At 41.9% G+C, this 288,358-nt stretch overlaps 4 protein-coding genes and 1 long non-coding RNA gene across 14 annotated transcripts; 3 read left to right on the top strand and 2 right to left on the bottom strand.

Annotated features, from left to right (window-relative positions):
* The first annotated feature begins 1,293 nt into the window (after positions 1-1,293).
* Positions 1,294-65,942, top strand: LOC134344821 (uncharacterized). 3 transcript variants are annotated; one of them, XR_010017532.1, is made up of 3 exons: positions 1,294-1,369; positions 20,143-20,342; positions 65,663-65,942. It is a non-coding gene; the product is annotated as an uncharacterized LOC134344821 (long non-coding RNA). The 3 variants fall into 3 exon arrangements; XR_010017533.1 differs by lacking the exon at positions 1,294-1,369 and adding an exon at positions 18,617-19,182; XR_010017531.1 differs by lacking the exon at positions 1,294-1,369 and adding an exon at positions 18,617-19,222 and having other exon boundaries at positions 65,663-65,941.
* LOC134344820 (G-protein coupled receptor 35-like) lies at positions 20,356-22,194 on the bottom strand. Its single transcript, XM_063044927.1, has 2 exons — positions 21,796-22,194; positions 20,356-21,626 (listed from the first exon to the last, which is right to left on the bottom strand). The coding sequence occupies exon 2, from the start codon at positions 21,622-21,624 to the stop codon at positions 20,677-20,679; it is 948 nt and encodes a 315-aa protein (XP_062900997.1). The 5' UTR covers positions 21,625-21,626; positions 21,796-22,194; the 3' UTR covers positions 20,356-20,676.
* Positions 65,943-90,496: 24,554 nt separating the features above from the next.
* On the top strand, positions 90,497-133,690 carry LOC134345378 (ubiquitin carboxyl-terminal hydrolase 47-like). Its single transcript, XM_063045934.1, has 14 exons — positions 90,497-90,644; positions 90,720-90,805; positions 98,932-99,028; positions 99,187-99,332; positions 103,566-103,657; positions 104,562-104,693; positions 105,171-105,266; positions 112,526-112,657; positions 114,017-114,058; positions 121,184-121,300; positions 125,507-125,638; positions 126,535-126,593; positions 126,724-126,779; positions 132,198-133,690. Exons 1-14 carry the CDS (start codon positions 90,634-90,636, stop codon positions 132,419-132,421), a joined length of 1,422 nt encoding a protein of 473 aa, XP_062902004.1. The 5' UTR covers positions 90,497-90,633; the 3' UTR covers positions 132,422-133,690.
* On the bottom strand, positions 126,828-171,025 carry LOC134345380 (ubiquitin carboxyl-terminal hydrolase 48-like). Of its 8 annotated transcripts, XM_063045941.1 has the most exons (14): positions 169,518-170,125; positions 168,271-168,373; positions 166,642-166,757; positions 165,821-166,088; positions 164,284-164,372; positions 161,415-161,526; positions 159,312-159,407; positions 158,830-158,967; positions 157,921-157,962; positions 156,223-156,331; positions 153,058-153,178; positions 151,802-151,857; positions 147,956-149,621; positions 126,828-127,851 (listed from the first exon to the last, which is right to left on the bottom strand). In XM_063045941.1, exons 7-13 carry the CDS (start codon positions 159,369-159,371, stop codon positions 149,380-149,382), a joined length of 768 nt encoding a protein of 255 aa, XP_062902011.1. In that variant the 5' UTR covers positions 159,372-159,407; positions 161,415-161,526; positions 164,284-164,372; positions 165,821-166,088; positions 166,642-166,757; positions 168,271-168,373; positions 169,518-170,125; the 3' UTR covers positions 126,828-127,851; positions 147,956-149,379. The 8 variants fall into 8 exon arrangements, with proteins under 8 accessions (XP_062902011.1, XP_062902010.1, XP_062902012.1 ...); XM_063045940.1 differs by lacking the exon at positions 165,821-166,088; XM_063045942.1 differs by lacking the exons at positions 164,284-164,372; positions 165,821-166,088.
* An 11,436-nt stretch (positions 171,026-182,461) lies between these two features.
* LOC134345379 (protein TsetseEP-like) lies at positions 182,462-200,117 on the top strand. Its single transcript, XM_063045935.1, has 5 exons — positions 182,462-182,478; positions 182,779-182,868; positions 188,176-188,273; positions 188,368-188,541; positions 198,760-200,117. Exons 2-5 carry the CDS (start codon positions 182,808-182,810, stop codon positions 199,510-199,512), a joined length of 1,086 nt encoding a protein of 361 aa, XP_062902005.1. The 5' UTR covers positions 182,462-182,478; positions 182,779-182,807; the 3' UTR covers positions 199,513-200,117.
* The last annotated feature ends 88,241 nt before the right edge of the window (positions 200,118-288,358 follow it).

The raw sequence follows: 288,358 nt of genomic DNA on the forward strand, positions 1-288,358 counted from the left end.
TGCCTGTATGTTAATTGGTTACTAACTACTAACAAAGGAAGCAACTCCTTTTAATGTCTGTCACATAGATACACCAGTATATAAATATACTGGTGCAGCTGGCTTAAATGATTGTAGGTGAGCCTAATTCCAGCACCTATTGGTTTCCAAATGTTATTTTGCTCTCCATTATCAAGTATGAATATAACCAAATTAGTCTGCTTTATAATAACCAAATTACATTATTTGTTAACATTCAGCTAATTATGCAAGTACTCCTTTTCTTTCAGCTGAGCAAGCAAATGTGAGAGCCCTTAAAACATATTTATCATTCTCACAACATCATCTCAATGCGTGAGCTTGAATCTTATCTAAGGGCTTTAAGAGAGCAGGTGAGGCTGATTCTTAAGCAACACATCCATAGTCAAAGACAGATCTGATTAAAGCATCATACATTTGTTTAAACGACCTCTTACTTGCATCCCAATCTCACACAACTAAGCACCTGAGCACATGAAGGGCATTTTTTACACTTCTCTAGAATTTTATTCACATGCACCTTTCATGTTAGCCTTGTGACCATCCACATACCCAGAAACTTTACCACTGACTCTTGAAGAGATTTACCTTACCTTGAGATCAATTGTGGGTATAATGTTCCTTTTAGAAAAACAAATAATGTTTTTGCCAAAGAAAATTTAAACTACCATCGACTTCCTCTTTCCTCTACTTCATTAACAGCTGCCTGCATTTTCTTAACAATATAATTTATATCTTCAGATACCAGTGTAAGATCTATAGCAGAAACACTGTTGTAACATAGATTTATCCTTGTACAGTTACCATCATTCAGGTACACGAAACACCTTCCTTCTAGAAAGTCATCCACTACCATCTCATTCACATTTGTGTCGCTATGATCCCACATTGTACTATAAGCATTAAAACCCACACACCATATAGCTTTATTTTCCTATTTGCAACACACTTTTCAACATAACAAAAGTTTGTTATCTTACAAAAGTTTGTTATCTATACTTTACTATTCTTTACACAAATTTCAACCACAGTTTACTCAGACAATCTCCAAAACTCTATGTGCTATCCTATTTTTGACAAAGCTAGCCACTCTTCCTCCATTGCCCATTTTCTAATCACATCTTATATAAACATAACCTTGTATCTTAAGACTTAGACAAAATTTCAACCAGGTTTCCAATACACATATAACATCAGGTTTATTTGGTAAACTTTCAATAAATTTCATAGTTAACCATTTGCTAACAAACTTCTCACATTCCTTTGTAAGATTACAAAAATTATTAACAGCCCACCTTTGAAGTCTGAACATTATTTACTCCTTGTAAGGCATCACCACTAACTTATAGAGGTAAGTCTTTTATCTTTAGATGTTTTTCTTCAGATCTAACTTTATTTTTCCTGTCCTACTTTTAGTTTGTGCAGTGCAACTTACCACATCTGCTACTAAAGTGATAAACTTTAGTTTATCATCAGTCTGATAATCCTGTCTAGTCATTCACTTTACACACTGCCTTTAAGCTGGATAGTATTCTGGATAGTCAGAGGTCTCATTGGCACTCTTGTGGACTTTTAGCAGAGCCTTCGCAGAGCTTGCTCTCCTCCACAATTGCTACAATTTAGTCTAGCACCTTAACCTCCAACTGCACAATGTTTAGAAAACCAAACAGTAAAACTAAATTATACAAATATATTTTAAAAACTGAAATTATCCTCTTAATCACCAAAGTCCACACTGCTGATATCCAATGGTCACTGAATGTTGTTCAAAATCATGTAAACTATACAGCTTCTGCGAACCCAGGTTCATATTCCAAAGTACCACAAAATTAGAGTAATATTTTTGCTTTCATTTAGCCTTCCAGCACTTATTTTTTAAAATATATTTTTCTACCATGCAAGAATCAGATAATCATTTTTTTTGCACTTTCGCAGTTAATATCAAGCATTAACTGCACAGTGAGAGTTTGTTCTTATAAACCCAGAGAGAAGTTTGATGATATATTCCATAACTGTTGAGTATAAGAACAAGGCTTTATCAGGTCCCAGAGTACTTCTAGTAGACTTCCACTCCATTACCTAGTCCTGAAGCTCTGGTGATTAATCCAATTTACAGTACGAATTGAACAAGTTCATATTGTGGTAATCACCCTTGCTAACACCTTCTATAATATAAATGAATCATACCTTTGACTGTTAGATAAATGCACACCTCTCCCTCTGTGTTGTCTCTTTACTGCACAGTTTATTCCTTAAATGTTCATGCACCTGAATTTAATTTATCCTCTGTCAACAATTTTCATCGAAAACTGTAATGGTGAGAAACTCCGTCGGTATTAGTAGCTGAACAAGTTGCTTTGTACTCAATAGAAATTTGGAAGCAGTTAGACAGCAGTGTCTCTGTGGAGGAAAAAGTTGATGTAAATTTTGACGTTGTGGCCATTACAGAGACTTGGATGTCTCAGGAGCAGGAATGGCTGCTGAGTGTGTCAGGCTTTAGATGTTTCAAAAAGAACAGAGAGGGGGAAAAAGAGGTGAGGGTGTGGCTTTGCTAATGAGGGATTGTATCATAGCTGCAGAAAAGGAGGAAGTCATGGAGGGATGGTCCACTGAGTCAGTGTGGATGGAAGTCAGAAACAGGAAAGGGGCAATAACTCTACTGAGTGTTTTTTTAGACCCCCCAATAGTAACAGGGATATTGAGGAGTAGATAGGGAGATGGATTCTGGAGCAGTGCAATAATATTAGGGTTGTTGTGATGGGAGATTTTAACTTTCCTAATATTGATTGGCATCTCCTTAACGCAAGAGATTTAGATGGGGTGGAGTTTGTTAGGTGTGTTCAGGAAGGTTTCCTGATGCAATATATAGATAAGCCAACTAGAGGAAGGGCTGTACTTGAACTGGTATTGGGAAATGAACCTGGTCAGGTGTCAGTGGGAGAGCATTTTGGAGGTAGTGACCACAACTCTATCTCCTTCACCATAGTGCTGGAGAGAGAAAGGAGCAGATAATTTGGGAAAACATTTAATTGGGGTAGGGGGAAACATGATGATATTAGGCAGGAACTCAGAAGCATAAATTGGGAGTAAATGTTCACAGGGCATTGCACGGCAGAAATATGGCAAATGTTCATGGAACATTTGCATAGAGTTCTGCATAGGTATATTCCATTGAAGTAGGGAAAGGATGGTAGAGTTAAAGAACCATGGTGCACAAAATATGTAGAAAATCTTGTTAAGAAAAGAAAAGCTTATGAAAGGTTCAAGAAACTAGGTACTGTTAGAGCTCTAGAAAATTACAAGGTTGCTAGGAAAGAGCTTAAGAATGGAATTAGGACAGCCATAAGGGGCTATGAGAAGGCTTTGGTGAACAAGTTTAAGGAAAATTCCAAGGCATTCTACAAGTATGTGAAGAGCAAGAGGATGAGCCGTGTGAGAATAGGACCAATCAGGTGTGATAGTGGAAATATGTCCATGGAGTCAGGAGGAGGTAGCGGAGGTACTTAATGAATACTTTGCTTCAGTATTCACCAGGGAAAAATACTTGGCATTTGTGGAGATGACTTACATCGGACTGACATGCTTGAACATGTAGGCATTAAGAAAGAGGATGTGCTGGAGCTTTTGAAAAGCATTAAGTTAGATAAGTCACCGGGACTGGATGAGAAATACCCCAGGCTACTGTGGGAAGCAAGGGAGGAGATTGCTGAGCCTCTTGCGATGGTCTTTGTGTCATCAGTAGGGATAGCTGAAGTACCGGAGGGTTGGAGGGTTGCAAATATTGTTTCCTTGTTCAACAAAGGGAGTGAAAATAATCCAGAAAAATTATAGACTAGTGAGTCTGACTTCAGTGGTGGAGAAGTTGTTGGAGAAGATCCTGAGAGGCAGGATTTATGAGCATTTGGAGAGACATAATCTGATTAGGGATAGTCAGCATGGCTTTGTCAAGGGCAAGTCATGCCTTAAGAGCCTGATTGAATTCTTTCAGGATGTAACAAAGCACATTGATGAAGGTAGAGCAGTGGATGTAGTGTATATGGATTTCAATAAGGCATTTGATAAGGTACCCCATGCAAGGCTTATTGAGAAAGTAAGGAAGCATGGGTTCCAAGGGGACCTTGCTTTGTGGATCCATAAATGGCTTACCCACAGAAGGCAAAGGGGGTTGTAGATGGTTTGTATTTTGCATGGAGGCCGGTGACCAGTGGTGTTCTACAGGGATCTGTTCTGGGACCCCTCCTCTTTGTGATTTTTATAAATGACCTGGATGAAGAAGTAGAAGGGTGGGTTAGTAAGTTTGTTGATGACACAAAAATTGAGGGTGTTCTGGATAGTTGGAGGGTTATCAGAGGTTACAGCGGGTCACTGATAGGATGCAGAACTGGGCTGAGAAATGGCAAATGTAGTTCAACCCAGATTAGTGTGAAGTGGTTCATTTTGGTAGTTCCAATTTGAAGACAGATGTGATATAAATGGTAAGACTCTTGGCAGTGTGGAGAATCTGAGAGATCTTGGGGTCCATGTCCATAGGACACTCAAAGTAGCTGTGCAGGTTGACAGTGTTGTTAAGAAGCTGTATGGTGGGTTGGCATTCATCAACCGTGGGATTGAGTTCAAGAGCCGCGAGGTAATGTTGCAGTTATATAAGACCTCGAAAGGATGTGGATAATATAGAGAGGGTTCAGAGGAGATCTACAAGGATGTTGCCTGGATTGGAGGGCGTACCTTATGAGAATAAGTTGAGTGTACTTGGCCTTTTCTCCTTGGAGCGATGGAGGATGAGAGGTGACCTGATAGAGGTGTATAAGATGATGACGGGATAGCCAGAGGCTTTTTCCCAGGGCTGAAATAAGTAACACAAGGGGGCATAAAGGTGCTTGGAAATAGGTACTGAGGGGATGTCAGCAGTAAGTTTTTTCACATGGAGAATGGTGAGCGTGTGGAATGCACTGCAGGCGGCAGTGGTGAAAGTGGATACAATAGGGTCTTTTAAGAGCCTCTTAGATAAGCAGACGAAGCTTAGAAAAATAGTGGGCTATGCGCTGAGGAAATTCTAGGCAGTCTCTGGAGTAGATTACATGGTCAGCACAACTTTGTGGGCTGAAGGGCCTGTAATATGCTGTAAATTTTTATGTCCTATGTTCTATGTTCTAAATGTTGCCCTGGTGGATAATTTTGTCTGTGAAGTTAAACTACTTTTCTTGTAGAGTTTTTAGATTGTAACCTATTTATTCTTATAGCTGTTTTGAAAGGGCCTTGTGATATTTTTGAGTAAAATGCATGCTTTTCTTGTTTTACCTGCCTAAATTCACCAAAAATCATTCATACAGTGTGTTATAGTGACTGATAGTGATATGTCTCTGAACTTTATGAAGTCCCCAGGTGCATAATCTTAGCCACGGTAATACAACATTTGCAGATTCAGGGATTGATCGCATTGTCTCCTAATGAACACCTAGATTCCAGAGCATACCATATGTCTTCCTGAACATTTGGGAAGCCCGCTTTCTTTTTCAAGTTGTGAATGCAATGATATGCTCCAGACTGTGAACAGTGTCAAATGTATGTGCACATGTCCAGAATGACCCAGGAGCTAAGTAGAGAACCACTTTGCTACTTATTTTAAGGGTGGAAATAACTGATTATCAGGTTGGGGCTACATGTGTCTGGGCCTAGGTCCCTGCCTGTTGGCAATAACAGTTTACTCAATCAATTAATCAATCACTTAGAGATTTTTTGATATTCAGATATGTTGTTCTTGAAAGACAATTAGGGACTTAGTCCTCATACATTTCCTCTTTCAACTACCTTCAACAAGTTAGTCTTTCTCTTGGGCCTATTATTTCAGGTTGCGCTGGAGACCCATTAATAATGCATCCACTCTTGTCGAAAAGTATAGTTCTCTTTAGTAATTAGAGAAAATATTTGCAATTTTTGTAGGTTTACAAGTCCATTGAGCACAAGGCGATTTTTTCGAACTCATTCCAAAACAAACCTGTGAGCAATTAACGATCTCTTTGCTTATCAAAGGGCAGGGCTGCTTCCAGTTCTTCAGACCTGATTCCCTTTTTGGTCAACCCCCACTGCCTCAGACACACACCTTGATCCTGATTTGGAAGTTTGCATTGGCCAGAATTGAATAATGCCATGTTTTGCTAATTCTCATAAAATGTCTTTAATACTATACATTCAAGTTAAGGACATGTATTTTTCACACTTTCATTTTACAATGCACCTTAATTGAATGCTGAAAGTTGCAGTTGTGTCACATAAGTTGTGGTGTTTCATAAAAATGACTATTTGCACGTATGCTGGTTATTGTGCAAATTAGCAACTTTTTTTTTGTGTTTTCCATACATGGACTAAGAACAATGGAAACTTTAAAAGTGGTTTACAGAAACCGATTTCATGTTCATAATTTTCTAAGAAAATGAAAACGTCTTGTCAAATGACAACCTTTCAAAACCAATACAGGAACATGTTGCTAATTATGTGCTTTCTGGGACTGTGGTTAGAAGAAGCATAGCAAAAGCTGCATATATATGATTTCTCCATTGTATTAGCTCTTTAAGCTGAAATTTACTAACAAAATGCAAGATGCAATTACAGATAGATTGCAGAAGGGATACTTCTCAAATGTTGTTTAAAAACTGATGTAAATGTGAGAGAGAATGAACTTAAGGAACTATTTTGAATATTTTTAATCCTCCATTTTTCTCCAATATTTTTTTCCAGATATTTATTAATCATCCTTTATGTGATGGATTCCCAGACATTGATCATAGGTTTGTTTTAGTCTGTTTAAAATAGTTCTTCTTACACTTTATTGCATAACACAGTAGAAAGAACAATTTTAAACAAGTTAAAACAAACTAATTTTCTTTTCTGGTCCACCATTGACCCATTTTGTGGTTGCAATTAATTGTTAGCATTCATCATAAAGTAATGTTTGAATAGAATGTCATCACCCATATTTAAAAAATTCTTTGACTTTAAAATGAGAAGTAGTATTATTTTTCAACAAATTTCTTGATATTTTAATTTTTGTCTTGATCTCAAAAGTTCCTTTTTTTTCATTAAGTGCAATCGTGAACAATAGCCAAATCAGAAATGCTGATCAAGTCAACTATATCCCAAAGAGAACTCTGATAGGCCAATCAGATGGTTCACTGCTGCTCTGCGATAACAGGCACAAGGGTCACTAGCCCCTGTACCCCAGAAACACACCTGAGCAGTGCGGCAGAGGTATGTGCTATGCATGACCTGATCTGAAATCATCATGTTGACCCATAACAGATCGTGTTCACGGTGGAACAGCTTAGTCAGGGATGGGGTGATCAGCACAGATGGACAAATTATACCTCCACTACCTTTTGATTGAATTACTGATTATGTGGGAGTTCGCTTGCCATAGTACTCAATTATTATTTCAAGTCATATTTTAAAGCTAATTAAGAACGTTATACAATTATTCCCTAATTACACACTGTATATCCTTAGTTAGTGTTTTCCCCTTATTTTTCATATCCCACAGCGGTGTAGAGCTCCCTCAGTGCTGTTGCCTAGTTTGCTGAGGAGGCATAGACATTGTAGTTCTGGACTAGATAGACGGTAGGTGACCAACAGTGTCAGCTACATACCCTCCCCAGCCATCTGTGGCAATGAGTTCCACAGATTTACCACACTCTGACTCAAGAAATTCCTCTGTACTAAAGGGATGTATTTCTGTTCTGAGGCTGCTCCCTCTGGTCCGAGGCTCCCCAACGATGGGAAACATCTTCTCAATGTTCACTCTCTCCACAACTTTCAATATTCGATTTGTTTCAATGAGAAGCTTTCTGCTAAACTCCAGTGAATAAAGACTCAGAGCCATCAACATATGCTCTTCATACGTTAATGCTTTTATTCCCCGGATCATCCTCATGAACCTCCTCTGGACCCCCTCTACTGCCAGCACATCCTTAGATAAGAGACCCAAAACATATCGCAATACTCCGTGTGGTCTGACCAATACTTTAGAAAGCTGCAGCATTGCATATTGCTTTTATATTCTGGTCCTCTTAAAATGAATGCTCACATTGCATTTCCATCACCTCAACTTAGAAGTTAATCTTTAGGAATCCTACACAATTACTCCCAATTTCCTTTGCACCTCTGATTTCTGAATTTGCTCACCATTTAGAAAATAGTCTATGCCTTTATTCCTTCTACCAGTTGCATGACCATACACTCCCCTACACTGTATTCCATCTGCCATTTCTTTGCACACTATCCTAACCTACGTCCTTCTTCAGCATCCACGTTTCCACAACATTTCCTGCCTATGTTCGTATCATTTGCAAACTTGACCACAAAACCATCAAGTGTGTCATCCAAATCATTGACCTATAATGTGAAAAGAAGTGGTCCCAACACTGAGTTTTGCGGAACACCACTAGTCGCTGGCAGCCAACTAGGAATGGCCCCCTTTATTTGGACTCTTTGCCTCCTGCCAGTCAGCCAATCTTCTATCCATGCTAGTATCTTTTCTGCAATACCATAGACACTTATCTTGTTAAGCAGCCTCATGCGTGGCACCTTCTCAAAGAACTTTTGAAAACCCAAGTATATAACATTGGCTGGCTCTCCTTTGTCTAGCTGCCTGTTATTTTCTCAAGGAGTCCATGTCATACAGGAGAGCGATGGTAGGTGGACCCAAATGTAAGACAGACAACTGAAGTACTGGGAACTGGACTGGGCAAGAGTTAGGGACGGGACTGGACACAGACCAGGAGGTGGGACAGGAACACAGACTTGGGCTAGGACTTTGGCTGGGAAAGCAGGACCAGGACAAGGAACTGAGAACTAAGAGCCTGGGTTTGGACTCTGAGCCAGAGACTGGGCAAGGACCCAGAACCTGGGTATTGACTCGGGCTCAGATCCTGGAACTAGGCGAGGACCAGGTGAGGCTTGGTTACAGGACCAGGCGAGACTTGGGTATGGACTCCAAGCCAGAGCCTGGGCAAGGACCCAGAACCTGGGTCTTGACTCGGGCTCGGACTCCAGAACTAGGCAAAGACATAACTTGGCTACAGAACTGGACAAAGCTTGGAGTCTTCAAGGCTTTCCTGGGCAGGATGAGGAACTCCTTCTTGGAATGCAGAGCCAGGACACTTTCTAGTACGCAGGGCCAGGCCCCTTCCTTGGACACTGGGCCGGGATGCTTACTAGGATGCGGGACCGAGATGACTGCCGAAGTAAACCACCAAGGAAGCTGTCAGGTATTCAGATGGAGAGGGGAAGGGAACAGACCAGCCTCAGGGTAACAGCAAGGACAGCCTGACTTACCCCACAGAGGCAGGGACAGGAAGGGAGCTCAATCCAGGGTGGCTCCAAGTCTCAGGGCAGCCAGCAACCTTGGCTGGCTACTGAAACAGCCAAATCCATATCTAAATCAGAGTGGCAGACAACCACTCAGCTGGCCCCAGAAATGGCCAAATCCATACCACAATGACTGCTTCAACTAGAGACAACAAAGCTCCATGAAGCGGTGGTCCTCTAACCAGGCCTAGAGATCACAAATGGCTGCTCTAGCCATTTCCCAGCAGGTTGCTCCAAAGGGATACTGACAAGACAAACCTGCACCCACACACGAACCCAGAGCCACTTATATTCCCAGCCCCAAGACGAGCAACAGGTGCCTATGATTAGGCCCAACTGAAACAAGGGACAGCTGGAAGACCCGGACTCCGGAGTACATGGACCGGACCGTGAACCGGAATGTGGACTAAGGGAACCATGCCGACTTTGGATTATTTTATCAGGTGCCTCCAGGTACCTCGAAATCTCTTCCTCAACAATAGACTTTAACATCTTACCAACCACTGAAAATTGTACATAATTTCATGTCTTTTGCCTCCCTACCTACTTAAAAAGTGGCGTGACATTTACAATAGTCCTCACTGCTTCCTCATTCCCTGCTGTTTCATTGTTCTTTGCTCCCCATAACATGAACACATTTTTACTTATTCTCAGTGGTTTAAGTCTGAGAAAGAATGAGTGCCGTAAACTGTATTTTGCATGCATTAAAGGCCCCAGAAGGTCCTAGTGTCTGTCAGTTGATTTGTTGGCCCTACCTCCTAACCAAATAGCAATGAAAAAATAACTGAAGGAACCACAGAGGCAGACTGGACAAAAAGGCTAAATGTAGTCCATGGTTTGTACTTTATTCAACTCTGGAAATGGATGATGTCACCCATCTGAAAGCAAAGTCATTCCAGAGGTCTGGAATGTTCAAAGAATCCTTGGAAAACCTTGATTCTTGGACTCAGTATTCCTAACTCCCTGTTTAGGAGGTCAGGAGGTTTTCCAGTACAGAATGAAATGGCAAAGGGAGGAGATCAGGTCAGTCAAACCATAGTAATAGTGCATTGATCTGGGTGCAATATTGGGAAGTGTTAATCATTCTCACGCACAGGGTCAACAAGTAATAACATATCCCATTTACTGATGATTATATTGTACATTCTCACTCAACTTCATAGCCTGGGGTTCAAGTCCACAGCTTACTGAGACTGAACATGGAAGTAGTTAAGTTAGTAAATAAAGGCTATGACATGCTTGCCATCATTAGTTGGGACATTTAAGTAATGTTGCAGCTATATAAATTTCACATTTGGAGTAGTGTGTCCCATTCTGGTCACCCTATTACAGGAAGGAGGTGGAAACTTTGGAAAGGGTGCAGAAGAGGCTTGCCTTGGAGATGCCTAGACTAGAGACGTGAGCTATAAGGAGAAGTTGGACAAATTTGATTTTTTTCTTCTGGAGTTTCAGAGGCAGAGAAGAGACCCGCTAGAAATTTATAAAATAATGACAGGCATAGACAGAATGGACAGTCAGAATCATTTTTCAGGATAGAAATGTCAAATACTAGTGAACATTTATTTTAAGATGAGATGAGGAAAGTTTAAAGAAGTGCAGGGCAAGATATTTACACCAAGAGTGATAGGTTATTTGACCAGGGGTAATGGTGGGATCAGAGTTTAAGATGCTTTTAGATAGATGCACAAATATGCAGGGAATGACAAGTTATGGATCATGTACAGGCAGAAGAGAATTTAATTTTTTGAGTGCAGACATGATAGGACAAAGGGCCTTTTCCTGTGTTGTATTGTTGTTCCATGTGCTATGTTCTGACTGCTTTGTTAGAACTCATAACTTTAATAAAATTTTGATATTTTTTGTGCGGTGGTGAGGAGGATTTGGGGGTCAACATGGCCATTCTGTTTTTGTTTGTTTTTTTGTGCTGAGAGGAGGGATTGGGGGGTTGGTGATCACGCTGCCATTCTTTTCCTTCTTGGTTTTGTAGCTATCTGGAGAAGAAGCATTTCAGAGTTGTATACTTTGATAATAAATGAACTTTTATAACCATTAAATACACAATTTAAAAGAATATATAAATTACCTTAACTCCTCACAGCCATTCCTCTCTGTCATACCTCACTGTTAGGTGTAGCTATGCATGCATGACAAGGGTCACCAGTCAAAAAATGATGGTAAACCACAACAGCATGTTAGTGCAAGAGGTTTTATTTAGTGCCAGGTTAAAACAAATGCAAAAGCTGCCCAAAAGTTGTGAAGAAGAAAAGTAATTTACAAATAGACAAATGAAAACAAACAAGTATCGACAAAAATTTACAAATATTCAGAGGTTTTCTCCACGACACACTTTGTCATTAACTTTCCAATGTAACTATTCCCCAACAATCAAATCCAAGCTCTACACCTCCCTAGCAGAGCCGGACTGAGGGTTCAAATCTACCTCCTCCTGGCCTAGAAGGACCAGGAAATTTTACTGTTAGTCTGAAAGGAGGGGGAGGGTAGGATAATCATGTGACTGGACCATAATAATTATTTCGGTTGCAGAACTGGAATATTTTAAACAGGGATTCTAACATCCTACTGTTTTATTCCACAACAAATGCCTTAGTTAAGCCCACAGATCAGTGTCCACATGCTCAGTTGATTATATTGTACATTCTCACTCAACTTCATAGCCTGGGGTTCAAGTCCACAGCTTACTGAGACTGAACATGGAAGTAGTTAAGTTAGTAAATAAAGGCTATGACATGCTTGCCATCATTAGTTGGGACATTTAAGTAATGTTGCAGCTATATAAATTTCACATTTGGAGTAGTGTGTCCCATTCTGGTCACCCTATTACAGGAAGGAGGTGGAAACTTTGGAAAGGGTGCAGAAGAGGCTTGCCTTGGAGATGCCTAGACTAGAGACGTGAGCTATAAGGAGAAGTTGGACAAATTTGATTTTTTTCTTCTGGAGTTTCAGAGGCAGAGAAGAGACCCGCTAGAAATTTATAAAATAATGACAGGCATAGACAGAATGGACAGTCAGAATCATTTTTCAGGATAGAAATGTCAAATACTAGTGAACATTTATTTTAAGATGAGATGAGGAAAGTTTAAAGAAGTGCAGGGCAAGATATTTACACCAAGAGTGATAGGTTATTTGACCAGGGGTAATGGTGGGATCAGAGTTTAAGATGCTTTTAGATAGATGCACAAATATGCAGGGAATGACAAGTTATGGATCATGTACAGGCAGAAGAGAATTTAATTTTTTGAGTGCAGACATGATAGGACAAAGGGCCTTTTCCTGTGTTGTATTGTTGTTCCATGTGCTATGTTCTGACTGCTTTGTTAGAACTCATAACTTTAATAAAATTTTGATATTTTTTGTGCGGTGGTGAGGAGGATTTGGGGGTCAACATGGCCATTCTGTTTTTGTTTGTTTTTTTGTGCTGAGAGGAGGGATTGGGGGGTTGGTGATCACGCTGCCATTCTTTTCCTTCTTGGTTTTGTAGCTATCTGGAGAAGAAGCATTTCAGAGTTGTATACTTTGATAATAAATGAACTTTTATAACCATTAAATACACAATTTAAAAGAATATATAAATTACCTTAACTCCTCACAGCCATTCCTCTCTGTCATACCTCACTGTTAGGTGTAGCTATGCATGCATGACAAGGGTCACCAGTCAAAAAATGATGGTAAACCACAACAGCATGTTAGTGCAAGAGGTTTTATTTAGTGCCAGGTTAAAACAAATGCAAAAGCTGCCCAAAAGTTGTGAAGAAGAAAAGTAATTTACAAATAGACAAATGAAAACAAACAAGTATCGACAAAAATTTACAAATATTCAGAGGTTTTCTCCACGACACACTTTGTCATTAACTTTCCAATGTAACTATTCCCCAACAATCAAATCCAAGCTCTACACCTCCCTAGCAGAGCCGGACTGAGGGTTCAAATCTACCTCCTCCTGGCCTAGAAGGACCAGGAAATTTTACTGTTAGTCTGAAAGGAGGGGGAGGGTAGGATAATCATGTGACTGGACCATAATAATTATTTCGGTTGCAGAACTGGAATATTTTAAACAGGGATTCTAACATCCTACTGTTTTATTCCACAACAAATGCCTTAGTTAAGCCCACAGATCAGTGTCCACATGCTCAGTTGATTATAAAAGAATAATGCCTCACCACCAGTCGTCCTGTTAACCCAGGCATTATTTTAGGACACCACAAACTGTCCCTCAGGTCTTTTGGGGCCATTCTGCTGTCGACAAACTGATGTAACAGTTTGAGTGAAAATAAATGAAACTGTCTGGAATGCCTGTGTCTAGAATCCTCATCTTTAATGAGTTATAAACCAGCAGAGCATGTTAACTGAAGGGATTGTTTTGATTAGCCAAGCTAGCAATTGTTTTACTGTTGGGGTCTGTGAATGGTGAACTCCCTAGAACTGCAGAACAGTAGGGCAAAGTGCGTACTGGGGAAACTAGATCAGGGACAGAACACCCAGGAGTGACTAACTAGGCAAATGGGTAATGTTAGTAGGAGAATTAGCATTGTTAACCTGTTCTGTCACAGTCTCCAATGAAACATGTTCCCTGAAAAGCTATCATAACTCTACATTCAACAGTACCATTCATTTATATCAAATTAGTATGAGCAGCTGGCCATGGTCTTTGTTTTGCACACAAATCCCAAACTGCTGACAGTTTTGTGAGGAAGTTGTAACAATTACAAGGGGAACTGTTAACCTTTTCTCACAAAATTCAGGCTGGTATTATCCTTTGTACTAGTTTCATGTAACAGAAGAAAATATTCCTCTACTTCCCCTTCAATCTTTTTTCATTTCTGTAAAGCTTCAATAATCCTTCCTTTTAAATTTAATGGAAATACATACTCAGATAATAAATTTTGTTTTGCATATTTAGTTAATGTCATTGTTGGGGCCTCAAGCTTTTGTTCACATGGATCAGAATGCATTTCTATAGACAATACATACACTAATATTGTACATGTGTATGAAAGAAATAGAAGCACAGACCATTCAGCTATTTCTGCCTGTTCCAATAGTCAATAAGAATATCCCCTCCATTCAATAAGATTATGCCAGATTCTTTACCTTAACAATACTTTCCTGTGCTTACCCTACCCTCTCATCTCAAGATTACCCTTAATATCAAAAATCATCTATCGCAGATAGAGGGATTAGTTTGCTGAGCACCTTTGCTGTATGAGCCAGGATCTTCCAAATGACCAGTTATTTTAATTCCACTTCCTACTTCCCTACCAACATGTCTGTCCATGTTGTCTATTTCCAAGTTGAGGCTAGAAGAAAATTAGAGGAACAGCATTTCATATTCCGATTTGGTAGTCTCCTGACAGAATGGACACTGATTTCTCTAAGTTCCTGGTAACAATTCCCCTATTTTCACTCTCCCTTATTTCCTTTGTCCCACTGGCCCCATCACTCCTCCTTACTCCTTTCCCCTGTCCTGTCGACCTGCCCATTCTTCCCTCCGGTTTACCGCTTTGGCTCTTTCCCCTTATCCCATGCTGCACTATCCTCGCTTATCAGATTCTATCTTCTTCAGCCCTTTGTCACTCCCTAGCTTCTCATGTCATTCGCTTTCACCCTCCCCCACCTTCTTACCCTCCTCCTCACCTGATTTCACCTATAGCCCAGCAGCTCTTGCTCCATGCCTTCCCTTCTCCTTTTTATACTGGCTATCTTCCTTCTGTTGTTTCATTCCCCGAAGCATCAACCATCCCTTTCAAGCGGAATTCTTCCAGCATTTTGTGTGTCGTTAAAGACCTATCAGTGTCTGTTTTAAACAGTCCCAGCAACTGAGCCATCTTACGCAGTGAATCCAAAGGTTTGCCACCTTCCTCCTACCTTCATATTTCTGTCCTGAAAGACCTGCCCCCTTAGTTTGAGAGTGTGACTTCTGGTTCGGAGCACAACAGCCAGGGAAACCATCAACTCTGCACCTGCCATGTCAAGTCTCAGAAAAATGCTGTATGTTTCAATGAGATCAGTGCTCATTCTCTTAAACTCAGAGAACTCATCTGATCTGTGTAATCCCTTGTCCTAGCAGATAGCCAGCGAACTAGAGAGCCCTTGCTGTACTTCCCCTATCGCATTAAGGTAGGGACTTCAGAGCTGCACACCATACTCCTCACGTTCAAATCATTTTACAATAAAGGTCAACATAAAATTCGCCTTGCTGCTTGCTATGAAGTGGCAAATTATCCTTGTGTGAGGGTATCTCAGACCTTCCAATCTGAACACAGGCATCTTTCCTCTTTCAATATTTTTTTAAAAATATTATATAAATTGCATGAATACAAATACAAAGTTCATAAGGATACAAGTAAGTAATATGAATTACATTACATTTAAATCACAGTAATATGATCACAGTATCCCATATTCCAAATCAACCATGTAGAAAAAAAGATTGAATTATGAGATGAAATACAATAAAATAATTTTATTGTATTAAAAAAAATCTACCCCCACTACCAAAATGAGCTGGTTGGTAAAAAAAAAGAGAGAAGAAAAAAGATACCTTACCATATAATATTATAATAATAATGGCTCAGATCCATACTTTAATAACATGTAAGGGTCTTTGCCCCACTGACCCCCCCCACTGTTGCCCAGGGTGAATAGCCGTCAACCCCGCCAAACAGTGCAATTGCTTTGGTGTGGATAAGGTGTGAGTCGCCCAATAATCAGCCATGACACAAATATGAAACAATATACAAAGTGCGAGTAAAGAGTTATACTTTATAGCAAATTTTTGGTGATGGGTTAGCAGAAACAACTACAAGAAAAGGCAACTACAAGTAAGTAACTTATCGGTCTTGTGCACATAATATTTTAATACGTTGGAGCTCACACCTCTGATTCCATCCACAACGTCCTTCCGAGACTCCGGCCACCCTCCGAACCCCCGAGGTCTGGTGTCCACGGCCCGGGAACTGCTGTCCGTTCCTCACACGTCTGTCCTCTCTGCTCGCCTCCCGAAAAAGCCCACGCTCCTCGATTCAGCACACATATACAAGATATAGAACATGACTTCCATTGGCTAACAAATGAATACAATTTCCAGTATCACTACGAGAAGCCATTTTATTATAACACTTCAGAGAAGCCATTTTGGTAATAAGCGATCAACAGTTAACAGTCCATCTAGTATACTGAGAGCCCTACATACAGTTCAAAGATTATGAAAATAACTCAGAAAGGGTACCCATAACATTAGAAAATCATGTTTAGAATCAGAAATCGAACAACGAATCTTCTCTAAATCTAGGCATAACATAGCATAACAGGCAACTTTTGAGTTTTGCCATTTGAAAAATAAACTACCATTCTATTTTTTTTCATCAAATGGATCATCTGATATTTTCTCATATTTCATTTGGTACATTCTTCCCTATTCATTTAGCTTGCCTGTAACCCCTCTAATGTCTCTGCTTCATCCTCACAATCTTACACATTATTGGCAGAAGTCACAGTATATCAATGGTTTCCAAACTTAACCATTGAAATACAGTAGTCCTCAACTATTTCCACACTTTTTGGCGTCCTCAACAGTGAAGGTGGGTACAGGATATTTGTTTAATAGCTCTGCCATTTCCTTCTTCCCTATGATAACTTCTGTCTTAGTCAGCAAAAGAACTACATTAACCTTATTTTTTCCTGTTCCACATATCTACAGAAGCTGATCAGAATCGGGTTTAATATTACAGGCATATGTTGTGAAATTTCTTGTTTTGTGGCAGCAGTGCATGGCAATACATAATAATAAAAACTGTAAATTACTATAAATATTTACAGTACATATATATTAAATACGTAGTGCAAAAAGAGAGGGAAAATATAGTGAGGTAATGTTCATGGGCCTGTTGTCCATTCAGAAATCTGATGGCAGAGGAGACGAAGCTATTCTTGAAACACTGAGTGTGTGTCTTCAGGCTCCTGTATCTCCTCCTTGATGGTAGCAATGACAGAAGGGCATGGCTCAGGTGATAGAGTCCTTAATGATGGATGCCACCTTTTTAGAGGCATCACCTTTTGAATGTGCCCTCATTGCTGGGGAGGCTAGTGCCCATGATGGAGCTGGCTGGTTTACAGCTTTCTGCAGGTTTTTTTTCGATCCTGTGCTGTGGCACATCCATACCAGATGCTGATGCAACAAATTATTATACAGTCCACAATGCCTATGTAGAAATTTGCAAGTGTTTTTGGTGAGATTCCAATTCTTCTCAAACTCCTAATGAAATTTAGTCACTATCGTGCTTCTTTTGCAATTGTATCAATAAGTTGGGCCCAGGTTTGATCCTCAGAGACCTTGACATCCAGGAACTTGAAACTGCTTACCATTATTAATTCCAGTTCGAAATTGGAATTGATTTATTGTTGTCACATACCAAGATACAGTGAAAAACTTGTCTCGCATACTGTTCATACTGATCAAATCATTACACAGTGAGGTAGAACAAGGTTAAACAATAACAGAATGCAAAATAACATGTAACAACGACAGAGAACATGCAGTTCAACATTCAATCTGCACTCGAGCTGCTCTTATTCCTTCAGAGTAATTATTTTGTGCTATCTATGTCCGTGGTTCCTATTTGGATCTCAACAGCTAGATCTCTCCAATACTGAGAGGTGTCCTTAATTCTAGGACTCTTAGCACAAGGTTGCCTGTATCTATTTCTTAACCTTGTTGTCTCCCGTTACCAGCATATCCCTATTCACTCCACAAAGATGAATGCATGTATTTCATAGCACTATGACCAGTTTACTGATCCACCCTGCACTTCCTATTCTAACCCATACAGGCTCATGGTCGTTGCACCTGTGCAAGGCTCTGCAGAAGGGTTGACTATACTTTTTTCCCCTTAGATGCTGCCTGCCCTTCTGTGTTCCTTCAGCATTTTGTGTGTGCTCTTGCAAATCTACCTTTGGATCCCTCAAGCTGCCCCATTGCCAGCCACAACTCCTCCTCTCTCCTGACTGACCAATATTATGATATTTTACCTAAGGGATGCATCTGGATGCTGGACCAAAGTGCTTGAGTAGATTTCTTTTCTTCCTGATGCATCTGAGTCTTGGACTCCAGTTCATCATTTCTCTGCTGAGGTTTCTTGATCTGTGGACACTCACTGCAGATGGAATCTCTCTAGTGATTTCAGTCAGTTGTAACATACTGCAGTCTCACCACATCTCATGCCCCACCGTACCTGTCTAAGAATGTTAATTTAGTTTAATCATCCATATTCCACAGTATCAGTACAGACATGTCGCTAATTTTAATTAACCAGTTCTAGCTGGTTACCCAGTTACTGAGAAACTTTCCTAATTTTTAAAAAAATTAACAGTGATTCAAAATTAAATGAAGACATTTTAACAATATGAAAAAATTAATCAGATTTTCACCTAAATTTGTTAACAGTCTACACTGCTGTCAGAGTACATATTGCAAAAACATCGATCACCTAAAGACTGACATAATGCAAGTGTATTTATGGTTTGTCCGGCATCTGCAGATTTTCTCTTGTTTATGGTTTGTGGTCTATTTTTGTTGGTTTATATTTCACATCACCACTGGAAACTTTAAAAAATGTCTTGTGTATTTAAAGTAACAAGTTAATAATTTTAAACAAGAAACTTCAGGCTACCTGTTAATATTAAATCCTTAGCTGAGCTAACTTTAGCTGTGAAAATCTGGGGCCAGGTCATATTGATAGCCATTAGATATCAATGTTTCTCTTTTCGCTACTGCCGTTAGATAGGAAGGTACGGGAGCCTTAAGTCCCACACCAACTGGTTCTGGACGGTAACTTTCCTCCACCCTTCAGCTATCAGTCTCTTGAACCACAGCAAGTAACTTCACTCAGCCCAGCACTGCCTCACTATTAGGGAATCTACAACTTGTGTTCTCAATACATATTGCTTATTTGTTTATTTATTTATTATTATTTTGTTGTATTTTTATATTTTCTCAGCTCAAGCTGGTAAAGCCTGATGTACAGGCATAGGCAAGCATGATCATTTCTCAATTGCTGGGAACTTTTGGATAACTCTAAAGGTGTTTAGCAATGCTGCTTTCTGGAGATTAACATAAATATTGCTGTGAAGGCCTAATTGCCATTATTATTGTTATTATTATTTTCTTTTTTTTTGTATTTGCACTGTTTGTTGTCTTTTGGATATAGGTTGCTTACCCATCTCTGTTGTATGTGTTTTTCATGGACTCTATTGTGTTTCTGTGTATTTACTGTGAATGCCTGCAAGAAAATGAATCTCAGGGTAGGGTCACGGTTTGAGGATAAAGGCGAAGCCTTTTAGGACTGAGATTAGGAAAAACTTCTTCACACAGAGAGTGGTGAATCTGTGGAATTCTCTGCCACAGGAAACAGTTGAGGCCAGTTCATTGGCTATATTTAAGAAGGAGTTAGATATGGCCCTTGTGGCTACGGGGATCAGGGGGTATGGAGGGAAGGCTGATGCAGGGTTCTGAGTTGGATGATCAGCCATGATCATAATAAATGGCGGTGCAGGCTCGAAGGGCCGAATGGCCTACTCCTGCATCTATTTTCTATGTTTCTATATGGTGGCATGTCTGTCCTTTGGTAATACATTTACTTTGAACTTTTTGATTCTTTTTCAGGTGGTTCTATCCATTTACTTGACACTGATCCCGACGTTCTGATTCGTGAAATTAATTTGAAACAGACTTTTATTTTTCATTTACAGGGTGACTGCCGGGATCAACAGTCAGTGCTGCTGTTTTAGAGCTCCAGACACCCTCACTGGATCCTGCCCTCTGTAGCAAATGACGAGTTTACCTATTCTCCCTCTGGGTGCGTGGATTTCTCCCGGAGCTCCGGTTTCGCCCTTCCCCGGACCCAGTCTCTCCCGTCCCAAAGACGCGGAGGTTGGAGGATTGATTACTGGTAAATACTCCCTTTTTTTTTGTAGCGACAAAAATATCTTGAAGAGGAATTTGGTGAACTTTAGAGAAAGAATAAAGTGTAAAACTGCTGGGAAGGAGGGGAGAGTGCAACTGATGTGATTGTTGTTGGTCGATAGTACCAAGCCTTTCTCCTACAAGGTAAAAGGTTAAGTAATTATGGCAAAGAATTTGGACTGTGATATGAATAACTAAAAAGATTAACAAGGATTTATACATATATGGGCCAGATACAACGGTGACAAGTTCGTTTAAATAAAAGCGGTAAAATCGGGTATTTGCTGCTGTAAAATAGTACAGCCACATTGCGGAGCAAACTAATGTATCTGAGAGTTCTGCTGAAGGCTGGTAGAGCCCACTGATGTGTCGTAGACATCCATCTGGATTTTCTTGTCTGGGATTTGCTTAGTTCGACGCAGTTCCTTGATGGCATAGAAATAGTAAATCGCGTCCAGGCAACTATTGACATTGGACAAGTAGAATGCATAATGCGCGGCGCTGCGCAGAAGTACGCAGTAACTTGCTGAGAGGAATTTATTGACAGTCAAGGTGTATAACAGTAGTAATGTGTGATAGGGCGTGAAACAGATCAGGAAAGTGAACATATTTGAAAGGAGGATTTTGATGCTTTTATCAGTCCACCTGTCCTGGTTCTCACTGGTTCGAGCCTTCAGGGTGTGGATAATGCGAAGCGCACAGAATAGCATTGTGAGTGCGCAAATCAAAAACAATGCTTCCAGTGGAGCGACGAAAGCAAGGTCCAGAACTTCTACAGATAGAGCGTAAAAACAGGAGTCCGACTGATTATTGGCGTAGATCTGAATGGTACATAAACACACGACAATCCAGATGACGGCACAGATTCCTGCGATGGTTCTGGGGGATAAGTTGGCTCTGGCCTTGAAAGGATACATGACAGCTACGTACCGATCCACACAGATTAGAGTTATCACCAGGATACTGGTGTAAGTGTTCACGAAACACAAAGACTCAAGAAATCGGCAGAACGCTTTCTCCATTGTCCAGTGTTCGACATAGAAGGCGTAGACCTTGAAAGGCAAAATGAAGAGTAGAAGGATGTCTGAGATGACGAGATTGACAACGTAGATGAACTGCTTAGTCCGCTGTTTCATATGACAACATATCATGCACAAAGCTGCTCCGTTCAACGTTGACCCGACAAAGAAGGTTGGCACAGTAAACAGCAGAAAAATTAATCGATGAGAAAAGTCTGAGTTATGCCGCGTGTGATCTGTACAATTCATTGCTGGAAATGAAATTGGACAATACACGTCAGAGTTTTGACAGCTTTTTCCAATCGGTAATCATACCTTTTCATTTCAGCATATTGCCACTGCCTAGTAATTCGGTTTATATTTGCATGTTTCACCCGATCCTCATCTTCCTACACGAGGCTGAGGTACACCCAGTCTCACCTGTAGTCGAATGTGCCTTCTATATTCTTCTAAAGAAAACAGCAGAATCTTTAAAAACGCTTCAATTGACCCAGATGTCTCACATAGTCTCAAGGACCCCGCTCGGAATACTTTAAGTACGAGAAAGCTTTATCTTAAGATGCCGATCAAAGACGCTGCACGTACACCAAGGTCCGCGTCATCTCCTTCAATCTATAAAGCTCAAAAGATCCCTAACGTGAAAGCAAGGCGCACGAACATTAGGAGTGCGGGTCAAACGTATTCAGGTCAACCCACCAGAAAGCTGAGCATATGCAGTCTGTCTTCCTCTTGGCAATTGATTGTTTAAATTTTGTCACGTTCAGAAAATAATTGTTTTTCATTCTATCAAGGTTTAAAACAATTTTGTCAATTTATAATCCCGTGTCCTTTCTATTTAATAAAATATTAAATCCTATTTGTCAATAAATCAATAAATTAATTATATCTCTAGAAAGTTATGGGGACATTAGACACAAAACTCTCAGACTTTTAGTAAATCAACTTAGATACAAGGTACATACATCAAAGTTGCTGGTGAACGCACCTGACGAAGGGTCTCGGCCTGAAACGTCGACTGCGCCTCTTCCTATAGATGCTGCTTGGCCTGCTGCGTTCACCAGCAACTTTGATGTATGTTGCTTGAATTTCCAGCATCTGCAGAATTCCTGTTGTTTACGTTTAGATACAAGGTATGCTGGATATCTTGAGCACCACATACAAGGTGCTGGAGGAGCTCAGCAGGTCAGGCTGCATCTATGCAGGCAAATGAACAGTCACATTTCAGGTCCAGACCCTTCATCAGGATTAGAAAGGGAGGGGAGAGCAGCCAGAATGAAAAGGAGGAGGAAAGTGGAAGAATACAAGCTGGCAGGTGACAGGTGAGTTCAGGTGAGGGGATGAGAGGGAATGTGTGAGAAGCTAGGAGATGATAGGTGTAATGAGCAGATCTTGAGAACAGGGGAGGGGAAGAGAAGGGATGAGAAAGTAACCAGTATGATGGAAAACAAATGAGGGGGAGATGGAGGGGATTGATTACAAGAGAAATGATGTTCATGCTGTCAGGTTGGAGACTATCCAGGTGGAATATGAGGTGTTGTGTTTCTAACCTGCATTTGGCCACATTGTGGCAGTAGAGGAGGCTGTGGACAGATGTGTCGGTGTGGGAATGGGAAATAAAACTAAAATGGAGGCCTCTGGGAGATCCTGGCTGCTGTGGCAGGTGGAGTGAAGGTGCTTGATGGAGCAGTCCCACAATCTGTGTCAGGTCTCAGCAATGTAGAGGATGCTGTGCTGGGAGCAGCGGATACCAAGAAGGACCCCGAAAGACTGCAGGTGAAGTACTGCCTCGGCTGGAAGGACTGTTTAGGGCCATGAATGGTGGATGGGGAGGAAGTGTTGGAGCAGGTCTAGCACTTGGCATGGTTGCAGGTATAAGTGCCAGCAGGCAGGTTGGTGGGGAGGGACAAGTGTAATTGTGAACGGCGAGAAGCATAGAAAGAATCTTCAAGACAATTTGGACAGCTGAGTGAGAGGGCAAATGTATGATGCATGATTATAAATGTCAAGGTGTTCACGTTGTTAGGGAAAACCAAAATAACATTATTTAAAAGTGTTATATTAGAAAATGTTAATGTAGAAAGGGTTCTGTGGATCCTTCCACATCAGTCATTGAAGCAAACATGCAGATGAAGCAAGCAGATGACACAGCAACTGATTTAGCTTCTCATTTATATGAATAACAACATTGAAAATTAAATTGGATAGGTACCTGGAAAGGTTTAGAGCAGGGTTTCCCAAGCTGGAGTCCATAGACCCCTCTGTTAATGGCAGGGGTCCATGACATAATAAAAGGCTGGAAACCCATGGTTTAGAGGGATAGGTGTTAAATGCAAGAAACTAGGACTAGCTCTGATTAGGCAATTTAGGCAACACAGATGAGTTGGGCCGAAGAGCCATTCTGTATGATTCTATGCCTTTATATGTTGGCCTCATTGCAAAAGGTTTTGAGTGTGGGAGCAAAAATTTTTATTACAAGTGTATAGGACTTTGATAAAATCACACCTGGAGTATTGTTTGCAGTTTTGATCTCTGTATGGAAGAAAGAATACACACTGAAACAATAAAACAAGGAATGATCAAACGGATTCCTGTAAAGTTGGGACCATTATATGAGGAGAAATTGGATTGATTAGGCCTGTATTCATTAGAGTTTAGAAGAATGCCACTAAAACTATGGAACCAAGTTGCTGATAATATTTAAGAATGAGACGGGTAGATTTCTGGACACAATGAACATTACAAAGAATAGAGAGAGGAGCAGCCATGATCATTACAAATGATGGAACATATTCCAAAAGCTAAATGGCCTAGCAGCACATCTTTATTTTCTTTGTTTCTAGGTGACAGTATCTCATTCCAAAGAGGTAGGTATTGATCTACTCAGAATAGATGGGCAGTGCTTCAAGAAAACTGGCATGTGGTTGGCCATTGTAATTGAAGAGGCGGTAATCCATATAAATGCAGAGTTTTCCACTTAACACAGGCAAGAAAAACAGAGGCTCCAGGGTAGTAATCTCTGGATTGCTACCTGTGCCATGTGACAGTGAGGGTAAGAATTGGATGAATTGGCTGGTGACTGCGCGGCTGAGGAACTAGTGCAGTGAGCTAGGGTTCAGATTTGCAGATCATTGGGATCTCTTTTGGGGAAGATCTGACCTGTTAAAAAAGGGAGAGGTTACTCCTGAACCTGAGGGAATCTAATATCCTTCCAGGTAGGTTTGCCATAGTTGTTTGGCAGGAGGATGGGAACTGGAGTAATAGTGCTGAGGATGAGGTAGTTGGTTTACAAACTGAGGAAACGTATAGTGAGACTCTTAGCAAGGACCGGCTGATGATAGGGCAAAATTGCAGTCAAACAGGATAGTTGCAATGTCAGACAAAATCAAAAAGGGTGAAGACAGGACTGAAGATGTTATATGTGAATGCACGCAGTGCTGCATACAGAATAAGGTAAATTAAATTGTAGCACAGTTACAGATTGGCATGTATGATGTTATATGCATCACTGAATCATGGCTGAAAGAAGATTACAGCTGGGAACTTAACATCCAAGGATGCACATTGTATCAAAAGGACAGGCAGGAAGGCAGAGGGGGTGGTATGGCTCTGTTTGTAAAAAATGAAATCAGATCATTAGAAAGAGGTGACATAGGGTCAGAAAGTGTTGAGTAATTGTGGGTAGAGCTAAAGAACTGCAAGAGTAAAAAGGGCCTGATGAGAGTTGTATCCAAACAGTAGTAAGGATGTGGTTTACAAATTACAATGGGAGATAGAAAATGCATACCAAAGGGCAATGTTACAATAGTCATCGGGCATCTCTATATACAGGTAGATTGGAATGTGGTGTTGGTGCTGAATCCCAAGAGGGTGATTTTCTAGAATGCCTGTGAGATAGCTTTTTAGAGCAGCTCGTAGTTGAGCCCACTGTGGGAACGGCTATTCTGGACTAGATGTTCTGCAATGAACCAGAATTGATTAGACTGCTTAAAGTAGAAGAACCCTTTGGGACAAGTGATCATAATATGATCAAATTCACCCTGAAATTTGAGAAGGAGAAGCTAAAGTTAGATGTATCAGTATTACAGTGGAGTAAAAAAATTACAGAGGCATGAGAGAGTAGTTGGCCAAAGGTGATTGGAAAAGAATACTGTCAGGGATGATGGCAAAGCAGCAATGGCTGAAATTTCTGGAAGAAGTTCGGAAGGCACAGGATATATACATCCCAAAGAGGAAGAAGTATTCTAAAGGCAAGATGACACAACTGTGGCCAACAAGAGAAGTCAAAGCCAACATACAAGCCAAAGGGATGGCTTATAATAGAGCAAAAATTAGTGGGAAGCTAGAGGATTGGGAAGCCTTTAAAAACCAACAGAAGGCAAATAAAAAGTAATTACGAAGGAAAAGATGTAATATACAAGTAAGCTAGCCAATAGTATTAATAAGGATACCAAAAAGTTTTTCAGATACTGAAAGTATAAAAGTGAGGTGAGAGTGAATATCAGACCACTGGAAAACAATGCTGGAGAGGAAGTAATGGGAACAAGGGAATAACAGATGAACTGAATAAGTATTTTGCATCAGTCTTCACTGTGGAAGACATTAGCAGTGTGCTGGAAGTTTGAGTTTCAGGGGTCAAAAGTGTGTGAAGTTGCCATTACTAGGGAGAAAGTTCTTGGGAAACTGAAAGCTATGGAGGTAGATAAATCACTTGGATCAGATGGAGTACACCCCAGTGTTCTGAAAGAGATGGCTGAGAAGATTGTGGAGGCATTAGTAATGATCTTTCAGGAATCACTAGACTCTGAAATGGTTCCAGAAGGCTGGAAAATTGCAAATGTCACTCCACTGTTCAAAAAGGGAGAGAGGCAGAAGACAGGAAATTATAGGCCAGTTAATCTGACCTTAGTGGTTGGGCAGATGTTGGAATCGATTGCTAAGGATGTCGTTTCGGGGTACTTGGAGGCACATGATAAAATAGGCTGTAGTCAGCATGGTTTCCTCAAGGGAAAATCTTGCCAAACAAATCATTTGGAATTTTTTGAAGAAATAACAAGCAGGATAGACAAAGAAGAATTGGTTGATGTTGTGTACATGGATTTTCAGATAGCCTTTGACAAGGTGCCACACATGAGACTACTTTAAGAGCCCATGGTATTTCAGGAAAGATACTGACATGAATAAAGCAGTGGCTGATTGGCAGGATGCAATTAGTGGGAATAAAGGGAGCCTTTTCTGGTTGACTGACAGACTATTGGTGTTCCACAGGGTATGTATTGGGACCAATTCCTTTTTTTTGCTATATATCAATGACTTGGATGATGGAATTGAAGGCTTTGTCGCAAAGTTCATGGATGATACAAAGATAGGTGGAGTTGCAGGAAGTTTTGAGTAAGTAGAGAAGCTACAGAAGGACTTACACAGACTAGGAGAATGGGCAAAGAAGTGGCAGATAGAATACAGTGTCAGGAATTCTATGGGCATGCACTTTGGTTGAAGAAATAAAAGCATAGACTGCTTTCTAAATGGAGAGAAAATTCAAAAACCCGAGGTGCACAGGGACTTAGGAGTCCTTGTGCAGGATTCTCTAAAGTTTAATTTGCAGGTTGAGTCTGTGGCAAGGAAGGCAATGCATTGTTAGCATCTATTTCAATAGGACTGGAATATAAAAGCAGGTGTAATGGTGAGGCTTTATAAAGCACTAGTGAGACCTCACTTGGAGTATTTATAGTGAGCAGTTTTGGCCCCATTATCTTCAGAAAGTATGTTCATAAACTGGAGCGGGTTCAAAGGAAGTTCACAAAAATGATTCCAGGATTGTCATATGAAGAGCGTTTGACGGCTCTGGGCCTGTATTCACTAGAATTCAGAAGAATGAGAGGTGCCCTAGTTAAAACCTATCAAATGATGAAAGGTCTCGATAGAGTGGATGTGGAGAGGATGTTTCCTATAGTGGGAGAGGCTAGCACCAGAGGAAACGGCTTCAGACTAGAGGGGTGTCCTTTAGAATGGAGATGAGTAGAAATTTCTTTAGCAGGTAGTGGTGAATCTGTGGAATTTGTTGCCACAGGCAGCTGTGGAGGCCAAGTCTTTACAAATATTAAGGCAGAGGTCAATAGATTCTTGATTGGTCAGGGCATGAGGGGAAACGGGGAGAAAGTAGGAGATTGGGGCTGGGACGAACAATATATCAGACATGATGAAATGGTGGAGCAGACTCGTTGAGCCAAATGGCCTAATTTGCTCCTATATCTCATGGTCTAAGCTTGGCCCTATCAAATAGAACTGGACATTGAGCTCATCCCCAACGGAGGATAGCTTGACCAGGGAATAAGTACAATAGGCACAAAGATGGAAAATTAAACATGGTAGGAAATTAGTTTCAATGTCAGCTGAGCAATAGGTTGAAACAAAACAGTCAATGAATTTAGAATTTACATCCTCAGCCTCCAAGTGATGCAAGAAGTTGGCTTAGACCATAAGACGATAAGGCATAGGAGCAGAGGATGGCCATTCAGCCCATTGAGTCTGCTTCGCCATTTCATCATGGCTGATCCTGGATCCCATTCAACCCCGTACACCTGCCCTCTCACCATATTCCTTGATGCCTCGACCAATCAGGAATCTACCAACTTTCGCTTTGAATATACCCATGGACTTGGCCCCCACCACAGTCTATGGCAGAGCACTCCGCAGATTCACCACTTTTTGGCTAAGAAAAGATCCTCCTTACTTCTGTTCTGAAAGGTTGCCCCTCAATTTTGAGGCTGTACGCTCTAGTTCTGGATATACCCACCAGAGGAAACATTCTCTCCACATCTACTTCAAGCACTTCAGTGGAAGATGTATTGCGGGAATAGCTCAGGGCATAAATCAACGAATGGAATTATGATATTGTAGCCATCAGTGAAACTAGCTTGCAGGTAGGGTAGGACTGGCAGCTCAATATTCCAGGGTACCATTGTTTTAAATGCAACACAGCAGGAGCAAATAAAGGGTGAGAGGAGGCATTACTATCCAGGGAAAATGTCACCACAATGCCGAGTCAGGACAGACTGCAGAACTCATCTAGTGAGGCCTTATGGGTAGAACAGAGGAATAAGAAAGGTATGGGGCTATATTATAGACCACCTATCGGTCCGTGGGATTTGGAGGAACAAGTTTGTAGGAAGATTGCAGACTGTTGCAAGAAACACAAGGTTATTATCGTAGCTGATTTTAACTTTCCGCATATTAGCTGGGACATTAATAGTATAAACAGGAATGAGACAGGACAGGTGACAGAAGTTTTTTTAGGGGTACACTTTACATTTAATGATCATAATGCCATTAGTTTTTTCAAAGTAAATATGGAAAAAGATGGGTCTGACCCAGGGGTTGAGATCCTAATTTGGAGAAAGGTCAATTTTGATGGTATCAGAAAGGATCTGGCAAATGTGGATTGGGACAGGCTGTTTTCTGGCAAAGGAGTACTTGGTTAAGTGTGAGGTCTTCAAAACAATGCTCCCTCTAAAGTGTGTGCATATGTGTCCACACTCATCTTTTGCTACCAGCAAACAAAGGAATTTAAGCTGTGCACCAAAGGTAGTCACCCCCTAAGTCATTGGCATGTTAAGTATATTTTATGATCATAAACAATTACATTTCCTTTTCTGGTTGCTGATTCAGACAATATTGACAATGTGAACTTTGTGATGATTTGTCTGCAGATTTTAGAATTGGCTTATTTATAGTGTTTTTACTGAAGTTATTGATTCACTATGTCAGATCCCAAAGAAGCAAAGGGCATGAAGTGCAAAAGAAATGCTAGTTCATTTAAAGTGGAATTGCTAAATGAAACAGTGGAAACAGCTACACTGAAAGCTCATGAGGTCAGGAATGTACAGCGATGTGAAATATTTTTGTACAATACAGAAAATGGTGTCACCTGTATGTATTGTTGCGATGCAAAGGTTGCTGGAGAATTTGCAAGTGGGAAGAAATGGAGTGACATTTGGGAATTTGACTTTCTAAAACACCATTTAGTAAGCAAATCACATATGGTTGGCATGCAAAAGCTCTGGCAAGAAAATCCTTCCTTACCTGCTAAGGCTTTCCATGTAAGTTATGTGAGAGTGCAGATGAATTAGTGAAAACAATCAAACCCAGAGCAGATCAAACTTCTTATTGACAGTGTTCTGCTAGCTGTTAAAATGAATACCTTTTTCTATAAAATTCAATGCACACGTTTTTGTCCCTGGGCAAAAAATTGCACAGCACAAGATTTTTGCGTACAGTGATCATTACAAATTGGAGGGAACATTGTTTCAAAAGTGAAGTTTTGAGAGTACAAAGCTTGTATGTGCCTGTCAGAAGAAAAGGCAAATATAACAGGTTTAGAGAATCTTGGCTTTCAAGAGATATTGAAGCCCTGTTTAAGAAAATAAAGGAGGTGCATAGTAGGTATATGCAGGTAGGAACAAATGTGGTACTTATGGAGTATAAGAAATGCAAAAGAACACTTAAGAAAGAAACCCGGAGGGCTAAATAAGGCATGAAATTGCCCTAGCAGACAAGATGAAGGAGAATTCTAAGGGATTTTACAGAAACGTTAAAAGCAAAAGGATTGCAAGGGACAAAATTGGTCATCGGGGTGATTAGAACGGTAATCTATGCGTGGAGCCAAAAGAGATGGGGGAGACCTTAAATGGACTTTTTGCATCTGTATTTACTGGAGAGGTGGACCAGAGTCTATAGAAGTGAGGCAAAGTGGCATCAGCTTCATGACCCCTATACAGATTACAGAGGAGAAGATGTTTGCTATCTTAAAGCAAATTAGAGTGGATAAATCCCCAGGGCCTGACAAGGTGTTCCCTCGGACCCTGTGTGAGGCAAATCCAGAAACTGCAGCATCTCTAGCAGAGATATTTAAATCATTGTTAGTGATAGGTTCTCCAAGAGGACCACAACCTTGTCATAGTCTGGAGGCTTGCATGCCTCAATGACTCAGAGAGCCATGTTGGCTGGAGTCAGTGCTTTATGCTTTGGCTTTTGGTAGGATCACCTATTTCAAACAAGTCAAAGATAGACTCAGATTGATCCACCTGTTCTCCAGGTTCAGGGGTTCAGCTCAGTGCTAGCTTGACTAGTAAAACAAAATTGTTTTGGAAACAGCAATGAAAATTCCTTCTACATCTAAGTGCGACAGTAATCCTGAGTCTGCACACGGGACTTGCCTCATTGACAGTAGTGAAAACTGACACTATAAAGGAAGCTCTGAGCACCACCGGAGGTGGGGGACCTTCATTGTTGCCCTAAACACCAATGCATAACAGGCAGTAAGTAAGTAACACACAAAATGCTGGAGGAACACAGCAGGTCAGGCAGCATTCATGGAAAAGTGTAAACCATCGACGTTTTGGGCTTAAACCCTTCATCTGGAGTATTGGATGATAGCTAATGTTGTTCCGCTGTTTAAGAAAAAAAAACAGGAGATTATAGGCTGGTGAGCCTGACATCAGTAGTGGGAAAGTTACTGGAAGTTATTCGAAGGAACTGGATATATGAGAATTTGGATAGAAATGGACAGATTACGGATAGACAGCATGGCTTTGTGTGTTGTAAGCCGTGTCTAAACACACGTAGAATTTTTTGAGAAAGTTATCTGGAAAGTTGATGAAGGCAAGGCAGTGGCTGTTGTCTCCAGAGCATTTAGCAAGGCATTTGACAAGGTCCTGTATGGGAGATTGGTCAAGAACGTTCAGTCGCTTGGCATTCAAGGTGAGGTGGTAAACTGGATTAGACATTGGCTTTGTGGGAGAAGCCAGAGAGTGCTAGTAGACGGTTGTCTTTCTGACTGGAGGCCTGTAACTAGTGATGAGCCACAGGATTCAATGCTGGCTCTGTTGTTGTTTGTCATCTATATCAATGATCAGGATGATAAAGTGATTAACTGGATCCAGAACTTTGCGGATGACATCAAGATTGGGGGTGTAGTGAACAGTGAAGCCTATCAGAGCTTGCAGCTGGATCTGGACCAGCTGGAATAAAAGGACTGAAAAATGGCAGATGGAACTTAATGCAGGCAGGTGCGAGGTGTTGCATTTCGGTAGGACCAACCAGGGTAGGTCTTACATAGTGAACAGCAGGGCACCAAGGAGTGTGGAAGAACAAAGGGATCTGGGAATACAAGTCCATAATTAATTGAAAGTAGCATCACAGGTATATAACCATATAACAATTGCAGCACAGAAATAGGCCATCTCAGCCCTTCTAGTCTGTGCCCAACTCTTACTCTCATCTAGTCCCACCGACCTGCACTCAGCCCATAACCCTCCATTCCTTTCCTGTCCATATAGCTATCCAATTTGACTTTAAATGACAACATCGAACCTACCTCAACCACTTATGCTGGAAGCTCGTTCCACATAGCTACCACTCTCTGAGTAAAGAAGTTCCCCCTCATGTTACCCCTAAACTTTTGCCCTTTAACTCTCAACTCATGTCCTCTTGTTTGAATCTCTCCCACTCTCAATGGAAAAAGCCTATCCACGTCAACTCTATCTATCCCCCTCATAATTTTAAATACCTCTATCAAATTCCCCCCTCAACCTCCCATGCTCCAAAGAATAAAGACCCAACTTGTTCAACCTTTCTCTGTAACTTAGGAGATGAAACCCAGGTAACATTCTAGTAAATCTTCTCTGTACTCTCTCAATTTTGTTGACATCTTTCCTATAATTTGGTGACCAGAACTGTACACAATACTCCAAATTTGGCCTCACCAATGCCCTGTATAATTTCAACATTACATCCCAACTCCTATACTCAATGCTCTGATTTATAAAGGCCAGCATACCAAAAGCTTTCTTCACCACCCTATCCACATGAGATTCCACCTTCAGGGAACTATGCACCATTATTCCTAGATCCCTCCGTTCCACTGCATTCTTCAATGCCTTACCATTTACCATGTATGTCCTATTTTGATTAGTCCTACCAAAATGTAGCACCTCACATTTATCAGCATTAAACTCCATCTGCGATCTTTCAGCCCACTCTTCTAACTGGCCTAAATCACTCTGCAAGCTTTGAAAATCTACTTCCTTATCCACAACTTCACCTATCTTTGTATAATCTGCATACTTACCACCCCATCGTCCAGATCATTAATATATATGACAAACAACATTGGACCCAGTACAGATCCCTGAGGAACACCCTAGACACTGGCCTCCAATATGACAAACAGTTATCCACCACTACTCTCTGGCATCTCCCAACCAGCCACTGCTGAATCCATTTTACTACTTCAATATTAATACCTAATGATTGAACCTTCCTAACTAACCTTCCGTGTGGAACCTTGTCAAAGGCCTTACTGAAGTCCATATAGACAACATCCACTGCTTTACCCTCATCAACTTTGCTAGTAACCTCTTCAAAAAATTCAGTAAGATTTGTCAAACATGTTGACTGTTCCTAATCAGACCCTGTCTATCCAGGTAAGTATATATACATTCTCTAAGAATACTTTCCATCAATTTACCCACCACTGATGTCAAACTCACAGGCTGATTTACAGGCTAGGTTTACTCTTAGAACCCTTTTTAAACAATGGAACAACATGAACAATATGCCAATCCTCCGGCACCATCCCCGTTTCTAATGACATTTGAAATATTTTTGTCAGAGCCCCTGCCTCAAGGTCCTAGGGAATATCCTGTCAGGACTCAGAGACTTATCCACTTTTATATTCCTTAAAAGTGCCAGCACTTCCTCTTCTTTAATCATCATAGTTTCCATAACCACCCTACTTGTTTCCCTTACCTTACACAATTCAATATCCTTCTCCTTAGTGAATACTGGAGAAAAGAAATTGTTCAAAATCTTCCCCATCTCTTGGCTCCGCACATAGCCGTCCACTCTGATTCTCTAAGGGACCAATTTTATCCCTCACTGTCCTTTTGCTATTAATATAACTGTAGAAACCCTTTGGATTTATTTTCACCTTACTTGCCAAAGCAACCTCGTATCTCCTTTTAGCTTTTCTAATTTCTTTCTTGAGATTCTTTTTACATTCCTTATATTCCTCAAGCACCTCATTTACTCCAAGCTGCCTATATTTATTGTAGATCTCTCTCTTTTTCCAAATCACGTTTCCAATATCCCTTGAAAACCATGGCTCTCTCAAACTTTTAACCTTTCCTTTCAACCTAACAGGAACATAAAGATCCTGTACCCTCAAAATTTCACCTTTAAATGAGCTCCATTTCTCTATTACATCCTTCCCATAAAACAAAATGTCCCAATCCACTCTTTCTAAATCCTTTCACATTTCTTCAAAGTTAGCCTTTCTCCAATCAAAAATCTCAACCCTGGGTCCAGTCCTATCCTTCTCCATAATTATATTGAAACTAATGGCATTGTGATCACTGGACCCGAAGTGCTCCCCAACACATACCTCCGTCACCTGCCCTATCTCATTCCCTAACAGGGGATCCAACACTGCTCCTTCTCTAGTTGGTACCTCTATGTATTGCTGCAAAAAACTAACTTGCACACATTTTACAAACTCCAAACCATCCAGCCCTTTTACCGAATGGGTTTCCCAGGTAGATAGGGTCGTAAAGACAGCTTTTGTCACAATGTCTTTCATAAATCAAAGTTTTGATTACAGGAGATAGGATGTTATGTTGAAGTTATGTAAAACATTGGTGAGGCCTAAGTTGGAATATTGTGTGCAGCATTTGTCACTGACCTACAGGAAAGATGTGAATAAGGTTGAAAGAGTACACAGAAAAATTTTAAGGATGTTGCTGGGATTGGAAGACCTGAGTTATAAGGAAAGATTAAATAGGTTAGGACTTTATTCCTTGGAACATAGAAGATTGAGGGGAGATTTGATAGAGGTATACAAAATTCTAGGGTATAGATAGGGTAAATGCAAGCAGGTTTTTTTCCACTGAATATGGGTGGGACTACAACTAGTGTTCATGGGTTAAGGGTGTAAGGTAAAATGTTTAAGGAGAATATGAGGGGAAACTTCTTCAGTAAGAGAGCCATGAGAAAGTGGAACGAGCTGCCAGAGCAAGTCGTGCATGCAAGCATGATTTCAACATTTATAAAAGAGTTTGGATATGTACATTGATGATAGGGGTATGGAGGGCGATGGTCTGGGTGCAGATCAATGGGAGTAAGTAGTTTAAGGGCCTGTTTCTGTGCTGTATTTTTCTCTGCCTATGATTTATTGTCATAGCTGTGTGTATCATGGTGTAGGCAGGCTGGCACTTCTGAACAGCTGTAACTACTGAACAGTATTAAAATTTAGCATGTAATAATAGTATAATTTGTTTGTGATGTCAGTTAGCAATAAATCAATCTATTATCCCCGATGATTTTACTGCATTATACCCATTTCATTTTTTCAATATTTTGCAGGATCGAAAGCTCAGCAACTTATTAACCCCAATGTCTGAAAGTAGCCCATTTCTAAGTAACTCCAAGGGGCTCTTAATAATGAAAGCTCTGGAAAAAAAAACCTAGTATAATCACAAAATGATTATAGCAGTATGCATCATGTTGTAGTGTGTGAAGGAAGAGAAGTGGGTGCAGTTACTGTTACAAGAGAGAAGGTGCTCAAAAAGCTGAAAGACCTAAAGGTACGTAAGTCACTCGGACCAGAGGAACTGCACCCCAGGGTTCTGAAAGAGGTAGCGTTAGAGATTGCGGTGGCATTAGAAATGATCTTTCAAAAATTATTGGACTCTGGCATGGAGCCAGGGGACTGGAAAATTGTAAATGTCACTCCACTCTTTAAGGAGGAAGGCAGCAGAAAGGCAATTATAGACCAGTTAGCTGGACCTCAGTGGTTGGGAAGATGCTGGAGTCAATTGTTAAGGATGAGGGGATAGAGCACTTGGTAACACAGGAAAAGATTGTACAAAATCAGCATGGTTTCCATTAGGGAATGACCTGCCTGACAAACCAGTTGGAATTCTTTGAGGAGATTACAAGTAGGATAGATAAAGGGGATGCAGTGGAAGTTGTTTTCTTGGACTTTCAGAAGGCCTTTGACAAGGTGCCACACATGAGGCTGCTTACCAAGTTAAGAGCCCATGGTATTACATGAAAGTTACTGACATGGTTAGAGCATTGGCTGATGAGTAGGAATAAAAGGATCTTTGCTGGTTGGCTGCCAGTGACTAATGGTGTTCCACAGGGGTCGGTGTTGGGACCACTTCTTTTTATGCTGTATGTAAATGATTTAGATGATGGAATAGATGGCTTTGTTGCCAAGTTTTCAGATGATATGAAGATTGGTGGGGAGGGGCAGGTAGTGTTGAGGAAACCAGTAGGACACAGAAGGACTTAGGCGGATTAGGAGAAAGGGAAGAAAGTGGCAAATTAAATACAATGTTGAAAAATGCATGGTCATGCATTTTGATAGTAGACATAAATGTGTGGGCTGTTTTCTAAATGGGGAGAAAATCCAGGCATCTGAGATGCAGAGTGGCTTGGGAGTTCTTGTGCAGGTTGAATTGCAGGTTGAGTAGGTGGTGAGGAAGGCAAATGCCATGTTAGCATTCATTTCAAAAGGCATATAAGAGCAGGGATAAGGTGCCAAGGCTTTATAAGGCACTGGTGAGGCCTCACCTTGAGTATTGTGAACAGTTTTGGGCCGCTCATCTTAGAAAAGATGAGCTGGCATTGGAGAGGGTCCAGAGGAGTTTCACAAGGATGATTCCAGGAATGAAAGGGTTTTGATATGAGGAAAGTTTGATGGCTCTGAGTCTCTACTCACTGGAATTGAGAAGGATGAGGGGAGATCTCATTGAAGCCTTTCGAATGTTGAAAGGCCTAGACAGAGTAGATGTGGAAAGGATGTTTCCCATGGTGGGAGAGTCTAGGACAAGAGGGCATAGCCTCAGGATAGAGGGGCACCCTTTCAAAACAGAGGTGCGGAGAAATTTCTTTAGCCAAGGAGTGGTCAGTTTGTGGAATTCGTTGAAACATGCAGCTGTGGAGGCCAAGTCGTCGGGCATATTTAAGGCAGAGTTTGGTAGGTTCTTGATTGGACATGACATCAAACGTTATGGGGAGAAGGCTGGGAACTGGGGTTGAGGAGGAGATAGAAAAAGGATCAGCCATCATTGAATGGCAGAGCAGACTTGATGGGCCAGATGGCCTAATTCTGCTTCTATGTCTTATGCCCTTACGATACTGTTATTAATCATTTATATTACAGAGTCAGTATACCCAGTGACAACCTGGATTTGCAAACAATTTTTGTATAATGGCAGAGTAAGAATATAGTTGAGCATCATGTCACATTCAGCAATTATGCCTCAATATTAGTTCTTTAAACATTAATTTGGATACACCCCAATTAAAATGAAACCACAGAGTGTCATTATTATTCAATTTGGTTACTGCACAGATGGAATTGAAGATGTCTGCAATTGTCCTTTCTCTTTCCTCTATAACTAGGTCAGAGCAAATAATTCAAGTTTGCTGATGATATGAATATAGGTGGAGGGGCAAGTAGTTTGAGGAAGTAGTGAGGCTACAGAAGGACTGAGGCAGATTGGAAGAATGGGCAAAGAAATGGCAGATGGAATACAGTGTCGCAAACTGTATGGTCATGCACTTTGGTAGAAGAAATGAAAGCGTTGACTATTTTCTAAAAGGTGAGAAAATACAAAAATAGAGGTGCAAAGAGACTTGGGAGTCCTTGTGCAAGATTCTGCAAAGGTTAACGTGCAGGACTGAGTCAAATGCAATGTTAGCATTCATTTGTGAAGACCAGAATATAAAAGAAAGGATGTAATAATCAGGATTTAAGAGGCACCGGTGGGGCCACAGTGGAATATTGTGAGCAAATTTGGGCCCCTTAACTAAGAAAGGATGAGTTGAGATTAAAGATCGTTCAGAGAGGTTCATGAGAATGATTCAATAAAGCCATAAGACATAGGAGCAGAATTAGGCCATTTGGCGCATCAAGTCTGCTCCACCATTCAATCATGGCTGATGAAATTTTCCGTTCCTCAGCCCTACTCTCCGGTCTTCTCCCCATAACCTTTGATACCATGTCTAATCAAGAACCTGTTGAGCTCTGCCTTAGATACACCCAACAACCTGGCCTCCACAGCTGCCTGTGGTAATAAATTCCACAAATTCTCCACCCTCTGACTAAAGAAATTTCTCTGCATCTGTTTTAGATGGATGTTCGTCTATCCTGAGGCTGTACCCTCTTGTCCTAGACACCCCACCATGAGAAATATCGTTTCCACATCTACTCTGTCTAGGCTTTTCAACATTCAAAAGTTTTCAATGAGATCCCCCCTCAACCTGCTAAATTCCAGCGAGTACAGACTCAGAGCTATCAAACGTTCCTCGTATGATAACCCTTTCATTCTCAGAATCATCGTTATGAACCTCCTCCTAACTCTCTCCAATGCCAGCACATTTTTTCTTCGATAAGGAGCCCAAAACTGTTCACAATACTCAAGGTGAGGCCTCACCAGTGCCTTATAAAGCCTGATTATTACATCCTTTCTTATCACATTATCACATCCCTGCTCTTGTATTCAAGACCTCTTGAAATGAATGCTAACATTGCATTTGCCTTCCTCACCACCGACTCTATCTGCAAGATAACCTTTAGGGTGTTCTGCACAAGGACTCCCAAGTCCCTTTGCATCTCAGATTTCAGGATTTTCTCCCCATTTAGAAAATATTTTGCACATTTATTTCTACTACCAAAGTGCATGACCATTCATCTTCCAACATTGCATTTCATTTACCACTTTCTTGCCCATTCTCTGAATCTCTCTATGTCCTTCTGCAGTCTACCTGTTTCCGGAACACTACCTGTCCCTCCACCAATGGTCATATCATCTGCAAGCTTGGCAACAAAGCCATCTATTTCATCATCTAAGTCATTGATCTACAGCACAAAAAGAAGTGGTCGCAACACGGAACCCTGCAGAGCACCACTAGTCACTGGTAGCCGACCAAAACAGGATCCTTTTTTTCCCACTTGCTGCCTCCTACCAAGCAGCCAATACTTTAACCGTGCCAGTAACTTCCCTGTAATACCATGGGCTCTTAACTTGGTAAGCAGCCTTGTGTGGGGCACCTTGTCAAAGGTCTTCTGAAAGTCCAAACATACAACATCCACATATAATGTCCTCAAAGAATTCCAATAGGTTTGTCAGGCAAGATTTTTCTTTAAGGAAACATGCTGACTTTGTCCTATCTTGTCCTGTGTCTCCATTACCTCAGCCTTAACAATTGACTCCAACATCTTCCCAACCACTGAGGTCAGGCTAGCTGGTCTATAATTTCCTTTCTGCTGTCTTCCTCCTTTCTTAAAAAGTGGAGTGACATTTGCAAATTTACAGTCCTCTGGCACCATGCCAGAGTCCAATGATTTTTGAAAGGTCATTACTAAGGCCTCCACAGTCTCTACCGCTACCACTTTCAGAACCCTAGGGTGCAGCTCATCAGGTCTGGGTGACTTATTTACCCTTAGGTCTTTCAGCTTTTTAGCATCTTCTCCCTTGTAATAGTAACTGCACTCACTTCTATTCCCTCACACCCTTCAACATCTGGCACACTGCTAGTGTCTTCCACAGTAAACAGAAAAACACTCATTTCATTCATCTGCCATCTCCTTGACCCCCATTGTTATTTCTCTGGCCTCATTTTCTAGTGGTCCTATATCTATTCTCATCTCCCTTTTATTTTTTACATACTTGAAAAAGCTTTTACTATCCACTTTGATATTGTTTGCTAGCTTTCTTTCGTATTTCATCTTTTCCCTTCTAAAGATACATTTAGTTGCTCTCTGTAGAGTTTTAAAAGCTTCCCAATTCTCTGTCTTCCCACTAATTTTTGCTTTGTTGTATGCCCTCTCTTTTGCTTTTACATTATCTTTGACTTCCCTTGTCAGCCATGGTTGTACTATTTTGTCATTTGAGTATTTTTTCATTTTTGGAATACATCTATCCTGCACCTTCCTCATTTTTCCCAGAAACTCATGTCATTGCTGCTCTGCTGTCATCCCTGCCAACATCTCCTTTCAACTTACTGTGGCCAACTCCTTTCCCATACAACTGTAATTTCCTTTGCTCCATTAAAGTACTGCTATGGTAGACTTCATGTTCTTCCTATCAAATTTCAAGTCGAACTCAATCATATTGTGTCTACTGTCTCCTAAAAATTCTTCTACCTTAAGCTCCCTAATCACCTCCAGTTCACTACATAACACCCAATACAGTATAGCTTATCCCCTAGTAGGCTCAACTACAAACTTCTCTAAATATCCATCTTGTAGGCATTCAACAAGCTCACTCTCTTGAGATCCATTTCCAGTCTGATTTTCCCAATCGACCTGTATGCTGTAATCTCCCATGACTATCATAACATTGCCCTTTTGACACCCCTTTGATTCCTGTTGTAATCTGTGGTTCAAATCCCAGCTACTGTTTGAGGCTGGGATGTGGAGGATCATTTTACCCTTGTAGTTTCCTAACTCAGCCTACAGGGATTCAACACCTTCCGATCCTATGTCACATCTTTCCACTGATTTGATGCCATTCTTCACCAGCAGAGCCATGTCACCCTCTCTGCCTACCTTCCTATCCTTCCAATACAACTTGTAACCTTGGACATGTATCTCCCAACTACAACCATCCTTCAGCCACGATTCAGTGATGGCCTCTACATCATACCTGACAATCTGTAATAGTGCAACAATATCATCCACCTTATTTCTTATGCTCCGTGCATTGAGAAATAGCACTTTGAGTACTGTATTTGCTACCCTTTTTGATTCTGCATCTGTACTGAACTGATACTCACCCTGTTGGCTGCAATTATGTCTTATCATCTGCCTGCCCTTCCTAACAGTCTAACTACACGCTCTCTTTGCCTTTTACCACCCATCCTAACCTGATTCTGGGAATGAAAGTATTATCATAAGAGGAGCACTTGATGGCTCCTGGGCCTGAACTCACTGGAATTTAGAAGAATAAGGAGGGTTCTCATTGAAACCTATCTAATGTTGAAAGGCCTATATAGAGTAGATGTGGAGAGGATGTGGGGGACTCTAACTCCAGAGGACATAGTCTCAGAATAAAGGGACGTCAATTTAGAATGGAGATGAGGAGGAATTTCTTTAGCTAGACGTTGGTGAATCTGTGGAATTCATTGTCACAGGTGGCTACTGCGGCCAAGTTATTGAGCATATTTAAGGCAGAGGTTGATAGGTTCTTGATTAGTCAGGGTGTTAAAGGTTACAGAGAAAAGTCAGGAGAACAGGGTTGAGAAGGGAAAAAGATTAGCCATAATGAAATGATGGAGCAGAGTCAATGGGCTGAATGGCCTAATGCTGTTCCTACCTCTTAAAATCTCATGGTCTAATTCCTACTGCTCCCTCCAACTGAAGAACATGTTTTTAAGATTTTGCTGCTGCAAATTATCATTCAACCTTGAACTCATCATCAGCAGGACCAAAGAATTGGTTGTGGACTTCAGGAAGACAAGCTGGGAGAACACACACCAGTCCACATTTAGGGGTCAGCAGTGGAAAAGGTAAGCAGCTGTCAGTTGCTAGGCCCAGCATATGGATGTAATTATGACAAAAGCGTGTGGAAATTTAGTATATCACCAAAGGTTCCATCATACTTTTGCAGATGTACAGTGCAGAGCATTCTGACTGGTTGTATCTCCGACTGGTAAGGAGTCTCCAATGCGCAGGATTGCAAGATCATGCAGTCTCAGCCAGCTCTGTCATAGCCCCAAGCCTCCCCACCACTGAGGCCATCTTCAAAAGGCAATGCCTCAAGAAGGGAGCATCCTCACCATCCGAGATACATCCTCTCCTCATTACAGCCATCAGGGAGGAGATGCAGAAGCCTGAACATGCACTCTTAATGTTTTAGGAACAGCTTCTGCCCCTGCGTCTTCAGATTTCTGAAAGGTCTATGAATTCTAACCTGCTACTCCTTTTTTGTACTATTCATTTATTGTTAATAAAACCTATCGTTTCTTTTTATATCTTGCATTATGCTGCTGCCATGAATCAACAAATTTTATGACATATGTCAGTGATAATATACATGATTTTGATTTCTTGCATTCATAATTGGAATACACTTCAATGTGCTGTTTCTTTTTATAGCCAGATTTATGCAGCCAGCAGGAAAATTATTTCTGAGTATAAAGAGAATTATCCAAAAAGATCTAATCACCCTATGCTATGGTCTTCTATTTTTATGACATTGCTATTAGGTGAAAGTTTAAAGGATTCTTTGTGTTCCAGGAACATTAACATCTGAGCAAATGGAAACCTGAAGTAAAACAGAAAATACAAAGGATTGATTTAAAGTGCATTTATTATCAAAGTATGTATGCAGTATACAACCTGAGATCCACCTTCTCCACAGACAGACACAAAAGAAAGAAAACCGTGGAAGCCGTTCAAAGAAAAAAAACTCCTCCCTTTCAATCTGCAAAGTAAACAAATTACCCAAACTGCAACAAGAACATCAATCCCTCCCCATGTGCAAAAAAAAACAAAAAAAAACAAATTGTGCAAACAGCAATTGCTGGAAATACTTACAAGAACAAGCAGCATCCATGGAGAGGTAAACAGAAAAACAGAATAATATTTGAGCTTTATGCTATTTCATCATAATTTTATCCCCTTCCCCCCGACCTGTATATTTCCAGTACTTCCTGTTTTATATTCAAGGAGTAATCCAGCAAGATGAACCAATGATTAATTTACAGAATTCTCACAGTTCACAAACAAGAAAGTATCAAGTAGTTTTCTCTTCTGCCTTTTTTTGGTAAGAATATTGAGGCAAAATAAAGATTCACACGGTATTAAGGGAGAAACTGAATCATAGTGAAATGTTTTAAAAGATTTTTAAAAATCTATTATATTTTAAAATACTTACCTGAGAGATTACAATGATCACATAGAAAGAGACTCTGCAAAGTTGTAATGCAGCTTAGTTCAGTATTAAATCTTGAACTGCTCCTTTAGTGTTATAGAGAAACACTTTGTAAGTATTTTACAGAGGAGATTTTGTTTAGATTTTAAGTTCCTGTCAATTGATAGCAGCAAAGACAACCAAATAGCACCCCCAGTGGGCAATCATTGGCAACAACTACTGGATTTCTTGAACTCCAAAAGCTGTTGTCAGTACACCATCTTGATAATAGCAAAATCAAGGTCCATATTATACCATCATTGCAATGGGCACATGGGGGCACTGCTACACTAAGACCATTGTAAAGTAATCATTAAAATATCTGTACTAATGTCTGGAAATCAGCTCAAATTCTGTCAGGACAGCTAGAGTATTTGAGTTACTTATTAACTCTAGAATTATAGGCCAACGTCTGTACTACTGACTTCAAAAGCCTCTGGATTCAGTAACATTCCTTAAAGAAGGAAATGTGGCATTCTTATTGAACACACGGTATGTTAAGTCTTTCTTTCAGTTCTTAGGTAGTTTGGGATGGGCATTAAATGCCTGGATAGCCAGCAACCCCGCCTAGTCCATGAATGCATAAATTAAAATGAGCACATATTTCAGTATCTACAATAGGAAATGGGAATTAAAGCAATCAGAACATAATTTGCACAGATATATAAAAAGTCAGCACTGTGAATTTGGCACTGAAAGTATCTAAATTCAAATTAAGAAATTTATTATATTTTCCTGAAGGTATATACCCTGAGTGGCCACATTATTAAATGGTATATCTTTACACCTGCTTGTTAATGCAAATATCTATTCAGTTAATCATGTGTCAGCAACTCAACGCATAAAGGCATGCAAACATGGTCAAGAGATTCAATTGTTGTTCAGACTAAACATCAGAATGGGGAAGAAATTTGACTTTGACCATGGACCATGGACTTTGACCCATAGTTGTACTGTGGGGAGCATTCTGACAGGCTGCACCACTGTCTGGTGTGGAGGGGCTACTGCACAGGACCAAAAGAAACTGCAGAAGGTTGTAAATCTAGTCAGCTCTATCTTGGGCACTAGCCTACAAAGTACCCAGGACATCTTCAGGGAGTGGTGTCTCAGAAAGGCAGCGTCCATTATTAAGGACCTCCAGCACCCAGGGATGCCCTTTTCTCACTGTTACCATCAGGTAGGAGATACAGAAGCCTGAAGGCACACACTCAGTGATTCAGGAACATCTTCTTCCCCTCTGCCATCCAATTCCTAAATGGACTTTGAAGCTTGGGACACTACCTCACTTTTTTTAATATACAGTTTTTCTGTTTCAGCACATTTTAAAATAATCTATTCATAGTCATAGTCATAGTCATAGTCATTGTCATACTTTATTGATCCCGGGGGAAATTGGTTTTCGTTACAGTTGCACCATAAATAATTAAATAGTAATAAAACCATAAATAGTTAAATAGTAATATGTAGATTATGCCGGGAAATAAGTCCAGGACCAGCCTATTGGCTCAGGGTGTCTGACACTCCAAGGGAGCAGTTGTAAAGTTTGATGGCCACAGGCAGGAATGACTTCCTATGACGCTCTGTGCTGCATCTCGGTGGAATGAGTCTCTGGCTGAATGTACTCCTGTGCCCACCCAGTACATTCTGTAGTGGATGGGAGACATTGTCCAAGATAGCGTGCAACTTGGACAGTATCCTCTTTTCAGACACCACCGTCAGAGAATATACATACTTGATTTACTTGTTTATTTATTATTATATTTTTTCTCTCTCTGCCAGATTATGTATTGCATTGAACTGCTGCTGCTAAGTTGACAAATTTCATGGCACATGCCGGTGATAATAAACCTGATTCTGATTCTGAATTATAGCTAGTGTTATTCAGGGTGGTTTGAGTATCTCAGAAACTGCTGATATCATAGGATTTCCATGCAGAATAGTCTCTAGAGTTTACAAAGAATGGTGCAAAAAACAAACAGTGAGCAGCAGTTTTGTGGTGAAAAGGCCTAGTTAATGAGAAAGTTCAGAGGAGATTGCCCTGTCTGGTTCAAGCTGACAGGAAGGTGACATTAATTCAGATAATCACACTTTACCACAGTGGTGTGCAAAAGAATGTTTCTGAATGCACAACATGCAGAAAATGGAAGAAAAAGGGTTTTGCAGCAGAAGACCGCACTGGTTTCCACTCCTGTGGCCAGAGTGTATGTAAAAAAAACCTTAATTTTTGTGGGAGGTGATCTGCTTAGAACATAGAAATCTACAGCACATTACAGGCCCTTCAGCCCACAATGTTGTACCGACCAGATAACCTACTCTAGAAAATGCCTAGAATTTTCCTACTGCATCGCCATCTATTTCTCTAAGCTCCATGTATCTATCTAAGAGTCTCTTAAAGGATCCTATTGTATCCACCTCTACCATCTTTGCTGGCAGTGCATTCCACGCACCCACCATTCTGAGTGAAAAACTTACCTCTGACATCCCCCTTGTACTGTATCTATTTCCAAGCACCTTAAAACTATGCTCCCTTGTGTTAGTCATTTCAACCCTGGAAAAAAGCCTCTGGCTATCCGCACGATCAATTTTACTGGCATTGACTGCAAGGTTGCTGCACTGCTGTAATGCTGCATTGGAAATACATAAACTTTTTACCCTTTAGCATAATTCAATATGTATAGCTGCATGCAACATTCATTTTGTAGCATTGCATGGAAGACTGAATTATACTGTTTCAGGAGCAGTCTCTCTATTTGTCTTGGTATCCAGACCTGAATTTCCCCCATGGAATAAAATCCCCACAGCCTGCATATTTCTCAGCCATCCTTTTATCCTCTAATCCTCCTACTCAGTCTCAGGACCCCAAAATTCCAACTCTCATCCCCCAGTTCCAGATTAATGCCCTGTTCTGAATCATGGCTCCCTTCCCAACTTGTTCGATTCGTTAATTCCAAATAATTCTACCTTCAACCCAACTAGTGACATCCTCTAACTCGTCACTCTTCCTCTCTTCTCCAGCACCTACTTTTGACCCCTCTCCTTTTGCTTGATTGGATCCAACTCCTAATTGTCCTTTGCAACTCATCATCATCCTCCTACCTTGATCCTTGCTGGTTAAAACCACACCACATTCCCTATCCCCCTAAAGGCCTGCAGCCCTGAAGCTTGACCCCTTTCCACTTAACTAAACAAATGCAAGTGGCCCGTCTATGCTCTTTCCCAATGGTCCTTCAGCACTAGTTGCGACTTCAGTCTGAAGTGGACCCTGAAAACAAAGGAAAGAGCATTTGTTTAGTTAAGTGCTCATTTGTAGCATGCTTAGTTCTGCAGTTTTATAACTTGGGGAAATTTAATGCAGTACCTGTTAAGGTAAAAGGATGAGTGAATATTTAGTATTGTAGTTCTGTGTTGTTTAGGGTAGCTTAGACAGACACTTGTTTAGCTAAATGCCTGGTTTGGTGTTTTGCTATTCATTCAATGATAGTTAATGTGTGCACTTGCGATTTGTGTCTTCTGTTTCACTCACTGGATGCTCGAGTTTGTTTCCACATTACAACAAATCACTACCACATGCTCTAAATGGCGCAAACCTCAATAATGTACATCACACAAATGGAGACTAGAATAGTGATCTCTGCAGAGCAGAGCACATAGAACTCATTCCCGCAGAGTTAACCAGCTACACACCACGAGTCAGACATGCTCAAGGAGACGCCAAAGCAATGCCATCCTAATGGCAATATATTAATTTGCCTATGATTGGCGATTTGATGAAGGGCTTTCTTCTTGCTTGACAATGAATAAATATGCTCGTTGTGGGTTACACATTTCCGCACCACATTCAATGGTAATGAGAAAATGAGTGGTGAAAAAGGCGAAACAGCACCTCTTTCACCTCAGACAGTCGAGGAAGTTTGGCATGGGCCCCCAAATCCTCAGAACTTTCTACAAGGGCACAATTGAGAGCATCTTGACTGGCTGTATCATTGTCTGGTATGGGAACTGTACCTCCCTTAATCTCAGGACTCTGCAGAGAGTGGTGTGGACAGCCCAGTGCATCTGTAGTGTTGAGGAAACACATGTGTTCATGAGGAGGATGTACAAACTCCTTACAGAGGATGCCGGGTTTGAATTGTGAACCCTGACACCCCCGAGCTGTAATAGCATCATGCTATTTTCACAAGAACAATTGAAGGATTTATCAAAGATTATGTTATAATTGGCAACAAGTGTCTTTTCTTTAAATAACCAGCAAGAAGAGCTGTTAGCAAAATCGTCATTGCACCCCCAGATGATCACTTCCTTTGAAAGTCGTGCTCTGACCCAAATTATAATCTGATGTTGTAAAGTGAACTGACAGAGGTGGTCCTGCTGATTGGTCTCCTGACAGTGGAATGACTCTTTTTATTTGCATGTATGGTAACCGTACGAGGGAGCGAGAGAGCTAAAATGCAGAGAGGAGCCAGTTCCTCTTAAAGTGGAAGCAATGGATTTTTAAGTGAAATTAAATAAAGTGTCTTCTGTGAGTCTGCAACGTGGTTGGCAATGAAGATGGAAACACCAAACAGACAGAAGGATTGAATATACCCTGAAACTCGGGTCTTTGAGGCCGTGAGGAAGAAACTCCACCTGCTAGGGCACCACGCTGCCCACGTCAGGATGAGAATGTGCAGGCACATAATGCTGCAGTAAAAGAATGAATAAAATATTTGTATTTACCATTATCAGTTTCAAAGTGCTTTGCAACCTCACCAATTGTATTGTAGAAGTTGGAGTTATCCTGACTGAAAATACATTCCAACAACTGAAACAGTATTTTAAAGCACAGACCTGAGATAGCAGAGAATTGTAAATCTAGCACCGCAGTCAGACAATGGACTAAACAGTGAGTGCTCACTTCATTGTGTGCCATAGGATATGTAGAGGCATTGCAGCTTATGGAGTCTCTCAATACCGGACTGAAAGATAGCTTCGCGGGGTCCCAAGTTTTAAGTGGGTCCAGATTAATGTGTTAGAGACAATGAGATATTCACTTAATTTGGCAGTTGGGATTGCAACTTCACACTTCTGGTTCAGAATCCTGATTATATTATGAATAATTTCCAGCTTTCTCCATTTCCAACGGTGAGTGCCTCTCAAATGCAGCTGTGACTGAAAGCTCTACGCCTATTTGTTGTAATTGTTAAACAAATGGTGTAATTTACAGTTCTCATGCATAGATATTAAACTCTAGAATTAAAGTAAGAAGACATCCTTAAGTTAGGTATGTCTTTTTCTTCTACCACGGTTTGTGGATGCGATTGGTCAGGGTGTCATTTGATGCTCTTCTGCATTTCTGCTTTTGTGACAGATGTCCATGTGGAAATCAACGTTATGTTTAGATGTTGAACAGCCTTTGTGCAATATAGCAAGATGCTTGTACATGGTTATGGTCTCCATACACTTTGTGCCAACGTAACAGGAATGCCGTTACTCTAATTATCATCCAGTCTTCTTGGCTGCCCACCATAATCCAGAACATTAGCTGAACTGAAGATTCAAGAGTTTTCCTTTCTTTTTTTCCAATTTTAGTTGTATAGAATAACACATCTCCTTCAACCTACTTCTTCCAGTCTATTGCTCTGTCCATAGCCATCTGAGCACACCTTATTTAATCTGACAGCCAGATTTGTAGCATTCGCTGTCCTCCTTTTCCCCTGAATTGTTAGTACTCATTCCCCAAAGAGTCACTTTAATGCAGTACCAATAGCACCTTTTCCTTTAATGTACAGCTTATTATGGATCTTTTCACATAAGGTGTGTCAAGTCTTCTAAAAAGATGCTTGTGTTGCTCACAACTCAGCAACAGTATGAGTACAGTGGCTTAGCTGGTTTTCTCTTTGAGAGTCACTACTCGCATTGCTAGTGTGGGCCCAAGCTACTGATAACATCTTCGACTGTCTGTGGCATCAGCTTACCAGTTTATGCTACTGGTGGCCTACTTATCAAACCTTCGTGGTAAACACATAATTGAGTAGATCTGGCCCAGCTCCCATCAACAAGGTAAGTGGAGCAATGTTTTATTTAATTAAGGTCTTTAAAGTACTGTATTTTGAATTTAAGTCTGTGCTTCTTAAAGGACTAAGAGTAATTTTATACATTTAAGTTATCAGAGATAATTAGAGAATTTGTCAAATGATTAAACCATTAGACACACTTATCAGAGACATTCACAAAATAGTCTATAGACAGTTGGTGAGGCTGAGGCACAGGCTCTAAAACTGCTGAAGCTATATGCGGGTGTGGTTGCCTGGCTGTAGCGGAACAGTCCCCTTCAATGCAGTGAGCTTCCAGAATGGCCGACTGCATTTGGGATCATGCTGGAAGAGGTGGAATGGCCCAAGGGCAGGACGACCCAAGAGCAATAGGCCATATGCTGAAAGTGACACAGGGATTGAGAACCTCAAAATCCTGAATTTGATTCTATGGATGTGAACCTTGCTGGCAGGACTGAAGAGGCTCCACAAAATTTTGTGTGCATTGTTCTAAGTAAGCTGAAGTTTGGGGGAAATACAGTGCAGCACAATAAAAAAAAACAATAAATTACAATTAGAAATATACAGTGCTTTCCAGTTAACTGGGACGCATTGGGACCAGTACATTTTGGCCCAATTAAATGGCTGCCGAAGTTTTATGGTGTCACATACCCCGTGACAGGTTAAAGATCCAGCAGAAATGGGAAACACTTTGGAGTCCTGTATTGCTATTAACTAATGGTATTTATTAGTAACTACACAATACAGTAATATAAATGCAGATATATCAAACAGGTTAGCAATGATTATTTATATATATATGTGTGTGTGTGTGTGTAACTATATGAAAACCAAGGTTCTTCACCTCTAGGGATAAATAGATAGGCTTACAATGATGAGTAAAGTTCAGTTTAGTTCGTGATATTTAGTTGAGTAGTGATGGAGAGAGAGATTTGAGTCTTCGGGTGAGCCGATACTGTCGATCTTCCCGTTGTCCTCCGAAATCCTTTAGAAGTCACTGACTGTGACAACAATCAAGGGCACCGTTCTTCTCTGGTGGAATTATCAACCCAGGCGAGGGTCGGACACATGAATAACCCACCACCGGTTACACCCTTTTCACACTGCGAGAGCCACTGATCGATCCTCCAAAACCCATCTTTTCTGTGGGCACAATAAAGCTCTTTCATTGTCCAAAACCATGTGTCTGTAAGTCTAACAGTTGACCTATTTATGTCACCATGCTGAACACCAACTGTCCATCAAGCAGCTCCTCCCTTCTCTCTCTCTGTAAGAACTTGGAAGCTGCCATTGTCCTTGCAGGAATTATAAACAAGCTGTGAGCAGCCTTTGCCTCTCTCTCTCCTTCTTTCTCTCTCTTTTTAACAAGGTGTCTGTTTTGAACAACTCTCTTTTTCCATGGCAACCCAAAAGCTGACAGCAGTAGTCAGTGTCCTTGTAAAGGTGTAAACATGAGCTGAAAGGAGACTCTGCCCCTCTCTCTCTCAGTGGAAATTCAAAAGTTAGTCTCAGTTCTTTCTTGTGCCTTAAAATGACAATCCGCAGCAAAGAGGAACCCCAGGGGTACATAACACATGGAAATTGTTAAAAAGGTACAAAAAAAGACAAACAACCATTTAACTGAGGAATAGATTATGTATTTAAGTGAAATACTAAACAAATTAGGACACTAACAATACTACTACAGTGCTATAAAATGTATTAGTTCCTAATAGTTATTGACAGAGGAATTCATTTAGTGTACACCACAACGTTCTTTTGATTGACTAGAAATTGTCGCAACCATGGATTTGACAGCGCAGTACATATGGCAATTGCACTTGTGGATATGCACGTGTCAGCTAATTATTATTTAACTGTGATAGTATTTAACTCCATGCATGTCACCGTAGTGGTTGTCGAGACTTGAACACAGCACAGCAATGCTTCGCTGCCTGTTTGCATTCGGTCTGGTCTGAGAAATTGGACTGTCAGGTCAACTGACTCTGAAGCCTAGCGGTATTTATTTAATATTTATTTGTTCTTTTCAGTCACAGTATAGGCTTCATTTTCTATTTGAGAGTTTTAGTTAATGGCTCTGTTTGGCAGAGTGTTTATTGTTTTCTTTTCCCTTTAACACTGTTCGCATTAAAGTCTGTGAAATATTGACCTGCTTCAGGGTCTCTCACTCAGCAGTAGGGCCATATCTGAACGTGGTGACAGAAATGAATAAATTTAGCACAGACACCTAGTGCTGATAATGGACTGCTTTCATAAAATGCTATCGACAATGATATCCTCCAAATCTTAAGTTTCATTACAACATTCAAGATGATTGTCAATACCTTCAAGTTCTTCATAGTTCCTAAATTGTTGAAGTAGTGAAATTGTTCCATTTTTACTCCTGGCCGTTTCTGGCATCTCCAAGTCTGAATGCTTGAAACTGCAGTGAGCAAAACAGTTCTGAAATGTCTTACTACTTATTTCTCCCCAATTATCAGTGACAAAAATCACTGCTTTTTGAACACAAACATACACAACTGATGCTATTTAAAAACTATTTGCTCTAAACAGTGTACTGTTTAACTGCCACACAAGTGCATGCAACTGATGCTAGTCTCCTGTCCCAGGTAAGTAGCATAGTCTCCCAAATAACCAAAGGGAATCCTGGATACTTTCCTGATTCGCTTTTGTTCCTTAAGAGTTGTCCCAAATAAGTGGCTGCCCTGATGAACCGATGACCCAATTAACTGAAATATACTGTATATTTAAAAAAAATTAAATAAGTAGTTAAAAAGATAGCAAAATAATGAGATAGAGTTCATGCGTTCACTTTCTGTTCAGAAATCAGACGGCAGATGGGAAGAAGCTGTTCATAAAATGTTGAATTTGTCTCTTCAAGCTCCTGTACCTATTTCCTGATAGAAGCATTGAGAAGATGGTATGACTTGGTGGTGATGGTCCTTAATGATCGAAGCTGTCTTTTTGAGCCATCTGCTTTTGAGAATTGATGCCCTTTTAAAGCAAAGTGGGAACTTCCAACTGCCTACATTCTAGCATTTTCTGTCACTACCTAGGACCCTGCTGCAGGTTCTGAGTGCTCTCACAGGTGGGCTACAGAACAAGATTGGCAATTATGCTCATGAGTATGCACATACCAGCCAATTAGTGTTTCATTGTGGTGGTATTTAATTCTCTTCCTTTAATTTCACTCCTGTTGAGTCTTGACAAAAAGCACAACAATATCAACGCTCCCTGCTTACCTTTGTCCTTTGCAAGAGATTTTTGCTAATGGCCCTGTTGGCCCTGCTTTTCCTTATTTTGCACCGTTCTTAAAAATTGGTGAACTGTTCATCCACTTCAGTGGCTCTTCCAAAACTTGACCACAAAGAAAATAGAGCTAGCAGAGAGAGAACAGCTGACTATGCTCCTGACATTTGTTGGTCAGATAGGAGAGAAGTTACTATCAGTGGAGGCTGTTTTGGCAGAGGTGAAGGTGACCCATGCAGTGCGACAGTTACTCGCAGAATGACAAGCCCAGCCCAAGCTGAATTTCATGGAAGAGAAGCTAAAATCAGTAGAGTCTGGGTTGGCAGAAGTGTTTCGCACAGTGTAACAACTACTTTCAGAGCGGCAAGCCCAGTCCATGCAGGAAGAATAGGTGACAGCCTTCAAGGTGACAGTTCAACAACTCACCATAAACAGCTGGAATCTGGTGGCAGCAATTTCTGCTCTCATGACCATGGTTCAGTAGTTGAATATTGACAGCCAGAATCACGTGACACTCTTACTGTCGCAGTTCAGCATCCTTCAGCCAGATCTGTCCCACCCTGCAACATCTCCGACATGCTCCTCTTCAACAGTCTCATCAGCCTTGGCCACTAATGTCCCGACTCCTGTGACCAGTCCAGAATCATGCATTCCTCCACCAGAAAGATACTGTGGTGACCCTGAAGGCTGCAGTAATTTTATTACCTAGTGTGAGCTGACTTTCCAAGCCCAACCAGGTCAGTTCAGTGATGATGCATGTAAACTGGTCTATGTGGTGAATCTCACAGATGGACCCCACTCAGTTTGTTCAATGTCCTAAGAGAACAAACTTCTCCTGTAGCCCAGTCATTCCAGAAGCTTGTAGCTGAGTTTTGATCTTCCAGGATGGGGTCATGTGGCTGCCCACAGACTATTGGACCTGTGCCAAGAGAAAGGGAAAGCAACAGAGTACACAGTAAAGTTTCACACACTTGTGGTACACGCAAGGTGGAATGAGAATTCCCTTATCACTGCCTTCCAGAATGGACTGAGCGCAGGGTCTGGCATGAGACTGCAGTGAATGATGAGTGGGACAGCCTGGATGGCCTGATAAATCTGGTCATTGTAATCAAAAAACTGGCAATGGAATGGTGCAGAGAAAGAATGGCTCAAGCTTCCTTCTCCTTAGATCACCATCTGTCTTCACCCCTTCCAGATTACGTAGTACACAGTCTATGAAGGAGTCTATGCAGGTGGGGCACTTGCATCTGTCTCAGGAGGATAGTGTCTCTTCTGTCTCTACACCTACCCCTCCACCTATCTTCACATCGTCTGAAACCTTCGCAACAAAACCATCAATTCCATGATCCAAATCATTGACATATAGCATAAAAAGAATTGGTCCTAACACAGACCCCTTTGGAACACCACTAGTCACTGGCAGCCAACCAGAAAAGGCTTCTTTTACTACTACTCTTTGCCTCCTGCCAGTCAGCCACTGCTTTATCCATGTTAGAATCTTTCCTGTAATACCATGGGCTCATAGCTTTTTAAGCAGCCTTTATGTGTGGCATCTTGTCAAAGGCAATCTGAAGATCCAATATCAACCAATTCTCCTTTGTCTATCCTGCTTGTTATTTCTTCAAAAAATTCCAACAGATTTGTCAGGAAAGTTTCTTCCTTGAGGTAACCATGCTGACTACAGCCTATTTTATCATGTGCCTCCAAGTTCCCTAAGACCGCTTCCTTAATAATCGACTTACATCTTCTCAACCACTCAGGTCAGACTAACTAACCTATTGTTTTCTTTCTTCTGCCTCTCTCCCTTCTTGAAGAGTGGAGTGACATTTGCAATTTTCCAGTCTTCTGGGACCATTCCAGAATCTAGTGATTCTTGAATGATCATTACCAATGCTTCCATGATATCTTCAGTCACCTCCTTCAGAACTTTGGGGTGTACACCATCTGGTTCTGTTGACTGATTTATCTTCAGACTTCTCAATTTCTCAAGAGCATTCTCTATATTTAGGATTACTTCACATACTTCATGAGTTCTGACACCTGGAACTACCACCATACTGCTCGTATCTTCCACAGTGATGTCTGATGCAAGGCCATTTCATTGTCCCCCATTATGATGTGTCCGGCATAATTTTCCAGTGGTCCAATATCCACTCTCGCCTCTTTTAAACTTTGTGTATCTGAAGAAACTTCTGACATTTCCTTTAATATTATTAAATATCTTACTTTCATATTCCTTCTTAATGACTTTTTTAGTTGCCTTCTGTTGGTTTCTAAAAGCTTCCCAATCCTCTAACTTCCCACTAGTTTTTGCTTTGTTCTATGTCCTCTTTTTGGCTTTTATGCTGGCTTTGACTTCACTTGTTAGCCACAGTTGTGCCATCTCTCTTTTAGAATACCTTTTCCTCTTTGGAATGTATATATACTGTGCCTTCCAAATAGCTTCCAGAAATTCCAGCCATTGCTGCTCTGCTGTCATCCCTGCCAGTGTTTTTTTTTTCCAATCAATTCTGGCAAACTCCTCTTTCATGCCTCTGTAATTCCCTTTACTCTCATCCCTACCAGTGTTTACTTCCAGTCAATTCTGGCCAGCTCCTCTCTCATGCCCCTGTAATTTCCTTTACTCCACTGAAATATTGATACATCTGACTTTGGCTTCTCCTTCTCAAATTTCAGGATGAACTCTATCATATTATGATCACTTGTCCCTCAGGGTTCTTTTACCTTAAATTCACTAATTAATTCCGCTTCACTTCACAACACCCAATCCAGAATATCTTATCCCCTAGTAGGCTCAACCACTCTAAAAAGCCATCTCATTAAGGACTCTAGAAATCCCCCCTCCTGGAATCCAGACCAACCTCATTTTCCCTATCTACCTGCATATTGAAATCTTCCATGACTAGTGTAATAGTGCCCTTTCAGCATGCATTTTCTATCTTCTGTTGTAATTTGTAGACCACATTCTTACTACATTTTGGGGGTCTGTACACAACTTCCATCAGTTTCTTTTCACCCTTGCAGTTTCTTAGCTCTATCCACAATACCTTCTGACCCTATGTCACTTGTTTTTAATAACTTGATTTCATTTTTTTACCAACAGAGCAAGGTTACCCCCTATGTTTTTTTGCCTGTCCTTTGGATACAATGTGTATCCTTGGACATTAAACTCCTGGCTATTATCTACTACCTAATTCTGTACACTGTGCGCATTCATAACATAAAACGTTCAGTCCTGTATTCACCCTTTTTGATTTTGTCTGTCTTTTACATTGCAACTCATCTTGTTGACTGCAGTTTTGCCCTATCAACAGCCTCTCCTCTCTACGTATTGCCTCTGTTTGTAAACTAGCTATATCTTCAGCACTATCATTCACTGCCTACATCAGAAACATAAACACGTTCGAATGCATAACAGATAACTGGATGCTGTATACTGAAGGAATTGAGTAGCATTTTGAAGCAAATGAAATAGCCACTGAACAGTGATCGCCAGTTTTGCTGAGTGTGTGAGGTGGAAAAGCATACAGTTTTCTTAGAAGTTTGACTGCTCCAATCAAACCAGCTGAAATGAACTTTGCTGCTATTGTGAAAGTAATGCAGGGAAATTTAGAAGCAAAATCATTGCTGATTGCAGAATGCTCTATGTTTCATAAGTGGAATCAAAAGGAAGAAGAGTCCATTTCAGAGTATGTAACTGAACTGAAGAGATTGTCAAGAGTATTATGAAGGTTGATTGATAAGTTCATGGCCTAAGGTAGAAGGAGTCAATTTTAGAAAACCTAGCACATTTATTTTTCAGCATAGCCCCCTTTACATTTACATACTTAGTCCAGCAGTCGTGGAGCATATGGATTCCTTCTTTGTAGAAGTCGGTGTCTTGGACCTCCAGAAAGTGGTCCACAGCAGGGATGATTGATAAGTTCGTGGCCTAATGTAAAAGGCGATGAGTTATACAGCTCTTGTTACAGGCACGTTCAGTTCAACTCTTTGAGTGATTATGCAGAAAGTTTGAAGTTAATAACTCATCGCCTTCTACCTTAGGCCACGAATTTATCAGTCACCCCTGCAGTGGACCACTTTCTGGAGGTCGAAGACACCAACTTCTACAAAGAAGGGATTTGTATGCTCCTTGACTGCTAGACTAAGTGTGTAAATGTACAAAGGGACTATGCTGAAAAATAAATGTGCTAGGTTTTCTAAAATTGACTTCTTCTAAATTAGGTCATGAACTTATCAATCACCTCTCGTATTAGTTCAGTGATGGGCTTAATGAAGCACTGAGAGATTGTTTAGTTTCTGGAATCTTACAATAAAACATTCAAAAAGTGGAATCTAACTGAAGCACAACTCACATTTAAAAGAGCAGTTTATACTGCTGTATCAATGGAAACTGCAGACAGAGACACAATTGAGTTGCAGTCAGGGAATGAAAGTGAGAATGAACAAAATTGTGACATTTAAACAGAAACTTACCTAGCTGAACAAATTGTGTTACATTTGTGGCAGGTGCTCACAAAGACAAATGCAAGTTTAAAGGTGAAACGTGCAGAAAATGGAACAAAGTAGGGCTCATATAAACTACACATCAGGCAGACAAAATTAAATGGAATGGACTGCAAGGGAAGAGTAAAAGATAAAAGTCAAGTTGCATGCTGTTGATGAAAAATCTGATAATGATAGTGACAGGACTGCGTAGTCTTACAATATGGCTTACATCAAAATTGAATGGCAAATTAATTAAAATAGAATTGAACATGGGCTCAGCTGATTCAGTCATTCCACAAAATGAGCTTGAATGTTATTTTCAAGAAACTGAACTGAAGCCTGCAAATATCTAACTAAGAATTTATACTGGAGAAATTATAACTCCTGTGGGAATGACATACTTAACAGTGAAATACAACAACTAACAAGCCACTTTGGGCCTGTATGTGGTAAAAGTAGGAGAGCCAGCATTGTGGGGCTATGATTGTCTGAGGGAACTACAACTTGATTGGAGATACATCTACTATTTGCATGCCACATCCTGTGCAACAGAGTCAACTGAAAGTGAATTAAGAAAGGTACTGAACAATAGTGTTCAATGATGGTACTGGAAAACTCAAACAAGGATAAAATAGTGTTAATTGAAAATGCCACACCCAAGTTTTACAAAGCTTGTCCAGTTCCTTTTACAATCCATGACAAAGTAGCCAATGAGCTAGATCACATGGAGGCTAAAGAAATTCTTTCCAAGATTGAGAGGAGTCCATGGACAACATCAATATTCCCAGTAGCCAAGGATAAGTCTGTCAGGATCTGTGATGATTTTAAGGTCACCATCAACCCTGTACTGAAAGTAGATCAATACCCTCTTCCTCAGAGAGAGGATATCTTTGCAAACCTTTCTGGAGGGAAACTCTTCAGCAAAGTGGACTTAGCTGATGCCTACCTACAGATGGGGATAGAAGAATAGTCCAAAGTGTTTCTCATCATAAACACTCACAAAGGGCTTTATCTCTATAATAGGCTTATTTTTGGAGTAGCATCTGTACCTGCACTCTGGGAGCAAACTATGGACCAAGTACTACAAGTCTACCTAGGGACTCAGTGTTACCTTGATAACACCATTGTTACCAGAAGGTATGACAAGGAACATCTCCAAAACCTCGAGAAAGTGTTCAAGAGAAGATTATGGGCTCAGAGCATGATGCAACAGACACCCCACACTATCTCAGGTCTAGATAGCAACTCAAAATGTCTGGAATGTGCAGCAGAAATCCAGTTCTCCCCTTTTTACCAGCACCTGGATGAATTTTACCTTGCAGAGGATTGCCTTATGTGGGGATTGAGAGTTGTAAAGTGTTGGAGGAATTACATGCTGATCATCTAGGCCTGGACGAAATGAAAGCATTGGCTCAAAGCCTTTTTTCTGGTGACCTGGGATAGATCACCAGAATGAGTAGTTTGCCATGCACTGTTCAGAATGTCAACACATCCAGAAGGTGCCAAGAGCAGTGCCCCTCCATCCCTGGGAACGGCCTACATTGCCCTGGCAGAGGATGTATGTGGATTTTGCCAGTCCATTTATGGGCATGAATTTCTTGGTAGTAGAGAATACAGCTGCAAAGTGGCCGGAAGTGTTCCCAATAGCCCCCACTACTGCCACGAGCACTATTAATACATTGAGAAGACTCTTCTCGTGGACTGGTGTTCCAGAACACTTAGTCAGTGCCGATGGACCACAGTTTGTTGTGGAACAGTTTCAGTCATTCCTGAAAATGAATGGAATAAGACATGTTACATCTGCACCATGCCACCCAGCTACAAGTGGCTTGGCGGAAAGTTCTTCCCAGGGTCTAAAGAGTCTGCAATGTCAATGTCAGCAGAACACACTACACTGACTCTGAATCAGAAGCTCCTCAATTTCATCCTTACATACCATAATACGGAACACTCCACAACCAACAACTCACCAGCTATGATATTCCTGGGTCATGTGTTATCCCTTGTGTTCACAGGATAAACAGATAAGACAAATTGAGGGCTTCTCAAACAAGAAGGTTCAATGTTTCACTCCTGGACAAACAGTATGTACTGGCAAGGGACTACAGAGGTGATCAAAATTGGATTCTTGGAAGGAATAAGGACAGAACTTGACCAGTCTCCTACACAGTGGAAATTGCATCTGATATCTTCTGGAGGTGACACACCAATAAGCTGAGTCAATTGTTGGAGAAGAAAGGTGCCCAGAGCTATCAAAACCACTTCCTTCAGTCCCAGAGTCAACTTCTACAACCCCCACAGAGGAAGCCCAGAAGCTGATATTGTTTCACAGCCACAAGTCTCACCTGCTGTGCAGAGTAAACCACCACCCTCCTTGTCAGGAAAGACGTTATCCCACAAGAGTATGAAATCGTCCACAGCGATTAAATCTTCAGGCCTGAATAGTACAATTTAAAATTTACTCTGCTGTGGATGTCTGTATAGTAGTTGTATTATATAGTATACTGTGTATACATATGTATAAAGATGCCTGGAGAACATTATGTTACATATTTGAGTTGAGATACATTCTAAATTGAGTTGGAGTTTATAGCTAAGCAGAGAGGACTGTTGTGTATTGAATTTTTCGGTAGTATTTGAGTCATACTGTAAATATATTGTTTGATTAAGTATCACACTCAAAATGCTGGAGGAACTCAGCAGGCCAGGCAGCACCTATGGAAAAGAATACAATTGGTGTTTCAGGCCAAAACCCTTCGGCAGGACTGGAGAAAAAAAGCTGAGGAGTAGATTTAAAAGGTGGGGGGAGGGGAGGGAGAAACACAAGATGATAGGTAAAGCCTGAAGGGGAAGGGATGAAGTAGAGAGCTGGAAAGTTGATTGGTGGAAGAGACAGAAGGCCATGGAAGAAAGAAAAGGGGGGCGGGGGAGGATCACCAGAGGGAGGCAATGGGCAGGCAAGGAGATAAGGTGAAATAGGGAAAAGGGAATGGGAAATGGTGAAGGAGTAGGGGTGGGAGGTATTACCAGAAGTTTGAGAAATCGATGTTTATATAAGGTGTTGTTCCTCCAAACCAAGTGTGGCCTCATCATGACAATGGTGGGGTGGTGGGTGAGGACAAGAGGAACCCTATCCATGGTAGGGTGGCAGGAGGATGGGGTAAGAGCAGATATGCGTGAAATGGAAGAGATGTGACTGAGGACAGCTTTGATGGTGGAGGAAGGGAAGCCCCATTCTTTGAAAAAGGAGGGCATCTCCTTTGTTCAGGAATGAAAAGCCTCATCCTGAGGACAGATGCATTGGAAATGGAGGAAGTAAGAGAAGGGGATGGCGTTTTTACAAGTAACAGGGTGGGAAGAGGTGGAGTCCAGGTTGACTTGCATGAAATGGAAGAGATGCTGGTTCTTTGATTAAACAGTCTTTGCTGTTTACATAATTCATTATGGGTTATTTGTAAAAGCACTTGAATGGCATATGTCATTACGCCACCGTGTCATGAGTGTGTGCCTCATTAAAAGTAAAACTAGAAGTACGCATGTTATGTCTAGGCTCCCATGTTTTTCTTTTGATTAGTTTTGGAGTTAGAAAACCTAATAATCTCTGCCTAGCCCTCTTGTACCCAGAGCAAGACATCACATCATGACCCTACTGGGCTGTTCTGTCCAATGCCTGTGCCTCACTGTCCCTGGTCCCACGTCTTGGTGGATTTCTTCAGAGATTTGCCCCTCTCAGATGGAAACACTACCAGTATGGTGATTGTTGATTGTTCACTGCTCTCCCCGATTCCAGAAGAGATTTTAGTCACCCCTCTTCCCTGACCAGGAGATTGATGTTGTTGAACAGTTGGTCCATTGCTATAAGTGCACGTGGGGACAGGCCAGGGATTCTCTCCTGTCTGCTCAGAAACAATTGCTGATTGGCTCCACCAATTGGTCAGATCTCTCAAGTCAGGGGAAAAAGTCCGGCCGGCATCTAGTGATCTTCTTCTGAAAGTTGAGAGCCGTATGGTTGTCCCACATTACGTGGGACCATTCGCAGTGGAGAAAGCCATCAACAAAGTCTCATATAGATTGCGCCTGCCATCATCAATTCAGGTTTCCATGTTTCCAAGGTCAAGCTGGAGACTTCCTCCTCCCTTGATCCCGTCAGCCCCTCTCCACCTCCTCTGTGCTTGGTGTTCCCTGGTCTATTCTATGCAGCACCTCCTTATATCTTGTCGGGTGCGGGGTAGGATCTAGTATAAGACCATAAGACATAGGAGCAGAATTAGGCCATTCAGTCCATTGAGTCTGCTCCACCATGCTATCATGGCTGACCGTGGATCCCACTCAACCCCATACACCTATCTTTTCGCCATATCCTTTGGTGCCCTGACCAATCAGGAAACAACTTCCGCCTTAAATATTTCCATGGACTTGGCCTCCACCACAGTCTGTGGCAGAGCATTCCACAGATTCACTACTCTCTGGCTAAAAAAAATCTCTCTTACCTCTGTTCTAAAAGGTTGCCCCTCAAGTTTGATGTTGTGCCCTCTAGTTCTGGATACCTCCACCATGGGAAGCATCCTCTCCATATATACCTTATCTAGTCCTTTCAACATTCAGTAGGTTTCAATGAGATCCCCCGCATTCTTCAAAATTCTAGTGAGTACAGGTCCACTATCTCATGATAAAGTATCTCTTGGATAGGGACTGGTGTGACCCTGAGGAATGTTTTGGGTTTTGGCTCAAGATATCCTGAACAAATCCCACGCTTGCAAATAGTCCATATCCTCCATTCCCCGCGTGTTCAGATATCTCCCTAGATGCTTCTTAAACGATGCTTTCGTATCTGCTTTACCACCTGCTCTGGAAGAACATTCCAGGCACCTACCACTCTCTGTATGAAAAACATGCCTTGAAAAGTTTTGATTTCTTATCTCTCACCTTAAACCTTTGCCCTCTAGTATACCTTGGAAAAGAAAGAACTTTATCTACCCTATCTATGCCTCTGCTAATTTAATGTATTTTAAAATGTTACGTCTCAGAGTCCGCCACTCAAGAGAAAATAATCAATGTTTGTCTAAACTCTTCTAAAAGCCAATGCTCTCCAATCTAGGCTACATCATGGTGAAGCTGATCTACCATCATTTCCCAGACCTCCTATCCTTCCTATAATGTGAAAACAAGAAATGTACACATCACTCAAAATGTGGCCTAATAAAAGCTTTACACAGCTGCAGCATAATTTCCCAAAATTATTTCATTTTTAATATTTTTTTATTAATTATTATTAAGGATCAACAAAAATCATTAAAGTAATCAAGTCAATATGTACAGTGAAGAATTAAATTAGCAAATGATTGATTAACAAAACTAAGCAATATATCAATAATAAGAAGAAAAAATAAAGTGTTAAGAATTTTTTTTTGAAAAGAAAAAAAGCGAAAAAAGAACTGCTACTAACTAAGAAAAAAACAGGAAAAACCCCATTGGGAGCACAACCCCGGAGCTATAGGCCATATATGCTTCCATAAAAGAAAAACATCAATCCACCAACTCAAATCCATTTAAACAAAAATCGGAAGGAAACCATAGTAATTAATTCAAATCAGATGATAGTAGCAGGCAAATGAATCCCACCTTTTCTCAAAATCAAATTTATTTCCCCTAAATGATTCTGCTTATATATATGATGACATTCCTTTTAGAGTGACGGACTCTTTTAAATATTTCGGTATTATTATTACTAAAAACCATAAAGACCTTTATAAATTTGGCTCCTTTAGTGGATTTTATGAAGCAATTATTTTGTAGATGGAATCCACTTACACTTTCATTAGCTGGCAGAATTCATGCAGTTAAAATGATGATTTAACCAAAATTTTTATATGTATTTCAAAATATCCCTCTTTTTTAACTAAGAAGTTTTTTGATCAGGTTGACTCTATTATTTCATCTTTTGTTTGGAATAATAAAAGACCAAGAATTGGTAAATATCATTTACAAAAATTAAAAATAGATGGAGATCTTGCTCTGACTAATTTGAGAATGTATTATTGGGCTGTTAATATACGTTATATGTGTTTTTGATTATATTGGGCTGATAAAAATGAAAGACCACCTGGGGCTGATTTGGATTGAAAACTGTGAAACAGTTTCACTTAACCTTGTTAATAGGAACTTCTCTACCTGTACAACTGGCCAAAATTGCTAATTTAAATTTATATCCTGTGATTAAGCAGTCATTACGAATTTGGTTCCAGTTTCGTAATTTTTTTAATCTCAAAAAATTTAAACTTTTTAGTTTAATTTATCAAAATTATTTATTTAAACCTTCATTAAGTGATCCTCCCTTTCTTCTTTGGAGGAATAAAGGAATTTATTCCTTCCTGGATCTGTTCCAAGATGGCTGACTGATGTCTTTTGAGAAATCAGTAACTAAATGCTCTCTCTCGTATTCACATTTCCTGCAATATCTTCAGGTCAGACACTTTTTACAAGAATATTTAAGTAATTTTCCATATATACAGGATTCTGACCTGTTAGATATTATTTTAAAAATGAACCCTTCAGTGAAAGGTTTTATTTGAAAAATTTATAATTTATTGTTACAACAGCACAATTACCCTTCACAAGATTAAGCAAGATTGGGAGAGAGAGTTTAACATGACCCTAATGACAGAGGATTGGTTGCGGATTTTGAAGTCGGTTAACTCTTCTTCGATCAGTGCCAGTCATTTTAATTCAATTTAAAATTGTACATTATTACTATTTGATAATTTCCCAAATTTATAATCAATGCCACAACCAAAGTAACAATGCTGATTGCCTTCCTTAACCCACCTACCTGTGCTGTCGCTTTTAGAGATCTAGGGGCTTGCTCCCCAAGATTCTTCTGTGTATCAGTGCTCCAAAGAGTCCTGCCATCTACTGTGTACTTTCCCCTTCAATCTGAACTCTCAAAATGTATCACTTATTATTGTGTGGATTAAACTCCATCTGTGTTTTCTCCACCAAAATTTCCAACTGATCATACCTACACAATGGAGTATTATATTCAGTACCGGTCAGCTTCTTACTGAAAGGATGTGAAAGCCATTGGGGAGGGTGCAAAGGAGATTTAATAGGATGCTACCTAGATTAAAGAGCACATCTTATGCGGAAAGACTGAGTGAGCTTGTGCTTTTCTCTTCTGTTTGGAGTAAAGGAGGATGAGAGATGACTTGATAGAGGTGTATAAGATGATACGAGGCATAATCAGAGTGGACAGCCAGTGCTTTTGTCCCAGGGTGGAAATGGCTAATATGAGAGGGAATAATTTGAAGGAGATTGGAGGAAAGTATGTGGGTGGGGTTGGGGGAAGAGTTTTCAGGGGATGGTGGGTGCATGGTATGGGCTGCCAGGGACACTGGTAGAGGCAGATACATTAGGGACATTTAAGGTACTCTTAGGCACCTGATTGAAAGAAATATGGAGGGATATATGTGTTCTATGATCTATAACTTGAAATATCCTTTACCAATTTCCTCCTCTCCACAACTCCAGCAATTTTCATGTCAACTGCAAACATTCTAATCAGACCACCAACATTTTCATCCAAATTATTAAATATTAAAAACAACAATTTCCTTATCACTTATTTAAGTGTATAATTTCCTTGTTTGTCTCTGTTACTCTTCCTAACTAAAAGAACAATATTGGCTATTATCTAGTCTTCTGGCATCTTTCCATAGCTAAAGATGACATAAAGTTCTATGCCAAAGCCTCATAAACCTTTTCCTTTGCTTTACTTGGTATCCTGAGATAGATCTGATCAGTCCCTGAGGACTTACACACCTTAATATTTTTCAAAATACCTAACATCTTTTTCATATTATTGTCATGCACTGGAATATTAACACACCCCTCCCTAAGCTCACTATCATACATGATCGTCTCCTTGGTGAATATGATGCAAAGTACTCAAAAGGGATCTCAATCACTTCCTTTAGTTCCATGCCTAAATTCCCTCCTTTGTCCCTGTCTCACCTAAATTCCTGGATCCAAGGATGATGTGTTAGAATACTCTGATTAATCCTGCAAGGAAATTATGTTGCTTATGGTATGGTGTGCTCACCAAGGACTGGACCCAGGTGTGGAGGAACAGCAGGATGCCCAGGAAGAGATGGAAACAAGAGGTTAAAACATCGGAATCAGAGCCTCAGAGCAGTAACTGAGCGACACCACAAGGTAGTTCATTCTCTCTGACAGAATGAGCCCACTAAGGTACTCTTCTTCTTCTCCGTCTTGTTTTACGGCAGTTGGCACCCAGCTTAATGGTGCATTACTGCCACCTTCTGCTCCAGAGTGTGCAATAGACTTACATTATAAATCCCTTCACCCACTAAGGCACTGAATGAGAGTCCTCTTTAAATAATCACAGACTGCAGGAAACACATACCAACCACAATAAATTGACAAGATTAAGCTGAAAGCAGAAGAGCTTTACAGCTCCAGTTAAGATAACAATTAGTAAATACAGGTGCTCAGAAACCACAGAAGTTCAACACTTTATGGAAGCCACAGGGCTCATGACAGTTTAAAGTTAGTAGAGACAACTCTCAGGCTATTTCAGTCTGCCTAGTTAACAATGACTTTTGATGTACTCCCTCACAATGAGATAGCCTATTGCAATTAATATCTTAGCATTATACTCCTGTTGTTTTCTTGAGAAAGGAGAGAAATAACAACAAACACAATTAAGCAATTTTCACAATGTTTTTAGTATTTTTGTCATTTCCTTGTAGTGTGGTGGACTCAAGGTGGACAGCTGCATTCAGGCAACACTTGTGTTGCTTGGATTTCCAGCATCTGCAGATTTTCTCGTCTTTGACCATGGAGAAAAGTTTCAGTCAGTTAGCTGAATTCACCTGCATAAGTGCATGGCAGTGTAATTCTCCTGAAATGTACAGCCTAAAGCTCCACTCCTTGAACACACCTGTTAGAATGGTTAACCACCTTATTGTTAGCACTAATCTTGACTATTCCAGTGCAGTCCTGACGGTCGTCTTTAATTCTAGCCCTTCCATTAGAGATTTATCCAGTATTTGCTATCATGTTCTAACTTTCACCATCCACTCCAACTATATCTCTCAGGTTCTTCCTCTCACATCAACCTCTTGAATTTAAAATCCCAACCTTAATTTTCAGGTCTTTAAAGGCCTCACTTCTCTCGTCTGTGATCTCCTGCAGATCTACATGAATCCAAATTATGAACACTCATCCATTTCTGGACCCATTTTGATTAACATGTTACTGGCATTGATCAAAATTAGGAATGCTTATGAATTCTCCCCAGAAACCCTCTATTCTGTCAGCCTTTGAGACACTTCTTCAATTATTCCTCTTTGCTTAGCTTTTAGTCATCTGCTTGTAATGCCCTGGGAAAGTTTTCACTGCTAATGTAATGGTTTTTCTGTAGCAGCAATGATTGGGTTATGACTAGAGATAATGTAGGCTTTGGAATGTGCGCCGTTCAATTAAGGGAGTGTTTTTTTCTTGTTGTGTGCCTGACAGCGAGGTGTTCTAGGGCTTTTGTTTGGCGGGAGATGAAGAGAGAAGATACCTGAAAGGAGTGGACTTGGAGTGGGGCCGGGAGTCGACTAAACCTGGGGGAAATCGATGGAGGACCACCAGCAGGGAAACTGTGAGCTCCAATGTGCGCATTACACTGTTTCATGAAAATGGGCCCTTTTCTTTCTGTTTTTCTTTACTAACCCTCAAGTCAAATTAAGAATTATAAAGCTAAATCGTTTAATTGCATATGGTGTACTGCTTGTTATTTTGTGGTACTGATTTGTAACAGGGGGAACAAATCATGCAGCATCCACACAAACAAGAGGTTTTGTACCTTAGATTTCACATGTTTGTCTGGGCCAGAGCCTGCCTTCCCTAGACTAACACCACCGGCCGAACTTTGGGGTTACATGCTCTTTAAATGATGCAACACTTCTTGAGCCATTTTGCTATATTAAAAATCAAATTAATACAAATCAATATCATTCCCCAGTTCATATTATCTCTTTTATTTGCTGTGCAGTAGACATGACAATTTCAGAAGATTTTGAGAAATTCATATAACATGTTCCTTTTACGATGTAATTAGCTACTGTACTCCCGTCCTCTGGTTTGTGGACCTGTTTGGCCCACATGGCAGGGTTAAATACAGTAGCCTGAATCCATCTTCTAGTGTATTTTTATGAATACTCCATGTAGAAAAGTTACTTAGCTGCAAGCACTTCATTTTCTCATTACTAACCAGCTCTCAGTCAAGGCAGTGATTTTCTGTAATGGTGAGCTCTGTTAACAACTGATTAATTGGCTGTAAAACATTTCGGGAGTTCTCAGAATATGAAAGGCATAATACAGATGGTGGCACAGTTGTGTAGCAATTAACATAACACTATTACAGCACCAGTGACCCGAGTTTTGATGCTAGGGAAAAGGTGATGTTGAATGACCTGTAGAATTCCTATCAGTAGGTCATTTGTGGTGGTTGAGAAAACTGAGTGACAGGTGGGCAGACAATGGTTAAATATTTGTCAACAGGTTACAGGAGGGGATAGAGGCAAGAGATGGACCTTGAAATGTGCCAGTTTGCATCATTTGGCTATGGACGGTTCCTAACACTAAATGGCCAGCAAGTTTCAGATTGATCAAAATGCATCTTTCACTGAACTGATAATCTTTCAGCTGTAATTGATATGTATCTTGTAGTGTGTTCACAAGAACAATTTTCAGAACATAGACACCTTAACAGAAGATTATTATTTAAGGAGACTTCCTTTGGCACCTTTCAACTGCTGGACTGCACAACCACCACCTGGATGAGGCAGTTCCCCTTTAATTTAAGCCAACACAGCCCATTCATTTATGTTGTGAAAGTCTGTATCTGTATGGATTAGCCAGTCAGTCCATAGGCCAAAGGTGCTTCAACAGAAATACTAGCAGTGATGTCCAATGTGCATTGCACATTATTGGATGTTATTGCTCATGTCTGGACTCCTCCACACATGATCTCATCAGACACACTTAGGACCCAGAAAGAAAATGATAGGATTTGTGGAACTTAACCTAAGTCCTTGATTTTAATTTTGTGAATGATTTTATATTCATGTTGAATGAAGTTGCAGCAAAAAATTGTGGTGTTCACATAATCTATATTCCAAGCAACCTTTCTAACGTTCATCAAGAATTAGTGCAAATTCAGGACATTCACATGACCATTGCTTTTGCGGGTGATTGAGATATATTAATGAATAACAAGGAACATTGCATTTAGAAGGTCTTTGGATATGTAGATGAAAAGTTGGATCTGCAGATGATAAAGTAGAGGGATAGATAAATATGGGTATAGACTAAGAACAATGATTAGCTAATGATCAACACTGCCGCTGGACAAGTCAAAAAGAAATCCCACCCAGCAAAAGGTGACGTACGATCCAGTTTTCTCTGAAAATGCTAGATAAAGGTTCAAATAAGAAATCATCTGGTTATACCAAAGCATTTTGAGGTGTAACTAAATATGGGAAGGATAGCGTAGGGGACAGAACATTCGAGAGAAAGGGGAAGATGTCAATATAAGGAACTGATGTTGTATCCAGGCTAGCTTTGCAGAAAATAATTATAACTAACCAATGATGATTTTACATCTAATAGTATCTTAGCATGTGACTGAAATATTGTCTTAACTTGTAATCGTAAGATTTCCTGCATACGTGATCAATATTATAAATTGTGAAGAATTGTGATTCGGGGGAGGGCAGTGTCCGGATTGGCTCTTTGGGAGATCAGCCTGTAACTTCCCCCATAGCATGCTATGAATAAAGAGTAAAGTTTGAGAAAGTATTGTTGTATTACTGTGTTGTGGTATCTGTGCTCTTGCATTGGGTCGATCCGCCTTGACAAATAGGCGAGCCAGCCAGGGGTCCAAGCCGAGGCATACCCGTGAGACGACGTCAGTGACTGGCTCGGTGGCAATGACCTGAGACAGATGGGCCCACAGGGTAGGATTTACCTTGATCCTTCTCATTAATTGTCCACCTTGACGACCCCTTCGTCTGGTGGGTAATCCTCTGATAGACTCCTTCTGAAACCTGAGTTGAGGATCGCCCGAGTACCACAGGTTAAAAGAGGGGTTCGAGTTGCCGACAAGGTATAAAGTAAGGTAAGGGGTTCGAGTCCCCGATGAGGTGTTGTGAGTATTAAAGTACTGATCTATTACATTTTTCTTTGGGTGTGTTACTGCAAATTGGGCAGTGGGTTAGTGGCAGTAACCTATTACATTTTGGAGCTGGTAACCACTCTAATTGACGGGGGGGGGCGGGGGCGGGGTGTGTAGTGCGGTAAATTGACCAGCACAGGGCAGAGCAGACGTTTGGCCAAACACAGGGGCAGAGGCTCTCCCCTGCAGTCTATCCGGATGTTGTAAATACATTTTGTGGTACGCTTATGACAATTTGCCTGTCTCAGCATCCAGCCTTAGACCGGTTGTTAAGAGGGGAAATCCCCCACGCGAAGGTCAGGACCCTGAAATGGGAGTGAGAAAAAGAGGCAGCTGACCCACCCGATTAGGAGTTATGGGGCAAATGTTAGACAAATCTGTAAATAACACGCCATTGTTTAAACTATGTAAAGATGACCCTGAGAGAGAGGATGATTACCAAAGGTTATTGGCATGCCTAGATAAGAAATTGGAAAGTGAAATTTGGCTTTTGGGTGGGACCTGGAACTTAGATAAATGTCTGAAGGCAGAAGAAGCAATTTGGAAACATAATGCCGGACAATGATGGAAGGTTTTAATGTCCAATTGGAAAAAAAAAACAGCTGAAGAATTAAAAAACAGATCTAAGCACAGTAGTTAGGAGCACAATGCACGTCGAAGAGGGATTAGTGTATGTGGCAATGAAGGAAATTTGAAATCGTGGGAGACATTAAAAGGACTGTGTGAAGGTTGATACGAATAAGGGAAAACAGGATAGGGAAAGGAAAGACAGGCAGGTTAAGGATAGACGAAAAGGTAGGGATGAAGCTGGAAAAAGTAAAACGGAGGTACTTCCTGACCTGTCTGGACTGCCCACGCTGTTTGATGACAATGAGACTGAGGAGGAGGTCTGGCGCACCCAACCCTAGCCCATTGCGCCACCACCCCCATATGACGTTACCGCTACCCAACCCCAGCTGCCTCAGAATACACCCTCCTCAAGCCCAATAGCCTCCCGAATCAGGGGACAACTTCGGCAAAGGGAAGGTAATAGGCGCCAGACTAGGAGGCAACAAAACCTTTTCGTAGGAGGTGGGCCCCTGGTAGACCCTGAGACCGATACTGACTATGACTCTGGTGCTGATAATGATGATCCCGAAGACCCTAGTCCACTACCTATGCTAGACCAGGTAATAGCAGTCCAATGAGACCCAGAGGGAGTGGGATCCCAAGGCAATTTCCTAACAGGACCATTCCCAATCCTAATGCAAGACAGCAGGGCCAAGAGGCTATCCTTCCCATATTTAGTCATACCTCAGAATGCTTTGGTATGACCAGATAATTCCTTATTTGAACCTTTATCTAGCTTTTTCAGAGAACAATGGATCATACGTCACCTGTTGCTGGGTAGGGTTTCTTTCTGACTTGTCCAGCGGCAGTATTGATCATTAGCTAATCATTGTTCTAAGTCTATACCCATATTTACCTATCCCTCTACTCTATCATTTCCCCCTTTTATCATTTTATGATAACTAATTAAATGGGGATCGAGAAGGGCATCATCAGCCTTTCCGTGAAAGTTCTGCAGCCAGCGTTTAGGCAAGTCATTATCACGCAACACACAATAATTATAGCAATGAGAACAATCAGCCCGTGCAGTAAGTAAGCCCCCCAAAATTCTCTCAGCAACCATCCTAACCAGCCATCCCCTTTCTCAGAACCTTCCCTGAAGTCATCCAATTGTTTCTTAACAGACTGGATGGCTCTGATCCGGACTGATCCAGACTGGCTCTTTGGGAGATCAGCCTGTAACTTCCCCATAGCATGCTATGAATAAAGAGTAAAGTTTGAGAAAGTATTGCTTGTGTTATTGTGTTTGTGGTATCTGCGCTCTTGCATCGGGTCGATCCGCCTTGACACAGGGAGCAGATGAATTCACACTGAGTGGTTTTGCTTTGACTGGCATAATCATGATGAGCCAAGTAGCTTCTTAATGTGTGAAATTTCTCAATTTCTCTTTAAAGAACTTCAGCAAAATGTGGCAGTGAACTTCATGTGCTGTGCGAATTTCCTCTTTCATAGATTATTGGCACCATATTAAAATATTTATATAGGTTTTCATGATCACAATGTACAGTTCAGGTCATAAGAAAACAATAGACCTTGATCTACAATCAGATCTTGACTACAATCAGATCTTGAACAGTACATAAAACCCTAAATGTCAAAACACTGAGGAACAACAAATTGACAATTATAACTCAACCTACGGCAGAATCTGAATTTATAACATTTTATTTTCAAGCAGAATAAATTTAGAACCATAACTGATTGTTTAAGTAGTTTAAACACATGTAAAAATGAGTCAATCCAGAAGAATTTGATATATATTCTTCAGAAAGTTTTACTGCCACAGTTAAAAAATCAGCGACAAATTTCAAGATGGTATGTTGATGCCTATGAGAATGGCATTGGGATTGTGGTGTACAATCATCTTGAGTTTATTTTTCCTGTCTTTCCTGTGCTTCCTTCTAGAAAGCGCTATAGGGCTATTAAAAGAAAACTTTCATACCCTCGCAAAAGTTTCTTCCCCAAGACAGTTAATCTGATCAACCATTCCAGTTAGCCTATCCCCACATTCCCTATCTGTACTGCACTGTAAACACTTTAAACCACTTTTTATTATGCTGCTTACATTGTAAATATATACTGGTACTTATGTATTTATGTACATCTTATTCCATATCTGTACTTCTAACTTTATTCTTATCTAATTCTTTATTCTGTATAATTGTTGCATGTTGTCATTTTTGATGCATGTTGCACCAACACACCACAGCAATTCCCTAATACATGTAAAAATACAGTATATGATGAATAAAATCGATCCTTGATATGTGGACATGAACTGTGTTGTTCATGATTTAGTTAACAGTACCTTTAAACCAAGTGCATTGCCAGCCTCAGACCTGCTCAGTGAGCAAACACTACCATTCGAGACTTTCATCTAGTTTGAAATGCTTCTCACAGTGACACATATTACCTCATATTCAACCGTGATCAGTATTCACTCAAACACTTTCCCCTTTCTTTTGCTGGACATGGTACTGTATAATCAGAAGCTACTGCAGCTGACTGGCTGGAGAGAAGTGCATCTCCTTTCTCACATTAACAGGATTTGGGAGAAGACCGAAAAGAGAGTGAAGATGGAAACATGCCATGATTCATTTTGGTACTGCTGGCCAGTTTAACTGTTGTATGTAAATTAAAAGGCTAATTTTAAAACAGGATGTCCATGCGGGGAGTCCAATGGGGAAAATGGGAACTACGAGGGCTCAGGCTTGGGTCCATTTTGTGGCCTATAGAACACTGAAATGTTTGATACAATAGCAGGCTGATCAGAAAACCTATATCAAGGACTAATTTTGCATTCACTTTTGCAGGCTTTCACTCACATATCTTCGAATTACATTGTGGGAAACCTCTGACTCATTATTTGGTTCATGCCAGAATGAAGCCCATCCCTTCCAACACAGCAGTGGAGAGTGACTCCATTTAACGCACTTCTGAGCTCAATCATAATGTAGCAGCTTATGGTGCTGCTTTGAGGGACAAACAAGCAGAAGCCATTTAAACATCTGGGCAATCCTTGGAAGGTCAGGCTCCCTTTGTTCTAAGCTCCAGTTGGTTCAGGTGACCACCATCGTGGCTTTGAATGCCATTGTTAATGGTGCTTGCAGGAAGTCAGAGCACTGCAGCAGTCTGCACTGTGACACAGTCCTTCCATATGGAGAATTGCTTGAGTTTGTCTCCCCTGCAGCCCCCCATCAAGATGCCACTGTACATAGGTAGCATCCCGGAGGAGCATTGGCACTGACAAAGGCACCTGGAAACCAGACATAAGTGAATCTTGTACCAATTGCTTCTTAACATCACTGGTTATTTGCCTCTAAAACATGAGCCAGGCCACAAAATGCCCTGGTTGAGTTCAGGCAGAGTGAGTGACTGCCTGACAAACTGGTGATTTTGCGGGTAGTGCAAAACTGCCCTGTGAAAATCTTGCTCACTAACAGATTTTCTTTTTTTTTTTCCCTGGATACTGTTGACTTCATTCGAAGCAAAGATCAATAGATTTCTGTAAATTAAGGGTCTGGAGAGATAAGGAGACTATGCTGGAAAAAGCACCGAGGCAGAAGATCAGCCATGATATCGATGAAGGGTGGAACAGGGCCAAAGAGCTGAAGCCTTCTCACTACTATCTCACTACTTTTGCTCTGTTTGCACTACTTATTTATGTTTCAATATATATCTCTTATTGTAATTTATAGTATATTTTATGTATTCTACTGCCCTGCTGCACCAAAACAATAAATTTCAGGACACACCTCAGTGATAGTATACCTGAGTCTGATTCTAACTGCTAGTAATAACAATGACATTGCATCAGTTTCCTTTGCCTCTCAAGGAACTAAACTTATGGAAACAAATTTTGTGGAATCCATTTCATAGATCCTCAAACACAATATTTTGATGCATCTCCAGACAACCACTGGGAGTTTAAGAATGAATTTACACTCAATTAAACCAGTTGCACAAAGTTGTCCTGTCGACTGGCATTCTGCACAAACAAGTATATGGCAATGTCATCTAAATCCACATCCCTCACGACCAGCCGCAGACCACTGGTTTATCTTTATTTGATTTCTGAAACTCCCTGATAACAAGGTAGTAATTCATGGCATCCAGGACACAATTGACATTTGCTGAACACAGGCAGATCTGGAGAACATTGTGCAGAGGAACCCAGTACCTTTCAAGTATTAGGGACTCCTGAGCTAGGAAGTAAAACAGCAGTGCCTCATGGTGTGGCATGAAACAAATGAAGAAAGCTGACAGATTTGAAAGAACCACCTTCATAGATTTGTTGGTGTACTTATTTTCATCTTTCAACGCACCACATTTCCGGAGTTCTGATTATCCGAATAGAACAGAAGACCATAGTGAGGGCTGAGCCAATAAATATAGTTTGGAGAAATGCAATGCCAGGCTTTTTCCAACCATTCAGATTATAATTGAAAAAAGCAAGTAGATCTGGGGAGTTGTCTTGAATAACTCCACGTGCTGCAAGACCGGACAACAATACAAACTGTGGCACCGGAGATGCCAGTTTTCTAGGGGGAGTCTGAAACGTCTGGCCAAAAAGGGGTGACTTATACAGATGTAATGATCCAGACAAATCTACACTATTATCAGCATACTTGCAGAGGTGTTCACATAGTACAGGGATTCCAAAGATATGCAGAATCCCTTATTTGGAGACCACTCGACAGTCTGGTAGGTGTAGATCTAGAAAGGCAGTGAGAAAAGCAGCAGCATGTCTGACCTAATCAAATTAACAGACTCGTTACTTGTTCTAAACTTATAGCACAGGATCCACACTGCAAATGCGTTGAGAACCAAACCCAATACAAATGTTGGCAAATTGACAAAAAATTGGAAGCGTCTTATATATTCATCCACTGTTCTATTGGCTGCACGCCCCTCTGCAGTAAGAAAAGGAATGAAAAGATGATGGGTTACAAGGCAAAGATACATCCAAGCCCATGCTAAAAATTGTGCTGGTATGTGGGTGATGGTGGTGAAGCATGATTCTGTTGTTTGTCACCCCTTGAAAATCTCAGTTTTAAAATGCAAAATATGTTTCCTCAAAACTTTAGGTTTGTAACCATCATTTAACACATTTAGTATTCTCTCTGGTGCAATCTCACATGCATTACATTAGTAACCTTCTGCTGTCTACCCAGTCATATTTCACAGTTCAGAAGGAGACAAAATCTACTTATCCTGCTGATATAAGATCGACAAATTTATCATAAAATCCCACTCCCCGTCCCTCTACCCTGCACCCCTGCAGAATCTCCTTGCTGTAATCCACCTCCTAAACCAATGCAGAAACAAAACCTCACCAAGCCGACGACAGTTTGGTTCACTTTTGCTTAGGGATGAGAACTATCAGTCTACTTCCTGCTCATTGTGTGATGTAGGAGAAATGTCTGCAAATTTTAACATTCCCCTTTACATTTTTCTATTTTGCAAACTGTAATACCACAATGGAAATGGACAAAACCTTAAAAAACACCTGTGATTACACGTAAGAAAAATTCAGCAAACTATTCAGCTAAACAGTTGTTGACTTCTTTCTAGCTCAAAATGCTTTCAGCTGAATTAACATTAATTATCAATTGCTATACAAACTGGCCAGCAAGGTAGTGAGGTGTTCATTTCCATTAATCTCACAGCACAGTAATATCTGGTCATTAGCAGCATTTTATCTTTTAAACAACCATCATATGCACGTTCAACCTCCATTATTCAACTTCTCATATTTGTAGCCTAGGAATCTCATTTCTTCAGGAACTGATGCAGATCTTAAAAATATCAGGCCATAGATTTTATTTTTTCTTCTTAATTTTGTTATTTCATTATAATTTGGTCTTTCTTTTCCTTTGTTTCCTCTACTTTTTTAAAACTATTTTGAGTATCTTGGCTAATGAAAACAAAAGTTTTTTAAAACCTCAGCAGGTCAGACAGTAGCAGTGAAGAAAATTAACATTCCAGATCTAAACTTTTATTTCAAATTTCTTTTTTTTGTAATTTATTTTTTATTGAAGTTCATCATCAAACAAACATTTCCATAAGATGTATTTCAGATATTGTACATATATATCATATAATCATATTTTCCACAAACCTCCACATAATATTTATCTGAGGTATACACCTATAAAAAAGAGAGGAAAGAAAGAACAAGCAAAAGGAGAAAACTATGTACAAGTAGGGAGTGATCTTTTTTTAAAAATATATTCATTGATTTGTGAGAATAAAATCAGGCCTATGAGGTGTCATGTAGTTGAACCATTTTCCCCAGTATGAATCAAATTGTTCCATCTTATGATTAACAGATGCTGTTATCTTCTCCGTTTTGTAAGTGTCCATTGTAATTTCCATCCATGCATTTAAAGTTGGGCTCTCCTGTGATAACCATTTCCTGGTAAGAGTCTTTTTACCAGCCACCAGCAATATATTCATTAAATATTTATCTCTTTTCAACCATTCTTGAGGTATATACCCAAAATATATGGTCTGACTGTCAAAGGGTATTTCACATCTAAAACTGTCTTGTAGGGCATTGTGTATCCCACCCCAATAGTCTTTAATAATGGGGCAATCCCAGAAAATATGATAATGGTTTGCATTTTGATTTCCACAATTTCTCCAGCAAACAGGGAGGTTACTATCATAATCGGATTTCTGATAGGGTGTGATAAAATATCTTTTCAAGTTTTTCCATCCAAACTCCCTCCATTTCTGTGAACTGGTACACTTCCATTGATACCTCCATATTATTGTCCATTCTTCCTCAGGTATAATTACCCCTCCTTCCTTCTCCCATTTTGTTTTAATGTATGAAGTTGAATGTGCTTTAAGATTTGAGAAACCCTTATGCACGCTTGAAATGATTCTACTACTGTTATCTGAATTATATGCTTTTCTAAATAGCTCTGTCAAACATGTACTTGCCTTGGTTACATTTTTAACCCTCCTATTAACGTACTGTCACATCTGTAGATACTGATAAAAGTCTTGTTTTTCTAATAAGTGTTTCCCTTTAAGCATTTCAAAACTGAAAATTGCTCCTTCTTTCATTATATTACAAAGAACTGTTATTCCTTTAGCTGTCCAATCCTTACATCTAGCATCCAGTTTATTCGGTGTAAAATCCAAGTCATACGCCCACCATTTAAGAACTGCAATATCTCCCTCTAGTTTATATTCTTTTATAATAGTTTTCCATATTTTAAGAGCCCATTTCACCCATGCATTATCGATAGTATTTATGTACCTTTGTAGGTTGTTATCAGCCAAAATTGTCTGTATGGAGATGGGAAGTATCCCCTCCTCAATGTTTTTCCATTGAGCGTCATATGATGGGTTGCACCAACATATCACAGCTCTCAACTGTGCTGCAAAATAATAATCCCTAAGAAAGGGTAGGCCCCATCCCCGCCTTTTCTTTGGCTACTTGCAAGGTTTTGAGACGACCTCTAGGCCTTTTTCCTTGCGATATATATCTTGATAACATTTTGTTCCATTCATTGAATTGATTCTGATTAATTTGTATTGATAGGGTCTGAAAGAGCTACAATAGTCTGGGCAATATATTCATTTTAGTAGATTCATTCCTTGAACTGAGACAAAAAAAAAGGAATTAGGTTCCATCTTGTTATATCTTCCTTAATTTTTTTATATACAGGCTGATAATTGCATTCTGATAATTTTGACAAATCTTTTGGCACTATGCTGCCCAAATATTTGAAAGACTCTGTTTGCCATGCCGAGGGATATCTACTTTCAATTTCTCTTGGTGGGCTATAGTTATATGAAAGTAATTGGGTTTTATCTACGTTGATCTGGTATCCTGATAATTGACCATATTGTTCAAAGGATTTCATCAATTTAGGTAAGGAGGATGTTGGTTACCCTAGATAGATCAAAATGTCATCTGCGTAACAGGCCACTTTATGCTCTGTCCCTTTAATAGTAATTCCCCCGATAGCTTCATTTTGTCCGATGTATTGAGATAATGGTTTCAGATATAATGCGAAGAGTAGCGGTGACCATGCACAACCCTGTCTCGTGCCCCTTTCTAGGGTAAAACTATTTGATAAATATCTATTGATTTTAATTCTAGCAGTAGAGTTGTCATATAGTGCCTGTATAGTTTTAATAATTGTGTCATGGAAACCAAATCTATGTAAAACTCTGTAAAGAAAATTCCAATTAACCGAATCAAATGCCTTTTCTGCGTCCTCGCTTATCACTATTGCATCAATTTTATTTTTTTGTATATGATCCATAATGTGAAGTGTCCTTTGTATATTGTCTTGTGTTTGGCGTTGTTGTACAAAACCTGTCTGATCCTTATGTATCAGTATGGGTAGAAACTCTTCTAATCATTCGGCCATGATGGAGGTAGATAATCTATAATCTACATTAAGAACGGATAACACTTCTACAGTATTTTGCTGCATATACAGTGTATGCATTCAGATAGTCACAGGGAAAAATGGTCTATTTTCCCACAGTTCTATTACCCTCGAGGGAGTCTGTGATTTATAGTGTGAAGTTGGGGTGTAGATAGATACATACACTGGGGGCTGTTAGTCCTACATGAGTATGTGTGTGTATGTGTGAAAGAAGTGAATTATTAATTCACAGCTTGGACCATGGGGATCTTCCTTTTTGGTGCTTTACCCGATTCCACTTTCAGTTCAGTTCACTGAAATTTTGGTGAGGTGGTATAGATCACTGCATTGTGTTTTTCATGCGTACACCCAATCAGATTGCTGTCAGTCTGGTCATCACCAGCACCTTTATGTTTCAGCAAGAAAGACTAGGAAAAGCACCGAGGTAAATGACACAATTTGTTTGACAGCTGTCCTCACTGGAAATTGGTTTGCATTTACCACCTCAATAGCCACCTCAGAGGTCACAAACTAGAGTAGATGTAAGTCATCTTCAGTCCTGAAGAAAGCTCAGAAAGGTTCAAAGGTTCATGTTATTGTCAAGAATGCAGGTATAATACAACTTTGATATTTGTCTATAAGAGAAATATACTGGACACAGTGGGCATACTGGGCTGAAATATACTGGACACAATGAACACACTGGGCTGAAATACACTGGGCACAGTGAACATACTGGGCTGAAATCTACTGGGCACAGTGAACATACTGGGCTGAAAACTACTGGGCACAGTGAATATACTGGGCTGAAATCGACTGGTCACAGTGAACTGACTTACAGTGGAAGTGTCAAGACTTCTTCCCACTTATTCAATATTGTCTTTGTGCCTAATCACAGGTGAGCTGCATGTTGAGGGGGTGATGCCTCTTTCAGTTCACAGATCTTACAGCGGTCTGTTATAGAGTCCTACCATGTGACATGGGTGCTTTCTGTATGATTGGGAATCAGCTACTTTGGAAAATTATCAGGATCAGTCTACCTCCTTCTCTCTTCTCAAGGAAAAGAAAACATAGGGGGACCAATATCCTGGCAGGGAGATTAGCGGGGGCTACTGAGGTGACTTTAAACTAGAATGGTTGGGGGGTGGGAATCAAATTAAAGAGGCTAGGCGTGAGGAGGTTAGTTCACAACAGAGGGATGGGAACCAGTGCAGAGAGACAGAGGGGTGTAAAGTGAGCGTAGAAGCAAAAAGTACAAAGGAGAAAAGTAAAAGTGGCAGGCCGACAAATCCAGGGCAAGCATTAAAAAGGGCCACTTTTCAACATAATTGTACAAGGGCTAAGAGAGTTGTAAAAGAGCGCCTGAAGGCTTTATGTGTCAATGCAAGGAGCATTCGTAATAAGGTGGATGAATTGAAAGTGCAGATTGTTATTAATGATTATGATATAGTTGGGATCACAGAGACATGGCTCCAGGGTGACCAGGGATGGGAGCTCAACGTTCAGGGATATTCAATATTCAGGAGGGATAGACATGAAGGAAGGGGAGGTGGGGTGGCGTTGCTGGTTAAAAAAGAGATTAACACAATAGAAAGGAAGGACATAAGCCGGGAAGATGTGGAATCGATATGGGTAGAGCTGCGTAACACTAAGGGGCAGAAGACGCTGGTGGGAGTTGTGTACAGGCCACCTAACAGTAGTAGTGAGGTCGGAGATGGTATTAAACAGGAAATTAGAAATGTGTGCAATAAAGGAACAGCAGTTATAATGGGTGACTTCAATCTACATGTAGACTGGGTGAACCAAATTGGTAAAGGTGCTGAGGAAGAGGATTTCTTGGAATGTATGCGGGATGGTTTTTTGAACCAACATGTCGAGGAACCAACTAGAGAGCAGGCTATTCTGGACTGGGTTTTGAGCAATGAGGAAGGGTTAATTAGCGATCTTGTCGTGAGAGGCCCCTTGGGTAAGAGTGACCATAATATGGTGGAATTCTTCATTAACATGGAGAGTGACATAGTTAATTCAGAAACAAAGGTTCTGAACTTAAAGAGGGGTAACTTTGAAGGTATGAGACGTGAATTAGCTAAGATAGACTGGCAAATGACACTTAAAGGATTGACGGTGGATATGCAATGGCAAGCATTTAAAGGTTGCATGGATGAACTACAACAATTGTTCATCCCAGTTTGGCAAAAGAATAAATCAAGGAAGGTAGTGCACCCGTGGCTGACAAGAGAAATTAGGGATAGTATCAATTCCAAAGAAGTAGCATACAAATTAGCCAGAGAAAGTGGCTCACCTGAGGACTGGGAGAAATTCAGAGTTCAGCAGAGGAGGACAAAGGGCTTAATTAGGAAGGGGAAAAAAGATTATGAGAGAAAACTGGCAGAGAACATAAAAACGGACTGTAAAAGCTTTTATAGGTATGTAAAAAGGAAAAGACTGATAAAGACAAATGTAGGTCCCCTGCAGACAGAAACAGGTGAATTGATTATGGGGAGCAAGGACATGGCAGACCAATTGAATAATTACTTTGGTTCTGTCTTCACTAAGGAGGACATAAATAATCTTCCAGAAATAGTAAGGGACAGAGGGTCCAGTGAGATGGAGGAACTGAGTGAAATACATGTTAGTAGGGAAGTGGTGTTAGGTAAATTGAAGGGATTGAAGGCAGATAAATCCCCAGGGCCAGATGGTCTGCATCCTAGAGTGCTTAAGGAGGTAGCCCAAGAAATAGTGGATGCATTAGTGATAATTTTTCAAAACTCGTTAGATTCTGGACTAGTTCCTGAGGATTGGAGGGTGGCTAACGTAACCCCACTTTTTAAAAAAGGAGGGAGAGAGAAACCGGGGAATTATAGACCGGTTAGCCTAACATCGGTGGTGGGGAAACTGCTGGAGTCAGTTATCAAGGATGTGATAACAGCACATTTGGAAAGCGGTGAAATGATCGGACAAAGTCAGCATGGATTTGTGAAAGGAAAATCATGTCTGACGAATCTCATAGAATTTTTTGAGGATGTAACTAGTAGAGTGGATAGGGGAGAACCAGTGGATGTGGTATATTTGGATTTTCAAAAGGCTTTTGACAAGGTCCCACACAGGAGATTAGTGTGCAAACTTAAAGCACACGGTATTGGGTGTAAGGCATTGGTGTGGGTGGAGAATTGGTTAGCAAACAGGAAGCAAAGAGTGGGAATAAACGGGACCTTTTCGGAATGGCAGGCGGTGACTAGTGGGGTACCGCAAGGCTCAGTGCTGGGACCCCAGTTGTTTACAATATATATTAATGACTTGGATGAGGGAATTAAATGCAGCATCTCCAAGTTTGCGGATGACACGAAGCTGGGTGGCAGTGTTAGCTGTGAGGAGGATGCTAAGAGGATGCAGGGTGACTTGGATAGGTTGGGTGAGTGGGCAAACTCATGGCAGATGCAATTTAATGTGGATAAATGTGAAGTTATCCACTTTGGTGGCAAAAATAGGAAAACAGATTATTATCTGAATGGTGGCCGATTAGGAAAAGGGGAGGTGCAACGAGACCTGGGTGTCATTATACACCAGTCATTGAAAGTGGGCATGCAGGTACAGCAGGCGGTGAAAAAGGCAAACGGTATGCTGGCATTTATAGCCAGAGGATTCGAGTACAGGAGCAGGGAGGTACTACTGCAGTTGTACAAGGCCTTGGTGAGACCACACCTGGAGTATTGTGTGCAGTTTTGGTCCCCTAATCTGAGGAAAGACATCCTTGCCATAGAGGGAGTACAAAGAAGGTTCACCAGATTGATTCCTGGGATGTCAGGACTTTCATATGAAGAAAGACTGGATGAACTAGATTTGTACTCGTTGGAATTTAGAAGATTGAGGGGGGATCTGATTGAAACGTATAAGATCCTAAAGGGATTGGACAGGCTAGATGCGGGAAGATTGTTCTCGATGTTGGGGAGGTCCAGAACGAGGGGTCACAGTTTGAGGATAGAGGGGAAGCCTTTTAGGACCGAGATTAGGAAAAACTTCTTCACACAGAGAGTGGTGAATCTGTGGAATTCTCTGCCACAGCAAACTGTTGAGGCCAGATCATTGGCTATGTTTAAGAGGGAGTTAGATATGGCCCTTGTGGCTACAGGGGTCAGGGAGTATGGAGGGAAGGCTGGGTTCTGAGTTGGATGATCAGCCATGATCATAATAAATGGCGGTGCAGGCTCGAAGGGCCGAATGGCCTACTCCTGCACCTATTTTCTATGTTTCTATGTTTCTATATCCAGCTCTTCATGAGGTCAGAGACTCTGTGATCTCCTTAACTCAGCAAAAGTTTACACATGGGCCATATCTCCAGCGCAAGCTTGCAGAGAGTCATAGACTCAGAAATTCAGCTCAACAGACTTTGCCACAGACAATGCGATCCAGAATATATGATATGGCAATAATTGTGGCCAAAGTTTGTGGATGATCTCAGGACAAACTCTGCAGAAGCTTTGCTCCCTTGTCATTTATGTAGAAATGTTTCCAGGAACAACATTGTGGCCAGGGCTTCCTGGATTATTTCTTCTCCCAATTTCCTGTCTAACACACTGTGTTATGAGAATGCTTGTCCTCCTCCTCTTTCAAAGTTCAAAATACAAAGTAAATTTATTATTAAAGTACATATATGTCACCATATACAAACTTGAGATTCATTTTCTTGTGGGCATATACAGTAAATCCAAGAAACTCAATAAAATCAGTGAAAGGCCACACCAAACAGGACGGACAATCAGGCAATGTGGAAAAGACAAGAACTCAAATCAATCAAATCCAGCCAAAAATGGTTACATCCAAGAGAGACAGTGTTCTGGGGCCAAGGTACAAAAACATACATGTGCATTCAAAATAATGAGAGAGAAGAAAAGAACATAGTCATGCAAGAAAACACATTTTTAGTTCAAGGTCCTGAATGACATGTCCTGCAAATTGTTGGTTCCCAGCACAGCAGCCTGTAACTCCACTGATTCTGATTCAACACTGGAAGGCAACATTAACAGGAGAGGCCATGCCAAACCAAGCACGGACACCACGCTACACTGCCTCTGGTGCCTTCTCCTCACCTGGACTGCAGCAGCATGCAAGACCACGGCTTCAAGCCTAGTCCCCACTACAACAGAGGCGGCACTGCTACCTCCATCCACTAAACAAGGGAAACAGGCCTGCAGGGTCTTGCAATTGCAAAAGAAGTGTTCAAGCCTGTTACTCACGACTTCTCTGCATGCTGCCTTTGTGTGCCACATCCTCTGCAAGAGAATCAACTGAAAGAGAATTGAGAAAGGTACTGGATGATGCCACAGCAGTGTTCAAGGATGGCATTGTTAATTCAAACATATCAAGGCTAAAATAGTGTTAAATGAAAATACCACTCTCAAGTTTTACAAAGCCCGCTCGGTTCCTTACACAGCCTGTGATAATGTAGCCAGTGAGCTTGATCACATGGAGGCTGAAGGAATTCTTTCCAAGGTTAAGTGGAGCCCATGGGCAATGTCAATGGTCCCAGTAGCCAAGAAGAATGGGTCCTATCAGGATCTGTGGTGCTTTAAAATCACTATCAACCCATCACTGAAAGTGAATCAATACCTTTGCCCAGAATGGCTGATATCTTTGCGAGCCTTTCTGGGGGGAACACTCAGCAAAGTGGACTTATTTCAGGCCTACCTACAGAAGGAGATGGAAGAAGAGTCCAAAGTGTTTCTCACCATAAATATTCACAAAGTGTAACACACTCAGTGTTACCTGGATGACATCATTATTACTGGTTCAGGGTGTAAAATGTACTTGCATAGGAGATAGTTTATCTTCATTACTGATCGTCAACCACTAGTGTCCATTTTCAATCCACAGAAGGGCGTTCCACAAACAGCAGCAGCACGAATGCCAAGGTTGGCTCTATTTCTTGGAGGACACAATTACAAAATCAAATTCAAGAGGACAACTAATCATTGAAGTACCAATGGACCGTTCAAATTACCCTCAGAAAAGGAGATACCTGAAAAATTTACCTTTACATTTCCTCTTGACATTTTCTCCTTAATTCAAATCAAGTCTCTATATTATGGCATAAATGATGCATAGGGAAACCAGAAAAGAGTCCACATTGTCTCAGTTCTACATGGCCACCCAGAATGACTGGAATGTGCAGCAGAAATCCCAGTCCCACCATTTTATAACCAGCTCTTGACAGGGGCTGCTTTATGTGAGCACTGAGAGTCGTTGTACCATCCAAACATGCTCCTGGTCACGTAGGCATGGTGAAAATGAAAGCGTTGGCTCGAGGCTTTGTCTGGTGGCTTAGGATAGATCAACAGATTGAGCAGCTTGCCATGCACTGCTCAGAATGCCAGCAGGTCCAGAAGAAAGGTGTCCTGAGCTGTCAGAACCACTTCCTGCAGTCCCGGAGTCAACTCCTACAACCACAGAGGGAGCCCCAGAACCTGAGAATGTCTCACAACCACGAGTCTCACCTGCCAAGCAGGGTGACTCTTCCCCAACCCTCCACCACATCAAAAAAGATGTTATCCCACAAGAGTAAGAACTCCTCCACAGCGATTAGATCTTTAAGCCTGAATGAGACAAATTAAAATTTACCAAGCAGGGAGCAGTGTTGTGTATTAATTATTAAAGTAATATTGTAAATATACTGTTTGATTAAGAATTCTTTGTTTGTTTAAATAATTCATTACGGGTTACATGTAAAAGTACGTGAGTGGCGTATATCATTACACCACCACGTCAGATTCAGAATCAAAATCAGAACACAAAAAAGAGAAAATCTGCAGATGCTGGAAATCCTTCAGTATTCTCTATCTCCTTCCTGACAGTAACAATGAGAAGAGGGCATGTTCTGAGCGATGGGGGTCCTTAATGATGCACACAACCTTTCTGAGACACCGCTTCTTGAAGATTTTGTTTTGTTGCTGTAGTGGTAGAGACCACCCTAAACCACAAGGGGCCGCCAAACACAAAATGTATTTGTTTGTAGAATGTGTAAAGGCAGTATCCACAATTGGTCCCAAGAATGTGGACGTAAACTTCTGCAGTCCTTCTAATGAAGGCATTTCTACGGTGCTGTTAAGCAAGGAAACTCGGGATTTAGACGCAGCTATGATGGAGGAACACTGGCATGTTTCAGTCAGGACCTATGTACCCTGTAGGTGGCGCCATCCCCTTGCCTGTGAAAGTAGACACTTTCCTCAAGATAACACAATTCAGCAAAGATGGGCAAAGAACGATTAAGAGGGTGATTTTGAAAGAAAATGTGCAGCGACCATAAAAACAACTATAAATGAGTGAACAGAAGGTTTATGCAGACAAATGTAGGTTCCATGTTGCCCAAAACAGGCAAATTAAAATTAGAATCAAAATCAGAATCAGGTTTAATATCACCAGCATATGTCGTGAAATTTGATGTGTTTGCACTAGAAGTACACTGCAATACAAAGTAATAAAGACTATACATGACAATAAGAAGCATATATAACATACATTTAATAAGTAGTGCAAAAAGAGAGGGAAAAATACTGAGCAAGTGTTCATGGGCTCATTGCCTATTAAGAAATCTGATGGTGGAGGGGAACAAGCAGTCCTTGAAACTTTGACTCTGTATTTTCGGGCTCCTGTACCTCCTCCTTGATGGTAGTAATGACAGGAGGCATGTCCTGGGTGATGAGGGTCCTTAATGATGGACGCCACCTTTTCGAGGCATCACCTTTTGAAGGCGTACTGGATGCTGCGGATGGAGCTGGATGAGTTTACAACTTTCTGACCCTTTGCATTGTCCCCTCCACACCAGACGGCGATGCAACCAGTTAGAATGCGCTCCATGGTACATCTGTAGAAAAGTGTGAGTCTCTTCGGTGACACTCCGATTCTCAACTCCTAATGAAATACACCCACTGTCGTGCTTTCTTTGTAATTGCATTGATATGTTGAGTCCAGGTTTGATCCTCAAAGATGTTGACACCCAGGAACTTCCAACTACTTACCATTATTAATTCCAGTTAGAAATTGGAATTGATTTATTGTTGTCACACACTAGGATTCTGTGAAAAACTTGTCTTGCATACTGTTCATACTGATCAAATCATTACACAGTGAGGTAGAACAAGGTTAAAAAATAACAGAATGCAGAATAACATGTAACGACGACAGAGAACGTGTAGTACAGTAAAAAAAATAAGGTGCAAGATGATAATGAGGTAGATTGTGACCCATTATATTGTAGAAGGGAACCATTCAGTCATCTTGTACAAGTGGGATAGAAGCTGCCCTTCACCATAGCGGTACAGGCTTTCAGGTTTTTACATCTTCTGCCCGATTGAAGATGGGTGAAGCAAGAATATCCAGGATGGGTGGGGTCTGTGATTAGGCTGGTTGTTTTACTGAGGCGGCGAGAAATAGAGACAGAACCTATGGAGGAGAGGCTCCTTTCCGTGATGTGTTGAGCTGTGTCCAGAACTCTCTGTAGTTTTTGCAGACACATGCAGAACAGTTGCTATATCAAACCTTTATGCATCAAGACTGGGTGCTTCCTATGGTGTATCAATTAAAAATTGGTGAAGGTCGATGGAGACATGCCAAATTTCTTTAGCCTGTTGAGGAAGTAGAGGCATTGGTGAGCTTAGTGGCTGTGGACCAGCACAGAATATTGGTAATGTTCTCGCCTAAAAAAATTATAATTAAGAACAAAGAGATGGTGGAGCAATTAAACACTTACATGGTTTATCCCTTCATAAATGGGATAAAAATAATACCCCAGTGTATTACAGAACCAAGGATTTATAAGGATCATGTAATGAAGTAAATTATTATTGGCAAGGATAGTGATTGTGAAATTACTGGGGTGGAAGGCCGTTAAATCTCTCCGGATGGATTATCTAATTCCCAAGGTACAACAGGAAGTGACCCTAGAAATCATGAATGCTTTGATGGTCATCCTTCAGAATTCTTTCAACTTAGTAAGCTTGGATGATGTCAGATGTAAGTACCATTATTTTTAAAAGGAAGAGAAACACTGGGAATTGCAGACCAGCAGGCTCAACACTGGTGGTGAGGAAAATGCTGGAAAACGTCATAAAAGATGTGATAGCAGAATGGCTGGAAAGCGTTAATGGAACTGGACAGAGTCAGCATGAGTGAAAATAACGGAGTCCTGATGAAGGGTCTTGGCTTGGAACACTGACTGTTTATTCCTTCCCATAGATGCTTCTTGACCTGCTGAGTTCCTCTAGCATTTTGTGTGTGTTGCTCGGAGAAATTCAGCCGTTGGCTACAGATTTCCAGTTCCTGAGGAGGAGGAGGAGGAGGAGGGTGTCAGAGTGGCTCCAGCTGTAGTAGAGCCACTGCCTCAGAGTTGTAGGCATGCATGTTCATACCTGACCTCCAGTCCAGTCTCCCTGTAACTGCATAGGCTTCACGCCCCTCTACCACACCCCCAGTGCTCAGGTTTCCTCCCATATCCTAAAGATGTGCTGGTCAGTGGGCTAATTCACCACTGCAAATTGCCCTGAGTCTGGAGGTGAGCACTGGATGCTCCAAGTGAGTGCAGCTGTGAAAAGAAGAGATTACAGGGGAAAGTTAGGGGTTGTTGAGTGAACTGGCATAATCAAAAGACTGGACTGGCTTCTGTCTATTTAAAACGAATGATGAAATTTGCAAATCTACTGGAGGCTTTTAGAAATGTAATCAGCAGAACAAGTAAGAAAGAATCAGTGGGTGTATATTTGGACTTTAAGGAGTCTGTAGAAAAAGTTCCAGATGAGATATTAAGGCACATAGGATTGGCACTGAGTGAGAATTGGTTGACATAGAAGAGAAAACAGGAATAAATAGGTCTTTTTCCGGGTGGCAGGAAGTGACTAAAATACAGTTTCAGGAATTGGTGCATGGAGCTCCAGGCCAACAACATATACTCAGTGGCCACCTGTAGATTTGCTCATTAATGCAAATATTTCACCAGCCAATCATGTGGTAGCAATCTAATTCATAAAAGCATACAGATATGGTCAAGGGGTTCTATTATTGTTCAGACTATACAACAGAATGGGATGAAAATGTGATCTAGGTGATTTTGTCCTGAAATGATTATTGGTGCCAGATGGGGTTGTTTGAGTATCTCAGAATCTGCTGAATTCCTGGGATTTTCGTGCACAATTCTCTTGGTGTACAACTTTTATTTAACCTTAGGAACAAAAGAAAACAAAACAAAAGTGAGAAAATGCTCAGAGGAGGCTTATGAGGTGCTCCAGGGTTGTTTTGAGGTGACAGACTGGCAGGCACTCTGTGAGCCACATGGAGAGGATATTGACGGGCTCACAGAGTGCATCACTGATTACATCAACTTCTGTGTGGACTACAATGTTCCGACAAGAACTGTCCTTTGTTATTCAGATAAAAAGCCATGGGTAACAAAGGACATTAAGGACATCCTGAACGCTAAAAAGAGGGTGTTTAGAGATGGAAATAGGGAGGAGCTGAGGGCAATACAGAGGGACCTGAAAGCCAGGATCAGGGACGCTAAAGACAGGTACAGGAGGAAGCTTGAGTGGAAACTCCAGCAGAACAACATGACAGAGGTCTGGAGGGGGATGAGGACCATCACTGGGTTCCGGCAAACTAGCAACAGAGGAGCTGAAGGCAGTGTAGACAGGGCCAACAAACTTAACCTGTTCTTTAACAGATTTGACATTGTGGCCCCTGCCCATCCCCCATGAGTCATCTGTTGTCGGCCCCCAACCAACACATATTCCACTCTCCCCTCCTACCCCTCCTCACAGTTCCCCACCCTGCTCTCATGACCATACCCCTTCCCCACACGAAACCACCACGGTGGGTTTCACAGCTGAACAGGTGAGAAGACAGCTGAAATGTCTCAACCCAAGCAAGGCTGCAGGACCGGATGGTGTCAGTACCAGGGTGCTCAAAGCCTGTGCCCCTCAGCTATGTGGAGTACTTCACCATGTATTCAACCTGAGCCTGAGGCTCCGGAGGGTTCCTGTACTGTGGAAGACGTCCTGCCTCGTCCTTGTGCCGAAGACACCGCACCCCAGCGGCCTCAATGACTACAGACCGGTGGCATTGACCTCCCACATCATGAAGACCCTGGAGAGACTTGTTCTGGACCTGCTCAAGCCTATGGTCAGGCCATACTTAGATCCCCTCCAGTTTGCCTACCAGCCCCGACTAGGAGTTGAGGATGCCATCGTCTACCTGCTCAACCGTGTCTACGCCCACCTGGACAAGCCAGCGAGCACTGTGAGGGTCATGTTTTTTGACTTCTCCAGTGCATTCAACATCATCCGCCCTGCTCTGCCGGGGGAGAAGCTGACAGCAATGCAGGTGGATGCTTCCCTGGTATCATGGATTATTGATTACCTGACTGGCAGACCACAGTACGTGTGGTTGCAACACTGTGTGTCCGACAGAGTGATCAGCAGCACTGGGGCTCCACAGGGGCCTGTCTTGTCTCCCTTTCTCTTCACCAGTTACAGCTCGGACTTCAACTACTGCACAGAGTCTTGTCATCTTCAGAAGTTTTCTGATGACTCTGCCATAGTTAGATGCATCAGCAAGGGAGATGAGGTTGAGTACAGGGCTACGGTAGGAAACTTTGTCACATGGTGTGAGAAGAATTATCTGCAGCTTAATGTGAAAAAGACTAAGGAACTGGTGGTAGACCTGAGGAGAGCTAAGGTACTGGTGACCCCTGTTTCCATCCAGGGGGTCAGTGTGGACATGGTGGAGGATTACAAATACCTGGGGATACGAATTGACAATAAATTGGACTGGTCAAAGAACATTGAGGCTGTCTACAAGAAGGGTCAGAGCCGTCTCTATTTCCTGAGGAGACTGAGGTCCTTTAACATCAGCCAGACGATGCTGAGGATGTTCTACTAGTCTGTGGTGGCCAGTGCTATCATGTTTGCTGGGGCAGCAGGCTGAGGGTAGCAGACACCAACAGAATCATAGGAAGTCATTCCTGCCTGGGCCATCAAACTTTACAACTCCTCCCTTGGAGGGTCAGACACCCTGAGCCAATAGGCTGGTCCTGGACTTATTTCCCGGCACAATTTACATATTTACATTTACTATTTATGGTTTTATTATCTGAATGATGGCCGATTAGGAAAAGGGGAGGTGCAACGAGACCTAGGTGTCATTATACACCAGTCATTGAAAGTGGGCATGCAGGTACAGCAGGCGGTGAAAAAGGCGAACGGTATGCTGGCATTTATAGCAAGAGGATTCGAGTACAGGAGCAGGGAGGTACTACTGCAGTTGTACAAGGCCTTGGTGAGACCACACCTGGAGTATTGTGTGCAGTTTTGGTCCCCTAATCTGAGGAAAGACATCTTTGCCATAGAGGGAGTACAAAGAAGGTTCACCAGATTGATTCCTGGGATGGCAGGTCTTTCATATGAAGAAAGACTGGATGAACTGGGCTTGTACTCGTTGGAATTTAGAAGATTGAGGGGGGATCTGATTGAAACGTATAAGATCCTAAAGGGATTGGACAGGCTAGATGCGGGAAGATTGTTCCCGATGTTGGGGAGGTCTGGAACGAGGGGTCACAGTTTGAGGATAGAGGGGAAGCCTTTTAGGACCGAGGTTAGGAAAAACTTCTTCACACAGAGAGTGGTGAATCTGTGGAATTCTCTGCCACAGCAAACTGTTGAGGCCAGTTCATTAGCTATGTTTAAAAGGAAGTTAGATATGGCCCTTGTGGCTACAGGGGTCAGGGGGTATGGAGGGAAGGCTGGGTTCTGAGTTGGATGATCAGCCATGATCATAATAAATGGCGGTGCAGGCTCGAAGGGCCGAATGGCCTACTCCTGCACCTATTTTCTATGTTTCTATGTTTCTATATTACTATTTATTATTTATGGTGCAACTGTAACGAAAACCAATTTCTCCCGGGATCAGTAAAGTATGACTATGACTATGATATAAGGACTGTTTTTGCTTAACATGCGCAATAAATTGAAGCAAAATTCCAATAAAAAAGAACAATTTCGAATGTAACCTGTGTGGCACTGAGCAATGTCCTACATTGGCTCTCCAAGCAACACAGTCCCTCATCTAAATTCCAGCGTTAAACTGCTGGCATCTTCAAACGAAACTGAAATTACATTTTGGCTGATGTGTGTATCTGATTAACACCCGAGCAGGGAGCGTTTATAATCGGACTACAATTTGTTCAGCAGTCAGAGAAACTCGGACCTGAGTAACGCACCATGTCGAAAAAGTAAGTAATCTTAACTTCCGACACGAGTGTGAGAGGTTAAAAAGCGCCAGATTAACGCATTTTGTTTGATTTCAGATTAGGAGGTGTGAGAGAAAGAGAAAAACCTGCAAAACAAACAAAAACGAAGAAAACATTGTACCCAGACAAGAACTACTCTAAAGGTGAACGATAGAACTGTCACGTTACGAATCTATTACGGAACGATTTAGTGTTCATCGGGGCGACTTTATTGTATCCCTACCTGCTTTTAAAATAATGAATTATTGAAAGGGGCAGGGAATTAATGAAGAAGCACCCTGTACTGTTACACTTACACTTACTGTCTTTAAAATCGTTCCATGATAGGCAACAGGGCTATCATGCACTGTTGGTGGGTGTGGGAGGACGAGAAGGCGCTGTTTTGCTTTCTTTCAGACTAATGCAATTCTCTCAACATTACGTAATTCTGAAACTCCCGGTAAAGGAGCCGAGCAAGGTTGTGGCCAGCAACAGACAGTCAAATCATTGCTCAAACCGCTGAGTTCCCCAGCAGATTATTTGTTGGCAAACAAGCGAAAATCTGCTGACGCTGGAAATCCAAGCAACACACGCAAAATGCTGGAGGAACTCAGCAGGCCAGGCAGCATCTGTGGTAAAGAGTATTGTCGGCGCCTCGGGCCGACACCCTTATTGTCCTAGTTTCCAGAATCTGCGGTTTCTTTACCTCCATCCTGCGGTCAGAGCAAGAGCTACCAAACTTAATGACATTTTAACGCATTTGATTATTTAATAGTTTATATTTTTAGAAAACTCCTTTTACATAATACATATGATTTTTGGTAAAAGCTGCGAGAATCACTTAACTGCGATTTGCTTTTTAAAGGCAAAAACTCCTATACCTGTTGAGGTCAGCTCTGCTACAATTGCCCGCCCCTTGCCTTCGGACGTACAGTGAACTTGAGCGGGAGTAGCATTTCATCTAAATATTATCTCTACACACGTATTTTTCTGGGGAAAAAACCCAAGCAAAGAAACCAGAGACTGTTGTTGCTTCTGGGGACGTGGCTACAAGCTACGTTAAAAAAAAAGAGAAGACTCGTGTGAAAGGTGGGCTCTCCATCCCACTTTACATCCTCCTTCAATTTATCTCACCCCTGAGGAAGAGCTGGTGGATCTGTCAGATCCTTGACTCCTCTTGGTTTCCCGGCTCCCGAGAGGCTTGGGTAACCAGGAAGAGGCAAGAGTTAAACCCTTACCTATGCCTTAAGGATCCTTGTTGACAAGGATGAGGCTCCTCATATTTAACAAGGTTGTTTTGGCTGCTAGTGTATGCACTGTGCAATGTCATCTAGGTAATATAGAGACAAATGTTGCCGAGAAGGCCAGGCAGCATCTGTGGAAAGAGAATCAGAAATAACAGGTCCAAAACAATTACTGTTTCTCTTTCTATAGATACTGCTTGACCTGCTGAAAGTTTACGGCATCTGCAGATTTATTTAGCATTTTTGTGTCACAACCACGGATTTGGCAGTGCAGTAGATCTGGCAATTGTGCTTGTGAATTTGCACGTGTCAGGTAATTATTATTTAATCGTAATAGCATTTAACTACATTCTTGTCGTCGTAGTGCTTGTCGAGACTTGGACAGAGCATAGCAAAGCCTCGCTGCTGTTTTGCATTCGGCCTTCCCTGAGCCATTGGCTGACTCTGAAGACTAGCGGTATTTGTTTAATGTTTAGATGTTCTTTTCAGCCGCAGTGTAGGCTCTTCGTTTCCCCTTTGAGAGTTTTAGTTATCGGCCCTGTTTTGGCCTAGTGTTTATTGTTTTATTTTCCCTTTTTTCGAATTAAAGTTTGTGAACTATTGACCTGCTTCAGTGTCCCTCAGTCCGCACTCGGGCCATATCCGAACCTTGGTGACATTTTGCTCTTCTTGACCGCCCACCAGAATGAAGATTGTTAGTTTAATTTAGATTCAGATTTATTTTGAATATGCACATCAAAACATAGTGAAATGCATTGTTTGTGTAAACAGCCAACACATCCAAGGATGTGCTGACGGCAGCCCCCCCCCCCAGGTGTCGCCACACAATCCAGCACCAACATAGTGTGTCCACATTGTTCAACACAACACATGACAGAACAAGACAGCAATCATAAAACCCGACATGAACAGCGAAATAAGCCCCTTTCCCGTCCTCCCATCCCTTCTCTCTCCCGCGCGCGTACACACAGACAAAAACACCCCCCCCCCAACACAGGCAACCTTTGAATGCCTCCAGTCCTTGTCCCTCGATTTACAAACCTGCTGACGTCATTGGTAATACAGCACTCCTGCATGCCAGTAGTGGGTCCCCCCACCCCAACCCCACCAGGCTGAGTGTGGGAGGAACTGCTGATGCCGTTTTGGGAATGCCAGTTCAATTTGATGCAACAGTAACAATGATACGGGACTATAAGCAGTAAGTATGTAAATTGTAAATACTTAAACATTACAAACTTTGAATATGTAAAGGATGTAGTTGAATGTAAACATTAATTTTAGCAACAAGTCAACTTTCAGTACCATTCAAGTTAAAACAAGCTTCTGATTTATACCTAAATGCTTTAGACTGAGGGAAGAACTTAGAAATTGCAGGGGCTCTAGTAGTGGTATTCAAAACATTTGTAGCCATGGGTGAGGTGCCAGAGGATTGGAGGATAGCTAATGTTGTATCATTGTTTAAGAAAGGCTCTAAGAATAAGCCGGGAAATTACGGGCCAGTGAGACTGATGCCAGTAGTTGGTAAGTTTTTGGAAGGTATTCTAAGGCACTGGATATATATTGTAAGAATGTGGATAGACTGGGACTGATTAGGGATAGTCAACGTGGTTTTGTACATGACAGGTCATCTCTAACCAATTAGAGTTTTTCCAAAGCAGTTACCAGTAAAGTTGATGAAGGAAGGGCAGGGAGACATTGGTTATGTGGACTTTAGCAAGGCAATTGACAGGGTTCCACATGGGAGGCTGGTCAAGAAGGTTCAGTCGCTCGACATTCAAGATGAGGTAGTTAATTGGATTTAACATTGTCTTCGTAAGAGAAACCACAAGAGTGGTAGAACATGGTTACCTCTCCGACTGGAGGCCTGTGACTACTGCTGTGCTGCAGGGATCGGTGCTGTTATTGTTTGTCATCTATCTTGATGATCTGGATGACAATGTGGTTAACTGGATCAGCAAATTTGCAGATGACATCAAGACTGGGGGTGTAGTGGACTGCAAGGAAGGTTATAAAAGCTTGCAGCAGGATTTGGACCAGTTGAAAAATGGCAGAACAAATATAATACAGACAAGTGAGATATTGCACTTTGGGAGGACAAGACAGGACTTACACAGTGAATGATAAGGCACTGAGGGGTAGGGTAGAACAATGACTTGGGATGTAGATCCATAATTCCTTGAGAGTATCATCACTGGTAGATAGAGTCATAAAGAGAGCTTTTGGCCCATTGGCCTTAATAAATCGGAGTATTGAGTAAAGGAGGTTCATTATGATGAAATTGCACAAGGCGTTGGTGAGGCCTAATTTGGAGTATTATGTGCAGTTCTGATGACCTACCCATAGAAAAGATATCACTGAGGTTGAAAGAGTACATAGAAAATTTACAAGGATGTTACCAGGACCTGAGGATCTGAGTTATAGGGAAAGGTTGAATAGAGTAGGACCTTATACCCTGGAGAGTAGGAGAATGAGGGGAGATTTGATAGAGGTACACAGAATTATGAGGGGTATAGATAGAGTAAATTAAGCAGGCTTTTTCCACTGAGGGATGGGAGGCGTATGAAGGGCTGTGGTGCAGGTGTGGATTGAAGGGTCTTGGTGGAATAATAGTTCAGCCTGGACGAGAAGAGCTGTAGTGTTCTGTGACTCTTCACATGGTCACCCAGTCATTTTATTTACCATACATCTGCTGGTGGAGGGGAGGAGGAATAAGGGAGGCTGAACTGAGCAGTCTCTGAAAACTCATTGCTCATGGATTCTAATACAGTCAATACACCAGCTTTGTGCTGCCTGTTCATTTCCATGTGGTGTGTGCAGTCTGTATAAGCTGTGCCATTCATTGCAATAATGTCTTTATAGGTGGTCTTAAAGCTAGCCTACATGACTTAAAATATAGGCTCCATTATTAAAGCAGAGGGAATGATATCCCTTTATTACTGCTTCAGAGTTGAAATGTAGTGGTGATGTGCATGCACTCACTGTCTCACATGGCTGCCTCTGCAATTTGTTAAAAAAGATAAAGTTATTACTGTGGATTTTCTCTTACTTGGATTTCCAGTGTCTGTAGATTTTCTCTTGTTTGTGCATGTTATTACCTCCTTATTTCATAGCGGAAATATTCCAGCCTGGAACAGCCCGGACAAAAAGTTTCAGGGTCAACACCTTCTGGCAGTGCCCTTATATCTAAGGTTGCAGCTGTGGCAGGAACTGATGGCAATTTTAGTGAAGATAGCCTGTTGGAGGGGTCTTTCATTGACTCAGTTATGGTTATTGGATTTATTGAATATGCCTGGAATAAAGTGAATCTCAGGGTTTTACATGGTGACATATATGTACTTTGATAATAAATTTACTTTGAGCTTTGGTGCAATAGAAACATATTAACTGCTAAGGAATTATACTACAAATAGAGGGGGTACAAAGAAAGTTCACCAGATTGATTCCTGGGATGGCAGGACTTTCATATGATGAAAGACTGAATTGAGAAGATTGAGGGGGGGATTGAAACGTATAAAATTCTAAAGGGATTGGACAGGCTAGATGCAGGAAGATTGTTCCCGATGTTGGGCAAGTCCAGAACGAGGGGTCACAGTTTGAGGATAAAGGGGAAGCCTTTGAGGACCGAGATGAGGAAAAACTTCTTCACACACAGTGGCGAATCTGTGGAATTCTCTGCCACAGGAAACAGTTGAGGCCAGTTCATTGGCTATATTTAAGAGGGAGTTAGATATGGCCCTTGTGGCTAAAGGGATCGGGGGTATGGAGGGAAGGCTGGTACAGGGTTCTGAGTTGGATGATCAGCCATGATCATACTGAATGGTGGTGCAGGCTCGAAGGGCTGAATGGCCTACTCCTGCACCCATTTTCTATGTTTCTATGTTACTCTGCAATTATTTATTCAGTAATACATGGGTTTAGTTAAAGAGGAAGTGGTGGTATGTAATTAAGCCACTTTTAATACAAGGCTCCATAATAAAGGGTTGGATCAGCTGATCCAGTGTTTGCTAGATGTAATGGGCACTGTGTGGTGTTCATTAAGCCTGCCAAACCTACAACTGAGTTCAGTTGACTCATCTCTTGGTTAACTTTGCATTTTGGTTAGCCATAGCAAACAGGAGTAACTCTATGACTGGCCAATGTGGTGTTGATGATATCAGCATTAAAGTCACACCTTGCAAAAACCTGTTTGAATGCATACCTATTTATTAAAAGATTCATTCATACAACCCTTCCTATTATTCTCTGCTGTGTCCACGATGGCCATCTTGAGCTTTTGGTTGCAGGTCGTTTTAAATCCCTTCCCATTCCCACCTGCCTGTCTGCAGCCTTCTCCATATTGATGGTGAGGGTAAACACAAATGAAGAGAACAGCAGCTCATATTCCACTTGGGTAGTATACAATCCATGGCCGGAACTTTGAATTTTGTATTTTCAAGTAACCCTCCCCCTCTGTGTTCCTTTCCCACTAGTCTACCAGGCACTCTCTCCCTTTGTTCATCTTCTCTACCCCTCCCCTCCTGTTATCAAGTCTCTTCACCCTCCCTCACCTGATTCTACCTGCCCACCATTCACATGCCTATCTATCAGGGTTTCTTCTTTCTGCTCCCTCAGTTCACTTTTCCCATTCTCTCCCCCACCAGGTTCCAACTGCCATCATCCCCATCTCCTCTGATGCCACTTACCACCTACCAGGCTGCTCTCTCACCTCTTTATATTGGCTACCTTGCCTGGACATTTCCGATACTCATGGAGGGTCTCTGTGGTTGCTGACCATTCCTTTGCCTCCAAAAATGCTGCTTGACCCACTGAGCTCCTCCAGTTGTCTGCTTTTGCTCATTCTCATCTAGATGTAGGTAGAAAGTACGATCCATTAACTGACATATGTAAATCATAGGCAAAATTTTTAAATTGCACCAACATAGGAAAAAGCATTTTTGTTCACATTTGACAGATCTACAGGACATGTATACAGGTCAAATATACAGAAAGGAGCCAGAAAAAAGCCAGCAATATCATGAAGGATCTCACCCATGGACTGCTTGATCCACTCCCATCAAGGAGGAGGCTATGTAGTATCCAGGCCAGGAGCAACAGACTCAAAAGCAGTTACTTTCCCCAAGCAGTAAGGCTGATCTGCATCTCCACCCACTTACCCACCCCACCACACAGCCCACCGTCTCTTCTTTAGCATTTCCTGTCAGAGTCACTTGATGTACAGACCTTCCTGCACCTAGTGTCACTTTATGGACATACAATCAATATATGTATGTCAGCTACCTTGTGTACTTGTATCTATTGTTTTTTTTTTATTATTATGTTCTTTATCTTATTATATGTATGTTTTTTTTTTCTGCTGCATCTGATCCGGAGTAACAATTATTTTGTTGTCCTTTACACTTGTGTCCCAGAAATAATATAAAACAATCTTTCATCTTGAATCTTGGTAGAATATTGCTGTTCACCGGATTTGATAATCATTGCTATCAATGTGCCCACCTGTGTTCACTGGTTGTTTAGAAGTCTCTGAACATGGCAATTAACCGTAAACTCAATCTGCAACACTTGTATCCTATTTGCTGATATAAAGCAAGTTGTAAAATTGAGTAGTGGAAAGTAGTACAAGAACAAATCTACAATGGAAAAGCAACCAATTAGCAGAGTTGGGACAAAGGTTGACCTACATCTCTTCTGAAACAGTGATCTGAAAGGAATTGCATCCTGAAACCAGCATTAACAGGGCACTCACTGGACAGGAAGGAGTTAACTCCACATTCTCTTTTACTCAGTAGCTAACATTGGAGATGGTTGCCTAGGATGATGAGATGTAGGAGAAAAATATTTGGATAGAGAAATGGAATGCAGAATCTTAATAGATTTCAAAGAAATATCTGAGTTCTTTTGGTAGATTTAAAAAAAATTGTTTACTGTTTCCATTTTGGGAGGTTAAGCATTTTTATAGTTTTCATCTTAACATTTTGTCCGAACATTTTGTTCATTGGAACAGAATCTAGGAAAATATTTTTTATATGGTTTTATATCACACTCTTTGGTACGCTGGACTATTTTGGGAGCTCTCATTTTAACCCTGTTAAATGATATCTCATTGTTGATCTTAAGTTATAGGCTGTAAACAGTAGGAAATTTTAGAGAGAAAAAGTTCATAATATGATCGATGTATAATTAGAATTGATCAAATCTGTATTTGTTTTCAAAAGGATTGTTGTACTTGGCAGGATTTACACAGAAGCAAGGTCTTAAACTGGACCTTGTAGAATATTTACACAGCACCATTATCCATCCTCCAAATCTTTCCCCACCCCTAATTTAAATACAATATTGGATCCATTCCTAAAAGGCTTGGAAAAAATTAAAGCTTTGTAAACAAATCCATTTATAGTTCAGTAAAGCCCCTCTGAACATTGTTGTAATTGCAGCAATGATTTTCTCTAATTTATTTTTGGCTTAAGCATAATTCACACCAATTTCATTAAATCTGTGATTTGTCCTAATTGGGAAAAATTTGCAACATAAAATTTGTCACTTAATTGTAAAAGATATACTTATGGTGAAAAATTTAAAGAAGAAATATCGGTAGTGAGAGATTGTTCATTTGAGAATGGATAAAACCATTTTATCAGTGGAATGCAGTTAAACCATTTTATCAGTGGAATGCAGTTAAACCATTTTATCAGTGGAATGCAGTCAAAACATTTGCTTCAAATTTTAATTTGCATAATTGCAGGGTGAAGTCTTTATTGGGACTGCATGCAAAAAGAGCAAAAATATAGTACTCTGGGCAAGGATTGTGGAGTATTTAATTTTGTACCTCTAAGTAGCAAATATCCAATTTATATTTCATATTTTCAAATTAAAACAGGAAATGTGAAACTCATCTTCAGTTTCAAAGTAAATCTAAATATGAGTTCAGCAGCTACAAAGAGTATATGGGTTAATTGCATGCTTGTGAACACACATGCACATATGTGCACACAAACTATTTAATTTTTGACATGATCTGTGTTAACAAAGCTCTTATTGATGATCAGAGTTTGCTGGGATTGAGAATAAGGGAGCCACCTGTTACCTGAATGCACTGCTTCAAACTCTCTACATGTCTAATGAAGTGAAGGATGCTGTCATCAGGTTTGTACACTTAATAATAAATAATCAATATTCCAGCTATAAATTAGTTAATTATTGCGATGCCTTTAATATGTATGATTTAATTGGAATTTAAACACTTATGTAAAATCCTCCTTTAAACTGCAGTCTTGAAATTATTCATATGTGCTTCCTCTTAGATTAAAAAACAGAACTGAGCCAAATAAAAAGGACAAACAGAAGAAGAAGAAGAGCATTGCTTACCAACTTGCAGTATTATTTGAAGAACTAGATGCTAAAAAAACAGGAAATACAGATGAGATTACAGAAGTCTTGGGCATAGATGGTGAGTAAGAATGGATAAATCAGGAAATTTCAGAATGTATATAGTGTATAAGTTATATAAGATGACATATTGGAATAAAAATACAAGTAGTAAAAGCTGAAATAGTCCTTGGGCCTTAGCCCCGCACATCCACTCTGCCATTCAGTTGTATCAGGACTGATCTTTTACCTTGGAGAGATCTTTTTATGTTAACTCCATATCCTTTGATTCTCTTAAAATCCTAAAAACTCTTCAATCAGCAACTTAGCTTCAACAGCCCTTTACAGCAGGGAATTTCAAATTCTTGCTTCCCTCTGGCTGAAGAGGTTTTATTTTCTCAGCCTTGTCTGGATTGGTAAACCTGCTTATATTATGATGGCGGCTACTGGCTTTTGGATACCCCAACCAGATCAAGCCTGAGATCACCTCTAGAATTTTATACACATCAATAAAATTGCTTCTTAATCTAAAACAAAACACAAATGCAAATTACTCCCCGTCACTTCATTGGCTATCTCCTGTACCTAATAAAGTGGCCACTGAGTGTTTGCTCATGGTCTTCTGCTGCTGTAATCCATCCACTTGAAGGTTCACTGTATTATGCATTCAGAGATGCTTTTCAGCAAATTATCGTTGTAATGCATGATTATTTGAGTTACTGTCACCTTTCTGTCAGCTTGAACCAGTCTGGCCGTTCTCCCCTAACATCTCTTATTAACAATGCATTTTCGCCCACTGAACTGCCACTCACTGGAGGTTTTTTGTTTTTCTCCACATTCTCTGTAAACTCTAGAGTCTGTTATCTATAAAAATCCCAGGAGATCTATAGTTTCTGAAATGTTCAAGGTATTCCAAATGGTAGCAACAATCAGTCCATGGTCAAAGTCACTTGGATTATCTTTCTTCACCATTTTGACATTTGGTCTGAAGAACAAATGAACCTTTTAACCATGTCTGCATGCTTTTATGCATTGAGTTGCTGCCACATAATTGGCTGAGTAGATAGTTGCCTTAACAAGCAGGTGTACTGAATCAAAGTGGTTACTGAATGTAGTGCAGACATTGGAAATCTGAAATCAAACAGAAAATATTGGAAATACTTAGCAGTTCAGCAGCTTGTATGGAAAGACAGATTGACTTGTCTTTGGCTTGAAGTGTTCAATCTGAAATAGTCTACTCTCTCTGCAGAGGCTGCATAATTTGAGTATTTCCAGCAATTTCTATTTTATTTATACTCATTTAAAACTTTTAAAATGTACTATATATGAATTAATCATAGAGTCATTGAACAGCACAGAACAGAAACAGGCCCTCCAGCCCATTTGGGCCATAGCCCTCCATAACCCTACCATCCATGTCTCTATCCACAGCCTCTTGAGTGTGTATTAGGGCAAATTAGTATATGAAACTCTTTTATATTGATTCAAACTTACTTTTATGCTGTTTTAGATTTGCCATTGTTTAAACGTGAGTAAAAGCATTATGCATATTTCAGTGGAATAAAGCAAATTACAGTGGTATGAGAGAGGAGTTGGCCAAAGTAAATTGGAAGGAGATGCTGGCAGGGATAACAGCGGAGCAGCAGTGGCGTGAGTTTCTGGGGAAAATGAGGAAGGTGCAGGATAGATGTATTCCAAAAACAAGAAAATCCTCAAATAGCAAAATAGTACAATCATGGCTGACAAGGAAAGTCAAAGCTAAAATAAAAGCAAAAGAGTGGGCATACAACAAAGCAAAAAATAGTGGGAAGGACTGGGAAGATTTTAAAAACCTACAGAGCAACTAAAAGAATCATTAGGAGGGAAAAGATGAAATTTAAAAGCAAGCTGGCAAAAATATCAAAGTGGATAGTAAAAACTTCTTGTATGTTTTAAAAAAATATTGAGTGGAAATAGGACCGCGAGAACATGAGGCCGGAGAAATAATAGCGGGTGACAAAGTCATGGCAGATGAACTGAATGAGTTTTGCAGCAGTCTTCACTGTGGAAGACACTAGCAGTATGCCAGATGTTTAGGGGTGTGAGGGGAGAGAAGTGAGTGTAGTTACTATTTCAAGGGAGAAGGTGCTCAAAAAGCTGAAAGACCTGAGGGTAAATAAGTCACCCGGACCAGATGAACTGCATCCTACTGTTCTGAAAGAGGTAGAGCTAGAGACTATGGAGGCATTATAACTGATCTTTCACAAATCGTTGGACTCTGGCATGGTGCCAGGGGACTGGAAAATTACAAATGTCACTCCACTCTTGAAGAAAGGAGGAAGGCAGCAGAAAGGAAATTATAGACCAGATAACTTGACCTCAGTGGTTGGGAAGATATTGGAGTCAGTTGTTAAGGATGAAGTTATGGAGTACGTGGTGACACAGGACAAGATAGGACATAGTCAGCATGGTTTCCTTAAGGGAAAGGTTTGCCTGACAAACCCATTGGAATTCTTTGAGGATATCACGTGTAGGATAGATAAAGAGAATATAATGAATGTTGTATATTTGGACTTGCAGAAGGCCTTTATCAAGGTTCCACACATGAGGCTGCTTACCAATTTAAGAGCCCATGTCATTACAGGAAATTTACTGGCATGGTTAGAGCATTGGCTTATTGGTAGGAAGCAGCGAGTGGGAATAAAAGGATCGTTTTCTGGTTGTCTGCCAGTGACATGTGGTGTTCCGCAGGGGTCAGTGTTGGGACTGTTTCATTTTATGCTGTATATCAATGATTTAGATGATGGAAAAGAGGTTTTTTTTGCCAAGTTTGTAGATGATACAAAGATTGGTAGAGGGGCAGGTAGTGTTGAGGAAACGGGTAGACTGCAGAAGGACTTAAACAGATTAGGAGAATGGGCAAGAAAGTGGCAAATGAAATACAATGTTTTTAGAAGAAGTAGATATGCAGACTATTTTCTAAATGGAGAAAATCCAAAAATCAGAGATTCAGATGAATTTGGGAGCCCTTGTGCAGAACACCCTAAAGGTTAACTTGCAGATTGAGTAGGTGGCGAGGAAGGCAAATGCAGTGTTAGCATTCATTTCAAGAGGATTAGAATACAAGAGCAGGGATGTGATGCTGAGGCTTTATGAGGCAGTGGTGAGGACTCAACTTGAATATTGTGAACAACAAACAACAGGAATTCTGCAGATGCTGGAAATTCAAGCAACACACATCAAAGTTGCTGGTGAACGCAGCAGGCCAAGCAGCATCTATAGGAAGAGGCGCAGTCGACGTTTCAGGCCGAGACCCTTCATCAGGACGGAGTATTGAGTATTGTGAACAGTTTTGGGCTCCTCATCTAAGAAAAGATGTGCTGGCATTGTAAATGGTTCAGAGGAGGTTCACAAGGATGATTCCTGGAATGAAGGGGTTATCATACAAGGAACATTTGATGGCTCTGGATCTATACTCACTGGAATTTAGAAGGATGAAGGGGGGAATCTCATTGAAACCTTTCGAATGCTGAAAGGCCTATACGGTGTAGATGTGGAACGGATATTTCCCATGGTGGGGGAATGTAGGACAAGAGGGCACAGCCTCAGGATAGAGGGGCATCCATTTAAAACAGATGCAGAGAAAATTCTTTAGCCAGAGGGTGGTGAATTTGTGGAATCTGTTACCACAGGCAGCTATGGAGGCCAGGTTGTCGGGTGTATTTAAAGCAGCTTGATAGTTTTTTGATTGGACATGGCATTAAAAGTTACGGGGAGAAGGCAGGGGAATGGGGCTGGGGGCGTGGGGTCAAAGGATCAGCTATGATTGAATGCTGCAGCAGAATCGATGGATCAAATGGTCTAATTCTGCTCCTATATCTTATGATCTTGTATCAGACCAGTGTTCCATAAGATAAATTGAAGGCCATGATAGACTAATTTAAAGTTTGTTCATTATAATTGGCATTCTGTAGCTCATTACCAGAAAATAATATTTCCGGTAGTTGAATTAAAACCTTTAAGCATTGAGAACAAAGCCCATAATATGCCAAGTTTCTAGTCTTCTAGCTACTTATGTTTATTGATTGAGCACTTATTGCTTAAAAAGTTCTTCAGCATTGATTGTGGTGATTTCTCTTTTTATTGTTTATTTCACTACCACTTTGGGTGTTCATTCACTGCATTCTAATAGGCTCCTGGTGCCATTGGTTAATATTCTGATTGCCTCTCATTGATACCACTACTGTTTCCAATACTACTGTTACTTCCTGTATTTAACAATGCAATGCTGTTATTTAAAATGAAACAACAATGGTTAATTTGGTTTATCTTCAAGTTACCAAACAACAAGATGTAGTAGAACATTTCCGACAGATACTGAACAAGCTTGCTGAAGAAAGTGACGCGGAGGCTTGTACTATTTTACAGGTAAGTTATAATAGATTTCGAAAACTCATAGTCACATCTCAATAAAATATATGTAAGTGGGATATGATACTGTTTTTTCTTTGGTTTCTACGCAAATAGTTTAGGCTGTCTGAATTAACACGAGGAAAGCTACTAGTGTTTAAATGTGAATATATCTTTCACATTGTGACATTTTGTATGTTAAATTGGATTGATTTTGTCATTATCTGGAGTAACAATGTGGCACTAAATAATTTAATAAAGCAACTCAGCCCTTGCTTAACATCCATTCCCTTTATCTCGTGAAGATGACCATTTGTGAACATTGATTCTGAGCCTGAGCAAAATCACTTGAAATAGGGCTGATTCCTATCATTGCTAGCAGTTAGTTGATAACACAAAGTACCATAAGATGAATTCACCAAACTTGTGCAGCCTTGGAAGAGCTGCATTTAAAGGGCATTGGTGCTACACTGCTACCCCAAATATAACAGTGACAGTTCCAAGATCCTCTTGATAGGAGATAAAAATGCCACTGTTGTTGTAAACTTGATGAGCAATAGGATAATTAAGTCAATCAAAAGATCCCAGCTTTGTCTGGTAGATAGGGCATCAGTGTGGAGCTTACACAAGAAAACACTATGAGGGCTTTCGCTGCCCACTTGTTACTTCTAATTCTCTGAATGCATTAAGATTACAAGCTCACTGTACTACAAGGGTGATGATTGGTATTGAGTACCACCTGTGGCATGTTTTTTTTTAAAAAAGAGAAACTGAAGGCAAGTAAGAATAATTTTTACTTCATTTTTTCATTTTGGAGATGTACATCAAATATGGGAGAAGGGTAGTGAGGCTCGTGGAGGGAGGGGAGCGGTAACGAAGATAGAAATAATGAAAAAGTGAAAATTATAACTTTTTTCCCCAGATCTACGAAAGTAAATTGATTAATTCCCTGAGATGTTTGGAGTGCAACACTGAGATCCCGGAAAAATACCCTCTTCTGGTTATTCCTTTGCCTGTTCACTTAAACGATTGTGGCAACAGCATCCAAAGTGTGGTAAGCAGCTCACGAATATTCTTCTTTACAGATCTGACAAAGCCTGACAATAGATAGGATTGTAACAAGAAACCAGACAGAACTTACAAATGTGAATACTACACCTTAATATGCTACAAATCCTTGAGGAGTCCTCTTGATGGCAAATAAAGGCTTCAGTCACTGATGGTCTTCAGTGACACTTCTTTTCGATGGCATTCAATGTAAAGAGCCACTGATCCATTAGCTGAGGTTTAGTGGTTTTCTTGTGCATATGTAATCTGAAACCAAGTCAATCTTGGCTAGAGAGAGAATGCAATAAGTTAATGATCACTCCATCCCAAATCAGAAGTAGTTTATATTTGTTGGTTTCTCAAGGAGAAATACCAATGATATTACATTGCTGAAAATTGCTAATTTCCCAGATAATTTGTAGACAAGTTAACCAGTTTTAAATAAAGTCACATTTAAAATAAACCTTTTAATCTTTGATTTCAGGATGCAGCCCTTCAAGACTTTTTCAAAACTGTCATTTTGGATGGAGACAATTTGGGCTATTGTGATAAATGTGAAAAGAAAACCAAGGCAACGATGGTGAGTAAATCTTCGTTCCTTTGTTCTGCACATCCAATTCCTTGTTTTGGTGGGCAGTTTTTCAGATTGCTCAGAAGACAGGGCCAAGATCATTACCAGCACCTTTCTGGAGTTAAACGTGAATACTGATGGGCCGCACTGTCAAGTCATTCAATGCTTGTTTAATGTTATATGAGCAAGCTTTGCTGGATACCAACTTTGGCAATGCCATGGGAGTGAGGATGACTTGCTTTTACTCTGGTTTTGTGGTTTTTGAAGTAGTGGATGAGCCAATGTGGGACCTGCATACCTTTCCATAGATGCTGGCTGATAGGATGGGCTGGTAGGAAGATAGTGAGGTGTGCTAAACTTCAAAACCTCGCTCTGCAACAGGACTTAAAAACGCAAACACGAGGAATTCTGCAGATGCTGGAAATTCAAGCAACACATATCAAAGTTGCTGGTGAACGCAGCAGGCCAGGCGGCACCTCTAGGAAGAGGTACAGTCGACGTTTCAGGCCGAGACCCTTCATCAGTTAGTCCTGACGAAAGGTCTTGGCCTGAAACGTCTACTGTACCTCTTCCTAGAGATGCTGCCTGGCCTGCTGCGTTCACCAGCAACTTTGATGTGTGTTGTCTGCAACAGGATCCTTGACTTCCTCATCAGGAGACCACGGTCATAATGGATCAGTGATAGGATTCTGATCCTGATTCATTCATTATCACACGGACATAGAAACTTACAGTGAAATGTGACGTTTGCATTATCAGCCAGAACAGCCTAAGGATGTGCTGGGAGCAGTCCACAAGTGTTGTCACACATTCTAGCACCAACCTTTGATGCTCACTATGTTTGCAGAAAAACGCAAGCAACAGCAGCTACAACAACAGAACAACAGCAACACTAGTTCCATTCCTCCCTCCCACCCACCCACTCATAAGAACATAAGAAATAGGAGCAGGAGTCGGCCATCCGGCCTGTTGAGCCTGCTCTGCCATTCAATAAGATCATGGCTGATTTGACCATGGACTCAATCTCCACTGACCTGCCTTTTCCCCATAACTCTGAATTCCCCTACTATGCAAAAATCTATCCCACCTTGTCTTAATAACTATGTTTACCGAGGTAGGCTCCACTGCTTCATTAGGCAGAGAATTCCACAGATTCACCACTCTTTGAGAAAAGCAGTTCCTTCTCATCTCCATCCTAAATTTACTCCCCCAAATCTTGAGGCTATCTCCTCATTTCTAGTCTCACCTACCAGTGGAAACAACTTCCCTGCCTCTCTCTTCTCTATCCCTTTCATAATTTTATTTGTTTCTATAAGCTCTCCTCTCATCCTTCTGAATTCCAGTGAGTACAGTCCCAGGCGATTCAATCTCTCCTCGTAGTCCAAGCCCCTCATCTCTGGAATCAACCTGGTGAACCTTCTCTGCACTGCCTCCAAAGCCAGTATATCCTTCCTCAAGTAAGGAGACCAGAACTGCATGCAGTACTCCAGATGCATCCACACTTGTACCCTGTACAGTTGCAACATAATCTCCCTGCTCATAAATTCAATCCCTCTAGCAATTAAGACCAACGTTACATTTGCCGCCTTGATAGCCAGCTGCACGTTTTGCAATTCATGCACAAGCATTCCCAAGTCCTTCTGCATAGCTGCATGCTGCAATCTTTTACCACTTAAATAATAATCTGATCTTCTATTTTTCCTTCCAAAGTGGATAACCTCACATTTACCAACAGTGTACTCCATCTGCCAGACCCTTGCTCACTTTATCTATATCGCTCTGCAGACTCTCAGTATCCTCTACACCATTTGCTTTTCTACTCAATTTACTGTCATTAGCAACCTTAGATACACTACACTCGGTCCCCTCGTCTTAATGTACATCGTGAACAGTTGCAGGCCCAGCACCAACCCCTGCAGCATACCCCTCACCACAGATTGTCAAACAGCGAAACGCCCATGTACTCCAACTCTGTTTTCTCTAGGTTAACCAATCCTCTGTCCATGCTAATACATCACCCCCAACTCAATGCATCTTTATCTTATGGATAAGTCTTTTTTGTGGCACTTTATCAAAAGCCTGCTGGAAATCCATGTAAATAACATCCATCTGTTCCCCTCCATCCACTGCGCTTGTTATATCCTCAAAGAACTCCAGTAAGTTTGTCAAACAGGACCCACCTTTGCTGAATCCATGTTGCATCTGCCTGAAGGATCCATTTCTTTCCAGATGGCTCTATATTTCTTTTTTAATAATAGCTTCAAGCTTTTTCCCAACTACAGATGTTAAACTAACTGGCCTATAGTTACCTCCCTTTTGCCTACATCCTATTTTGAACAGTGGCATGACATTCGCCTTCTTGCAATCTGTCAGGACCTGCGCAAAGTCCAGAGAATTTTGGTAAATTATCACCAAAGCCTCAACTATAACCTCGGCCATTTCCTCATTACCCAATATCAATTACCCCTTCTCATCCTCCAAGGGACCTACATTCACTTTGGGCACCCTTTTCCGGTTTGTATCATTATAAAAACTTTTACACAGATGCAGACAGTCCTCCAAACCCAGGGCAGACTGTTACTTGGCCTCCAGCCTCCAGTAAGCTCACAGACTTGCAGGCATTGGGGTTTTGACTTCCCTAGTGGATTCGCAGACTTGCCAACCCAGGGCCTAGCCCAGGATTTTAGGACTTCCGATTGCCCTTCTGGCTTTGACCTTTGGTATCGACATCGGGACTCAGCATCGATGAATGAGGTCCACAAATTCTTGGCTTCTACCTCTGGACTCTCCGATGACTGGGACTGTGATTACTAGGCTCTGAAATCTGGTCTTGCTGACTAGGGGGTCATCGACCCTTGTGCCTGCTGCCCACACGGAGCACCAATCAGAAATCCAGCTGAAAACTTGCAGACATGGATGAGGGGGGAACAACCAGCCTTGTCCTCGCTGATCTGTCGACCTGACATCCAACCAAGAATGTCCTTTGTACCATGTCTATGTTGCTGGCCTTTGAGCACAGAGCAGAGGCCTGGACTCTGACCAGACCTCTAACCATATCCCCATCCTTAAATCTTAACGCGACCCCTAACTCCTTTCTGTTTCCCCAAAATCACCACTATGATCCTAAAAAACTAAGTATAAGCCACGACTTCGATGGAGACCACAGCTCGGCGCCATCTTGTTTGGAGGATTATCTCTGCATCGCTGACAATCAACATAGGCACATGTTAAGGAGAACTCATTGCTCTACTCTCTCTACGCTTGTGACTGACCAGACACAGCTCTGACACCATCTATAAACTCAGCAGTGACACCATTGTTGGCAGAATCTCTGATGGCAAAGAGGAGGCATGTAAGAGTGAGATAGATCAGCTAGCTGAGAGGTTTTGCATCAAAAACTTTGCACTCAATGCCAGTAATACATTGATTGTGGACTTCAGGAAAGGGAAGTTGGGAGAACACACACCAGTCCACTGTGACAGGTCAGCAGTGGAAAGGGTATCCTAGGAGTCAACATCTCAAAGCATCTATCCTGGGCCCAACATAACGGTGCAGTTGCAAAGCAGGTTATACTTCTTAAGGACTTCGAGGAGATTTGGTGTGCTACCAAGGATTGGAGCACATTTCTACAGACGTATGGTGGAGAGCATTGTAACTGATTACATCACCATTTGGTTTGGAAGCTTGAATGTGTAGGATCGCAGGAGGCTGCCAGGTGGTTCTAGATTGAGCCAACTTCATTACAAGCACAAGCTTCCCTGCCATCCTTAAAAGACAGTGCCTTGAGAAGGTGGCATCCATCATCTGGGACATGCCCTCTTCTCACTTCCACCATCAGGGAGAAGATATAGGACCCTGAAGATCCACACTCAACATTTTAGGAACAGTTTCTTTCCCTCTGCTGTTATATTTCGAATTGTCCATGACTTCATGAACACTTTCTCACCATTCCTCTATTGCAATGTTTTTCTTATTTTTTTATTGTAACTTGTAGTATTTTTATGTCTTGCACTGTACTGCCACAAAATTACACATTTTGTGACATGTGTCAGGGATAATAAACCTTATTCTGATTCTGGTGTCTTCTGCTCCTTCTGCTCTTTATTAAGGCTTTCTGTAGTTTTCTCTTGCATGTCCTTTTAAGTTTTCATTACCATTCTAAATGTCCCTTCCCCAAGTCAATGGGGATGTTCAACTTCTTCAGTTTTGAGCACACCCTTGAAACACTTACTTTGTCTACTTCTGCTTATCCCTCCAGTGAATTTGGACCGTTTTGTGTTGGTGGCATTTTTCCAAATGCTTCGTGATGCCTGTTGGTCTGAAAAGTGTACAGGAGGGCAGGAATCACTGCTGCTGGAATTGTATTTAATTGAGGCCTTTGGTACTGCTACAGCAGTTGTTAAAGGGTCCACAGTTGCTGAAGATTCTGAAGTGTCTTCTAATCAAGTGGTTTGCTTGACTTTCCATCATTGCTAGCTGCTCCCAATGCTACTGCACCTATTATGAATCCTGGAATACCCACCCCAAACTTTCCCCACGACTGTTCCCACTACCTATCCAATTCCAAACCCAGCCATTTGTTAGACCCCAATTCCGACTCCCTGCACTTGACATTTTCCCAAAGTGGTGCCAACAGCACTTTGGCTTTCGAGCTCAATTAGAAATAATTGATTAATACATTATGCCGTACAGTGTCAATCGACACACAGATCTATGACATTTATGCTTAAGAAAAGTCTCCAGTACAATGGATGGCCAGATCTTCACATCTATTTGTGCCATTGCCTAAATAAAACACACATTATAACCAGAATATTTATGTGCAGTGGTTACCTATGAAAATCCTTTATCAAAGTACTGAGAACACATATTATTAGTTTCTTCAATCCCTCTTTCATTTATATTTGAGTCATAGATATTGCGGGTGTGAATTAGGATGATGTTTTTGCAGGGAAATGTAGTATGGACATGTGATTGATGTTTAGGGGTCTCTTTTGGATGTTAGGGATAAATTTGTCCTGGTGAGGAAGATAAAGAATGGTAGGGTGAAGGAACCATGGGTGACCAGTGAGGTGGAAAATCTAGTCAGGTGGAAGAAGGCACCATACATGAGATTTAGGAAGCAAGAATCAGATGGGTCTATTGAGGAATATAGGGTAGCAGGAAAGGAGCTTAAGAAGGGGCTGAGAAGAGCAAGAAGGGGGCATGAGAAGGCCTTGGCGAGTAGGGTAAAGGAAAACCCCAAGGCTTTCTTTAATTATGTGAAGAACAAAATGATGACTGGAGTGAAGGTAGGACCAATTAGAGATAAAGGTGGGAATATGTGCCTGGAGGCTGTGGAATTGAGTGAGGTCCTCAATGAACACTTCTCTTCGGTATTCACCAATGAGAGGGAACTTGATGACGATGAGGACAATATGAGTGAGATTGATGTTCTGGAGCATGTTGATATTAAGGGAAAGGAGGTGTTGGAGTTGTTAAGATTCATTAGGATGGATAAGTCCCCGGGGCCTGACAGAATATTCCCCAGGCTGCTCCACGAGGTGAGGGAAGAGATTGCTGAGCCTCTGGCTAGGATCTTCATGTCCTCATTGTCCACGGGATTGGTACCGGAGGATTAGAGGGAGGCGAATATTGTCCCCTTGTTCAAAAAAGGTAGTAGGGATAGTCCGGGTAATTATAGACCAGTGAGCCTTACATTTGTGGTGGGAAAGCTATTGAAAAAGGTTCTTAGATATAGGATCTATGGGCATTTAGAGAATCATGGTCTGATCAGGGACAGTCAGCATGGCTTTGTGAAGGGCAGATCGTGTCTAACAAGCCCGATTGAGTTCTTTGAGGAGGTGACCAGGCATATAGATGAGGGTAGTGCAGTGGATGTGATCTACATGGATTTTAGTAAGGCATTTGACAAGGTTCCACACGGTAGGCTTATTCAGAAAGTCAGAAGGTGTGGGATCCAGGGAACTTTGGCCAGGTGGATTCAGAATTGGCTTGCCTGCAGAAAACAGAGGGTCGTGGTGGAGGGAGTACATTCGGATTGGAGGGCTGTGACTAGTGGTGTCCCAGAAGGATCTGTTCTGGGATCTCTGCTTTTCGTGATTTTTATTAACGACCTGGATGTGGGGGTAGAAGGGTGGGTTGGCAAGTTTGCAGACAACACAAAGGTTGGTGATGTTGTGGATAGTGTAGAGGATTGTCGAAAATTGCAGAGAGACGTTGATAGGATGCGGAAGTGGGCTGAGAAGTGGCAGATGGAGTTCAACCCGGAGAAGTGTGAGGTGGTACACTTTGGAAGGACAAACTCCAAGGCAGAGTACAAAGTAAATGGCAGGATACTTGGTAGTGTGGAGGAGCAGAGGGATCTCGGGGTACATGTCCACAGATCCCTGAAAGTTGTCTCACAGGTAGATAGGGTAGTCAAGAAAGCTTATGGGGTGTTAGCTTTCATAAGTCGAGGGATATAGTTTAAGAGTCACAAGGTAATGATGCAGCTCTATGAAACTCTGGTTAGGCCACAATTGGAGTACTGTGTCCAGTTCTGGTCGCCTCACTATAGGAAGGATGTGGAAGCATTGGAAAGGGTACAAAGGAAATTTACCAGGATGCTGCCTGGTTTAGAGTGTATGCATTGTGATCAGAGATTAAGGGAGCTAGGGCTTTACTCTTTGGAGAGAAGGAGGATGAGAGGAGACATGATAGAGGTATACAAGATATAAAGAGGAATAGGTAGAGTGGACAGCCAGCGCCTCTTCCCCAGGGCACCACTGTTCGGTACAAGAGGACATGGCTTTAAGGTAAGGGGTGGGAAGTTCAAGGGGGATATTAGAGGAAGGTATTTTACTCTGAGTGGTTGGTGCCTGAGTCAGTGGTGGAGGCAGATACACTAGCGAAATTTAAGAGACTGCTAGACAGGTATATGGAGGAATTTAAGGTGGGGGGTTATATGGGAGGTAGGGTTCAATGGTTGGCACAACATTATGGGCCGAAGGGCCTGTACTGTGCTGTATGTTCTGTGTTCTATATTTGTGTATTTGCTTTAGCGAACAAAGAACTGAATGCGGATAACATGCAGGTACCTTGTTTTACTTGGTATACTTACAAGGTTTCTACTTTCTAACACAAAGTTACTGCATCCTCATGATATATCAGAAAGCAATGCAGATTGAGCTAAAATGTTTGCAGGACATTACAGACATAATTAAGCCCTGGACTGAATCTGATTTGACATCTGCATTGATGATCGCTTGCCATCCTTTTATTTACAGAAATACCACTGTAAAAGGTTGCCACAGATATTGGTTCTTCAGCTGAAAAGGTTTGAGTTTGATTACTCCATGCGATCTTTCAAAAAGTTGCACAACAAAGTGGAGATTCCACAGCAGTTAAAATTTTGGAAGGTAAATAATTACAATTTTTTTTAAGCTCCCCTTCAAACTTTGCCTTTCCATGGATTGTTTTATGAGTGGAGTCAGTGGATTTCCTCCTGCTGTACTACCAAAAAGTAGATTTGCTTCCTTGACTTAAGTGTAGAAGTGAAACCTACAAATTCACCATCTCTTTGTTGGCTGCAATTGCCAAGCCATAGAGGGTGTTAGTTATACTCTGTTCACATCATGGATGCTTGTTGGTGAAAGGAAAAGAATTAGACATCCGAATATTTATGTGATGCAGCTTGTCAAATATTCCAAGTTAGGAAACATTTACTTATACAAAGGCTGGTGAATCCTTCAAATTCAGCCCAGAGGAACATGAATGTTCAGTCACTGTATCTGACCAACTCTTTCTCCTATCCCTAATTTTTTCATGTGAAGTTGCACTGATACATGCTTATACATTTGTGAATAGATATATCAATGGCTATAAACAGCAATGCAATATGTCTGTCAACTCTTTGCAACAGCACAATTCTATAAAGAATGGCTGTGTTTTGCACTTCCACTGTCTTTTTATTTAAGATTTCTGCAAACAAATATTCTGCTTGGCTTAAATTTCATTATAAGACCAGAACAATCTAATCATGAGTTGTGAGCCTCTAAATCTTGCTGGTGAATTATTGCCTCTGCCATTTGATCTAATAAATTGCTGCTACTCCTTACCCGGAACATTTGATTAGTGCTTCATACTTTCAACTTTTAATTACCCATTGCACTGGTTGAGAAAGTTTCATACAATAATGAAGAGTTTAGGGATCTCCTTAACCACAGTTAATTGAATGGCAATTAATCTGCATAGTACTCTTACTATAAAATGCTGTTCTTCCAGCCAGTGAATTTTTATAAAAGATTTGAAATATGCTTTCTTTCTTTTCATGTCTCCTTTCCCTCTACCCCTATAGCTCTCAGCATCCACACCTCCTTCCTTTGCCTCATCTCCCTATGCCACCCTTCCAGCAGCTAATTTGTCTGTGATACGTATGATATCTTTGTTATTGCCATTTTCTTCTCAGTCTTTTCTTGTCATTAATTGTGTTCTTGCTGGTTGCCCCCATCTTAGTAATCCCATTACCCTACTCTATGAATTCAACAAGTCACAGCATAAAAAGAAGCTTATTAGCTGAAAGATTTAGAAAAATCTTACCACTGGTGTTGACCACAAGATGTCTGGCTTCAGCAAGATTGTGTCAATGATGTGTCCAAGAAGGCCTATGGAGGAATCTGTGAATTGAAAGAAATGCACTAAAAAAAACCCTTGATTTATTGAAGTTCCTACAAGACAAACAGAATGTTCAAAATTCAAGCTTTGTATTTTATTCACAGACTGAAAAAGATGGGAAAACAGAATGGATTCCATATTCCACGGTAAGATATTTGTCTAATTATGTTATTGTGCAACAAATGTGACAAAGTTTATCTTGCTCTTGTATTAAGGGACTATTTTGTCACATGCAGAAAGATCAGAAAGCTTCCCCCCAACCTTTCTTTCTCCCTAGGCCTCTCGTCCCATGATCCTCTCATATCCCTTTTGCCAATCAACTATCCAGCTCTTGGCTCCATCCTCGCCCCGTCCCCCTTGTCTTCTCCTATCATTTTGGATCTCCCCCTTCCCCTCCCATTTTCAAATTTCTTTCAGTTAGTCCTGACGAAGGGTCTCAGCCCGAAATGTTGACTGTACCTCTTCCTAGAGATGCTGCCTGGCCTGCTGCATTCACCAGCAACTTTTATGTGTGTTGCATGAAATTCCAGCATCTGCGGATTTCCTCGTGTTTACATGAATAATTGGTGTTTTGCAGTGAAGGGATAGACTTGAATGTATCTATGCTACTGAGTACTTGGTGTCACAGGCAGGTTTACTCTGTGGACAGTGCTATAATATGTGGACAATGCTACAAATAAGCTTATCATTCATGCAGCTATAAGTTGGAGTTAATAGTGAATGTGGAGAGTGCAATAAATTGCAACTGTATTTAAGTATTTCAAACAAATTGAACTCTTGTACAATCTGGTAGCTTTTCATTGATATTTTCAGTGATTTGTTTTACATCCTTTGAAGTAATAAGGAAGAACATAGCGATGCTGTCATGAAAATTGTGTAGCATGGGAATCATCCACAGTGTTAATATAATTATATTTTGATTTCATAGAAACATAGAAAATAGGTGCAGGAGTAGGCCATTCGGCCCTTTGAGCCTGCACTGCCATTTATTATGATCATGGCTGATCATCCAACTCAGAACCCCGCCCCAGCCTTCCCTCCATACCCCCTGACCCCCGTAGCCACAAGGGCCATATCTAACTCCCTCTTAAATATAGCCAATGAACTGGCCTCAACTGTTTCCTGTGGCAGAGAATTCCACAGAGAAGTTTTTCCTAATCTCGGTCCTAAAAGGCTTCCCCTCTATCCTCAAACTGTGGCCCCTCATTCTGGACTTCTCCAACATCGGGAACAATCTTCCTGCATCTAGCCTGTCCAATCCCTTTAGGATTTTATACGTTTCAATCAGATCCCCCCTCAATCTTCTAAATTCCAACGAGTACATGCCCAGTTCATCCAGTCTTTCTTCATATGAAAGTCCTGCCATCCCAGGAATCAATCTGGTGAACCTTCTTTGTACTCCCTCTATGGCAAGGATGTCTTTCCTCAGATTAGGGGACCAAAACTGCACACAATACTCCAGGTGTGGTCTCACCAAGGCCTTGTACAACTGCAGTAGTACCTCCCTGCTCCTGTACTCGAATCCTCTCGCTATAAATGCCAGCATACCATTCGCCTTTTTCACCGCCTGCTGTACCTGCATGCCCACTTTCAATGACTGGTGTATAATGACACCCAGGTCTCGTTGCACCCCCCCTTTTCCTAATCGGCCACCATTCAGATAATAACCTGTTTTCCTATTTTTGCCACCAAAGTGGATAACTTCACATTTATCCACATTAAATTGCATCTGCCATGAATTTGCCCACTCACCCAACCTATCCAAGTCACCCTGCATCCTCTTAGCATCCTCCTCACAGCTAACACTGCCACCCAGCTTCGTGTCATCCGCAAACTTGGAGATGCTGCATTTAATTCCCTCATCCAAGTCATTAATATATATTGTAAACAACTGGGGTCCCAGCACTGAGCCTTGCGGTACCCCACTAGTCACCGCCTGCCATTCTGAAAAGGTCCCGTTTATTCCCACTCTTTGCTTCCTGTCTGCTAACCAACTCTCCACCCACACCAATACCTTACCCCCAATACCGTGTGCTTTAAGTTTGCACACTAATCTCCTGTGTGGGACCTTGTCAAAAGCCTTTTGAAAATCCAAATATACCACATCCACTGGTTCTCCCCTATCCACTCTACTAGTTACATCCTCAAAAAATTCTATGAGATTCGTCAGACATGATTTTCCTTTCAAAAATCCATGCTGACTTTGTCCGATGATTTCACCGCTTTCCAAATGTGCTGTTATCACATCCTTGATAACTGACTCCAGCAGTTTCCTCACCACTGACGTTAGGCTAACCGGTCTATAATTCCCCGGTTTCTCTCTCCCTTTTTTAAAAAGTGGGGTTACATTAGCCACCCTCCAATCCTCAGGAACTAGTCCAGAATCTAACGAGTTTTGAAAAATTATCACTAATGCATCCACTATTTCTTGGGCTACTTCCTTAAGCACTCTAGGATGCAGACCATCTGGCCCTGGGGATTTATCTGCCTTCAATCCCTTCAATTTACCTAACACCACTTCCCTACTAACATGTATTTCGCTCAGTTCCTCCATCTCACTGGACCCTCTGTCCCCTACTATTTCTGGAAGATTATTTATGTCCTCCTTAGTGAAGACAGAACCAAAGTAATTATTCAATTGGTCTGCCATGTCCTTGCTCCCCATAATCAATTCACCTGTTTCTGTCTGCAGGGAACCTACATTTGTCTTTACCAGTCTTTTCCTTTTTACATATCTATAAAAGCTTTTACAGTCCGTTTTTATGTTCCCTGCCAGTTTTCTCTCATAATCTTTTCCCCCTTCCTAATTAAGCCCTTTGTCCTCCTCTGCTGAACTCTGAATTTCTCCCAGTCCTCAGGTGAGCCACTTTCTTTGGCTAATTTGTATGCTTCTTCTTTGGAATTGATACTATCCCTAATTTCTCTTGTCAGCCACGGGTGCACTACCTTCCTTGATTTATTCTTTTGCCCAACTGGGATGAACAATTGTTGTAGTTCATCCATGCAACCTTTAAATGCTTGCCATTGCATAGCCACCGTCAATCCTTTAAGTGTCATTTGCCAGTCTATCTTAGCTAATTCACGTCTCATACCTTCAAAGTTACCCCTCTTTAAGTTCAGAACCTTTGTTTCTGAATTAACTATGTCACTCTCCATCTTAATGAAGAATTCCAGCATATTATGGTCACTCTTACCCAAGGGGCCTCTCACGACAAGATCGCTAATTAACCCTTCCTCATTGCTCAAAACCCAGTCCAGAATAGCCTGCTCTCTAGTTGGTTCCTCGACATGTTGGTTCAAAAAACCATCCCGCATACATTCCAAGAAATCCTCTTCCTCAGCACCTTTACCAATTTGGTTCACCCAATCTACATGTAGATTGAAGTCACCCATTATAACTGTTGTTCCTTTATTGCACACATTTCTAATTTCCTGTTTAATACCATCTCCGACCTCACTACTACTGTTAGGTGGCCTGTACACAACTCCCACCAGCGTCTTCTGCCCCTTAGTGTTACGCAGCTCTACCCATATTGATTCCACATCTTCCTGGCTTATGTCCTTCCTTTCTATTGCGTTAATCTCTTCTTTAACCAGCAACGCCACCCCACCTCCCCTTCCTTCATATCTATCCCTCCTGAATATTGAATATCCCTGAACGTTGAGCTCCCATCCCTGATCACCCTGGAACCATGTCTCTGTGATCCCAACTATATCATAATCATTAATAACAATCTGCACTTTCAATTCATCCACCTTATTACGAATGCTCCTTGCATTGACACACAAAGCCTTTAGGCGCTCTTTTACAACTCTCTTAGCCCTTATACAATTATGTTGAAAAGTGGCCCTTTTTAATGCTTGCACTGGATTTGTCGGCCTGCCACTTTTACTTTTCTCCTTAGTACTTTTTGCTTCTACCCTCACTTTACACCCCTCTGTCTCTCTGCACTGGTTCCCATCCCCCTGTTGTGAACTAACTTCCTCACGCCTAGCCTCTTTAATTTGATTCCCACCCCCAACCATTCTAGTTTAAAGTCACCTCAGTAGCCCCCGCTAATCTCCCTGCCAGGATATTGGTCCCCCTAGGATTCAAGTGTAACCCGTCCTTTTTGTACAGGTCACGCCTGCGCCAAAAGAGGTCCCAATGATCCAAAAACTTGAATCCCTGCCCCCTGCTCCAATCCCTCAGCCACGCATTTATCCTCCACCTCATCGCATTCCTACTCTCACTGTCGCGTGGCACATATGTCCCTAGATGTTGACTGTACTTGAAACAAATTGTGGATGGATTACTCCACTTTATCAATTGAAAGAATTTTCTCTAAAAATTAAAAAGCTAGTGTGACTAATTGCATTGTCTGCTTTTTATTAAGTACATGTCAGACTGCAGAAACAAACATGTCACTGTCTTTTTTAACAATTGCAAGACACTGCTGGTGCTGTAGGTACTGCAGGTCTACCCCTTCAGTGGAGGAACTAGAGGACGTGGACTTAGTGCGGACTATGTTGTTGCTTGTAATTGAAAGGAGTTGGAGTCGGTGGAGAAGGCGGTGTGCAGGCGAGTGATTGTCTTGGGTGTTTTTTCTTGTGATTGCAAGACCCTGTTGGATATTGGTAATGAAAAATATAGCAAGTCCAGTTGACTAGTTTATTAGCGAGACCAATGGCGGGGAGCTGTGTAGCCTTGGTTGTAGTGTGGGCTAAGCCTTATTCTGCGGGGTTGCTTTTTTGCAGCATTCCAGAGGAGGAAACGCTGGAGGCGGTATGGCACGGTGTCAATACTTGTCTGGGGGGGGCTGGCTTTTCCTGTTAGGTGCTGCTCTCTAGAGTTTACTCAGTGGAAAGCAAACTGGATTTCATTTGTCTGAGAGCTTGTTCTTCCCGACAACATCCATGCACCATCGTTCTACACGACATGATACTCGGGATATACGATTTTTTTTCTGTTCGACTATGTTTATTGCCGTCTTATATGTGCTACATGTGCCTTGTGCTGTGTATGACTATTGGTACTGCGTTTTGCATGTTGGCTATGGAGGATACAGTATTGTTTGGCTGTATTCATGGGTATTCATGTATGGTTGAATGACAATTGAACTTGAATTTTAGACAAGCATATATACATAATAAAGCATAAGTGTGTTGCTGTCCAACATATGCCTCTTATGGCTATCTAAAAACAACAAAAATGAACAGTGTTATGATTGTGTACTGTGTAGCTGAACACTAAACTCAGCACAAAAGTAGGCTGATCCATTTTCATCAAAATGATTTTCCAATGATTTGCTAAGTCATATCATTGCCAAACTCCCTCACTGACACTGAAATTTAACTTTTATATATGTATAATTTTATTTCTTTCACTTCTTCATAGGATTTTAATGGTTTATTTTAATAGCTATTTTGATTTTCTCTTAATCCATTTTCTTTTCCTGAAGTTGTATTCACCATTCTAGTTAATACTTCCAGATTCAGATTTTGCGATGTCTGAAGAAGTGTTACTGTGGATATGTATTCTGAATAAGTAATGTCAAAGACTGCACTATTGACTCCAACATGAAGGATTTGGAATTTCACTTTATTTAATTGAAGTAATCTGTTCACTGTTAACTTTTGAAGAATGAAATCCACTAACATTACTTGGACAGGCTCGCGTATGACTCCTGACTCCAGAGCCATTTAAATGCAGTCACTATATAACTGTCATGTGAAATGGTCAAGTATGTGACTTAATAGCATTTTTAGGGCTATAAATAATATTTAAGCCATCTTTCATAACGATCTGTTCACTTGAGCTGTTTTCAGCACCTCCTAACGCGAAGGCATGCTGCAGAGACAGTGAATATTCTTCCTAGGTATGTCTGTCTTGCAGTTCTCCAATGCTCCCGAGTCATTTTCTGTCCTCCCATTGATCTTCTATTAATTCTAGTCCATCAGTTATTCCTGTTTCTTTTCCAAAAACCTCTTCCAGATTTTGATTCTGATAAAATATCATCATGAAACATTAACACTTCATCTGTCTTCACAGATACTGCCTGATCTGCTTTTAATTTTTTTCTCTCTTTAACTCACTTAGTCCTCTCTGAGGTCTCTCATTATTTTCAATGGTCCTCTCCCCAATCCACTTGCGAGGTTAGAATTGATCGTGCAATTTGCTTGAAAGCAGTTGTTCATTACATACCATAGCTGTAACCCTTGGAGTCATTCCAACTTGCAAGAAACTCCCTGTGTAGCCTACTGTCTTGCATGAAAAGCATTTCTAGCCCCAAAGAAATTAAAGAGCAAGTCAGACAAATAACAATCACTAAGAGGTTTTCAACCCAAAATTGGAGGTCACAATTTGCTGGATGAGACATTTCAGCACTTGGGTCAAAGCAGATTTGCCAGCGAACTTGATGAGATTGCAGTGTTCTTATTTGTTTTTCAATCTCAAGTAATTTTCAGAATATTTGGTACATAGGCACAACAATCATGAAGTAATGGACAGCTTGCTGGAACATTCTTTCAGTACATGGACAATTTAAAATGTTATTTGTTAAACAGGGTTTGGTTAATATTTTCATAGGAATCCCAAAAAACAGCAAAGCCTCATAAAATCCCGGTATTTGCACTGTGATCTTAGAAGCTGGCAGTCCGTCATGCAGTTTACTTACAAGCACATGTTTCACATCACAGATGTTGTACTGAGTAGAAGAGTGGTGAACTTTGAACCAAGAAATGGCCTTTTTTTTTTGGAGCCTGTTGATACCGTATGTGGATGGTGTAGCCAGATCTTTATTGCTGCCAGACTGTGAAGAAGCCTCGATACTAGGGAACTTAGGAGAGTAACTAATGTCATTTTATTTGTCCTGCTAATTAGTTTGGTGTGTCTGGGCAGATACTAAAGCACTGCATTAAAATTGCCATTGTGGCATTTTTAATCTCAAATAAATTAAAAGAATACTTATGATTGCTAAACTGTAGCAAATTAATTGTCTCTCAAATCAAAATTTGAGCCCACAGTTTCCTGGGAAAACATCTGTTTATTTGCTTCTCAGACTATTAATAGCAACCGTCAGACTAAACCAGATTTGCTGTTGAAGTTGATGAGACTGCAGTGTGCTTAATTGCTTTTCAATCTTGGTAATGTCCAACAAATTTGGTGCTTTGTCCTTTAGCAAATGTTGCCAGGCCATTGTAAATAATGTGGTGGAAAATAGTCTTCCAAGAAGGCATCATAAGATGTTGCTCTTATTCACTGAACAGACTTTGGTTCCAAATTTTCATAGAAATCCGAAGAATCAGCAGAGGAGCAATCTTCTCCATTTGGACCTGAATTTTCCAAAAGACCTAGAAGAAACAAAGTTGAAGAAAAACTGAAGTCGCAGCTGGATGGGAGCCAGAGGGTAAGCAGTGTTGAGAATGGCTCATGAAGTGAGGCTTGCAGATCAGTCTAGTAGATGAGGAATTATAATACTCTTGTATTTTCATCTCTTCTTAGGCCTATGTTGAATTCACAGGTTTTTCCAGTTTTGGGGCGGAACCATAATATTTGATGCATAAGCATAGGTTTTAAAGGTGTTGTCCTCTATCTACTGTTTTTCCTTGGCTTCCTTATATTTTCAATGAAGGTTCTCAATGATTTCAGTCCATTTCTTTCTCCTCCATTTTGAGTGGCCATGGGATTTCATCAGTCAGTGAGGCTTTGAAGACCTTTCTGAAGGGTTTCCTAATTTCTCATGCTAATTTGCGAATTCAGGGCTCCGGTTTTTGAGTTTATTGGGCATGTGGATGGCCTGGCCAGCTGCTTGGAGATGGCCAGTTCTGAGTGACACCTCAATGCAGGTGAATTTGTTGTTTTACTCATCCTGCAAATTGATTTGGTGGTTTTGGGGACACTGTAGTTGCTTTGCTTTGAAATGCCGCTGAAGTAGTTCAGCTCTCTGAAGCGGGTAGAAGATTGGATTTCATGCCCAGGGGAATGTTTTTTTTTCCCCTTAGGAGTAGACAGACATTCTGAATGTTTGCAAAACTCAATGCTTGTGTACTTACAGAAAGACAGAAATATTGACATTACTACTAAGCAAGATTGTTCAGATGAGTGGTTAGGTTGCTGCACAGGTAACAAGAAACCTGAGTGGAATATGTGGAGCTAGAAGTTCAAACCCCTCCACAATAGCCACAAAAAAGTCTACTTTACCAAATTTGGCCACTCTTGCCTGTTTTCATAGTCATACAGCATGGAAACAGGTGATTTAACTCATCTTGTTCACACTGATCAGTCAGCACCCATCTGTATTAATCCTGTTTTCCTGCACTTGACCCACAGCCTTCAAATCTTATGCAATTTAAGTATTTGTCTAAACACTTCTTAAATGCTGCCAGTGGCTTTGCTTCCACCAATTTCTCAAGCAATGTATTCCAGATTCTCTGCACTCTCCGTGCGAAAAAAAAGTCCTCCTCAGATCATCTTTAATTCTCTTGTCCTTCAACTTATGTCCGTGCCCTCTAGTTTTATCAACCTCTGATATGGGGGAAAGTTTTCTGCAGTATCTGCTATCAATACTTCTCATAATTTTATATATCTCAATCATGTCCCCTCTTAACTTCTTCCATTCCAGGGAGAATAGACTTAGTTTCTCCAGTCACTCATCTTAACTGAAACTATCCATCCAGGACAATATCCTGGTGAATCTCCTCCGTAGTCTGTCCAGCACTATCACATCCTTCCTATAGTGGGGTGACCAGAAATGCACTGAATACTTCAGCTGACATCTTTATACTTTATACTTTATATTGTATTGTCGCCCAACAATTGATACTAGACCATACAATCGTCACAGCGATATTTGATTTTGCGCTTCCCGCTCCCTGGATTACAAATCGATAGTAAATATTAAAAAAATTAATTATAAATCATAAATAGAAAAATGGAAAGTCAGGTAGTGCATAAAAACGGAGAGGCAGGTCCGGATAATTGGAGGGTACGGCCCAGATCCGGGTCAGGATCCATTCAGCAGTCTTATCACAGTTGGAAAGAATCTGTTCCCAAATCTGGTCGTATGAGTCTTCAAGCTCCTGAGCCTTCTCCCAGAGGGAAGAGGGACGAAAAGTGTGTTGGCTGGGTGGGTTGTGTCCTTGATTATTCTGGCAGCACTGATTGGTTTGTGTGATGTGCTCGGCTGTGTTCACGATCTTCTGCAGCTTCTTCTGGTCTTGGACAGGACAACTTCCATATCAGGTTGTGATGCACCCTAGAAGAACGCTTTCTACGGTGCATCTATAAAAATTAGTGAGGGTTTTAGGGGACAGGCCAAATTTCTTCAGTTTTCTCAGGCAGTAAAGGCACTGGTGGGCCTTCTTGGCAGTGGACTCTGCTTGGTTGAAGCAAGTCAGGTCATTTGTGATATTGACCCCGAGGAACTTAAAGCTTTTGACCTGTTCCACTTGCGCACCACCGATGTAAGTTGGGTCGTGTGGTCTGCTACTCCTTCTGAAGTCAACAACCAATTCCTTCATCTTGCTGATGTTGAAGGATAGGTTATTGTCTTTGCACCATGCTACCAGGGCTCTTAATTTCCCCTCTGTACTCAAACTCATCATTACCCGAGATACGGCCTACAATTGTTGTGTCATCAGCAAACTTATATATTGAGTTCGATGGAAACTTGGCTACACAATCTTTCTATCTAAATCTTTTTATTAATTTTCAAAGTTATAAACTCAATAACAAAGTTGGTACAAAGAGATTGGAATAATCTTAATCAGCATGTACAAAAAGGATTTTAAGTAACATAGGTATAATAGACTTCCAAACTCACAATGAAATTAGTCATTAAAAAAAGAAATAAAAAGAAAAAAAATATATAAACAAAGAAAAATCCCCAAAAGAAAAAGAGGAAAAAAAACCCAAAAAGAAACAGAACAAAACAGGTCTAGACCAATATCTTGAATCAGACACGTTCAGTAATGTCGTCAACTCCGCTCCTCTAATCATATAATTTAAGTTTAAAAAAAAGATTTGGCAAGGTCAGATTACATCATATGGAAGTGTTGCATAAAAGGTTTCCAAGTTTCTTCAAATTTAACCGAAGGATCAAAAGTATCACTTCTAATTTTTTCCAAATTTAAACTTAATATAGTTTGAGAAAACCATTGGAATGTAGTAGGAGGATTGATTTCCTTCCAGTTCAACAAAATAGATCTTCTAGCCATTAAAGTAACTAATGCTATCATCTGACAGGCTGAAGAAGAAAAAGATCTATGTTCAACCATTGGCGATCCAAAAATTGCTGTAATAGGATGAGGTTTTAAATCAAAACATAGAACTGTTGAAATAATATCAAAAATATCTTTCCAATATTTTTTCAAAAGAGGACAGGACCAAGGAAACTTGTCTACACAATCATGGGTGTACAGTGAGTACAACAGGGGGCTGAGTACACAGCCTTGTGGGGCACCGGGTGCTCAGAGTGATTGTAGTGGAGAGCTTGTCCCCTATTTTTACAGCCTGGGTCCTGTCTGTGAGGAAGTTGAATATCTGACCAATATTTTATACAGTTGCAGTATAATCTCGCTGCTCTTTTATTGACTGTTCCAACTAATAAATGCCAGTATCCCATAAGTCTTTGTAACCTCATTATCTATCTGCATTGTAACATTCAGTGATCTTTGGAATTATTCACCAAGGTACCCTTTGTTCCTTGATACTCCCTAACACTCTTTCATTCATGGTGTATGTCCTGGCTTAACTAGTACACCCATCATGCATTACCTCACGTTGATCTGGATTAAAACCCTTCTGCTATTTCTCAGCCCACTAATACTGTTGTCTGTATGTAGCGCCAGATTTACCATTCTGGTTTACACTTGACTTTCTTCCACCTCAACCAAACAGGACAATTGGTGTTGACCAATAAATACCCATCTAGGCAAAGCTGCTTATATCCCAGGAATGAATCTTGATTCATAGAACTAAATGCCTTTTCTACAAACTTGGGTCAATTGTTCCTACCAAAGATTTCTCACTAAGTTTTACTGAGGAAAATGGTCCTTGTATCACCCAATTTTCTGCTTTAATATTTCATAGAAGATGGAGCTTAATTACCAGGGCATAGAAGGAGGCAAGAGGCCATTCATTCCATCAGGTTCATCCAAGCAATCTCTTCAGTCTCATTTCCCCTCTGATTCCCTATACTTCTGCAACTCTCTCACATGACAATCAACTCTCTCTTATGATTCTTTGGCCATTTATCTACACTAAGAGGTAAATTAATTTGAATATGGCTAATTAACCTACCAGTATATTTTTGTGAAGTGGAGGAAAATCAGCACGGGAAACCTACATCGTCACACATAATCGCAGCACTGACAGCACGTAACAGTAGGACTGAGCCCATGTTCCTGGATCCATAAGGCATCAGCAAAATTGGCTGCACTATCAAGCCACTCTCTCCAGTAATGTTTTATTAATTATATAAAATAGTCAAAAATATGAATAGGGCCTACATTAGTTTTGGATATAATAAAGCCTAACACCAGCATTATGTTGGTGATTAAGAACTTAAATGTGTGACATATTTTCCTTTATTATCTTGACAATCTCTCTTCAGATTTTCACAACGTACAAACTGTTTGCAATCTGTGATCATGACGGAGAATTTGGCTTTGGCCATTATGTTGCTCACATTAGACCAGATACTTCCAATACATGGTACAGTTTTGATAATACTCATGTCTCTGAGGTAGGTATCATTGTTTTTGCTGAGAATATCTATGTGAATTTTAGAATGTACTTTACACATTATCAATCTGTTTCATAATCCAAAACAATGTGGAAATTATGGTCAGTTAGCTGACAACAATTTTGTACAACAATGTTAAGGATGAAATTATAGGAAATCAAATTCATTTTGATTTTATTTGATCAAGATTTCAAAGAAGCACCATTGCAGGTTTTAAAGTAAAATTTCACCTGTCGTTCTGCATCGCTCTAAAATAAATTTTACTTTGAACATCAGTATGTTGGAATGTCTACCTGTTAGTTGTCACTTAGCCAATTCCAGATGATGAATGGATGAGGCTGTAGGTGCATTTCTATCCTGCAGATGCTTTGTAATCCTATTATCACTCTCCTATCAGAGGCAGTGAATGGGGCCAAAGGTATCAAGGATTGAAATTTCTTGAGAAATCTGTTTAAAATTTAGTCCCACTTTCAATAACCTCTGATTACTCCGTGATCAAAAACAACAGTTTTAATATTTCAGCTTCTACTCAGAGCCTCTGCCAGCTCCCTCAGCTGGATGTATTGTCAGACCAGCCAGAATCATGCTTAGCATGTTTCCTGGATTCCATTTCTAGGCAATTTTCAGTATGCAGAAGATCACACAGAACCAAGGCCAGGGGTTGAAATCTGAGGTAAAATGGGAAAAAAACTCCAAAACCTATTGATTTAGGCAGAAGTTCTGTAAGTTTTCTCCTGTCCTTTTTTTCCCTTTTCATGTACAGCATTTTTTTTGCTACTTCTGTGTAGTTTTTGAACATTGTTGAACAGTCCAACAATATTTTGCTCTTGATTGTTTAAACTAAATTCCTTTTTCTGACATTAATTGAGAAACTAATGGGTCTATTTATTTTATAGATGGAAAAGTTCTTTCCTGATGTATGCCAAGACAATACAGTCAGCATGCCTTGTAGAAGGTAGCAATGCAGTGTTTCTGGTTCGATTTTCATAAAATGTTATCTTTTCTGTTGCATTTATCACAGATCTCAATAGAACAAAATGTACAATGAAGGCTAACTCAAACCAATTTATGCGTTTATACCACAGATCATCAACAGCATATTTGCTAATGTACAGAAAGGAGAACATGAACAGCAATCAAGGTAGATGGTTTTCCGTTCTGATATGACATTCATTAGTTATTATTCAGGAATAATGAAATTATCTACATCCAAATGCAGCAACCTGGACAATGTTCAGGGTCAGGCTGATAGGTGGCAAGTAACATTTGCAGCACAAAATGCTAAGCAGTCATGATATCCAATGTGAGAAAGCCCACATACAATTCCCTGATTTTCAGTGATGAACCCACCAAAATCAATATACTGAGGGATCTACCATTGACCAGAAACTAGATTGTACATATACACAGCATGTCTGCATGATCACAGTGTTGCAGGGGCAAAGAATTCTTGCCACAAGTCACTCACCTTTTAACTCTCCCAAGCCTGTCTACCAAGACTATGATGGAATACTCTCTACTTACCCGGGTGAGTGCAGCTTCATAAACATTTTAAGCTCCATAGCATAGGAATTATAACAACTCTCTTGATAGGCACCCCCCCCCCCACATTAATTCACCTACTCCTCTGCTAGTGCACAATCAAAGCAGTTTGTATCATCTCCAGGATGCATTGCAGCAACTCACCAAAACATCTAAACCCATAACATCTACTAGCTTGAAAGACAAGGGCAGCAAGAGCATAGGAAAGCAGCTACACACCATCCTGACCTCGCACTTCATTGCCACTGAATCAAAATCCTGCAGCTCTGTGGCTAACTTCATTAAAAGGACTGCAAAGATTCAAGAAGGCAGTTCACCTTCCAAAGATAGTTAGGGATAGACAATTAAATGCTGGCTTAATCTGTAAAGCCCATATCCAAGATTAAAGATTCAAATTTTAACTTTATTTATCAAGCATACATCAAAACATGTATATAAACGCATCATTTACATTGACAACCAACACACCCAAGGGTGTGCTGGGGGGAGGGGCAGCTCACAAGTGTCACCACAAATTCCAGAGACAGTGTGCCCACATTGCTTGGCAGAATGTAATATAAAATAAATTTTTTTAAAATGCACCGATCTTTCTTTCAAATGTAAGAAAAGCACCAATCAAGTTCAGTGCTAAGAATACAGGAGGCTGGAAGTACTCAGCAGTTAGGAGGCATCTGTGGAAAGAGAAGTAAAGTTAATGTTTCAGGTTGAGGATCTATGACCACAGCTGAGATAAGTTAGAAAGCACCATGCCTCTTGTGTTACCAAAATTTTTCTTAACTTGCATTAAAAGGCCTCTTCACCCTTCCTGGCATGTGAAAGTTTAAAAAAACAGAAGTGCTGGAAATCTGAAATGAAAGAAAAAGTGCTCGAGAAAATTTGACATATAGAGAGGTAGTTCCACCCGAGGGCAGGACCTCCAGGGTTGTGACAGTCAGGAAGGGAAAAGGGGTTAAGGAGCCAGTGCAGATTCCCCTCAACAACAGGTATATTACTTTGGATACTATGGGTGGGGATGACCTAACAGTGGTCGGTCTCTGGCACGGTCTGCCTCTATGACTCAGAAGATGGGGGGTGGGGGGCAGGGAAAGAAGAGGCACACTGTGCTGATAGGGGAATGGACAGGAGGTTCTGTGGGTGAGAACGAGATTTCCAGATGGCATGTTGCCTCCTGGGTGCCAAGGTCTGGGATATCTTGGATAAAGTTCTCAGCATTCTCAAGTGGGAGGGTGAACAGCCAGAAGTCATGATCCATGTGGGTACCAATGACATGGGTAGGATGAGTGATGAGCTTCTGCATAGGGAGTTAGGTGTTAAGATAAAGGGCAGGGCCTCCAGGGTTGTGATCTCAGGATTGCTACCTGTGCTATGTGATAGTGAGCCTAGAACTAGGAAGATTATACAGTTTAATACGTGGCTAAGGAGTTAGTGTAGGAGTGAGGGCAGAAAATTTTTGGATCATTGGTCTCTTTTTCAGGGAATGTGGGACTTGTACAGAAGGGATGGTTTGCACCTGAAATGGAGGGGGACTAATCTCCTAGTGGGAAGGTTAGTTAATGCTCACAGTGGGGTTTAAACTAGAGTTTCAGGGGGATGGGAACTAGGGTGCCAGAACAGTTAGTGGAGAGACAGATGTTGGTAAGACCTCGGGAAAAAGTTAGGAATCAAAACATTGAGCATGGTGTGACTAGTGTTCTCAGCTATGTATATTTCAATGCAAAGGTGAATAATAATGCTGAAGATGAGGTAGCTGGTTTTCAAACAGGCAATGTATCATGAGGGGAGGCTGCTGAGAGGGCAAAATTGAGTTGACAGGATGAGTTGCAGTGTCAAATGCAGACAAAATTAAAAAGGGTAAATGCAGAACTGAAGGTGTTGTATCTGAATGTGCACAGAATACAGAATAAGGTAGATGAATTTGCAGCATAGTTGCAGATTGGCAGGTATGATGTTGTAGGCATCCCCAAATCATGGCTGAAAGATTATAGCTGGTAGCTTTATGTCCAAGGACACAGATTGTATTGAAAGGATAGGCAGGGAGGCAGAGAGGACAGCGTTGTTATGTTAGTAAAATATGAAATCAAGTCATAAGAAAGAGGTGACATAGGGTGGGAAGGTGTTAAATCATTGTGGATGAGGGTAAGAAACTGCAAGGGTAAAAAGACCCTGATGGAAGCTGTATACAGACCCGCAAACAGTAGAAAGGATGTGGCCTACAAATTACAAGAGGAGATAGAAAAGGACAATGTTACAATAGTCATGGAGGACTTCAATATGCAAGATGTTGGAGTCGATTGTTAAGGATGTGGTCTCAGGGTACTTGGAGGCATATGATAAAATAGACCATAGTCAGCTTGGTTTCCTCAGGGGAAAATCTTGCCTGACAAATCTGTTGGAATTATTTGAAGAAGTAAGAAGCAGGATAGACGAAGGAGAGTTGGTTGATGTGTACTTGGATTTTCAGAAGGCCTTTTTACAAGGTGCCTCACTTGAGGCTGTTTAACAAGCTGCGAGCCCATGGTATTACAGTAAAGATTCTAGCATGGGTAAAACAGTGGCTGATTGGTAGGAGGCAAAGAAAGGGAATAAAGGGAGCTTTTTCTGGCTGGTTGCCGGTGACTAGTGGTGTTCCATAGGGGTATGTGTTGGGACAGATACTTATTACATTATATGTCAATGATTTGGATGATGGAATTGATGGCTTTCTTAAAAAGTTTGTAGATGATATGAAGACAGGTGGAGTGGCAGGTAATTTTGAGGAAGTAGAGAGGCTACAGAAGGACCTAGACAGATTAGGAGACTGGGCAAAGAAATGGCAGATGGAATGCAGTGTCTGTAAGTGTATGATCATGCACTTTGAGAAAAAAATGAAAGGGTTGATGATTTTCTAAATGGAGAGCAAATACAAAGATCTGAGGTGCAAAATGACTTGTGAGTTCTTGTGAAGGTTTCCCTAAAGGTTAATATGCAGCTTGAGTCTCTGGTGAGGAAAGCAAATGCGATGATAACATTCATTTCAAGAGGACTAGAATATAAAAGCAAGGATGTAATGTTGAGACTTTATAAGGCACTGGTGATGCCTCACTTGGAGTATTGTGAGCTCCTTACCTTAGAAAGGACGTGCTGAAACTGGAGAGAGTTCAAAGGAGGTTCACAAAAATTATTCCAGAATTGAATGGCTTGTCATATGAAGAGTGTTTGATGGCTCTGGGCCTGTATTCGCTATAATTCAGAAGAATGAGGGTGAATTTAAAAACGCAAGCACGAGGAAATCTGCAGATGCTGAAATTTCAAGCAACACACATAAAAGTTTCTGGTGAACGCAGCAAGCCAGGCAGTATCTCTACGAAGAGGTACAGTCGACATTTCAGGCCGAGACCCTTCGTCAGGACTAACTGAAAGAAGAGCTAGTACGAGATTTGAAAGTGGGAGGGAAAGGGGGAGATCCGAAATGATAGGAGAAGACTGGAGGGAGAGGGATGGAGCCAAGAGCTGGACAGTTGATTGGCAAAAGGGATATCAGAGGATTATGGGACGGGAGGCCTAGGGAGAAAGAAAAGGAGGGGGGAAGCCCAGAGGATGGGCAAGGGGTATAGTGAGAGGGACAGAGGGAGAAAAAGGGCTTCATCTTCATCTTTACAGTAGAGGAGGCATTTTAATTCCATGTCCTATTCCCATTCTGATATGTCTATCCATGGCCTCCTCTACTGTAAAGATGAAGCCACACTCAGGTTGGAGGAACAACACCTTATATTCCGTCTGGCTAGCCTCCGACCTGATGGCATGAACATTGACTTCTCAAACTTCCGCTAATGCCCCACCTCCCCCTCGTACCCCATCCGTTATTTATTTATATTTTATATATATATATATACATACACACACACACATTCTTTCTCTCACTCTCCTTTTTCTCCCTCTGTCCCTTTCACTATACCCCTTGCCCATCCTCTGGGCTTTCCCCCCTCCCCCTTTTTCTCCCTAGGCCTCTTGCCCCATGATCCTCTCATAACACTTTTGCCAATCAACTGTCGAGCTCTTGACTCCATCCCTCCCCTTCCTGTCTTCTCCTATCATTTCAGATCTCCCCCTCCCCTTCCCACTTTCAAATCTCTTACTAGCTCTTCTTTCAGATGAAGGGTCTCGGCCCAGAATGTCAACTGTACCTCTTCCTAGAGATGCTGCCTGCCCTGCTGCGTTCACTAGCAACTTCTATGTGTGTTAAATGAGGGTGACCTCACTGAAATCTATCAAATGGTGAAAGGCCTTGATAGAGTGGATGTGGAGAGGATGTTTCCTATGGCAAAAGAGTCTTAAGACCAGAGGATGCAGCCTCAGAATAGAAGGGCATCCTTTTAGAATGGAAATGAGGAATTTCTTTAGCCAGAAGGTAGTGAATCTAAGGAATTCTTTGCCAAAGGCAGCAGTAGACGCCAAGTCTTTATGTATATTTAAAGCAGATGTTGATAGATTCTTGATATGGGAAAAAGGCAGGAAATTGGGGTTGAGAGGAAAAAGTGCAGCAGACTCAATGGGCCAAATGGCTTAATTCTGCTTCTATATTTCATGGTCTTGTGGTCTTAAAACCCATCAGGTCAGCCAGTATTTGCAGAAGGCAAAACTTGCAATGTTTCAGGCAAGTGACATTTTGTCGAATTTTTCCGGCATTTTTAGTTTTTAATTTAGATAGAAAATCTTGATAGCAGTTGTTCATGGCAGTTAAATGCAGCCAAATTTCTATTGACCCATATTCAAATATTTTCATGAAGTTTTTGTCTGCTTTAAGCAGACCTCTGCAGCATCCTGCAGATTATAATTATAAGTATTGAGAAAAAGAAGTTTTCAGCTGGTAATTAACCCAACACCATTTTAACTGGTCAGGTGGTGTTAAAATTAGCCTCATTCACTTTGCAAGGCACTGTGTTTCATGATTAACGAATTTGTCCATTTTGAACTTAACTCAGCACTTTCATATATTTGAATAGGATTATTTATACCTTTCACCATGTCAAATTTCTAGACCACATCACTAATGCAGATGAGGGAGCTGAAAGAATGAAGGCACAAAGAATATGTGACGGAAAAAACAACTATCCAACGCAAACAAAAGGCAGAAGGAAAATGCCAGACTGTGAAAAAACAGAAGAAAATCAAGTGGAAGAGTTGCCTCCAGACCAACGTAAAAAGAGCAAGAATGGATTCAAACGAATGTTCAGTTGTATCTCTGGGAATAAAGATTATTAAAGGGAAATTAGGATGAAAAATTAATGAATTGAGCAATATAAAAATGCATCATCCAGTTTCTTCAAAATAAATTTGTATTCATATGGAAATTCACAAGCAAATTGTTTGAGTGATTTACTTAAGCCAGATCTGCACAAGCTTTTTCCTGGTTCATTCATAATTCATTGATTCTTGTCCTTATCTCTCACTTACAAGTGCCTGATTTGGCAGAATATGTAACATTTTTAGCCCTTTTTAAAGTGCAGGTTTAATTTATTCTTGACCAAGCTTCTGGTCATTTGCCCACACATATCCTATTGCTCAATGTTAATATTTTATCTTGATAATATTTTGTGAAATGCTGTACGTTCCTGCTCTATGAGAGGTGTGATATAAACTGGAATTGTGGTGGTAGTGTGTTTGTTAGTTTCAAGGACTTCATTATTTTATTCTTTTTGAAAATACAAAGAATTCCAGTGACTTGACAATGAACAGTTGACACTTATAGTCAGCCTGGGCTGAGGGTAAGTCGAGAAAAGGGAAAAACAGAGGGATATTTGAAAGGAGCAACTTTATTCACCATAAACGTTTACTCTAAGAATTTGCTGTGTTCTGTTGGTGTGACATGTAACAAAAACAACATTTAATGATTATAAAGAATAATGAATTGTATATATATCACCCTTGTTAGGATTTGTACTCCTATGATGTAGGTATTTAATTTTAGCAGTTCTGCAAGAACAGTCTTGTTCTGTTCTCAGCCTATTTGGGTTTCAGCTAAAGGGCTTTGTTATTCAACTTAGGAATCTTGTGTCAGCCAATCAGGATGGTGGAATGGGGCGAAGGTTCTAGAGAACGCTGGGTGGAGAGGTCCTTATGATGGACTGTGATGTGGGTTGAGGTTTTTTTGGCAGGAGCTGGGAGAAGACAGGAGAGTGGATGGCTGAGGATGCTGTCGCTATTGCACAAGGTGCTTTGTGCAGATGAAGGGCTTCAAGGAGGAAGGATGAATGCTCTTGAGTGGGAGCCCATACATTCGGAATGGATTTCCAGTGACACTTGGAAGGTGATGCATGCTTTCATGCAGACCGAGGGTCCAGCGTATGAGTTAAAGACAATTTCATGATGAGCTCCAACTTATAGGCACCTTTCACTGTTTAATTAAGATGGTTCCTTATGTTTTTTTTCTTTTTAATAACTGGTTAACATTTATAAATATGCTTTATAATTGTATGCAGTGTACGGTGTATTATTTTTTGCTGCCAGGCGATTGCACGGGACCAGTATACACACAAATTGGGATTCAGGTGGGCAAGACATAAGAAATAGGAGCAGGAGTTGGCCATCCGGCCCGTCAAGCCTGCTCCACCGTTCAATAAGGTCATGGCTGATCTGGCCATGGACTCATCTCCACTACCCGCCTTTTCCCCATAACCCCTACTTCCCCTACTATGCAAAAATCTATCCAACCTTATCTTAAAATATATTTACTGAGGTACTCAGAACTGCTTCATTGGGCAGAGGATTCCACAGATTCACCACCTTTAGGAAAAGCAGCTCCTTCTCATCTCGTCGCTAAATTTACCCCCCCCCCCCAAATCTAGAGGAAATATCCCCTAGTTCTAGTTTCATCTACCAGTGGAAACAACTTTCCTCTTTCTATCTTATCTAACCCTTTCATAATTTTATATGTTTCTATAAGGTCTCCTCTCATCCTCCTGAGTTCCAGTGAGTACAGTCCAGGGTGACTCGATCTCTTCCTGTAGTCCAACCCCCTGATCTCTGGATTCAATCTGTTCAGTCTCCTCTGCACTGTCTCCAAAGCCAGTATATCCTTCCTCCAGTAAGGAGAGCAGAACTGCACGTAGTACTCCAGATGCGGCCACACCAGTACCCTATACAGTTGCAGCATAACCTCTCTGCTCTTAAATTCAATTCCTCTAGCAATGAAGGCCGACGTTCCATTTGCCTTCTTGATAGCCTGCTGTACCTGCAAACCAACCTTTTGCGATTCATGCACAAGCATTCCCAAGTCCTTCTGCACAGCAGTATGCTGCAATTTTTTACCATTCAAATAATAATCTGATCTATTTTTCCTTCCAAAATGGATGACGTCTTATTTACCAACGTTGTACTCCATCTGCCAGACCCTTACCCACTCACGTAACCTATCTATATCTCTCCACAGACTCTCCGTATCCTCTGCACAATTTGCTTTTCCACTCAATTTAGTGTGATCAGCAAACTTAGATGCACTACACTCAGTCCCCTTGCCTTAACGTATATGGTGAACAGTTGTGGGCCAGCACTGACCCCCTGCAGCAATCCGCTCATCACTGATTGTCAACCAGAGAAACACCCATGTATCCCGACTTTCTGCTTTCTGTTGGTTAATTCATCCTCTGTCCATGCTAATATGTCACCCCTGACTCTATGCATCCTTATCTTATAGTTAAGTCTTTTATGTGGCACATTATCAAATGCTTTCTGGAAATCTAAGTAAATAACATTCATCTGTTCTCCTCTATTCACTGCACTTGTTACATCCTCAAGGAATTCCAGTAAGTTTGTCAAACAGGACCTACCTATGCTGAATCCATGCTTCGTCTGCCTGATGGATCCATTTTTTTCCAGATGCTTTGCTATTTCTTCTTTAATAATAGCTTCAAGCATTTTTCTAAGTACGGATGTTAAAACAACTGCTCTATAGTTACCTGCCTTTTGCCTACCCTTTTTGAACAGTGGCGTGACATTCGCCGTCTTCCAATTCATCAGGACCTGTCCAGAGAATTTTGTTAGGGAGGGAACATCGACTCAGACCATGAGGCCTGCGTCGGGCATTTTCATGCCTTACAGGGCGCAGATTGGAGGTCTGTGTGGGGCGCCACTCCTCGCACAGACACTAGAGCAATGTGTGGCTAAGTGCCTTGCTCAAGGACACAAACACACTGCCACAGCTGAGGCTTGAACTAGCGACCTTCAGATCACTAGACGAATTTTGGTAAGTTATCACCAAAGCCTCAACTATAACCTCTGCCATTTCTTTCAGTACCCTGGGATGCATTCCATCAGGATCGGGGGACTTGTCTATCTTTAGGCCCACAAGTTTGCTCAGCACTACCTGTTTAGTGACAGCTATTGTACCAAGGTCCTAACCTCTCATCACATCCATATCATCAACGGCACAGCCTCAGGCTAAGGACATCCATTTAAGACAGAGATATGGAGAAATTTCTTTAGCCAGAGGGTGATGAACTTGTGGAATTTGCTAAAACATGCAGCTGTGGAGGCCAGGTTGTTGGGTGTATTTAAGGCAGAGATTGATAGGTTCTTGATTAGACATGGCATCAAAGGTTAAGGGGAGAAGGCCACTGAATGGGGTTGAGGAAGGGAAAGAAGGATCAGTCATGATTGAATGGTGGAGCAGACTTGATGGTCTAAATGGCCTAATTCTGCTCCTATGTCTTATAGTCTTATGCTCAAAAGCTTTGGCCATATCCTCAATACCCAATATCAATTCCCCTTTCTCACCCTCCAAAGGACCTACATTCACTTTGGCCACCCTTTTCTGCTTTATATAATTATAAAAAAACCTATACTATCTGTTTTTATATTTTGTGCTAGTTTATTTTCATAATCTATCTTCCCTTCCTTTATTGCTCACTTAGTGGTTCTTTGTTGCTATTTAAAGTTTTCCCAAACTTCCAGTTTACCACTACTCTCAGTAACTTTGTACGCACGAGCTTTTAGTTTGCTGCCTTCCTTTAATTTCTTAGTTATCCATGTCTGGCTCTTCCCACCCTTACTGTCCTTGCTTTTAACCAGAAATATACTTTTGTTGAGCACTGTGAAAAATTTCTTTGAAAGTCTTTCACTGTTCTTCTATATAGCACACCATATAGCCCGAGTTCCCAGTCAACCCTATCCAACTCCTCCCTCATCTCTTTGTAGTCTCCCTTGTTTAAGCATAATACACTGGTTTTCGATTGAACTACTGCACCCTCCATTTGTATGAGAAACTCAATCATACTGTGATCACTCCTTCCAAAAGGATCAGTAACTAGAAGATTGCTAATTTTACCTGTCTTATTGCGCAGGACCAGATCCAAGATAGCATGTTCCCTTGTAGGTTCAGTAATATGCTGTTCAAGAAAGCTATCATGTATGCATTCTATGAAGTCCTCCTCAAGACTGCCTTGACCAACTTGATTCACCCAATCTATGTGCAAGTTAAAGTCATGATAACTGCCGTTCCATTCTTATATGCCCCAGATACTTCAGTTTATTGCCTGCGCTACTGTAATGTTATTATTCAGTGGCCAATAGACAACTCTCACCAGTGATTTTTTTCCCTTTACTGTTCCTAATCTCTACCCAGATCGATTTAATATTCTGCTCCTTAGATCTTATATCGTCTCTCACTATTGCCCTGATGTTATCCTTTATTATGAATGCTACCCCATTCCCTTACCTTCCTGCCTATCCTTCCATATTACCTGATATCCTTGGATATTTAATTCCCAATCCTCTCCACCCTGCAACTACGTTTCTGTAATGGCCACTAAATCATACCCCTTTATACAGATTTATGCCACAAGTTCACTGACCTTGTGACAAATTCTATGGGCATTCAGATTAGGTGTCCTTACACTCATTGTGCCTTTAAAACCCAGTAATCTTTGTTTCTTATGTTCTTGACTTTTCTGCACTCCACACTTTTCTCTTTAACTTTGATTTTAGTTTATCTTTATCCACACTTTTCTCCTTTACATTATCCATACTTCTCCAATCCATTGTACCTACCACCCAACTATTTAGTTTAAATCCCTATTCACAACCCTAATTATGCAATTTGCAATTCCAACCTCACGGCGGGACCCAAGTCCTATCTATCCCAGACATACGGAGTCTGAAACATAGAAACGTAGAAAACCTACAGCACAATTCAGGTCCTTCAGCCCACAAAGCTGTGCCAAACATGTCCTTACTTTAGAAATTACCTAGAGATTCTGCGGGGAGCGCTCATGGAGTGAGTCGCTCCATTCCCGTTATCCTTTTTTTAACCTATGATCTCCTTGATCTAATCAACTTTAAGTACACCAGAAGATTTACTTTATCTTCTTGATTTACTGATTAATTGATTTCCTTTTGTCAACTGTAACTCTCGAGCTTAGAGAAATGAGTACGAGATCTAGAACTAAAGATGGGAAAGACGCTGATGGGAACGGAGGAAAGAAGAAAGGTGATTCCAAACAAACGGAATTAACTTACGAAGTTATGGAGGAAATGTTTGAGCAGCATCGGATAAAATTATCTGAAAGTTTAACTGCTCAATTTGAACAACATCGCCAAAGCCTCAATGAAGATTTAAAATCAATCACGGACTCTTTGAAATCCCCGGATTCTGATGTTCAGAAACACGATGCTAAAATTTCTGAACTGGATACTAAATCTCAGAAGACGGACACAAAAGTTGAGATCTTAGAGAAGAATCTAGCTTCGACTACTAAACAACTCCAACAACTTAAATCCAACGTTATTGATCTTGAGAATCGATCGAGAAGACAAAACTTACGTTTAATTGGCTTACCCGAGGATGTTGAGGTTGGAGACCCTGCAATATTCTTTGCTCAACTTTTAAAGGATTCGTTGGGTTCAGTTTTTCCCAACGATCCTCCATTACTCGACCGCGCCCATCGTACACCGTGGACAAAATCGGCAGCGATTGCTTCTAAACCCAGACCAGTTATTCTCCGTTTCCATTATGTCAATGTTAGAGAACAACTTCTCCAGACTGTTCGTCGACAAGGGATGATCAAGTATCGCCAGCATTCCTTCAGGATAGTTCAAGATTACAGTCCTGAAGTGATGAAGGAACGACTTACTTTTAAACCTCTAATGTCGGAATGCTATCAAAAAAAATCTCAAACCGGCACTATTGTATCCTGCACGTCTCAGAATCTCTCTTCCCGATGGAAATCGTTGTGTCTTCCATTCTACAACTACCGCTCGAAGCTTTTTGGATGATAATTGCCCATCTGATACAGACACCCTCACTTAATCTGTGTCGGGTGCTTCTAGCACCAATTTTTTTTTCCTTTCTGGTGTTTTTTTTAAATAAACCTTTTACTACCGTGTGATGAAGGTTTTTTATAAGTCCAAGATTTTTGTTCTTTGTTTATTACTATAGTTGTTATACTATAACTTATATAGAATACTTATCTCCTGTGAATAACATCATTTTCCTTTAGTTAACCTTTTGTTTTAACGTTTCCTTTTTCGTTATCATTAATGATCTGACCCGACGATCATTTTTAGTTATGTGTTTCCTATTTTTGGTTTTCGCATAATTAAAATGGCGACTTGTCTTTCTTTTTGTATAACCTCCTTTGTTTTTTTTCGGGACGCCATGTTCTTATGCTTCTTCTTCCCATAATCCTTTTTTTCCTTTTGGAAGCGATTTTTTTATTTACTCGTCTATAACTAATTATACGTATTGACTAAGTTTTTTTTATTTCATATATTTTAGTAATTTTTACTATGTAGACTAATTATTATACTGGTTATTTTTTACATATATTAGTCTCTGAGAGGTCACCTATTTAACATATATTTTTGGAGTTGCCCCCTGCAGAAATGGGGTTAGAGTTAGTTTTAGTTGGAGTTTTTCAGCCTTCTTTGGCTGTGATCGGGGTTCTTGGGGTTGGAGGATGGGATAGTCTTTTTGTCTAATTTTTTCTATTGGGCTGATTCAGAACTACAAAGATGTCCGCAGTGTCGAGATTTCCGGTTCCTCTCTAATCATAAACAACAGGAATTCTGCAGATGCTGGAAATTCAAGCAACACACATCAAAGTTGCTGGTGAACGCAGCAGGCCAGGCAGCATCTATAGGAAGAGGCGCAGATGCTGCCTGGCCTGCTGCGTTCACCAGCAACTTTGATGTGTGTTCCTCTCTAATCATGTATTCCTCTTCCGATCTCATGAGCTCACATTATGGTTAACCCCTTACTCACCAAAGGGTTAATTCTCAATTATGGCTCATACTATTAATTTTGTCTCTTGGAATACAAATGGTTTAAACCATCCAATAAAACGGAAAAGGGTTTTCAAAGTGTTCCAAAGACTGAATGCTCATATTATTTTTGCACAAGAGATTCATGTAAGGAAAGAGGACAATCAACGCTTCTTTAAGTTTTGGAAAGATAACAATACCACTCAAATGCTCAAGCCAAAATTAAAGGCGTTTCAATTTTTATTGATCCTTCAATTACATTTATTCATCAAGACATTATTTCAGATCCTAATGGCAGATTTCTGTTACTTACTGGGGTACTTTTTAATAAAAAGGTTGCTATGGTTAATGTTTACGCTCCGAATGTGGATTATCCTGAATTTTTTGAACACTTATTCACTTCCTTTCCTAACTTAAACGAGTATATGTTGATAATGGGTGGTGATTTTAATTTATGTTTGAATCCCATGTTGGACAGATCCATAACTAGTCCGGCTTTACCGAATAAGTCGGCTACTATTATTAACTCTTATGTTGGATTCTGGGATTTCAGAAATTTGGAGATTTCTACATCCAAATGATAAGGAATTCTCCTTTTTTTCACATGTTCATAGTTCTTTTTCCCAAATTGATTATTTCTTGATTGACTCTCGTTTGATTCCATATGTAGTTGATTGTAATTATGACATTATTGTTATTTCAGATCATGCTCCAATGAAACTTTCCATCAAGTTAATGGACACCTCTTGTACTGGCAGACAATGGTGATTTAACCCTATTTTGCTTCAAGATCAGGACTTTGTCAAATTTATAAAGGAGCAGATTGATTTCTTCTTTTCAACTAATACTACGGAAGAAGTTTCCAATGGAACTGTTTGGGACGCCTTTAAAGCTGATATCCGTGGTCAGATTATTTCCTATTCGGCTGGTTTGAAAAGACGTGTTAACAATGAAATACTTTTGTTGGTTGATAAAATTAAAGAAGTCGATTAAAAAATATACTATTTCTCCCAGTAAGGAGCTGTACAAACACAGAATTGAACTCCAATTGGAACATAGCTTATTATTAACATCCTCGATGGAAAATCAATTAATGAGAACTAGAAGTGATTTTTATATTCATAGCGATAAATCGGGTAAATTACTGGCTAACCAATTGAAACTTTGATTCGGTTAAATGTCAAATTACTAAGATTCGCAAACAGGATGATACTTTCACAGTTGATCATGCTGGGATAAACCAAACCTTCCAAGAATTTTATACCTCTTTATATCACTCTGATTTTCCTCATGATTCTAATTTCATGCATGATATTTTAAGCAAATTGAGTTTTCCAAAATTATCACCCGAAGAGTCCCTATCATTAGAAACTTCCATTTCAGAGGAAGAAATAATAACTGCAATCTCATCATTGAATTCCGGTAAAGCACCCGGTCCGGATGGGTTTACAGTGGAATTTTTTAAATTGTTTTCCTCCATTCTTCCTTCTAAGTTGTCTAGAATATTCAAGGAAGCAATCAGTTTAGGTAAATTACCACAACCGTTTTATGAAGCCTCTTTTTCCTTAATTCTTAAAAAGAATAAAGATCCTACTGATTGTGCATCATACAGACCGATATCTCTTCTGAATGTAGACTCTAAAATTTTTTCAAAAATTCTAGCAACTAGATTGGAGAAGGTGTTACCTCAAATTATTTCTATGGATCAAACCAGATTTATTAAAAATCGCTACTCATCCTTTAATATTAGGAGGTTAATGAATATCGTTTATACCCCCTCATTTACTACCCCGGAATGTATTATCTCATTAGATGCTGAGAAAGCCTTTGACAGAGTTGAATGGCCTTATTTATTTAATGTTCTTGAGAAATTTAATTTTAATTTGACATTTATATCTTGGATTAAATTGCTATACTACTTCCCGGTAGCCTCGGTTTGTACAAATAATTATAGATCTCCTTTTTTTCGTCTTTTTCGTGGCACTAGGCAAGGTTGCCCTCTTAGTCCTTTGCTATTCAATATTGCTCTTGAACCTTTAGCAATTGCTATTCGTGACTCGCCAAATATTGTTGGTATTACCCGTGGAAATGAAATACATAAATTATCATTATATGCAGATGATTTGTTGTTATACATCTCTAACCCGGAGAAGTCACTTCCTGCTATCTTAGATCTGTTAGCTCAATTTAGTAACTTCTCTGGTTACAAATTGAATTTTAATAAGAATGAATTATTCCCTTTAAATAAGCATGTACCTACTTATGGACGTTTACCATTTAAATTGGTTACTGATTCATTTATATATTTAGGGATAACAATTACGAAAAAATATAAAGATTTATTTAGAGCTAATTTTTTACCTTTAATTGATCAGATTAAACTTGTATTTACCAAATGGTTGCCAATCTCTTTGTCTTTGATTGGTCGGATTAATGCTATTAAGATGGTCATTTTGCCCAAATTTTTGTATATATTCCAATCAGTTCCAATTTTCATCCCAAAATCTTTTTTTGATAACGTAGATTCAAAAATTTCCTCATATATTTGGCAGAATAAAAATCCTAGGTTAGGTAAAAGGTATCTACAGAAATCTAAAAAGGAGGGGGAGCTTGCCCTCCTGAATTTTAGATTTTATTACTGGGCAATTAATATTCGATATTTAAAATTTTGGTTACGAGATTTGGACGTATCTTTAAACCCTCATTGGGTAAATCTTGAATCTAATTCATTACAAGGGTTTTCCTTGGGTTCAGTTTTAGGAACTTTACTTCCTTTTACTTCTTTTAAATTATATAAACAAATGAATAACCCAATAGTTAAGCATACTTTACGTATATGGTTTCAATTCCGAAGATTTTTTGGGTTTAATCAATTTATTCTAGCAAGTCCCATTATATCAAACTTTCTTTTTCAACCTTCCACGATGGATCAAGCTTACTTTGATTGGAAAATCAAAGGTATAATGTCTTTTTGCGATTTATTTTTGGATAATTGTTTTATGTCTTTTGATCAACTCTCTAATAAATATAACTTACCCAGATCTCACTTTTTTAGATATTTACAGATTAGAAACTTTTAAATTACTGTTTCCCCTAATTTACCACACCCATATCCATTGGACATTTTGGAAAAAATCTTAGATTTAAATCTCTCTCAGAAAAGTGTAGTAGCAATTATATATAATATAATTATGAATTTATGTCCTGATGCTTCTAATAAAATTAAAGCTGACTGGGAAAGAGAACTTGAGATTAATATACCGACTGAAAAATGGGAAAAAATTCTTCAGTTGGTGAATTCATCCTCTGTGTGTGCTAAGCATAGGTTGATACAGTTTAAGTTAATGCACAGGGCTCATATATCCAAAGATAAACTATCTCGTTATTACTCTTATATTAATCCAATATGTGACAGATGTCATTTCGAGATAGCTTCTTTAACCCACATGTTTTGGTCATGTCCTTTGTTGGAGAAATATTGGAAAGATATTTTTGATATTATTACAACGGTCCTAAATATAGACTTACAACCTCATCCAATTACTGCTATCTTTGGACTACCAATGATAGACTTAAATAATTTAACCTCTTCATCACGAAGAATGATTGCGTTTCTTACTTTAATGGCTAGAAGGTCCATTTTGCTGAATTGGAAAGAGATTAACCCTCCTAAGGTATTTCGTTGGTTTTCACAAACTATGGTGTGTTTGAATTTGGAGAAAATTAGAAGCGCAGTTTATGACCCGTCCATTAAGTTTGAAAAAACTTGGAGGCCATTCATTCAGCATTTTCATTTGATGTAATTTGATCATTTCCAAACCTGTTTTATCTCTCTGTACTGTTGTTGGAGGGGAATGGAGTCGTCGACACTAAGGTTTTCTTCTTTTCCATTTTTAAGTTGTTAGTTTTGCCCAAGTCTTTTAATTTAGTTGATTAATTTTGTTTTTCTTTGGGGATGGGGTTTGTTTTTTTTTTCTTTTTCATGATTTTTTTTCAGTTTTTTTTTGATTTGTAAAATCTGTTGTCAGTTCTACATGATTGGGAGCTTTGTTAACTTACACTATTTGATTTTACAATTACTTTTCTTAAGTGTAACAATATATCTCCTACTATTTGTATTATTGCTATGTTTTGTTTCTATATTTCGAAATTAAGAAAAAGATTGAAAAAGAAAGAAATTACCTAGGGTTACCCATAGCTCTCAATTTTTCTAAGCTCCATGTACCTATCCAGGAGTCTCTTAAATGACCCTATTTCTTTTATTCATTTCTGCCTCCACCTACACCGCTGGCAGCCCATTCCACGCACTCACCACTCTCTGCATAAAATAACTTGCCCCTGACATCTCCTCTGTACCTACTTCCAAGTACCTTAAAACTATGCCCTCTCATGCTAGTCATTTCAGCCCTGGGAAAAATCCTCTGACTATCCACATGATCAATGCCTCTCATCATCTTGTACACCTCTATCAGGTCACCTCTCATCCTCTGTTACTCCAAGGAGAAAAGGCCGAGTTCACTCAACCTATTCTCATAAGGCATGCTCCCCAATCCAAGCAACATCCTTGTAAATCTCTGCATCCTTTCTATGGTTTCCACATCCTTCCTGTACTGAGGCAACCAGAATTGAGCACAGTACTCCAAGTGGGGCCTGACCGGGGTCCTATATAGCTGCAACATTACCTCTCAGCTCTTAAACTCAATCTCGCGATTGATGAAGCCAATTCACCATGTACCTTGTTAACCATAGAGTCAACCTGTGCAGCAGCTTTGAGTGTCCTATGGATTCAGACTCCAAGATCCTCTGATCCTCCACATTTCCAAGAGTCTTACCATTAATGCTAGATTTTGCCATCATATTTGACCTACCAAAATAAATTACCTCACACTTACCTGGGTTGAACTCCATCTGCCACTTCTCAGCCCAGTTTTGGATCCTATCAATGTCCTGCTATAACCTCTGACAGCCCTCCACACTATCTAAAACACCCCAATCTTTTTTGTAATCCGCAAATTTACTAACCCATCACTCCACTTCCTCATCCAGATCATTTATAAAAATCATGAAGTGTAGGGCTCCCAGAACAGATCCCTGAGGCACACCACTGGTGACCGACCTCCATGCAGAATATGACCTGTCTATAACCACTCGTTGCCTTCTGTGGACAAGCCAGTTCTGGATCTACAAAGCAAAATCCCCTTGGATCCCATGCCTCCTTACATTCTCAATAAGCCTTGCATGGGGTACCTTATCAGATGCCTTGCTGAAATCCATATACACTACATCTACAGCTCTACCTTCATCAATGTGTTTAGTCACATCCTCAAAGAATTATAATTAGGCTCGTAAGGCACGACCTGCCTTTGACAAAGCCATGCTGACTATTCCTAATCATATTATGCCTCTCCAAATGTTCATAAATCCTGCCTCTCAGGATCTTCTACATCAACTTACCAAGCACTGAAGTAAGACTCACTGGTCTATAATTTCCTGGGCTATCTCTACACCCTTTCTTGAATAAGGGAACAACATCCGCAACCCTCCAATCCTACAGAACCTCTCCCGTCCTCATTGATGATGCAAAGATAATTACCAGAGGCTCAGCAATCTCCTGCCTCGCTTCCTGGAGTAGCCTGGGGTAGATCCCGTCTGGTCCCAGTGACTTATCCAACTTGATGCTTTCCAAAAGCTCCAGCACATCCTCTTCCTTAATATCTACATGCTTAAACTTTTCAGTCTGCTGTAAGTCATCCCTACAATTGCCAAGATCCTTTTCTGTAGTGAATACTGAAGCAAAGTATTCATTAAGTACCTCCACTATCTCCTCCAGTTCCATACACACTTTTCTACTGTCATACTTGATTGGTCCTATTCTCTCACATCTTATCCTTTTGCTCTTCATATACTTGTAAACTGCCTTAAAGTATTCCTTAATCCTGTTGCCAAGGCCTTCTCATATCCCCTTCTGATTCTTCTGATTTCATTCTCAAGCTCATTCCTGCTAGACTTATAATCTTCTAGATCTCCATCATTACCTAGTTTTTTGAATGTTTCATAAGCTTTTCTTCCTGACTCGGTTTACAACAGTCTTTGTACACCATGGTTTCTGTACCCAACCATCCTTTCCCTGTCTCATTGGAATGTACCTATGCAGAACCCCATGCAAATATCCTCTCAATATTTGCCACATTTCTTCTGTACGTTTCCCTGAGAACATCTGTTTCCAATTTATGCTTCCAAGTTCCTGACTGATAGCCTCATATTTCCCTTAATCCAATTAAATGTTTCCCTGGGGGTCAGACAGGCAATTCTGTGGATGCAGGAGAGAAACACTGATGGTAGTTTGCCTGGCAGGTGCCAGGGTCCGGGATGTTTCTGATCACATCCATGATATCCTGAGGTAGCCAGAGGTAGTGGTACACATTGGTACCAATGACATAGGTAGGAAAAGGAAGGAGGTCCTGAAAACAGACTACAGAGAGTTAGGAAGGAAGTTCAGAAGCAGGACCTCAGTGGTAGTAATCTCAGGATTACTGCCAGTGCCACGCGACAGTAAGTATAGGAATAGAATGAGGTGGAGGATAAATGCCTGCCTGAGGAATTGGAGCAGGGTGCAGGGAGTCAGATTTCTGGATCATTGGGACCTCTTTTGGGGCAGGTGGGAATTGTACAAAAAGGATGGGTTGCACTTGAATCCCAAGGGGACCAATATCCTGGCGGGGAGATTTGAAAGGCTGCTGGGGAGAGTTTAAACTAGAATTGCTGGGGGGGCAGGGTGGGAATCCAAACTGAAGTGATGGAGGAAGGAGCAGTTGGCGCTCAGATAGAGAAAGAGGAAGGATAGGCAAGGGATAGAGAATAGATTTGCTCAGAACGATGGTTTAAGATATGTCCACTTTAATGCAAAAAGTATTATGGAACAAAGCGGATGAGCTTAGAGCGTGGATCAGTACTTGGAGCAATGATGTTGTGGCCATTACAGAGACTTGGATGGTGCAGGGGCAGGAATGGCTACTTCGAGTGCCAGGCTTTAGATGTTTCAGAAAGGACAGGGAGGGAAGCAAAAGAGATGGGGGCATGGCACTGCTGATCAGAGGTAGTGTCACGGCTGCAGAAAAGGAGGAAGTTGTGGAGGGGTTGTCTATGGAGTCTCTGTGGGTGAAAGTTAGGACTAGAAAGGGGTTAATAATTCTACTAGGTGTTTTTTACAGACCACCCAATAGTAACAGGAACATTGAAGAGCAGGTAAGGAGACAGATGCTGGAAAGGAGTAATAATAACAGGGTTATCGTGATGGGAGATTTTACTTTCCCAAATATTGATTGGCATCTCCCTAGAGTGAGGGGTTTAGAATGGGTGGAGTTTGTTAGGTGTGCTCAGGAAGTTTTCTTGACACAATATGTAGATGAGCCTACAAGAGGAGACGCTGTACGTGATCTGGTATTGAGAAACGAACCTTGTCAGGTGTCAGGTCTCTCAGTGGGAGAGCATTTTGGAGATAGTGATCACAATTTTGTCTCCTTTACCATAGTATTGGAGAGGCATAGGAATGGTCTGAAAAGGTGATTTTCTCACCGCTGAGTCCAGTGGCTGTTAGCGAGGGGCTAACGAGCTGCATCTCTAGAGACGCCCGGTAAAAAGGTGTTTCATATAAAAATAATGTTAGAAGTTAAAGTATCGATATGGAATAAAATATGCATACATATCAGCATGTAGTTACAAGATAAATGGCATTATAAAAAGTGGTTTAAAGTGTCTACAGTTATAGGCATCTTCTTCTGACCGAGCACCGGCTCCTTCAACACTACAGCTGCGGCTCCGAACAATGAACAGATTCACTGATGCGGTAAACCTGCTGAACCCGTCGTTCTTTGAGTACAGTGTTGTCTTACACTCATTAAAAAATACACATTTTAAAGGGAAAAGTGCATCTTTAGTTGGCCCCAGGAGGTTGCTCCGTTGGAACATGCTCCCACCTTCCCGGAGGTCACTTTGACTGCACATTTTCCAGCCTGTCTATAGCAGTCAGTGCTTGTCATGTGGCTGCTCTACTCTGGAGAAACCAAGCATAGACTAGGAGACTGCAAGAGCCATCTTCAGTTTCTATTTGCTTATCATTTTAATTATCTTGCCCACTCTCACACTATTCTGTCCGTCCTCAGCCTCCCCCATCATCATAGAGAGGAAGAATGTCAAATTGGAAGAACATCATCTCATATTCTGTTTAGGTGATGAGCAGATTATGGAATCTAGAACAATGATGAGTGTTAAAGTTTCCTACCTCAGGTAACCACACTCCAGTGCTCTTCCCTCACACCTGCTCACTTCTCCACCCAGTTTTCTTCTTGCATGGATCCCATTTCCAGATCCCTCCTCCCTCCCCTTCCCTCAACCAGTTGCATCTGCCCTTCACCCCTTCCCATCTGTTTCCACCTCTTAACCTATCAGCCTCTGACCCTCCCTTTACCACCATATACCAGCAATCTTCCTCTTGCCGCTCAGTGTTGATACCTGATCTTGACCCAAAATATTGACTTTTACCATTTATCTCCACATAGGTGGTTTGATTCGCTGTTTTCGGCCGGCATTCTGTCTGGATGTTCCAAATTCCAGTACTTGCAGTCTCTTTTGTCTTCTAAAAAAAGAGATGATGAGAACATACCAGAAACTCATTTTGAAGTGAACAAAGAACCAAGTGATATATAATCATCTGGTTCATTTTTAGACAGATTCTATGAAAAGTGGTGTTCAGAAAACTGGAGGGTTATGGAGCCTGAAGACAGTGGCTTCAGTCTTCCCAACATATAGTCAGGGCGGCACGGTAGCGCAGTAGTTAGCACAACGTTTTACTGTGCTGGCGAGCCGGGTTCAATTCCCGCTGCCGCCCATAAGGAGTTTGCACGTTCTCCCTGTGACCATGTGGGTTTCCGCTGGATGCTCCCATTTCCTCCCACAGTCCAAAGGCCAACCAGTGGTAGGCTAATTGGTCAAAATAAACTGTCCTTTGATTACGCTAGGGTTAAATCAGGGGCTGCTCGTCAGCGGGCCTTGAAAGGCCGGAAGGGTCTATTCCACACTGCATCTCGATACAGGAGTCTATTATTATAGAGACAGTGAAAATATGAAGATATGGACAAGACAATGGCGTGGCCAGTAGAGCTGCTGCCACTTCACAGCTCCGGAGACCAGGACTCAACCTTAACTCTGGTTGCCGTCTGTACGGAGGATGCACTTTCTCCCTGTGACCTCATGGGCTTTCTTTGGCTGTTTTGGTATCCTACTTCCCTAAGGAGTGTGGGTTTATTGGTGAATTTTGTAGAATCCGGATGAGTTAATGGAAATAAAATGAGATTAGTGAAGAGTTTTTGTAAATGGCTGGCAGAAGAACTGAACGGATTTAATGGGCTGAAAGCCCTGTTTCCATGCTCTTTGATTCTATAACTTGCCAGCTGGCAGAGAGGCAGAGATAGCCATGGTCAATCTACACATTAAAACTGATTTTACAAGTGCTTGCATTTGAATAAGAAATACAAGGGCATCATCCGCTGAAGAACGCAATTCTCATGACGTCTTAACTGAAGATCTACTCTAAACTGGGACAGATTATTTCAATTCTTCACTATTAGTGTGAAAGAGAAAGAAAGGTTGCGGATTACACATTTTTTGCACAAATTTCAATTGTTAATGAAGAGATAAGCATTGTGCACATTAATGATATCACCATTTATGTAAATGACGTCCAGAAGATATTGCACTGTGGTGAATTGTACTCAGAAGTGGCCAGTCCAATGTTTGTCACCTGGACCATAAGAAACTAGACCATTAATTAAATTGTCCAAACATCGGGTTGTTCCTCACTCTCAGATAGCTCTGGGGCCCGAACCCAAATCTTCCAATTTGGCTTGACACGTAAATCAATCAGACATCAAGAATTCCCTTGCTCCCAACTCCGCCATGCCTCGCCTTCAGCTCCTCCTCCTCCTCTCGCCTCCGCTTGCCTCCACCATGCCTCGTCTCTGCATTGTCCTCCTCTCGCCTCCGCCACGCCTCATCTTCGCATCTTCCCGTCTCCTGTCATCGACCCTCACCTCTGCAAGATTGAGCAGCAGGTCAGAGTATCTACCAACTGAAGCTGTCAGCACACAGACACTGTGATTGGTCGTCAGTGGATTAATTGCCGTGATTTTCCATCCATTGACATTGCAGTCTGGAAATCACAGATTATACTGTTTCAAACACTACTTGCTCTGTCAATTGGAATTACAGTCTACAATTGTTCAGAAACATGTTACTATTATTATTATAGATTCATAAAGACTAAGCACTCTACGTTAACTGATCGTGGACTTCAGGAAGGGTAAATTGGGAGAAGATACGCCTGTCCACATTGAAGGGACAGTGCTAGAAAACAATGAACAGCATCAAATTACACATACAAAATGCTGGTGGAGCGCAGCAGGCCAGACAGCATCCATAGAAAAAAACAGTCTACATTTCGGGCCGAGACCCTTTGTCAGGACTAACTGAAAGAAAAGATAGAGATTTGAAGTGGGAGGGGGAGGGGGAGATCTGAAATGATAGGAGAAGACAGGAGGGGAGGGTTGGAGCTAAGAGCCGGGAAGTTGATTGGCAAAAGGGATACAAGGCTGGAGAGGGGAGAGGATCACGGGACGGGAGGCCTAGGGAGAAAGAAAGGGGGAGGGGAGCACCAGTGGAAGATAGAGAGAAGGCAAGGAGTTATTGTGAGAGGGATAGAGGGGAAAAAGAGAGAGAGAAAAAAAGGAATGAATGAATGAGTGAGTGAGTGAGCAAGTAAGTAAATAAATAGGGGATGGGGTACGAAGGGGAGGAGGGGCATTAACGAAAGTTCGAGAGGTCAATGTTCATGCCATCAGGTTGGAGGGTACCCAGACAGAATATAAGGTGTTGTTCCTCCCACCTGAGTGTGGCTTCATCTTGACAGTAGAGGAGACCGTGGATAGACACTTCAGAATAGGAATGGGACGTGGAATTATAACGTGTGGCCACTGGGAGATCCTGCTTTCTCTGGCAGACAGAGCATAGGTGTTCAGTGAAAAGGGTCTCCCAGTCTGCATCAGGTCTCACCAATATATAGAAAGCCGCACCGGAAGCACCAGACGCAGTATATCACCCCAGCCGACTCACAGGTGAAGTGTTGCCTCACCTGGAAGGACTGTCTGTGTCCCTGAATGGTGGTGTGGGAGTAAGTGTAAGGGCACAAGTAGAACTTGTTCCACTTACAAGGATAAGTGCCAGGAGGGAGATCAGTGGGGAGGGATGGGGGGGACGAATGGACAAGGGAGTCGCGTAGGGAGCAATCCCTGCGGAAAGCAGAAAGAGGTGGAGAGGGAAAGATGTGCTTAGTGGTGGGATCCCGTTAGAGGTGGCCGAAGTTACGGAGAATTATATGTTGGACCCGGAGGCTGGTGGGGTGGTAGGTGAGGACCAGGAGAACCCTATTCCTAGTGGGGTGGCGGAAGGATGGAGTGAGAGCAGATGTGCGTGAAATGGGGGAGATGCATTTAAGAGTAGAGTTGATGGTGGAGGAAGGGAAGCCCCTTTCTTTAAAAAAGGAAGACATCTCTTTCGTCCTGGAGTGAAAGGCCTCATCCTGAGAGCAGATGCGGTGGAGATGCAGGAGTTGCGAGAAGGGGATGGCATTTTTGCAAGAGACAGGGTGAGAAGAGGAATAGTCCAGGTAGCTGTGAGAGTCCGTAGGCTTATAGTAGACATCAGTGGATAAGCTGTCTCCAGAGACAGAGACAGAAAGATCTAGAAAGGGGAGAGAGGTGTTGGAAATGCACCAGGTAAACTTGAGGGTAGGGTGACAGTTGGAGGCAAAGTTAATGAAATTAACGAGCTCAGCATGCATGCAGGAAGCAGCGCCAATGCAGTCGTCGATGTAGCGAAGGAAAAGTGGGGGATGGATACCAGTATAGCTTGAAACATGGATTGTTCCATAAAGCCAGCAAAAAGGCAGGCTTAGCTAGGACCCATACGGGTGCCCATGGCTACACCTTTAGTTTGGAGGATGTGGGAGGAGCCAAAGGAGAAATTATTAAGAGTAAGGACTAATTCCGCTATGGTCTGAATTGTTGACTGTTTATTCCCATCCACAGATGCTGCCTGACCTCCTGAATTCCTCCAGCATTTTGTATGATGTTCTATCCAATCAATTAATAAAAAAAGTTAGAATTTTTTTAGGTTTATCCTGAGGTGGACAACTCATGATTCATCAAAATGCATGAAAAAGCAAGAAAAAAATGATGTTACAATACTATAATCAACAAAATTTATAAACCCATTGCATGGTATTATGTAAGTCAATGATAAATTTATTACCAGTGAATTCTGCAATCATCATACCTGCTTTGGGGTTTGTATCGATCAGTCTGTACATCAGCATGTAAGCAGTTTCGGACCTGGAAAATATTAAATAATTTAGATTTTAAAAAAGAAGAGAGCATACAATATATCTTCTACCAATATGGATCGATATGTACATTGTTCCTATCAGCTTTTATAATTTCCCAGCTTTTGGCCCTTCTATCTGGTTTGTAGGTCAATTTAAATACATATAAAAATTTCTACTTCACTAAACAAGTTATCACATAATGTATATATCTAATGAACAATATGAAACTGCAAGTCCTTTGAGTGATTTCTTTCAAGTGTAGTTTCTTTTCATAAATAATGTAACAATACTTGTTAACTCTAAAATTTCTTGCACAATAGTTTATGCATTAAATAAATTTGGTCATTACCTTCAACTGATATTCTTTTCCTTAATAAAATGTCATGACGAATAAATATTCATTGACAAAATGCAAAAAAAAATCAAAATGTTACTGTCTGTCAGGAAGTTATATGACACAAATTCAAATCTGAAAGCACTAACAAAATGAATGTAATGATTATTCAGAAATAACAAACAATAAATTCAGTGAAATAATGGCCTATCTCAGTTCTGAGGAAGCTTATCTGTCAGCTTTTCTCAGTTCTATACATTCTTCATTAGAGGGAAAGACATAAATATGACCATTTTTTATATTTCTCCCTCCAAGTTGTGCACTCTTTCAATGTCGAGCTATATAATTATTTTTACATAATTTCTGGGTCTAATTGGGGGAACCCTCCACCTCACAGCATTGTAGGAACAGGAACACTTAGAGTGCAGAGATGAAACGGGTGACTCAGCACTCTCTCAGGGACAATGACAATGTCATTCTACAAATGAATAAAGATAAAGCCACTGTCTGGTAGCTCACATGATCAGTCTGATGTGTTTAATGTTAATCCTGTACTACTATAAATGTTTACATTTGATCTCCAAAACAAGCTGGCATGGAATTATCAAGAGCTAAGTAAATAAAGTTCCAACTCAGCTCCTACAGTGATCTCGTACTTTATGAATGGGATGATTAACCTCCAACAACATAATCATCTCCCTTTGTGTGAGGTATAACGTTGCTTTTGAAGTAACTTAATTTCATTCCAGAACACAAATTGAGAAAATGCCATAGAATAAAACACAGCCAGACCATGTGCTTTCCTTGAACTGAGAAACTAATTCTCAATGAGTGAATTAGAAAATGTTTCAGTCTGTTCTTAAGGTTTTTTACCTTTTTAACATCTTCATCATTAAAATTGTACCAGTCACCAGAGTCTGATTTGATTTCAGCATAATAGTGGCCACTTCCATATCTTCCTCTGTGGTGCCAAATTGCAAACATACCTTTTCTCCTAAAGCAGAGAAATGCAACAAAAAGATATCATTAATATCACTTTTCTGTGCACTGGCCAGTCATTTGCATTTATACCACCGATAAATTGACCAGACTGAGTTAATTTTGATGCCATCAAGCAAACAAGACATATTCAACATTTTCCTGTCAAACAAGTAACTTCTTTACCACAATATAGGGATGGCCAATATCTGTAATCATTTTGGAAAATGGGCTACTTTTCTGAGAAGCACTGGCCACAATTCAGCTGAAAGATGAAATTGAATCCCAAAAATGCTGTGAATCCTCGGCAGGTCAGGCAGCATCTGAAGATAGAGAAACAGATTCCTGTTTCTCTTCCCATAGCTGTGGCCTAACCTGTTGAATATTTTCAGATTTTTTCAATATGTATGTCAGATTTGTTGTACTTTGTGGAAGGATTTCTGCTGAAGGATACTCAAGAACGAAAATTTCTCATTAGATGATGTCATACACAAAGAGATTTCCACGTCTTTTGATTCACAGTTCAGCATGAATTTTTAAGTATCTTTGACTTTATCCATGTATAAGACTATGTAATTGTCTTAGCCTGAAAATATATTTACTTAAGTTAAAAAAAAGGATATTATACTTCGAGCATAGCAAAAAAATTGCTTGTATGAGGAGTTCAATCTTTCCACCTTCCTCAAATATTAGAACCTGAAACTAAAATAAAATACAAAGGTAAGCGTCATTGAAAACCTAATAAGCTAACCACCTGGTCTTCGATTGACAGAGGCCTTTCTGAGAAAACACTCAAAAAATGTTTCAGAAGCTGGGAGGGGAGAGGATAATATTTCTCTGAGCTTTTGAGCGAATGAGAACGAATACATCATTTCACACGGTTGTTAAAGATGAAAGAGTGCATGCCCAATATCAAGAGTAAAATTGCACAAAGCTTGTTGAATTGATCCAGCCTGAATGGATTTCAGTGACTTGGTGTCTGTGGGAGAAAAAAATCAATTATAGTAGGAATTGTGAGCGGTTTATTAAAGAAAAGATAGAAGAGCACTTGTCCATGTTGAATATTTGCTGTTTCTTTGTTTACATTCTTTACTCTGACCAACATATGGTTCTAGACACAAGGCAATAATTGCCCGATGTTCTACTATATACGTTGGTTGTTGCTTTGCCCATTTCTTGTGATAACTCAAAAATATGTTGTGGCCTTTGAGGTAGTTATATGCTCAAAAGCTATGCTGTTTATATCAGTGAGGAATGCATCACTGATAAATTTATGTCATAGAGATCGAACAGTTCTCTGAGCCATCAGGAGAAACCTCTTCATAGGCATCAAGTGGGCAAAGACTGCCTTTACACAAAAAATTCAGGAACACTTGTCTGGTACTGAACTCTGGCGTATGTTGCTGTGCACAAAGGCCATTACTGACGACACAACTGCCAAATACTCAGGGAGTGTGCACACCAGCTTACTGACACCTTCACGGGCATCTTCAACTCTTCACTCATCCAGTCTGCTGCCCGCACGTTTCAAATCAGCCAAGATCATCCCTGAACAAAAGAAATCTACACCTTCAGCACAAAATGGTGGCACAGTCACCAATAACCATGAAGCACTTTGAATGGCTGGTAATTGCACATATCCAAAACCCTATTCCTGCTACATTCGACATTCACAGTACCGCTCTATGACAGATACCATGGCATCTGTCATGCACCTGGCCCAGATACGCCTGGAAAACAAGGACAGTTACATCAGAATACTGCTTCTGGATTTCATTTCGGCATTCAACACAATTGGTGAACAAACTCCTACTCCTCAGTCTAAATACACCACTGTGCCACTGGGTGTTGGAATTGCTAACCAACAGATCTCAGATAATCAGGATGCACAACTGATCCTCCCGCCCCATCATCCTCAACACAGGGGCCCCCCACCTGTGGCCATTAGTCCCTATACCATGCTCAGTGCAAACTGTTTTCAAATAGTGTCCGTTACATGCACTTATGTTGAAAAAGCATCAATTTTTGTCGCTGACAGTTGGTGGGAGATAAGGAGCAAGTCAATTATTAATTGTTTTGCTCACTGATGTTTCAAATATGCTGGCTTGGAGATGCCAGAAACTGCCGGGAGTGAAAATGAAATAATTTCACTACTTCAGAAAGTTAAGAACTACGCAGAATTTGAAGGTATTGACAATCAATTTGAATATTGTAATGACACCGAAGATTTGGAGGACGCAATTTTCCAGAAGTATTGTGTGAAGACAGTACATTGTCTATACTAGGAATCTGTACTAATTTTTATCATTTACAGTCAAAAAAAAGAACACGTACACTGGATAAATGTTTCTATCAATAACTATTAGGAACTAATACAGTTTTGTAACACTGCAGTAGCATTGACGGCTGTTCTGTGTTTCAGTAAAATACATAATTTGTTGCTCTTTTAAATAGTAATTTGTCTTTTCAATTTCTTTTTAACGATGTTCATGAAATGTCCACTAATTGGGACAGCTGCTCAAATGGGCAAATATATACTGTTCCCGATCTGCCCCAATTACTAAAGTCACAGCTCCAGTGACATTGGTCACTGATTAAGACGTCTCGTGCTATTGCATGGAATTTGCATTTACTCCGCATGGGAATCACTGGGCACTCTGGTTTACTCCCACATTCCAAGGATGTGCTGGCAGTGAGCTTAGTTAGCTTCTGTAAATTACCCATGGGTAAGTGACTTAAAATTACTCTGATTTGCTGAATTGATCCAGCCTGGGTGGATTCCAGTGACTTGGTAACTGTGGGGAAAAAGGATCTATCGTAACAGGAACTTTGAGCAGTTTATTGAAAAAAATGTAAAAGAGCTCTTGTTCATGTTCAATATTTCCTGTTTCCTTACCTCTTGTCCTGTTGAAACTTGCTGCGAGCAATCTAAAGTAGAGAAAGAATTAAGTACTTCAGTCGAGTTTCTGAATATTCCCACGTGGTCAGTCATATTTCTTGCAGCAGGTGCTGAAGCCCACCAGCCATGCTGATGCTTTGTGTCCGCAGCTTCCAACCTACCTTGAGGGGTCTCAGGATTTCCTCCTGTAATGTCCACAGAATGATCCTGCTTCACTTCTTGTGGCTGAGCAGGTATTTCTTTGCCTTTCACAACATCCACATTATTCATCTGTGTGAGAGCATGAAAGAACGAAAAAAGGATATTAATTTTTCAATAATTGGACAGAGTCCCTTAACAGGGATGTCCTGCTCACTCAGTTTATCTCGGAAAAATCCCAAGATTCTGATATATTCCATGTTCCAATGCACTCAGTACATTGTTTACTCTGACCAACACATGGTTCCAGACACAAGGCAATAATTGCCCGATGTTCTACTATATTACTTGGTTGTTCTTTTGCCCAGTCTGGAAGTTTTTGGAAATTTTCTCATGTTATCTCAGAAATCTGTTGTAGTCTTTGTGGTAGTCATGTCATCATAACCTATGGTGTTTATGTTCAGTGTGGAATGCATCACTGATTTATTTACTGCACAGTTCTGACAGAAGCCAGGAGAAACCTCATCTCAGGCAGCAAGTGGACAATGACTAGATTCACACAAGAAATTCAGGAACGCCTGACCAATAATGTACCCCAGCGTATGAGGCTGGGCATCAAGCAATCAGCCACCATCATCCCTACAGCCAAACACACGAGTAATCACATTATGTTTGCCATGATACAACAGTGGTGGGGCTCATTACCAACACCGTTGGGACGGCCCATGGAGAGGAGGAAGAAGAGCTCAAGGCCTGGTGCCAAGCAAACAACCTCTTCCTGACTGTCAACAAGACAAAGGAGATGGTCATCGGCTTCAGGAGAACTCTCACACCTCTTCAAATGGACGGCACTGCAGTAAAAACTATGAGCAGTTTTAAATTCATGGGAGAACACATCGCACACAGTATCTCATGGTCCCAAAACACATGCTACACAATGAAAGCTAACCAATGCCTCTACTTTCTGAGGAGGTTGAAGAGAGCAGGACTATGCAGATCTCTACTCATGTCGTTCTACAGATGTGCAAGAGAGAGCATCCTAACATGCTGCAACAGTGCAGGGTGTGGAAACCACACCGCATCAGACAGGAAGGCTCCACAGCAGGAAGCCAAAACTGCCCAACGCATCACTGGCTTTACAGACTAACACTTGGTCCTGGTGCAGGTCGATGAGAATAGGCAGCTTAAGTGACTTCAGGATGGACTAGATTGGTCAAAGGGCCTCTTTCTATGTTATACTTTTCTTTGACTAATTTTTAGGGGAGCGCTGGTAGGTCAATGAACAGCAGTCATATACTGTGAAATTTACTTTAGTTTTAGGTGATCATTCAATGTGAAGACTACCTCAGTATGTTTTTGCTATTAACTGACCAGCTGAAATAAATAATTTTATCACGACACCTTACTATTGCTGAGTGTGGCAATGATAGACTTCCTACTGTAGGAGTCCCTGTTTGCTGAGGCCTGTACAAACACTGGAAGCATAGCTGCCCCCAGAATGCTACAACCGAGTCTACATTTCCAAATATTGAACAATAGATGTTTTTGTTTGGAAAAGATTACCCTATCCTTTCTCCTCCCATTCTTGCACAGGGATTTATGCCATCATGTGGCACTGTGGCAACTAAAGATGTGGATGTATTCCCCATCTAACTGAGAAAATACTCTCCGAGTGAGCCACAAATTCCTACAACATGAATACGTTTATATGCATGTCTTACCCTGTTCACTGTTAATTTTCGACACCATTCATTACGAACATCCTGTAAATATAAGTAATCATCAATTAAAATATAAAATTAATGTAATTGCAAATACCAGAAGATAGTTTCAACTTTGTCACTGAAGGTAAACTCAGGTGAGAGCATCATGTGCCAGATGTATTGTTTTGCTGACTTCAGTGATTAGACTGGTACAACCAATGATCTCACATGGCAAATGCTGTGAAATCACAGTTAGATGTGTTTTGTAACAGTCTTGACAACACAAGAGAGACTGTCGAGATCAAACATCGAAACCACACAGTCTATTAGTGACACAGTTCTGTTCTTTCTCACCTCTTATAGGAATCACATGGTTTCAGATAGAATGAAGAATATGAGCATTGTGTTGCCCAGGTATCATAAATATGGAAGCCAGGCAAGATAGACCAGATCTACAATGTCTAGCACTGGATGTATCAGAGCCATACATACTGCATTGGCCTAGTTCTATTTCCAACCTAAAACACAGTGAATATTCAGAGAAAAATCAAAATGCTCCAAACTCTAACTCTGAGAGAAAGCTGAAGCTTATATTTAAAAAAAAATATTTGATACATCAAATATTAAAATTTAAAAGAACAAAAATAGCAAGAAGTGGAAGAAACAACAGTAACTGGCTAAGAGTTACTGTCAACAATGAAGAAATGTGGAAAATAAAAAAAAACAGCATTACAAAGAACTACCTGATAGTTATTGCCAAACATAATCTGGAGCCCCGACAGAACAATGCTATTTAATTCCCTTGGGTTCCTGAGTTAATCATACTAGAAATGAATGACGCAAATTACAACATTCTGGAACGCACCACAATTTAAAATTCAATATTATTTTAAACTGAAGTATTGTTACTAATGACAAAAATGTTACCTGAGATCTTGTAAATTCCAAAACAAGTGGAAAAGTAATGCAATCTGTAATTTTCTGAAATGCCATGTAGTTGTAATCGAATTCAAAGCGTTTCAGTTGAAACGTAAGAATTTGTGGCAAGCGCTTAAAATAGTATCTCTGAAAAATGTAAGATAGAGATGAGTTTTACTTTTCCTGTTTCATGAATGCAAAGCTGAAAATTAGCAGATCTCTTTGCTATACATTTCAAACGTTGCAGCCATCCACTCTTTGTGTTGTAAATCCTCATGTGAATACATTTCATATGGACTTCCCCATTGTATGTACTTGACATGTCTTACAAGTAAAGACATTGCACTGACATCTGGCAGTACTAAAGGACTCAAGGAGATGACTTGTCCATGAACAAATATTGTTTTTACCATTCAGCTGCTTCTACTGCTCCTCTGATTTGCAGCATGAAGAATTACAGAAATACCAGGATGACTGATTGGAATACTTACTGATGTTGTTTCAGTCTTCATATCACAGATGTTACAATAACATTTGTTGTCACCTTCCATTTTTTCCTCCTTCAAAAACTGTTCAAGACTCTTTTCCTTGAAGAAGAAAGGAACAGGATAGTGAAAAGGTACCAGATGATGTCTATTTTGTTCAGAGATACAGCGTGAAACAGGCCCTTCCGGCCCAATGAGCTGCCCCACCAGGTAACCCCCTGTTTAACCCTCGCCTGATCAGAGGACAATTCACAATGACCAGTTAACCTACTACCCAGTGAGTCTTTGGAACGCGAAGGAAACCGGAGCACCCGGAGGAAACCCACATGCTCACGGGAGGGATGTACAAATATCCTACGGATGGAATCAGAACTGAACTCCAAATTCTGCCACCCGAACTGTAGTAGGGTCGCGCCAACCGTTACGCCACCATGGTGTCCCAATTCCAAAACACTTAGTCAGCTGTAGTATTGGTTTCAATGCATGCTGTAACTGGTAGTTACTGCACAAAGAGACCTTCTACTCAATGCTGAAACCTAGTATATTAATAATAGGCAAATTGTCAATGGCAATACCACTAGATAGCAAGATGAGATGGTTGCCCTCTCTTGTTAGAGGTGACCAATACAAGGCACAGGTGAGGCACAATTGTTATCTGAAAACTTAACGTACCAGGCTGGTAAATGTGTGAAAATACTTTGAATTGCACAGACAGTTACGTACAGTTAAAAACTATTAGTCAACATGAAATTCTATTACGAGAAGTAATTATTTTAGAAATTAATCCTGAATGCTTAATATAGTTAAAATGTTTAAAATGATTGAAGTTGACAATTATTCATGCTTATACTAACTCTCAGAGATGTCTCTTTTCACTAAAATATAACTCAATATATTTAGGCTTGTCCCAAATCTAAACTGGTGCACATCAGTGAACAGATTTTCCATCATAACTACTGGGAAACTACAGGAGAGTTTCTATGCTGGAATGCAGTCAACTTGCCAAATTGTTGACAAAACTAGCCAATTGATTTCTCAACACTTTGCGAAAAGCTAATATAAAAAAGAGTGAATATGCATGATCATCCTGAGGTCAAAAGAAATTAGGTGTCCTAAAATGTTTTGATAATTTTCTGGATTAAGTATTTTATGTTTTGAGGTAGGAAACAATACAGGTGGTCAGTCAGTTAGTTAATTAGCAATACAGTGTGGAGTCGGCCCCTCTGGCCCTTCGAGCCACGTTGCCCCAGCAACCCCACAACCCCAATTAACCCCAACCTAACCACAGGAAAATTTACGATGACCAAGTAACCTACGACCCCATACATTAGAGACTGTGGGAGCAACAAGGAGCAGCTGGGGAAAACCCACGCAATCCATGGGGAGAGCGTATAAACTCTTACAGAACGGTGTTAGAAATGAACTCCAAACACGGGAACGTCCTGTGTTGTAATAGCATCGCACTAACCGCTCCGCCATCATGAATTCCAAAGCTCCTCATGTTAACGATCCCATCCTTCTTGAATTTACAGAAATAGATGTCTAAAGATTTGACACTGTTCTGAACATCAATTATAGTGAATTATCATTGTGAGAGTTAATCTGTAAATTGTCCAGACTCATTTTCATGGAATCAAGAAAAAAATGTGATGTCAAACTCACTGTAGGAAAGTAATCAATTACTCTATTTTTTTAAAAAGTAACTTCCTTGTACTTTTTAACTTACCACTAAATCAAACTTTTCTGCAGCATTAGCTGAGCAAACAGATAGAGGTATATCCAGGAAAAAAGTGTCTTCTTCCATGGATTGTGTGCATTTTAAACACTTCAATGAGTTAATCGTACCCCATCTGTTACTCATTTTTATGCACACATTCTTTCTCTCACTCTCCTTTTTCTCCCTCTTACCCTCTGACTATACCTCTTGCCCATCCTCTGGGTCAACCCCCCCCCCCCCGTCTTTCTTCCCAGACCTCCTATCCCATGATCCTCTCGTATCTCCTTTTGCCTATCACCTGTCCGGCTCTCGGCTCTATCCCTCCCCCTCCTGTCTTCTCCTATCATTTTGCATCTCCCCCTCCCCCTCCAACTTTCAAATCCCTTACTCACTCTTCCTTCAGTTAGTCCTGACGAAGGGTCTCGGCCTGAAACGTCGACTGCGCCTCTTCCTATAGATGCTGCTTGGCCTGCTGCGTTCACCAGCAACTTTGATGTATGTTGTCTGTGATGCATCAGTTAGAATTTAATACAAGAAAACTGATACTTTATAAATTACTCTCAAAAATACTGATTCCTCATTTGTTTGATTAAGGTGTACAATAAATATTCTTAAGGGATGAACACCACGTGAATATGATACCTTGTGAACAAGACTGTATGGCTGCTCTTGTTCAGTTCCACATGGAGTGTGGCACAAGGAGGAAATGACAGGCCATTGTTCTCCCTGTGACACGGGAATCATTGTTCTCACGAATCAGAATCAGGTTACTTATCACTGATACTTGTCGTGAAATTTGCTGTTTTACGGCAGCAGTACAGTACAAGATGCAAAAATTACCATAATGTACAAGAAATAAAAGAATTGTGGAAAAGAGGAATTGTGAGGTTACGTTTATGGGTTGACTGGCCATTCGGAAATCTGATGGCAGAGGGGAATCAAAATCAGATTTAATATCACCAGCAAATGCAATGAAATTTGTTAACTTTACAGCAGCAGTACAATGATATACATGATAAACAAACAGTGAAAGCAAACTGAATTACAGTACATATATATGTATATGTCTATTAAATAGATAAAATAAGTAGCGCAAAATACTGGATATAAAGTAGTGAGGTAGTGTTCACAGGTTCAATGCCCATTTAGAAATCAGATGGCAGAGGGGAAGAAGCCATTCCTGAATCACTGAGTGTGTGGCTTTTAGCTTCTGTATCTCCTTCCTGGTGGTGACAGTGTGAAGAGGGCCTGAACTTGCTGGTGGGGATCGTTAGTGATGGACTCTGCCTTCCTAAGGCACCGCTCCTCGAAGATGTCTTGGATATTAGAGGCTGGTGCCCTTAATAGAGGTGACTGATTTTCCATGTTTCTGCAACTTATTTTGATAATGTGCAGTGGTGCCCCCATCCCGCATATCAGGCAGTGATGCAGCCAGTTAGAAAGATCTCCACAGCACATTTGTAGATTTTGAGTGTTTATTTGACAAACCAAGTCTCCTCAAACTCCGAAGGAAGTATAGCCACTGGCTTGCCTCATATAGCTGCATCAATATGTTGTGTCCTGGTTAGGTCCTCAGAGATACTGACACCCAGGAACTTGGAATTGGTCACTCTCTCCACTTCTGATCCCTCTTGAGGGTTGGTTTGTCTAGAAGGTGTGTCTAAAGCTCTGAGTGTGAGTCTTCAGGCTCTTGTACCTCCTCCCCATGCCCTAGATGGTGAAGGTCCCTAATGATGGATGCCGCCTTTTGAAGATGCCCACGATGGTGGGAGGCTTGTGCCCATGATGGAGCTGGATGAGTTTACAACCCTCTGCAGCCCCTTTTCACCCTGCACATTGGAGCCTCCACACCAGGTGGCAATGCAACCAGTCAGACTGCTTTCTCCAGTACATATGTAGAAATTTGCCAGAGGCTTTGGTGACATAACAGATATCCTCAAACTCTGCAGCCTTCTTCATGATTGTATCAATGTGTTGGGCCTGGTATAGATCTTCTCAGATGCTGAAGCTCAGGAACTTGAAGCCACTCACCTTTTTCATTTCTGACGCTGAGGACTGGAATGTGTTCTCCTAACTTCCCTTCCTGAAGTCCACAATAAATTTCCTGGTCTTGCTGACATTAAATCCAAGATTGTTGTTGCTACACCACTCAATCAGCCTATACCAGGCTCTATCTCACTCCCATAAACTTCTTATTGCCGTCTGAGATTCTGCCAACAATAGGTGTGTCATCAGTGAATTTTTTAGCTGGTGATTGAGCTGTGTCTAGCCGCACCCTATTCTCTAAAGAATTCATGGCCTATCAATACTTCAAGACTTGACTGATGTGAGAATTGTACAACTGCATTATAAAAGTGACGGATGGGATAAATATCATTTTTTTCCAGGAGTACTGCAGAAGACATTCATGTTGAAGAGGAGATTAACTTTTCATCAGGGAGATAACAAATGCGATCAAAGGTGATGAAGGTATAGTGATAGATAATTATCAAATGATTGCCTGTGTTTAAACCCTTCCTCCATCTTCCTCAGCACTCTCCGGTGACAAAACATTTCACTGTGCAAAGATGGTGTGGTTAACCTTGAGGAATGTCAGACACTCTGTGACCGTTGTGTGTGCTTGAGATGGAAATTTGAACTGACTGAAGGAGAGGAGGCAGTAAGGGTGGGTCACTCTCTGGAAGGTCAGTGCATGAATAGTCATAACCAGGGGCTCTGGCAGAGAAAGACCAGATCAGTGAATGAATTGTAACTATGGCAGAAATATATCAATAAAAATCAGTTTATGAATGCAGTACTAATCGTTCATTGGACACAGAGTCATACAGCACAGAAACAGGCCCTTTGGCCCAATCAATCCATGCTGACCAAGATGTCCATTCAAGCTAAATCAAGTTGCAAGTATTTGGCAAAAATCCTTCTCAACCTTCCCATGTACTTATCCCACCATCTTTTCAAGGCTGTTATTGCAGATGACTCAACCATTTGGCTTCACTTCTTACCCGGGATTTTAAAAACATTCAAAAATTATTTACAGTATGTCCTAGACCATGGGAGAATGGGTGATCAACTTAAGATTGAGCAAACAGTTGAAGGAACATTTAAGGAAATAGGTTGTAAAGAATGACAGGTACTTGTACAGAAATAATGCTAAAGAAGGAAACAGGAAAATGAAAATAAAAGTACAGATCGAATTACAGGTAAACCGAGGCACATTTTAAAAACAAATCAATTATCAGTATCACAACAGATCAATTTTACCTTCAGAATATTATGGTCCTGATCCATTTTGCTATTCAGCTTGTTCACCAGACTGCGAAAACATTCCTCTATATCTCTCTGTTTGTAAACTTCACAAAATGATTTTAAAAAGGTGTTAAAGTAAGCATACAAGTTCAAATAATAGTTGCTTATATTAGCATCGATTTCCCAGTTTAATGTTCTGTGATTATGAATTTTATAATACAAATTGCAGATGTATGAATTTGAAGTAATAAATTGAAAATGTTAGAGGCATTCAGCAGGTCAAACAGCCTCCCGGAGAGAGAAAAGTAGAGCCAATGTTTTAGGTTGACGACCTTCCATCAGATTTTGATGAAAAATTATCAACTTGAAATTTTTGCTATATATTTGCAGAAATCCCTTCAGTACATCAAGTCTGTACCAACCACCCATTTACACAAATCCCATTTTATTTTATTTATTTGTTCAGTGACTCCCTCATTGAGTGTCTGGACAACAATTATTCCATTATGTATCACTGGTAAATTTCTGGTTTATGGGCATCCTCGCCAGACTCCTTGTGCACATCCTCCCTTCATCCCTTCCACCACTTTCTGCCTGGTCTTGCTGAAACCCAGCAGGAAACTTCTGGGACTAATGGTAATTCCGTCACTCTGACTGGGGATGTTATACTGATCTCACCTTTTGCTTAATACCCAAATCTGCCAGCTAACAGATGCAAATCTCGATAATTACCATAAGAAATTCTGCAGTTTAAATTTTAAAATAAATATTGCAATGGGATTTGAACTCAGCTCTCTGGATTGTGAGACCAAATCTCTACTAACTTAACGTCTGTGCCACCTATTATTTCAACCCTGATGAATAACTGGAACTCCAAGTTAATTTACACATGCACTTGCAGAGCATATGGAGTTTGAAACAATTTTTAGTTCATCGAATTGCCTTTGTTTTGTGAGTCCACAAAACTGACCCCAACTATGGAAGATTTCAATCATAAATATACCAAGCAGCAGTGTTGGCGCGTGGCCAAGTGGTTAAGGCGTCGGCCAAGTGGTTAAGTGCTCATGTGCCAGTCATGCATGCAGCCTGTTATAGCCGTTTTGACTAGTATTCTTACTTTTTTAACTTACGTTATTTGTTGTATTTTTTTTCACGGTAACATGTTGAAGCTGCACCCTCTCTAACATGCTGGTGGAGGGAGTTTTATTTGTGTTTTTAGCGCTGGAAAAAGTTACATTCGGACACGTCTCATTAGCGGAACAGCAGTATGGTCGCATTGTTTATTCCAGGGACCAGCTGATTGCGCTTATGCCGGCCGGTTTAGCGAGCAGAGCGGCGGACGTCCCTGCTGAAATCCGGAGGAAAACACACAGAGGATGCAGAGGGAGATCACAAAGGCGAGGAAAGAGGACCGGGTCGAGACAACAGAGACTTTTGGTGAAGAGGGGTTTGGAGGGTAATAAAATGGACGAGTTGACAACGCTAGACAGGCGTCAGAGAACATTTTGGGAGTGCAGTGTTACGTGTTTTACTGGGGCTGCGCGAGACATACCTGATCAAAACTTTTCCATAGATGGCTTCCAGACCGTTCAGGCTGACTGGAAGTGCACTGACAGCGGTAAGCATAAAGGAGTTGGGGGCTTACTGTTCTGGTTAACAATGGATGGTGCAATCCTGGTCATATTACGATTGAGGAACGTGTTTGTAGACCGGATATTGAACTTTTTGCTGTTGGACTCCGGTCATATTCCACCGAGATACAACACTGGGCGTCACGGGAGGTTGTTCCTGCCTGTGGCCACCGAACTTTGCAGCTCCTCCTGTGGATGGTCAGACACCCTGAGCCAATAGGCTGGTCCTGGACTTATTTCCATCTGGCTATGTTTGCATATTGTTGTTTGATTGTTTGTGGTTTTTTTATTGCTATATTTATGCTCTATTCTTGGTTGATGCGACTGTAACGAAACCCAATTTCTCTCCGGATCAATAAAGTATATCTATCTATCTGTCTACTGATCTGAAGGTCGCTAGTTCGAGCCTCAGCAGTGGCAGCGTGTTCTGTCCTTCAGCAAGGCACCTAACCACACATTGCTCTGCAACAACACCGGTGCCAAGCTGTATCGGCCCTTCCCTTGGACAACATCGGTGCCGTGGAGAGGGGACAGTTGCAGCATGGGCAACTGCCAGTCTTCCATACAACCTTGCCCAGGCCTGTGCCCTGGAAACCTTCCAAGGCGTAAATCTATGGTCTCACGAGACTAATGGATGCCTATATATCAAGCAGCAGAATGGTATGGATTTGAGAAACTTTCTTTAAATCAGTAAGCTGGCATACTGCTAACTGATGAAAGCATGGATGTGTCTATTGCTTACCATTCAAATTCAACTGGGAGATCAACTGTTCTGTGCTCAAGGACAGTTCATTCCCATCTGATAATCGTTCAAACAGACATCGCAACTCGCAAATTAATGAATCTTGTTCTTCGCGGCTGCAAAAAATATGAAACAGTGAAATTTTACATTGCTTAAAACCTCTGAGAGGGTCAGCAACTTTAAATCCGCAGCGCTATCATTTCCGAGGACCTGTCCTGGGCCCAGCATTTCAGTGCAATTATGAAGAAAGCACGGCAGCACCTCTACGAAGATTGAGGATGACATCTAAAACTCCAGCCAACCTCTGTAGCTGTGTAGTGACCAGTTTATTGACTGGCTGCATCGTGGTCTGGTACGGAAACACTAATGCTATTGTACTGAGAATCCGATAACAGAGTAGTGGATACAGCCCAGTCCATCACAGGTAAAGCCCTCCTTGCCAGTGAGCTCATCTACATGGAGTTCTGTCACAGGGAACCTGCATCCATCATCAGGAACCCCCACCACCCAGGACATGCTCTCTGCTCCTGTCGCCATCAGGAAGATACAGGAACGCAAGGACTCACACAGCCATGTTCAGGAACAGTTATTACCCTCCAACCATCAGCTCTTGAACCAGAGGATAACTTCACTCAACTTCACTTGCCCATCACTGAAATGTACCCACAACCTCTGGCCTCACTTTCAAGGACTCTGCATCTCATGTTCTCCATATTTATCGATTTTTTTTTCTCTTTTGTATTTACAAGGTTGGTGCCTTTTGCACACTAGTTGTCTGCCCTGTTGGGTGCAGTCTTTAATTGATTGTATGATGGTTATTGAATTTACTGAGTACACCTGCAAGGAACTGAATCGGTTGTATTTGGTGATATATATGTACTTCGGTAATAAATTTACTTTGATCCACATTATGTGTTACCCCTTTGATAAAAATAACCAATTATTTTAATGTGATTTTCCCTTTACAAATTCACGATGATGATTTTACCAGTGTCTTCCAGAAAATCATTGAACTCAGAACTTTTTCCCAATGATGTGGTCACCACAAATATCAATTTGGTACACATCTTAATTTTGAAATGGCCCTGTACCTACAGAATAAATGTTACTTTCCTAAGTCCCCCATTATTTTTAGAATTGAGTTAATCAATCATGACTGAATAATCAATAAGCAATAGAAACTACTGCTGCTGTAAACCATGAACTCCCATTTTCCCCCAATAGGACCACCCTGAGCTGCTGACTATTTCCAATATGTTCTGTCCTTGTTTTAGTCTTGAATAAAAGTACTGAACTTACAGACATCACTATTACATTCCTTCCCCTGGTAATCCCTTACATGTAGTTATCTAGGTTGCATTCCCCATTCCAAATAAACGTTTATCACCAACTTATAAGTTCTAAACTTTTTATCAATCTGGATATTTATTTTCCCCAAAACACAGTGTCCTCCAGTGTAGAAATGGCATCTTTGGCCTAACTGGTCTGTGTTGACCAAGATTCACATCTCAGCTAGTTCCATTTGCCTTTGTTCGGCTAATATCCCTCTAAATGTTTCTTACTGAAGTACCTTTATACACAGTATTTCTATATAAAATAGAGTAGTCATTATGCAATTCTCAATCCTACCTGACAATGCATTCTTTAACCTCCTGGGTCATAAACCATGTCTGAAGTAATGTGTTCAGATAACACGTGGCTCCCTGATTTTTCAATCCAGCAAAACGTTTACCTGTAATGAAACAAGGAAGTAAATAGAAAGCAACACACATCAAAGTTGCTGGTGAACGCAGCAGGCCAGGCAGCATCTCTAGGAAGAGGCGCAGTCGACGTTTCAGGCCGAGACCCTTCCTCAGGACAGACGAAGGGTCTCGGCCTGAAACGTCGACTGCGCCTCTTCCTAGAGATGCTGCCTGGCCTGCTGCGTTCACCAGCAACTTTGATGTGTGTTGCTTGAATTTCCAGCATCTGCAGAATTCCTGTTGTTGAAGTAAATAGAAAAGTTGTTTAATATCCAAATTACCTCAAATCAGTTTCAGGTGGTTCCTTGTAACAATCCTCACAATGTAAGAAAGTATAGCAAAAAGCTTTATGATAAACAGGGAAATTTCAAAACAGCACACTCAGAATGCTGCAGGAACTCAGCAGGACAGGCAGCATCGATGGAAGAGTTCTGCTGAAGGGTCTCTGCCCGAAATCATTGTTCAGATTTCCAACATCTGCACATTTCTCTTGTTTGTGAAAGGACAAAGTATAAATGGGTAAAAGAAGATGATATATATTTGTATTGTAGATTACATGAGATAAAGCCCAGAGTAGGCTCTGCCAACCCTTCGAACTGCGCGGCCCAGCAACCCCCAAATTAACCCTAACACAATCAGATGACAATTTACCATCACCAATTAACTTATCAACTGGTGTGTGAGAGTATTAGAGATGTTCCACCAGCAACTGAACCAGACCCGAAAAAAAGAGATATTAAACAGTATTTTGGAAACAGAAAGATGCCACAATTTTGAGAATTATTCAGAGAATGTCAAGAGCCAAGAGTGCAAAGGTTGAATAAATGACTACCAGGTTAAAACAGTGAAATGCGCAGTTCCAAGTTCGGTGTTACAGTAATACAGAAACTCTTGAACAGCATGGAAGACTGGGGCAGAGGGAAATCATTTGAGGTATTTCAAAATAACGCCCAATACCTACAATATGAATGTGCTACGACTACTGATCGCGTTCTTTTAACTTCATCCACCACTGAACGCTGATCCTTGAGTTGTGACGAGCCATTCCACTTCGAATTGACTTCTCACCCTCGCCCGTGGCACCCACACCCCCCCCCCCAACTCCGCACGGGGCCGCTGCTTTCATCACCTTACCTGGTTTACTGCCCATCGTTTTCTTGCGGTCTGTAAAACATTAACAAGTTGCTATGTACGAGAAAGTGGCGGGGGGGAGAGGGAGAGGGGGGAGAGGGGGAGGGGGAAGAGGAAGAGGGGAGGGGGAAGAGGAAGAGGGGAGGGGGAAGAGAGAGGGAGGGGGAAGAGAGAGGGAGAGGGGGAAGAGAGAGGGAGGGGGAAGAGAGAGGGAGAGGGGGAAGAGAGAGGGAGAGGGGGAAGAGAGAGGGAGAGGGGGAAGAGAGAGGGAGAGGGGGAAGAGAGGGAGAGGGGGGAAGAGAGAGAGAGAGAGAGAGAGAGAAAGAAAGAAAACACACTGTTCTGCAACGCATTATGCTTAAATTCAACCAGAGAATTCGTCTTATCAGGAGCTCAAAACCGAAACATTTGTTTTTACAGTAGCATATAGATGGTTAAGGGTGATTTACGCTTCATACTTTGATAGCCGATAGACTTTAGGAACATATAAACAAACACTTTCAGTTTCACTTTTCTGAACCATGGGGCGGTCTCTACAGAGCGGAAAAAATAAGGAGTTATAGGTTCAGTACACTATGGCGCCCACTTGCGCTCGTTACAAGCATGTTGTACAGAAAAATATTGCTTTACAGTATAGGCAATTGTCGCCGGATCTTTCAGGTGGGATTTAAAACCAATTTGTTTTGATTTGGATTTCAGGAGCGGGGAGCCCATCGACTATGTCCTGGGCCCAGTAGTATTGGCCATCCAATTCCGTGTGTGAGAGCGGAGGACGACTTTAATCCACCCCACTCGTCTTTGAATGCATATAATATATTTGGACAAACCTTTGCGGTTACGCGAGTCTTTATTCCTGGTCCTCTTGCAAATGCTAGCAGCTGAGTTGTAACGAGAAGGAAGTTAAGCCATTCGGACAGGAAACTAATTGGCCGATAGGATATTGCTGACAACTGGCAGGGGTGAGACAACCTCCCCAGAGAGCTGAGAACTGTTGGCAGACCGCAAATGGCGCATGTACAGTCAGACGACCAAGGTTGATTATGCACATAAACACCGGGCTGGTGGGCTGAAGTCCTGGGTCAATTCGGACAAGTCATTAAGTTTGTTCAGAAGTTTGCAGATCCTCAGTAAATTTCACTCTCGATCAAATCAGGAGAGCAGCAGACATGGAATGGGATTTTGAGAAGGTCCAGCTGAATGGTGGATTCGGGCAAAGTTTCCCACCCTATGAATCTGATGTGGTGCTGAAAATAAGGGGTGATATCACAACATTAGCGAGAAACAAGACTTTTTTTTGTGCTAAGAGTTGTATTTGTTCTTTTTGTTGGTATAACTCACTGGCTCAGAAGGTGCTGTTGAAGTAACTTAATGAGAAGCCCAGATAAATGAGATTTCTTGGGATCATATCGCTCAGTTACAGGCCTCTTGCCCATGTCATCCATGTTGATCGTGATGCCTATCCATGTTAATTCTATTTGTCCACGTTAGGTCTGTATTCCTCAATGCCTATTCTGTCCAAGCAGCTTGTCCAAATCATTTATTTAAGCTTTGTGATTGTATCTGCCTCTGTTGCTCCCTCCAGAATCAGAATCGGGTTTATTTTCACTGACATATGTTATGGCATTTGTTGTTTTGTTACAGCAGTATAGTGCAAGATGTAAACAATCACCACGGTCACAATAACTGAAGAGATCCCGCACGGTGAGTACAGGAAGTTAGAGAAGGGGCTAAGAGCAGGACCTCCAAAGTAGTCATCTCTGGATTCCTGCCGGTGCCACGTGTTAGTCAGGGCAGGAATAGGATGATGAGTGGAACAGATTAATGAGTGGCTGAGGAACAAGTTCAGGGGGCAGGGTTTCAGCTTCTTGAATATTTGGAACCATTTCTGGGACAGGGTAACCTGTAAAAGAGGGACAGTTTGCAACTAAACTAGAAGGGAACCAATATCCTGGCTGGTAGATTCATGAGTGCTACTTGGGAGGGTTGAAACTACTTTAGCCTGGTGTGGGAAGCAGAGCACCAGGTCAAAAAGTGGAGGGGTGGAGAGGAAAGTAGATGTCAAAGCAAGTGAAAATGGACAGGAGCATAGTAATAGATAAAATGGAATGGATAGTGTGAAATGCGTCTATTTTAATGCTTGGTGTATTATGGATAAAGGGAATGAACTTCTAGCATGGATCAGTACATGGAACTGTGGTGTTGTGGCCATTACAGACACTTGGTTGAGAGAGGGACAGGAATGGGTGCCTAATATTCCAGGGTTTCAATGTTTTAGGAAAGATAGAGAGGGATATAAAAGAGGAGGGGGAGTTGAATGATGACTCAGGGTAAGTATCACAGCTGCTCTCAGAGGGGACGTAATAGAGGGCTCATATAAATGGGTAGAATTTTAAAAAAAAAGGAGACACTCTGATGGGATTGTACTACAGACTCACAATAGTCACTGGGATATTGAGGAACAGATATGCAGGCAGGTTTATATGCAGGAAGGATGTCGAGCCTTTGGAGAGAGTGCAGAAGAGGTTTACCAGGATGTTGCCTGGATTAGAGGGCATGTGCTATCACAAGAGGGGCAGTGTTATTTTTACACGGATACTGGTGGGTGCCTGGAATGTGCTGCCTTGTGTGATGGTAGAGACAGAAACATTAAAGAATTCTGAGAGACATTTAGAAAGGCACATGAATGTGAGAAAAAAGAAGGATATGGACATTGTGCAGGCAGGAGGAACTAATTAATTGGCTCAGCTCTGAATTATGGGCCAAGTGGTCTGCTCCAGGGCTGTACCATTCTGTGTTCTTTGTTCTATAAAGATAAACAGGTAGATGGATGGTGCAAAAGAGGAGTCATAAAGTACAGTTCATAGGTTCATGGACCATCCATAAATTGATGGTAGAGGGGAAGAAGCTGTTCCTAAAACATTGAGTATGATTCTTCAGGCTCCTGTACCTCCATGACGCTATTAGGAGATGGAATGTCCCAGATGGTGAGGGTCCTTAATGATGGATGCCTCTTTCTTTAGACACTGCCTTTTGAAGATATCCTCAATGGTGAGGGGCTGAGCCTGTGATGGATCTGGATGAGTTTACAACCCTCTGCACCTTTTTCCAATCATGCGCATTGGAACCGCCATACCAGGAGTGATAAGACCATAAAACAATAAGACATAAGAGCAGAATTCAGGCATTTGGCCCACCAAGTCTGCTCTGCCATTCAATCATGGTTGATTCTTCTTTCCCCCTCCCTGGCCTTCTCCCAATAACCTTTGACACTATGGCCAATCAAGAACATATCAATATCCGCCTTAAATACAATCAACGACCTGGCCTCCACAGCTGCCTGTGATAACAAATTCCGCAAATTCACCACCTCTGGCAAAAGAAATGTCTCTGCATCTCTGTTTTAAATGGATGCCCCTCCATGCCCCCTTGTCCTAGACTCCCCCACCATGGGAAACATCCATTCCATATCTACTCTGTCTAGGCCTTTCAACTTTCAAAAGGTTTCAATGGGATCAGCCCTCATCCATTCTAAATTCCAGTAAGTACAGACCCAGAGCTATCAAATGTTCCTTATATGATAACCCTTTTATTCCCAGAATCATCCTTGTCAATCTCCTCTGAACCCTTTCCAGTGCCAGCACATCTTTTCTTAGATAAGGAGCCCGAAACTGTTCACAGTATTCAAGGTAAGGCCTCACCAGTGCCTTATAAAACCTCAGCATTACATCCCTGCTCTTGTTTTCTAGACCTCTTGAAATGAGTGCTAGCATTGCATTTGCCTTCCTCCCCACAACTCAACCTGCAAGTTCACCTTTAGGGTTCTGCACATGGACTCTCAAGTCCTTTTGCAACTCAGATTTTTGGATTTTCTCCCCATTTAGAAAATAGACTGCTCATTTATTTCTTCTAACAAAGTACATGACCATGCATTCTTCAACATTGTATTTCATTTTCCACTTCCTTGCCTATTTTCCGAACTCAAGTCATTCTGTAGTCTTCCTGTTTCTTCAACACTACCTGCCCCTCCACCAATCTTCATATCATCTGCAGACTTGGCGGCAAAGCCATATATTCCATCATCTAAATCATTAATATATAGCATAAAAAGAAGTGGTCCCAACACCGACCCTTTCAGAACCCTCTAGTTACTGGCTGCCAACCAGAAAAGGATCCTTTATTTCCCCAGTTGTTGCCTCCAGCCAATCAGCTAATGCTCTAACCATGCTAGTAACTTTCCTGTAATACCATAGGCTCAAACAAACAGCTCTAACAAACCTGCCCATGAGAATATTATCCCCCTTGGGTTCACGTGAAACCCATCCCTTTTATGCAGGTCATACCTCCCTCAGAAGAGATCCCAATGATTTAAAAACCTGAAGCCCTGACCCCCGTACCAACTTCTCAGCCACACATTTATCTCTCAAAGATGTCCTGTTTCTGCCCTCACTATCAGGTGGCACAGGTAGTAATTGAGAAATTACTACCCTGGAGGTCCTGCTTCTCAGCTTTCTGCCAAGCTCTCCAAGTTCTCTAATCAGGACCTCTTTGCTTTTCTTTCCTTGGTCACTGGTACCAATATGTACCAAAACATCTGGCAGCTCTCCCTCCCCCTCCAAAATGCTGTGGACGTGATCTGAGATGTCCCTGACTCTGGCACCTGGGATGCCACATATTATCCGTGTTCTGTCCAGGTCCACAGAATCTCCATTCTCTTCCTCTGACTATTGAATCCCCTATCACTAACGCTTTCTTCTTCCCCCCCCTTTCTCTTCTGCACCACAGGCCCATGCTCGGTGTCAGTAACCTGCTCTCCGTAGCATTCCCCTGAGAAGTTATCCCCCACAACTGTATCCAAAATGGTACACTTACTGTTGAGGGGAATAGCCACAGGGGTGCTCTGCACTAACTAGCTATTTACCATCCCATTCCTTCTCCTGACAGTCATACAGCTACCCACCTCCTGCAACTTAGGGGTGACCACTTCCCTGTAACTCTGATCGGTGATCTCCTCACTCTCCTGTACAAGCCGAAGGCCAATCAGCTGCTGCTCCAGATCCCTAACATGGTATACAAGGAGCTGCAGCCGGATGCACTTCATGCAGATGTAGCTCGCTATGAGACACTGAGTCTCCCAAGTCTCCAGGTGAACAATGGCCATTTAAACTACAATAAGTATAATTTGGAAGAGGGGACTGAGTGTAGCATAGCAAACTTTGCTGATGACACTAAACTGAGTGGAAAAGCAAATTGTACAGAGGATGTGGAGAGTCTGCAGAATGATATAGATAGGTTAAGTGAATGGGCCAAGGTCTGGCAGATGGAATACAATGTTGGTAAATGTGAGATCATCCACTTTGGAAGGAATAGTAGAAGAGCAGATTATTTTTTAAATGGTGAAAGACTGCAGCATGCTGTTGTGCAGAGGGACTTGGGAGTGCTTGTTCATGAATTGCAAAAAGTTGGCTTGCAGGTACAACAGGTTATTAAGAAGGCAAACAGAATGTTGGCCTTCATTGCCTGAGGGATTGAATTCAAGAGCAAGGAGGTCATGCTGCAACTATACAGGGTACCGGTGAGGCTGCACCTGGAGTACTGTGTGCAGTTCTGGTCTCCATTATCCAGGATATACTGACTTTGGAGGCAGTGCAGAGGAGGTTCACCAGGTTGATTCCAGAGATGAAGCGGTTAACCTATGAGGAGAGATTGAGCTGCCTGGGACTATACTGTCTGGAATTCAGAAGAATGAGAGGGGATCTTATAGAAACATACAAAATTTTGAAAGGGATAGATAAGATAGAAGTAGGAAAGTTGTTTCCATTGGTAGGTGAGACATTGCCTCAAGATTCAGAGGAGAAGATGAGGAGAAACTGTTTTTCCCAGAAAGTGGTGAATCTGTGGAATTCTCTGCCCAGGGAAGCAGTTGAGGCATCTTCACTAAATACAAATGTTTGTATATTTAAGATACAGTTAGATAGGTTTTTACATAGTAAGGGAATTAAGGGTTATGGGGAAAAGGCAGGTAGGTGGAGCTGAGTTTACAGACAGATCAGCCATGATCTTATTGAACGGCAGGGCAGGTTCAATGGGCCGGACGGCTTACTCCTGCTCCTATTTCTTATGTTCTTATGTACCACTGACACAGCAAAAAAAAAGGAGGAAAACGGAGACTTACATGTACCACTTACCCAGAGTCGAAGCCTCCTGTGAGCCAAAGCTTGATGCTACCTATGAGAAACGTTCTTGCTGTGCGCTGCTCACGCTGCTGACTGCAGCCACTCAGAATGCTCCCCTTGGTACATCTCATGAAACTTGATGGAGTCTTTGGTGACATGCCAAATCTTAATGAAGCACAGGTGTCGACATGCTTTCTTCATGATTGTGATTGTATCAATGTGTTGGGCCCAGGCTAGATCCTCTGAGAAGCTGATGCCCAGGAATTTGAAGCTGCTCACATTTTCCACTGTTGACCCCCATGAGGAACAGAATGTGATTTCCCAATTTTCCCTTCCTGAAGTCCATAATCACTTCTTTGATCTGATACTGTGCAAGGTTATCTCTGAGGCACCACTCAGCCAAATAAAAGGGCGTAGAGAATGCCCAGGAAATTATAGACCAGTGAGTCTTACTTCGATGGTTGGGAAATTGATGGAGAAGATCCGGAGAGGCAGGATTTATGAATATTTGGAGAGGTATAATATGATTAGGAATAGTCAGTATGGCCTTGTCAAGGGCAGGTCGTGCCTTAAGAGCCTGATTGAATTTTTTGAGGATGTGACTAAATACATGGATGAAGGAAGAGCAGTAGATGTAGTGTATATGGATTTCAGCAAGGCATTTGATAAGGTACCCCATGCAAGGCTTATTGAGAAAGTAAGGAGGCATGGGATCCAAGGGGGCATGGCTTTGTGGATCTAGAACTGGCTTGCCCACAGAAGGCAAAGAGTGGTTGTAGATTGGTCATATTCTGCATGGAGGTCGGTGACCAGTAGTGTGCCTCAGGGATCTGTTCTGGGACCCTTACTCTTCGTGATTTTTATAAATAACCTGGATGAGGAAGTGGAGGGATGGGTTAGTAAGTTTGCTGATGACACAAAGGTTCGAGGTGTTGGCTAGTGTGGAGGGCTGTCAGAGGTTAGAGCGGGACATTGATAGGATGCAAAACTGGGCTGAGAAGTGGCAGATGGAGTTCAACCCAGATAAGTTTGAAGTGGTTCATTTTGGTAAGTCAAATATGATGACAGAATATAGTATTAATGGTAAGACTCTGGGCAGTGTGGAGGATCAGAGGGAACTTGGGGTCTGAGTCCATAGGACGCTCAAAGCAGCTGCGCAGGTTGACGCTGTGGTTAAGAAGGCATACGGTGTATTGGCCTTCATTAATCATGGAATTGAATTTAGGAGCCGAGAAGTAATGTTTCAGCTATATAGGACCCTGGTCAGACCCCACTTGGAGTACTGTGCTCAGTTCTGGTCGCCTCACTACAGGAAGGATGTGGAAGCCATAGAAAGGGTGCAGAGGAGATGTACAAGGATGTTGCCTGAATTGGGGATCATGCCTTATGAAAACAGGTTGAGTGAACTCAGCCTTTTCTGCTTAGGGCGGCAGAGGATGAGAGGTGACCTGATAGAGGTGTATAAGATGATGAGAGGCATTGATCGTGTGGATAGTGAGAGGCTTTTTCCCAGGACTGAAATGGTTTCCACAAGAGGACACAGGTTTAAGGTGCTGGGGAGTAGGTACAGAGGTGATGTCGGGGGTAAGCTTTTTACACAGAGAGTGGTGAGTGCGTTGAATGGGCTGCCGGCAACAGTGGTGGAGGTGGATACGATAGGGTCTTTTAAGAGACCTTTGGATAGGTACATGGAGCTTAGGAAAATAGAGGGCTATGGGGAAGTCTAGTAATTTCTAAGGTAGGGACATGTCCAGCACAACTTTGTGGGCCGAAGGGCCTGTATTGTGCTGTAGGTTTTCTATGTTTCTATGTTTCTCTCACTCCTGTATATCTCTTCATCACCATCTTCTAGATAACCACTACTCTTTAAGTGAAAAATCTATTCATCAGATTGCCTTTAAATTTCTTTTCTCTCTCCATAGAACTCTGCACTTGAGTAGCAGACACCCCTACCCTTGTAAAACAATTCTGGCTACCTATCCTATCTATGCTCCTCATAATTTTATAAACCTCTATAAGATCAGCACCCCACCGCCTAAATTCATGTGGGAATTAACCCAGCCTCTCCTTTTTCTCATTATAACTACAGCCCTCCATTTCAGGTGACACTTGATGAAGACACAAGAGAATGCAGATGCTGGAATCTGGAGCAACAAATAGTCTGATCAGCAGGTTGAGCAGCATTGGTGGGAGGAAAGGAATTGTCAATATTTTGGGTGGAAACACTGCATCCAGATCCTGAACATCTGGTGAATCTCTTCTGCACTCTCTCTGTGGCTACCATATCTTTCCTGTAATGTAGCAACCAGAACTGTACAGGATATTGAAGTGGAGTCTCTCTAACATTTTGCACAATTGGAAATGGACATCACAATAATTATACTCAGTGCCTCAGCTTGTAAAAGCCATGATTCAAGATTGAAGTTTATTATCACATGTACATCGTCACATGCAGTGAGATATGTTATTTTCATGTTGGGGCAGCATTCAAGTGTTGCCACACATTCTGGTGCCAACATAGAATGCCCACAAAGCTTGCAGAACAACACAGGACACAACAACAGCAAAACCCACCCCATTCCTCCCTCCCATCCACACACATACACAATCCTCTAACCCCAAGACAGTCCATCTTCATCGGCATTCAGCCCCCAGCGGACCCAGGATCAGATTCGGACATGCAGACATTGGGTCGTCAGCTACCCCAGTGGACTCGCATCAATTCACAGATCCAGGCTCCTCAACCTCCGGAACTCTGATTGAACCTCAGGCCTCGATCCTTGTCATTGATCCCAGAACCCACCAATCACCAAACACCAGGCTTCAAACTCTGAGCTCACTGATGGCAGAAGCCTAAATACTAGGCCTCAAATTCTGGTCTGATTTGTGACGTCAGTGGGTCATTGGACTTCATTCTTCCCGTCTACATGGAACTCCAACTCTGGAACCCACTGACATCTTGCTGGCCTGGGGGTGGGGGGTGGGGGTACCAGCCTTTGTCCACACCAGCCTGCAGGTCCAACATCTGGCTGGACAATCCGGCCCAACCTGTGTGTGCCCCAAGTTCACATCCCTGGCCTTTGAATGTGGAGCGGGGACTTCAGACTCTAGTCTGTCCTCTAATTACCCCACATCTCTGTCCCTAAACTCAAACCGGATCCCTAACTTCCCTCTCTGTCCACAAAATCATCCTCATGAACCCAAAAAGAAATGAGCAGTTTCAATAGAGATCATAGTTTGCTGCCATCTTATGGCTCTTTGCCAGCTTATCAAATGGCATTCTCTTCTGGCAGATTGTTCCACATAGCCACCATGCACTGTGTAAAACAAACCTGTCTCTCAGATCACCTTTAAATCTTTCTCCTATCACCTTTTACACAGGTCCCCCAGAAAAAGACTGTATTATCTCCCCTATCTATGCCTCTAAAAACTATATAAATCCCTACAACGTCACTGCTGAGTCTCCTTTGCACCTGGGAAACTGTTCTAACTCAAACCCTCTGGTATAGACAACATTTCGATGAATCTTTTCTGCGAATCTTAATCACATCTTTCTTATACATTGGCAACCAGAACTAAACACAACAGTCCAAGTGTAGACAAACCAATGATTTGTCCAACTGTAACAATATATCCCAACTCCTCTACTCAAGTTCTCCGCTAATGAAAGCAACCATACATATGTCTTCTTCACGCCTGTCTACTTGTGTTACCACATTTAGAGAACTCTTGTTACTGCATCTCTAGCTCTCTCTGTTCTACAACATTCTCCAAGGCCCTGGCATTTACCGTGCAAGTCCAGCCACATTTTACCCAGCCAAGATGTCCACTGCCACCTAACATCAAGCTAATTTTGTATTCAGACAGAAGCCTCAAACTCAAGCAGATCAGCTCCAAGTCCAGGGCTAATGAAGTAACCTATTTTATTGTTCTTAAAGAAGTCAAAGTTCAGTTGATTGTCCTATGCACAAGTACATGTATGCACATGCTTACTTGCAGCTGCATCAGAGGCAGATAATATCAGAGACAAAACTTTCACAAGAAGAACATAATTAAACATAAATGATACAAGAAAAAGTTCAATTTAGAACAAATAAAAACAAAGAATCTTCTTACCAATGTTAGGGAATCAAGAACTGGAGGACAAATGTTTAAGATGAGCGGGAAGAGATTTAATAGAATTTGAGGCAAATTTTTCACCCAGAGACTGGTTAGAATATGGAATGAGCTGCTAGAGGAAGTGGTTAAGGCAATGGTTAACAACATTTAAAACTTACTTGGACAGGTACTGTACACAAACAAGGAATGTGGGCCAAATACAAGCGAATGAGATTAGTTTAGATGGAAATGTTGGATGACATAGACTAATTGGACCAAAGTGCCTGTTTCCATGTCATTTGACTCTTTGACTCTGAAGCCGATTGCAGAGTCAAGTCGTCAATGTGGTCATGTCGTTGCTGCACTGAGTTTTCAATTACATTTTATGTTTTCTAATGTATCTGAATACATTCTCCTGAAACCCTGACACCTACTTATCCATCATCTGCAGCAGCTGAGAGATCCTTCCCTTCGTGCTTCATGTACAGATAACTTGACAATTGTTTGGTATTGTCACATGTACCAGGATACAGTGAATGCTTTGATTCGCATGCCATCCAGACTGGTAATTCTAACCACCAGTACTTTGAGGTGATACAAAAAGGGGAAAAACAAACTGCAGAACGTAGTTTTACAGTTACAGAAAGAGTGTAGACAGGTAGACAAGGAGTAAGGGCAACAATGACCATGATCAACTTGTTTGCATTACCTATTTTCTTTGACCACTGTTGCCCACCTATGATTGCTTACAAGATATTTTGTCCCCTTTGCCCACTTTTTCTCCATATTACTTCCTGTGGTTTCATCAATGGCCCGTTGGCTAATTCACCGTGGATGCATCGACAGAACCAGCCTTACTTGGGTTCTCCAGCACTACATTGGGGAACTGATGCTCAGATCTGAAACAAGAAGAGAGTTGCAGTGGAATCCGAGACTTCAGTCATTTCAGTCCAGGAAGTTAGGATTGAAAATAATGCCATTGGCACCATCTTGTCAAATTGCCAGATGCTGGACACATTGGAACACAGTACTCACTGCCATTGAAGGAAAGGAAAACTTTTACAGCAAAAAAATCAAGATTAATGTCATAAAATTGAATAGGAAAATGGTTCATTTAATATCGGAGAATATATATGTTATACAACCTGAAATTCTTGCTCTACACAGACATCCACAAAAACAGAGGAGAACCCCAAAGAATGAATGACAGTAAAACGTTAGATCCCAAAGTTCCCTCTCACCCTGCTCTGCACAAGCGGCAGCAGAGCATCAACCCTCCCCCTCCCCCACTTATTTCAGCAGGAAGCATCAGCACCCACCACCCACCAAACAAAAAATGCAAAACCCCAGAGAGAGACCATGATCTACAATCCAACAAAATCTAATGGTCACCAGACAATCCAACATGCCACAGGATCACTCGATCAATAACAAGGGACAGAGAGGTGTCACCACCTCTCTGAAAATGTGCCAACTGTTGAAAAGAGAGAAGAAAAATATTCTAATAATGGCATAAAACCACATTTTTTAATAACTAAGCAAGGACTTGCACGAGGAAAAAAAGCAGAACATTCCACATGAACAATCTCTTCTGATTTCTTCGACTGTTCATTCCCTTCCATTGACGCTGCCTGATTCGCTACATTCCTCCAACCCACCCCACATCCAGTCCCCGTATTGCTCCAGATCCCACCCTCTGCGCTCTCTTCTGTCTCTTCTACACGAAGCATGAAGCGTTCAATTGAACCCAATTTCTCATTACTAAGGTCAACATATACACAGAAGGTATACCAATCAATGCACTCAAACTGCTGGAGGAAATCAGCAGGCCAGGCTGCATCTATGGAAAGGAGTAAATAGTCGACGTTTTGGGCCCAGATCCTTCATCAGAATATAAACCAAATCTACTTTTGTAATCACTAGCTTATATACACACATTAAAGCCACGATTGCGTCTCATGTCACTGAATCATATCACAGGCGATATAAACACAGGTCACTGCAGTTCAAATCTTCTTCAGTGTGCATTTTCAATCTTCTATTCTACTGCTCCTCCAACTAGTTCTGTTATGACGAGTATTGTGGATTTGTCCCTGATCTGGTAATGGGAGAATGATTTCTCGTTTTCTAGTTGCTTGTCGCTGAAATTCAGGCGCAGAGCATCCACATTCACGACACCTTAAAAAGAGAGAAATTGAGAAAAGAGCGAACCATTAACCAACCCTGATTAATAAATATGAAAACTAAACATACTGAAGTTCAGCATTGACTCGAGAAACTGAATTCAAAGTAAACAATGCCGCCTCGACCGGCGAAGCTACTCGGAATATCTAGCTGCCCATTGTCAACTTCCTGGTTAGTCTATCTAACCAATTTAGAAACTGACATGATATGTTATTCAAGTACCTAATAAAGATGGCATTTTGGTTATCAGCATTTTTTTAAAGGTAACGATCTTCATTGCATTAAATTCATCTTCCGACTCCGATATATCAACCATAATTCTTTCGCCTCTCAAACCAATGACGCACACTTGATAGATCTTTCCCATTTTGGTCTCAGCAACTTCGATTGCTGCTGCAATACCCGTGAAGGTCCATTAAAATGAACGGAATTTAGTTTCACTTGCTTTACGGAACTCCAGCTGAAGGGCTGGGCTGTTCAATGTTTCGTGAACCAACTAGGGGAACGAGGTTAGCAAGTCAATGTCAGAAATGGACATAATGTTGGGATATCTCTGGGAGAGAAGGGCATAAAACAGGGCAAACTTTCCTGGGGGCCGTATTTTTAACAGAACAACAAGAAGTGTCCAAATAAAACGTTAAACACGAGGAAAAGTGATAATTCGGAGACAAATTGCACCCGGAAGAAAGTTAACAAAATAAACCGCCTCCTTTTCGAGGAAGTGGTCAAAGGGTTTAAATTTCACTGCACTCGTTTGGCGTAACCTACAATCGTAGTTTCTGATCGACAAAAACTCCCCTGTTGTGCAGGTGCATCGGATAGGAACAACTGCGGAGGAATGAACCGCGATTACGTTTACAACGGATTGAAATTTGTTAAGCGACCGGACGGGATCACAGGTAAATATACATCGCAGCATGATTAAAGTAAGGACTGACCCCCAACGTCGAGTTTGGGTGGGCAAACTCACTCTAGTGCCTGTGCACAAGTTGTAGTCATCCCAGATTTACGGTGCCGCTGGGGCTGAAAGCGTACGGGCGATTCTAAGTGGGCCTTCGGCTGGTCGAGGTCCCAGGATGGAAAGGGATCGCTAGATTAGGCCGGACCTGGTTAGGTAAACTTGGATAGTGAGATGTTGGCGTGTCTGGAGATCTCTGAATAATACTCCATAAAGTTTTTTTTATATATTTGAACTATTTTTGGTTTGCCACGCAAAAAAAAATCGTTACTACAATTTCCCACTTCCATCTACCGGCGGTATTCTTTTAACCATTCATTTGCTAAGAACCTATTTAAATTTGCCTTAAACTATTCAAAGATTTTGATACCAGTACGCTTCTGTGAAGAGAATTCGAAAGACTTTGAAAAATATAGTATATATTTTTACATTTTTTTCTGTGTTTAGCGGGCAACGCTGATTTTTAAACAGTAACCACCCTCCACCCCTCCACTCCCGCACCAGTTCTCGATTCTGCCACAACATCCTGTCAAGATCTTTCAGGATTTTTTACATTTAAATTATGTCCCTCTCACATGCTCCAGCAAACTCAGTACATACAAACCATAGTCTCTTCAAAGGACTATCTGCTAGTTCCGGGCATTAGTTCAGTATACATTCCCTGAGCTGCTTCCAGTGCATTCTAAGTCATCTGAGCGCAAACACGAGGAAATCTGCAGATGCTGGAATTTCAAGCAACGCGCATAAAAATTGCTGGTGAACGCAGCAGGCCAGGCAGCATCTCTAGGAAGAGGTACAGTCGACGTTTCGGGCCGAGATCCTTCGTCAGGACTAACTGAAAGAAGAGATAGTAAGAGATTTGAAAGTGGGAGGGGGAGGAGGAGATCCGAAATGATAGGAGAAGACAGGAGGGGGAGGGATGAAGCCAAGAGTTGGAAAGTTGATTGGCAAAAGGGATATGAAAGGATCATGGGATGGGAGGCCAAGGGAGAAAGAAAGGGGAAGCCCAGCGGCTGGGCAAGGAGTATAGTGAGAGGGACAGAGGGAGAAAAAGGAGAGAGAGAAAAAGAATGTGTGTGTGTGTGTGTGTTTTTTGTGTGTGTATAAATAAATAAATAAATAACGGATGGGGTACCAGGGGGAGGTGGGCCAACCTGAGTGTGGCTTCATCTTTACAGTAGAGGAGGCCGTGGATAGACATATCAGAATGGGAATGGGACGTGGAATTAAAATTTGTGGCCAATGGGAGATCCTGCTTTCTCTGGCGGACAGAGCTTACGTGTTCAGCGAAATGGTTTCCCAGCCTGCGTCGGGTCTCGCCAATATATAGAAGGCCACATCGGGAGCACCGGACGCAGTATATCACCCCAGCCAACTCACAGGCAAAGTGTCGCCTCACCTGGAAGGACTGTCTGGGGCCCTGAATGGTGGTGAGGGAGGAAGTGTAAGGGCATGTGTAGCACTTGTTCTGCTTACAAGGATAAGTGCCGGGAGGGAGATCAGTGGGGAGGGATGGGGGATACATATGGACAAAGGAGATGTGTAGGGAGCAATCCCTGTGGAAAGCAGAGGGGTGGGGGAAGGAGAGATGTGCTTAGTGGTGGGATCCTGTTGGAGGTGGTGGAAATTACAGAGAATTATGCTGGTGGGGTGGTAGGTGAGGACAAGGGGAGCGCTATTCCTAGTGGGGTGGCAGGAGGATGGGGTGAGAGCAGATGTGCGTGAAATGGGAGAGATGCATTTGAGAGCAGAGTTGATGGTGGAGGAAGGGAAGTCCCTTTCTTTAAAAAAGGAGGACATCTCCTTCATCCTGGAATGAAAAGCCTCATCCTGAGAGCAGATGTGGCGGAGACAGAGGAATTGCGAGAAGGGAATGGCATTTTTGCAAGAGACAGGGTGAGAAGAGGAATTGTCCGGGTAGCTGTGAGAGTCTGTAGGCTTATAGTAGACATCAGTAGATAAGCTGTCTCCAGAGATAGACAGAAAGATCAAGAAAGGGGAGGGATGTGTCGGAAATGGACCAGGTAAACTTGAGGGCAGGGTGAAAGTTGGAGGCAAAGTTACTGAAGTCGACGAGCTCAGCATGCGTGCAGGAAGCAGCACCAATGCAGTCGTCGATGTAGCAAAGGAAAAGAGGGGGCAGATACCAGTATAGGGTTGGAACAGGATTGTTCCACTAAGCCAACAAAAAAGGCAGGCACAGCTGGGACCCATATGGGTGCCCATAGCTACACCTTTAGTTTGGAGGAAGTGGGAGGAGCCAAAGGAGAAATTATTAAGAGTAAGGACTAATTCCGCTAGACGGAGGAGGGTGGTGGTAGAGGGGAACTGGTTAGGTCTGGAATCCAAAAAGAAGTGGAGAGGTTTGAGACTTTCATGGTGGGGGATGGAGGTATATAGGGACTGGATATCCATAGTGAAAATAAAGTGGTGGGGGCCAGGGAACTTATTGTAGACTTCTTGTGTTATGTTTTCATCAGCAATGATCTTTGCAAACTTACTCATGAATTTATCTGCTTCTTTGTGATCAGCAGATGCTTTATCTTTAAAATTTTTTAAACCTTTAAAAATTTCCTTGGCATCCTTGTAAATCTCCTCTGCACCTTTTCTATTGTTTCCACATCCTTCCTGTAGTGAGGTGACCAAACTGAGCACAGTACTTCAAGTGGGGTCTGACCAGGGTCCTATATAGCTGTAACATTACCGCTCAGCTCTTAAACTCAATCCTACGGTTGATGAAGGCCAAAGCACTGTATGCCTTCAACTTGAGTGTCCTATGGACTCGGACCCCAAGATCACTTTGTACCTCCAGACTGCCAAGAGTCTTACCATTAATACTATATTCTGCCATCATATTTGACCTACCAAAATGAACTACCTCACACTTATCTGGGTTGAACTCCATCTGCCACTTTTCAGCCCAGTTTTGCATCCTATCGATGTTCTGCTGTAACCTCTGACAGCCCTCCACATGATTCACAACACCCCCAACCTTTTGTGTCATCAGCAAATTTACTACCCCATCATTCCATTGAAAACAGACCATATTCTTTCGTTGAAACAAAATTACCTTTTACCTTTAACCCATAAGTAATTTATGTACACCGTGAAGTATTAGGCCAACAATTGTTTACTGTTATAATCACTTCTAATTTGTGTGTATTTTCTTTTTGTTACTTGCACTTGCTGTTCTGTGGATTAGCAATCAAATGTAGAAACATAGAAAACCTACAGCACAATACAGGCCCTTCGGCCCACAAAGTCGTGCCGAACATGTCCCTAACTTAGAAATTACTAGGCTTACCTATAACTCTCTATTTTTCTAAGCTCCATGTACCTATCCAAAAGTCTCTTAAAAGATCCTATCGTATCTGCCTCTACCACCATTGCCGGCAGCCCATTCCACGCACTCACCACTCTCTGCGTAAAAAAACTTAACACCTGACATCTCCTCTGTACTAACTCCCCGGCATCTTAAACCTGTGTCCTCTTGTGGCAACTATTTCAGCCCTGGGAAAAAGCCTCTGACTATCCACACGATCAATGCCTCTCATCATCTTGTACACCTCTATCAGGTCACGTCTCATCCTCCATCGCTCCAAGGAGAAAAGGCCGAGTTCACTCAACCTATTCTCATAGGGCATGCTCCCCAATCCAGGCAACTTCCTTGTAAATCTCCTCTGCACCCTTTCTATGGCTTCCACATCCTTCCTGTAGTGAAGTGACCAGGACTGAGCACAGTACTCCAAGTCAGCACAGTACTCCAAGTTGTTAATTTAACATTGTTAATTTATGCTGAGTTGCTCTTCCCTCTTGTGACTGTGGTATCCTACTGTACTACATCTTGTGTTCTTTTTCTTTGAATGTAAAATTGAAAGCCTGTTGGGTTTGAGCTGCCAGTTATGGTTTGCAACGAAGTTCAAAAGTCTGTCCCTTTGGGTAAGGTGTGGCTTCTTAACTATAATCTTCAGCCCAGGAAAGTTCCAGTCCCATATCCTACATGACGGACCTATGACACAGGATTTGCCAGGAAAGTCTGCCATATTTGATGGGAATTCAACAATGTTGCTAAGATATCAGTGTTCTACAAATATTACTTTCAGGTAGGAATACATCATATAACAGCTCTGACACTCCAAACTCATGTCCCAACTATCAATACAATGGTCTCTTCCAGTGAAGCAGATATGACCTGTAGGGTTTTGGCGCACTGAATGGCAAGAGGACACAACCACGTGAGACCCTGGAAGGAAAGAGGGTCCCTAGAATACTATCAGGGGAGTTGGGTTTGCCTGAAAAGTGGGGTGTTGAGATCTAGTCAGCATATATACAGAAAGATATTGTGTTTTCTTGGAACACACATAAAAGTTGCTGGTGAACACAGCAGGCCAGGCCTCATCTCTAGGAAGAGGTACAGTTGACATTTCCGGCTGAGACCCTTCGTCAAGACGTCCTGACGAAGGGTCTTGGCCGGAAACATCGACTGTACCTCTTCCTAGCGATGCTGCCTGGCTTGCTGCGTTCACCAGCAACTTTTATGTGTGTTGTTTGAAATTCCAGCATCTGCAGATTTCCTCGTGTTTGTGTTTTCTTGGCCTAATTTTGGCAGAAATAATTTGACATGCCAGTCACTATTAATAATTTGAAAGGACTTTCAAATCAAAATAACCTTAATCAAATGGTTCTTACTTCTAATGTTTTCAGAAATATAAACACTAAATTTAAGGTGATACTATTACATTGCCTTTGTTTAAATCCCTTGGATACCTTAGGGAGAACACAGAAATTAGCAGATGTTTGGAACGTGCTGCTGTGGAGGTGATAGAAAGAGATATGTAGCAGTATTGAAGAAGAACTTAAACAGACACATGAACTGGAAGAGTTTGGCAGAACACAGATCCTGTGCAAGCAGATGGGATTTGTTTAATCTGGCTTCATGGTTGGTGCAGACATAATGTACCAATGAGCCTTTTCCTGTTATGTACTTTTCTATGTTCTATAACAGAAAACAGCCCAGAGCTCCTTAAAATCAAATATATGTTTTGTAACCATTGGAAAATCTGTTCCTTTCTTCACTCACATTTCTGGTAGTCTCTTTACCAATCAGATCAAATTTATTGAACCATTTTATTTTGTTTTATCCAAGCAAATACTTTTAATGAAAGCACTGTTCAAGAATTTGTTGTTGTTGTATACTTAGCACCTGAAACAAATTCTGTAGTAATTCCAACAAAATGCTCTGTTGCAGGAGATGATGACCCAAACGTTTACAGAGTGGAAATGTCCTGTGGACATGCTGTGGATCCCATTTCACTCACGGAATGGTGTCGGATCCGTATAAGTCAGGTGGATATCACAAACAATCCTTTCTGTTATATCTCATGCTCAATCCACTTTTTAAATGGGAATGCTTTACAATATTTTTCAATGTCTTTTCCAGGGTCATTTCAAATTCCACTGCCCTGCATTAATAGATGAGACAAATGAAGGATGTGGAGAGGAATGGTCCTACATGGAGGTGTGCAGACACGCATTGCTCTCTGTTGAGGAACGGCAGCTTTTTGAAGAGAGGCTTGTCACTCTCGCTGCTTCAAGTTACTGTGAATACAAACAGGTAAAGCAGGACTGGCATCTAACTAACTGCTAATAAATAGTGGTCATTACTGGATTTGAGAAAGCTGTGAAGCTTGGGATGGTGTGAGAGTCTGAAGAATGAGGTAATATTCAGGGAGGCTGAGAGGCGATGTTTTAAAAAGGAGCCACTATATAACAGAAGTTTCAACATAATAAGCCAGGGTTCTCACAAGGGTTTCCCAAAGACTATAACAATGAATAGGTTAATTGACCATTTTTCTGCAAAAGAGAACTGAGAGATTACCTGATCAGAGTGTTTAAAATTATAAGGAGATTTTAAATGATCAATGTAGAAAAGATATTTTCACTTGTAGAAGAATACAATTTTAGATGCCTTAACATAGAGCTTTCATCAAGAAATTCCACCTGGAATTCAGGAGAAGCTGGAGAAAAATATGTCGTAACTGAGAACAATTGCAAAGAAGGTGAGGAAGGTGGATGAGTACATGAAGAAATGAGGATACACTGAGGGGCTGACATGAAATAAACTGACAAGCTCTTTATGTGAAAATGAGGAAACAGTCCGTGTTTTGGGTTGAGGCCCTTCTTCAGGATTGGAAAGGAAGGGTGAGGACACCAGAATAAAAACGTGGATGGAGTGGAAGGAGGACTTGCTAGAAGATGATAGATGAACTCAGATGAGTGGAAAAGGTAAAGAGCTGGAGAATAAGAACTTTCTCATCAAACCCACAAACAAATGGTTTTTAGACTGTTGTCGTGTATCAGATGAACCTCTACCTTGCAGAGCCCCGTAGGCAGGACTCCACTCTGGTCCATCAAAAAATTGTAGCCAACACCATCACTAACCTCATCAACTCTGGAAAACTCAAACTTCCCTTACCCTGCACTGCTTGTTTCAAGCTCCCACCCAAAATCCATAAATCTGAGAGTAGTCCTATTGTCTCTGCCTGCTCCTGCCCCACAGAACTCATGTCTGCATACCTCGACTCCATTCCATCCCACTTGGTTCAGTCCCATCCCAGCTACATCCACAACACTTCACATGCTCTTGATCTCTTCAACAACTTTCAATTCCCTGGCCCCAACCGCCTTATTTTCACCATGGACGGCTATACACTCTACTCCCCCATCAAGAAGGCCTTAAATTTTTCTGCAAAAGAAGACCCAACCATTTTGCCTCCACCACCACCCTCACCCTAAACAGTTTCTTCTTTGGCTCCACCCAATCTCTCCAAACTCAAGGGGTAACTACGGGCAACTGCATGGGTCCCAGCTATGCCTGCCCTTTCAATGGCTATGTGAAATACTCCATGTTCCCAGCCTTCCCTCGTAATGTTCCCCAACTCTTCCTGTGATACTTTGATGACTGCATTGGTGCTCCTTCCAACGCCCATGCTGAGCTTGTCAATTTCATCAACTTTGCCTCCAACTTCCAACCTGCCCTTAAGTTCAGTTCATCCATTGCTGACACCTCTCTCCTTTCTCGATCTCTCTTTCTCCATCCCTGGATACAAGCTATCTCCCCACAAATTTTATAAACCTACCAATTTCCACAGCTATCTTGACTATCTCTCTTCTCACCTGTCTCCTGTAAAAATGCTGTTCTCTTTTCTCAGTTCCTTCATTTCCACTGTATTTGTTCCAGGATGAGGCTTTCCTTTCCTGGACATCAGAGATGTCCTCCTTCTTCAAAGAATGGGATTTCCCTTCCTCTACCATTGATGCTGCCCTCACCTGCATCTCTTCCTCTTCCAGACACCCACTTCTGAACAGGGTTAGAATTCCTCTTGGCCTCACCTATTATTCTTCACAATTTCCACCATCTTCAATACTACCCCAGCACATCTTTACCTCTAACCCCACTCTCTACTTTCCACAGGGATAACTCCCTCTTTGATTCCCGTGGCCATTCTAACCTCCCCCCTGACCTCCCTCCTGGCACATATCCTGGCGCACGACAAAAATGTGAAGCATCCTCCTCCTCATTCACATCCCTTACCTCCATTCAGGGCCCTCAGCAGTCTGACTAAGTGTGGAAACTTCACCTGCGTCTATTGTACTCAGCGATCTCAATGTGGCCTTCTGTACATTGATGAGACCTGATGGAAATTGGGGGACAACTTTGTTGTGCACCTCTTCTCCACCACCAAAAGCAGAATTTCCCCTTGACCAAACACTTCAATTCCTATCCCCATTCATGTTCCAACATGTTGGTCCATGGCCTCCTCTTTTGTCACGATGAGGCTGCTCTCAGGTGGAGGACTAAGAACTCATGTTCTGTCTCCATCCTGATGGCATGAACATCGATTTCTCCTTCCGGTAAATTTTTTCCCTCACCCTTGCCTCTCAGACCAAAGACCATAAGATAAAGGAGCAGAATAAGGCCATTCAGCCCATTGAGACTGCTCTGCCATTCCATCATGGCTGAATGCGGATCCCACTCAAACCCCCATCTATCTGCCTCCTCGCCATATCCTTTGATCCCTTGACTGATCAGAAGATGATCATCATCTACCTTACATATATGCATAGACTTGGCTTCCACCAGTCTGTGGCAAAACATTCCACAGATTTACTATTCTCTGGCTAAAAGTATTCCTCCTTAACTCTGTCCCAAAGGGTCACCCCTTGATTTTGAGGCTGTGCCTTCGAGTTCTAGATAACCCCACCTGAGGAAACATCCTCTCCACATCCACCCTATCTAGTCCTTTCAACATTTCAATGAGATTCCCCCGCATTCTTCTAAATTCCAGTGAGTACAGGCCCAAAACTGTCAAACGCTCCTCTTCTTCTATATCCCACTCCAACCTCTGACCTCTCCTCACCTGCCTATCACTTCCTCCTGGTGCCCACTTCTACTTCCCTTTCTCTCCTGGTCCACTCTCCTCTGCTATCAGATCCCTTCTTCTCCAGGCCTTTACCTTTGCCACTCACCTGACTTCACCTGTCACCTTCTAGCTAGTCCTTCTTCCCTTCCCCCACCTTTTTATTCTGGCGTCTTTCCCTTCCTTTCCAGTCTTGAAGAAGAGTCTTGACCGAAAAAGTTGACTGTTTATTCATTTCCATAGCCTCCTGACCTGCTGAGTTCCTCCAGCATTTTGTGTGTTGCTCTGGAATTCCAGCATCTGCAGAAACTCTTGTGTTTAAGCTTTATATGTGGACCATACACATCCAGGTATTGTATCGCTTCTAGACTGTTAATTCTTGCCAATAGTTCAACAAAGATTTGTCAACATTTTTTTTATTGGTGGTCGTGAATGTGAAAGTTCCAGTTATGTTCTAACAATGGATTCTGCATGAATTCTGTCAGAAGGAGTTTGTGGAATTCACAGTATGTAGATTTGATAGATCGTTCTCTGACGCTGCATCAGGTTAGACAAGATACAGGATCCATGAACTTTTCAGTGGAGTGGTGTCGCAGCAACAACCTTGCACCCAATGCCAATAAGACGAAAGAGCTGATTGTGGACTCCAGGAAGGGTAAGACAAAGGAACATGAACTAATCATCATAGAGAGATCAGAAGTGGAGAGAGTGAGAAGTTTCAAGTTCCTGGGTGTCAGGATCTCTGAGAACCTAACCTGGCCCCAACATATTGATGCAGCTATAAAGAAGGCAAGATAGCAACTATACTTCATTAGGAGTTTGAAGAGATTTGGTATGTCAACAGAAACAGTCAAAAACTTCTGTAGATGTACCGTGGAGAGCATTCTGACAGGTAATGGGGGTCGGCCGATGGGGGGGTGGGGGTGGGGCTACTGCAGAGGGTCGGAAATTTAGTCGGCTCCATCTTTGGTACCAGCCTACAAAGTACTCAGGACAGCTTCAAGTAGTGGTGTCTCAGAAAGGCAGTGTCCATTATTAAGGGCCTCCAGCACCCAGGGCATGTCCTTTTCTCACTGCTACCATCAGGTAGGAGGTACAGAAGCCTGAAGGCACACACTCAGTGATTCAGGAATAGCTTCTTCCCCTCTGCCCTCTGATTCCTAAATGAACGTTGAACCCTTGAACACTAACTCACTTTTTCAATATATATTATTAATATACGTAGACTGTAATTGATTCATTTATTTATTTATTATTATTTTTCTTCTTCTATATTATGTATTACACTGAACTGCTGCCGCTAAGTTAATAAATTTCACGACACATGCCAGTGATAATAAACCTGATTCTGATTCTGATTCTGAAATTGTTGGTAGAATGAAAATATTACTTACCTTCAATAATTTGTATTTTACTCTCACTGGCCCGTGGCACAGACAGCAATCCACAGATTAATACCCTGGAGGTCCTGCTTTTCAGCTTTCTATCTAGCTCCCTAAATTCTCTCTTCAGGACCTCCTCCCTTTTCTTATCAATGTTATTGGTGCCAATATGGATCAAGGCTGCTTCCACACCCCCTTTAGAATGCCATGGACCCAAGCTGAAATGGCCTGACCCTGGCACCCGGGATGCATTATACCATCTAGGTGTCTCTATGGTGTCCACAGGATCTCCTGTCTAATGGAATCCCCGATCAATACTGCATTCCTCTTCTCCTCCATTCTCTTCTGAGCCACAGCATAAGACTCTTCTTTCCTAGGTTGTTGGAAATAAGATATATACCATTCCTTACTTTATATTGTGGAGATCAGCACACACGATGAACCAAGAACAGGAAGGATTTAGAGACATATGGATCAAACACAAGCAAATGAGCGTCTCTGTCTGGTATGATGAGGTGCTACTGCACAGGATCAAAAGAAACTGCAGCAAGTTGTGAACTTAGTTAGTTCCATTGTGAGCACTAGCCTCTGTGGCATCCAGGACATCTTAATGGAGTGATGCCTCAAAAAGGCAGCATCCATCATTCAGGATCTCCATCACCTAGAACGTACCCCATCTCATTGCTACCATCACGGAGGTACATGAACCTGAAACACACACTCAGTGGTTCAGGAACAGCTTCTTCCCCTCTGTCATCTAGTTTCTGAATGGACATAGAACCCATGAACTCTACCTCGCTACTTTTTTATTTTTATTTTTTCCCTACTTATTTTATATATATATATATATGTATGTATTTACAGTAATTCATGGTTTTCTCCATGTGATCCTGAGATACATCCTGCGGATGCGCTGGAACACATCATCAGTGATGTAACCTGGGATCGTTGGGTGTTTCGAGTCTTTCAACATCATACACCCTCACCCAGGCGACCCCGCTGAGGTTGATCAGACCCCAGCTTGTGTCCCAGCAGCACTGGCCCACGGATCACCCCTCCTGATCCACAGCCATCTGGAGGCTCTCTCAGCGGCCTCTGTGATGGTCCTGATAGCTTTCCTCTTGCCAGACCCAGTGATGCCAAGTAGGGTGTAGACTCTGCAGAGTGAGCGGCCGGCAAAACCCCTGCACCCTACTCCAATGGGCTCGCAGCAAGTCCTCCAGCCTTGCCTCCAGCACTGCTCCACCAGCTCCTGGTACTTGGCCCGCTTCCGCTCATTTGCCTCCTCAATGCGGTCCTCCCAGGGGACTGTCAACTCGATGAGGACAACCTGCTTCTAGGACATTGAAGAAAGGACCACATCTGGCCTCAGTAAAGTTGTTGGTATTTAGTCGGGAAACTTCAGCTGCCTCCCCAGGTCAACTTGAAGCAGCCAGTCTGCTGTGGTGCTAAGCAGGCCCGATGATGATGCTGGTCTGGGCTGATGTAGGGGCTGTGCTCCGGCTCTGACAAAGGAGATGTTCTTCCTCTGACCACTCTGTTTGCTGGTGGTAATGGCCATCGCAATGCTCTCTGCCACTGCCTCCAGCACCTGGTCATGATGCCACCAGTAGCGACCTCCCCCCAAGGCTTCAGGGCTAAGGATGTGCTCCAGTGATCCTCTTCCTGGACAGAGATGACATGCTGGTGTATCGCTCTTGCCCCAGACATGGAGGTTTGCAGGGCTTGGCAAGACATCATAGACAGCCTGGATCATAAATTTAATGTGCTGGGGTTCTGCCTGCCAGATGTCAAACCCGGAGATTTTCCGCTCCAGCGCACCTTCCCACCATGTCCATGCTCCCTGCTGCTGCATGCCCACCATCCTGCTATTCCTCTCCTCTTCAACACCAGCCCACACTTCCTCCTGGACTAGTTGGCATCTGTCCTTGCCTTTGGCCTTGTCATAGCGAGGTTGTGAAATGGAGCCCAGCCCCGCTCGCCCAGTTGACACTGTTCCCACCAGAGCCCTGTGTCTCAGCCAGGACTCTGCTACCACCAGCCCTCCCTGTGCCTTCCACTTCCCGCCCATCCATACCTGGATGCCTGCTGCTGCCACTTTACGGTCCTTGGAATCCCTGTACTGCAACACCTCTCTTGTGCGGGGAACCCTGAACTCCTCATCCAGGCTGCTGAAGGGAAGTCGCTGCTTATTGCACCGTCCGTACAGTGCTGCGCTGCTCAGACTACGAGGTAAGCCCCTCCACCTTTGAAGGTAGTTACTGACCTTCCTCTCCAGCAACTCCACAGTTGTCACAGGCACCTCGTATACCAGCAGTGGCCATAGGATTCGGGGTAGGATGCCATGCTGGTAAATCCAGGCTTTGAACCTTCCAGGTAGGCCTGACCTGTCCACCGTGGTGAGCCAGCTCTCAAGCTCCTTGGAAGCTGATTGGATGACAGCTGCATCTCTGAGGCTATAGTCAAAAAACCTTCCCCAAGCTCTTGACTGGCTTCTGGATGATAGATGGAATTGTAGTGCTATCCAAGATAAAACAAAACTTGTCCACCACTTTGCCCTTCTTCAACACCATGGAGCTGGATTTAGCTGGTTTGAAGCTCATCCTTGCCCATGCGATGAGCTTTTCCAGGCCCTGGGGGATCCACCTGCTGCCAGGAACTGATGTTGTCGTGACAGTGATGTCATCCATAAAGGCTCTGATCGGGGCTGCTGAACACTTGGTCAGCAGGCCTGTACGCTCTGCCTCAGCTGCCTTGACCATCATATTCATGGCAAGGGCAAAGAGAATAACGGAGATTGTGCACACAGTTATAATCCCCTTCTCCAGCCTATGCCAGCCTGATGTCATAGCTCCAGAAGTGACTCAGTCTGAAGTTCCCATGGTAGTTCATGATGAGGTCCTCGATCTTTCTGGGAACATGATGTTAGTCCAGTGTAAACTCCACCAGTTTGTGGGTATTGACCCATATGCATTGGCGAGGTCTAGCCAAAGCATGACCAGCTCTCCCTTCCCCGTGTGCGCCTCCCTGATCAGTTGGGTGACTACTCCAGTGTGTTCCATGCACCCAGGCACTCCGGGAATTCCACCCTTCTGCACTGAAGAGAAAGTCTGTTATCCGGTGGGACAAGACACTAAAGAAGATTTTCCCTTTCACACTAAGCAGCGAGATAGATCTGAACTGCTCCAGGTTCGATGAATTTTCCTCCTTAGGGATCCAGAACCCCTCTGCGTACCTCCACTGGTCTGCCACTGTGCCCTTGCGCCAGATCACTCGCAGGATCTTCCAAAGAATATTGCGAAGCTCTGGGCAGTGCTTGTACCTTGTAGGTTACTCCGCTGGGTCCTGACGCAGAACTGGCTCTGGCTGAAGACACAACCTCCTGGTCTTCCTTCCAGGTGGGCTCCCTCACATCAAACTCCACTATGGGGAGTGGTTGGCTTGTAAGGGCTCTGTATGGGGTGTCAGGGAGGGGTAGCACCTCTGGTGGGGGGAACATGTCGTGTCCCTTTCAAGGCAGTTAGTCCACCTTTGGTCCCCACCTAGCACTCAGCTCTCACCTGTGGCTCCCTGTAGCTGTTTGCATGCGACAGCAGCCACACTCCGGGCAACGACTTCGACAAGCCGGCTAAAGCAGGTGAGGGTAGCCGATGGGTCTCAAACCCTCAGTGAGATAGGGAATTGTCTATCCCAGCATGTGAAGACAGACTCCAGCGGATTGGGCGGAAGAGACCAGTGGAAGGTCCAACAGTCAAGAAGGCGGTCTCTGCAAGCGTCGTGGAATGTGTAGAGCAGGACAAGACACAGAAGACGTCCTGGTCATCCACTGCGCCTAGTCCCATCTCCAGTCGTCTCGACTCTTGTCTTGCCACTGGATGCAGATGGGAATTGGGAAGAGAGAGTGAGGCTGACACTACGCAAATCTCCCTAACTTAAGTCCAAATCATGTGCTAATGTGGAGGCCCGGCTCTTGCTCCCTTGCAGGGTCGCTCAGGATGTTATGAAGGAAATGGTCTACCTCTTCCTTAGAGCACACAAGGCGGCCACTGTGTTTATGCCCTAGGAGCTGTTTTGTAAAATCAAACAGATTGGCTATAAAGGCAGTTTGCTTCCTGGCTCTTTCTCTCCCTCGCCCCCTGTGCCATTCTGCTCCATGCAGGGTCATTAGATTCTTCTGCCAGATGTTCCGGAGCTCATCCGGGGGAGGTTTCTTCTCCTGCATTGCTACCTTGAACTGCCGTACCAGGGACCGGAGCTCTTGGCGCAGTTGGTGGATCTGGGCTGCCCTGTGGTTCATAGTGTATTGAGATCTGGTGGTCTTTCCCTCCTCCATTCCAAACCTCTCTGTGGCATAACTGACAATGATGGTGGTCATTGTCTGAAGCCGTCTGTCAAATGAGCTTCTCTGTCTGGTATGGTGGGGTGCTACTGCACAGGATCAAAAGAAGCTGCACGAAGTTGTGAACTTAGTCAGCTCCATTGTGAGCACTAGCCTCTGTAGCATCCGGGACATCTCAATGGAGTGATGCCTCAAAAAGGCAGCATCCATCATTCAGGATCTCCATCACCGAGAACATGCCCCCGTCTCATTGCTACCATCATGGAGGTTCATGAGCCTGAAGGCACACACTCAATGGTTCAGGAACAGCTTCCCCTCTGTCATCCAATTTCTGAATGGGCATTGAACCCATGATCTCTACCTCACTACTTTTTTATTTTTATTTTTTCCTACTTATTTAATTTAACTATTTAATAAAAAAGACCAAAGTTATGGTGATAAGCAATTCAAGCTGACACCTACATCAGAAACAACAAGATCGAACAAGTGTCCTCCATCATATACTTTGGTGCAGGACTAAATGACACAAACGAATGCAGCAAGGAAATAAGGTGAAGGCTAGCAATGGCACGCACAAGCACTACCAAACTCTGGAACATCTGGAAAGATAGATCTGTGAGCACTGACACCAAGATATGCCTCCTCAAGAGCCTCGTCTGGCCATTAACCATATATGGCTGTGAAACATGGACCCTTAAAGCAGCTGATGAAAAGAAGTTGACAGCATTTGAGATGTGGACATTCAGACAGATCCTCAGGGTATCATACATTTAAAGGAGATCCAACAATTTCATCCTAGAAAAAACTGGCACAAAACCAATACTTCTGGAAACCGTTATCCAAAGGAAAGTTCGCTATTTTGGACACATCTGAAGAACTGATGACACACTGGAACGCACTGTGCTTGAAGGCAGAGCAGAAGGAAGCTGCTTCCGAGGCAGACAGAGGACAACCTGGATGAACAACATCAAGAGGTGGACCAGCCTCACTGCCAGAGATGCAAGAGGCTTGTCTGTCGACAGATCACAGTGGAAGAAAGTGGTTGGCAAGGCTCTGGCAGAGTGTGGCACATGATGATAATGATGATTTTTTATATATATATACTGTAATTCATAGTTTTCTCAATGTTATTATTTATTGCATGTTACTGCTGCTGCAGAGACTACAAATTTCATGACACATGCCGGTGATATTGAACGTGATTCTGAAATGCGATCAGTTCAGACGGATGGATTGGTTTGCACGGAGCAGTTGGACCAAAGGGCCAGTTTATGTGCTGTATCAATCAATGACTCTGTGACTCAAAGATGTGATTCCGCTGTAAATCAATGTAAGGGGAAACACTGTCTCACTCCGTGACTGTGGTATAAACCCATTTGATCAAAGAATTAATCATCAGATAAATATCACTCCAGAAATTTCTCAGTGTGTTTAGTACTTAGCCAACTGATTAGGTGTAACACTTCTGGGGGGGTCGGGGATCTAGATATTGTTACTGTGATAATGATTTCATGTGGAAATTACAGCAAACTTTTAATTTGTGTGGAACATCAAAAATGATCAATACAGGAGATGCCATAACTTTAATTTTGAAGAAGCACTTTTAAAAACTAAGATTACATTATTATATACAGTGTATTATCAGAAGTGTATGTCCTTAATTACTAATTTCATCATCTGTCTTTGTTTAGTGTCCGAGGTGTGGGAGTTATGTGGAACGGAAAGATGAGACGAACATATCAGTGACTTGTTCAATCTGCACGGCCATCGATGGAATCCCTTTTGAATTTTGCTGGCAATGTATGAAGAAGTGGAAAGGCCCAGCTCCACGCTCTGATAGATGTGACAATGAAGGATGCATTAATATCCAGCTGGAAGCCTTGAAAAATTGTGCCACAAAAACTTTACCTTACAGCAATATTCAAAATTGTCCTATAATCCGTGCTTGTCCCACTTGTGGTTTGCTTATAGAACATCAAGATATGTGCAAATATGTCGTGTGCATCAGATGCCATGTGGAATTTTGCTTTGCCTGCCTTAACACAAAGGCAATTTGCACTGAATCATCTGAGTATTCTTTTCATTGTGCTATACCTGTAGCCCCAAGGCAAACAAGTATTCCCATGTGGAATCGTACTCAAGATCAGACCTCTAATTCCACATCAGATTCCAATTCGTTTGGCGGTCCGAGCCCCACTCCGAGCCCCACTCCGAGTCCCACTCCGAGTCCCACTCCGAGCCCCACTCCGAGCCCCACTCCGAGTCCCACTCCGAGTCCCACTCCACGTCCCACTCCACGTCCCACTCCGAGTCCCACTCCACGTCCCACTCCACGTCCCACTCCAAGTCCCACTCCAAGTCCCACTCCACGTCCCACTCCAAGTCCCACTCCAAGTCCCACTCAAAATCCTTCAAATTCTAATTCTAATTGCATAATTCTGTAAGTTAGCAACCTAGATCGGAGATTGCTGAAGGTACAAAAAATGCACAACAGTCAGTTAAATATTGTTAGAGCGTATTGTGGAATTTGTTTGATCCTTCGTTTTCTTAGGACAGATTGTTTCATTCATTGTTCTGATGGTGATGTGATCTGAGAATACACAAGTAGAATAAATAATTGTCATTTCATCTTCCATAAAACATCCATCCCTGATTTAAAGTGGACTAATGCATTATGTGTATATATAGGTTAAGTGCACGATAATCATGTCTCTTCATTTTTCTGCAACGTTCTGTGTATAATGTGATGAAAACATAATCGATCGCCTTTGTATTTACTATGTTCTTCTGCATGTGCGTGCCAGTCGAGCTTTTTGCTTTATTAAGTTTAAAAGTATTAACTCATGATACGCATCAATATTCAATTATCCAAAAATGAGCTGGTGCATTAAGTAGTGTATCATCTTGAGTTGTAATGTTATTAAAATATATTCAATTATTTTATAATTTCTTGTAAAATAAAATCTACGTTGAGCAGAATTGTGCAAAAAGGAATGTGGTGTGAGTCCATTTAAATGAATAAATGGAAATAGAAACAAAAATAAATGGTTCAAATCACAAAATACAGCCCAAAACCTCTGATGTTTTACCCACTCACATCTGTCAGATGTTTAATCCATAACAAAGTACTTGCAATGAGTCTTTATAATTTAAATTATTCAACATATAGAAAAATGCTGGTTACTCACTGAGAAACACAGCATCACAGGAGACGGAGAACTTATCCTTCAGTGGTGTATACAGTCTTGAGACATAGGTTGAAGACATGAAGGGAAAAATCTAACAGACACCTGAAGAGCAACTTCTTCATGCAGAAGGAGGTGAGTGTATGAAACCTGTTGCCAGAGAAATTACTTGATGAATGAGTTGCATGGAAGAGCCTGTTCCTGTGCTGAATTACTCTATCAGTCCATGACTGTTGCCCTTCACAGTGGTTTAAATATGTACTGTATGCATTTAAGTGTGTTGTTCACATATTTAGTAATTCCATAGACTAAAATCACCTTAGAATAATAAAATTACAGATAGTAAAGATATGAGAAGATAGTTTATAGTTATACCATTGCTAAAGCCCACATCCCTGCTAAGATCTGTATCTAATATTTACAACATTTTAATCAGTGGTGAACCTGATGTTAATCTGCTACCAATATAGTTGTACGGTTAACATTTGTAATGATAGCATTGCCCACTTCCTTCTGCTATACTGTTCACATCAACTTGCTTTCATTTCTGTCTCCAGTCACTGTATCAGAGCTTTTGCTGGCCATCTGACATGTACACCAGCAGTGTTCTGCAGAGATTTCAAGGCTGGCAGGTTGGCTTACAAGATGTATGTGTAAAATCCCTGAGAAACTTTGGGTGAGATGCATTGCTAATTTTTGATTGACTTCTCTTCCTCACAACTTGCTCTTGTAGCTTCATTGGGTAGGCTGACACCTAATGTACCGATGTCAGACAGGGAGAATGGGGGACCCCAGGCAAACAGAGAACCAGAGTTCGACAAACCCAGACGGCCTTATATACTGCAATTGTGGTAAGCTGTCCTGTACTCATACTTTTTCTCAATAAAACCCAACATCTGTCTTCCTAATTACTTGCTTCACCTGCATGTTGGCTTTGATTGATTTCAGTGTGAAATCACCTGGGATCCTTTGAAAATAAACATTATTCAATCTCTCAACATTTCAAAATCACTCTACTTTTCTGTATTGTGCCACATTCCTGTGCCCTCAGTCAGTTTGCCTTTATCCCACTGAAACCCCTTTTCATCCTCCTTCAGAATCTTAATCCAACCCAGTTATGTCTTGTCAGCAAACCTAGAAATACAACATTTGATCATCTCTGTCAAAATGTTGCTGTAGCTCCTGAATCATTGAATGCCAAGTGCTGATCCCTGCTGTAATGGATTAGACACAGCCCGACAACCTGAGAGGGACATTCATTCCTACTCTTGGGTTTCTGTCCAATTACCAGTTCCCAGTTCATGTCAGAATATGACACCTAACTCCAACTTGTCTTGACAATGTCTTCAATGGGACTTACTGAAAACCTCCAGAAAGTCAAAACATGATGCCTGCTGGATCCCCATTTTCTATTCTGTAGTTACATACTCAAAAACTCTACGAAAATCATCAAATATGACACTTTATTCATAAATCTTCTCATTCCTTTTGTTTTGTTCTGTTATGTTATTGCATCTTTCATTATAGGTCCCAGCATTTTCCTTGTTCGTCAGGCTGTCAGATTGGTATCGAGTGTGTTCCTGAGTTGATGCATGTTTGACCACAGGAGCAGTGCTGTAATATACCAGGATTGCTTAAGGGCATTAAGTTTTTCAACCAGTCATTGAACTGGGGGACATTTTATAACGATCACATGATAGCACAGCCAAATCCATCTATCAAACTCTGGCTTCTCTCTTGCTCCTTTATAAAATACTGTGATCACATTTCCGAACCTCCAATCTCCAATCCACCTCTGTGAGAATTTCAAATAATCTCTTTGATGTGTTCGCTGAGGCTCCCTCTCATTGCCAACTCTTTGTGATATCTGCTGCTCTCTGACTCATCACCATAGCCATTTATGCCCCACCCACCCTCTATACACCTCACCTGGTCTCACCTCTCACCTACCAGCTTGTGGTCCAATGTACTCATTATGTTCATCTGCCATTTCTTTGTACCCAATTAATATCTCCCTGGCATCATTTTCCAGTGATCTCACCTCCCTTTATTCTTTATATAATTGAAAAAAATGTTCAGTGTTCTCCTTTATATTTTTGGCTAGTTTTCCCTATTATTTCACCTTTTCCCTTCTTATGGCTTTTTAGTTGACTTTTGCTGGATTTAAAAACACTTCCCAATCATCCAACCTCCCACTCACTTTGGCTACAGTATATGCCCTTTCTTGGCTTTTATACAGTCCTTAACTCCCTTTGTCAGCCTTCCCTGGCCATTTGAGAACTTCTTCTGTGGGTCATATCTATCCTTGTCTTGTCAAGTATTCTCCGAAATGTCAGCCATCACTGCTCTGCCATCATCCCACCGCCCCCCAAGTATCCCCCTCCAATCCACGTGGGGAAGCTCCTCTCTCATGACTCAGTAATTCCCTTTATTCCATTGCAATACTGACACTACTGACTTATGCTTCTCTCTCTCAAATTTCAGTATGAATTCAATCATATTATAATCATTGCCTCCTCAGAGTTCCTTTACCTTAAGATCCCTAATAAAATATGGATCATTACACAACACCCAATCTAAGAAAGCCTTTCCCTGAGTAGGCTGAAGCACAAGCTGCTCTAAAAAGCCAGCTCGTAGGCAATCAACAAATTCCCTCTCTTGCGATCCAACACCAACATGATTTTCCCAATCTCCTTGCATATTGATGTCCCCCATTACAATTGTGGCATTACCCTTATTACATGCCTTTTCTAGTTCCTTTTGCAATCTCAACCACACATCTTGGCTACTACTTGGAGGCCGATATATGATTCCCATAATGCTTTTTTCCCCTTGCAGTTTCTTAATTCTACCCACAAAGATTCGACATTCTCGGACCCTATGTCACCACTTTCTAAAGATGTAATTCCATCTATTACCAACAAAGCCACACCACCGCCTATATCTTCGTGCCTGTCCTTTCGATACAAAGTATATCCTTTAGTATTACACTCCCAACTCAGACCTTCCTTCAGCCATGACTCGGTGATGCCCATGTCAGCTTGTAGCATGGATGGGAAGAGAAAGAGAAGTGTATCTGAGTGTCAGTCATTACATTGTTTACTGTGACCACTCAGCTTTGTGATGGCAATGAATAAAGAATTCTGTTCTTGTCATTTACTACAATCCCCAGCTGGGACAACTGCACAGCCAGGCGCAAACCAATCTGGCACATCACTTACTGTATGTAGATAGCACAGAGAGGGTCTGAGGAGACAGAAATGATGCAGGTTTAAATTAAGATCTGGAACAAAGGATTCCAATTATATCTGAGCTTATGAGGTACAGATATAAATACAGTTCAATTCTAATTAGTGGCAAACTGTTACAAAGAATTGTTATTGTGATAAATCGTAGGTATCAGTTAAACACTACACAATGCCAGAACTCCTCTTTCAGTCTGCAATTGGAGCACTCCTTTCAAAGTGTAGTGAGTTCAGGGAAGAGCAGGGTTCCCCTGTGGCCATTCCCCTCAACAACAAGTATATTGATTTGGACACTGTTGGGGGGGATGACTTACCTGGGACAAGCTGCAGCAGCCGGATCTCTGGCACTGAGTCTGGTTCTGCAGTGCAGAAGGGAGGGTGGAAGAGGAGGACAGCGGTAGTGATAGGGGACTCGATAGTTAGAGGTACAGACAGGAGGTTCTGTGGTTGTGACTAAAACTCCCGGATGGTTTGTTGCCTCCCGGGCGCCAGGGTCAGGGATGTCTCTGATCGCGTGCACAGCATTGTGAAGTGTGAGGGTGATCAGCCAGATGTCATGGTACACATCATTACCAATGACGTAGGAAGAAAGAATGAGGGGGTCCTGAAGAGTGAGTATAGAGTGCTTGGTAGGAAGTTAAAAAGCAGGGCCTCGAGGGTGGTAATCTCAGGATTGCTACCTGTGCCATGTGCCAGTGAGGGTAAAAATGGATGCTCTGGTGGATGAACACATGGCTGTGGAACTGGTGCAGGGGGCAGGGTTTCAGATTTCAGGATCACTGGGACCTGTTCAGGGGCAGGTGGGACCTGTATAAGACAGATGGTTTACACCTGACCTACAAGGGGACAAATATCCTTGCAGGGAGGTTTGTTAGTGCTATTGGGGAGGGTTTAAACTAGACTTGCAGGGGGATGGGAATCAGAGTGCCATAGAACATAGAACAGTACAGCACAGTACAGGCCCTTCAGCCCGCAATGTTGTGTCGACCCTTAATCCCTGCCTCCCATATAACCTCCACCTTAAATTCCTCTGTATACCTGTCCAGTAGTCTCTTAAATTTGACTAGTGTATCTGCCTCCACCACTGACGCAGGAAGCGCATTCCACAACCAACCACTCTCTGAGTGAAAAACCTTCCTCTAATATCCCTCTTGAACTTCCCACCCCTTACCTTAAAGCCATGTCCTCTTGTATTGAGCAGTGGTGCCCTGGGGAAGAGGCGCTGGCTGTCCACTCTATCTATTCCTCTTAATATCTTGTATACCTCTATCATGTCTCCTCTCATCCTCCTTCTCTCCAAAGAGTGAAGCCCTAGCTCCCTTAATCTCTGATCATAATGCATACTCTCTAAACCAGGCAGCATCCAGGTAAATCTCCTCTGTACCCTTTCCAATGCTTCCACGTCCTTCCTATAGTGAGGCGACCAGAACTGGACACGGTGCTCCAAGTGTGGCCTAACCAGAGTTTTATAGAGCTGCATCATTACCCCGCGACTCTTAAACTCTATCCCTCGACTTATGAAAGCTAACACTCCATAAGCTTTCTTAACTACCCTATCTACCTGTGAGGCAACTTTCAGGGATCTGTAGACATGTACCCCCAGATCCCTCTGCTCCTCCACACTACCAAGTATCCTGCCATTTACTTTGTACTCTGCCTCAGAGTTTATCCTTCCAAAGTGTACTACCTCACACTTCTCTGGGTTGAACTCGATCTGCCACTTCTTAGCCCACTTCTGCATCTTATCAATGTCTCTCTGCAATCTGCGACAATCCTCTACACTATCCACAACACCACCAACTTTTGTGTCATCTGCAAACTTGCCAACCCACCCTTCTACCCCCACATGCAGGTCGTTAATAAAAATCACGAAAAGTAGATGTTCCAGAACCGATCCTTGTGGGACACCACTAGTCACAACCCTCCAATCCGAATGTACTCCCTCCACCATGACCCTCTGCTTTCTGCAGGCAAGCCAATTCTGAATCCACCTGGCCAAACTTCCCTGGATCCCATGCCTTCTGACTTTCTGACTAAGCCTACTGTGCGGAACTTTGTCAAATGCCTTACTAAAATCCATGTAGATCACATCCACTGCACTACCCTCATCTATATGCCTGGTCACCTCCTCAAAGAACTCTATCAGGCTTGTTAGGCACAGAGGAGAAGATGGCGGCGTGACGCAGCTCGCAGCGGCCACTCCGGTGGTGATGTCTGTTATTTGTCAAGTAGGGTGCTGTGCACAATCCTGATTTGATGGAGATGGACGTGAGAGCATGGAGGAACATCTGGTGAAACTTCTGAAATGCGTGTTTCACTGCTGCTGCTACTGTGTGGTCCAGAATCTCTGGAGGAGAAGGCCCCAAGTCCTCAGCTTTGCTTTTTGCTTGGCGGCCGAGGCAGGGTCGAAGAGCTCGTCAGAGGATGGTGCTCGGAGAGGCTGTTTTGGAGGGTCTGGTCAGAGGCTCGAAGTTTTCGGACGGACTCGTGCTGCTTCAGCAAGTTGGTAGCACTTGGAGGTTCATCGCAGGGAAAGTTTCCTCTTTCTGCCACCTGCGTGAGATGGTGAGTCTACTGGCACTTTGAGACTTTTTTTTACCGTGCCCATAGTCTGCTCTTTATCAAATTATGGTATTGCTTTGCACTGTTGTAACTATATGTTATAATTATGTGGGTTTGTCAGTTTTAGTCTTAGTTTGCCCTGTGTTTTCTTGTGATATCATTCTGGAGGAACGTTGTATCATTTTTTTAATGCATGCATTTCTAAATGACAATAAATGAGGACTGAGTGTCCTCATAATCTAATCTAATCTATTCTCCCCTTCACAAAGCCATGCTGACTGTCCCTGATCAAACCATGATTCTCTAAATGCCCATAGATCCTATCTCTAAGAATCTTTTCCAACAGCTTTCCCACCACATACATAAGGCTCACTGGTCTATAATTACCCGGACTATTCCTACTACCTTTTTTGAACAAGGAGACAACATTCGCCTCTCTCCAATCCTCCGGTACCATTTCCGTGGACAACGAGGACATAAAGATCCTAGACAGAGGCTCAACAATCTCTTCCCTCGTCAGGCCCTGAGGACTTTCCCATCCTAATGTATTTTAACAACTCCAACGCCTCCTCTCCCTTAATATCAACATGCTCCAGAATATCAACCTTACTCATATCGTTCTCACCATCATCAAGTTTGCTTTCATTGGTGAATACTGAAGAGAAGTAGAGCCTTGCTCACCTCCACAGCTTCCAGGCACACCTTCCCACCTTTATCTCTAATTGATCCTATCTTCACTCCTGTCATCATTTTGTTCTTCACATGATTGAAGAATGCCTTGGGGTTTTCCTTTACCCTACCTGCCAAGGCCTTCTGATGCCCCCTTCTTGCTCTTCTCAACCCCTTCTTAATTTCCTTTCTTGCTACCCTATATTCCTCAATAGACCCATCTGATCCCTGCTTCCTAAACCTCGTGTTTGCTGCCTTCTTCCACCTGACTAGATTCTCCACCTCACTTGTCACCCATGGTTCCTTCACCCTACCATTCTTTATCTTCCTCACTGGGACAAATTTATCCCTAACATCCTGCAAGAGATCCCTAACCATCGACTACATGTCCATAGTACATTTCCCTGCAAAAACTTCATCCCAATTCACACCCGCAAGTTCTAGCCTTATAGCCTCATAACTTGCCTTTCCCCAATTAAAAATTTTCTGTCCTCTTTGATTCTATCCTTTTCCATGATAATGCTAAAGGCCAGGGAGCAGTGGTCACTGTTCCCCAGATGCTCACCCACTGAGAGATCTGTGACCTGACCTGGTTCGTTACCTGATAGTAGATCTAGTATGGCATTCCCCCTAGTCAGCCTGTCAACATACTGTGACAGGAATCTGTCCTGGACACACTTAACAAACTCTGCCCCATCTAAACCATTGGAACTAATCAGGTGACAATCAATATTAGGGAAGTTAAAATCACCCATGGTAACAACCCTGTTATTTTTGCACCTTTCCAAAATCTGCCTCCCAATCTGTTCCTCGGTATCTCTGCTGCCATCAGGGGGTCTATAGAATACTCCGAATAACTGCTCCCTTCCTGTTCCTGACTCAAAAGAGGATCCTGCTACATTACCCACCCTTTCTGTAGCTGTAGTAGTATCTCTGACCAGTAATGCCACCCCTCCTCCCCTTTTTCCTCCTCTCTATCCCTTTTAAAGCACTGAAATCCAGGAATATTGAGAATCCATTCCTGCACTGGTGCCAACCAAGTCTCCGTAATGGCCACTACGTCATAATTCCATGTATGTATCCAAGCTCTCAGTTCATCACCTTTGTTCCTGATGCTTCTTGCATTGAGGTACACACATTTCAGCCCTTCTACCTTACTGTCTTTACACCATTTATTCTGCTTCTCTTTCCTCAAAGCCTCTCTGTATGTTAGATCTTGCTTTACTCCATGCACTATACTTACAGTTCTCGCATAACATTTATCCTCCCCCAGCTCATTATCTGCGCTAACACTCTGCTTTCCGTCCCCCTGCAAATCTTGTTTAAACCCCCCGGAGCAGCACTAGCCAGAGCAGATAGTGGAGCGGGTGTGAAAATAAATGATGCTAAAAGTTCATGCAAAGTCACAAACAGAGGGATTGTGTGTGGTGGTAATAATCTTCTGAGGTGTGTCTATTTCAATGCAAGGAGTATTGTGGGGAAGGCTGACGAGCTGAGGGTGTGGATTGACACATGAAGTTACGACATTATAGCCATTAGTGAAACTTGGCTACAGGAGGGGCAGGACTGGCAGCTTAATGTTCCAGGGTTCCGATGTTTCAGACGTGATCGAGGCAGAGGAATGAAGGTTGAGGGGGTGGCATTGCTAGTCAGGGAAAATGTTACAGCAGTGCTCAGGCAGGACAAATTAGAAGGCTTGTCTACCGAGGCGATATGGGTGGATCTGAGAAACAGGAAAGGTATGACTACATTAATGGGGTTGTATTTTTGACTACCCAATAGTCAGCGAGAATTGGAGGAGCAAATCTGCAGAGAGATAGCAGGCAACTGCAGGAAACATAAAGTTGTGATAGTAGGGGATTTTAATTTCCACTTATTGATTGGAACTCCCATACTGTTAAAGGTCTAGATGGGTTAGAGTTTGTAAGATGTGTTCAGGAAAGTTTTCTAAATCAATACATAGACTACCAACTAGAGAGGATGCAATATTAGATCTCCTATTAGGAAACGAGTTAGGACAGGTGACGGAAGTGTGTGCAGGGGAACACTTTGGTTCCAGTGATCATAACACCATTAGTTTCAACTTGATCATGGATAAAGATAGATCTGGTCCTCGGGTTGAGGTTCTAAACGGGAAAAAGGCCAAATTTGAAGAAATGAGAAAGGACCTAAAAAGCGTGGATTGGGACAGGTTGTTCTCTGACAAGGATGTGATTGGTAAGTGGGAGGCCTTCAAAGGAAAAATTTTGAGAATGCAGAGTTTGTATGTTCCTGTCAGAATTAAAGGCAAAGTGGATAAGTTTAAGGAACTTGTCATGGTCCGGATCAGGTTCCCTTTAAATTTTACTTTGTCGGCGTTATTATCTGGACCGTTGACTCCCTGTTTCCCTTGAATTCCCTGTTTTCCCATGTCTCTCGGGCTTGGTGATTAAAGGCAATTTACTCTCGACTGAACCAGCAGTTTATAAGTCCCTCCGGCTTCAGCCGTTCAGTGTAAGAGCGTTATGGAGTGTTAACGAAGTCACCAAAGCCAGTGCGAGCCAATGTCATCTGGCCGGAGAAAACTAAGTTTCTTGCCGGAGCAAGCCAAGTGTCCTCCCCGAAGCAAGTGCCAGCAAGCTGCCTTCCCTTGCCAGAGTCGGTCAGTCAAAGTTAACCAGCCAGGGTGAGTCAAGAGCTCGCTGCTGCTTGGAGCACACTTGTGATCAGTTATACTTCTGTCCATTGTTGTGTGGTCTCCGTATCCATGTCCTGTGTCTAAAAGGGGCCCTGGCCTTGTCCTGACCCTGTGTCAAGAAGAGTCCTGACTCTGTCCTGTGTCTAAGGAGGATTCCCGGCTCAGTATTTTATGTCCTGTGTCTGTGTCTATTCTGTGAATAAGAAGAGTCCCGGCTCCATATCCTGTGTCAAAGGAGGAGTCCCGGCTCAGTGTTCTATGTCCTGTGTTTGAGTTCCAAGTCCAAGCTCTGAGGTTCAAGTATCAAATACTGGCTCCGAAGTTCCAAGTATAAAGTCCTGTCTCTGAGGTCCGTGCTCTGGGGCCTAGCCCAGACCCTGAGTCCCAGCCTAGAACAGGGCCTGAGTCCTTGTCCATTAGGCTTATTCCCACTTCCGCTTTGCTCTCCTTGTAATGAGTAATAAACTCAATTTAGTTAACCCTACAAAACGTGTTTTGGTCCTGCATTTGGGTCTGCACTTGTGACAGAACGCTCTCACCAAACATGGACCCAGTAGACACAAACACTGTTTTTCCAAACTCTCACTAGCCTGAATCCCCTACTGGAATCCCGCCCAGAGTGCAACTTAGAAATTCAAGAAAGTGACTCAAGTTCCCAGGTATCAGTTTAGGAAGAATGGTGTAAGTACAATGACAGTTATATAAGGTCAAGGTGTTGTTGTTCTGTTGCTCCGAGGTTCCAGTATCGAGTCCTGGCTCCGAGGTTCCAAGTATCGAGTCCTGGCTCCGAGGTTCCAGTATCAAGTCCTGGCTCTGAGCTCTGTATTCCGAGTCCTGGCTCCGAGGTCCATGCTCCGAGTCCTGGCTCCGAGGTCCATGCTCCGAGTCCTGGCTCTGAGGTCCGTGCTCCTAGTCCTAGCCCAGACCCTGAGTCCCAGCCTAGTCCAGGGCCTGAGTCCTTGTCCATTACTTTTATTCCTGCTTCCGCTTTTCTCCCCTTGTAATGAGTAATAAACTCAATTTAGTTAAACCTACAAAATGAGTTTGTGTCCATATTTGTGTCCACTCTTGCTCCGCACTTGTGTCAGAACCTTGGTTCTCAAGGGATACCGGAACTCTAATAAAGAAGAAGAGAGAGATATATGACATGTATAGGAAACAGGGAGCAAATATGGTGCTTGAGGAGTATAAAAAGTGCAAAAAATGCTTACGAGAGAAATCAGGAGGGCTAAAAGAAGACATGAGATTGCTTTGGCAGTCAAGGTGAAGGATAATCCAAAGAGCTTCTACAGGTATATTAAGAGCAAAAGGATAGTAACGGATAAAATTGGTCCTCTTGAAGATCAGAATGGTCGGCTATGTATGGAACCAAAAGAAATGGGGGAGATCTTAAGTGTTTTTTTTTTGCGTCTGTATTTACTAACGAAACTGATATGTAGTCAATGGTAATAATGCAAAGCAATGAGGACATGTAACCTGTACCGATTGAAGAGGAGGAGGTGCTTGCTATCTTGAGACAAATCAGAGTAGATAAATCCCCAGGACCTGACAGGGTACTACCTTGGACCTCAAAGGAGACTTGTGTTGAAATTGCAGGGGCCCTGGCAGATATATTTAAAATGTCGGTATCTACGGGTGAGGTGCCGGAGGATTGGAGGATAGCTCATGTTGTTCCGTTGTTTAAAAAAGGCACTAAAAGTAATCCAGGAAATTATAGGCCGGTAAATTTGATGTCAGTAGTAGGTAAATTATTGGAAGGAGTACTAAGAGATATGATCTACAAGTATTTGGATAGACAGAGACTATTAGGGAGAGTCAACATGGCTTTGTGCGTGGTAGGTCATGTTTGACCAATCTGTTGGAGTTTTTCGAGGAGGTTACCAGGAAAGTGGATGAAAGGAAGGCAGTGGATGTTGTCTACATGGACTTCAGTAAGGCCTTTGACAAGGTCCCACATGGGAGGTTAGTTAGGCCGATGCAGACGCTAGGTATACATGGAGAGGTAGTAAATTGGATTAGACATTTGCTCAATGGAAGAAGCCAGAGCGTGGTAGTGGAGGATTGCTTCTCCGAGTAGAGGCCTGTGACTAGTGGTGTGCCACAGGGATCAGTGCTGGATCCATTTATTTGTCATCTATATCAATGATCTGGATGATAATGTGGTAAACTGGATCAACAAATTTGCTGATGATACAAAGATTGGAGGTGTAGTGGACAGTGAGTAAGGTTTTCAAAGCTTGCAGAGGGATTTGGACCAGCTGGAAAAATGGGCTGAAAAATGGCAGATGGAGTTTAATACAGACAAATGTGAGGTAGGACAAACCAAGGTAGAACATACAAGGTAAATGGTAGGGCACTGAGGAGTGAAGTAGAACAGAGGGATCTGGGAATACAAATACAAAATTCCCTGAAAGTGGCGTCACAGGTAGATAGGGTCATAAAGAGATCTTTTGGTACCGGCCTTTATAAATCAAAGTATTGAGTATAAGTGTTGGACTGTTATGGTGAGGTTGAATAAGGCATTGATGAGGCCAAATTTGGAGTATTGTGTACAGTTTTGGTCACCAAATTACAGGAAAAATATTAATAAGGTTGAAAGGGTGCAGAGAAGGTTTACAAGGATGTTGCCAGGACTTGAGAAACTGAGTTACAGAGAAAGGTTAAATAGGTTAGGACTTTATTCCCTGGAACGTAGAAGAATGAGGGGAGATTTGATGAAGGTATATAAAATTATGATGGGTATAGATAGAATGAATGCAAGCAGGCTTTTTCCACTGAGGCTAGGAGGGAAAAAAACCAGAGGACATGGGTTAAGGGTGAAGGGGGAAAAGTTTAAAGGGAACATTAGTGGGGGGCTTCTTCACACAGAGAGTGGTGGGGGTGTGGAACGCGCTGCCAGATGAATTGGTAAATGCGGGCTCACTTTTAGCATTTAAGAAAAACTTGGACAGGTACATGGATGAGAGGTGTATGGAGGGATATGGTCCAGGTGCAGATCAGTGGGACTAGGCCGAAAAATGGTTCGGCAGAGCCAAGAAGGGCCAAAAGGCCTGTTTCTGTGCTGTAATGTTCTATGGTTCTATGCTTCTAAGAACTTAAATTCTACACTGTACAGTGAACTGTGAGAACCGGAATAATTAGACAGACTAAATCAATACTTTGAGCACAGCTGTGAAGCGGTGTTGGAGGGTCTCTTCCCAATTACTTTCAAAACTGAAATTAGTTCAAGCGCAAAGTATTATTTTTTTCATGTCAATGCCTCAGAGATCCTCAAGGATTCATTTAAGTGATGGTTCCTCCAAGTTCCAAGTTCAAAATATATTTATTATCAAAATACGTAGACTGTATATACCACCTGTAGACTGTATAGACTGTCAGCATATACCACCCTGAGATTCACTGTCTTGCGGGCATTCACAGTACAATGAAACACAATAGAATCAATGAAAAACTATACACATCCAAAGACAGAAAAATGTGCCAAAGACAAACTGCACAAATTCAAAAAAAGGATAGTAATCTAAATAAATATGTAATAATTAATATTGAAAGCATGAATTGTAGTTTACTTGAAAGTGAGTCCATAGTTTGTGCAATGAGTTCAGTGCTGAGCTGAGTGAAGTTGTCCATGCTGGTTGAAGAGTCTGATTAATATCTGTTCCTGAGCCTGGTGGTGTTGGATCTAAGGCTCCTGTATCTCCTTCCCGATGGCAACAGCGAGAAGTGTGTATGGCCTGGATGGTGGGGGTTCTTGATGATAAGTTCACCTAAAGAACTTTGTCAAAGTTTTAGATGACATGTTGAATCTGCGCAAAATTTCTAAGTAAGTATTGGTCCGTGGGATAAGGCAGGGTCCTGTCTTCTTTGTAACAGCAGTTACATGCTGTACCCAAGACAAATCCTCTGACAGATAACACTGAGGAATTTAAGTTTGCTGACTCTATCCACCCCTAATCCCCTGATGAGCATTGGCTCATGGTCTTCTGGTTTTATCCTCCTGAAGTCAATAATCAGCTCTTTGGTTTTGCTGCATCAAAGTGAGAGTCTGTTACTGTGGCACCAATCAACCAGGTTGTCAATATCCCTCCTATATGCCAATTTGTTACCACTTTTGAGCCGCACAATACAGTGTGTGTCAGCAAACTTGAATATGGCATTGTAGCTGTACTTTGCCACCCAGTGCGGACATGGCCCAAGTGTGGAGTGAGAAGCAGGTTGATACTTCATAGACTTTAATGTGAACAATATTAAAAGGGAAAGAAAACAATAAAATCTAGGCCAAACAGGGCCATTGATTAAAACACTCAAATGGGCAATGAAAACTACAGTGCAGCTGAAAAGAACAACTAAGAATAAAATGAATACCGCTAGTCTTCAGAGTCAGTTGAGTCGACAGTCCAATTTCTCAGGCATTGCAGAAAGCAAAACCATAGCTGGGTTCAAGTCTCAACAAACACTACGACGGAATGAATGGAGTTAAATACTATCACAATGAAATAATAATTGGCTGACACGTGCATATTCACGAGCACAATTGCCAAATCTGCTGCGCTGCTGAAACTGTGGTTGTGACATTCTTAGGCTCCTAGTCATAAGTATAAAGTGAGTGGAGCAGGAGAATAAGCACACTGCCTTGTGGTGCATCTCTGCTCATGGTAATTGTGGACAGTTGTTGGTGCCAACCTGAACCAAATGGGGTCTGCAGGTGAGAAAATTGAGGATCCAGTTGCACAAGGCGGTATAGAGGCTTAGGTCTTGGAGCTTATTGATTAGTTTCGAGGAGATGATAGAGTTGAGCCCAGAGCTGCATTCAATGAAGAGCATCCTCATGTATGCATCTTCACTGTCCAGATGTTCTAGGGCTGAGTCCCAAATGAAATGGCACCTGCTGTTGATCTGTGTAAAGGCAGATAAATTGGAGCTGATCTAAATCACTCCTCAGGCAGGAGTTATGTTTCATGACTAACCACTCAAAGCACTTCATCACAGTACATGCACTATAAAAGATATTCATCGCATAAATATTGCAAAATGTTCCACTGCCTCATTCTTGCATAGAATGAGCAGAAGGCTTGACATCTGACAGTTCCTTTCAAAAGTTTATCCCAAAGCAATCTTTCTTTTTACACAAAGCTATCTTGACTATAGGGTGGCGGTGTGGAGATATGTCTCTGCCAAAGGAAGTGTAAGGCACTCCTTCCCTCCGCTAGCCTGCAGGTTACCCTTGTACAAGGTGTAGCACCTGCTTAGCCCCCTATCAGGGTCATGTGAGGCCATGGGAGTAGATGGCGGTTAGCTGTATGAGCAGCTGGTGCACATCATACGACCTGATTATGCGACCGCTGATGCCAGGCAGACAATTTCTGAAGAGTACTGATATTGCCTGGGGTCACCGCCTTGTAAAGACACTACCCTGAAGACGACAATGGTAAACTACTTCGGTAGAAAAAAATTGCCAAGAACAATGATGGTCAAAGACCATGTTCATCTACATCATACGACACAACACATTATGATGATGATGTTGATCTTGACTATTCCTCTCATCAGGGTCCATGCCCACAAAGCCCTAAACGCAAAAGATTTTAAGCCCCATCCGAGACAGATTTCTACAGGTCCCCTCACTATTGGGAGGTTATAATGTGTCCGTCTACTCTTCAAGGACTAACTTACTTCCCCGACTAGTCCCTGCAGTGTAGTCTAGCTGCCAATACCTACTGCTTGAGTGCGAGATACCCACTCCCTGGCAGGGCGAGATACTTCCAACAGACAACTTATTTTAAAATCAGTTTGTTTATTTTTAATGATATACATTTAAATTTAGTCAAATAGTTCTGAACCCACATTACTTCCAGAGATTTTATGACTCATGAAAGATTTCTGAATTCCAAAAGATATATAAGCTATGAAAGATATCCAGGTACAGCTATAATTCTTATGAACTAAAGGAACATACTAGCGAGTTGCAGACAAACAATTCATCCATCACTAAAACCAAAGGCTGAGGAATGAAATTTAATTCTTCTTTCTGTCACCCATTATTCTGACATTCTCCTCATCATTCCTAATGATCCTCAGTGCTTCCTAATATATATTTATTTTCTACTAGATAATATCATCTGCATATGATATTTTCCAGATACCTTTGCTAGATTGAAGCAATTTATACAGTTGGTCTCAAAGCTTCTGAGGACAATGGGGCAAATAACTCAGCTGCAGTTGCCTGGCTCAATGCAGGCCAATTAATCTAGCCCCATCGTCCACCTCATTTGGTGAATACAGACAAGAGGGCTTATGGTCTCTACACTTTGCAAACCACATCTCTGAGCAGCCAGCACCACCTGCACTGTCTGTGCTCTGTAACAAGGCTGCTTGCAATGCTATACTTTTCATTTCAAACTGATTGCTGCTTGCAATTTCCAAGAAGAGATGAAGGCTGGTTCTTGTTTAGAAAAAGAAGGTGAACATGGAATATTTTGCCCGAATTTTAACTTTGTCACAAACAATTTCAATCCTTTAGATATGTTGCTGTACTAGAAAAATGAGGTTGACGATAAGCTTCTCAGACCTTAGAAAGTGAATATCCACACATCTTCCCCTATAGCAGTTTGAGGTTCAATAGTTTTACATTGGAGAGTTTTAATATCTTGTGTTTGGCCAATGCAGGTGTTACATGCTCAAGGAGATCTGTTTTTTTTTTGCGAGAATGATGTAATGGTCTCTTGGAGGTCACCTGATGTGATTTTCCAGCCGATGTGAGGTCACGTGATGACATGTGCACCATGGCTATATAAGGGTCGACCCAGGTGATGCAGTAGGTTTTTAGTTTGTAGAATTCCAGGTAGAACGTGCTGTGTTTCCGTTTCTGTTGCGTGTTTATTTTTGTGACACAGTTTCATTTTTAAAATGGAGTATTGCGTTCTATTTCAAAATACAATATTATTGGACTGGAAATGTTTGGTTAGGTGTGTTGATTTACTCAGTTCCAACAGTAGAAGGGAGAGTGAAGAATTTATCAAAGTGCAGGATCGAGGGATCGAGAGGAGTTGGCATTGTTTGGCAGTTTAACAAATGATCGACCTTATTGAGTCTTCGTTGGCGGAGTAGCAACCTGCATCGAGGATAACTCTTGCCAAAAGGAGCTAGGAGTTCATGCAACGGTTTGCTCTCTCTCTCTAAAAGAATTTAAGGTCAGTTGTTTTAAACTGTTTATTTACCTCCATGTGGATTCTGTGGACAGAACCAGCAGGAAAGTTGCGTTTGTGAAGAAATCCTTCTCCAGAGAAATCTCTCCCCAATTGAACGTATAAATCTGTTGGACTTCAAATTTATCGCTTTAAGAACTATATCTGACTTTATCGCTTTAAGAACTGTTTTCGAATTTAATGCTTTAAGAACCAGTGCCGAGTGTTGATTTGTTGAACGGCTGCATATCGGTTAACTTCCGGTTAAAGTTTTTGCTTGTTTTTTTTCCTTATCATTTATCCATGTTTAATAAATGTTTGGCTGTTTTTATATACCCTGTCTCGGTTGATATTCATTGTTGCAGTTTACGTAATATAAAGTGTGGGGGCTCATCTGGGATATGTTCTGATCTTGAGTTTAAGTGCTGGTAATTGCCATTTTGATTTGGAAAAGGGAATACCCAATTTTGTTTGGTTTGATTGGTGTGTGTTGTATTTGGCAACAATAGATATTAACGGGTTTTTGGAGATGCCTGACTCGGGATCTTTAGAGAATGCGAGAAAACCTGAGGTATTGGAGATTGCTAGGAAGTTGGATATTAAAGGAATTACAAGGAATTCCACCAAGGCTTTCATACAAAGAAAAATTGCTGAACATTATATTACTTTGAATTTGTTTGATGAGGAGGTGTTAGATAAGTTTCCAATGAGTAATCTGGAAATGCAGTTACATCTTGAACAAGTAAAGTTAAAGCAATTAGAAGCTGATTTGGAAAAGAGTCGGTTAGAAGCTGTTAATAAACAGAAGGAATTCGAGGCTAGGGAGGCTATTAAAATAAGGGAATTTGAAGAAAGAGAGGCCCATAAAAAAAGGGAATTTGAAGAAAGAGAAGCTGAAAACCAGAGGAAATTTGAGCTAGAGATGCAGAAATTAAAGTCCAGGAGTTAGTCTTCTGGTTCTACAAAACAGTTTATTGCTAGTCGTGAGGTTATTTTGGCTCCTCCATTTAGTGAAGCTGATGTGAACACATATTTCCAACATTTCGAAACTGTTGCTCTGAGTTTAAAGCGGCCGAAAGACCAATAGCCAGTGATGTTACAAAGTGTAATTAAAGGCAAGGCATAGAAAGTTTCTACAGCTTTAAATGCTGAGCAAGTACTGCATTATGATATTGTTAAGCAGCACATGTTAAAAAGGTATATGAGATGGTTCTAGAAGCGTATAGAGGAAGATTCAGAAGTTTGAAGAAATCAGTGGAAAAAACTTATGTGGAATTTGCCTATGAGAAATCTGTGTGTTTTGAGAGATGGGTTTCCTCTAAAAATGTGAATGGGGAGTATAATAACTTAAAAGAGCTGATTTTGCAGAGGAATTTAAAAGAAGCATTCCTGTTGAAGTGAGAACACACTTAAATACTTAAATGAACGGGACACTGCTACATTGCAGGAGATTGCTAAATTAGCTGATGAGTATGTTTTAATTCACAAGAATAAATTTTCTCCAGGTAAAATTTTTAAAAGGAAAAACAGCACAGAGAGTCAAGGTAAACCAGAAATTAATTCATAAGTTAATGAGAAAAGTAAAGATGAAGGGAGACCTGTGAAGGAAAGACATTTTGGTATTATTTGTAATTATTGTAGGAAACCTGGACATGTGGTAGCTAATTGCTTCCGATTGAAAAGGAAAGAGAAAGAAGTGGTCCCAGATGCTTGTGTGCAGCATATTGAAAAACCTGTAAAGCTACAGGGTTTAGAAAATACTAATGAAGATGTGTCAGAGTCTGACCAAGTTAAGAAGGGATATGAAGCTTTATAACAGAAGGACTTGTATCTTGGAAAGAGGGATCCAATGCAGTACCAATAAGGATACTTAGAGATACTGGAGCTTCACAATCACTAATATTAGACAGTGTGCTAAAGTTTACTGATGAGTCTGATGTTGATGAGGTAAATTATACAAGAGGAGTAGGGAGTGCCCTTATGCCAGTACATTTACATAGAGTAGATAGACTGGCAAATGACACTTCAAGGATTGACGGTGGATATGCAATGGCAGGCATTTAAAGGTTGCATGGATGAACTACAACAATTGTTCATCCCAGTTTGGCAAAAGAATAAATCAAGGAAGGTAGTGCACCCGTGGCTGACAAGAGAAATTAGGGATAGTATCAATTCCAAAGAAGTAGCATACAAATTAGCCAGAGAAAGTGGCTCACCTGAGGACTGGGAGAAATTCAGAGTTCAGCAGAGGAGGACAAAGGGCTTAATTAGGAAGGGGAAAAAAGATTATGAGAGAAAACTGGCAGAGAACATAAAAACGGACTGTAAAAGCTTTTATAGATATGTAAAAAGGAAAAGACTGATAAAGACAAATGTAGGTCCCCTGCAAACAGAAACAGGTGAATTGATTATGGGGAGCAAGGACATGGCAGACCAATTGAATAATTACTTTGGTTCTGTCTTCACTAAGGAGGACATAAATAATCTTCCAGAAATAGTAAGGGACAGAGGGTCCAGTGAGATGGAGGAACTGAGCGAAATACATGTTAGTAGGGAAGTGGTGTTAGGTAAATTGAAGGGATTGAAGGCAGATAAATCCCCAGGGCCAGATGGTCTGCATCCCAGAGTGCTTAAGGAAGTGGCCCAAGAAATAGTGGATGCATTAGTGATAATTTTTCAAAACTCGTTAGATTCTGGACTAGTTCCTGAGGATTGGAGGGTGGCTAATGTAACCCCACTTTTTAAAAAAGGAGGGAGAGAGAAACCGGGGAATTATAGGCCGGTTAGCCTAACGTCGGTGGTGGGGAAACTGCTGGAGTCAGTTATCAAGGATGTGATAACAGCACATTTGGAAAGCGGTGAAATGATCGGACAAAGTCAGCATGGATTTGTGAAAGGAAAATCATGTCTGACGAATCTCATAGAATTTTTTGAGGATGTAACTAGTAGAGTGGATAGGGGAGAACCAGTGGATGTGGTATATTTGGATTTTCAAAAGGCTTTTGACAAGGTCCCACACAGGAGATTAGTGTGCAAACTTAAAGCACACGGTATTGGGGGTAAGGTATTGGTGTGGGTGGAGAATTGGTTAGCAGACAGGAAGCAAAGAGTGGGAATAAACGGGACCTTTTCAGAATGGCAGGCGGTGACTAGTGGGGTACCGCAAGGCTCAGTGCTGGGACCCCAGTTGTTTACAATATATATTAATGACTTGGATGAGGGAATTAAATGCAGCATCTCCAAGTTTGCGGATGACACAAAGCTGGGTGGCAGTGTTAGCAGTGAGGAGGATGCTAAGAGGATGCAGGGTGACTTGGATAGGTTGGGTGAGTGGGCAAACTCATGGCAGATGCAATTTAATGTGGATAAATGTGAAGTTATCCACTTTGGTGGCAAAAATAGGAAAACAGATTATTATCTGAATGGTGGCCGATTAGGAAAAGGGGAGGTGCAACGAGACCTGGGTGTCATTATACACCAGTCATTGAAAGTGGGCATGCAGGTACAGCAGGCGGTGAAAAAGGCGAACGGTATGCTGGCATTTATAGTGAGAGGATTCGAGTACAGGAGCAGGGAGGTACTATTGCAGTTGTACAAGGCCTTGGTGAGACCACACCTGGAGTATTGTGTGCAGTTTTGGTCCCCTAATCTGAGGAAAGACATCTTTGCCATAGATGGAGTACAAAGAAGGTTCACCAGATTGATTCCTGGGATGGCAGGTCTTTCATATGAAGAAAGACTGGATGAACTGGGCTTGTACTCGTTGGAATTTAGAAGATTGAGGGGGGATCTGATTGAAACGTATAAGATCCTAAAGGGATTGGACAGCCTAGATGCGGGAGATTGTTCCCGATGTTGGAGAGGTCTAGAACGAGGGGTCACAGTTTGAGGATAGAGGGGAAGCCTTTTAGGACCGAGGTTAGGAAAAACTTCTTCACACAGAGAGTGGTGAATCTGTGGAATTCTCTGCCACAGCAAACTGTTGAGGCCAGTTCATTAGCTATGTTTAAAAGGAAGTTAGATATGGCCCTTGTGGCTACAGGGGTCAGGGGGTATGGAGGGAAGGCTGGGTTCTGAGTTGGATGATCAGCCATGATCATAATAAATGGCGGTGCAGGCTCGAAGGGCCGAATGGCCTACTCCTGCACCTATTTTCTATGTTTCTATGTTTCTATGTTTCTATGCCAGTACATTTACATAGAGTAAATTTAAGGTCAGGATTAGTTACAGGGGTTGTTAAAGTAGGATTACAATCCAGTTTACCTGTGAATGATGTTTCTCTTTTGTTAGGGAGTGATTTAGCAGGTGGACAAGTTTTTCCTGATGTGCATATGACAATAAATTCAAATTCTGAGGAACCATAGATGGATTCTAACACAGATTCCTCCTGTGTTGTAACAAGAGCTATGGCTAAAAAGACTGATGTAAAGGATGAGGCTGTTACCCATGACAGTTCAAATCAAGATTCGAGTTTTGAGGATGTATCAGAATCTTTCTTACCTACCTTATTTTATCAGAGTCTGATCAGGAAGATTTGACTTTATCGCGGAAGGAGATGATAGCAGAGCAGGGTAGAGATCCTGAAATAGTTAAACTAAAAGAACAAGCTCTTCCAGATAGTGAAATTGAAGAAGTACCAGTTGGATATTATATTGAAAAGGGGGTATTAATGAGAAAGTGGAGATCGCCTACAATTTCTGCTAGTGAGGAATGGGAAGTTAATCATCAGGTAGTAGTTCCTAAAATTTACCGAAATGAGATTTTGACTATGGCTCATAGTATTCCTTTGGGTGGTCATTTAGGGGTAAAGAAAACTATGAACAAAGTTTCTAAACATTTTTATTGGCCTAGTTTAAGACAAGATGTGGCGACATTTTGTAGAATGTATCATACGTGTCAAATTGTGGGTAAACCTAATCAAGTTACACCAGTGGCCCCACTGCAACCAATTCCTGTATTTGGTGAGCTGTTCTCAAAAATCATTGTAGACTGTGTAGGTCCTTTGCCAAAACTAAAACTGGACATCAATATTTATTAACTATTATGTGCACAGCGTCTAGGTTTCCAGAGGCAGTACCTCTTAGGAATTTAACAGCCAAAACTGGGACAAAGGCTCTTATAAAATTCTTTACTTATTTTGGGTTACCTAAGGAAATACAATCAGATCAAGGTAGTAATTTTATGTCTGGGTTGTTTCAGCAGATAGTTTATAAACTGGGAGCAAAACAGATTATTTCCTCAGCCTATCATCCAGAATCACAAGGAGCCTTGGAGAGATTTCATTCTACACTAAAAACTATGATTAGGACATATTGTGTAGAAAATGAAAAGGACTGGGATGAAGGCATACATTTACTACTTTTTGCAGTAAGGGAGGCAGTACAGGAATCATTATGTTTTAGTCCTTTTGAACTTGTATTTTGACATAGAGTTCGAGGACCTTTGGCTTTGTTGAAGGAACAGTGGATTAATAAAGAAGTACACACTAATTTGCTAGATTATGTTTTGAAGTTTAAAGACAGATTGTACAAAGCTTGTAGCTTGGCCAAGGAAAATTTAAAGTTAGCTCAAGAGAAGATGAAGACGTGGTATGATAAGGAAGCGAGGGTGAGGTCATCTAAGCCAGATAAGGTGTTGGTTCTTTTCCCAGTGCAAACGAACCCATTACAAGCCAAATTCCATGGTCCTTATGAGATTAAATCTAAGGTAAACGATGTAGATTACATGGTAAAAATCCCAGATCAGAGGAAGACAACACAGCTGTGTCATATAAATATGATAAAACCGTATTATGAGAGAGAGCTTACTACTATGACTGTTGTGATCAATAATGAGTCTGATCAGATGAGAACTTAATAGAGGATTCATCTGAAACTCATTTTAAACCCAATATTATTTCAGCCAGGTTACCAAATTCAAAAATTCTGGAAAATATTGACGAAAAATTAGCTCATTTACAGCCAGAGCAGGGAGAGCAGATGAAACAGTTAATTTTTAAATATAGAGATTTATTTCCAGATGTGCCTAGAAGAACCACCACAGCTACACATGATGTAGATGTTGGAGATGCAAAACCCATAAAACAACATCTGTATCGAATGAACAGGGAAAAATGTGAACTTGCTGAACAGGAAATTAAATGTACGTTAGAGAATGATATTATTAGACATTCTAATTGAATTGGATTTCACCGTGTGTTATGGTGCCTTAACCAGACAATAGTATTAGGTTTTGTACAGATTACAGGAAGGTGAATGCTGTGACAAAAACTGATGCATATCCAATCTCTAGGGTAGATGATTGTGTAGACAATGTTGGACAGGCCAAATTCCTCACAAAAATTGATTTGTTAAAAGGTTTTTGGTGTGTTCCATTGATGGATAGAGGTAGAGAGATTTCAGCAATCTCTAGGGTAGATGATTGTGTAGACAATGTTGGACAGGCCAAATTCCTCACAAAAATTGATTTGTTAAAAGGTTTTTGGTGTGTTCCATTGATGGATAGAGGTAGAGAGATTTCAGCATTTGTAACCCCATCTGGGTTATATGCTTATAATGTTCTTCCATTTGGGATGAAGAATGCACCAGGTACTTTTCAGAGGATGATTAATAGCGTCATTCAGGGATTAAAAGATACAGATGCCTATATTGATGATTTGGTTACAAGGCATAATATGTGGAAAGCACATATTACAGCGGTGGAGAAATTATTTGAGAGACTTTCAAAAGCTAACTTAACTATTAACTTAGCTAAAAGTGAATTTGGTCATGCCACAGTGACTTACCTTGGTTATGTTGTGGGTCAGGGAAAATTAGCACCTGATCAAGCGAAAGTTCAGGCAATTTTAGAAGTACCCACTCCAACTGGTAGGAAAACTCTCAGAAGATTCTTGGGTATGGTAGGATATTACAGAAAATTTTGTAAGGATTTTGCAAACATTGCTCTTCCATTAACTAATCTCTTGAAGAAAAATGTGAAGTTTGTTTGGACAGAGTCTTGTCAGGAGGCATTTGATAAATTGAAAGCTATAATATGTAGTCAACATGTACTTAAATCTCCTGACTTTGAAAAACCATTTTCGTTAGCTGTAGATGCTAGTGATGACACTGCAGGAGCAGTGTTACTTCAGAAAGATGATGGTGATGAGGTTGATCGTCTGGTAGCTTATTTTTCTAAGAAATTTAATACTCATCAAAAAAATTACTCAACAATAGAAAAAGAATTGTTATCTCTTGTTTTGGCTTTACAACATTTTGAAGTGCATGTTGGTTCTACTCATAAACCACTCACAGTTGATACAGATCACAATTCATTAGTATTTTTGAGTAAGATGAAAAACAAAAATAGAAGATTATTAAATTGGAGTCTAATATTACAGGAGTACAATATTTTGATCACTCCTATTAAGGGTAAAGACGATGTGATCGCTGATTGTTTGTCTAGATGTTAAATGTACAATGAAAATTTGTTTTTTTGGAGTGATAATTTAACATTTGTAACACTCCTACTGTACAATAGTTTATAAAGGGCTGAAAGATAAGATTGTATATATTGTGTATTTTGTAAATTTTATACATTTTTTTGTATAAATTGTTAAAATTTTGTTCTTTAAGAGACCAATTTTTTTTTGGAGGGAGATGTTACATGCTCATGGAGATCTGTTTTTTTTTTGCGAGAATGATGTAATAGTCTCTTGGAGGTCACCTGATGTGATTTTCCCGCTGATGTGAGGTCACGTGATGACATGTGCACCATGGCTATATAAGGGTTGACCCAGACGACGCAGTAGGTTTTTAGTTTGTAGATTTCCAGGTAGAACGTGCTGTGTCTCCATTTCTGTTATGTTTGTTTTTGTGACACAGTTTCATTTTTAAAACGGATTATTGTGTTCTATTGCAAAATACGATATTATTGGACTGGAAATTTTTGGCTAGATGTGTTGATTTACTCAATTCCAACAGTAGAAGGCAAAGTGAAGAATTTATCGAAGTGCAGGATTGAAGGATCGAGAGGAGTCAGTATCGTTTGGCGGTTTAACAAATGATCAACCTTCTTGAGTCTTCGTTGGTGGAGTAGCAACCTGCATCGTGGATAACTCTTGCCAAAAAGAGAAAGAAGTTCATGCAACGGTTTGCTCTCTCTCTCTAAAAGAAATTAAGGTCAGTTGTTTCAAACTGTTTATTTACCTCCATGTGGATTTGTGGACAAAACCAGCAGGAAAGTTGCGTTTGTGAAGAAATCCTTCTCCAGAGAAGTCTCTCGCAATTGAACGTATAAATCTGTTGGACTTTCGAATTTATCGCTTTAAGAACTGTTTTCGAATTTAATGCTTTAAGAACCAGTGCCGAGTGTTGATTTGTTGAATGGTTGCATATCGGTTAACTTCCGGTTAAAGTTTTTGTTTGTTTTTTTTTCCTTTATCGTTTATCCGTGTTTAATAAATGTTTAGTTGTTTTTATATACCCTGTCTCGGTTGATATTCATTGTTGCAGTTTACGTAACACAGGGATGAAGTCTCATGAGCAAATCACTTTGCAAACCATATCATTAATAACCAACCCAGGTGTCTTTCTAAATTAAAATAGATTCTGCTTGCAATTTACATTGAGTACAGGAAACTGGTTCTTGTTTACAACAAGAAGTTGAGCAAGGAATGTTTGTTATCAGTTGAATTAACTTTGTCAGAAACAACTCTGACTCTTTGGGAAAGTCATGCTGCTGTACAAGAAAGCTGAGGTTGGCAATAAGCCTCTCATGGCCTAGCAGTCAATATCCATCACATAGTCATGCATTATTTAACAATTCTGCTCTCCAGCTCCCGGGACCTGAGCTGCATCCAGACGTCAGGAGCTGTCTGCTCTGTCTGTGATGTGTGGGCTTCCCACTGTTGCTCTGGCTTCCTCCCACATCTTCATTCCGGGCAAGAACAACAGACCGGAGCCTCCGCCTTAGATTCTGTCTGCTGCCACGATTTGACCATACGCTGCCATCAGGCAGGAGGTACAGGAGCCTGAAGACCCCACCCTAACCCCAACTCTAACTCTATCTCAAGTCTTGAATCTTGAGTGATGAGATCAAGAACCACAAGAGGGATGATTTTCCCATTGCCCACACAATCACAATCGAACATTAACCCGGTTAAACAACAGCTTCTTCCACACTGCCACTGGGTCTCTGAGCTGACCTGAAGAACCCTACCTTAGACTAGATATTTTCCTTTCTCAGTCTTCACCCTAACTAAATATTACTGATGTATCATGGAAAGGATTCTATTTGGATGCAAACCCGCTTCGTTTGGCAACTGTTCTATACATGAACACAAGAATCTGCAGAGTTGTCAACACAGCTCAGCATATCATGGAAACCAGAGTCTCCTCTGTGGACTCTGTCTACACTTCTCACTGCCTCACTGAAGCAGGCAGAATAATCGAAGGGCCCACACAACATTTTCTCTTCTCCCCTCCTGCATCAGGCAAAACTTACAAAAGCTTGAAAGCACGTATCACCAGGCTGATGGGCAACTTATACCCCGCTGTTACCAGACTCTTTCATGTACCACTTTTACAAGATGGAATCTTGGCCACACAACCTATATTCTTATGATCTTGCACTTTATCATTTCTCTGCTCTGCACCTTCTCTGTAGATTTTATATTTTATTCTGCATTGTTAAACTTTTCCCTTGTTCTACCTCAATTCACTGTGTAATGATTTTATCTGTATGAACAGTATTCAAGACCAGCTATTCACTGTGTCTTGGTACATGTGACAATAAAAAACCTTGGGCTAAAACAGCCGGGTGGAAAATGCCACATTATCTGATGAATGAAGAGGAGCTTTACAAGAGAACAGCAAGCAAAGGACCAGCTTACAATGGAGCTTGTCTTCTTTCCAGGTAAGAACCACAGACTGGAGCCTCCATCTTGTCTGCCTGACTCCTGAGCAGAATGATGATTGTATAGGGATGGGAGCAGGTTGCTCAGCCAAATGCTCCTGAGTTCAGAAGGGATTTCAGACTGCCTCCATGTGGATCATCCACTCATGAGGGTGAAACACAGAGCTGCTGAGGGAGCCAATTGTTGGATTGACTGACTCCGACTGATGTGGCCAAGTGCGTCACCGTCATTCGAGCACCAATGGGAAGCAGTGTGTCGAGAGATAGAGAGACCCAAGAGAAGAGCCCTGCATTTCCTGCAGATGTCCAGACTCTGGTCATACTGTCTGAAGACACACTGATTTAACTTGGCCCCAAGTCTGGAATTGGATAACGTCCATTGTTCCTTCACTCTTTGTGCCTATGGAAATCCCAGCTGAACACATCCATGTTCATGGGCCTTGAAGCCCACTGGTCCTCAGGGTGGCCCCCACCCAGGTGGCAAAGCATCTGAAGTGCCTGAGAGCAACAGCACCGAGCCGGGAGAAGGCTGGGCTCCTGGGACTCCAGCTCATTCAGATGCTGCAACACAGGAGATCCATGGACACATTCCTGGTGAGGGAGGGGCATCACGAGGATTCAGGATTACTCTCGCTGGATGTGAATAGTCAGAGAGCATAACATCACATGCTGGGATGTCCACCAGTAGAGGGTCACACTTAGGGGTAAACCAGCCCACACTGTAGCAACATGAGAATATGCTCTCTTCCACAGACCGCTGGGTCCCTCCTTTCCAGTGTTAGATTTCTGATGTGAAAATGCAGTTCAGAATGAGCACAAGCTAATGTTCAAGTTCAAATTTACTTTCATTTCAATTGTATATATGCACATTGCCAGACAAAAGAACATTCTTCCAGACGCAATATGTATAACTCAAACACAACACAAAGTAATATTACCAAAATAGACTAAGAAATAATAAGGTGCATTTATGACATAAGTTAAAAAGTAAACTGTGTAACAATACTGGTGCTTCATACATGGCACCACCAGGGTAGTGGCAGGGAGATAAGAGGCATTCAGCCCATCAGAGTTTTGAGCACAGGGTGGTCTTGAAGTCCATTATGTTCTGAATGCCCAGTCACATACACCTTGCGTCTCTGATGTTGCAGAAATGCCCATATATCCTCTGTGAATAATCACGTTTTGCATTTGTGATAGCGCAGAAAGTACAGTTCTTACAGTCCTGAGTGCTGTATTATCGCCAGAAGGTGGTATCCTGATGTCTCAGCAGTGCCCAAACCTCTACTGTCAACCATGGCTTCTGACTTGCCCTCACAGAGATATGTTTAATAATGTTGACATCCTCAGTACTATTCTCTATATTGCCAGTCACAGATCCCACATACTCATCAATGTTAATGTGATGGCCATAGGTAATCGCCTCCCTGAACATGTTCCAGTCCATGTTTTTAAATGAGTCCTGCAATTAGAGGCCACAATGAAATCCCACAGGAAAGAAGAATTGTGGAGTCCAAGAGGAGACCTTTCTGCTCACTGTGATGCTGTTAGGTTGCAGGTTCGAATTTTCCAGGTCCTGATCCGATCAGTTCTACTCCATTAAAAACACTGGTGAGCAGGAAGATCCAAGAACCAAATTTGTGACTTGGGGCCCAGGTAAATCTCATCATCGTCATCTGAGAGTCAAGGAAATCTGAAGCCCAGAACAAGGCATTTTCGAGCATTGTGTCTCCACCAGCCTCCAGAGCAGCAAACAGTGCATCTGCCTCTGGTCTCCAAGTGACCAGAGTTTGAAACCTTTCAAGATGCCACATTGTGATGTGTCCCACTGGCGTCACAGTATCCTTGTGATGTCAGGGTTTGACTTCTACCTGAGTGGGCACACCTCAGCATCTCCATGTTTAGTAAGGGCCCTGTTCATTGGCTGGGTTACAATGACATGATGAGAGTGAAAGGCACAACTGGTTTCCATGGTGACATTGGGTCTGTGAACTCAGGAATGGTAGAGGTGGGATTGTTCATTTATCTTGCCCCCTTGTCCAATAGACTGAAATATTGCAGGGAGAAACACATATGAATCATGAAAATGTCACTCCCTGCAGCCCTCTAGAAAACACAGTGATGTTACTGTTGAACTCCTGTGAACACTACCCCTCTCCCTGCTGACTCCTATCATGTATTCTCACATTTCAGAGAGCATCCTTTGAACACTGTTCCACTCCTGCCATCTTGCCTTGAACACTCCCACTGTTCCACTAACCTTGCAAAGGTCATACCAGTCCTGGTGATGACTTGTTAACTTTGACCTTTCCATTGGCACTGCCTCAAAACGGTGTCCCAGGCCATAGCTGTCTACCACAGCTATCCATGTATATATCCAAACTATTCTTAAATGTTACAGTTGAACACACATCTAGTATTTCCACTGGCAGTGGTGCCAATCAGTACCAACATAATGTGCCCTCAATGTTCAGCAGAGCAACTCCAGTAACGGCAGAGAAGCAACAAAACAACATCAAAACAAACCCCTTTTCTCCTTCCCACTCACACACTCTCACACACACAGACAGGACTCTAACCCCAAGACAGGCCATCTCCCGGTCTCCATTCTCCAGTCCCCAGCCAGGACTCACAGACTTCGGGCCTCTGACTTCCAGACCTGTGGAACCAGGTACCTGAATTTCTGGACTCGCCGACTTCTGTTTTCAACATTCAGGCCTCACCTTTCAGTATTGACCCCAGGACTCATGATCCTGAGACTTGAACTCTGGACTTGCAGGGCTACTGACCCCAAAACATGCTGTCCTGTGGACAGGGGTGTAACTTGATCCTGGGTCTCACTGATCAAAGAGGATGCATTGGACTTGATCATGAACCATGAGGATTGCATGTCTTCATCCTCTGTGCCTGTCCACTCAACGTCTGTCCTTCAACTGTGGACACTCTGAACTAGACTTCTGCTCCAGATACTTCATTAACTGTCCCTGACCTCTACCACCCTCATCCCTGTCTCTAAACTCTGACCTATCCCCTAACTCCATATGAATTCACCAAAACCATCCCTTCTAACCTAAAAAACAACTCAATCTGAGCCAAAACCTTGACAATTCATGTTTCCTCTCACAAGACTGCAGCACGGTAAACACATTACTGCATTCTCATTGGCTGAGCAGCAGTTTCATTAATCATGTGTGATCTTACTTACTGCACTGTCATAGGCTCAGCCCTTCCACAAGCATTCTCATTCACCTGGCCACAAGAACAACCTCTCACTCACCGTTAACAAGACCAAGATGCTGATTATTGACTTCAGAGTAGGAAACATGAAGTCCATGAACCAGCCCTCATTGGGGAATTGGAGGTGAAGAGGGTCAGAAACTTTATTTTACTCAGTGTTATAAATTCAGAAAATGTGTCCTGGGACCAGCACAAAAGTGTAATTACAAAGAAAGCATGACAGCACCTCTACTTCCTTAGAAGTTTGCAAAAATTCAGGTTGACATCAAATATTTTGGCAAACTTCTATAGATATGTTTTGGAGAGTATATTGACTGGCTGCATCACAGCCTGATATGGGAACACCAAGCCATTGAATGGAAAATCATACAGAAAGTAGTGCATAAGGACCAGTCCATCCAAATAAAGATCTCCTCAGCTTTAAGCACATCTACATGGAGCGCTGTTCCAGGAAAACGGCATCCATCAAGGATCCCCATTATCCAGGCCACACACACTTCTCACTCCTGCCATCAGAAAGAAGGTGCAGGAGTCAGGACGCACACCACCGAGTTCAGGAACAGTTATTACCCCTCAACCCGCAGGCTCTTGATCCGGTGTGGATAACTTTACTCATCTTCACTTGCCCATCACCGAACTGTTCCCACAACTTTTGGACTCACTTCCAAGGATTCTTCATTTTCAATATTTATTGTGTTTTTATTTAATATTACATTTTTCTCTTTTGTAGTTGCACAGTTGTCTGTTGCATGATGGTTAATTGTCTGCCCTCTTGGGTGCAGTCTTTCATTTATTCTGTTATGATTTTTGGATTTGCTGTGTATGCCTGCAAGAAAAGGAATCATAGAGATATATGGTGACATATATGTACTTTGATAATAAATGTTCTTTCAACTTTGAACCTTTAGTTTCTGACTTCATGCTGAGCAGCAAGTCAGCTGATCAGCAGCTCATGAATGAGGCTCCATACCTCAAACGTAGAGCAACAACTTCCCCAATGAATCATTGAATGGTGAACTGAATATTTCATTAAGCACAAATCCTCACCAAATAAATTGTGGCAGTTGTAACTTACTTATCCCTCCAGGAATATATACTTCTGAATATTAACTGAGCCTATCAATTCAAAGGGGATCTAAACAATATATAATTACCTGCCTACCTACTCTGGCCAAAACACAAAGAAACTATTATGAGGAACTCACCCAAAATTTTGCCTGCGGCATTGACATCAACAGGGTCTCTGATCCTCTGCATCCAAAGGCCTTGTGGTGGAATGAACTGACAGACCCAATCCGCTGAATGGGTCACTAAATCCAGTCATTCCATCCTTGGCCAAAGTTACTTCCATATAAATGCAGACAATTCTTTCTATTAGGCACTCTTTATATTTACTAGTATAATCCATATTCCTCTGAGTATGGCAATTTTCAAAATAACCCATATGGAGATTGGATCAGTGAATGCTGTATTTTCTGCAATGTCTAACTGAATTAAAGTGAAAGAGTGGCATGTGGAAATAATCATACTCAGGATTAAATGACATATTTGGATTAACAGTTTATGCCCAATTTCTCACACTAAAGACTGTTTGCAATATCTAGTCTGGCAGAGCAGCTGAGAATGAGGTAACATGTCTACTCATAGTTTAGAAACCTGCTGAAGGAAAAGATAGTGTGGCTTAATTGTTGCTGCTCCTTTCTCGCACCTTGCGGCACATTGGGTGGCATTTTTGCTGTTTCTGTATCATCTGACTGTTTTTACGAGGCCAAGTTGCTAGCTGAACGCTCAAACCAGCATGGATGGGAAGTGTGCAAAGTGCTGGCCAGATTTGAACTTGGGACCATTCACCATGAAAGCCAGTGAGGATGCCACCTCACCATCGGCCCAGTTAAATTTGTTGCCTCACAACTGAAGGGATCTGGCTTTGATCCTGACATCAGGTTACTGTGTGGCTGGATGCTCTTCCTGTGAACACATTGCACCATCTGATTGCTCCAATTTGTCTCACGTTCCAATGGATAATCTCACATTCTGACAGGTGAATGAGAAAATAGAACATAGAACAGTACAGCAGAGCAACAGGCCATTCGGCCCGCAATGCTGTACTAAACTAATTAAATGTTGAACAAAACTAGTGCTTTCTGCCTACACAATGTCCATGATCTTCCATTTCCTGCACATTCATGTGTCTATCTAACAGGCTGTTGAATGCATCTATTGTGTTTGCCTCCACCACCACCCTCGACAGCACATTCCAGGCATCCATCAATCTTGTACTGCACGTGTCCGTTGAAATTACCGCCGCCCCCCGCCTCACCTTAAATGCATGCTCTCTGCTATTAAACATTTCAACCCTGGGAAAAGATACAGACTCTCTTCTACCTACATCTCTCATAATATTATGAGCATCTATCGGGTCTCCCCTCAGCATCCATCGTTCCAGAGAAAAGAGTCCAAGTTTGTCCAACCTCTCCTGAGAGCACATGCTCTCTAATCCAGGCAGCATCATGGTAAATCTCTTCTGCATCCTTTCCAAAATATTTTCCCTTGATTAGGCTAGGGTTTAATTGGGGTTGTTGGTGGTTGATGGGCAGCACAGCCTGAAGGATCGGAAGGGTCTATGTCATGCTTTACCTCTGAATAAATAAATAAGTGTGGTCTATGGTCCACTGTACCATAATGCACAATGCCAAAAGTTGATAAAATGGCTCACTGGACTCTGATTAAGTTAACCAGAGCCTGTGTATTGTACATTTGGAGATCCCCTCTAAGTCACTCACCATTCTGACTTGGAAACATATCGCTCTTCCTTCATTGTCACTGGGTCAAAATCACGGAATTCCCTCCCTAACACCACTGTGTGTGTATCTAGTCCTCAGGGACTGGTGCGGTTCAAGAAGGCAGCTCATCACCACCTCCTCAAGGGCAACTGGAGATTGATAATAAATACTGGCTTAGCTGGCGATGCCCACATCCCGTAAATGAATAAGTTAAAAAAAAACACATTGTGAATGGTCACCTGCCAACAGGATTCATAAGTTTTGTGAACAGACAAGCATCTGTTTAATTTTATTGTAAATGTTCAAATTCTAATTTTGAAAGCCTTTTCTCAATTTTCAGTCTGGTTTTCTCAATATAGAGATTGCAGAAGGTCCAATTTGACAAATGTTGGCAACCAACAATGCAGTTACATGAAGGTTAATTGGGTGACAGATTCAAACAGCACAGACACACATCCTTCAGCCCACAAAGTCTATGTCAACAAGTACCGAATTACACTGTAACACAGTGAAAATGCTGGAGGAACTCAGCAGGTCAGGCAGCATCTATGGAAATGAATAAAAAGTCAACGTTTCTGGCCGAGACCATTCACCAGGACTGGAAAGGAAGGGAGAAGAAGCCAGAGTAAGAAGGTGTGAGGGGTGGGGCAGCAGAAGGTGTATCAGTAAGGAAGTGATAGGTGAAGCCAGTTGGCTGGAGAAGGGGGATGAAGTAAGAAGCTGGGAGGTGACAGGTAAAAAAGGTAAAAGGCTGGAGAAGGAATTTGATAGGAGAGGAGTGTGGACCATGCGAGAAATGGAAGAAAGAGGGGTACTATGGGGAGGTGATTGGCAGGTGAGTAGAAGAAAAGAGGCAAGAGAAGGTCCAGAGTGGTGAATTGAAGAAGAGGGAAGAAGGAGGAGAAAATTTACTGGAAGTTGGGGAAATTGATATTCATAACATCACGTTGGAGACTATCTAGACTGATAGGAGATGTTGCTCCTCCAATCTGAGAGTGGCTTCGTTGTGGCAGTAGAAGAGGCCATGGACTGACATGTCAGAATGGGAATGGGGATTGGATTAAAATGTATGACCACTGGGAAACTCTGATTTTTGCAGATGCAGCAAAGGTGCTTGACGAAGTGGCCACCTCAGTCTATGTCAGGTATCTCCAATATAGTATCACCACATTGGGAGCACCAGATACTGTAGACAATGCCAACAGATTCACAGGTGAAGTGTTTACTTACTTGGAAAGACTGTTTGGGAACTTGAATGGAGCTGAGGGATGAAGTGAATGAGCAGCTACAGCATGTTCCTGCTTGCAGTGATAAATGACAGGATGGAGATGAATAGGGAGGGACAAATCCAAGGGAATCACAGAGAGTAGAAGATGGTGGGTGGAAGTAGAGGTAAAGTTCTGTCTAGTGGTAGGGCCCTATTGAAGATGGCAGAAGCTATGGAGAATGATGTGCTGGTGGTGGGTCTCATAGGATGGTAGGAGAGGGCAAGAGGGTCCCTGCCCCTGTTAAGGTGACGGGAAGGTGGGGTGAGGGCAGATGTTCAGGAAATGGAGGAGATGTGGATGATTTCTCCCGCACCGGCAATTTTGCCACTCCCCCTTCCCTCTTCTTCAATTTGCGACTCCAGCCTCCCTCCTCCTTTTTCTCCTCACATTCTCCTGGTGTCCATCCTCCTTCTGATTTTTCCATGGTTTCCTCTCCTCTCCTATCACATTCCTTCTTCTCCAGTCCTTTATTTTTCACACTTATCACCTCCCAGCTTCTTACTTCATCCATGTCCACCCCCCGCCCACCTGGCTTCACCCATCACCCTCTCGGTTGTTCTCCTTCCCCTCTCCCTACCTTCTTATTCTGGCTTCTTCACCCACTCTTTCCCATCCTGATGAAGGGCCTCAGCCCAAAACATCAACTGTTTATTCATTTCCACTGATGCTGCCTGGCCTGAGTTTCTCCAGCATTGACTGTGTGTTTCTCTGAATGTTCAGCATCTGCAGAATCTCACATGGTCCCAATTGTGTTAATCCCTTTTATCAGCATTTGGTTGACAAGTTTCAGTAATTCAAGTGTTTATCTGTTTTTAACATTCAGCCAATCTGATCTCCAGCAGTCAGGTGGATCAATCCTTTGATTTATTTATTTTTTGGGGAAGAGGAGAATGTACTTCCTCTGCTCCCACTGTGGCAAAGGGATTGGCAAAAATACCTGGCTCTCAAACCAAGGACAAGGATGTGTTTGCTTCGAGTAGCAGAGGAGAGCCCCAGGAAATTAGACGAGTGCATAATACAAAACACAGAATAACACGAAGTTTGATGAGCAAAGAGCTGGTAAGCAAAGTAGAAAAATAATGGAAAAACGAGTAGAACTGAGGCAGAACTGAGAAGTCCCTGGGGTAGAGTTGTTAAGTTGAATTGATAGGGAATTTCTGGGAGGTTTAATATTGAGGCACATTAAAATAAACAACTTGAATGGTTGGGGGAAGAAGATTTTCTCTTTCTAAATATGCTTCCAGTAGATAGAAATTTAACCTTTACCAGATTTAGAAAACCTCAGTTGGGCCACCTCTGTTCTGATGGGATTGGTCAAATGTCCACATTTCATTGCATTTGCTTGGCACAGCCTACATTTGAATGTTGTGTAGGCTCTGCTGAGATCTTTAAACACATTAGTTGAGACTCATCAATTAGAAATGGAACCAGCCAAAAACCACCATGACTTCAAAGACAGTACACTGAAATTAGTATAGAGAAATAGAGTCGTAGAATCATAGAAAAGTACAGCACATCTAGTCTGTGCCGAACCATTTATCCTCTGGTTGTTGTCCCACCCAACGTCAGTGGAAGAAACCTGATTGCACTTACCCTGTCTGTATTCCTTATAATTTTGTATACCTTGATCAGATCTTCCTGCATCTTCTACATTCCAAAGAACAACATCCTAACTTATTCAATCTTTCCGTATAACTTAGGTCCTCCAGTCCTGGCAACATCCTTATAAATTTTCTCTGCACTATTTTAAACTTATTTACATCTTCCCTGTAGATAAGTGACCAAAACTGCGCACAATACTCCAAATGAGGCCTCGCCAATGTCTCATGCAACTTCAACCTAACATCCCATCTCCTGTACTCAGGAGATTTATGAAGGTCAATGCGCCACAAGCTTTCTTTATGACCCTATCTATCTGTGGTGTCCCTATCAATGAGTTATGGAAGTCTATTCTCAGATCCCTTTGTTTTCAGCACTCCCAGTGCTGTGTGCAAGATCTACCCTAGTTGGTCCAACCATAGAGCAATATCTTACACCTTCCATCTGCAATTTTAAATTCAGGTTTTCCAGCTGGTCCAGTTTAAAGATCTGATCACCTTCCTCATTGTCCAAATCTTGGTGTCATCTGCAAATCTGCTGATCCAGTTAACCACATTATCATCCAGATCATTGAGATAAATGAGAAACAAAATGGACCTAGCACTGATCTCTGCGAACTCTGCTAGTTACAGACCTCAAGTCAGAAAGGCAACTATCTACTATCACTTACCCCCACAAAGCCAATGTCTAATCCAATTTACTATCTCATCTTGAATTCTGAGCTGGTTGAGTTGTGTAGTAACAATAATCAGCAAGACCAAGGATTAAATATGGACTTCAAGGGAACGTGCTATCTTAGATCTGGACCTGTGCAATGACACAGGTAAAATTCGTGGTCTTGTAGTTAGGGATCCTCTTGGAAAGAGTGATCACAGTATGAATGAATTTTTCATACAAATGGAGGGTGTAATAGTTCAAATTAAAATGAGTGTTTTAGATAGTGCCAAAACAATAGAGACTACAATGGGATGAGGGAGGATTTGGCAAATGTAGACTGGGAACACAAGCTATATGGTGGAACAGTTGAGGAACAATGAAAGATTTTCAAAGAGATTTTTCATGGTGCTCTACAAAACTATTTTCAAGAAAGAAGCAACGACAGTAAGGGTGGGAAGAGCCAGCCTTGGATAGTTAAAGGAAATAAAATAAGGCATCAAAATAGAATCTCGTGCATAAAAGTCACCCAGAGTAGTGGTAAACTGGAAGAGTGGGAAAACTTTAAAATGCAATAAAGTGCAATGAAGCGAGTAATAAAGAAACGGAATGTACATTATGTAAATAAACTACCACAACAGATAAAAACGGATAGTAAAAGTTTTTATATAAAGCGGAAGAGGGTGGCTAAAGTGAATGTAGGTCCCTTGGAGGACAAGAAGGGAGAACTGATATTGATCGATTTGATCGAGGCACAACTGTGCAGGAGTGTGGACATCAGTGAATTAGACTGGCGGGAAGAATTTAAAAAGATGACAGCTTTATAGATTGGATGTCAGAGGAGCGAGTGGCATAGTAGGAGGGCTTTGGCTCAACAGGGCTTCTGTGAAGGCGGGTTGAGGTGAGGTAAGTTACTTGTGAAGAAAAGAAATAGGATGTATGTCTGTGAGGTTGGTGTTCTGTACAGCGTGTCAGATATGGGATGTCTGGGAGATTCCCAGCCTCCCAGATGTCTACATCTACACCAGGTGTATTGACCTGCAGCTCCTCAGGGACTGGGTAAGGGAACTGAAGATGCAGTTCAATGACTTTTGTCTGGCCAGGGAAAGTGAGGAGGTGATAGAGAGGACTTATAGGCAAATAGTCACACTGGCCCTAAACAGACAGATAAGTGTGTAACAGTCAGGAGAGGGAAGGGCAAGAGTCAGATACTAGACAGTACCTCTGTAACTGTCCCCTTAACAACAAGTACTCCTGTTTGAGTACTCTTGGGAGAGACAGCCTACCTGGGGGAAGCAACAGTGGCTGTGCCTCTGGCACAGAGTCTGGCCCTGTGCTCAGAAGGGTAGGGAAAGGAACAGGATGGCAGCAGTGATAGGGGACTCTATAGTTAGGGGTCAGGCAGGCGATTCTGTGGACGCAGGAAAGAAACACGGATGGTTGTTTGCCTCCCAGGTGCCAGGATCTAGGATATTTCTGATCATGTCCACGATATCCTGAAGTGGGAAGGTGAACAGCTAGAGGTTGTGGTACATATTGGTGCCAACAGCATAGGTAGGAAAAGGGAGGAGGGCCTGAAAACAGACTACAGGGAGTTAGGAAAGAAACTGAGAAGCAGGACCTCAATGGTAGTAATATCGGGATTACTGCCTGTGCCATGTCACTGTGAATATAGGAATTAGCTGATTTGGAGGATAAATGTGCGGCTGAGGGGTTGAAGCAGGGGGCAGTGATTAGATTTCTGGATCATTGGGATCTCTTTTGGGGCAAGCGTGACCTGTACAAAAAGGACGGGTTGCACTTGAATCCAAGGGAAACCAACATCCTGGCAGGGAGGTTTGGTAAGGCTAATGGGGAGAGTTTAAACTAGATTTGCTGGAGGGTGGGAACCGAACTGAAGAGACAGAGGATGGGGCGGTTAGCTCACAAATAGAGAAACCTTGTAGGCAGTGTGAGAGGGAGGATAGGCAGGTGATAGAGAAGGGATGTGCTCAGACCAAAGGTTTGAGATGTGTGTATTTTAATGCAAAGAATACCATGAACAAAGTGGATGAGCTTAGAGCATGGATCAGTATTTGGAGCTATGATATTGTGGCCATTACCGAAACTTGGATGGTTCAGGGGCAGGAATGGCTACTTGGAGTGCCAGGCTTTAGATGTTTCAGAAAGGACAGTGAGGGGGACTAAAGAGGTGGGGGCATAGCACTGCTGATCAGAGATAGTGTCACGGCTGCAAAAAAGGAGAAAGTAACGGACAAATTGTCTACTGAGTCTCTGTGGATCGAAGTTAGAAACAGGAAGGGGTCAATAACTCTACTGGGTGTTTTTTATAGACCATCCAATAGCAACAGGTACATTGAGGAGCAGATGGGGAGAAAGATTCTGGAATGCTGCAGTAATAACAGGGTTGTCATGATGGGGGAGTTTAATTTCCACAATATTGATTAGCATCTCCCTAGAGCAAGGGGTTTAGATGGGGCGGAGTTTGTTAGGTGTGTTCAGGAAGGCTTCCTGACACAATATGTAGATAAGCCAACAAGAGGAGAGGCTGTACTTAATCTGGTATTGGGAAATCAACCTGGTCAGGTGTCAGGTCTCTCAGTGGGAGAGAATTTTGGAGATAGTGATCACAATTCTAGTTCTTTTACCATAGACTTGGAGAGCGATAGAAACAGTCGAGTAAGGAAAGCATTTAATTGGAGTGAGGGGAAATATGAAGCTATCAGGCAGGAACTTGGAAGCATAAATTGGGAACAGATGTTCTCAGAAAAATGTGCGGCAGGAATGTGCCAAATGTTCAGGGGATAGTTGCGTCGCGTTCTGCATAGGTACGTTCCAATGAGACAGGGAAAAGATGGTTGGGTACAGGCACCGTGGTGTACAAAGGCAGTTGAAAATCTAGTCAAGAAAAAAAGAAAAGCCTACAAAAGGATCAAAAAACTAGGTAATGATAGAGATCCAGAAAATTATAAGGTTAGCAGGAAGGAGCTTAAGAATGAAATTAGAGCCAGAAGGTGCCATGAGAAGGCCTTGGCAGTCAGGATTAAGGAAAACCCCAAGGCATTCTACAAGTAAGTGAAGAGCAAGAGGATAAGACGTGAAAGAATAGGACCTATCAATTGTGACAGTTAAATGTGTGTATGGAACCAGAGGAGGAAGCAGTATTCACTACGGAAAAGGATCTTGGTGATTGTAGGGATGACTTGCAGTGGGCTGATAAGCTTGATTGTAAAGAGTGTAAGAAAGAGGATGTGCTGGAGTTTTGAAAAGCATCAAGTTGGATAAGTTACCTGGTCCAGACGAAATATACCCAGGCTACAGTGGGAAGCGAGGCCGGAGACTGTTGAGCCTCTGGCAATGATCTTTGCATCACCAGTGGGGATGGGAGAGGTTCCAGAGGATTGGAGAGTTATAGATGTTGTTCCCTTATTCAAGAAAAGGAATAGAGATAGCTCAGGAAATTATAGACCAGTGAGTCTTACTTCAGTGGTTGGTAAGTTGATGGAGAAGATCTTGAGAGGCAGGATTTATGAACATTTGGAGAGCCATAATAAGATTAGGAATAGTCAGCATGGCTTTGTCTAAGGCAGGTCATGCCTTACGAGCCTGATTGAATTTTTTTGAGGATATGACTAAACACAGAGATGAATGTAGAGCAATAGATATAGTGTTTATGGATTTCAGCAAGGCATTTGATAAGGTACCCCATGCAAGACTTATTGAGAAAGTAAGGAGGTATGAGATCCAAGGGGACCTTGCTTTGTGGATCCATAACTGGATTGCACACAGAAGGCGAATCTTGAGGTTATATCACCCAGTTCTAGTCTCACCTACCAGTGGAAATTACTTTCCTGCATCCACCTTATCTATCCCTTTCATAATGATATATGTTTCTATACGATCTCTTTTCATTCTTCTGAATTCCAGCGAGTATAGCCCCAGGCGAATCAATCTCTCCTCATAGTCTAACCCCCTCATCTCTGGAATCAACCTCCGCTGCACTGCCTCCAAAGCCAGTATATCCTTCTTCAAGGAAGGAGACCAAAACTGCACGCAGTACTTCATGTGTGGCCTCAGCTGTACCCTGTACAGTTCCAACGTAACCTCCCTGCTCTTAATTCAATCCCTAACGCAATGAAGGTGAACATTCCATTTGCTGTCTTGATAGCCAGCTGTACCTGTGTGACAAGAATACACATAGATAAGATGTTAGCTGTCCTGTGTGATCAGCAGTTGGTCTGCCACCTGTCTTCAGGAGAGAGAGAGAGAGATAAGGAAAACAATGGAGCAGCATTTGGAGATGTGTAATGAAGGGGAAGGAGAGCTGTCTAGAGCGGCTCCCCCTTTGAACCCTGAACTGTTTGAAGTGATGGACAGGTGATACCCCAGCAGGGGGATAAAACGGGACAGGTTCGCTAAGGCAGGACACACACGACACCCGAGGTAACGAGACCCTGGAAGCGGTGCGCCTCTCACAAGTCGGCGGGAAGTATCGGGCCATAAACGCACAGGGTGGAAAGGCACGATCGGCGGGAACCTGGTGTGTGTCCACCCTTGCCCGGGTGCCAGGTTCAGCGCAGAGAAACGGTCGTATCTGGAAATGGAGGGGTCACGGTCGGTGACCTCAGATGACATCACAAAGGGCTCGCACGAAAGCTGACTGCGAAGGTCTATGTGGAAGCTGTGTTGAATATTCATTCATTTTGCTCTCTCTCTCCCTCCCCCCACTGTCCATCGCCATGGCAACGATTACTGCGAACTGAAGTAATTGAACTGGACTTTGTGTCACTTTGAAACTGGTCATTTACCCCTAGACAACGATAGAGCTTGATTGATCCTGTTATCTTAATTCTGTGTACATGTGTGTTTATCATTGCTGAACTGTTGCATTTATTATCCTTTTTGATTAGAGTACTGTGTTGCTTGTTTCTTTAATAAAACTTTCTTAGTTCTAGTAATCCAGACTCCAACTGAGTGATCCATTTCTGCTGGTTTGGCAACCCATTTACGGGGTACGTAACACTGCAAACCAACCTTTTGTGATTCATGCACAAGCACTGCCAAGTCCCTTTGCACAGCAGCACTTAAATAATAATCTGCTCTTTCATTTCTCTTTCCAAAGTGGATGACCTCACTTTTACCAACATTGTATTCTATCTGCCAGACCCTTGCTCACTCACTTAACCTATCTATATCTTTCTGCACACTCTCTGTATCTTCTGCACAATTTGCTTTTCCACTCAATTTACTATCATCAGCAAACTTCGATTCACTACACTCAGTCCCCTCTTCCAGATCATTAATGTATAGCGTGAACAGCTGTGGTCCCAGCACTGACCCCTGCGGTACACCGCTCACCACTGATTGCCAACCAGAGTAACACCATGTATCCCAATTCTCTGCTTTCTATTAGTTAACCAGTCCTCTATCCATGCCAAAGATCACCCTCAACTCTATGGATACTTATCTTATGGGCAAGTCTTTTATGTGCACCTTATCAAACAGCTTCTGGAAATCCAAGTAAAGAATGTCCATCTGTACCTCTCTATCCACTGCTCTCATTATATCCTCAAAGAACTCCAGTAAGCTTGTCAAACAGGACCTACCTTTGCTGAATCCATGCTGTATCTGCCTGATGGATCCATTTCTTTCCAGATGCCTCGCTATTTCTTCTTTAATGATAGTTTCAAGCATATTCTTAACTACAGATGCCTACACCTTTTTTTTTAATAGGAGCGTGACATTCGTCATCTTCCAATCTGCTGGGACCTGCCCAGAGTCCAGAGAATTTTGGTAAATCATCACCGAAGCCTCTACTATAACTTCTGCCATTTCTTTCAGTACCCTGGGATGCATTCCATCAGGACCAGCAGACTTGTCTATTTTCAGGACCACAAGTTTGCTCAGCACTACACTTTAGTGATAGCTATTGTATTGAGGTCCTCACCTCCAATCATATCCATAACATTCCTTTTTGGCATGTTAGATGCGTCTTCCACTGTGAAGATCATCATAAAATAGTTGTTCAAAGCCTCAACCATTTCCTCATTACCCAATATCAATTAGATATAGATACATAGAAACTTACAGCACAATACAGGCTCTTCAGCCCACAACGCTGTGCTGAACATGTCCTTACCTTAGAAATTACCTAGGGTTATCCATAGCTCTCTATTTTTCTGAGCTAAATATACCTGTCCAGGAGTCTCTTAAAAGACCTTATCATATCCAACTCCACCACTGCCACCGGCAGCCCATTCCACGCAATCACCACTCTCTGCGTTACAATCTTATCCCTGACATCTCCTCTGTACCTACTTCCAAGCACGTTAAAATGGTGCCCTCTTATGCTAGCCATTCCAGCCCTGGGAAAAAGCTTCTGACTATCCACACCATCAATGCCTCTCATCATCTAATACACCTCTGTCAGGTCACCCCTTATCCTTTGTCGCCCCAAGTAAAAAAGGTCGAGTTCACTCAACCTATTCTCATAAGGCATGTTCCCCAATCCAGGCAACATCCTTGTAAACCTCCTCTGTACCCTTTCTATGGTTTCCACATCCTTCTGTCACAGTCCCAATTGTTAATTCCCTATTTTCTTCAAATTTCCTTTGATTGTGCCACTGCACTGACCGTTAATTTCCCATTTGCTCCTAATTCTCTTTGATGATGGCACACCTGGTTTCCATCAAGACCTGCAGCATAAGAACCCTGGTGTTACAAACACTAGTTGCCAGATCATTGGTTTTGCCTGTGTGGTGATTAACGTTTCCCGGCCGCTAAGGACTGTGTGTTCTAAGTTTTGCTCCAGTATCGAGAATTACCTGTGAAACTCAGTCTCTTCATGTCAAGATAAGTTTTCTAAGTTCCACGCCAGTTCCGAGGTTTACCTGTGAAACCCAGTCTCTCTGTGTCAAGATAAGTCTTCTAAAGTTTTACTTCAGCACCGAGCTCTCCCTCTTGTTTGCCATTCACATTTGCATCCTAACTAAATCTCCGTGCCTGTGTCCTGTACTTGGGTTCACCTCATTTGCACATTACAACACCTTCCTGTAGTGAGGCCACCAAAACTGAGCAGAGTTCTCCAAGTGGGGTCTGACCAGGGTCCTATATAGCTGGAACATTACCTCTCGCCTCCTAAACTCAATCCCATGACTGATGAAGGCCAACGCACTGTATGCCTTCTTAACCACAGAGCCCACCCGCGTAGCAGCTTTGAGTGTGCTATGGATTTGGAACCCAAGATCCTTCTGATTCTCCACACTGACGAGAGTCTTGACATTAATGCTTTATTCTGCCATCATATTTGACCTACCAAAGTGAACCACCTCACACTTATCTGGGTTGAACTCCATCTGCCACTTCTCAGCCCAGTTTTTCGTCCTATCAATGTCCTGCTGTAACCTCTGACAGCCCTCCACACTATCCACAACACCCCCAACCTTTGTGTCATCAAGAAAATTACTAACCCATCCCTCCACTTTCTCATCCAGGTCATTTATAAAAATTACCAAGAATAGGGGTCCCAGAACAGATCCCTGAGGCACACCACTGGTGAACGACCTCCATGCAGAATATGACCCGTCTACAATCACTCTTTGCCTTCTGTGGGCAAGCTAGTTCTGGATCCACAAAGCAACATCCCCTTGGATCCCATGCCTTCTTACTTCCTCAATAAGCCTTTCATAGGGTACCTTGTCAAATGACTTGCTGAAATCCATATACACTACATCTACTGCTTTACATTCATCAATGTGTTTAATCACATTCTCAAAAAATTCAATCAGGCTCATAAGGCATAACTTGCCTTTCACAAAGCCGTGCTGACTATTCCTAATCATAGTATGCCTCTACAAATGTTCATAAATTCTGCCTCTCAGGATCTTCTCCATCAACTTACCAACCACTGAAGTAACACTCACTGGTCTATAATTTCCTGGGCTATCTGTACTCCTTAACTCGAATAATGGAACAACATCCGCAACCATCCAATCCTCTGGAACCTCTCCCGTCACCATTGATGATGCAAAGATCATCGCCAGAGGCCCAGCAATCTCCTTCCTCACCTCCCACAGTAGCGTGGGGTACATCTTGTCTGATCCCAGTGATATATCCAACTTGATGCTTTCCAAAAGCTCCAGCATATCCCCTTTCTTAATATCTATATGCTCAAGCTTTTCAGTCTGCTGTTAGTCATCCCTACAATAGCCAAGATCCTTTTCCATAGTGAATACTGAAGCAAAGTACTGATTAAGTACCTCTGCTGTTTCCTCCGGTTCCATACACACTTTTCCACTATCACACTTGATTGGTCCTATTCTCTCACGTCTTATCCTCTTGCTCTTCAAATACATGTAGAATGCCTTGGGGTTTTCCTTAATCTTGTCTGCAAAGGCCTTCTCATGGCCGCTGCTGGCTCTCCTAATTTCTTTCTTAAGCTCCTTCCTGCTAGCCTTATAAACTTCTAGGTCTCTATCATTACCTGGTTTTTTGAAGCTTTCATACACTCTTCATTACTTCTTGACTAGATTTATAACAGTCTTTGTACACCATGGTTCCTGTACCCTACCATCCTTTTCCTGTCTGATTGGAACGTACCTATGTAGAACTCCTCGCATACATCCCCTGAACATTTGCCACATTTCTTCCATACATTTCCTTGAGAACATCTATTTCCAATTTATGCTTTCAAGTTCCTTTCTGATAGCCTCATATTTCCTCTGACTCCAATTGGTGTGCTTGTGTTCAGGAACTGCTGTTTTGAGCTGGTAGTTGGTAAGTTGTGAGTGATGGGACAGTTCAGGATTGCTTTGCTCACCGTGGTTTCAAGCATTCGGCTTGGAGGTGTCAGAGACGACTGGGCATGAGAGGGAAACCATTACACTATTTCAGGTTGGGAACTGCGGTGTGATTGGGGGTGTCAGCAGTCATCTTGAATGTTGCAGTGAAGATGAAGATTTGGAGGATTCAATCTTCAATGGCATTGTCTGCATTAAGTCCATTATCTGCACAAAGTGTCTGCACTGATTTTGTTCATTTGCAGTCTGTTGTAGTAGCATTGTGGTGTATATTTGATGGATTCGTGTATTTCATTTAAATGCATAATTTGTTACTCAGTTGAATGTTTTTTTTCTTTTTTTATACCATTTTATCCGTTTCCATGAGGGTTTGGCAGGTTGGAGCAGACAGCGATTGGGCCAAAATGCACTGGTTCTGATGTCCCAGTTAACCAGAATCCACTGCACTTGCAGATCAAAATAATACTGTACATCTATAGTTGAGTCTAATTATCTTAAAAATTTAAATATGAAAATTTTGTTTCAATGCTATTTTGTTTCAACCTCATTTTAATCAGTCAAATTTATAATCACTGACATGTATGATAAAATTTGTTGGTTTATGGCAGCAGTGAAAATGAGATCAATAGTGCAAAAGAGAAATGGTAAGGTAGTTCTCATGGACTGATCAGAAATCTGACAGCCGAGAGGAAGAACATAATTCATGACAGCTGACTCGTATATGCCCATTAATTTGGAGGTGGTGTCAAAAGCCTAATATTCAGATGCTCATAACAATTAAGTAACCATCAACACCATTGACTACTGGGTGATAAGCTTTTCCTACTTCTATAAGTGGTAGTGTGTGTCCAGTCTGTGACTGTGGTGCTCAGTGTGAGCACAACCCTCCCCACCACTGAAAGCACCACATGAGATGCTGCCTCAAGAAGGAGACATCTCTCATCAAGAACCCCACCACATGGAACATGCACTTTTCCAGCTGCTACCATTGCGAAGGGGTCACAGAAGCACAAAGTCTCACAACACCAGCTTCAAGTTACAACTCATTTCCTACAACCATCTGATTCTTGAAATAAATTGCATAACATTAACCCTAACTCAACAATGGTACAATATGGAACATCTCTTGTACTATCATGCACTTTAAAGTTCAAAATTCAAAGTAAATTTATTATCAAAGTACATATGTGTCACCATAGAACAAAGGAATACAATAGAATTAAGGAAAAGCTACAAAGACCAATGTGCAAAAGACAAACTGCAAATACAAACAAACCCAAATAATAATAAATAAATAAATAGTACTGAGAACATAGGTTCTAGGGTCCTAGAAAGTGAGTACACAGTTGTATTCAGTGAACAGTTCAGTGTTGTTGTGGGTTAGTAAATTTGCTGATGACACAAAGATAGGGGGTGTTGTGGATAGTGTGGAGGGCTGTCAGAAGTTACAGTGGGACATTGATAGGATGCAAAACTGGGCTGAGAAGTGACAGGTGGAGTTCAACCCAGATAAGTGTGAGGTGGTTCATTTTGGTAGGTCAAATATGATGGAAGAATATAGCATTAATGGCAAGACTCTTGGCAGTGTGGAGGATCAGAGGGATCTTGGGTTCCGAGCCCATAGTACACTCAAAGCTGCTATGCAGGTTGACTCTGTGGTTAAGAAGGCATATGGTGGATTGACCTTCATCAATCGTGGGATTGAGTTTAGGAGCCAAGAGGTAATGTTACAGCTATATAGGAGATGTCAGGGGTAAGTTTTTTTATGCAGAGAGAGGTGAGTACGTGGAATGGGCTGCAGGCGGCGGTAGTGGAGGGGGTCTTTTAAGAGACTCCTCGATGGATACATGGAGCTTAGAAAAATAGAGGGTATGGGTAAACCTAGGTGGTTCTAAGGTAAGGACATGTTCAGCACAGCTTAGTGTGCTGAAGGGCCTGTATTGTGCTGTAGGTTTTCTATGTTTCTATGTTTCCATGTTACACCTGTATCTGCAAGGTCAAACTACTGGTGAGACAGTATCCTAGCAAAAACTACACCAAGAAGACAAATGAACACTCCAAGCAACTCTGCGAAAAGGATTATTGAAAAGCACAAGTCAGGAGATGGGTACGAGAAAAATTTGCAGATCACTGAATATCCCTTGGAGTACAGTTAAATCAATCATCAGGAAATAGAAAGAATATAGCACAGTTGTAAATCTACCTGGACAATGCCACCCTCAAAAAATGAGTGACTGTGCAAGAAGGGGTCAAGTGAGGGAGGGCACCGAGAGACCTATGACAGCTGTGGAGGAATTACAAGCTTCAGCAGCTGAGATGGGAGAGACAACAACTGTTGCCGGGTGCTTCACCAGTCACAGCATAATGGAAGAGTGGTAAAAAGGAGGCCACTGTTGAAAAAACATTCATATTAAATTTTGGCAAGTGTTTGCCAGAAGGTATGTGGGAGACATTGGAGTCAGGTGGAAGAAAGTTCTCTGGTCTGATGAAACCAAAATTGAGCTTTTTGGCCATCGGACTAAACACCATGTTAGGCATAAGCCAAACACCGCACATCCTCAAAAACTAACCATTCCTATCATGAAGTATGGTGGTGGCTGCATCATGCTGTGGGGATGCTTCACTGCAGCAGGCCCTGGAAGGCTTGTGAAGGTCGAGGATAAATACAGGGAGATCCTGGGCGAAAACATGATGCAGTTTGGAAGAGGACTACAACTTGGGAGAAGATTTGTTTTCCAGCAGGACAGTGACTCCAAACATAAAGCCAAAGCTACACAGGAATGGCTTAAAACAACAAAGTTAATTTCCTGGAGTGGCTAAGTCAGAGTCGAAACCTCAATCCAATTGAGAGTTTGCGGTTGGGCTTAAAAAGGACTGTTCATTCATGATCCCCATGCAAGCTGACAGAGGTTGACCTGTTTTGTAAAGAAGAATGGGGAAAAACTGTAGTGTCCATGTGTGCAAAGCTGATAGAGAGCTATCCACACAACGCAAGGCTGTAATTTCTGCCAAAGATGCATCTACTAAATACTGACTTAAACTGGGTGAATACTTATGCAATCAAATATTTTCTGCTTTATATTTGTAATTAATTTAGATCACATTGCAGAGATTTGTTTTCATTTTGACATGAAAGAGTCTTTTTTTGTTGATCAGTGTGCCAAATTATTCCACTGTGATTCAATGTTGTAAACAATTAAGACATGTAAACTTCCAAGGGGGGGTGAATACTTTTTATAGACACTATATGAAATAAAATTGCTCCTTTAAAATATCCATCAATTTTGCCATTTTCAACTTGCTCTCAGCCATGGTTTACTGCAAGTGTCAGCTGTACATTGGCAAGTCGTTTAGTTGTTTTTATCTTCAAAAAGAGGAAAATAGTCAAGTCCTTGCAACTAACAAACACACGACCATGACAATTCTAGCTTATATAGCACCTGTAATATTGTAAGAACTTATAGAATTTCACAGAATATTATCAAGATAAAATATTAACATTGGGCCATAGTATATGTAAGGCCAAATGACCAGAAGCTTGGTCAATGATTAATTAAACCTGCACTTCGAAAGGGGTTAAAAAATGTCTATATTCTGCCAAATCAGGCACTTGTAAGAGAAGGAAGGACAAGAATCAATGAACTATGAATGAACCAGGAAATAGCTTGTGCAAATCTGCCTCAAATAAATCACTCAAACAATTTACCTGTGAATTTCCATATAAAAACAAAATTATTTTGAAGAAACTGGATGATGCAGTTTAATCCTAATTACCCTTTAATCATCTTTCACTTCAGAGACACAACGGATTCTTTCAAGTGCACTTAGTATAAACTTGCTCTGTTTTTTTCAATCATGTTTTGGAGGCAGCTCTTTAATTTGATCTTCTTCTATTTTCTCACATTCTGCCATTTTCTTTCTGTTTATTGTCTGTGTTTGATTCTTGCCTGAACAGTCTTCTAAACTCAAATAGGAAGTTTTATTGTTCTGTTGACCATTGCTTTTTCTGTCACGTGTTTTTGTGCCTTGATTCTTTCAACTCCCTCATCTGCATTAGCGACATGGTCTAGATATATGACATGGTCAAAGGTATAAATAATCCTATTCAAATATATGAAAGTGATGAGTTCAGTCCAGGATGGTCAAACTCGTTAATCATGAAACATAGTGCCATTCAAAGTGAATGAGGCTAATTTTAATACCACCTGACCAGTTAAAACAGTATTGAGTTAATTAACAGCTGAAAACTTATTTTTCTCAATGCTTGTAATATAACCTGGAAGTCACTGCAGATGTATGCTTAAAGCAGACAAGAATTTCATGAAAATATCTGAATATGAGTCAATAGAATTTTGGGTGCATTTAACCTGAGTGAGCAACTATCAAGAAAAAATGCTCGAAGATCATTTGCCTGATATATTGCAAATTTTCCCTTCTGCAAATGCTGGCTGCTCTGATGAGTTTTCTCGAACACATTTTGTCTTTCATTTCAGATTTCCAGCAGTTGTGTTTTTTATTTCACTTTACATGATAGGAAGGGTGAAGAGGTCTTTTAATGCAAGTAAAAAAAAACTTTGGAAACATAAAAACTGCAGATGCTGGAATCAAGAGCAAAAAAATAATCAGCTGGAAGATCTCAACAGGTCAAACAGCATCTGTTAGAGGAAGGGACATGAAGTTTCAGTTTGAAACCCTGCGTCAAGACTGAGAGTGGAGAGGCCAGATGGCCAGTATAAAGAGGCGCAAGAGAGTGACAAAAAAGGGATTCCTTGGTCATTTGGTGCACTGAAGATGTATGCAAGATGAGGTATCAGGTAGAGGAGGTGAGCGGGCTGGAGATTGAACAATATGGCAAGCAAATTTTAGATAAGAGACAGAAAGAGAAAAAAGCGAGAAAAGAAACTGATGGGGAAAGGTGGGGCGAGGGGAGTGAGAAGATAAAAGACAGTTGCTGGAGCGGGAGGAACACAAAGCATTACCAGTGCTGGACTCTGGTAGTTAAAGGAGATGAGAATGGGAACCATTAAGGGAGAATAGAATGACTATTCAACCAGATGTGGAGGGGGAGGGGGCAGTTAAAATGGCTTGTTCGCCCACCTACTTCAACAAAAAAAAGCATCAGCACCCTCCACTCACCAAGCAAGCAACAGCAAAGCCCCCAAAGAGAGACCATGATCTGCAGTACAACAAGAACTAATCATTCAATGGAGAATTCAACATACCACAGACTCTCTCTCTCCCTAATAAAGGGACAAAGGTGACCCCCTTTCACAGTGAGAAGGGAGACCAACAAAGGCAAACAATTCATTGGTTTATAGTGTTAAAGTCCTCTGCGTCACTATTTTCTCTCAGTTCTCGGACCCAAGAGTCGGCAACAAATTCTCTCACACCAACGAGAGGAAGTGAGAGCGCGCGAGCACGGAGCCCCCAGCCCCCAGCAGCTGATCCGCTGTTCCATTTTCTCCCGCAACACTTCAGCTGGCAGCACCAGCATAGAATTGGCTCGTCCCCGTGCCCAAGAGCCTTGGAACTCCAAAGGTGCACTCATCATCTAGGCCACGTCATGGGGATATCAAAACAAACGACCGGATGTGAGCCCCTGGGAACAGGTCCCAATGCCACAAAGAACTGAAGATTGAGTGTAGCTCCAGGTCAAGGTCTTTGACAGAACCCTATTCATCTTGAAAAGGTAAAAGAGAGATATTAAGGGTAGAAATTAAGCTGTTTCCACAATTGAGCTTGAATGGGTCGCTGTTGAGCACCATCAAAGTTTGTGTTGTGAAGGTGACTAACTGAACTTTAGCATTAGAAGAAATCCTATACTAAATACACATTGCCCTTTATCACTATCCAACTTCTCATTGAGCTTCAAGGAAGTCCATTGTTCTCATATCTGTAGTTTTGCTGTTATTCTCTCTCCTCCCACCCAGATCAAGCATAGTATTACCAGTTCTCAAATGGGTCCCCACTAGTCTTCACATTCAAAGAATTAACCTCTGCAAATCATCCTCTGAATGTGATGTCATCACCAAGAATACTTTTCTGATGAAGGTTCTTGGCCTGAAAGTTCTGTTCATTTCCCTCCATAGATGTAGCCTAATCTCATTACAACCATGGATTTGGCTGTGCAGCAGATTCGGCAACTGCGTTCGTGAATATGAACGCAGCAGCTAATTATTAATTATGGTGGTACTTAACTCACTTCATTTCATTGTAGTGCTTGTCGAGATTTGAGCAAAGCACAGCAATGTTACACTGCCTGCTTGCATTCGACCTTGCCTGAGAAAGTGGATATTGAATCAACCGACGCTGAAGATTAACATTATTCGTTTCATACTTAGATATTCCTTTCAGTTGCAGTGTTGGCATCTAGTTTTCCATTTGCAAGTTTTAGTTAATGGCCCTGTTTGGGCTAGTGTTTTTTGTTTTCCTTTCCCTTACAACCCTGTTCACATTAAAGTCTGTGAACTGTAAACCCACTTCAGTTTCTCTCTCTCCACATTCAGGCCATATCTGAACATACGACAGACCTGTTGATTTCCTCCAGCAGTTTGTGTGCGTTCCGTCTAAATTTCCAGCATCTAAACTCTCTCTCATGTCTCCAGATGCACTTTGCCTTCTTCGCCCAGAAGTTTTCCAAATGGGTCATTGCCTCCTTGACTCACCAGTTTACTTTTCTCCTTCTACCAGCACCCACTCTACTACTTGTAGCATCTTCCTGTGCAATATCAAGGGCCAGAGCAAGAGCTGGCAGGTGATAGTTGGATTGAGGAAGTGTGTGGCAGATAGAGAAGGGATGAGTAGGTCATCTAATTCAGATGAAGGAGGGCATCAGCCTGACATGCATCTTTCATCTGCCTTGTTTTTCTCTCTACTGATATGTTGAGCTTTTCCACCGTTGTCTGTTTTTTCCTCTCAGACTTTTAGGTATTGCAGTGATTTGCTCCTCTATTCTGTCTTTCACGTTGTCTGTTTCACATTCCCAGCATTGTTTTCTTTCCTTCTCCTTTAGTTCTTTTTGTTTTCATTCATGACCTTCTATTTATACTGCAGTGGACAGTTCATCCATGATTAATAAACCTAGCAAGTCTTTGCCACCATCTCTCATCCAGCATATCATCATCACTCTAACCCGACGCCTAGAATCTTGAATTTTGACATTCAAGATGAGATAGTGAACTGGATTAGACATTGGCTTCATGGGAGAAGCCAGAAAGTGGTAACAGATGGTTGTTTCTCTGACTGGATCAGTGGTGTCTGTGACTAAAGGTGTTCTGCAGGGATTTGTGCTGGGTTATTTGTTGTTAGTCATCCATACAAATGATACAGGTGATAATCTGTGGTAGAAATGGTTAAGACTAGTGTATGATGGGATATTTGATCATTCTGGAGCAGCTGGGTTTAAGACTGCTGATACGCATTGAGAATAACCTTGGATGATAAGCGCTGTACCAGGAACTCAAAAAATAAGATACTAGGCGCCTGGAACCAGGAGGGAGGATGCCTCTGGGGTAAATTATGAATTTACAGGAAGCAGGAAGAACTGTTAGACTCATGCAGAGAGATAATTGACATGTCCTTTAAATGATTGATCATATACTGACCGTGGGATGCCAAACAAAGTTATGTGAAGCTGTTTGTCTTGCTGTATAAATATGAATTCGGGATAACCTAAAAATCAGAGTTCTGGCGGCGGTGGAGATTGCTGCAGACTCTTCATGATATTATGTTAATAAACCCTTAAAACGAAACTCAAAGTCACTCTGGTGTTCTTAGTGATTCCACGACAGAATCTGGCGACGAGAATGGGGTCTCCATTAAGATCAGGGACTGCCCTATCTGAAAGGGGGGACGAATCTAGACTGTCCTAGCTGGAAAGGGCTAGTTGCCAAAGACCTCCCTGGGATAAGGGAAGGTAGTTGATAGCCTAGTTTCTGGCTGGTGACTCAGAGTAAGCCAAGATGCCAGCAGAGCTGAGACTGGAAGAAGACCTGAGAAGAAAACAAACTAATGCTATGAAAAAAGAAAAAAAGAAGAAAAGCGTAGCTATGGGGAAAAGGTAGAAAGAGACTTCGAGGTTCGTAGATGGAGATTCAGTGAGCGCTATTGTGTACATTGTGTGTGTAACATGCTCTAAGGTTTCACTGCTAATTTAATGGCCTCTCTGTAATGTTTCACTTCTAATGTAATGGTTCTCTGTAGGAGCAATGTTTGGGTTATGACTAGAGATAACGGGGCTTTGTGTCTTGATCCGGTCCATCGATCTGTATTCCAAGTTTTCCGATTTTCCTTTGTCCTGTTGCCTTAATTGAGGCACATGATTCTTATTTTGGGCTGGCTAAATAAATAGCTCCTGTGTTCAGCTTCATTGGCTGGACTGTTCCCTTCCCTTCCCCTTCCTTCTGTAGCCCTTGCTTGCTACCTTCACCTGAAGGGCTCGCCTGCTACCTTCACCTGAAGCCTTGCCTGCTAAATTCGTCTGAAGCCTCATCTGAAACTTTTGCCTGAAGCCTTGCCTGCTACCTTGTTTGTGTCCACACCTCTGCTAGGTAAGTCCGGCCGTTTGCCCCTACCTTGTGTTGGGAACTGTCTCTGTGTCCACACCTCCACTAGGTAGGTCCAGCCATTTGCTGATACCTTGAGTAGGGAACTGTCTCTGTGTCCATGCCTCCACTAGGTAGTTCTGGCAGTTTGCTGCTACCTTATTTTGGGAAATGTCTCTTTGTCCCGTTGCCTCCACTGTGCAGGTCCGGCTGTTTGCCGCTACCATAAGTGGAGATCTGTCTCTCAGTGTTCTGTGTATGAGTCCCAGCCCTCTGTCCTGCTCCCTAGGAGGGGTCCTGACTCTGAGTAGAACTCCAGCCCCAAGTCCTGTTCCCAAGGAAGGGTCCTGGCTCTGTGTTCCATGTTCCTGTTCTCCCTTGATCAAGGCTCTGCATTCCTCTTCTCCCTCGACCAAGGTTCTGCATTCCTGTTCTCCTCGACCAGGGCTCTGCGTTCCTGTTCTCCCTCGACCAAGTCAAGGCTTCATGTTCTCGTCCTGTCCATATGCCTCGCCCGGCCCAGGAATACCTTGTCCAGCCCGGTGCTGGGGTTCCCTTGTCCTGTTCAGGAGTCCCTCATCCAGTCCTGTAGCCATGCTGTGTCCTCGCCCAGATCCGGGGTCCAAGCCCGAGTCAAGACCCAGGTTCTGGGTCCCTGTCCAGTCTCTGGCTCGAAGTCTTTGTCCAGGTTTCAAGTTCCTAGTTCCTCGTCCAGGTCCTGCTTCCCTAGTTTCGTCCTAGCCCAGGTCCTGTTTCCTAGTCTCGTCCAGGGCCTGTGTCTTATCCAGCGTCATTTCTTCCCCACTTCCCTTGCTTGCTTGATTCATGTTCCTAGTACTTCAGTGTCTGTGTCTTGCATTTGAGTCTGCCACCAGCGCCACCCCCGCCCCCCAGTATGATACTTTGGAATGTGGGGCTATCTAATGAGAGGCATGTTGTTCTTTCTTGTGGGTCTGGAAGAGAGATTTTCACGATCTTTTGTCGGCGAGAGATGAAGAAAGAAGATGTGTGGAGAGAGCTGGTAGACCACCTGATGGACTGGACTGGGAGCAAGGGTCCAAAAGTCAGTGACGCTCAGAGGTTGGTGGTCGACGAATGACCGTATCAATGAGCTCCAACGTGCACTTCGACTTTTTCCTTAAAATGGGCCTTTTTTCTTTTTATTTTCTTTAGTAACCCTATATTCAGCTTAAGATTTATAAGTTCAATCATTTAATTGCATATGGTGTACTGTTTGATATTTGCGGTGCAGATCTGTAACTGGGTAACATATCACACGGCATTCACACAAATGAGATTTCTCAGTCTGGCGGGGCCAGAGGCAGCCTTCCCCAAGACCAGGGATGGCCAACCTATGGCGCATGCACAAAAAGTGGCGCATTGGATGATTAGAAGTGGTGTATTGCACCCCAGTGATAATAATGAAAAAGTAAGCCTATTCATGCAAAAAGTATAAACCAAAAACCCACTTGTAGAAAAAAAAATCTATAACAGGAATTTAAGTAGCTTAGAGCTAGAAATGGGTTTTACTGAGAATAAATCTGAAACTTAGCAATTATTTTTAGCAATTTTATTATTTCATGCACATCTTTTGGTGAGTGTTATCTTTTGGTCAATTTTAAAAACTGCTCAATGAGTCAAAGTAGGAGAGAAGGACTTTTGTTCTGCAGTCGTTCCATAACTGTTCAATACACGTTTGATACTTGTTTGATCCTGAGGCGCCAAGCGTCTGCACCAGCGGTGCGTCACAGGTTTTTGCCAGTCAGTTTACAATTGACACTCATGCGCTATGGAGTTCTGCTTTGTTCGTCCTGTGTGAACATTTGCAGTTTTGTATTTTTTCGAAAATTAAGCCTTGTTTTTATATTCAGTTTCCCATCACAGTGCAAAAGAAAATGAGCAAAAGAAAAGCAGAAAGTGATAGCAAGCGTGAATTCAATGAACAGTGGGAAAATGAGTTCTTATTTATAGCGGCTCCATCCGAAAAACCGTTGTGCGCTGTTTGTGAAAAAGCTTTCTCACATAATAGAAGACATGATCTTAATAGACACAATAAAACACAACATCAGACTGAAATAAAAGGAAAACTGAAGCTAGTGCTTGGGTCTGAGTTACGGAAAGAATATGTGATTAAGAAAAAGGAAGAAATCAAAAGAAGACAATATAAATTTGTTAAAAGAAGTTGTGAAAGTTTGGCGATGACAGAAGTGTCTTGTGAAATTGCTTTTCCATTGGCCAAAAAACAGAAGTCTTTCTCTGATGGATAAGAAGTTGTTAAGCCTTGTCTCCAAATATTTGCAACATGTCTTGGTGATAAAAATATCGAAAGAAAAGTAAACGAAATTGTTTTGTCAAAGCAAACAGTTATGAGACGCACAGAAGAACTCTGTCATGATGTATCTGAGCAACTGAAAGACCTTGTCCATGCATGTACTTTCTTTTCTTTAGCTTTGGACGAATCTGCTAACATATGTGATGTAGCCCAGTCAAGCATTTTTATAAGAGGAATTGATGATAATTTTAGCATCTTTGAAGAACTTATTGGTCTTGAGTCGCTTCATGGAAAAACAAGAGGATCAAACATATTTGACAAAGTAAAATTATGCCTAGAAAATCTACAACTCAATTCTGGTAAACTCATTGGTGTTTGTACTGACAGAACACCATCAATGATAGGTAAAGCTGCTGGGACTACAACTTTGCTTGGAAACTTTTTAGGTCGTCCTCTACTAAAATATCACTGCATTATACACCAACAGTCACTATGTGGAAAAACTTTAAATTTGCAGCATGTTATGTTACTGCTTGTGAAATGTATGAATAAAATTAGAGCAAGAGTATTAAACAGACGAGAATTCAGAGAATATTGTGAAATGTTAGATTTGGAATATGGTGATCTCGTCCTTCACTGTGTGGTGCTCTGGCTTTCTAGAGGACAGGTTCTGAGTAGATTTTGGAAACTGAAAAATACTGTTCACAATTTTCTCGAAGAGAAAAATGAACTGCCTGTGGAAAGACCCCTTTTATGTGAAAACAATTGGCTACTTGATTTAGCATTTTCAGTTGATGTTACCAGCCATCTCAAAGATCTAAATTTGGAACTCCAGGGCAAGAACAAATTGTTTCCTAGCTTAGTAAATGATATCAATGCATTCAAAATGAAGTTAAAACTGTACACCTCTCAGTTAGAAAATGAGGATTTGAACTAGTTTCTGTTAGTAGAGTAGAATGAATGTGCTGAAGATAATGGCAATTTTACAACATATTGAAAAAAATCAAGTTATTGCAAGAGTCACTTGAAAGTCCTTTTCGTGATTTTGCTAAAGAAGACTGCATACTAGCATTTATAAACCCATTTTCTCTTAGTGAACAAAAAAATCATGAAGATGCCTAGTAAGATACAAATGGATCTTATTGATTTGAAAACAAATTCATTATTGAACATGAAATTTGATGAGCTTCCCTCAGTCCCAAATGCTTCTGACATGATTAATTTCTGGTGATCATTACCCTGTGAACATTTTCCAGAACTAAAAAAATTTGCCCAGCATTATATCTGTCATTTCAGAATGATATACAGATGTGAACAAGCATTTTCAGCCATGAAATTGCTTAAAAACAAAACGAGGTTGCGATTAACTGACTCAGATTTGAAGAATTGCTGCTGCTCTCTGTAACTAATTTAACCCGACATTAAAAGTTTAACCCCTAACATTAAAAGTTTGGTGAAATCAAAACAGACTCAGAAGTCTCATTAGGGCAAGTAATGTTTATTTTGTTTTAATAATAAATCAATATATCATGTCAAAATGCTAAATATGCCTATATTAACATATTTTTACAAGAATTGAATGGGGGTACAAGAGTTGTATGGTGCATCTGAACTTGTGTGTGAAAAAAATTGACGCATGGAATGTAAAAGGTTGGCCACCCCTGCCCCAGACGAACACGTGCTGGCCGAGCCTGAGGGTTAAAATTGTGGCGGCTCGTCCGCGATTGATTCCATTGGATGCTGTGTGATTGCCCTGAGCATTGAACCAGTGGGCTGTGTGTTTAAATCTGTGATGGTATGGATGCTGCTGGGGTGGAGCGGTGGTGCACCCCTGTGGGGTTACCAGTAACTAATGCGTGTGTGTTGAATGGGGTGGATATTCATACCCCGGATGAATTGTTAATTTGATCATTGAGTATGGTTAAAGCTACTGGCAAAATTAAGATCGCAGTGTGGAGTTTTGATAAAATGGCGGGCTCAGACCTTGTTTTAATTCAGACTAGCGCTGATGTAACGGCGGTGGGCCTGCCAGTGTCTATCAGCGCCCCAGGTGAGGTGGGGCCATGGCCTGTCCATACTGTCAGGGAGGAGGAGAAAGTAGCTGAGTGGGGTAAGTCACAAGTCGAGTTTCCTGTAACTAGGGGTGGAGACTTCAAAGACAGGGTTCTATCATTTCTAAGGAGTGAAGGGAAAGACTGGTCAGTGACCACGGCGAGACCAACCCGGGGAATGGCAAAGGGACTAGTAGTGAGGTGACCGCGGCTAGACCTACCTGAGGAATGGTAAAGGGACTAGTAGAGAGGGGACCTCCAAGGGCACAGACTACGCGGAGGGCTGCGGGTGGCCGGGGTTCCACGAGGAGGGGAGCAGCCGGTATCGTCTGCTATAACTGTGGTGAAGAGGGACACCAGGCGGGAGTGAGAGCAGCGGGAAGACCCTCGGAGAGTGAGCCCCTGTGTACCTAATCAGGGAGAGGTGTCAGAAAACTTAGAGGAGACCCAGTGAGGGAACAGCCTGGTGTTCCTGGAGGAACTCATTTCCAGCAATATATGGAGGAACCACCGAAAGTGAAAGACCCGATTCCTGAAGGGTTAATGGGACCATTCTCCAGTATGTCTCTATGGATAGAGGGTATTTATGTTAAAGCCATACTCAGCACCGGCTCACAGATCACGTTGTTGCACCGTTTGCTTTACAACCGGTATCTGAAGCATTTACCATTGACCCCATTCAGTGCCCTGGAGATCAGTGCTTGTGATTATCCATGCAATGGTTATTTGCCAGTGAAGCTGGAGTTCTTGGAGGTCGATGTGGGTCGATGTCTGAGGTCCTTGATACATTATTGCTGATTTGTACGGATCCAGCAAAGAAGAGCGGTGTTTCAGTTCTGGTGGGGACCAACACCTCTCTTGTGAGGAGGCTCATGGGGGTCTGCAAGGAGAAGGCTGGCGAGAGCTTTCTGGGGACATTGTCCGTGCACCCAGTGTTTCAAGCTGCTTTTGAGGAAGTGCCTGACTGCATTGGGCCGGATACTGAATTTAAACGAGGGACTGTGTGGATCACCCAGTCGAAGCCACTTGCCCGGGGACGTAGCAAGAGTGATGGGGACCCCCAAATTTCCCGGAGTGCCTGAGAGCGAGGCTGTCTTAGTGGATGCTCCGGAAGACCTCAGGGGGAGTCGGGATTTCCTGCTGGGGTACTGGTGAGGCTCAACCTGCAGGAGTCCTCAGTTGTACAGGCAAGCAGGATGGCAGTGATTGTCAGGAACAGTATGAAGAGGAAGGTGACCTTTAAGCAAGGAGTTATTGTGAGAGAGAAAGCTCCTTGCCTCTTCTCCATCTTCCTCTGGTGCTCCCCTCCCCTTTTCTTTCTTCCAAGACCTTCCATCCCATGGTACTCCCCCTTCTCCAGCCTTGTATCCCTTTTGCCAATCAACTTCCCAGCTCTTGGCTTCATCCCTCCCCCTCCTGTCTTCTCCTAATATGTTGTGTCTCCCCCTCCCCCTCTCAAATCTCTTACTATCTCTTTTTTCAGTTAGTCCTGACGAAGGGTCTTGGCCCGAAACGTCGACTGTACTTCTTCCTACAGATGCTGCCTGGCCTGCTGCATTACACAAGCATTTTGTCTTTTCCAATATTATTTATTAATTTACATATAAGAATACAGATTACAGGGCAAAAAAATATATATCAATACATTATACTAATTCGCATATAAAGATTCCTTACCCTATATTCATACAGGTTAATTAATTTGTAACATTGAAATATCGTAATTTTATTATATAAAAAAATCTAACCCACTACCAAGACTGAAGCTGACTAGTAAAGAAAAAAAGGAAAAAGAAATAATAGTCATCATCTGTGCTTTAACAGCAAATCAATCGTTTTGAAAATAATTCCGAAAATGTCCCCACAATGTTTGAAAGTCTTGACTAGATTCAGAGATTGAACATCGAATCTTCTCGAAATTTAAACATAATATCACATCACGTAACCATTGGGCATGAATAGGAGGGCCTTAAGCAAAAGTGTCTTTCTGTCCATAAGAAAAATACAAGCCAAAATATGCAAGTCATATGACTCCAGAATAATATCATGTCCTCCAACAATACCAAATAAAGTGGTCAAAAGATTAGGCTTAAAGTTTACTTTAAAAAGTATCAAGAAAGTTTGAAATACTTCTTTTCATTATTTTCCAAGACTCGGACATGTCCAAAACATATGAATGAGTGAAGCTTCTCCATTATTACATTAATCACAATACGGAGATATATCTGAATAAAAACGAGACAACTTATCCTTGGTCATATGGGCCGTATGGACCACCTTAAATTGTAGGAGAGAGTGGTGGGCACATAACGATGAAGTGTTAACCAATTTAAAAAATGATTCCAAGTTTCCTCAGAAATTGAAGTCTGTAAAACTTGTTCCCAAAGATTTTTAATTTTATCTAAAGGAACACTTCTCATACCCACCAGCATATTATAAATATTAGATATAGATCCATTATAAAAAGGTTTCAAATTAAAAATTACATCTAGTAGATTCTCATCAGGTCTTTTAGGAAATGTACTTATTGAGACCGTAAAAAACCTCTTATTTGTATGTATCTAAAGAAATGAGTTTTGGGTAAACTATATTTAGTTGACAGTTGTTCAAATGAAAAGAGACTTCCCTCTACAAACAAGTACTGAAAGCATTTAATACCTAATCTATCCCATTCTTTAAAAGCCACATCAATCATAGAGGGTTTAAAAAAATAATTTAGAAAAAATGGGACTCGAAAGAGAAAATCTCAATAAGCCAAAGTATTTTTGGAATTGTATCCAAATTCTCATAATGTTTTTAACTACCAGATTATCAGTTAACTTACTCAGAGACAAAGGAAGTGAGGATCCAAGAAAAGAAACAATAGAAAATTTATTAACAGAATTAGCTTCTAAAAAAACCCACATCGGGCAATCCTCATGATTTATGTAATATAACCAGAATGCAAGATTTCTTATATTAACTGCCCAATAATAAAACCTAAAGTTTGGTAAGGCTAATCCTCGATTCTTTTTATTTTTCTGAAGATGAATTTTATTTAATCTAGAACGTTTATTCTTCCATATGTAAGAACATATAATAGAGTCAAAAGAATCAAAAAAAGATTTAAGAATAAAAACCGGCAATGCCTGAAAAAGTTATATAAATTTAGGTAATATATTCATTTTGATAGAGTTAATTCGACCAATCAGCTGTAGCCTGGGATAAAAGTACACGCTCAGGACAACAAAGACTTTTTCGGGTTTTAATTCCTTTATCGGTTTTCGATGATTAAGTGCCAGAAGAGGGTAGCGAAACAAAACGAACAAATTTACAACCAGTTCCTGCCGTTACAATCTCAGTTTACTTTTCAATTCACACCCTTGTGTATGGACAGAATTGCGTATGCAGTATAAAAATACCAGAAATAATACGGTACTAATACAGTACAAATACGGTAGTGGCAATCTTACTTGGCTGGTGAGGAACTTGGTATAAGCCACGCTACCCAGTGTCGATTTCTTCACGTGGAAATCTTTCCTCACCATGCCCAGCCTCGGGAGAAGCCCAATTTCCAACGCCCTACCACGTCTTCAGCAGAAAGCAAAATAGTCTCCCCACTATCCCACATGTGTGTAATGACATCACCGTCTCCCTTAAAGGCACAGGCAACTATTCTAGCATTACCGGATGGATGGCTAAGTACACTTTTAACGATACTGAATAAGATCTGACGGTCACCTGGTTACACAGCGATAACGAAAGAGGCGACCAATTTAATAGTATCCTTTGTACGTGATTCAATAGGGTAAGAAAATTTTCTTTAAATAGACATTTATAGTTTTTAGTGATTGTTACACCAAAATAGGTAAATCGCTTTCTTACAATTTTAAAAGGAAGGTTAAAATTTGTTGGTATCAAGTTGTTCAACGGGAAAAGTTCACTTTTATGTATGTTTAATTTGTAACCTGAGAACTGGCTAAAACAGGAAAGTAAAGAAAGCACATGGAGAAATGAAGTCTCAACATTAGAAATAAATAGCAGCCGATCATCAGCGTACAGCGAGACTTTATGAATAGTGTCTCTCCTTAAAATACCGGTGATAACATCAGATTCTCCAAAGGCAATGTCTAAGTGTTCTAAGTCCAGATCAAAAAGCCAAGGGCTCAACAGACAGCCTTGTCTAGTGCCACGTTGAATCTTAAATGGTTTGGAATTATGAAAATTAGTGATAACCCTAGAGGAAGGAGCGAAATAAAGTAATTTAATCCATTGAATGAAAACGGGTCCAAAATTGAATTTTTCTAGAGTTTTAAATAAATAATTCCATTCAAATCTGTCAAAAGCTTTCTCAGGATCTGGGGATACCACACATTCCGATACCATGTTAGAAGGAGAATAAATAACATTTAATAACCGACGAATATTAAAATGAAAATATCGATTTTTGATAAATCCAGTTTGGTTATCGGAAATGACAGCTGGTAAAATATTTTCAGTCCTATGGGCCAAAACTTTAGATAGGATCTTAGTATCAACATTAAGTAAAGAAAATTGGTCTATAAGAAGAACATTCAGTTGGATGCTTATTCTTTTTAAGGATAAGCGAAATGGAAGCCTCATAAAAAGATTAACAGAGTCTGCCTGACTTGAATGAATCTGAAAAAAAAAACTGAACATAAATGGGGTATAAGCAGTGAGGAAAAGATCTTATAAAACTCTCCAGAAAATCCATCTGGACCCGGAGCTTTCCTCAAATGTAATGAGCGCACAGCCTCAGCAATTTCCTCAGAAGAAATAGGTTGTTCCAACAACTTTCTGTTGTCGGCAGAAATTGTAGAAATGTTTAGTTGATCTAAAAAATTGTTCATTACAGTGCTATCCTGCCAGAGATTCAGAACTATAGAGTTTAGAGTTAAATTCCTTCAAACTATCATTTATTTCCAAATGCAAACAACAGGAATTCTGCAGATGCTGGAAATTCAAGCAACACACATCAAAGTTGCTGGTGAACGCAGCAGGCCAGGCAGCATCTACAGCCTCTTCCTATAGATGCTGCTTGGCCTGCTGCGTTCACCAGCAACTTTGATGTGTGTTGCATTTATTTCCAAATGATCAGTTGTCCTATCACCATTAGCTTTGCATATTTCTTTCATCTGCTGTTTAGCTATAAAGGTTTTAATTTGATCAGCCAATAATTTACCTGTTTTATCTCCATGAGTATAAAATTGACTTTTATCTTTTAGGAGTTGGGTTTCAATTGGATAAGTTAAAAGGAGATCATATTTAGTTTTAATTTCAACATGTCTTTTATATAAAGCAGGCTCTGGAGCCAAGGCATACTCTTGGTCTGACAGTTTGGCTGATTAGTTAAATCACCTCTCTCTTTATTAGCTTTTTTCTTAATACTTGCAGTATAAGAAATCAGCTGCATTTTGTGTGTGTTCCTATTGGATCACCCATGTACTGTGATAGTACCCCATGCCGTAATGCTACCGTTGAATTCAGCTGCTACTCAGCATTTTGCTACGGCCAGGACAGGTTATGACGCGATTCTTCTCTCGCGATCCAACTATACGTACAAGAGATCTCCGGCTATTAATCCAGCCACTTTTTTTCTATTACAATCTGCACAGCAGGATGAGGATGATCATGACTGTGTGCTCACTGTGGAAGCCACTACTACTCCCCGACCAGATCTGAGAAGTGAACCTATTGATAAACCTGATTTAATTCTTTTCACGGGCGGCTCTTCGCACCGCCCGAGAGATGATCTGCTGCTGGCAGGGTATGCTACAGTAACTCTTCACAGGTAGTAGAAGCTTATGCCTTGCCAATAGGAACATCAGCGCAGCCGGCAGAACTCAGTGCAGTTACCCGTGCTTGCATTTTGGCCGATGGAAGAGTTACCAATGTTTATAACGACTCACATTATGTGTTCGGGGTAGCACATGACTTTGGGCAATTGTGGAAATTATAGAGGATTTTCCCCTTTGTCGGCGAAATTGATTAAGCACGCCTCCTTATTATTGAACCCTTTAGAAGCTACGGTATACAGTTGCCACAGGCTTTAGCAATAATTAAGTGTGAGGCACGCAGCTCAGCCGAGGATGAGATCTCCGAGGGAAATCGGTTTGCAGACGTAGTAGCAAAACAGGTGGCCCTTCAGCAACAGCCTGTGCTGGTTGAATCGGGAAGGAAGGAGCTCCCTGTGTGTATTGATGTCCGGCAGTTGCAGGAAGCCCAAAATCTTCCCTCGCAGCAAGAGAAATGTATCTGGAGAAAATCTGGATGCTCCAAGATACCTGGCTATGGCGTCACCATAGCGCCGAGAAGTGTGCCCGCGTAGTTTATTCTTGCCCTGGCTCTCCTGGCACATGGCCAGGCTCACATGGCAAAGCAGGGATGCAGCATGACATCACCCAACAATGGTATGCCCCAGGGATAACAGTAACTATCGAGAAGGTAGCACGAACATTTAGTTTGTCAGCAGCTGTGTACATACATCTATTGATGCTTCTGGACACATCTTCAGTGATGTTCCTGGAATCATCGGGTGTTTCGGGTCTTTCAACATCATACAACCTCCTCCAGGTGACCCAGCCGGGGCTGATCAGACCCCAGCTTGTGTCCAGATGGCTAGCTACTTATGACTCCATGGCTCCCCTCTTTTGAGCCACAGCCATCTTGAGGCCCTCTCTGCCGCATCGGTGGTACTGTGGATGGCTCTCCTCTTCCTCTCTCCCTCGATGCCCAAAATGCTGAAGGCTCTAACTAAAGAACAGGCTATGAATCCCCTACAACCAACCTCCACTGGGAGACACCTTGCTCTCCACCCAGCCTGCTGACAGTTGCTGACCAGTCCTGCGTACTTGGAGAGCTTCCTTTCAAAGGCCTCTTCCAAGCTATCTTCCCATGGGACTGTCAGCTCCAGCAGCACCACTTGCTTAGTAGACTCAGACACTAGGACAATGTCTGGTCACAGGGTGGTGGCTACGATATGGTTGGGGAACTTCAGCTGCCCTTCGAGGTCCACCAACAGCTGCCAGTCCCTTGCAGAGGTCAGAATGCCTGCAGATGTCCTTTTGGCAGGTACTGGCTGCTCCCCAGCTCTGACAAAGGCAATGGTCTGCTTGGAGGGTCGGGACCGCTTTGCCCACTCAACTCCTGTGCTGATGGCTTCAGCGATGGTCTTCAGGACCTGATCATGCCTCCACCTGTACTGTCCCTCACCAAGTGCCCTTGCACAGCCGCTGAGGATGTGCTCCAGGGCTCCTCGCTTGGAGCACAGTGGGCACGCAGATGACTCTGCCTTGCCCCATGTGTGCAGGTTTGATGGGCTTGGAAGCACATCGTACACTGCCTGGATGAGAAATTGGATGCGGTGTGGTTCGGCTTTCCAAAGATCAGCCCAGGTCACTTTCCTCTCAACCGCATTCTCCCATCTTGTCCAAGCTCCCTGTTGCTTCATTCCCACCGCCTTGCAGGCTCTCATCTCTTCCACTACTGCTCTCACCTTCTCCTGAACTAGACGACTCCTTTCCTTCCCTCTGGTGTCCATTTGGGGAGTTGGAAAGGATCCTAGCCCAGCTCGGCCTCGTGTGACCACTCCCACCAGCCTCCTGTGACGCAGCCTTGCCTCTGCCTCCTGAACAGCTTCCTCTGCCCTCCACTTCCTGCCAGTACTTACTTCGATCCCTGCTCTAGCCACCTTCGGGTCACTTGAGTCCCTATACTGTAGCACTTCTCTGGCTCTTGTTACCTTGAATTCTTCCTCCAAGGATTTGAAGGGCAGTTGCAGTTTGTTGTGGTGTCCATAGAGTGCGATGCTTCTCAGGCTCTTTGGCAGCCCCAGCCATCTCCTGAGGTGGTTGCTAACCCTCCTCTCTAAGGTTTCGACTGTCGAGATCGGAACTGCATAGATGAGGAGGGGCCACAGGATTCTGGGAAGAATGCCATGCTGATACACCCAGGCTTTAAACTTCCCAGGTAGGCCAGACTTGTCCACAGATTTCAGCCAGCCATCCAACTTGGTGCAGGTTGCCTGAATGGATGTTGTGTCCTTTAAAGAGCTGTCAAAAACTTTGTCTAAGCTCTTAACTGGCTTTTCTGTGATGGTTGGGATGGTTGTGCCTGCAATGCTGAACCGGAACTTGTTCTCCACCTTCCCTTTCCTCAGCACCATCAATCTTGATTTGGCAGGTTTGAAACGCATCCAGGCCCACTCCATCAGCTTTTCGAGCCCCTGCAGAATCCTCCGGCAGCCCGGGACTGATTCTGTGGTGACTGTGAGGTCATCAATGAATGCCCTGATAGGTGGTTGCCATTGAGTGGAATTCATTCTGGGCCCTCTGCACTCTGGTTCAGCAGACTTAGTGAGCATGTTCATGGCTACGGAGAACAGTGTCACTGAGATAGTGCACCCTGTGATGATGCCGACCTCCACCTTGTGCCAGGTTGATGTAATTGCTCCTGAAGACACCCTCATCCTGAAGTTGCTGTAATAATCAGTGATAAGGTCTCTGATTCTGCTGGGGACGTGATATTTGGTCAGTGTGAGCTGCACCAGCTTGTGCGGAATGGAGCCATATGCATTTGCCAGGTCGAGCCACAACACTGACAGGTTGCCCTTGTTCTCTCTGGCCTCCCTGGTGAGCTGTGTCACCACACCGATGTGCTCCAGACAGCCCGGCATCCCTGAAATGCCACCCTTCTGGACTGATGTATCAATATAGGTGTTCTTTACTAGGTAGGTGAACAACCGGTTGGAAACTGCACTGAAGAAGATCTTCGCCTCGACCACAGCAGGGAGATGATGCGAAACTGATCTATCTGGGTGACATTTTCCTCCTTCGGGATCAACACCTCTTCAGCCACTCTCCACTGTTCTGGGATCTTCCCCCTTCTCCAGAAGATTCTCAGGATCTTCCACAGACGCAGCAGGAGTTTGGGGCAGTTCTTGTACACTTTGTACGAGGTGTTGCTTGGTCCTGGAGCCGAGCTTGCCCTTGCTTTGCGGACGACCTCTCTGACTTCCTTTAGCTGTAGCTCTGACATGTCGAACTGCACATCCAGTTCAGGTGGGTCTATTAGGATGTCACACTCTCCCAACTCCTGCTCTCTTTCAGGATCATTATATATCTTCTTCAGATGTTGGTCTATGTCTTCCTGCGAACAGGCCAGTTTCCCACTGCGCTTCTCCCCCAGCAACTACTTGGTGAACGTGAAGGGGTTGGTGATAAAGGCAGCACGTTTTCGAGCCCTTTCACGACGCCGCCTCCGATGCCACTCTGCCCGGCGGAGGACCCTGATCTTTTTTCGTAGTATGCACATCAGCTGGGCCAAGCCAATGCGTCCTCTTCTCCTGCCTCCTTGTATTGGGGCTTCAGCGCTTTCATCTCCTGCCTGATGTTGTGGATCCTCAATGCTCTGGTTCTTCGAGTAAGATGTTTTGGAGCCTTCCTTCTCCTCTTCTCCGAACGGTTCAACTGCGATACTGACAATAATTGTTGTCATGGTTTGCAGCTTCCTATCAACCCCTCCCTTCGCCGTTGCCTTCAGAATTTGGTTAACATCGTCATCAAACTGCTTCCACAGTGAAGTCATGTTAGCTGCAGGCCATTTGATCCGCCTCCTGTTAGACTTCATGTTCGAAGGATTAGTTTGCAACACTTGGAGGTTCCGGGCACTATGGGGTGACTCCGGGCCTGGCCCCTCCTTCGTCTCACCAGGTTGGACACCTGCGCGTTGTGCTGCTCCTGCTCTCGCCAAACACTTCATCCTCGCTTGGCGGATCTTCAAGCCGCGATCGTTCTTGCAAATTTTGCCACATGCACACTGCTTCCTCATCGTCGTTTGTTCATTGCCTGGGTCTAATGTCGTTGTGTCCATCCGACTGGGGTGCTCATCCTCCCCCACTCTCGGGCACTCCTGGGGGTATCTTTTCCTTAGATCCTTTGTGGCTTTTGTGGGGGTCCTCCTCTCAGAGGACGCAGATTGAGTTGCCAGCCTGTTCTGCCCTGGTTGCCGTCTCTCCGAGCTGTCACTGACTCTCCAGTCGTCACCACTCTTTACGTGGTTGTCACCCAGTCTTTCCTGGTTGTCACTGATTAACTCAGGGTGTAAGCTGTGTACATACATCTATTGATGCTTCTGGACACAAAGCAATAGAGGAAAGACGCCCACTAAATTTGATCACCTCGCTCAACCGGAAATTCCTTTTGAAAACATGCAAATTGACTTTGTACATATGCCTGCTGAAAGGAGTTTAGGTATATTGTGGAAATAGTAGACATGTTTTCCATATGGATGGAGGCCTATCCAACTAGGGGAGATAATGCAAGAACTGTGGTGAACATATTGATGAAAGAAATTATACCTAGGTTTGGAATTCCCCTAGGGATAAATAGCGATTTAATACAAATTCGTGCAGAGACTGAAGGAAGCCTTGGGGTTCCAGTGGAAAGTGCATATCCCCTACCAGCCCCAGTCCTCGGGTATCAAATGGGGAAATAAAAGTGGCTTTGACAAAAGTTTGTCAGCAAAATGGCCTCGGATGGCCAGAGGCATTGCCCTTAGTAATGTCCGCTCTGCAAAATCAGAATAGAAATACAGGATGTATCCCTCATGAAATTTTGATGGGCGACCTATGACAACAGGAACTAAGCCTCTCATGACCCCAGAAAAGGTAGCGCGAATATGGAATGATGAGAAGACACTGAAATACGCACGAGCGTTATGTCAAGAGGCAGGGAAATTGTATGAGAGGGTCCGGCACCTTTACCTGAAGGTAACGTGCATCCGTTTAAGCTGGGAGATAAAATATATGTGAGATCAATGAATAAAGATTCTTTCTGCCAGGTGGAAAGGCCCCTATCTAGTGCTGATGACTCATACAGCCATTAAGGTGAAGGAGAGACCAGATTGGATACATGCCAAAGTGTGCAAGTTACACCACGACAAGGACAAAATAAATGCTGATAGAGTAGCATCTTCCCTGATAGAAAGGAACGGCACTGAGAACTAAGAAACAAGTGTTATGAAGAGACTGGAAAATAAATCTATTCTATCCTGTAGTTCATATTATATGTATATATACCAGCCTCCCTGCTGGTTGGAAGAGAATCCTCGCTGTGTATATTGGTAAGATTACAGGCCTATACTATTTCAGGCAGCGAGTCTGCTCGAAATTGTCTCAATTCCATAAAGTATCTGGTCTTGAGTAGTTTTAAGTTATGGGGAAGTACCATCACTAACCTTACAGATTTGTCATTTTGGACCAGGAAATTCAAAACCTTTGACTGGTGACCTTACAGAGCAGAATGGCCCTGGACTATGTATTAGCCAGGGAAGAAGGGGTCTGCGCATTAGTAGGGAAAGAATGTTGCACCTACATACCCGATGCTTCAGAAAATATGACCCACATGTTAGAACATATGACCCAGCTGCGAGACGAAATACATAGACATACATAAATACAGCCCCTCCAGAAAGCTGGGTTTTCTTTAGGTGGGTTAAATCAGTGCTAGGAGAAGGAATACTTTCCTGGTTGCAGCCCCTCTTTTATGGGCTCATTGTCCTGATCTGCTTAGTGGTGGTAGTTCATTGTGTCATACAACGATGCATTTGTTGGGTCTGCGCCTCTCCAAAGTCAAAGACGGGGGATACGGTAGCATCACGCTATGCGCGATTTCACTTTGCGAGAGAGGGGAAAGAAGAGGATAGTTATGATGAAGAGGAATGTTTAAGAATGCACCCTTACCCAGTGGGTTATGCCCCCTTTTCCGAAAGAAGGGAATACGAATCTTTAAGTGTTGATCAGAAAGATCAACAAGGAGGGATCTGTGGTAGAAATGGTTAAAACTAGTGTATGATGGGATACTTGACCATTCTGGAGCAGCTGGGCTTAATAATGCTGATGCATGTCGAGAATAAACTTGGATGATAAGCGCAGTACCAGGAAATCCAAAAAATAAAATACTAGGCGCCTGGAACCAGAAGGAAAGATGCCTGGGGGGGTGGGGTGGTAAACTATGAGTCCTAATAACAGGAAGCAGGAAGAACTGTTAGGCTCGTGCTGAAAGATAATTGACATGTCTTTTAAACAATTGATCATGTACTGAGCAAGGTATGCCAAAGAAATTTATGTGAAGTTGTTTGTCTTGCTGTATAAATATGAGCTCGGTATAACCTAAAAAATCAGAGTTCTGCTGGTGGTGGAGACTGCTGCAGACTCTCCATGATATCATGTTAATAAACTCTTAAAATGAAACTCAAAGTCACTCTGGTGTTCTTAGTTAGTGTTTCCATGACGCTGGATCAGCAAATGTGCAGATGATACCAAGATTGAGGATGTAGTGGACAGTGAAGAGGACTTTCAAAGCTTGCAGCAGGATCTGGACCAGCTGGAAAAATTGGCTGGAAAATGTAGTGGAACAGTGGTATCTGGGAACACAGATCCATAATTCCTTGAAGGTGATGTCACAGGTAGATAGGGCCATAAAGAAAGCTTTTGGCACATTGGCCTTCATAAATCAAAGTACTGAGTACAGGTTTTGTTGAAGTCATATAAGTGAGGCCTAATTTGGAGAATTGTGTGCAGTTTTAGTGACCTACCTGCAGGAAAGATGAAAATAAGATAAAGGAGTGTACAGAAAATTTACAAGGTTGTTGCCAGGACTTGAGGACCTGTGTTATAGAGAAAGCTCAAATAGGTTAGGAATTTATTTCCTAGAGTGTGGAAGAATGAGGGAGATTTGATAGAGATTTACACGATTATGGGGGGTATAGATAGAATAAGTGCAAGCAGGCTTTTTTTCACTGAGGTTGGATGAGACTTGAACAAGAGGACATGTATTACGGCTGAAAGCTTAAATGTTTAAGGGAAACATAAGGAAATTTCTTCACTCAGAGAGTGGAGAGAATGTGGAAAGACCTGCCGGTGGAACTGGTGGATCCAGCTACAATTTCAACATTTAAGAGAAATGTTGATAGCTACATGGATGGGAGGGGTATGGAGGGCGATGGTCTAGGTGAAGGTCAGTGGTGTTATAAGAGTAATAATTCACCATGGACTAGATGGACTGAAGGGCTTGTTTCTCTGCTGTACTCTTCTGACTCCGATTCTATCGCCTGGGTCATTCAGTTTCTCATGGTCTCCTCTCTAAGACAGATATTTCCATTATTCTCTCCATCCCTCGTTCTCCCTACAATTTAAGCATGGTGGTTTCTAACTTTGCTGTGGTCAAAGAACCTCAACCTGAAACCTTAATTTTACTTCTCTTTCCATAGGTGCCTCCTAATTGCTGAGTATTTCCAGCCTTCTTTATTTTTTGCACTGAAATTGATTGGTGCTTTTCTTAAATGTCTATATATATTTAAAATTTATTTTATATTATGTTCTGCCGAGCAACGTGGGAATACTATTGCTGGAAGTTGTGGTGACACTTGTGGGCTGCCCACCCCCAGCATACCCTTGAGTGTATTGGTTGTCAATGTAGATGACACATTTCTCTGTATGTTTTGATGTACAGATGATAAGTGAACTTGAAAATGTCACACCCATGATTTACAAAGTCCGTCTGGTTCCACCTGTGAACCAGATCGCATAGAGGCTGAAGGAATTCTTTCCAAGGTTGTCTGGAGCCTATGGGCAGTGCCAGTCATCCCAGTAGCCAAGGTAAGATCTGTGGTGATTTTAAGGTCGTGCTTAACCTCGTACCGAAAGTAGATTAATACCCTCTGCCCAAGATAGAGGATATCTTTGCAAACTTTTCTGGAGGAAAACACCTCAGCAAAGCGGACTTAGCTGAGGTCTTCCTACAGGTGAAGATGGAAGAAGAGTCCAAAGTGTTTCTAACCAAAAAACACGCAGAAAGGGCTTTATTGCTATAATAGGCTTATTATTCCATAAGAGGAAGAAATCTTCCACAGCGCTTAAATCTTTAGGGCTGAATGGGATAATTTAAAATGTGCTATGCCGTGGGTGTCTATATTGTAGTTGTATTATGCAGTATATTGTGTTTATACATGCATATAGATTACTGGAGAGCAATACATTACATATTTAAGTTATAATGCATTCTACTTTGAGTTGGAGAGTTTAGCTAAGAAGCGAGAAGTGTAGTGTATTTAATATTTCAGCAGTATTGTGAATATATTGTTTGATTAAGTCTTCTTTGATGATACATAATTCATTACGGGTTATATGTAAAAGCACGTGAATGGTGTACGTCATTATGCCACCAGGTCATTTCTAAGAGCCTCACTGAAGAAAAAGTAAGTTCACGAGTTACGTTGCCAATAAAAAGTATTCACTGCCCTTGGGAGTTTTCATGTTTTATTGCTTTACAACATTGAATCACAGTGGTTTTAATTTTTTTTTTGACACTTATCAACCAAAAAAGACTCTTTCGTGTCAAAGTGAAAACAGATCTCTACAAAGTAATCGAAATTAATTACAAATATAAAACAAAAAATAATTGATTGCATAAAAATTCACTCTGCTCATGTTAGTATTTACTAGATGCATTTTGGCAGCAATTACAGCCTTGAGTCAGTGGATAGGTTTATATCAGCTTTGCACATCTGGACATTGAAATTGTTCCCATTATTCTTTACAAAACTGATCAAGCTCTGTCAGATTGCATGGGGATTGTCAATGAACATCTCTTTTGAAATCTAGGTTCAAATTACCCTAGGTAACTTCTAAGGTAAGGACATGTTCAGCACAGCTTTGTGGGCCGAAGGGCCTGTATTGTGCTGTAGGTTTTCTATATTTCTAAATGCTCAATTGGATTGAAGCCTGTACTCTGACCTGGCCACTCCAGGACATCATCTTTGTTGGTTTTAAACCATTCCTATGTAGCTTTGGCTGTATGTTGGGAGTCATTGTCTTGCTTGTAAACAAATCTTCTCCCAGTAACAGTTCTGATGCAGACAGCATCAGGTTTTCCTCCAGGATTTCTCTATTTTTCTGCATTCATTTTACTCTCTACCTGCACAAGCCTTCCAGGGCCCGCGGCAGTGAAGCACCCCACAGCATGATGCGGCCACCGCAATTCTTTACAGTAGGGATGGTGTGCTTTTACTGATGTGCGGTGTTTGGCTTATGCCAAACATAGTGTTTAGCCTGATGGACAAAAAGCTCAATGTCGGTTTCATCGGACCATCGAACCTTCTTCCAGCTTACTTCAGAGTATCCCACGTGCCTTCTTGCAAACTCCAGCTGAAATTCCATGTGAGTTTTTTTGAACAGTGGCATTTTGTTTTGCCTCTCTCCCATGAAGCTGTGACTGGTGAAGCACCTGGGCAACAGTTGCATGAGCAGTCTCTCCATTCTCAGCCACTGAAGCTTCTAACTCCTCCAGAGTTGTCATCGGTCTCTTGGTGGCCTCCCTCACTAGTTGCCTTCTTGCACTGTCACTCAGTTTTTGAGGACTGCCTGCTCAAGGCAGATTTACAGCTGTGCCATATTCTTTCCATTTCTTGATGATTGACTTGGCTGTACTCTGAGGGACATTTAATGACTTGGAAATTTTCTTCTATCAATTTGTGTTTTTCAATAGCCTTTTCAGAGTTGCTTGGAGTGTCCTTTTGTCTTCATGGTGTAGTTTTTGCCAGGATGCTGACTCACCAACAGTTGGACCTTCCAGATACAGGTGTAATTTTACTACAATCAGTTGATACACCTTGACTGTACACGGGTGATCCCCATTTAGCTAATTATGTGACTTCTAAAACCAATTGGCTGCACCAGTGATGATTTGGTGTGTCATTTAAAGGGGGTGAATACTTATGGAATCAATTAATTTGTATTTTATATTTGTCATTAATTTAGATCACTTTGTAAAGATCTGTTTTCACCTTGACACGAAAGAGTATTTTTCTCTTGATTAGTGTCAAAAAAATCCCCAGTTAAATCCATTGCGATTCAGTGTTGTAAAACAATAAAACATGAATAATTCCAAGGGGAGTGAATACTTTTTATAGGCACTGTATTACAGACTCCTGTGTTTTTTCACTCGATTAGTTTCTGGAGTTACAAAATGTAACACTACCAGATTAAAAGCAAATCACAAAACTACCAAACACACTCAGTATGTGCCATTCAATGTTGTTACATTCATTCCCAAAGGACAAGTTCTGCTGACAGTCACTATCTCCCATTGGATGGTTGCGTGTTTTAGCATTGTACAGCCTGCACCAGAATGCTTTACCTTTCCTCACCGAGTACATTTATGGCAGTGGTGGTCGGGTTAGACTGGTTGTAACTGAGGAAGTATCACTGCTTAAGCTACCAATTGTCTTTCACTGTCCCCTAATCAGAGTCCTTAGACAGAAAACAGACTATTTAAAATGTATATTGTATAACAATTACTTAAGATTGCAAGCAGTAATGACAAACCAAAACCTTGGCGACTGCCATCTTAGTTAAATATAAAAAGTACTGCAAGTTAATATAACATGCAAGTTGTATAGGACAGCAGTCACAAGCTTCTAAGCAATATATACAGAATTTTGTTTCCATCTCCCTCGGCAGGTTTAACCCTCTGATGGTTTAACTAGTTCTGTCTATGTTGCAAAACACTCACAGTTCTACTTCACTTTTCTCATTCCACATAAGTAACAGTATTCATTTCCCTTAACCTAGGGTTCAACCCATTTACAATAACATTTATTAAGAGTGTTAATCTAGAACATCATTGTCTGTCTTTTCTGTGACACTTTGTCTAATGCCAATGGACAGTGTTTGGGAAACATTAGTTGAGGGTACATTTAAATCATCATCTCATTCACCCTTCAACTCTGGTACCAGTTGTTGCGTTTCGAACACTCGGATAGACACTATTATCCTTGGCTACTCCTGTCCAACCCCACCCCTCCCTCTCACTTTCCCTGCAGAACTCTTTCTGCATCTCATTGAACACAGACCACCCCACAGTTTCCACCCACTCCTCAGCATGCTTAACGCTGGTACATAACGCACAAACGTGCACTCCACGGGAGACCGTCAGCGTGTCCGGCTCAGGGGCTCACACTACATTCAGCCATTCAATCATCCACAATTTGGAATTCCTTTTCATTGTCATTCTCACACTCAGACGCACATTCTCTTCATGGGACCCAGCCCACAGGCTCACTTGCAGGAGCTGAACCCTGCCCAAGGCTCTTCCCCTCCCCTCCCTCTTGAATCAGAATGAGGGCAAGTAAAATCAAGGTGAGTTTATTGTCATGACGTAAGTACATGAGCTACAGGTGAAGGCATGTAGATTAAGTCAAACCATGAAATATATAATACTCTGGAGAAAAATCTTTGGCATTCTGTGTGTGTGTGTGTGTGTGTGTGTATGTGTGTGTGTGTGTGTGTGTGTGTGTGTGTGTGTGTGTGTATATATGTTTATATATGTGTGTGTATGTGTGTTGTTACGAGAATACACATAAAATTAAGATGTTTGCTGGCCTGGGCTAGCATCAGTGGCATCAGCAGTTGGTCTGCCACCTGCCCTCAGGGGAAGGAGAGATAAGGAACAATGGAGCAGCGTCTGGAGATGTGTAATGAAGGGACGTGGGAGAGAGAGAGCTGTCTGGAGCGGCTCCCCCTTTGAACCTTGAACTTTTTGAAGTGATGGACAGGCGATGCCCCAGCAGGGGGATAAAAAGGGACCGGTTCGCTAAGGCAGGCACACACGCCACCCGAGGTAACGAGACCCTGGAAGCGGTGCGCCTCTCACGAGTGGGTGAGAAGTATCAGACAACGACCAGGGTGGAAAGGTACGATCAGCGGGAACCCGGTGTGTGTCCGCCCTTGCCTGGGTGCTGGGTTCACTGCAGAGGATCGACCACATCTGGAGGAGGGGTCACAGTCGGTGACCTCAGGTGACATCACCAAGGACCCACCCAAAAGTTGCTTGTGAGCAATCTCGCCGGTCTGTGAGTGAAGCCGTTCTGAATGATCAGTTGTTCCTGTTCTATCTCTCTCTTCCCCCACGTTGTCCATCGCCATGGCAACGATTACTGCGAACTGAACTGGACTGAACTTTGAGTCATTTTGAAATTTGGTCATTTACCCCTAGACAACGATAGAGCTTGATTGATGCTGTTATCTTAATTCTGTGCACATGTGTGTTTATCATCGCTGAACTGTTGCATTTATTATCCTTTCGATTACTGTGTTGCTTGTTTCTTTAATAAAACTTTCTTAGTTCTAGTACTCCAGACTCCAACTGAGTGATCCATTTCTGCTGGTTTGGCAACCCAGTTACGGGGTACGTAACAGTGTATAAAATATATCTGAAATGTGTAAGGATTTTGCAACGTGTAATGAGGACCAGTCCTTGATGGACTTGTCAGATCTCTGTAATTTTCGATCCCTTGCTTCCTTTAGGAGCTCAAGAATGAGCAAGAAACTTTAATTCATTGATTCATCATGAGCATTTATTTTAAAATTTAAACAAAGGGATACAGAGCATTTGAAACTGAGTGAGGACCTGAGAAGCAAAGAGAATTTCAATGGATTCAATACAAAGGAGATGAAGAAGATGGCGCCTTTGAAAACTGTATCACATTTATACGAGATAACAGAAATTTGTCAGATGGAAAAATCCAGTTAATAGACAACACAATTAAAACCGTTATAACACATGTATAATGTGCTAACACTTAACCAATTAAAAATGGAAACGTATTTGGAACTGATATATCTTGTTCTACCTGTGGTGGTGGTGGCATCCGTTAGTCTCGCAAGACCATGGATCTGTGCCTGGAAAGTCTGTGTTAGAGCAGTATCTGTTGTGGCTGTAGAGTCCCACACGGGAGTGACAGTCTCGGCTGCAGCGACTGCACTTGAAGGCGCTGTCCTCCGGTGTTGTCTTGGTGCTGTTTTTCCAATGAGTGCCCTTTTCTTCAGCAGCAAGCCTCACCTTCTCTTTTCCTCTTTTTAGACCTCTGCGTAGTTCCAGCCTCTAGTGAGAGTGATCGCTTGCTATGCCCTCCCACCTCTCGACATTCATTTTCAGTGACTTCATGTCTCTCTTGCAAACATCTTTGAAATGAAGATGGGGCCGCCCCTGTGCTCTCTTGCCGGAGGCCAGTTCCCATTACAGCAGGTCTTTCGGAATCCTCCCGTCTGACATGCGGTGTACATGGCCTAGTCAGCGGAGATGGCGTTGTTGGAGCAGGGTGAAGAGGCTGGGTATCTGGGCGCGGGCCAGGACCTCATTGTTGGTGACTCGGTCAGTTTACGTGATGTCCAGGATGCGTCTCAGGCTGTGAAGTTGGAAGGCATTGAGACGCCGCTCTTGTCTGTAGTAGAGGCTCCAGGTTTCACTGCCGTAAAACAGTGTGCTGAGGACGCAGGCCCTGTAGACTGCAACTTTGGTGTGCGTCGTCAGCTTTCTGTTCTCCCAGACTCTCTGTGTCAGCCTGGCGAATGTTGAGGCTGCTCGTCCGATCCGTCTGTTGATCTTGGTGTCTAGGGAGAGGCTGTCCGTGATGGTGGAGCCAAGATATGTAAACTCGTGAACTATCTCCAGCTCGTAGTTGTTGATGATAATGGCAGGAGGGTGCTCAATGCCTTGGCCCAGCACGTTGGTTTCCTTCAGGCTGATGGTCAAGCTGAAGTCCTGGCAGGCTCTTCAGAAGCTGTCCATGAGGCGTTGCAGTTGCTCTTCAGAGTGTGTTGCCAGTGTGGCATTGTCTGCAAACAACATGTCCCTGATGAGTACTTCACGAACCTTGGTTTTTGCCCTCAGCCGGGACAGACTGAACAGCCTCCCGTCCGATCTGGTGTGGAGGTAGACACCATCAGTTGATGTTCCAAAGGCGTGCTTCAGCATGACTGCAAAGAAGATGCCAAACAGGGTGGGGGCAAGTACACAGCCCTGCCTCACACCGCTGCGGATGTTGAAGTCCTCCGAGGAAGAGCCGTTGAACTGAACGACGCCCTTCATGTCTGTGTGGAATGACTGAGGAGCCTTGGGGGACAACCAATCCTGGCGAGGATTTTGAACAGGCCGTCTCTGCTCACAAGGTCGAAGGCCTTTGTAAGGTCAATGAAAGTGATGTAGAGTGGATGTCTTTGCTCTCTTCATTTCTCTTGTAGCTGTCGAAGGGAGAAGATCATGTCGATTGTGGAGCGTTCTGACCTGAAGCCGCACTGAGACTCGGGATATACCCTTTCGGCTATTTTCTGCAGTCTGTTCAGGACCACGCGGGTGAAGACCTTCCCAACGATGCTGTTACAGTCACTTCTGTCCCCTTTGTTCTTATATAGGGTGACAATGTTGCAGTCTCTCATGTCTTGCGGCACTGCTCCCTCTGTCCAGCACTGGCACAGTAGTTTGTGCAGGTGGTTTAGCAGGACGCCCCTTGTGCATTTGATGGCCTCTGGTGGAATGCCATCCAATCCTGGTGCCTTCCCAGTGGGCAGGCTGTCGATGGCTTTACTCAGCTCTTTGGCAGTTGGCAATGCATCAAGTTCCTCCATGACAGGCAGGCATTCCACGGCGTCTAGCGCGCTGTCCGAGATGCTGTTTTCTCTGGAGAAGAGTTCAGAGTAATGCTCCACCCATCTCTCCATCTGCTTGCCTTTGTCACTGATGGTCTCGCCTGTTACGGTTTTCAATGGTGCTGTCTTGCTCTGGGTTGGCCCGATGGCTTTCTTGATCCCCTTGAACACTCCACGGATGTTGCCTGTGTCAAATGATGACTGAATGCTTGCACATAGTTGTAGCCAGTAGTCATTTGCACAGCGTCTGGCTGTTTCCTGGGCCTTGCTTCTTGCTGTCCTTAGCGCTTGCAGTGTTTCCTGGGTGGGGTGGCGTTTGTGCTCTAGTAGTGCAACATGCTTCACCTCGATGACAGGGGTTAGCTTACTTGAGCTCGCTTCAAACCAGTCCTGTGTCTTGCCGGTTTCTTCCCGAAGGCCTTGAGTGCAGTGCTGTGGATAGTGTCCCTGAGAGAATCCCATCTCTGCTGAGCATCTCCTTCTGGTGGGTCTGCAAGGAGAGCATCCTCCAGTGACTTGATGAATTCTGCAGCTTTGTCTGGGTGTCGTGTCTTATTGGCAATGATGCGCTGCTTGCCTGGAGGCTTGGTGCAGTGCATCTTCCTCGGCCGAGGTCTGATCTTGCAGCAAACCAGAGAGTGATCCGTGTCGCAGTCGGTACTCTGAAAGGAGCGAGTCATGAGCACATTTCTCAGGTGACGGCGTCTTGTGATTATCGGGTCTAGCTGGTGCCAGTGTTTGGAGCGGGGATGCCACCAAGACACTTTGTGCTGAGCTTTGGTCTGGAAGTAGGTGTTGGTGACACACAATTCGTGGAGCATGCAAAGCTCGAGGAGTCGTTGCCCGTTGTCATTCATGCTGCCAATCCCATACCACCCCAGGCAGCTTGGCCAGGAGTCGTGGTCGGCGCCCACTCTGGCGTTGAAGTCACCAAGTAGCAGAAACTGTTCCTGACTTGGGATCTCCTGTATCATCATTGAGAGCTGGCCGTAGAACTTGTCCTTTGCGTCTTGTGTAGAGTAGAAGGTTGGGGCATAAATGCTCATAAGGTTGACAGGCCTGTCAGATATGTGGAGTCGAAGTGAGAAAATTCGTTCCGTCCCTTTCTCACTAGGCTCTACCATCTTCAGCAGCGAGTTCTTCACGGCAAAGCCAACACCATGCTCTCTGGTCTCGTCTGAGCCCTTCCCCTGCCAGAAGAAGGTTATAGTCTCTTTCACGTAGGGTTCCGATTCTGCGAGACGTGTCTCTTGGAGTGTTGCGCTGTCCACTTGGAGTCTCGACAGTTCATTGTTAATCACTGCTGTCTTGCGTGTGTCGCTGATCTCCCGAAGGTCGTCTGATATACCAGTTGTCATGGTCCATATATTCCAGCATCCTAGTCTGAGTGCTGGCTTCTTTCTTTGTCTTCTGGTTGTGCTTGGTGCAGCGTCTACAGTCCACAGTTTGGCCTACTTGTATCCCTAAGCCCCACGCACTCAGCGGAGCGGGCGGACTGTAGCGGGACAGCACCTAATTGGCTGGGGGCTGCCCAGCTTGAGGTGGGCGGTAGCTGTCCAGTGAGACGTGATGGTCTCTCCCTCCATCGAAAGCAACCACTGGCACCTTGCTCTACGCCAGTCGAGCGCAGGCTTATAACCGGTAGACTGTTGCTTTCCGTGCTGTGCCATCGCGGTGAGGCGACACTGGAGTGTCCTCTTCAGGGCACAGGCCTGGGCAAGGTTGTATGGAAGACCGGCAGTTGCCCATGCTGCAAGTCTCCCCTCTCCACGACAGCGATGTTGTCCAAGGGAAGGGCAAGGGCCGATACAGCTTGGCACCAGTGTCGTCGCAGGAGTTGCCAGAACAAGGTTGAAGGCAACATCGGACTGCCTTAGGGACTCCAGCTCCGGATTTGTCCTCAGGGTTTATTCCCGGAGACTTTCCCATCAGTGGGTATGGCCGCAAGGCAGCGGAGGTTTGAAATCAGAGTTTCCCTCTCTTAGATGGACTGCCTTCCCAGGCTGACGAGCTCCATCTACCCGAAGCACTAGTTTTAAGGCACCAGGACCCACCTTCGCCCCTTCTCCTGTCAGTAGAAACTGTTCCGCTAGGCTTAGAGGCTAAGCCACACGAGACGGCCAGGAGTTGGAGTCGGTTGTCAGAGGCTATTTGAGGCGCATGCCGTGAGGAGCACTTTTAGGTAGTGGGAGCTTGCCCCCACTACCACTCCTCGGCTTGACAACCTTGGAACCAGTGTTCTACCAGTAGGTGGGGACAAACCACCATAGTCATAGTCATAGTCACCGTCATACTTTAATACATGAGTTTGTTAAAAATCCAAATTATGGTTTCTTTTTACTGACATGATTGAAACTACAATTTATTCAATGAATATCATATAAAAAGTATACTAAAACAACATTGCAACAAGCTTGATGCCTTCCCATTAAGAGTATTCTGAATTTTGTTAACAGAGCAGATAATAATTCAAGAAAGAAACACTCTTCAGTTCTTAATGTAAATTGGAAATTTCAAGCAGTAATTTGAAGATACACCCTCTCTGTATGCATGGCTAAGCTTTTTGTGCAGTACTGTAAGTTACACAAGACAGTTAAGAAAAAGAATAGAGCAAAACAAGGCATCAGTCAAAGTAAACAACAATCAGAGGCACGCTCTCTTTTCGCTGCTACCATTAGGAAGGAGGCACAGGAGCCTTAGTTCCCATGCCAGCAGGCTCAGGGGCAGTTAATACCCTTCAACTATCAGGCACCTGAACCACTGTGGATAACTTCACTCACAACAACACTGAACACTCCTGTGGGCTCACTTTCAAGGACCCTAGAACCTATGTTTCAGTATTATTTATTCATTTATTATTATTTGTGTTTCTTGTATTTGCAGTTTGTCTTTTGCATATTGGTTGCTTGTGTAGTTTTCCTCTGATTCTATTGTATTTCTTCATTCTACTGTGAATACCTGCAAGAAAAGGAATCTCAGGCTAGTTTGTGGTGACACAAGCATACTTTAATAATAAATTTACTTTGAACATTAAACTTTAAAGTGCATGGTGGTACAAGAAGCGTTCCATCATGTACCGTTGTTGAGGTAGGGTTAGGGTTGTGCAATTTATTTAGCAAATCAGATGGTTGTAGTTACTCAGTTGTACCTTGAATGTGCTGTTGTGAGACTTTGTGCTTCTGTGACCCCTTCGCAATGGTAGCAGCTGGAAAAGTGCATGTTCCATGTGGTGGGGTTCTTGATGAGAGATGTCTCCTTCTTGAGGCAGCATCTCATGTGATGCTTTCAGTGGTGGGGAGGGTTGAGTTAACATTGGTAGGTACTCACACTGAGCACCACAGTCACAGACTGGACACACACTACCACTATTAGAGGGATAAAAGACCTATCACCCAGGAGTCAATGGTGTTGATGGTTACTTAATTGCTTATGAACATATGAATATTTGACATGAAGAAAGTCTTTTCTTCATGTAGGGCTTTACTATGAGGGGCTCAGCCAGCTGCCTGTTGCAATTGATGGAAAAAGCAGCGACAATTGTGAAGTTTGATGTGGTCAAATTGCTGATGGCCTTATTTTCATACAGGTAGGACAAGCTTCTTCATTCCTCTTTGACATTTAGCAGCTGATGTTGCTTTATTTAGCTTTCAATAATCACACCTTGCACTGGGTCACTTTAGTTTACTAGTTCTTTAGTGATTAATTTTGCTTCATTTCACTGCAGCTAATAACCATAGATAAAAAATTAGATGTCTTTCACCCTTGCTCACACATGGAAATTTAGCACAATGATCCCCAATCCAACCACCTTGGAAATATTTTTAATTTTCATACACTTTTTCAAGTATATAAACAAAATGTTTCCTTAAAACTTGTTTTCCATTTCTCGTAACTCATCATACGGATTTACTTTCAGTTTTGTTTTCCAAGAACTGCCAATGAATTACAGGAACCGGGTTAGGTTTGCATAAAATTCTCCATAACATCCGCCATCTCCAACGGGATCCCACCACCAAACATATTTTTCCCTCCCCCCCCCACTTTCCACAGGGATCACTCCCTATGCGACTCCCTTGTCCATTCATCCCCCACCCCAACTGATCTCCCTCTTGATACTTCTCCTTGCAAGTGGAACAAGTGCCACATCTGTCATTATACCTTCTCCCTCACTGCCATTCAGGGCCCCAAACAGTCCTTCCAGGAGAGGTGACACTTCACCTGTGTTATCTACTGTATCGAGTGATCCTGGTGTGGCCTCCTGTATATCAATGAGGCCCGACGTAGATTGGAAGACCACTTCACTGAACACCTCTGAGCTGTCTGCCAGAAAAAACAGGATGTCCCATTTCAATTTTACTTCCCATTCCCATTCTGACATGTCAGTCCATGGTTACCTATACTGCAGCAGTGAAACCACACTCAGGTTGGAGGACAACACCTTATATTCTGTCTATATAGCCTCCAACCTGATGGCATGAGCAGCGAGATCTTGAACTTCTGGTAATTCCCCCCCTTCACCATTCTCTCATTCCCATTTCCCTCTCTAACCCAATCTCCTCACCTGCCCATCACCTCCTTTCTTCCATGGTCTTCTACCCTTTCATATCATACTTCCCCTTTTCCAACTCTTTAACTACTTCACCAATCAGCTTCCAATCTCTTTACCCTCCCCTTTTCCCAGTTTCAGATATCACCTCCCACCTTGTCCATCTTCTCCCCTCCACACCCTCAACTTCTTGCTCTGACCTCATCTCTGTTTCCACTCCTGATGAAGGATCTCGGCCCAATATGTCAACTGTTTACTCGTTTCCATCGATGCTGCCTAGCCTGCTGAGTTCCTCCAGTAATTTGTATGTATTGCCTGGATTTCCAGAATCTGCATATTTTCCTGTTTTAATTAAAAAGTATTTGGACTCTGTTTCAGTCATTCCATAAAATAACTTTGAATGGCATTTCAAAGATAATGAACTGAGGCCTGCTGATCTCCACCTAAGACTTCCACTGAGAAATGATAATTCCAGTGGGAATGACATTCAGAACAATGAAATACAACAACCAACAAGCCACATTGTGCTTGTGTGTGGTAAAACAGGAGAGTCAGCATTGTGGGGTTGTGACTGGCTGAAACAACTACAACTTGATTGGAGATCCATCTACCATTTGGGCCTGAATGGAACAATTTCAAATGCACAATGTTGTGAACATCTATACAGTAGTTGTATTATATAGTAGACAATGTTTCTATACATAATCCGATGACTGAAGAACATTATGTTACATATTTGAGTTGAGGTACATTCTAAATTGAGTTGGAGTTTATAGTTAAGAAGGGAGGCGTGTTGTGTATTTAATATTTCAGCATATTTGAGTAGTATTGTAAATACATTGTTTGATTAAACTTTGTTTGTTTACATAATTCATCATGAGTTTCTGTTAAAGTACATGAATGGCATACATCATTATGCCACCACATCATATCTAAGCACAACACTAAAGAAAATCTAACCAGACAAATTATCCTGGGCTCGTTTGTCTTTCTGCCTCTGTGATAGCTCTCTTTTCTCTCCCTGCCCCATAAGCAATTACCTAAGGTTCCAAGCAGTAATGACAAGCCAAAATTTGGCTAATGCTTATTTTAGTTAAATAAGCAGTAGTATAAGTTAAAATAACATTCAAGTTGTCAGCTGTCACAAATTTCTGAATACTATGTACAGAATTTTCTCCCCATCTTCTTCAGTGGGTCTAACCCTCTGATGGTTTAACTTGTTCTGTCCATGTTGCAAAACACTCACATTTCTACTTCACTTTTCTCATCTCACACAAGAAACAGTATTCACTTCCCTTAACCTAGATTCCAACCCATTTACAATAACGCTTATTAAGAGGGTTAATCTAGAATATTTATGAAATACAGTACACATGCATCCTATGTATTCATTAACATCATTGCTGTCTTTTCTGTGACACTGCCTTATGCCAATGGACATTGCGAGGGAATCATTAGTTCAGGGTACATTTAAATCATCATCTCATTCACCCTTCGACTCTGGTACCAGTTGTTGCATTTCAAACATTCAGATAGACACTATTATCCTTAACTACTCCTGCCCAACCCCACCCCTCTCTCCAAGTGAGGAGCTGAGAAGCAAAGCAGAGATGCAATAGATTCAAAATAATGAAGAAGATGGCACCTCTGAAAAATCTATCACATACTCAAGATACTATCTATACTCAAGATAACAGACATTCTTTAGATGGAAATAGTCCAGTTAATAGACTACACAATTAAAACAATTATAACACGTGCATAATATGCTAACACTTAGCTAATTAAAAATGAAAACATAATTTGCAACTGCTATATCGCCTCTGCCAGGGAGGTGGGGACGAACCACCATACTATGAAAAATACACGAGTTTCTTAAAAGTAAAATCTACAGTTTCTTTTACTGACACAATTAAAACATCAACTTTAGTTTTGCATTAATTGAATGAATATCTTACAAATATTATGTAAAGATAAGCAACCAATTCCGACAAGCTCGATGCCTTTGCATTTGGAGTATTCTGGATTATGTGAATATAGCAGATATTACTTCAAGCAAGGAACAGTCTTCAGTTATTAATGTAAATTGTAAATTGCAGTTACACCCTTGCTCTCTATATATGGTTAAGACTTTTGTGCAGTACTGTAAGTTATATGAGACAGTTAAGAAAAAAGATAGTGCAAAACAAGGCTTCAGTCAAAATATGTCACACTCAAGGTATACTCTCTTTTGGCTGCTACTATCAGGAAGGAGGCAAAGGAGTTTGGGTCCCATGCTACCAGGCTCAGGGACAATTATTAACCTTCAACTGTCAGGCTCCTGAACCAGTGTGGATAACCTCACTCAGAGCAACACTGAACTGTTCACTGAATACACCTGAATGCTCACTTTTCAAGGCCACTAGAACCTACGTTCTCAGAACTACTTATTTATTTTTTATTATTTGGGTTTTGTGTATTTGCACAGTTTCTCTTCTTTTGCACATTGGTTGCTTGTTAGTGTTTGTGTGTAGTTTTTCTTTGATTCTATTGTACTTCTTTGTTTTACTGTAAATAACTGCAAGAAAAAGAATCTCAGGCTAGTATATTGTGACACATAACTATGCTAATAATAAATTTACTTTGAACTTTGATCTTTACAGTTCATGGTGGTTCAAGAGATATTCCATGGTGTACCATTGTCTTGGAAGGGATTAGGGTTCTGCAATTTATTTCAAGAATCGAATGGTTGCAGGAAATTCCTTGAACCTGGAGTTGTGAGACTTTGTGCTTCTGTGACCCCTTCGCAATGGTAGCAGCTGGAAAAGTGCATGTTCCATGTGGTGGGGTTCTTGATGAGAGATGTCTCCTTCTTGAGGCAGCATCTCATGTGGTGCTTTCAGTGGTGGGGAGGGTTGTGCTCACACTGAGCACCACAGTCACAGACTGGACACACACTACCACTATTAGAGCCTATCACCAAGTAGCTGGTTACTTAATTGCCTTTGAACATCTGAATATTAAGCCTTTGACCCCCTTCTCTAAATCACTGTGCATGGATGGGCCAGCTGTCACGAATTGTGTTGTTCTCCTCTGCCGTCAGATTTCTGACCAGTTCATGAGCACGACCTTACTATTTCTCTTTTGCACTGTTAACTTACTTTGTATAGCTACCATAAGAGAATAAATTTGACTCTGAATAAAATGAGGTTGAAACAGTTGGAGTAATTCATCCAGTGTACACCAGCACGCACCCCCGACTGACCGCAAATTAACAAAATCAGTGCAGACACCTTGTGCAGATAATGGATTTAGTGCAGATAATGCCATGAAGATTGCATCCTCCAAATCTTCATCACCACTGCAACATTGTTTATAAAGACATTAATTGTGTAGACTACAGGGATATAAATACCACCAGATTACACATGCCCAGGCATCATCCCTGATGAAGATGGCAGAGTTTGTCATTGAAATATTGGTTATGGTTGATGCCTGCATCCGGCTGGAACCCCAAGAAGAGTTTATTCGTCATATGTACCAGGAAAGCACTCGATCCTTTTGTTACTTTCAAGTCTGATACTCCCAATCACCAGCGAAGAAGATATCATAGACAGAGCTTATAATTAGCACTTATTGCTTAGTGTTATTCTGCCAGGTCTTTCACATGCAGTCCAGATATGTTCCAGACATATACAGAGAGCGGAATTCCAGAGTGGAGGCATGAATGACCACAGTTAGTCTTACATAACTTACGACCAAATGTGGTATCCAGTTGTCTCAGTAAAAGTAAGGATGATTGGAATGAAAGGGTGCAACCACACAAAACATGAAGAAAAAAGGAGTGGTTATTGAAAGTGAATAGCTTTGCCCTGCAAACAATAATATCACTGTAGAAATTGATCTTCAGAGTAATCTCCTGGTTCCACTTGCCTTCAGTTGTTTCATCAATGCCTTGCCCTTGGTTATAAGATCCGGAATGGGGACGCTTGCAGTTGATAGCATAATGTTCAATTTCATTTGCAACTCCCCACAGAACAGACTGGTCTGTCCCCCTTTGCAGGAATTGCTGAACAACAGTTAGTCTGGGGCTCACAAGCTTTCAAACCACACAAGAGCTGTGCAATGATGGCTTGCCATGAAGTAGAATCTGACCATGTAAAATCCTCTCAAAAACTAATGTGCCTCTCTATCAACAACTTGGGATATTGGACATGAATTTGAAAGTAAATCTGTACTTGCAGATAAATACTTTGTCTTTAAAATCAGAGACTGGGAATTGACAACAAATGACACCTCTTGCTCTCTGTTCACCATCTCTCTATCAATTGAAAGGCAAAGGAAAGTGATGGAATATTCTCCCTGGTCTGGGTTAAGTACAGATCTGTTGGCATGCAAGATGATCTACACCAACAAGCAGAAAGCTACATTCTGGAGATGTACTGTGCTGTCTCACAGCTCTTCTGGGCCCAGTTTGAATCTTTCCTTCGTACACTTGTGCTATGAATTGTACCTTCTTCTTGTTATCCCACATTCCAACAATGAGCTCAATGGTTTATTATCATTACTGTAATTTGTCACTGTAATTTGTAATGTAATTAATGTAATTTGCCCCCTCTGTAGTTGCATGTCACTGTGCTGACCCCTAGAAAAAATTCAGAAAATCTTTTACCCCTCCATAAAGAAATCATTACCAACTACTATAGATATGATTACAAAGCTTCAGAACTTTGTCAACACCATTTCGGCAACTATAAAAATTAACTAATACTATTAGATATGCAAACAACAGGAATTCTGCAGATACTGGAAATTCAAGCAACACACATAAAAGTTGCTGGTGAACGCAGCAGGCCAGGCAGTATCTGTAGGAAGAGGTGCAGTCGACGTTTCAGGCCGAGACCTTTCGTCAGGACTAACTGAAGGAAGAGTGAGTAAGGGATTTGAAAGTTGGAGGGGGAGGGGGAGATCCAAAATGATAGGAGAAGACAGGAGGGGGAGGGATGGAGCCAAGAGCTGGACAGGTGATTGGCAAAAGGGATACGAGAGGATCATGGGACAGGAGGTCCGGGAAGAAAGACAAGTGGGGGGGGGGGACACAGAGGATGGGCAAGGGGTATATTCAGAGGGACAGAGGGAGAAAAAGGAGAGTGAGAGAAAGAATGTGTGCATAAAATTAAGTAACAGATGGGGTACGAGGGGGAGGTGGGGCATTAGCGGAAGTTAGAAAAGTCGATGTTCATGCCATCAGGTTGGACGCTACCCAGGCGGAATATAAGGTGTTGTTCCTCCAACCTGAGTGTGGCTTCATCTTTACAGTAGAGGAGGCCGTGGATAGACATGTCAGAATGGGAATGGGATGTGGAATTAAAATGTGTGGCCACTGGGAGATCCTGCTTTCTCTGGCGGATAGGGCGTAGGTGTTCAGCAAAGCGGTCTCCCAGTCTGCGTCGGGTCTCGCCAATATATGAAAGGCCACATCGGGAGCACCAGACGCAGTATATCACCCCAGCCGACTCACAGGTGAAGTGTTGCCTCACCTGGAAGGACTGTTTGGGGCCCTGAATGGTGGTAAGGGAGGAAGTGTAAGGGCATGTGTAGCACTTGTTCCGCTTACACGGATAAGTGCCAGGAGGGAGATCAGTGGGGAGAGATGGGG

The sequence above is a fragment of the Mobula hypostoma genome, chromosome 4, assembly GCF_963921235.1.
Source record: "Mobula hypostoma chromosome 4, sMobHyp1.1, whole genome shotgun sequence".
Classification (NCBI taxonomy): domain Eukaryota; kingdom Metazoa; phylum Chordata; class Chondrichthyes; order Myliobatiformes; family Myliobatidae; genus Mobula; species Mobula hypostoma.

Coding starts and splice junctions, on each gene's coding strand:
- LOC134344820 (XM_063044927.1), bottom strand. CDS start 21,624: ATGAATTGTACAGATCACACGCGGCATAACTCAGACTTTTCTCATCGA.
- LOC134345378 (XM_063045934.1), top strand. Junction 90,806..98,931: donor AGACAAGAACTACTCTAAAG/GTGAACGATAGA, acceptor ATTGATGATCAG/AGTTTGCTGGGATTGAGAAT. Junction 104,694..105,170: donor GCAACAGCATCCAAAGTGTG/GTAAGCAGCTCA, acceptor CTTTGATTTCAG/GATGCAGCCCTTCAAGACTT.
- LOC134345380 (XM_063045936.1), bottom strand. Junction 158,968..159,311: donor TGAAGACTGAAACAACATCA/GTAAGTATTCCA, acceptor TACATTTTTCAG/AGATACTATTTTAAGCGCTT. Junction 151,858..153,057: donor ATGATGAAGATGTTAAAAAG/GTAAAAAACCTT, acceptor AATATTTTCCAG/GTCCGAAACTGCTTACATGC.
- LOC134345379 (XM_063045935.1), top strand. CDS start 182,808: ATGAACCGCGATTACGTTTACAACGGATTGAAATTTGTTAAGCGACCG. Junction 182,869..188,175: donor GCGACCGGACGGGATCACAG/GTAAATATACAT, acceptor GCTCTGTTGCAG/GAGATGATGACCCAAACGTT. Junction 188,274..188,367: donor GTCGGATCCGTATAAGTCAG/GTGGATATCACA, acceptor TGTCTTTTCCAG/GGTCATTTCAAATTCCACTG.